The sequence below is a fragment of the Odocoileus virginianus genome, chromosome 26, assembly GCF_023699985.2.
Source record: "Odocoileus virginianus isolate 20LAN1187 ecotype Illinois chromosome 26, Ovbor_1.2, whole genome shotgun sequence".
Taxonomy (NCBI): domain Eukaryota; kingdom Metazoa; phylum Chordata; class Mammalia; order Artiodactyla; family Cervidae; genus Odocoileus; species Odocoileus virginianus.
In genome coordinates this window covers 8,800,431-9,004,286 of record NC_069699.1, presented here as the reverse complement: position 1 = coordinate 9,004,286, position 203,856 = coordinate 8,800,431, and the positions used below count along the sequence as shown (strand labels likewise).

Below are 203,856 nucleotides of genomic sequence, written 5' to 3'. Positions count from 1 at the left end.
TAAACGAGACCCTACTGCAGAGCACTGGGAACTATATCCAATATCCTGTAATAAACCACAATGGAAAAGAATATGAAAAAGAATGTATAACTAAGTCACTTTTCTGTACATAGAGCAGAAATTAACACAACATTGTGTATCAACTTCAACATAATAAATTTTAAAATAAATAAATAAATTGAACTTCACCAGAGTTAAAAACTTCTGTTCTTCAAAAGACATTATTAGGAGAATGAAAATACAAGTCCAGACTTGGAGAAAGTCTCTGCAAAGCAGATAACTAGTAAAAGACTTGTATCAATAAGTATTAAAGAACTCTCAAAACTCAATGATATGAAACAACTCAAAAACATGCAAATCACTTGAAGACTTAACTAAAAAAGATATACAGATTGTAGGTAGGAAAAATAAAAAATAAAAAAGATATACAGATTGTAAACAAGCACATGAAAACATACTCAATATTATTAGTCATTAGGGAAAGGCAAATGAAAACCGTAAGAAAATCTGTTATGATGATATTAAGAGGGCAAACGTTTAAGGCTGAGTATACCAAGTGCTGATGAGGAAGAACCAGAACTCTCATATACTGCTGCTGGAAATGCAAAATGGTGCAACCAACCTGAGAAACAGTTTAACAGTTTCTTTAGAAGTTAAACCTATACCTACCCTATGGCCTAGCCCTTCCACTCTGAGGTATTTATCCAAGAGAAAATAAAGCTTAAGTCATACAAAGACTTGACCACAAATGTAATCACTGCATGTACAAATATACACACACAGTGTCTCTCAAATTTATGTGGCCATGACCCCGTTTGCCTGCTCACCTATTACCCAGTTTGCAGAACCACAGCATATGCAATGAGACTGACCTAGGACCCATCCTAGCTCAGCTCTCATACTAGCTGTGTGCCCTTCAGTAAAGTGATTTGCACTTTTAAAACCTCAATTTTCTCATTCGTAAAATGGAGCTGGGGTCAGGACTAAAGTAGCAAGTGTCAAACATCCACCACATTATATGGTCTTAAAAAACTTTCCCAACCCAGAGATTGAACCCATGTCTCCTGCATTGCAGGCAGATTCTTTACCATCTGAGCCATGAGGGAAATACCCCACTCCCCAAAAAAACCTTAATCCATTTATCATCCCAGAAATCAAACCAATCATATTGATAGTTTCCCCGAATGCACTGACTTTATTTGGAATTAGAGAAACTAGCATTCAGTCATCTTGAGTCCAAAGGTCCAAGAGGAGAGACATCGAAGTGCTTAGCACTGACTGCCCTGCAGGCCCATCTGCTCTGCATTAGCTGGTTTTCCTATGTTTATTATTCCTGGTGTTAAATCTCCTCCAATTCTTGTGTGAAAAGTTCGGACGCACAATAACCTCTTTATCACATTTTCAAAATCTGGGCCTGTCCTGGAAAGTTTACACCTTTTTCTTGTTGCCATTGTTTTCATGTGGATTTGGGTTTCTGAAAAAAGGCACTTGGAACACTTTACTGGAAACCGTTCTGTGTAAGTGGATGCAGACAAACATCAGTCGAAGAACGAAAATGAGATGTCAGAGCAGTTTCGACCACAGCGCGAGGCCTCTGTGTTGCTCCTCGGCTGTGGCCTCGCAAGGAAGACCCGGGGCCGAAGCTGGTGGTGAGAGGTCCACGGCTGACCAGCCCCCTCCCTCAGCCTCTCTCCTTTGGGGGTAGAAACTGAATCATACCAAAAAGGGAAACAGAAACAAGCCAGTGTTAGGATATGGAATAAAAAAGCACAGTGAACTATGTAAAAACATGCAGAACACAGTAACAATACTGGGGACCGTTCACTGAGTACTATTGTCTGCCACGCTTCGGTCACTAAGTGCTATTTAAACCTCACAATAAGCCTATGAGTTAGGTACAGAATTTGTGAGGGCTCTGAGGCACAAGTGACAGAAGATTCACCTCAAGCTGACTTGTAATATAAAGATCCCTTACTGGGTATGTCCATTAAAAATCCTGATTTAGTTCTGGCATCAAGTGAGACTTGATTCAGCAACTGCAAAGGATATCCCCATGGCCTCAGATTTCTCCTTTTCCTCCCTGCCTTTTCTTCCTGGCTTTCTCTTTGGAATTTGTGCAGTCAACCCAGAAATTCCAGGATTTCCCACGATGGCAAAATGAGAGATCAAAACTCCTGTGACAGAAATGAAGAATCCCTCTGATGGGAGCAGTAAGTAGACTGGACATGACTGAGGAAAGATCCTCTGAGCTGGAGAATATGTCAATAGAAACTTCTCAAATTGAAAATTCAAAAGGGGGATGAAAAAAAAAAAAAACTGGAGGAAAAAAGGGAACAGAACAACCAGAGCTATAAGACAACTATAAAATGTGTCACATACATAGAATGGAAGTATTGAAAGAAGCAGAGAGAGAGAGAGAAAGGAACAGAAGAAAAATTTAAAGTAACAATGAAATTGCCCCCAAATTAATGTCAGACAGCAAACCACAGATCCAGGAAGATCAGAGAACACTACGAAGGAAAAACGCCAAAAGAGAGAATGAAAGGGAGAGAAGGCAGGAGGGAGGAAGAAGGAGGAGAGAGAAAGAAGCCTCTGGTTGCAGGCTGAGGCGCAGAGGCAGCCCGGGCTTACCTATACACCGACTGGAGATCAGTTCAATCAAGTCTACACCTTAAGAAAAAAAGAGAAACCCTACGCATCTGTGCCAGCTAAGTCGCTTCAGTCATGCCTGACTCTGGGCGGCCCTATGGACCATGGCCTGCCAGGCTCCTCTGTCCGTGGGGCTCTCCAGACAGGAATACTGGAGGGGGTTGCTGGGCCCTCCTCCAGGGGATCTTCCCAACCCAGGGATCCAACCTGTGTCTCTGTGTCTCCTGCATTGTCGGGCAGGTTCTTTACCACCAGCGCTACCTGGGAAACCCTCCCTATATCCAGACGTATCGTATTCAAACTGCAGAAAACTCAAAGATAAAGAAATAGATGAGTCCACTAGCAGAGTTGGAGACTAGCACCCCTCCATCAGAAACGGACAGACTCAGCAGGCAGACAACCAGTAAGGACGTGGCTGAACTCCACGGCACCAAGAGCCAATTCTAAAAGGGAGACCCAGACAACAGGAGACCCGGAGCAGGCAGAATGTTCCATGAGTGGGCCCCTGTCTGCCCCTTGGGAAAGGCTGCCTCAACAGCTTTCTGGGCCCACGACCCCACACTCTGGGGGAGGTTCCTTCCATGTCGTCCTTGGCCATACCTAAGTTGGGCACTGGAGGCTCTGCACTCCCTGGGGCTACACCAGGTCACAAACCCTGCGCCACTTCCGAGACTCTCTTGATGACATCCTTCACCCACAGTTCTAGGAATCCACCCTAAAACACCCTTCCAAATCACAAAACACAAGATCAAAACACAAAGCATATACATAAGGTCTGCAGCCCTATTTGCAATAGCAGCTCAACTGGAAAGAACTCAAATGTTTGTCAGTAGGGGTCTGGTTGAATAAATTACATCCATGCAATGAAATTCTGATGTAGCTGTAAAAAGAATGAGGAAGTTTTCTGTGCACTGGAGTGATCTCCACGATACATTGTTCAGTGGAAAAAAACACACACACAAGATATAGAACAATGCATATAGTATGCCAACTTTGGTGTAAGAAAAAGGGCGAAATACATATATGTGCCTATTTTTGCCAGAAGAAACACTGAAAAATGGGGTCAAGTGTCAGAAGGGAAATGAGATTTCTCTAAGGATACCTCTTAATACTGTTTTGACTTTGAACTGCATAAATGTTTAACATATTCGAAAATAAAGTTACATCATAAAGGAAAAAATGCAAACCCCCAAACCAAAGGGAGAGATCTAAGGATCCAGTGACCGTTAGGAGTTGGTGAAGAGAGAGGGAAGCCTTTAACTGATATGGGGGTGACATAGCAGGAGCAGGTCTTGGGGATCAGGATTCAGTCTGGGACAGGCCAAGGTCGAGCTGCAATTAGACAACCAAGCAGAGACGTTGCACGGGCAGTTGAGAGAGTCTGGAGACCAGGAAGGAGATATAAAGTGAGCACCATTGGCACGCAGCGGGTGTTTAAAGCCAGGAGACAGGATGAGATCACCGAGGGGATGCAGATAAGAGAGAAGAAAGGCCTGGAGCCTGAACCCCAGGGCCCTAGGTTGTCAGTGGTCAGGGAAGATGAGGATGTCCTGGCCAGCGAATCAGGAGGTGGAGTGGATTCCAAATGAGGGGAGAGTTTCCTGGAAGAGAAAGGGGCCATGTGTTTGAATCAGATGAGACCCAGCGTGACCACCTGCCTGAGCAAGGGTCCTGGCCGAGGGCAGTTTCCAGAGAGGAGTTCAACAGGAATGGAAGCAAAGATGTCAGGGACAGTGAGTGTCTCTTTCTAAAGTCTTTTCTCTAAAGAGGCAGGGAGCAATGGGGTGATAGGTGGGGGGAAGATGTGGAATCCCAGAGCTTTGCCTTTGGAGGCAGGAGCGGGAGAGCCTATTTGGGAGCTGCTGGTGAGGGTTCAGCAGTGAGGGGACGACACGATGGCCAGAGGGTGTAATAACATAACCTCTACCAGGAGGGAAGTGTTCCACAAGGAGGACCAGCCTCTGGCTCTGCCCGTAAATGGCCACAGACCTGTGAGTGGCTCCTGTCTCCCAGGGACAATCAAAGCGAAACCGCCTCCATCAATCAGCGCCTGGATTAGATATGAACGGCGGAAGCCTCGCCAACCGCTCCAGCTCTCAGAGCTTCCTGGGAAGATCAGGAGGCTCTTGAGCCCCCGTGTGACTGAGAGCTTCCACCAAGCCTCTCTGCAAGCAGTCACATCGTTCACACACAGCCGTCCAGGGTCAGAGGACAGGGGACCCCCACAGAAGCCATCACCGCTGGCAGCCAGACACCACACCCAGGACCCAGACAAAACCAGAGATGGGAAGGCCCGGGGACGAAGAAGCATCTCTCCCTCTTTCTTCACAGCTGTGCCATCTGCACGCTGGCCTGACCCGGTGACTTGCCTGAACCATCAGAAGGTGGTGGAAGGGAGCTGGGCCTCATGGAGGTCTGTGGGCGGCTACTGCCCCCAGCCCCCTGCTGCGCTGCCCGTGAACAAGCACGTGCTCCCTGCTGGACTCGGGGTGACCACGCAGCAGAGAATAGACAGCCTGGCCCCTGGACCAGCTCGGCTCAGCAGACGCAGAGCTGACTCCAGGTGCACGCGTGAGCCCTGCTGAAATGGGAAGAATGTCCACCAGATACAGCCCAAAGGGCCAGTCTACAAACATCAACTGACACATCCAACTGACGCCCACTGGTGACCTAGGAGAATTCAGTCACTGTTAGTTTATGGCACATCTTCGGTGAAGAATTATTCAATGAGACTTTAAACTTCTGGGCACAACAGAGTGTGGGCTGAGGCAAGGCGTGGGAATGAAGGCAAAGGCCTGAGGGAAGGACCGGCATGGGTAGGGTGGACCCCAAAAGTGCACAGCAAGGATGGCACAGCTGGGCAGCCCTAGACCACGCCTGCGACCCTACCCCTCCGTCCACCAGCCTGACACATACAGGCCTCAAGGAGGTAGATCCCTGGGCTCACATGACCAGTACAACCCCAGATCACCCCTCCTCAAGAGGTCATAGGGCCCTGTCCACCATAGTCTGGCCAGTATTCTCCTGCAGTGTAGAAGCTCTGATGAGGAACAAGGCAGACCTTCAAGCCAGTCATCCCAGGGGCACCCTGCTACCAACACAGGCTGAAAAAAAGCTGCAGGAGAATCACAGAGAACAAGGGTTTCACTTAAATCAAGAAGGCAAAAGGAGGGCTTCCTTGGTCGCCCAGTGGTTAAGAATATGCCTTGCAATACAAGGGACACTGGTTCAAACCCTGGTCGGGGAAGATCTCACATGCCTTGGGGCAACTAAGTCCCAGCACCACGACTACTGTGACTGCTCTCTGGAGCCTTCGAGCCACAGCTACTGAGCCTTCACATCCTAAAGCCTGAGCACCGCAACTCCCTGTTTGCTGCAACTAGAGAAAGCCCAAGAACAGCAATGAAGACCCAGCACAGACATACATAAGTTCGGGGGGTGGGGGGGGGGAAGCAGGCAAAATGAGACTTCAGAGCTGAGATGGAGGATATTGAGGATTGTGCTAACAATTTAGCGTGAATTTGAAAAGGCCCAGGTTTGGAAGGTTTGAAATCATTGAGTCCAGGGTTCAGATCCTGCCTTCTAGATTACTGGCCTACAGTTTTCTGATGTCCACAGTGACCCAGGTTCCTCACTTCTGGCTGTGATGAAAGTTAAAGAAAATAAGGCATGCACACATGTACAGTGAGTCAGCCAGGGCCAATTCATCTCCATCCTCTTGTTCTGAAACCTGAACTCTCAACCACCGCTTCTGATGAGCAAATGTTTCAATGACCATCATATCTGTTCTGTCTGCTGACGGCACTCTCTCTCCCCGCCCTCCCCACCCCATCTCCAGTTATGCAATTCTAGTATATTCCATCACTCCCAAGGAAAGAACCCAACTGTATATCATCCATCACAAGACCACGAGGCAGGCATCTGACATTTTCTGATCCTTGTGCATTTTCTTGTTTAAGCTTCTATCCTTGCACGGCTCAATAAAGCTCAGTTTCAACTTTTAAAACAACTAAGTCAGTCAGTTCAGTCGCTCAGTTGTGTCCAATTCTTTGTGACCCCATGGACTGCAGCATGCCAGGCTACCCTGTTCATCACCAACTCCCAGAGCTTGCTCAGACTCATGTCCATACAGTCAGTGATGCCATCCAACCATCTCATCCTGTGTCATCCCCTTCTCCTCCTGCGTTCAATCTTTCCCAGAATCAGGGTCTTTTCTAATAAGTCAGCTCTTTGTATCAGGTGGCCAAAGTATTGGGAGCTTCAGCTTCAGCATCAATCCTTTCAAAGAACATTCAGGAGTGATTTCTTTTAGGATTGACTGGTTTATCTCCTTGCAGTCCAAGGGACTCTCAAGAGTCTTCTCCAACCCCACAGTTCAAAAGCATCAATTCTTTGGCACTCAGCTTTCTTTACGGTCCAACTCTTGTATCCACACATGACTACTGGAAAAACCACTAAAGGTGAACCCCAATGAGTCAAATGGGACGACAATGCCTACACCCTCTAGGAGGGCTTGAATGCTGTGAGGAGGAGGAGGAGATACTCCATGAATGCTCCTTCTTCCTCCTCCGTCTTCCCTCTTAAACGGGAGCAGTGAGCTCTGTGGCTGCCCTGGAGTGAATCTAATACCAGCGTGTGTAAAAGAGCAGAAGGCAAACAGTCTTATAAAGAGTAGGAGGAGGGAGAGCAGGAGAGAACACAACAGAGAGAAAGAATCGCAGGGTAAGACACCAGCCCTGCCCACTTCCACGGGGTGCAGAGGTGGCCCTTTCATTCAGGGACACAGCTGTTGAGCAAACAGAAGTAAAACACGAAGGGAAACTCATTCAGGCCATGAGGGTGACCCACCTGGTCCTCTGACGGTCACTGAGGGACTGGCAGCCACTGGGAACCGCAACAACAGGGAAGAAAAATTCACAAACAGAACTATCTGCAGAGAAAATAAGAGCTGTAGGATAAAGGAGGGGGGGGGAATGTAATTCTAATTAGCATTTTCAAAGAGATTCAAGAGAAAGTTTTCATTAGAAGACTACCTCAGTTTAAAAAACTTAACATTGAAATTATTAACATCACAAATGTAGAACCTTAAGTTCAGCTTTAATTTTGTTAATTATGAATCTACATATTCTAATTATGAATCTTCATAATCATTAATTATGAATCTATGAAATTAGAAATTTCAAGCAATTATTTTCAGGAGGTTTTTGTAACTTCGTTAAATTCCCTTTGTTTGAAATTACTATATTAATAAATGTATTACATTTGATTTCCTTTATAAGCATTTCATTGGGCTTCTCTTGTGGCTTAACAGGTAAAAAGTCTGCCTGCAATGTAGGAGACCTGGGTTTGATCCCTGGATTGAGAAGATCCCCTGGAGAAGGGAAAGGCTACCCACTCCAGTATTCTGGCCTGGAGAATTCCATGGACTGTGTAGTCCATGGTGTCATAAAGAGCTGGACACAACTGAGCAACTTTCACATACATAAGCATTTCATGATTCATGTAACTCTAAAAGCTTCCAAGTACTTAAATAATTCATTATTTCACCAAGGTTGATAAATCTAACCAATAAAACTTAGTATCTATCTTGGTATCTTAAATACTCCAATATTATTTATAAACTTAATATAAGTCTCAGCTTAAAATCACAAATCTAAATAAAGTCTTCAATCATATGTTTTAAAATGAATCCAAGGCTAATTTATTAGCTAACTTAACATGCCAATTATCTTAAAAATACAAATAACCCTAAAAGATTAGGACCATGGATTTATTTCAACATTTACATTCAATTCTAAATTCAGAATCATCCTAGAGGACAATCATGTTCTTTCTAACAACTGTGGGCCAAGTCTGAATGTTGGATTAAACTCTGGGAACCTTGGTTACTCCACCTAAACTTGGAGGTGCCCACGAGAGTGAAGATCCCCACGTTGACCCTGTGTGATCAGATGCTCAGAAGTTACAGGAGATTTGGCGGGCTGTGGCTCTTTCTGGGCCAGAGTCCTGCTTCGCTGAGAGCCCAGGGTGTTGTCTTCTAACCCTCAGGCCCAGCCCTGCCCTCGTGCCCCAGATTAGGCCTCCCCCAGGGTTGCTCACTGGGGAAGACACCTGGATTCTCAAACTCACAGACTTAGAAGGTCTGGTGCCTCCTACCCTTCTCGGCTGAGTACCTTCCTCCTTCCCAGGACAGGCCCCTATCGCAAGAAGCAGCTCAGTGCCTTCACTGGCCCTGGGAGCAACCCCTGCTCACTGCTGGTCTGGACTGAGGAATAACTGACTTGCTGCATGAAAGACCAATCAGGGCCAGGGGAAACCCGTATTAGAATCAGAAGGCAAGTCCAGGACAGAAGGAGAATAGAAAGAATCAAGCCAGCAGGGGCAGCCCAGTGGTTCACACTGAAACAGAATCTCTCTGGCTAAAGCCTTGCAATCTGTATTTTAGAATTTCAGTGGGCGATTCTAGTTTTAAGAGTTATGAAATGTGGGACCTAAATTTGGCACCAAGCTTCCATGTGGCCAAAGTGAAAAGGGAAACAGGTTACGTGATACATAATAGTTCTCATTGCCCAAAAGAGAAAATACATTGAAACTTTCCCTGGCACTTGTCTATAAATAAATTTCTTACCTATTGGTGACTCATAATTGTAAAGAACATATAATCACTGATTCCCAGAAGTTCTTTCTTATGGAGGCCTTTGAGTATCACCCAAGGTACAGACTTAAACAGATGAGCAAAAGCACTTATGCAGGGACCAAGGAAACATGGACTAAGTAAGCTCTTCCTGTTGGTCTGAATACATCCAAAGAGAAAATTTGTTAAAGGTTTTTTAATGGCAGAATTTTTTTCAAACAAAACCTCATGGAGAACCTCAATATATAAAACAAGTCAAAGTGGAGCAGCTCTGAGAGGAAAGAAGGCCCAGAACCTCGTCCTTCCGTCCTGCCCCCTGCTCTGCAGGGTTCCCTGAAGCACGTCCTTCCAGGAAACACGCTTACGCTTGTGCCAGCAGGCAGGTTGGATGCCCGGTATGAGCTCAGCTGAATGGTAGCGACTGTACTGAGCTGAGAAGTGTTTTGATAAATTGCTTGCATTGAGCTCCCCAAATCGTCACCTGCTCACTTCATTCACACCCTTACAAATCCTTTCTGAATCCTCCTCTTGAGAAATGGTGTGAATTTTCCCACCCCTGAATTCTGAGTTTGGCCCAGGTTGTGATCTAACCAGAAGCTTCCAAAAGGGCTTGCAGGTTGCCATTTCTGCTCCTGTATCTAAACCTTTGTTACCGTCAGTAGAAACTGATGAGAGAGTAGACAAGAATTTCAGGCAAGGCTTTACTGGGACTCTGCCGTGGCACGAGGGAGCAGAAATAAGTAACAAGTTCCCTTGCTCCCAATGGCTGGCTGGTCTCTTAGATGGGGTGGGGAGGGGATGGTGGTTCAGATCAGTGGGTCAGGCTGGAGGGGACGCTTAGGTGGTCTGCCCACCCCCTTGTGGTGCTGTGTGCAGGGACCATGTGTGGGGCCCTGCTTTGCTCCCAGTACCTCACAAGTGACAGCTGGGTTTGGGCCTTTTTGTGTCTTACTGTTCATAGTTTGTCCCAACTGCAAATGCAGTTTCCTTAGTCCCTTATAGTTTCCTGTATTCTGTTGCTCAGGAAGAGTCTGTCCAGGTGCAAACACTGCAGCAAAGGGCCTGTGACCCCACCCTGTCTCAGAGCCCTTGTCTAGTAAATGGCCAAGCCAGACCTGGAAGCCTGGCAGGCTGGCCCCAGAGTCTGCATTCTTAGCCAGTATGCTATGTTGCCTCTCCAAAAGATTAGGGAAATTTAAGCTCTTTGGAGCTTTCTCAGGTTCTTTCCCTGGGCCTAACTTAACCTTCAAATCTAAGGTGACTCAATCCCCCCCTCCCCGAAAAAAAAATCTAGGAAAGTAGGAATGAAAATAGGAAGAGACTCTTTCTAGCTGTACTCATTTCTCCTGGTGTGTCCTGATCCACTGTGATGTGTGTGACAAGTAATTGGTTCCTTAAAACATTAATATTTGTGACTAACTCACTTATAAAACAAGTGGAAAAAAAACCCTGGTTCTGCTCATAACTGTCTTCTTCTTGCTCCCTTGTGTTCCCATGTTAAGAGAGAAAGAGAAAGAGGTCTTTAAAATTTTTCCCAGTCTTAAAAAGAGTTTTTGTTTTTAATTACAGAAAAAGTACTTGTACATTTTATCTTCTTAATTCACTTGTTCATCCATTCATTCATTTATATTCAATACACATTTATTGTGTGCTTATTACATATTCCAGGTTGTAAGGATACAACTGAAGACAAGACAGATAATAAGCCTGGCCTCTTAGAGTTCTCATTCTAGTACAAAGAAAACAATCATTTTTACTGAGGGCAGGCAATACTTGATGCCATGAAAAAAACTAAAGAAGGACAAGGAAATAAAGATTCCATGGAAGTGACCAGGGAAGACCAGTTATAACCACTGTTATGAATGAGCTGCTAACGCGTCTAGTTTGTATCTACTAAAAGTGAATGTCATCTGTCGCAGAGCAGCGGGCTGAGCTCCCTGCACCATAGGGCGAACCCCCACTGGCTGCCGATGTTACGCGTGGTAATGTACAGCCTCCCGTGCTGTGCTCCCAATTCCTCCCCCTCTGCTCCCCTCGCTGTGTCCACAAGTCTGTTCTCTATGTCTGTGTCTCTATTCCTGCCCTACGAATAGGTCCATCAGCACCATTTTCTAAATTCCATATATATGCATTTATATATGACATTAGTTTTGTCTTTCTGACTTACTTTACTCTCTATAATAGGCTCTAGGTTCATCCCTCATTAGAACTGACTCGAATGCATTCATTCTTATGGCTGAGTAACATTCCATTGCATATATGTACCACAACTTCTTTAACCATTCATCTCTGACACCCTAGAAGGGGTGAGAAGTTCAAGAGGGAGGGGACATATGTACACCTATGGCTGATTCATGCTGATATGTGGCAGAAATCAACACACTATTATAAAGCAATTATCCTTCAATTAAAAATAAATTAATTTTTTAAAATATTTTTTTACAGTGCATATGCAATATATAGAATTCTTCAAATCACTAAATAATACACACTAAATATATACTAACTACAATCACATTGTATGAGAGACCGGCTTCAGGGAGGATGGAGCAGACATGTTTCTCCCTAAACCTCCTACCAAGTACAGCTGAAAACCCTGGACATTATATGAATATATAAAACAAACCTAGGAAGACTTGGGAAGTGGAGTGGAGGAGGCAGACTGGTCAGGGCACTTGGGTCCTGAGGCCTTGAGCTCCTGAGGCTTCCTTTGCCTCATATACGGCAGACTTGGACCTGAAGAAACTGGCTATCTGGAAACACTGGATGCTCAAGCAAAGGAGCAGAAAGGGGCAGCCTGGCAAGACAGAAAGCGTTTAGACAAGCACCGCTCTACTCCAGCCATACACAAAAAAACTTCCAGCAAGAAACAATGTGACCTGCCCCCAACCGCTGCTAGCAAAGGCACAGTGGGGAGCTCAGGGCTCTAACTTCCTCCAGGCTGTAAGGAGGCAACCCCAAACTCATGCAGGGTGATGTCAGAGGAGGCTGAGCAGCAAGTAGGGGTAGAAGAAGAGGAGGCCCAGTGGAGGGTGGACTTTCACAGCTACTCAAAGGTAAAAGGTAAAGAGGTCACCCTCCTGTGGCATCAGTAGAGGTCTAGTGGGCAACTATTAACTTGAATCCCCACCCAGCAGTGATGAGGAGAACCTCCCCACCTTTGGTGTCAATGAAGGCCTAGTAGAAAATCTGGACTTCTATCCCATCCTTTACCTGACAAAGATTTTAAGGCAGCCATCAGACATGTGCTTCAGTGAGCAATTACAAACATGCTTGAAGCAAAGTAACAGAACATCTCTGCAAAGAAATGGAAGATATGAAGACCTGAGTGGGAATTTTAGAACTAAAAAATACAATCATTCAAATTAAAAACTCAATGGATGGGGGACTTCCCTGGTGGTCCAGTGGTTAAGACTTTGCCTTTCAATGCAGGGGTGCAGGTTCAACCCCTGATTACAGAGCTATGATCCTACATGCCTCACAGACAAAAAACCAAAACATATAACAGAAGCAATATTGCAACAAATTCAATAAAGACTTTAAAAATGGCCCACATCAAAAAATAAATAAATAAATAAAAAATAAAATGGCCCACATCAAAAAAAATAAATAATCATAGTAATTAAAAACTCAAGTGAATGGGTTCAACAGCAGAAAGGAGGGGACAGAGGAAAGAGTCAATGAACTTATAAATAGAACAAGAGAAATTACTCAATCTGAACAACAGAAATCAGGCTGAAAAAAAAAAAACAGGGCCTCTGGGACTCGTGGGGCTATAACAAAGGATCTAACTTGTCACTGGGGTCCCAGAAAGAGAGCAGGAAAACAAGAGGGTGGGGCTAAAAAAAATACTCAAATAATGGCTGAAAAGTTCCCACATTTGGTAAAAGACATAAACCTGTGGATTCAAGAAGCTGAGCAAAAATAAACCTAAAGAAATCCACACCAAGATATCATAGTCAAACTTCTAAAAACTGAAGACATCACACTATCCTGCAATAATTTTTTTTTTTTTTTGCACAGCGTGTCAGTTTTCACTCTATTATGCTATAGTAGGACTTCCTTGCTGACTCAGATGGTAAAGAATCTGCCTGCAATGCAAGAGACCTGGGTTCGATCCCTGGGTTGGGAAGATCCCTTGGAGGAGGGCAGGCAACCCCCTCCAGTATTCTTGCCTGGAGAATCTCCACGGACAGAGGACCCTGGCAAGTTACAGTCCACAGTGTTTCAGAGTCGGACACAACTGAAGCAACTTAGCACGCACACACATGCTATAACAACAAATGATCCCCAAATCTCAGTGGCTTATAATAATGACTACTTATTTCTTACTCTTGTTACACATCTGGTCAATGTATCACTTATCTCAGGGCCCAAGCTAAGGGAGAACTCTCTTATCTTTATCTGTCTCATGACAGAGATAAAAAGATAATGGCTAAACCATGCAAGGGCTCTTAAAACTGCTGCTCAGATGTGGCAAAGTCATGTCCACTCAAAACTCATTGACCAAAGTCACACAGCCAATCTTAGTGCTGGTAAAGAAATGTACTCCACCCACTCTAACAGTAGGTACTGTGAACCCAGATAACAAAGTATGTGGGTGCATAATCCAGATACAGGGAGGGAGAGAAGAATTGGAAGCAACAATCTATCCCACCACAATCTGCTCATTGGGTCATAAATATTCATTTCCTTCCTGACTGCCCATAAAATACATTCATCATCTTCCCAAAACTTTCCCAAAGTCTCACCCAATTGTAGCATCAAACATTATATCCAGGATCTTGTGAACCACCCCAGATCTTGAGTTAACTTTTCTTGGAAACCTGTGAATGAGAAATAGGAATTATCTATCCTACCCACTCCCAACATACAGTGGTGGGACAAGAAAAAGGGGCAGGGAAACACACTACACATTCCCCCATTTAAAAGGGGAGGGCGTGGGACTTCCCTGGTGGCCTCGTGGCTAAGACTCCAAGCTCCCAATGCAGGGGACCCAGGTTCAATCCCTGGTCAGGGACCTAGATCCCACATGCTGGTACACTCAAATAAACATTTTCCAAAAAATAAAATAAAAGGGAAGAGTGACCCAATCCAGGCGTGTGGTAAGCGAGAAGCTGCCTTCCTGCAGCAGGGGAATAAGCAATGGGAAAATTATAAGAGATGTATCCATACCCACATTTTAACTGCATCTAATCTTCAGAGTAAAATTTTAAATGGCCGTATTGTTTACTGAGTGTGGTATATTCACTTATGTTTGGTGTTTGGACACTTCTGAAGAACAACAAAACCTGATTAAAGAGGATCTTAAAGGAAGGCATAAGGGACCTGTTATTATTACAGAAACAACGGCTGAGTGTGGAAGGAAGGCCTCTGCCTCACCCACACCCCCACCTACACCCCCACTGTAGCACCGCTGCAAGCATTGCCATTTCAACGCATCTTTGACACTTCAAATCTGAGTGAAGCTCAGTTTTGAAATGCAGTGCTCTTAAGAGTATACTGATTCTGAATGCTCGCCCACACATCACATCTTTGGAATGTTGGGGAAACAGTGCCAGACAAACCTGGCACACAGTCTTCTGAAGTGTGTCCGTGTTTGGCAATCAAAGGTTGCTGAGAGAAAGACGGGTTGGTCCTGGATTGTTCTTTCCAGTGTGCTGACCATATGGACAGGCAGATCATCATGGAGTACTGAATCAAAATGACTATCCGAGATGTTCAACAGTAGAGAACATGGAGTTAAATGATAGCATACTGAGGATAAAATATCGTGCAATTAAAAGCAGTTTCACAGAAATTTTAATAGGCCTTAATATAAATAGAATTATAATTGTAAGCATGTATATACACACACACAGAGCCTATTCTCCCATACAAGCATTGACACATTAAAGAATACTCCATGATTAAATGCATTAAAAATCTTTCCAAATACTTGGCCATTCAGCTCTCTTGAGAAACAGTTCCTCATTATAATTTGCCCAGACAGAACATAATTCTAAACTACTTTGAAGAGATTTCAATTTAGGAAAAAACACAATAAGCACATTTCATACAGTAAATAAACTTTATTTTTCTGTTCTGAGATGACATTGCCAACAGTCACAGATTTGCATACGATACAGTTATGTATTGGCTATTTACAATTTACAGTAGTATTTTTTCCTCTGAAAAATATAAGTACAAAAGCTAAGTAAACAATGAGGTACTGCCATTTGGATTTATCATATGTCAGAGCTTAAAGAACTAGTCTTTAGCAAATATTCAACAAATCAATCTGGATAAAATAGTCAATTAAATGCTCTAATTTATCAGAAAAAAATCCACTAAATTTCACCTCAAAATGTATTGCACAAGTCTTTAAAAAAAATCACCCTAAAAATAAATAGGAAAGTCAAGCAGTTCTTTAAAAAGAGGGACAAAAAGAATGGAAGAAAGGAACATGAAGTGAGCCCATAAATCAGGTTAAGTTATTCAAAATATCTTTTAAACAACACAAAACTCTTCCCAACAACAACAACAAAAAAATTGATAACCCCCAAAACTATCATTGTTTCTCCACGATATAATAATCTATTTTAAAGGCAGTCTGCAATCTTTCCATGGGCCAATGTCAGATTTTTCTTGGTCTTCTGGCTACATGAGGGGCCCTGAATACAGCGTCGTACTAACAACAGCAAACGTGCACAGTTTTCCAGGTCTGTCCTGCATCACTCTCCCCACTTCTTCAAGACGAAGGTCGCAGCCATGACTGGAAAAGAAAAAGGATGAGGAGAAAAAAGAAAGGAAAAAAAAAATCTTTAAATGCTAACTTTTTGGGAGATTTATTTTTTCAAGTTAAATTATATTAAAATTATATTCTACAGTCCGAAGACTGAAGTACAATATTCTAAATATTAAATCCTGAAGGAATCTTCTAAACATTACAGTTCTTAGAATGATCTTTAGTCAGCAGTCCTGAAAGCAGTATCTGTATGTGACACTGGAAACTGCAGCCTGTAGCACGTACCAAAGGCTACCAGGTCACGTGAGAGAAAGCCAGGAGGAAGTGCGCTAGCCTGGGAGAAGCCCTCAAGGACGCAGGCTGGATTTAAGAGGCCAAAAGGTTTGTCCTTCTTCTCTAATGTACTGATGTTTCTATGTATTACAGTTCTCCCAGGATGCTAGGCATAGCAGCAAGGGACAATTGCCTTTTGGTTTAAAAAAATTATGTATGCCTCATCTTAAATTAACAAACTTAATTTTAAAACCTTAATATGCTATAAGATACGATGCTAAACCTTCCTAATAAGGTTTCTCTAGATAAGATTCTAAAAGCCAGTGGTCAAATCAAGTATGAGGTTAAAAATGCATTAAGTAATCGAGAGAATCTTTCAGTTCTAGAGAAAGTAATAAAGTCTTCTTGACTTGTAAATGAACAATATAATCCACCACTCAGGATGTATCTCCAAGAGTTTACTATTTATTGATATAAAACTCATTCAACACGCATGTTAGTCCTAGAAATCTAGAGAAGATAAGAAAAAGATCTCCTTTCTTCAATTATTATTTTCCAATGTCAGCTTGCACTGTTGCAGGAAGAGAAGTGCGCACGTGACTCAATAACGCTGCACCATGTCAATGTCATGAGGGACCGAGAAAAGGCGGGGAGGGCTTTTCTAGTTCACAAGAGACCTGAAGAATACGGTGACAAAACGCAATCTCCCAGCAGGTCCTGGAGTTTTAAAAATTATGAGACATTATTTGGAAAACTGGGAAGTTGAGTATTTAACTGTATATTAGATAACAGCATTGTATTAATATTAAATTTCTGAACAGTGGCAACTGTATTGTGAGTATGTAGGAAAAGGGCCCTTACTCTTGAAGATACTTGGTAAGATATTTGGTTTACGTTTGACAAGCAACTGGCAAATGCTTACAAGCACAATGTTTGCAAGCAACTGTCAAATGTCATAGAGGAGAAAAAATACATATGGAGAGAAAGCAAGAGTGAGAGTGAGAAAATCTGGCAAAATGTTAACAACTGGTGAATAACCTAATAAATATAGGTGAAGGGTGGATGAGTGTTTACCTAAGTTTTACAAATCTTGTTTGAAATTTTTCTAACTCAAAGTTGAGAAGACAAGTTATCAATCAACAGAAATGCTACATGGTAGCATTTCAAGTGGTAAATGATGCTATTTAAATGCAGTAAGGAACATGATACAATATTTATATTATAAACAAAGGTAAAGGTGAGGACTTATTGAGTTAGATATGGGATTTACATGACTAATGACAGCTTTAGACAATCACTAAAACAAGTTAACTGATACACATTAAAAATAAATATGAGATTCAAATGTAGGCAGAAAGGATATTTGAACTTAAAAGGTTAAAAAAATGCTGTATGTTAACATTTTAAAACTTGATACTGTTAGGTGCATGTTAGTTGAATTAATAATCACAGAGAACCTTTAATTATAAGTAAGCTCTATTGATTGTGATTCAGCTTGTCACTTGTGAAAATTCATGCAAAGTTTGAGATAAAGACATACCCAAAATTTTTAGGGGGTACTAAATCATGCTAAAAGCATGGATAATATGTAATGGTGATGGGAGGGGTTATTTAAATGTGAGGACAATCAAATGTATCCAAACATTTTAGATGCCTTCACCTCATTGTACTAAGACGTTAATTAGAAATAGCCACATTCAATTAAAGCAGGCTGCCTAAGGGTCTCCTCAGGACAAATGTGTTATTTTGCTATACTGTATGATCCCTTGGAGCAGGAAATGGCAACCCACTCCAGTAGTCCTGCCTGGAGAATTTCATGGACAGAGGAGCCTGGAGGGCTACAGTCCATGGGGTCGCAAATAGTTGGACACAACTGAGTGACTAACACACATGATCCCTAGAAGTAATAAAACTGCCATTTATTTTTAAATTAACTTTACTAGTGCTCATTATTTCAGACTAGCCTGACTCTAAGCAGGCTGTGTAATATTTTACATTCTGGATTCATGAAACGTATCACTCTTATCTAGAAAATGATTTTTCATTTCTCTCTCATAATCTTTATTAGCCCTGAAGACCATTCTCAAGAAATAAAACACAAAAAGGAATATAAAATACATAAACATTTTTGGGGGGATTTTTTGGCAAAATGTCAAACAGCAATTTTGAAACTTTCAATTGCTATTTAAAGAATTAAAATTTCCTAGAATTATATAACATTGGTGGTGGTGATTATTAATCTATATATTAAAGCAAAATTAACAGAAAATCCCTGTATTGACCCATAGCATAATCATATTTTCATTAAACAAAAGAACAAAAGAATTCCAGCAAAATGGTTAGTATCATGCAATACATTTGATTTTTTGCACAAAAGACACAAGACATATTATTCTTCACTCACCACATGCTAACTAAGCACAGACTGATGGTTTACTCAGAAGATACCACTGCGAGGTGAAGTATACTACAAAGCCAGGAAGAAAAAAAGCTTATTGGGTTAGTTTTAAGACTTAACACAGAGATTATATGTGTTTATGAACTTCAAAGGATTAAACTGAATGTACTTAAATTTCTCACATATCCCCAAACCAAGGAATCTATAATTGCTCCCTCCCATCCTAAGTAACTATAACACTACACAGCAGAGATTTTACTCGGAACTTAATTTAAACAACACAATTATAGATATACCTTATACTTAAGTATATATTTATATGCTAGATATACCTAAGTCATGATTATTTGGTATATAAAAGGATTTGTTTCATAATTCCATTCAAGCATACATTACAATCTGATTTACATAATTTCATTTTACCACCAAAAATCTGGGGGGAAATGTTGATGATTGTGAATACAGTGCATCCATACATTGCATTTCCCTCCTAAAATATGTTAATTTTATCAATGAACAACTCTCTTGTAATTCAACACTATATTAGGAAATGGTTTCAGGAATGATGACCCAAACCAAAGTATGCCTTCAAAGGGACCCAATCTCTGCAAATACAGTTTTACTGTAGCAGCCTTCTGCAATAAATTCAATGTCCTATTTAACATGGTCATAATCCAAGATTATTAACTGACCTCCTGGTTTGCTTTAAAACAGTATCAGCAAAGACAGGAACTGTTTATAAGATCTGAGCCTACTCTTAGTGTGACCAACCTTGGAAGCATCATTTTATTTATCATTTATATTTAATGTGCAGTTAGTAAGAAGCAACAAAATCAAAAGACAAACTAGAAAATAATATTTGCAACACACAACACAATAAGACTAACATCCTATTGGAAAACTTGCGGGAGTATGCAAACTATATATACATATCTATGTTCCCTGTGTCTATGAATGTTAAGTACTGAAAAACTAAAATAACCCAGGTGTCTATGGATAGGAAATTGATGAACTCAACTGGAGGACATCCATATATCAACCAATCAAAAGAAGAAAGTAAATCAGTTTGTAATGAGTTGGGATACAAAGATAAGTGAAAAAAAGCAAGCTGTTGCACACTCTCATTTTTATAAAGTAAAACACCTAAATGATAGAGGAATAAATGTAATTATGTAATTAAAAGCTGGGGATGTTCACAACACCAATAGCAAACATGATCTTGGCAGGGTGGAAAGAGCTGGGAGGCTGAAGATCATGGAGGTCTCCCTTTCTAAGCAATGTTTCTTTGCAATGATCACATAATACTATGTAATCTGAACAAAATTAAGAGGCAAAACCACTTTTGAGATTACATATACATGGTCTACAGGTGCAGTATTTTTCACTATGCATCAGTTTTATATGCATCTGTTTCTTGAATCCACCTTGCATGCCGCTACAGAGACCACACAAAAGAAAATGTAACTGTCCACTGGAATGGAGAACGTTTATACCTATTGATGCTGAAAAGTTCCGATGGTTTTAATTCAGAGGAGATTGTTTTAAAAGAATTCCACCCAAAGGGAAAGAAGTGAGAAACACCAAGTATAAGACCATGCCTAGAGTAAGGACTGATCAGGATCTGACACAACACAAAGGGTCAGCGTGAAAGCAAAGCAATAACAAAGTCACCAGAAGGTCGGTCTTTAAAAACGACCAGATTAGATGGGAAACGAAAACAAGCCAAATCTTATTCATTAGAATAGAAAAATTTTCTTTTAATAGAGTCAAAGAAAACAGACATTTAGTTTAAACGTGTCATTAAGTTTTTGCTAGCACTCTAAGTAAGAATCACTTTTTAAATAACAAAACAACTTCTCAATCTCAAGAGATCATTTAGCACCTCATTAAAATACTTTCTTACTGTAATTATCCTAAATAAATAAGACTTTCTTTAAAAAAAAAATCTGATGGTGTAAGGGCAGTCTTACTCAATTAGACAATGAGATAAGCTAAATATTTTTGTATTCACTATTGTTCCCATCCTGAAACTCAAACTACTCTGGCCATTTAAATTACCTAAACCATCACAAAATCAAGTATCAGGCACAAGATGCTAAAAACTGAGAGGAGTAAAAAGGCTGCCTTAGGGAACACAAAGCTTTGTGCATCTGGCATGTGTCTTTAACTTCTGACTCCTGCATATAAGACCATTTTTTCTCACTTGAAAGAACTTCAAAATTTACAACTAACTTAATACTTCAGAAGAAAGGAAACCTTGCAGATAGAATAATCCAACATATTCATTTTGCCAAGAAAGGCCAGAAATATGAAAAGCGTTTGTTTGCTCAAAGTCATCCGGGGGCTGAGCTGTTGAGCGCTAGTCCCCACAACAGCGCTGCACGTGGCTGACACTCGAAGGTGCAGAGGCTGGAGGTGGGGCCCGGCTGGAGCAGGTATCCTTCCCATGAAGTGACTAGACTGTCTCACTGAGTGAGGTCTCTCATGATTTACCTTGACCAAGTCTCATTTTCTAGGAAAGACAAGTCCTACACATTGCTTCATGGCGGCTTAGGAACCAGCCCCACCAGTACCACCATCATCACAGAACTCCAGCAGGGGCAGTAAACATACTTTGGTTCTTCAACAATCCTAGCAAGATAATATTAGTTTTGTGAAGAAACAAAGACTCTGTGAAGAAACAAGTCTGAAAGATTCTGACTTGTCAAATGAATGATTAGAATTCCTTCTCTCCACACTGTGAGCCTTAAGTAAAACAGACTTTAATTATGCTCAGTAATTTAATCTTACTTAACAGATAATAGTTTCTCATCTACAGAGTACGTCCTTGAAATTAGGTTAAACTCTGAAACCACTTATTAAATAATAACTGTTGAATTCTGTAGTGGGGTTTCTCAAAGAATATAAAACTCACTGAGGGGAAGGGACATATGCATGGTACAGAGGTGATAAACTGAAAAATACCTTATGAGCAGTCATGGACAGTTTTTGATCCATGCCAGAGAGCAAACTTATAATCATGAGGATTATAAAGCAAAGTTTTTAGACAGTTTCCCTCCTCTAGTATCTGTTAAATGATGCCAGTGCTGATGTGGCTCACACTGTCAGTACAAGGTGCAATGCACCATCTCTCAAGCGCCCCAGTTACTAACACAGGACGGAGCTCTGCGATGTGGCGGGGTTTGCTTGGCTTACTTATACCAGCTGTGCGCCCCGAAATTTAAAATAACAAAGCAGTCAGCACTGCTGATTTTAACAGAGAGGAACCGAGCTGTGGTTACAACAAACTGCATAAATGGCCCATCTGGAACATTTAAATTAAAGCTAAGATGACTAAGTAACTTTAAAAAGATTATTTTAAAAACTCCTAAAAAGCTTTGCTTTCTATACATTTAGATGTCTTTCTACTGGATACTTCTACAGAAAAAGAGAAGTCACCATTCTTAGCAGTGCTTCACTCTTATCAAGTACAGCTCATCAGTGTATGAAGTAAGTTGTGATTTCTTTAAGAGGTTTGTTCAAAAACAATGATTCCCATCACTCATTTATGAATGACAGTGACTTTAAAGCCAATGTGACTTAGGCTTCCACTTTTTCCATATAATCTTAATTTTTCATCAAATAAGGAAACAATCATGAATGACTCTATCAAGTACCAAAAATCTCTTTATATTGACAAAAGTTTAAACAAATTGATGTATACGTAATCTCTGGGATCTCCCTCACTTCATGCTCACTATAACATTTCAAATTTCCTAAGCATCTGCTTTTATAACCTGAATTATATTACATAACCATGTCTTTTATTCATGTATGAATGAATGGACGCTTTTCCCTCTGCCTAAAATGAAAGATTCCACAAAGTCAGCAGCCATACCTTCCATGTCTTCAATTTTCCTATATTCACCATAATAAGCATCAATAGAAGAGTCAATTGAACTCATTTATTAGGCAAAAGATAATGATGGATGAGACTGCTTAAAATAGCAGTGGAAGTCTGAGGCTTTCTTTCTAAGCAGGTCAGCCTCTGGGATAAGTAATTAGGAAGGATCAGTCACCAGTTCATCCCTATCTAGAACGAGTACCACTTTATTCATGAATAAACAATGTAAAGTTTTGCAAAGATTGCTTTTCAGTTAAACTTAAGAAAGAAACTTTTCCATCTGTCTTCAAAGGTTGTTTTTTGTTTTTTTAATTATTTATTTTAATTGGAGGCTAATTACTTTACAATACTGTAGTGGTTTTTACCACACATTGACATGACTCAGCCATGGGTGTTCATGTGTTCCCCATTTTACATGGTTCACTATTTACATGTAATCTATTCGAACAGTTTCTTTCAAGGCAAAACAATCTGCGGCTGCATGTGGGAGACTGGCGGGGGGGGGGGGGGGGGGGGCGGGGACAGAGTGAGGGCAAATGTCCTACCACATTTGCCAAAGCAGTGACTTAGGATGAGTCTATACTATATTCCAAATCCTGACAAACTGCAGCCTAACAGTAAGAGGAGATGTTGGCCATACCTCATCATCAAGAGCCTCATCATCAAGTAGCGGCTATAGGAGAATGAACGAAGATTTAAAAACAAAAGAAAACTTTCTATTTACTTCATTTTAAAATATTTTGACCATAATGACAGAATCATGTCAACAGGCTCAAACTGCATTGAAGATTTTGTTTTCATAAAGACAGTTGTTTTACTTGGTGAAGAGGAAAACCACTCTGAGTGAACTACAGATTACAGAATCGGATGTTTGCTAGAATTTAAAACAACATTCACTCTAGTGATGAAGGGCATACGTTATAGTTACCTACTTATCAAAAATATCTATAATCAGAACTAACTATAGAGATATGACAATATTTTACAGACCACTAGATACCAGGGATGAATGTTTTACAAAAAAAAACCAAAAACCACAATTAAAGGCTAGCCAGAATAACTGCAACTGTCCCAGAAAATATATAATAGATAAGTAACACAATATACAATGGAGTTGGGCCTAAAGTCAGGGATGCTGGATGACTTTAAAGGATGCCAAGAAGACATCAGAGTATCCATTGGGTCAAAGGAAAGGAGCATCACAGGGGGTTGATAAGTGCTAGGGGGGGTTAGCCTGCAGGATAAAAGCCTTCCATCCAGGCCATCTCAGGGTTTTTGGTTGAGTTCCACAGGTTAGAACCAGAACAGACTTGTGACCCCAATAGAAGGGGCAATTTGGGTTCATGATAAGCCAGAATTTGTTTGAGAAACACACACAGTCTGTAGAGGTAAGATGGTATTCTTTGAGAGCAATTACTTATTGACTTAGTCCTTCTTACTGGAGACACTCAGATGTGAGCTAACCATCACTGTAAGAGCAGACCTTTGTTTGCTTTAAACAGGTGAGTAAAAGAAGAGCAGTACTGTCATCACAAAATAGGTACAGAAACTGCAGGGGAAGGTGTGGAAGTCCTGCAGGCTACTAGCAAGACAAGAAAAGACAGAAGAAAGAGAAAGTTAAGAGTCAGACAGCAAACATCACAAGTTCATACTCTGCTTAGAATGGATCTTCGTATTCCGGTATTGGTGCAGGGCAAAAACAAGTTAGGCAAGGGGAATTTTGTATAATTTATGAAGTGTGTATTTGTTTCATTTCAATCACAGCTGACTCCACACAAAAATTTCCCAGTAATTCAGTTATCTATCGATACTTTCCCTTGTAGGGTATAGGCCAAAAGCTCAAAAATGCTTAAATTCTTTCACTCAGAATTATTATATTTGGAAATCAATTGAAATAGATTTAGGAACTGTAATCTACCAAACACCTACATCATGATATAATTTGGTTTAAAAAATTATTACTCAACATACCAGAACAAATGTCTTTTCCATCCTTCCCAGAAAGAGCCCAAGTTCCAGAAATCTCATACAGCTCATCTAAGTGTCAACCTCATATATATTATTAAATAAGACTGTTCTTTCCTTGAGGGCATGCATTCAGATTTGCCCTCAGTTTAATATTCATAATGTAGTTTCATATTTCAGGCTATACTACAATAAAGATGAAAACTTTTAAACTTCTCTAACCAACTCAGTCTTTGTAAATGAGACAGAATATAAACAGACAAGATAAAGTCATCTTCTATATGTAGCCTATACTTAAAGCTTACCATGAGTCGGGCATCTTCTCTTTCCAAAATTTTCTGAGTCTGATCATCAGGGAACTTCAGTACAGTGGTTATAACCTTTGCCATGGTCTACAAGAAAGACAAGAGACGGTTACTAGACAGAAGAGCGGATGACTCTCACCCCATTCTGACATGTTCTGCCAGTGGAATTCTTTAGTGCTCTCAATGGAAGCCACGACCAAAGAAGTATGATGTGAAGGTATCGGTCAAGGAAATAACAGTCAATTCCAGAATTTCAATTTGAAAGGACCCCTCACAATGCCTGGGTTGATATTATTTTAAGAAGATGTATTTACAATAGCATGAAGCTATATAAAGTTCTAGTGTTCTTGGCCCTTTGTTGTATTAAAATGAAACTTAATTACTCATTCATTTTATAAGGCTTTTTATTTGTAGAAATCTATCTAGTAAGTGTTGTATTGCCAAAACATATGCTCTAAATAATCAGAATTAGATACTCCCAAGTTCAGCTTGAACTAAATCACATCATATATCTCATAAACATGGGCTACTGCATGAACATGAACATGCTTATAGGTATTTTTTTAAGACATGCAGCACATCAGCCTAATAGAAATACAAATTACATTTTAAATAAACACAAGATGTTTTGTTTGGTAGAAAACAGGATGAATCAAAACATTACACATGGTGGCTTGCAAAACAAGATCATAAACTGTGCAGATCTAAATAAATATACCGTAAGCCAGACTGTCACCCATAAGCTGGTGGAAAATTCTCCTCAAAGGCTGAAATTCCCTATTTTGTATCAAGATGAGATGGTTTGAGGGAGACAGAGAGGAAAGAAGATACCACTTATGAAATAAGTAGGATAACAAGTTCGGCGCTCACATACAAATTCAGGCACTAGTGCTCTGCTGAGGATGAGGAGCAGGCTCCTTCCTGCAGGGCTACAGAGGATGGGAGGCTCACCCAGGAAACTGACTCCTAACATTCTGTGTTCACAGTTACATGACTGTGCATGTGTTCTGGGCAGACTGCAGGGAGGGAGGGAAGTGTGACTGCAGAAGGTCACGGAGCAAAAGATGACATAAAACAGTTAACCAAAATTTTAGGAACACACAGCATTAGGGGAAAAGCATAATTATTTCCAGAAGAATGGAGCTGTTAGAAAATAACTAACATTTTTAAAATTCCTACTATGTGTTAAGCCTAGGCAAGGCACTTCATGTATTTCTAATACTCATTTCAACTAAGAGATCAACTACTATTCTTCAACCCCAAACCCCAAACCATAAAGAGTAAGATTTTAGTGTCTGACTCTGCTTCCTTTATCTTTGCCTCTGCCAGCTTGATGATCAAAAAAATACCTTTAATACAACTTAGTTCCTAGAGAATACCAAAGGCATTTTACAAAAATCCTCATCCTTTAAATTGTATTGCCCAGATGGAATAGAATCTTCTGTGCTAGACTGAAGTCTAGAAACCAAGCATATATGTGGCATGAAGTGGCAAGAGAAGCAGTAGTAACTGTTTCAATATTCTTTTTATTAACACTCTAAATTTAGCTTATCAAGTTCGAAAAACCCCAAAGTCCATTTATACTCATTATGAAACCATATATATTATACACTTAGGCACAAGCATATCTGTCAAAAAAAAAAAACAAAAAACTGTGGCTAGTTGCCTCATCACACTTCTAAAAACATTAAATGGGAAACCCACCTCTAAACTCATCAGCAATGCTGAATTTGCAGCTGGTTACCCAGTAAAGACTTACAGCTCTTCCCTGGCTTTAATGGAAAGCCCAGGTTCTCTGCCATACCATGGGAAAGAAATCAGCCTGTCTACTCTACATACAATATCCTCAGGCCCTGGGAAGTAAGGAAAAGTGCAAATGAGCCACCTGGTTTAGAAGTGGCTTCTCCTACCAGGTTTTCCTTAGGGAGAGAATTCAATAAAGGACAGAATGAGAAACACTTTCTTTTGAAAAGGAGAACAGGCTGAATTTAAGTACCAAAAACAGCATGAAGGATCAAAATCCAAGGGAAAAAAGTGCCAGGACAGAAGAAAGAGAGGAGTTTACTTAACTTCACACTGTACGAATGTGTATCGCACATGTGGTCTTTAAAAAATCATCTGCCTCATCAAGTAAGGAACACTGTGTGCAAAAGCAGATGAAGAAAGACAGGTGGGATGACATACAGATCCTACTGGGCAAGAAACAACAGCAGATGATGATCAAATCACAAAGGCCATTAATGTATTCTGGCTCATTCTAAAACCACAGCCTGGTCTCCATTTCAAATTCTTTGTTAATATATAGGAACTGGGCAAATCAACAAAAGAAATGTCTAAAAATAGCCATCGTGTCTACCCTTGAGTGTGTCAACCCTTGCTTGAAAATCTTCAGGGCCACCCTCCAATAACCTACAGGTAGAATTCTGAAATACTCCAGACTGTCTACACCCTGCAGCCCTAAGCAGAGTCACTTCCACATCACAGAGGCAGTGCTTTAGTTGCAGCAGACTCCTTGTCATTCCAAAGCCCACACTCAGTTTCCTGTCTAGGACTTTCAGTCTGGGCTTTCCTCCTGTCTGAGCTCATCTATCAAAATTTATGCCCCCTTGTAAAGGCCTGTATACACACCTCCTTCCCCATGATTCCCCTGACCTCCCCAAAAGTAAATATGGGGATGCTGCTTTTCAGAGCCTGTATCACACTATGATTTGCTACACTCTGTATCACACTGTGCCTCGTGAGAACAGCTCCACCTTCCCACTATATGGTTCAGTTTGGTCAGTTCAGTCGCTCAGTCGCGTCCAACTCTTTGCGACCGCATGAACCGCAGCGTACCAGGCCTCCCTGTCCATCACCAACTTCCAGAGTCCACCCAAACCCATGTCCATCAAGTCGATGATGCCATCCAACCATCTCATCCTCTGTTGTCCCCTTCTCCTCCTGCCCTCAATCTTTCCCAGCATCAGGGTCTTTTCCAACACTATATGGTAAACAGCTTAAAATTAGGGATGGTATCCGTTTTCATCTCCAGATCCATCATGGCGATAAACATCAGGCCACATACAGTAAGTGTTCAATAAATATGCAATAAATTAAATTGAGTATTGACTACCAATTTTCAATACTGACTTATAAAAGGTCATGGCAGAATGAAAGCCTACTCATTCTTAGTAACCGGAAAGGCACACTGAAGGCTGAAGACGCAGCTCACATAGAGCCTCCTCGGCACAGATCCCTAGCTGCCTGGGCCTCAAAAACATCGCTTAGAGCTGTCTCCCAGGTCACAGCCCAGGATAACTGCAGAGCTCCGAAAGCATAGGCTGAGACCTGGCTGAACTGGCCCCACCCCAGAAGGTAACTCCTGCTGGGCTGGGCCTTTCTTTAGGAATCAGACTCTGAAAGGATCTAAGGCAGTCACACTCTCATTTCATAGATTGAGAAAAGGCTAAATAATTAATTCAGCAACAACTCTGGGATCAGAGCTTTAGACTCACAAATACACCAAAGGAGCTAAACTTCCGAGAGGCTATTTTTCTTAAAGAAATGCTTTTCCCCCGTTCCCTGCAATAACAAGGTAACTTTATCTAAGTCATCTTAAATACAGGCTGCTATCCAACAAGGGCATAATAACAGAAAATTACATTTCATTAGCTTTGTTTTTTAAAGATAAGGAGAAAATTCAGTTTTAGCTATCCTTTGATTAAAAAAGTTCTTAAGAAAAAAAGACACTGAATTACTGTGAATTAATACATCCATCCTATGATGCACATTCAGGATCACACTAGATATTTCTTTAACTTGAACTATCTCATACACTAAAATTAGATTTCTGTTGTATCAAGGATTCAAACGATCTCTAGCCCTGTAATTCCTGATGTTTAGCAGAATCTACAGCCTATGAATTCTTAATATTCTTTTGAGAGATTTTTTTATGCCCTTATTTTTAGGTCTTATTTGCAAAAACAACCCCTGAACTGTCTTCATTCCTGAATTTAGCACTTAGTAACTCCCACAAACCCATACATTAAAACAGTTTCTCAGAAAACTCATTATCCCATTCTCAGCTAACATATAAGGACAATGTAAAAATTCATGAAGGTAAAAAGTTGAAACAGTATCAAAAACAGAAATTGCTTCAAATGAAAAATTTTGTTTTAAGAAAGGTTCATGAATTTCCCTAAATATATTTAATTCAATTAAAGATGTATTTACAAAATGTCCAATATAAGGCTTTTAAAAACACTGCAGGGATACAAGTAACAATAAGACTAGACTCCACACTATAAGGGGCCTTATAGCAAATTTAACATCCTAGAAAACAAATTAACCAAGCATTATTACTTATGCAGTGTGGTCATTTTTAAATGATCAATATTCTATATGTACAAGAATAACTTTCTTAAACAAATTAACCAAGCATTATTACTTATGCACTGTGGTCATTTTTAAATGATCAATATTCTCTATGTACAAGAATAACTCTTACACTGACCAAAGTACAATATTTCTATATACCCCTACATAGTCATTCTTAATTAGGACCATTTCCAATACTATCCACACTACCCTTAAGTCTCCATGAAAATGAAATTTCATCTCCTAATCTTAAGATCTGAAGTCAAAAATATCCACATGCTTCACAAAGTATTAAGTCAATGAAATTTTTATCTTTATTATTTAGCATCAATAATCAGTATTTTTAAATTAATATTTTATAAATGTAACAAATATAAGCAAGATTTGCCAACTCAACTTTTGCAAACTGAGAGCAATAACACAATTACCTATTGCCTACTATCAGCATATATGGTCTGCTAGCAGTAAACACACAACATCAATATGTGTATTAAAAATGGGATACATTTCCTTCTAAATTAAACCATATGACAAATCACCAGACACGATTTATACCTTAGTCTCACGACCCATCATATACTCAAAAAGCACTTTGCGCAAATACTCAAACTCGGTAGGTTCTCCAAAGAGTGAGACATCAGTTTGGTACAAATTGCCACCTGTCAAACAAACAAACAGATTAAACTGTAAAGAGAAAACCAGACAAGCTACTGAGCACTTAGAAAAAGATAAACTAAAAAAGCGAAGGAACAAAGAGAGAGGCACTGCTCTTGTATCAACTGTACTGTATTAGATTGCATTATGATATGCATATACATTATATATGATAATGTATATAGCATTCCAATTGGTATTTTTCCTTTAGAAGAGAAAACAAGTACTATTACAGCAGTTTTACTTCTCACATCTTTCCCCTCATTCAAGATTTGCCCTTCTTCTGCTTCATCTTTCTGGCATGACAATTTAAGACAAGGTCTAGGGAATACAAAGATTCCTTAAAACCAGTATTTCTCTCCTAAATACTATGTGGTTGGTTTCAGATAGTCTATGGTGACTAAAATGAACAATTATTTTTACTCTGTTAAGGAATTCAGTAGCTCAGAATAGTATTTTAGTTTTTCTAGTATTCCAAACCTAAAAACACGGAAGTTTAAATCAAGTTTTCTAAACTGTTTTGAAACATAAGGTAGATGAGATAAGTTAAATGCATTAAGTAGTAATGCCATTTTAGTGGTTTTCAAATACTTTGATTCAACATCTTAAAGACTGTCACAAAATATATAGTTCATCTATTAGATCAAGCTCCACTTCAATTTAAAAATAAAGAGTAAAAACAGTTCAAGTATATGAAATCACAGTATGAAAAACTTTAATCTGAATAAATTCATAATTCTGTATTATGTGAAGTCTAAAACTCGCATTCACTTCCAGTACAATGGCACACTAGGTAATCTGAAAAGCCTTCTGCACCAAGAACTATCTAAAAGCACAGCAAAGAGATCAATGTGCAAATTCAACCAGATTGCCAGGACTGTTGACAGGAATAAGTGAGCTGATAGGCAAACTGTTTTATAACAGTGCCTAACACTTAGTACTATATGTATGTCAGTTATTAAAAAACTGTACATATGTGTTCACTTTACAATTTAAAACTAAAAAAAAAAAAAGAAAGATTAAGTATGAAATTCTTAAGTTGAAACTAAAGAAAAAAAGAATACTATATTCTTTATGTACTGCTGGGCACAAATTCAGCAGTTCTATGCTAAGAATCACATATGTTGACTTAGCTACGGAAAACAGTCTTTGAAGCAAGAGTCTTCTCTGCAATGAGCCATAGGAAACATCCAAGTTGGTTTTTCTCTTCTTTTTGAAGTGTGTTTTGGAAAGAATCTAAAGCAAGTACTTGTTTAATTAAAAAATGTACAATATCTTACGCTATTTCATAACAATAAGTAAGAGCTTTCAAAAACACTAAAGAATGTGAAATGGCTTAGAGTCATGCCTGAGTACCTTACATGAAAAAGCAGAAAGCTTTACAAAACATTTAGCAAAATAAAACTATTCTTAATACAGCGAGGCTGTGCAACTGAGAATGGGAAATTGTTACAAGATTATTCAGTCATGAATATCTCAAGGGAACAACTACATAAAGACTCAAGCTCATCCTCAGAATCCTTTGTAAGCAGCATACATAATTTAAGTCAAGACAATAATACTTCCAAATCATCCTTCGCCACTTTGAAATAAGTTATTTTTATGAAATTCTTTTCTCCTTAAATCCTGGTTTAAATAGAGCAATTAGTATTACTGTAATTAGTAAAAACAAAACAAAACCAGAAGCATTTAAAATATGTAACTCTGTGTTTATATGGGTCCATGTAGTGGATTATATAAATGCTTGCATATACATAGAAAAGTCTGGAAAAATATACACAAATCGTAAACTACGTCCATCTGGAAAGTGGAGAACAAAGTGGGAACCTGCAGTTTCACTTATACATGGCCAACACTGACTTTTTTCCAAACAACAAATACACATTAATTTTGCTTTAGATTACTATTATTCTTTCCATAAAACTAGCTATTATTGATGAATTTACATATATTCCTTCTAAAGAACGAGATTAGCAAAGACAAAAATAAAAATCATCCAGAAGTCCCCCAACACAAGATATCCATCGATAACATGATGAGAGATCATTCCTACCTTTGTAAGGTGTCCCTACAGTTGTTGCATATACATTCTTCTCATATTTCTTCAAACGATCTTCTAAATTGTGAATCTAAAAATAACAAATATTTCAATCACAAGATTCATATGGAAATAATGTTTAAAAAAAGACTGCTATAGCCACTAGATTTTTTTTAATGTGGAATACAGAATATAGACAAACAAAATTAATACATATGGTTTCTTAGATAGGACACCAAATGCAGAGACAACAAAAGGAAAAACATAAAATTTCTGTGCCTTAAAGTACATTATCAAGAAATTGAAGACAACCCACAGAATGGGAGAAAATATTTGCAAACCATTTATCTATTAAGGTACTCATATCTAGAATATATAAAGAACATTTACAAATTCAGCAACAACAAAAAACAAATAACCCAAGTTAAAAATGAACAAAAGACACTGCCCTAAAGAAGATACACAAACGATAAGATGTTTAACATCATCAGTCATTAGGGAAGTAAAAATTACAACCATAATGAGACAGCACTTCATACTACCTAGGAGAGCTATACTCAAAACACCTGCTGGGGAGGATGTGGAGAAATTGAAATTCTTATACTTTACTTATCAGAATGTAAAATAGTATCCACAATGTAAAACCACTTGAAGGCTCTTCAAAGAGCTAAACAAGTAACTTCCGTATGATCCAGCAATTCCACTACTGAGTACATAACTCAAAGAAGGAAAGAGGTGATCAAACTCAAACTTGTAAATGATGCTCCTAGCAGCACTATGCACAACCAGCAAAAGGGAGAACAAGCCAGTGTATTAAGAAGCAGAGATGTCACTTTGCCAACAAAAGTCCACAGAGTCAAACCTATGGTTTTTCCAGTTGTCAATCACGGGTGTGAAAGCTGACCACAAAGAAGGCTGAGCACCGAAGAACTGATGATTTTCAACTGTGGTGCTGGAAAAGACTCCTGAGAGTCCCTTGGACTGCACGGAGATAAAACCAGTCAATCCTAAAGGAAATAAACCCTGACTAGTCACTGGAAGGACTGATGCTGAAGCTGAAGCTTCAATACTTTGGCCACCTGATGTGAAGAGCCAGCTCATTGGAAAAGACCCTGATGCTAGGAAAGACTGAAGGCAAAAGGAGAAGGCGGTGGCAGAGGATGAGAGGGTTAGATAGCATCACTGACTCAATGGACACGAATCTGAGCAAAGTCCAGGAGATAGAGAGGACAGGGAAGCCTGGCATGCTGCAGTCCATGGAGTAAAAGAGTCAGACACAACTTAGTGACTGAATAGCAAGAAGAAACAATCCAAACATACATCAACTGATGAACAAACTATAGTATCACCCATACAATGAAATATTATTACTCCATCAGAAAAAGGAGTGAAGTACTAACGAATATTACAACACAGATGAACCCTAAAAACATTATGCTGAGTGAAAGAGGACAGGTTAGAAAGGTCATGTATTACATGATTCTATTTATATAAAATACTCAGAATAGGTATTTTGAGTAGTTGAGCATGCCCTGGAGGAGGGCATGGCAATCCACTCCAGTATTCTTGCTTGGGGAATCCCCATGGACAGAGGAATCTGGCAGGCTACAGTTCATGGACTCGCAAAGAGTCAGACACAACAGAACTACTAAGCACATTTATATAAAATACTCAGAATAGGTAAATCCACAGACATAAAAAGCAGATTAGTGGTTGTGAGATACTGGGGAGGAGGTAATGGGGAATGATGCTTAATGGGTACAGGGTTTTTTCTTTTGAGGGTCATGAAATGTTCTGGAACTAGATAATCACAATGGTTTCAGAACACTGTGAATGAACTAAATGTCAATTAACTGTGTACTTTAAAATTATTAAAATGGCCAATTTTATGTGTTTACTACTATAAAAATAATCAGTACAAAAATTGTTATTCTAGGACAGTTTGAAGAGTTGAGTATGCTAAGAGAAGAGAATTTTAAAGCAGTAAACTTGAGATGGATGAGAAAAGCAAAAACACTAGGGAAAAAAAATAATAAGGTAACACTGGGACTTAGTATCTATCTTTGGGAATTTTTAAAAAAATACTATGAAAAGTTTCAAACATACTCAAATACAGAAAGTATACTACAGCTAATGCTCATCACCTAGTTTCAACAATTATCAACATTTATGTGTACATATGAGTTGTAAAAAACTGGAAAACTCCTAAAGACTTAGTTTTCAGACTCAGCCAGTTGACTGAGGTCACTCTTCCTCCAGACTTTGGAAAAAGACTAAGTATCATGCCCCACAGGTAAACATATACTGGTGTCTGCATGCTTATGCATCCTTCTAGGTGTACACACATGATCCTATTTAAATTTAATCACTGGATAACATATGGACAAATAATACTAAACCAAGACATTATAACCACTAGGAAAAAGCGGTAAACACTGATGTTAACGTATTTTCCCTCTGATAAAAGCTTCTTTTATAGAACTTAAGTCATTACAAATTAAATACAAATTGTTATCCAAAATGTTAAGCACTAGAATAACAGGATGCAAATGTTCTTGTTTAAATATATACGTGATCACAAATTTATAAAGATATCCTCCAGCACTTTCAGATTTAGGAATAAAATTTCCTGTGTGAGATAAGATTGGAAAACCAACTATTAAATGAGTATTAAATCAGTTCTTTTTTAAAAATTAGCTAAATGAGTTCCAAGAATATACTAACATAAATCAAGGAAGTCATTTCAAAACAAAAAGCACCAATTAGACCTGTACCTGTTCTCTGAATTCCTGCTCTTTCAACTTTGAGTCACTGATTAGAGTAGTCTTCTGTGCTAGTTGTGTCTGAAAGAACAAAAAGTCAGATATGAGACTGTTGGTTTCATCATTGCTTGGACACATTTCTACACTTCCTGGAAAATTTTTCCTTGTTAAAACAAGTCTCTTCATATTTTAACTTAAAATACAGAATGCTCCTGAAAATGGATTACCTTCACTCAAATTCAACGAAAAACTAGTCTCACCTGTAGCTCCATAATTGTTATCTAAAAATGGAAAAGAAAAAAAAGAAATAAGTCCATACACTAAAATCTACAAGAAACAATAAAATGGGACAATATGAAATTACAAGGCAACAAAAATTCAGTGTTACAGTCTTAAGAGAGTGGTCAGACTTGAGATGAGACAACCTTAACTACTTGCTTTTAAACCTGGTCTATTTTGCTATATAAACTATTACAATGTAAATACACATGTGTGTGCTCAGTTGCTCAGTTATATCCCACTCTTGAGACCCCATGGACTGTAGACTCCTGTCCACGGAATTTTCCAGGCAAGAGTACTGAGGGGGGTGTCCATTTCCTCCTCCAGAGGTAAATATACATAAACACAGGTAAACACAAAGAAAAATGACTAGCAGGTCAGTTGTGAAATTCCTAAGAATCATGACCACTTGGGATAAGAATGGTTTAAACCATAGGAATGGTTTATCTATATACATCTGTATTATCTATTTTTTTTCTTACAACAAGAATATATTTATCTATTATTTGTACAATTTAAAAAAACTAAACATATTAACATCTATTTATAACATATGGGCTCCTTAGGGAAAATTCTAAAGGACCATTTCTGCGAATCCACTGTATAGAATAATCACAAATTATTTCTCACCCAACTCAACACTGATATACAGTTCAAGACATCTCAGAAGCACCAAAAGATACTCAAGAAGGAAAAGAATAAAAATTCAAAAAGAATAAAATAGAAAAACATTTTTTAGAGCAGAAATAAAAGTTAAGGATATTCTCTCCTTTCTTATGCTACAAATTAAAGGAGTCAAAAGACCTCCTGGATATTAATTTCACAGCGTTTCAATACTCTATGGCATCCTGACACAGGTCTTAAGGCCACTTTATACAACATTATTACTTAATTTGATACTGAGGAGAAGAATACCTTAGAGAGTACAATACATGTACCCATCTCATAGGAAGCAACATTTAACAGTACCAAGTATATTCAAATAATGACCAACTGGCAAAAAATTTAAAAAACAAGGCAAAATAAAAGAAGCTAGAAGCTACTGAAGAAAGTAAGGAAATTCGCTCATTGCTAAAAACTAGAACCTGTGCACCAAGTGGCCCGGCATGGCAGAGCTGTCTTGCTGTTGTTTAGTCACTCAATCACGTCCGGCTCCTTTTTGACCCCATGGACTGTAGCCCGTCAGGCTGCTCTGTCCATGGGATTTCCCAGGCAAGAATACTGCCGTGGGTTGCCAGTTCCTTCTTCAGAGCCATTTATAAAGTCCTTTTCTCTCCATTTTGGAAAACTGGTCGCTGACTTCTGCGATGAATCCTTTATAATTCTGGAGGATAAAGCCAACAGTGTCCACCTCTCCCATGGCCCTCTTGACAGTGCTATGAAGACCACACTAGATCAGTGAGAACGTATCAGGAGGAGGACGGTATACTGCCCTGGCCTCTGGAATGAGGGCTCACAAGCCCTGAGGATATGCATTTGCTGGGGTGCACAGCAGGCCAAGAAGCCGCAGGGTAAACATGGTCCATCTTTCATAGCATCATTTTTACTTAAAGACTGGGATTATACATGGCTAATTCATTTCAATGTATGACAAAAACCACTGCAATGATGTAAAGTAATTAGCCTCCAACTAATAAAAATAAATGGAAAAAAAAAAAAAAAGACTGGGATTATAAAAAAGCCTAGATATGCAGTGCCAGATCTCTTTGAATTGAGCCGAATTTTCCAAAATAATCCCCTTGCATCTACAACTTGTCCCTTAACCAAGGAGAAAACATGGTTTTTCTCAAAGGTATATAACTAAAACCATTTTTATGTGACTACAAATAAGGATACATTATAGAGTTGAATATAAAATGTATATGAATTTTTAGCACAAAATATAAAAATATAAAACTGAGAAACATTCTATGAACCGTTTTTGGCTCTGTCCCAGGGCTACAAGGTTAACTGTCCTCTGATGTCCTTTCCATGGGGAAGCCTGAGAAGTTTTGGTACCACAGAAACACCTAGGTTTTGAAGTCTGGCAGAGTGGATTTATATTCCCAGTACAACATTTACTGAGCACAGAGATTTTATTTAATCTCTTTGAAATTTAGTTTCATACTCTAAAAAGAGAGGCGACAACTTCTCTCTTGAAAGATTTCTGTTAGGGTTAGATGAGGTAGGTGTGCATGGCAACAGGCGAGTCAACAAAAACGACAATGTTTTCAAGGACTGAGTAAAGCCCAGTCCAGGTCCCCTCACTTTATCATTGCCGGGAGTCTCCTCCTGCTCTAGCCTTTGCTGGTATTTCTTCTGCAGGTCCTCAAATTGAGTCTGCAAGTCCATTACTTTTGCAGTCATTTCTTCTTCACGAGCCTTTGGAATAAAAAAACATATGTATGTTAACAAACATCTCAAAAAGAATGCAGTAAAGAGCAACATGAAATTGAAAACTACCTCTGTGGGAGAAGCAAACACCTACATATTTTTTAAAACATAAACCACTATTTTTATTGTCATTCATTTCTGTGCTCCGAAAACTTCCGTTCATACCTCACTTTTAACTCCAAGCCCTTTTTAAAGCTGCTCATTATTCCTAGGGCCACTTTCCCACCTTTAGTCCTCTTATCCCCACCCCATAAAGGTCGTCAAGCTGACCCTTAAACTAGGGTTCCCAGGTTCAAGCAACATTGAAGTGTGTGACAGCATTGTGACTGAACACAGAATCTATGTTTTAAGGCTTCCATACTAGGATTTAATTTCCAGAAAATATCCAATATAAACTAGCTTTATGCACACAACAGCTCAACTAGCTAGACACTTAACTGATCAAAAGAAGTATGGGTTTTTTCCTCCCCTAGCTTCTTGGGATGGGCTGCACAAGTGGGATGGTTCTCTGGCCTAGTTGGCAAACCTGCACATCCCCTACACATCAGACTGAAAACCACACCAGTGGTTCTTTGGAGTAAAGCGTTCAACTATAATCTATTTCTGAAGAAAAGAAAAAACTGTCCAATATATCAGTAACTAATGTAAGGTATCCATTTGCCTTGACCTTGGCAGAAAACAGACAAGGCTGCAAAAGTAATACGCGACTTATTGGCTGAAAACTCCTTCTTACAAAATTTGGCAGACAAATCATTCTCTCTTCTGTTCTGACTGCCCTGCTAAAAGGCCTGCCCATCCTTACATTTTTTCATTTGTCTTGATAATTGCCATTATTTGTTGTACAAAGCAGTCCAGACCACTCCTTGCTCTTATAAATCTTGCAATAACGTTTGTGCTAAAAGAACATTTGGCGTTGGAATATTGATCAGATTTGAGTAAAGACAGGACACGTGTTTGCTGAGTAAGAGGCTCAACAGGAAAACAGCCACAAGCGGGTGTCTGATTTAACAGAAGAAATGTCATCATTCTCAAAAACAGGAACAGAGGCACAAAAGAAAGAAATGAACCATGAGACAACTCAAAAGTCTAAATAACTTGTCATAACTTATAATTTGTCATGAAAATTCAAACAAATAAAAAAAGATTGAAGCCCTTCTCACAACATAAGCGAAGCAGGGGTCTCTTGTAACTAGACTCAGACGTCTGCCACGGAGGCACTCGAACGTAGCCTCCAGCCTTCACACACTACTGACCAGAAACTACTGTAAATCTATAACTGCCCGCAGTTCTGGCTTATTCACTGTTTTTATTCTACCATCACATATACTGTGTGGATGTCTTGTTGATGTGGTCCAGCTTTGTTTGAAAGATCACCTCTACAGCTACGAATTTGGCAAGGCTCAGATTCTGATATGGCAGTTAGCTACGTCTAACATTTCCTTTGACAGCTGGGAGAAACCAATCTGGAGCAAGCCCACCAAGAATTAGAAAAGAATCCTTGATGTATCATTTCTAATTGAAGAAATGGCTCTTGGTTTCCTTTGTAAAAGCTTTCTATCTTCTTCAAGGGAGGAGGGGGAGCAATACCTCTTGCTCTTAAGTAAAAACAGTAAGAAAAACTAAACTAAGTATTTATGTGCATACATGGAAACTATGTTTTAAAGACTATTGTGTCAAAGCCAAATCACTGAACTGTGCTAAACGTCAAGAAGAAATCAGTCTTGTATCTAACGCAGCTGCAGGAGCTCCTCCCTCCCAGTGAGGCTGCTCTGAGGCCGGGAAGGCTGTCAGCTCCCTTACCTGTCAGACTCGGTTCCTTTCAGATGCCACCATCCTTTATTCCCAAATGAATGCTGCCTTGCCTACCAGGTGTCACCACCTTCAAATTCACCAAGCATCTAGTATGTGCCAAGCACTTGGCTAGGTCCTCAAGACTCAAGATGGATAGCAGGGGCCCACAAGATACTAAGAGTCCAGGGGAGAGGACAGACACATTAATACATTCCTACACACATATGTATGTATGATAAAAATGACATGTTGAAAGGAAGTAATAAATATAAACAAATATAGAGTATCAAAGGAAGACAGGTGCAATTCATTCTGTTTTAAAGGATTGCAAAAAACCTAAGTGAAGACAATATGCTGCAGAAAAGCACATTCAAAAAGCTAACTTTGGGGTAGGACTTGGAAAAAAGAAACAAGAATTTTTTTTTTCCTGTCTGCATAAGGAAACACAAGACTATTACATAAGAGACTAACGGTCACCTGTGGAGGGAGAAAGGAAACACGTTATAGAATACAGAGAACAGTGTGGGTGCAATTTTCATTAGGGACCATCCTCCAAGTATACTTTTTTATATTATTTTGATCTTTAAACCATGGAACATATTTGACTCAATTTTTTTTCTAAATACAAGCTGAATTTAAAACTTAAAAAACTATCCAAAGAGAGATGACAGACAGCACTACTAACTCATGAAGTGTGAGAATGAGCTCTGGTGGCACCAGGAAAAGCAGGAGCAGAAGTGAAATACGAGGAGGAAGGAGTTAAAGCTGAGCTCAGCCGGACCACCGACTGACCCAGAGGAAGGGCACCAGGACAGAGGGAAGACACTACACGGGTTCAGGGCAAGGGATATGATCCCACCTTTATTTCCAGACAGACAGTAACTCTGACAGGAAGAGATGAAAAACCAAGAGCAAAGAGACCAACTGAGAAATTAATACAACAGACCAGACCAGATGCAATACAGCAGCCAGGACTGTGGGAGAGTGGTGGAATTAAGAGGAGGGGAACGTTCAATGTGATTCAGTGAAACACTACAGCTGAAAAAGTCTATTACATGTTGGAGACCATGCTGGAGATACACAGTTAAAGGGGAAAAGGTTCTCTCTCTGCTTAGGAAGACAGGGAAGATAAACAGATTTCATGTCCTAAAGGTGTGTGGATGTGGACGCGGATGTGTTAGGGGCTGAGAAAGACAGGAGGCATGAATCAAGGATGACAACGTTCTCAGCTTTCTCCAATGGGGAAAGCAACTCTAAGAACATGAGCTAAGACAGTAAAAGCAGGAAAGTGAAACTGTCTCTATGTTCCACTTTCCTAGTAACAAATCCCGCAGTAACTTTAATGGATGACAAAAATACAGCATTCTACAATGTCATCATTAAGACAAATTATCGATCTGATAATAGCTTTTATAGAGGGAAAAAACACTACTACATAATACATACAAATCTCATATAAAACTCCAATTCTGGAAATTTTTAAATGGGAGAATGGTAACAGAATATGTCTCAAAATCAGAGCAATATGGTGTGTGCTCAGTATTGGTAATACTAATACCTTTGAGTTATATTTACTCTTTAAAAAAAAAAATCTTCAAGACAGAGTATGTATTTGGGTGTTTGGATGGGGAGTGCTGATTTAATTACCAAGTCAGTCCTGGAGCTGGCATTGAAAGTCTGAGGCCACACTGTCTAATACAGTAGTCGCTGGCCACCCTGTATAGTAGGTATGAGCACTTGAAATGTGGCTAATCCACGCTGAGATAGACTATACATGCAAAAATACACCGACTCTCAAAGAATTTATATATATATAATATGTTAAATATAATATATATATATCATTTTTATACTGACTGCATTTTGAAATGACAATGCCTTGGATATAATGGGTCAGTTACTGTATTATTAAAAGTAAATTCACCTGATTCTTCTTTATTTAATGTGGATATTAGAAAATTTTAAATCCCATTTGTGGCTTGCGTTGTACTTTGAGGGGGCAATGCTGGTCTAAGGCACAGGAAGGGGTCTGGGGAAGAGTCCACCCAACTCCCCGGGCCCACCCTCTACTTCCTGTCTCTACCGCTCTAATGCTCCCAGCCTGAAGCTGGGAGGACCATTTATTTTCTAGTAACCACCACATGTTTCAGCAGGAACCATACAGAGGTCACCTGTCTCCCTGTTCACCGACCTCTCTACCCACAGAGGTGTGCGGTGACCTGCAAAGTCCACCTTGTGCTATGGTCCCCTGACACACACATTCAGAGAGAGACAGAGAGCGTTCACAAGAGGGAACAGGACAGCTCTGGCGCAATCTGTCCCCTGCACGTGAAGCTCCCCGACTTAACCACCCATGATTCGTAACTGTTCCCTTCACCAAGCTCCTTTCTGAAAGAGAAGCCTCTATAAAATACATGAAACTAAGAGTCTGCACTCTACTACTCGCTTTGTAGTTTTAAGGAAATCATTTAACTATGCTGAACTCATTCTCCTTCTGCAAAAAATTAAATAAATAAACCACAAAAAAACAAAAAACAGAAGGTAAACCTAAAACTAGCTTTAATGTATCTTCCAATCCCAACATTCTCTAAGCATTCAAGAAACAATGATATTTTTTTAAAGCTTTGCACACATATACTCTAGGAAAGTATAAGAAAATGTGAAATTATTCAAATTTTCTTTCATAGTGAAAGCTATAGCTCAAAATCTATATTAAAAAATCGCCAAAGAATTGATTCTTTTGAACTGTGGGCTTGGAGAAGACTCTTGAGAGCCCCTTGGGCTGCAAGGAGATCAAACCAGTCCATCCTAAAGGAAATGAGTCCTGTATATTCATTGGAAGGACTGATGCTGAAGCTGAAACTTCAATACTTTGGCCACCTGATGTGAAGAGCTGACTCACTGGAAAAGTCTCTGATGCTGGGAAAGACTGAGGGCAGGAGGAGAAGGGAACGACAGAGGATGAGATGGTTGGGTGGCATCACCAACTCGATGGACATGAGTTTGAGCAAGTTCTGGGAGTTGGTGATGGGACAGGGAAGCCTGGCATGCTGCAGTCTATGGGGTCAAAAGGAGTCAGACGCAACTGAGTGACTGAACTGAACATTTATATTCATATAACATATCTCAGAATTTCACTTTTTCAATTATATTTAAAATAATTATTACTAGAATCTGTTTCGGCTCAGACCTCTACTGCTACAACAGCCAGACTAAGGCAAGATTCTCTGGTTTACCCATTCCTAATAATCAAATGGTTCTCAGCACATTGTGAACTAAGGCTTACAGTAACTAAAGAATCTGCACTCCAAGAAAGAATAATTCACATTGTTTTATATTCAAAAATATTCTGGAGTCCAAATACTCACCAGCATTCGTGGCTTATCTTTATACTAATCCACCACTAGTAGAATAAATAGTATACTGAATTTATCTTTCAACTGCATGTAAAAGATCTAGCTGATGTATTCTTTTTTTTTCATCTTTTTTCTCCCTTGAGATCAACAAAAACTAAGCAAATTGGGTAGGGATGAAATAAAGTTAACTGGCCCTCCTGGAAAGATCCCAGTTAAGCTCATACACACACTAACTGTCTTAAACACAAGCTCTCAATTCTTAGTCTGGTGATCTCACAATTTGATCTGAATCTGGGAGACAGAGAAGAAAATCCATTCTTTCCCTTACTAACTCACTGTTGCTTCAAGTATGTCTGGTAAGCAGACACTGATCAGAAAACTATAAACCTAGCAGAATTAGACTCCTCATAAATCTGCAAACAATGGAAAAACACTAATTCAAATAATATTGAACTCCCCCGCCCCAAAAAACCCCTCTACATTAGAAAAACAGGCAATCTGACAGCCCAATCTTCTTTAGCACTACCATGAAATCTATTTCACCTAAATTTAGAGAGAGAGAGAGAGAGAGAGAAAATAAGGTACATCAAGGATTTCTTCATATCTTTTGGCGGTTCTTTTTAGATCATCTTCTTTCTCTGCAATTTTTTTATATAACTTATTTGTCTCTTCTTGATGGCTTTCTAAAAGTTCAGCCTCCACTTCCTGGGCTTTATCTAATAAATAAAAAAAATGGACACATATAAGAAAATATATTAGGTAAGAATTAATATCTATATCCCAGTAATCTGTAAGAATCCTTGTTCCAAATTATCAGTAAACTTGATTAAAATCAACTGATCAAACTGATCAAATGTATCCTTCTCAGGGAGCAGAAGTGCCTTCATCAGGTAATTAATTAGCTAATGCTTTCTTTTAGGTTCTTCCACCTGCTCCTTCCCTCTAAAAGCAAGTCACTTTCAGGCAGCACAGTTTCCATCAGTGAACTTTCTTGGGCAAGAATTATTTTTTTCTCCTGTTTATAATTACATAAAGCACTTAGCACAGTGTGAAAAGAATAAGCTTAAATTATAAATAGCCACTGCTGACTGATTCTGATTTGGTTTTTATTGAGTTCAAAAGTTTGCTTACCGATGGTCTCCTTTATGGTCATTTCCAGCTCCTGTTCTTTTTGTGCGAGCTGTGTATGAAACTCTCTCATCAGCTGTTTTAATGTGGAATTGTGCTTCAACTCAAGATCTTCCTGCTCCTGTCTGAGTATCAAAATATGAAGAGCTTATTGTTGTCATACAAAAAAAAGCAGTGCATATAGTCTGATCTCACTGGTGTATCCAACCATATTTAAGGGTGTGTGTGTGTGAGCATGCGTGTGTGTGTCTCCAGGCCCAGAAAACTTCTGGAAGGCTATGTAACTATGATTAACTCTAGGGAATGGTCCTGAGAATTTGAGAATTTTCATTTTCCATTTAAAATTACCATATACATCATATACCATATATACCACATACATCTATATTATATAACATTAATACTAAAAATAATAAAACAAAAAATAATTACTGGGTTATATACCTAATAATCATGATCTCATATGCAAGGAAAGGGTTTTTCCCCCTTAAACAGACATGGGAAAACACTGCTTCTCTGATTTAATTGCTTTTATTTGTCATCAGTATTTAACTTACTATATTTATGCTTGATACTAACAATTTTAGGTTATGAAACTCAACTGTATTAAGACACAAAAAAGATTTTATTAGGGAGGATTACCTTAAAGATAATCATACTGGAAAGAAAAAAAAATTTACTTGGGGCTTCTCTGGCGGTCCAGTGGTTAAGACCCACCTACCAATGCAGGGGACACAGGTTTGATCCCTGGTCCAGGGAGAACCCACATGCCTCTGAGCAACTTAGCCCATGCACTACTCACTACTGAGCCCACTCGCCCAGATCCCGTGCGCCACAACAAGAGAAGCCACCACAATGAGAAGCGCATGCGCTGCAACGAAGAGTAGCCTCTGCTCAGGGCACTAGGGGAAGCCTGCACACAGCAACAAAGACCCAGCACAGTCAATAAACAAAATAAAAGCTTACTTGATTTTCTCTTCCATCTCTTTTTCATACTCTTTCTTTATTATATCCAGTTCTTGCTGATGCTCCTTCCACAGCATTCGAATATCTTTCTGCAGTTTAACCACCTCCTGGCTCAGCTTCCGCTTCTCCTGTTCCGCTCCAGCTAATTTAAACTCCAGGTCATTGTGCTCCTCCATGTTACTAAGCAAGCTGGGCTGGACCACATGTGATGTGGACTTTCCTTCAGCACTTTCTTCCAAAACTTCTGTGGGTTTACTTTTTCCATTCATCTGTTGTTGTAGAGCCTGTAAACTTTCAAGTTTTGAGGTCAGCGCTTCGATTTCAACTCTGTGTCCTTCCCTCTCTCTCAATAAGCAGGAATCCAACTCTTTTATTTTTTGCTCCAAGATCTGACAGGTCAAGTCCTCCCCCTGGAGCGTTTTCTGGACATTGCCAACCACATTTTCCAAGTTCTGCTTTGCCCCTGTGTTATTTTTATCTCCTTCTTCTTCCAAATGCTGGGAAGAAACCAAGGAGTGTTTCTTGTTTTTTCCTTCAAGTTCTTCTTGAAGCTGATTAATCATCACTCGATCCTCATGTTGTTTTGCTTCAGCCTGTTCTATCTTTATTAAGAGCTCCTGGTATTTGCACTGTATTTCAGAATGAGAGGAAATTGTCTCTTCTTTTTCCTGCTCCAGCCTCTGCACTAACATTTCCTTTTCAATTAAATTTCTTTGTAAAACACTTAGTTTTTCTTCACATGCATTCCGCACACAGCCTTGGGAATCTGCTTCTTCTTGCTCAGTACACACTGCTATGTTTTCTGATAATCTGGGTACAACTGACATTTCTGATTGTGGTGAACTTTTCGCGGACTTCAGTTTTTCTTGCAAGATGTGAATTTCTCTGTCTCTTTCTTGCAGTTTTATAGTTAGCTCACTCAGATGACTTTCTCTGTCTTTTCTGTATTGCTGTTCTTTCTCCTCCATTTGCGATAACAACTGCTTCTTGATGGCAGCAATCTTTTGTTCGGCTTTTTTCTTCAGTTCTGCTAATTTCGCAGCACCTTCTGACTCAAGTCTATCTTCCAATGCTTTTAACTCCTCTTCTTTGCCTTTCACAATTGAATTCACATGTTCCAATTCTTTCTTCACAGATTCAAGTTCAGATTTCATGGAAGATGCTTGCTCTTCAAGTCTTAAGACTTTTTCTTCAGCCTCTTTAACCCTGTTGTCCTTCTCTTCTCCTAACTCTTGAATGTGCCGGAGTTTCTGAATCAGTTCTTTCTGTTCACTATCCTTTTGTTGATGGTGGCTTTTAAGCACTTCATTTAAGGACTCAATTTCAACTGCTTTCTGAGCAACATGCTCCTCTAATTCCACAATTCTCACTGTTAGAGTTTTTAACTCAGCCTCTAAATTACACTCCTTCTTCTCCATCTCACTCTTCTTATCTTCCATCTCACCCTTTAAATATTCAAATCTTTTCTTTTGCTGATCAAGGTCCTCCTTCAATAAAGTTAACTGCTCGTCCTTTTCACTGGCTTCCTTCGTTTTTAACTCAAGCTGCATCTGCAATTCTTTACTAGTATTTTGGTACTGTGTAAATCTTGACTGTGCTTTCTTCTTCCACTCTGAGAATTTGATGGACAAGTGATCTGCCTGTTCCAGAGCAGACGTTTTCTCTTTACTCAGAGTTTCAACTTTCAAAGATAAATCTCGCACTTGATTCAGCAATTCCTGCTGTGCTTCATCATGTCGCTTACTTAGTGATGAGATGGCTGCTTCTTTTTCAGCTAGGCTGATGCTATTCTGAAGCTGAGCATTCAAATCAGCTAGCTGTTTACTAAGACTGCTGATCTCAGCTTTTTTTTCTTTAAGCTCTTCTTTCATCATAGTGACAGCATTGATGTTTTCTGACAACTCTTTCTTCAACTGTGTGATACAAGATTCCTTTTCTGAAGCAGCCTGTTGCTGATTTCCTCCTTCCTTCTGTAAGGCTTCTTTTTCTGTGACAAGACCTTCAATATCAGCCTTCATGCTCTTAATCTGACCTTCTTTTTCTTCCAACTGATGTGTAGCATGTTGAAAAGAACTATTTAGTATATTTTGCTCTTCTGTTAGCTGTCTAAGTTGTGCTTCTAATTCAGAAACCTGGCAAGTTTTGCTGAGTAGTGCCTCCTTCACTTTAGCTGTGTGCTGTTGACAATGGGAGATTCTAGAGAGAATGGCATTGATTTTACTACTGCTGATGTCGATGAGCTCACTTGTTTTAGCCTGCAGTAAGGCTTCGGTTTTCTTAGAGTAAATGTCTAGCTGAACTGTTAGCTCCTCAGACAGCTTTTTGAACTCCAGGCTTCTGTCCTCTAGGCTTTTCTTACTGCTGTCGTGTGAAGATTTCAGACTCTGGAATGCTTCATCTGTGGTTTTCAGCATCTCAGTAAACTCTAAAACCTTGAGCCTGTCTTTTTCTGCCAGCACCTTCAGTTCAGCTACTTGCTCTTGAAGAGAAATGTTTTCCTTCAGAGAGCCACTCAAGTCAACCTCCAGCTTTTCAAGTTCAGCTTTCAGTTTAGCTTCATTCTGTGCAAGGGAATCCCTGAGAGCAGCATTCTGCTTCAACTGTCCCTGTAATTCCTTTAATGTGGTATCCTGCCTAGCACCCTCCTCCTTCAGCCAAGCCATTTCCTTGTTCATCTCTTCTTTTTCACACCCAAATAGGAGCATCTTTTGCTTCAGTTCTGCTACCTCTTGTTCTTTCTCCTGTAACTGGATATCATGTTTTTCCTGAAGTTCTTCAGCTTGCTGACTAAGTTTCCGCTCCCAGACTGCTATGACATCATCTAGCTCTCGCCTGTGTGCCTCAGTGAGACTTTCTATTTGCTCCCTTTGGTTTGTCTCCAGTCTTGACACTGCATCATTGATTCCAGCTGAATTAGCCTGTGCCATTTCCAAAATTTTGGCATTGAACTGTTTTTCTTTTTGACTGAGCTCCAGAGCAGTATTTTCAAGCTCTTTTTTAAGTTTGGCTTCCTGATCCAACAATTTCTTCTTTAACATTTCTTGCATCTCCTTTGCTTTCTGCTTAATTTTTTCCATCTTTTTCTCTTGATTTTTAAATTTGGCTTCATATTCCTCTTGCAAAACATGAATACTGTCCTCTTTGGCTGATAATTTCTGTTTGAGTATTTCTATTTCTTTGCTCTGGGCTTCTCTCATTTGTAAAATAACATTTTCCTTTTCCATTAAGAGTTGCTTGGTCTGTTCCTGTTCTGTGTTGTTATCTTTAAGTTGGGATTCATAGAGCTGGGTTAAAGATTTCACTTTTTCTTCCATTTCACGATTCTGTTTTTCAAGCTTCTGCAGTAGATCCTGCACCTGGATTTTGTGAGTGTCCAACTCAGCACAAACATCTTTCTTTTGAGCTTCAACTTCAGCTACCTGTTTGCTAAGAAGAATTCTTTCTGTTTCCAAATCCAACAACTGCTGCTGCAACTGGGCCAGCTGCTCCTCATGGACTTTAGCCTGCTCATGCGTTGTATTCTGCAGTGACTGGAAAAGCTCCAGCCTAGCTGATGCCTGCTGGAGTTCCCCTTCGGACCTTTTGACGTCTGCCTCTAAATTTTCCACATGGGCCTGACGTTCTTTTAAATGCTTGTCCTTTTCCTTCAGAAGAAGCCCAAGTTGGTTAATTTCATCTTTTAAGGCCTTTTCAGTTCTCTGGATAGAAATCTCTTGTTCTTTAATGATACTGTCAACCTGCTGTTGGTGATGATTTTTCTGTTCATCCAGCTTGGCCTCTAATTCCTGCTTCATTCGATCCGCTTGATCCTTCAGTACAGAAAGTTCTTCTTCTAGCTTGTCACGTGTTTTTAACACTTCTGACAGTTCAGACGATAATGATTCCAATTCTGTTTGCTTCACATCAAGCTTTTCTAAAGTCTTTTCGTTCATTTCTTCTATATGGGCCTGAAAGAGTGTCTCTCTGTCTTTCACCAATGTTTCTTTCTCTCGCTCATACTTTTCTCTAAGTTCTTCCATTTCAGTCTGATGCTGTTGCTTTAAGACTTGGAGCTTTTCAGTCCAAATGTTATCCTGCTGATGCTTCAGACTTTCCAATTCTGTCTTGTGTTTTTCAACCATGATTGTAATTTCTTTATTGTGCTTATTTTTTTCAGCTTCCAAACGAATAGTTAAATCTTCTGATTGATTTTTATTTTCTTGCAAGCTTTTTTCCAAAGAACTTTCTAATTCAAGAATTCTCTGTTAATGAAAACAGATGTGTTTTTAATTTATTAGCAATGATATACACGACATGATGTCTACACCTCCTTAAAGATTACAATTTAGATAAACAATTTTACATGTCATATCAAACACTAGAAAGGACAAGGAATCTGTGCTCAGTTCCTAAAGGAATCATGTAATTTTAAAAAAAAAGATTCTATTTTTCACACAGCTCATAATTCCAGATTCTTTCTATTTGGGTAACTAGTTCAACTATCTTTTTCAAAATCATTCTGAATGGATAGTGGGGGGAAAAAACGATAAACTATATAACAGTAACTTTTGGTAGAAAGAGGAGTATTTTTTTCTGTTTTTAGAAAGGCCTATAATAGTATTCCATTACTCTTATAATTTAATTTTGAAAGAAAAATAATGTATCTGGCTCTTACACCAAAAATTATTACTTAGAAGATGTTTTTCAAAAAGAAGGAACTTACACCAAAGTAATTTACCAAACTTTACCAAAGTAGTTTACAAAAAGTAATAGTGATACTAAAATATTATTATCTCCTGAAAATATCAATCTTGACTGAAGGAAAAAGAGCTAATTAAGGCAGAGCCAAGGAATGTCAGAACTGGAATGGTGTTAAGAAATTATCAGATCCAACCTCTTCATGTGACATGTAAGGAAATTAAGGTATAATTAATTTATAAAGCTAATAAGTGAAAGATGTAGGCCTCCTGAGTACCCATTCCCCTTGACTATGCCACCTTACAAAATGTTGGAAGTGGGCTAATAAGACAGTTTAGAAATATGCGTAAGAACTGAGACTGTTTCACTGTCTAAATCAGAGCAAAAAGGCTTTTAAAAAGTCTAAGTAGTATTAATTTATTCCTAATAAGTCAAATATTTCATGCACTGTTAAGGGAAAGAACAGGGGGCCTTAAAAATGTGCACACTGAGATAGACATACTTACCTGCTCATCACAGGACTATTTTTTAATATGGGAAAATGGGAGAAAAATTAAATGGAAAAAGTAGAGCAACAGGGTAACTAAACTGATACAAACATAAAATGAAGTATGTCCAGATATGGCATGAGATGAAGGTGAAGAGGTAAGAAGGTGTCAGGGCAAGTGCTGCCTACAAAAGGAGGCCTCTTCCTAAGGATGAAAGATGAGTAAGCAGTGGAGCAAGGACGCTGCACTGCTGACTGAGGGCAAAGAATCGGAGTGAGAGACAAATACAGTCAACCAAAAGCAGAGAGTCAGAAGCACCATGAGGCAGACATCAAACCACTCCCACAAATAGCTCTAACTATCTACAAGTGGAGTGTACGTAAGTGCACGTGCTCAGCTGTGTTCTGACTCTGCGACCCCATGGACTCTATCCCATCAGGCTACTCTGTCCATGGGATTCCCCAGCAAGAATACTGGAGTGGGTTGCCATTTCCAGGAGAGCATGTATATGTATATCTAAAACAAAGTCTTCTCTACAACTTTATATCGACTGTAGAGATAATAAGAGTTTTCATGTATTAATACAAGTAATCCCATAGCCTGGGGCCCTGAAATAGTGTTTAAACTTACAGTTCTATATGTCTCTGTTTCTTGTTGAAGGTCCCGAACTTTATTTTCACTCTCTGTGAGGATTGCTTTCTTCTGCAACTCTAACTCTTCCAAGGCCAATGATTCTTGCTGTTCTTTTTCTTGAGTGATCTTCAAATATTCTGACTGACTTTTTTCCTGTGCCAAAAACAATCATACCACCTTAGACCCATGTAGATCTTCAGCATTCTCAAAGCACTGCCACAGGAATCATTCATTTCATTTGATCTGCACACCAGCCCTGTGAGGTAGGCAGCATTGTTACCTCTCTCTTCTCACACTCTGGTCTGCAGAAACAGGGCATAGTGCCTTTTCCAGTATAGTCTGGCCAATCTTTGCCACAAGTACAACTAATATGAAAAATTTTGTTTCCAGTAACCCTACTGGGTGTGTGCATGCTAAATAAGTCACTTCAGTCATGTCCAACTCTCTGCAACCCCAGGGACTGTAGCCCGCCAGGGTCCTCTGACCATGGGACTCTCCAGACAAGAATACCTGAGTAGGATGTCATGCCCTCTTCCAGGGGATTGAACCTGTGTCTCTTACGTCTACAGCACTGGCAGGTGAACTGTTTACCACTAGCACCACCTGGGAAGTGTGTCTACTATGTATTCACTACTTAAAATGCTTTGCAAAGTATCACTGAATGTGCAGGGTCACACAACTGTCACTACCACTTCTCTAGAGTTTGATATTTCAACTCCAGGCCATAGACTTACATAATTTAAATAAATTTAGGCTGTAAATTTATATAATTTGTGAGAAATACCTTACTATGATAGGGAACCCTGCATGGAAAAGCTCATCAAAATGAGATTACATGTGAAAAAATGGATTAGATCAAGGAACTCTAAAAGCCTATACAGCTCTTAAGAAGATCTGGCCCATTTCACTCTGGTGAAGTATACTGCTTTAAGGAAAGATTTTGTACCATACCATAAGCAGATTGATTTTTAAAAAATTAGTTTCTATAACATCAATTTTGAAACATCACTTTAAACATACTAAACTGTTTAACATAAACTATAATTTAAATGCATTGCCACCTATGCCCATAAATATTAAAAAGGAAATGCTAATAGTCTGCAGAATTTTGACTCTCAATGCCAAACTAATTTCTTTGAGAAACTAGGTAGGAAGAAGGGTGGAAGGGGATGAGCACATGTGCAGGTATGTGTGCTTCATGTGTTATTTGTGTCCTGCGCTCACTAGTCAGAGTATGTCTGAAATTATCAATTCCCAAAACACAGTATTAACAAAGTCAATGTTCAGAGTCCAGTGTCCCAATTGTGTGTTACTTGCTCAGTCATGCCCGACTCTTTTGTGACCCCCTGGACTCCCTGGTCCATGGGATTCTCCAGACAAGAATACTGGAGTAGGTTGCTATTTCCTTCTCCAATTACAGTGCCCCAATTACTCCAGCATGAAAACCCACAGCAGGTCTTATGACAGGCATTTTTAGCACCATCCCTGGCTTCACTTAGGTCCCTAGTGTCTCACTTTGTTCCTTTAATTTCCATGCTACTATTTTAAATTTATGCTGTCCTGTTGTAATTTTTAAGTACTCTTGTGAACAACTTCAAATCATTTTTGGACCAACAAAGAATACAAATATGTGCCATACAGATGTATGTTTCACAACCATGAACTAAACCCCTAACCTCAGCCAACAGCACTGTAAATCCATGTGTCTGTTGGCCCCACAGAGATTACAGAACTCCCTGACTCAGTTCAAGGATCACAGCTGCTGGAAAGCCTCAGAGCCCCAGGTCCAAACCAGAGTGAAAACAGAAATGTGGAAAAGAATGGAGATGAAAATTATAAAAACTATTTCTCATCCTTTAAAAGTATTTTTTATTTTATTTTTTTAAAGTATTTTTTAATTATATCTATTACCTTATGGATAATAACTTCATGTAAAAACAATAATCTACATTTTTGGCATTAATACTTCTTAACGTAACTTATCTAAATAGGCTTTTCACAATTTAAGTAAAATATTTTTTGTTTCAAACTTTCAAATTATACCATGCCAACAACTCTTTCTTATTTTTGCTTTTTTGGTTATTGTTTTAGTTAGTTCAGCCAGTTTTTTCTTATTTTACTTTATTTTTTTTAACATCATATAGATTGAAAATTACTGCTATCAGTCTACTTAAAAGGAAAACTGCATATGTGCTCAGTCGTGTCCAACTCTTTGTGACCCCATGGACTGCAGCCCACCAGGCTCTTCTGTCCATGGGATTTTCCAGGCAAGAATACTTGTTTCTCCAAGGAATGTTCCCAACCCAGGGACCGAACCCGAATCTCCCGTGTCCCCTGCATTGGCAGGCATTCTTTACCGCTGTGCCATCTGTGAACTGGGTCATTTTCCTTTTGTCCTCTTTAAAATGCATTCAAGCAAACTTTCTGAGCCTTAAGCTCTGATACATTCGGTCTGGTATCTGATATCTATCAAGACATTCTTGCTAAATTATGCAGGTGCTGGCCAACTGCGTCAGTTAACCTACCCTCCCCTTTATTTTCCCCAATCACAGTCTACAGCCAGGGCGAGAGGAACGATCCACAAACACACTGATTAATATAAGCCTGTCAGAAAGCAAATTTAATTTTCAGACAATACTAAATCAACAAATTCTGACAGCCTCATTTCTGCCTACAGTCAGTCTCTCTGCATCCTTAAAGGTCAAGGCTGAGAGTAGAGTGACCTCAGCCTAAAAGGCAGGGGTGAGGGCATGACAACTTTATAATGAGGGAAAAACAAAATACTGTAGGTACTTACAAGAGCTATTCTCATTTGCTCCCGAAATTCCATTTCTTGAGTCTGAAGCTTCTTCGTCAGTTCCTGCTCTTTGCTAGCCAGCTCCTCTTCATGAAGCTTCTGTAATTTAGCAATTTGTTCTGAGGATTTCTGAAAAGCAGCCAAATAGTTAAAAGTGAAACATCCAGATAAAACATGTCACTCTACAACAAAACAATACTTTATTATAGTTCAATCATCAAGCTAACAGATTCCTAACAGGAAAAATTAGAACATATTTCCCACATAAATCAAAAGTCACCAAATTCTTGAGAGTTTAAAGAAAGACCAGTAAAGTGTTGCTCCTCATTTAGGACATGAAGAGCTGAAGCTTCAACAGTCAATCCTATGCAGCTGAAGCTCCAATTCCACATCTTACAAAGATGTTCCCACCAAACAGGATGGGGAAGCGTAGCAATAAGGATGCGCTCAGAAAGGGCGCTCTATCATGGGCAAGGTGCTCTGGCTTCACCCAACTAATTATGCCTACCTTTCCAGGCATGTACTACTATTACTAATTAAGTACTGGTCTTGTTCTTTCTTGAATAGGAAGACTCAAATCTTATAAAAATGTCAAACCACCCTAAATAAATTCAAAAATTTAATAAAATCAAATAAAACTACCAAGCAAATGAGGGAAGGCCCACTGGACAAAATAAACATGGAATAATAGCCAATCTCTTCTGAACATTAAGAGTAATGAGGAGGGGCTATCAAGCAGTAGAATATAAATATAAAACAATATATAAAACATTATAAAACTATATAAAACAATATAAAACTAGAACATATGGTAAAACTAGTATCAGTGTAATACCAGCATATGGTCAGACAAAGCAGTGGAACAGCAGAGAGAATCCAGAAGACCCATACACAGCACTACAATAATTTAGTATGCAATAAAGGTAGTATGGCATGTCAGAAGGGAAAACACAGGTTACAAAAGAAATGATTGGAAGACTACTAGGCAGTCATCTGGAAAATATTTAGGTTGGGTCCCTACCTCACTCCTCACACTAAATAAATTTCAGCTGGATCAAAAATTTAACCATAAAAAATGAAAGCATGAAAGTGTCACATGAGAAAAACAATTTTTTTTTACTCAATTGAGAATGTCTTGAAGCAGAATAAAAATTTGCTAACATTTAAGGAAAAGAAAACTTTTCTGCATATCACTCCCCCCCCAAAAAAAAAACAAAAAATGATAAAGACAACAAATTGAAAATTATTTGGATAAAAATACCTATCTCTAAGGGTTAATTCTTACTATAAATAAAAAGCTTCAGTAAGAAATCAGTAAGAAAAAGTCCAACAGTCCAAGAGGAAAAGGAATCAGGATTTGATCAGGCAACTCAAAACGGAAAACTATAAATTCCTTGTAAACATAGAAAAACATGTTTGTCATATTGTAAGAGATATGTATATTAAAACTACAATGATGTCATTTTTAACTTAGCTCATAAAGATTTTTAAAAAGTCAGGTAACAACATCTTTATCAGGGCGGGAACATATTCTAATACTTGAGTATAAATGGTCCTCCATCAAGCTTGTAGCAACTAGGCAATAATCAAAAATACACACAACTTTTGCCTGAGTAATATTCCAGTTCTAGGAATCTATTCTAAAGAAACAGATGTTAGCAAATACGATAAGGATATTCACAATTTCCAACAATAAAAACGTAAAGTCTAAATATCTACCCATCAGTAGAAAACTGATAAAATTATGAGCTATTCATAAAATGAAATCTTGAGCCGTCTTTAAAACAAAAGGGACATCACTCTTAACTCAATAATAAAGAACAACCACCAAGACAGATTATTAATTTGGAAAAACAAAATACAGAACATTAAAAATAACATGCCATCTTTTATTTAAGAAAAAATTAAAGAGAGGGTTAGAAAACGAAAAAGAGAAATTATATGCAGAGATTATCTCTGGGAAGTATACTCAAAAAGATACATTCATTTCTTTATCAGAGTGCTTTTTTTCCTATATCCTGAACATCATGAAATGGATAAGGTCTAAAATATAAATTTACTCTTCTTTACTGCAGAGAGTGTAGGAAAAGTATAAGACTTAAGTTTCAAAACTGCTGTAACCCACTGCAATCTAGAATTATTCTTACTTTCGTGACATCAACAGCCTCCTGCTTCAGGCGACTTAACTCCTGTTGAAGTCTGATACGTTCCTCCTCACTTGCTTTTTCAATGGCTTTTATTTGCTCATCCATTTCTGCTTTCATTTTTCTCCGTGCTTCTTCTGTTTTTTGGGCTGTACTCAGGGCTTTCTCAAGTTCCTCAAAAGCTATAATGAAAACAGCAGAAAACAAGTATCTCAAGAAATACTATCATTGAGCTAAAGTGTTTTACACTCAATTGATGGGAACTAAGAGCAGCAGTAGCAGGACATGTGAAAAAACTCATCGTTGTTTAAAGCCAAGAGGTATCTGAGCAGTGGTTCAACAAAGCCACAAGAAACGTCCAGTCACTGAAAACAATTGTCATCGAGTTCTGGATTCATACATTAAGATGGCTTATACTGTATGAACTTAGGCTCAAAGTTGGAAAAAATATTAAATAACTAAAGATTCGCCCCTCTCTCCCCACAAATGTCATTATGGATAGTAAATTCATAGAAATGAATACTTGTACCTACTGCTGTAGTATATAATTGCGATTGCTTCTCTGTCTGCTATGCAAGTTCTTGTCTATTAATCAATAACTAGGTAACACTATTGTATACTCACTGGGATATTTTTAAGAATGAAAAAATTATTCTTTGACTAATCGTATTTAAAAAAATAAACAAAAACCTCTTAACCATACAATAAAAGCAGGGTTTTTTCCCTAAACATTTACTGGCTGAATCACATATTTAAGCAATGTATTTTGATATGAAACCTACTACTATTTGATATGAAACCTGTATTTTGATTTGAAAGCTATGTAAGTTTCAAATCAATGTAGCTAACTAATAAGAAATCTTTTCCTGATTCAAAACCACTACAATATTGTAAAGTAATTAGCCTCCAACTAATAAAAATAAATAGAAAAAAAAGTGTACAAAAAGGCACTACTAGCAGGGAAGTTTTGAGTGAAATAAGAAAGAATACAGATCCTGCAAAAACAGTCACCTAGGCTACAACAGTAAGATCTTTAAGGACAGATCACTCAGCATCAAACAGAATCTGACAGCATGGGTACCAGAGCTGGGTAACTAGACACCGAAAATATACGAGTATGTGTGCTTGTATGTATTTGTGTTTGTATACATGCATGTGTGTGTATGCATGTGTGCACTGTATATGTGTGTAAACACACTTTCTCTCTCTACTGACAGAATAATATCCTGTGAAAATCCTAGTGCTACTATCATCCTCGACTATTTTCTTTAGTCCTCAAAGAATAGAAGACTTCCCTTTACCAAAGAGAAGAACTATAAATAAAACATCAACTTTCAAGATGGGTTTTAATCCTTTTAAGAAATAAATATTCAGGGTGACAATTCATTGACACATGAAGTATTCTCACTTCCAGTGGTGTAAGAAATGTGGAACATCAACCGATGATATTGCATAAAAAAAGCCCCTTCATTAACTACAATTTCACTTAACACATAGTGGTTTTCACAAAGAAACTGCATACCTAAAGACAAACATGTATTCTAAAGCATTTTCTTAACGGTGAAGTATAGTGGGTATAGAAAAAGGCAACAGAAAGATGGAATTCTGCTAACAATGGGGAAACACAACTTACATTGCTTACTACCTTAAAAAAAAACTTCTCTGGCAATCATGCATTTGATATTTAAAAAAAAACCTATCCAACTTATTCATTTTATATGCCCAAAGTATAAAACCATAGCTCAAATAAGGTCTAAATTTTAATGACATATTAATTAGGTTTAATTATTTTTAAAGATGCCTACTCCAACTTCAGTGATATTTGCCTGCAAACACCAAGATGATAATCCTTAGACATAAATATGCTGGTAAATAAAATATTTAAAGGAATATGCTATCTTTGTTTTAGATATTCTTTTACTACAAATTCTGGTGTCAAGCATAAATAAACATCTCTTGCTAGCAATAAGAAATTAGTTTCCTTGTTTCTTAAAAACCAGTCAAGTAAAGTGACCAATTACAGGAAAGAAATCTTGTAACCGGGTGCGTATTGCTTAAGTTTGAGCTGAAGGCTTACATCTGGGAAAGAAAAACATGGAAAAAGGAATGATGGTATTTTTTGTTTGGATGTCATCACCATCTTTTCATTACAGCTAATATTCAGCATATAAGATTGTATCTTAGCATTTCTAAGCACTTCACAGAAATATCTTAAATCAAGCTCTAGAGAACCTGAAGATAGTTATGATATTCTTCCAGCAAGACCGAGTTTTAAATGAAAAGCTTCTGTCAATTAAGCAAAACAAAACTGTACACAGTCAATACCAAGTGAAACTTTCTTTCTTTTAAATTCCAGAATCCAATACAGTATAAAAATAGATACAGGGCTCTCACTTTCTTAATCAATAACAACAAAAATCAATGCCACAAAGTTCCTTTTGGAGATAATTTTCCAAAAGTTAATCTTACTAACCATATTCAGCAAATTTTAGTACGTTCTATATGGTATTGTAATTTTAGTGTTTAATACTCCAAAACAGCTAAGTTACTTGATTATCCATCATATAATGATTAACATAGGACAGATCTGGTTCCAAAGTTCTCGTATAAATTTAATCCTTTCTTCCCACACTCTGCCACCTTGTCAAAGAACCATATAATTTTATACCTAAAAGGACACCTTTGAGACTTTTAATTCAACATCTTCATTCAAATGTAAGAACTGAGTTCTCCAACTTTTCCTTTGGATGATAAATCAACTTAACTATACAGGATTTAAGGAACAATCCTTACCTGTCATTATTTTTTAAAACTAAGAATTCCAGCATTGATCATGCTCAGCTGAGCAGTGACAAACCTTACTAAACCAGAATTTTTGAACCAATCAATTACTGATGGCTTCTAACTCTCAACAAAATTCACCATGTTATACCTCTGATTGACATACAAAAACTCACTGCTTTCCATCTCCATCATGCTTTATGAAAACGTTAAGTCCCCCCAAAACAAAATTTTAAAGAGCCAGTAAAACACTTTTCTGTATCCATGTACAGAAAACTTATTTCAAACACATTCTACACTGTACCACAAATGAAGCCACCTCCTTACAGGAAGTCTGCCTCCAAAAACGAGTCCCATTTCAATGCTGAAGGAGGATATGCTGAGAGACTACTTACTAACCAGCAACATCTCAACTTCTGATCCTGCAACCACCAGATACAGTAAGTGGAGTCCATGGCCTGTAATATTCTAAACGCGAACTCCACCCCCCTTTCCAAAAGGAATCTACACTAGGATTTTAACGTTGAGTGCTAAAGAGGTATGTTCTGAAGGCCTACATAATTACCTTCCAATTCCCAACAACATGTGTGAGTGGGGAGAAGAAAGCGTGCATCAGCCCCAGCTGACGAGCCTTCTACCAACATGCAGGAGTGCGCGGGGAAACCGTGGCCACAGCACACATCAACGGGAAGGCTAAGCACCAACTGCCGCCAAATGTTGCAAGAACACATGGTGTTCTTCCAAAGCAAAATTCAATGTATCTCAGGCAATTTTTGTTTTCAAACAAAAATCTGTGAAAACATTTCTAGGAAAATGCAATCTACTTTAGGAATAGTCCTCTATCAGTTAAAAACACAAGGCAGACCTTATACTGCCAGCTCCTCACTTTGCCCTTTAGACAAGGTCCTCTTAAATCCATGGGAGGTAAAAACTGGACAAATGCTCACTTAAGAGTTACATGAGCTCAGTAATCCAACCATTCATTCATCATGTATTTATTAGATGTTTGCCATCTGTCAAGCATATGCTAGGCACTGGGTGATATCAAGAAAGTATTTCACAAAGACAGTTGAAGTTATAAGGTGTGTGTGGGGGGGGGTGGTGCAAAGTATAAAAGAACCAAGCCTCAAGCTAAACTAGAACAATTGTGGCATTTGCTTTTGTCACTTCAGCATCCTTCCCTGCACCACCCTCAAAGTCCTAACTGTCATATTAATGACAGCAAATGCCAGAATTCTGAGATACTAGGCAGCATTACTATTTTGCAGCACTGTCCTGGAAGACACTTTACGGCAAAAATAACAAGACCCACTCTAATCCCCCTGCAGGGAATAAGGAAAGAGGCAGAAAAGTGGAAAGGCTGGCAACCTCTAGATTAACTAAGAAGCTGAATAATAACATCAAGAATGAGTAGGTAAGCCAGTGTCTATTTCTTTATCCCAGCAAAAGGTTGCTAGAAATGCATGAGGTATTTAAAAAAAAAAAAAAAAAAACCCAGCTAGTACTACGAAGTGAATAAAATGCAAATTAAAAGAAAAAAACAACGAAAAGTTTTTATTTATCAGAATTCCCACCCAATCATCAAGCCTCTTTTGTGAATAAAAGCAAAAGTCTAGAGCAGCAGTTTTCAAAGTCTGATCTCAAAATCCTAGAGTCCTGAGACCCTCTGAGGAGCTATGAGGTCCTCCTTTTTCCAAATACTTATCTGCATGAGGGCAGATGTTCTTGATATATTTCAACCAAATTAACATATCACAACAGACTGAAAGTAGAAACAGGCATGAAAATCCAGTTATCTTCTATTAAGTCAAACAATAACATAAGCAAAGATGTAAAATAAGGTTTTTCTTCACACTAAATTGTGTTTTGGGAAATACAGGTAGATTTCATGAAAGCATTTAAACTTAACATATAATAGGTTTTTAACTGTTATTTTCAAATGAACTATTTTAAAAATTTCTTAGCTTTAATTTCTAACATAATAAATACCAATCCATATTACCCACATAATAAAAACTCTTTGGAATCCTCAACAATCTTTAAGAGTACAAGGAGAATAAAAAATATAAAATAAAATAAAATATTGAGAAAAAAAAAAAGAGTACAAGGAGATCCTTGTGTTTGGAAACCACTGGTCTAGAGTTTACATAAATGAAAATAAAATGATACTACCACCCAGTGGCATAAACCAGCTAGTGCAATACTTGTAAGCTGGGGCCTTCAGAAATCTAATAAATAACCACATTTTGCAACAGAAATCTACTTTTCAAGCCACTTCCTAAAATACATAACAAAATTCGCTCTAACAGATTAACTATGCTTTGACCTTTAAAGTTTTTACAGATCTATCCAAATTTTCACATACTCCTTACATTAATCATGCAAATTTATCTATCAAATATTTTGAAAACTTCAGGATGATCTTGAAAAATATTAGGCTAAAGCTAAGTAAATTTAATTAAATTGAAAATATGACTCTGTAATAAATGTGTCCCTCTAGTTGCTGGTGCTTTCCAGTAACAGTGACAACTGCCAGGAACAGAAATAAGTGCAGGGTGACAATGACTTTCCAAAGATATGGATGCACAACTACTACTACAGAAATGTATCAAGCACCTACAAATATACGATTATTAAATAAACAACCTATTTTAAAATCTAATTCCATTTAAAATAATAAAGTTTTCTATCAGGTGTTTACTCAGTGCCAAAATGTGTACTTACTATTTGCCTAAAATGGCACCCTTAAATTCTACTTTAATTCCTAATGTTTTTGCCTGAGAAACATGGAATTTTCTTTGTAAAGCTTATACTAAGGACCCATGATAAGGAAAAAAAAAACAGCCCTTACCCCAGTCCTGTTCATACAAGGCTTGGGAAAGGCACCATGATTCACTTATTGGCATGTGTGGATGCACAAAAATAAGATGTTTTGTGAGACTTAAGACTCCAAGAAAACTCTGTGACAAATTATCAGCAACTAACAAAACACATAAATACACATGTGATTTTTGTTTGTTATATAAATATGCATAAATCTTACACATTGTTTAAAAAGAAACTATTTTAAAGGGTTCTTCAAATAAATATGTTCCACTGAATGCCTTTGGTATTATCAGGCCTATACTATACAAATGAGAAAAAAAAAAACCAACTTATTTCCTGAACAAACACAACATGACAATAAAAAGGCAAACAATGTTATGAGTTAATCTACATTTTAAGTGCAGCCAATCATATAAAATAGAACTTCAGCAAAAAACAGGGTACATGAACAGGAAACAGGGTTTATGAAAGTTAATGCACTCTGGAAACTTTCCTAATCCAAGCAGAATATTTTACTCATTTTGCAGAATTGTAGGCAATAACAATGAGGGGGAAGGTGTTAATACTACAATGTGGGTTTTCTTTTATAATGGCTATATTTAAATAACTTAAAAATAACTAACAAAAAAGAGTAGAAATTTATGGATCAGGCTTTATCCTGAGAAAAAGTTCAAAGATGGAATAAGTATATTACAAAGTTGTTATAGTATTATTCATAATAATGAAAATAGAAAATAATCTAAGTGCTGAACAACAGGGAGATGGTTAACGATGTACATGCATTCTGACAAAGCTATTAAAATACGTTAGTACATTAGCAACATGGAAAAGTTCTCCTAATGTAATGCTAAATAAAGAAAAAGTAGCATACAAAATTATATGGATAATTATGATTACAATTATATAAAATAAGGATTATGAAAAGACTAAATGGAAGTGTATTGAAACAACAGCAATGTGCTTTCATTTTCTCTATTTCCCAATTTGTTTTTTGTAATATACTACATTAATCATTAGCCAGCTATTCTACCTCCTATTTCAGTTAAAAACATACACACACATGCACATACAAAACAGCCAAGACTTAGTGTGAACTTAACATTCTGTACAGGTGCTGAACTGAAGAGATAATATTCTAGACAATTAGTAATAATACCCAGCACTTAAAAAACACCATTACATATTTAAGCTGCACCACCAGAATTCTCCAAATTTAAAATCTGGTTACTTTACGATATGACCATCTATTTTAAAATAACACCTAGAAAGGAATACTATCAACAGTGTTGTAAAATGCTTGTAACAAAAATATTTATTTTTTGGCTTTATCGACTGATAAGAGTAATTTTAACAACACAAAAGTGCTACAGTACTGTCCTTCAGAAAACATGCCTAGCAGTTCCACTGTAGAGCTGAACTGAGTAAGTACTACAGGGTGATACATCATCAAGCAGGCGTGTTACCATGTACCCACAGTCCAGGTATTTATGATAGTGTTATTCTTTTAAAAATCAGAGACACTCAGATTTCCTTTGTCCTCCAACAAGTGAGAAGCATCACAGTTTATCTAGAAAAACTGTGAGAAGCAGTGCAATAGACTGTTTTCCAAGAAAAGTAGTGAGGATGTATTTGAGACGATTTGACCTCCAGAGTAAGTGTGCCCCCAAAATTAGTTATTTGTCTGAAAATACCCACATGTCAAGAACTGTTAAATATATGAACTAATTTTTTACAATAAAAAATGCACTGGAAGAGTTCAGATTCTTTGATAATTATTTTATGTACACACTTACTTCTAAAAATCTTAACCACATGGTCAGCTTTTATGTGTTTAGCCTTTAAATTTTAAATCTAAGAGAAAGACAAACATTTAACAGAGAAACTAAATTCTCCAAGCGCCAGATGATATTCATATGCTACTATAGAAACTCTACTTACTTTACAAAGACATTTTTTTTTACTTTTAGTACTAAATTTGGACTTCTCTGTTAATTGGAATAATCACTTATAGGTGAACTAAGAACCATATTATATTTGAACAATTCTGTTCAGACTCAACTAAAACCATCAGATAAAATTCAGTTGATGCACAAAACTAACTTTCATTATAGATTTTAAAGGACAACATCCTCAATACAGAATCAGTATGCTGCAATTTTCTATCATAAACCCAATAATTATGACTACAAATATAATTTCAAAAAATCTATAAAAGCACTCATTGTTATACAAGACTTTCCAAAGTAAATATTTCTATTAAATAACTATAAATATTAATTCTCTCTTTAAGTATTTATTAATTTTAAATACCTTGACAGTACTATAAACAGATAAGTCTTTTAACTTATAGGCTATGAAATATTTATAAACAGTTTTATGAAAATCATATTAAAAGACAAAATACATAAAAGGTACAAACTACCATGTATAAGCATAAGGAATACAGCCAGTATTTTGTAGTAACTATAAATGGAATACAACCTTTAAAAATTGTGAATCATTATGTTATATACCTGAAACTTATATATTAACTATACCTCAACTAAAAAATAAACAAATAAAGACAAAATATATCTGAGTTTCAGAGAAGTAAGAGAAGGAGGGCTATATTACAAAAGAGCTGACTGCAACAGCAGCCTGGGAAATTTTTATCCTACATATGAATTAACTGTATGTTTCACCCGACTTTTCATTATTCACCCCATTTTACTTGTTATTCATGGGTTTCTATCCCCTCACAAGATACACCCCAATTTAAAAAGGAAATGTAACCCTTCACCAGCATTATTTTCTCTTGGCTGGCTACAACAGTCAACAAAAGCAATCCTAAAAATGAAAAGGCTTGACATGAGAAGCTGAGACTTTGCAGTAGGTTTTTCTGTTCACAGAAACCAGTGTTTAACAGCATCTCATAAGTCTCCAACTGCTTCAAGGAAGTTGTTAGAGACTATAGCCTGAGAGATTTTTCTACTAATGCTCTCTGAAAAGGAAATCTTCTTAGGTCTAAAACAACTGCAAGGAGACATTTAGAAGCACATCTAGTTGTGAACCAACTACCCCTCTCATTCAGAACCATTCCTCTCCTTAAACCTTACAATCTGGTTTCTAAAATCATTTCTGAAACTGCATTCTAGGAACTGAATCCTCATGCAAATTAAAAGAAATTTTAAAAAATCTTTATCCCACCTTCTGCATTTTTGGAAATGCCTCCTATATTCCCCAGAAGCCTAAGTGTCCACAATTCCTATGATGTCACAGGTTAACTTTTTTCTTCTCTTCACCAAATGCAAGATCTCTATGTTAAAAGCACAGACGCCAGATGCAAAACGCCCTGATTCAAATCACGACTATCCATTTAGTTCCTGTGGGTGAATCTAAGCAAGTTACTTAACTTCTATGTTCTTAAGTTTTCTGTCTCATTCCTTATTTGTAAAATGAGAATAACAGTAATACACATGTCATAGAAATTTTAAGGATTAAATACAAATACATACAGGAGTGAATACAAGCAAAGCATTCATGACAGAGCCTTGCATAAAGTAACTGCTGGCCATCAGCAGCAGGTACCACCACTGCTACTACTACCAGTAAAGCAATCTTTCAGAGAAATCAGCATCTTCTGTAAATTGAACCAAAGACTTCAACCTTAGGCTAATGCCTCCAGAAAGACGCTCCAATTTCTTATTTCCAAATTCCTACAAGTCAATTCCATTTGGAAAGCTTATAATTGGCTCAAATTCAGAGAATCTAAGCAAACTCATCATTTCACTCCATTCCTCAGTGTCCCCATTTAGACTTCCTTTATTCTGGCGTCATGTGATTCATTCAGTCTGCAAACCCTAAATCTCTGATGTCTTCTTAGACTCCTACCTTTCTTCTGCCCGTTCAAGCTGGCTGGATACCAAATTCTGCAGAATCAACCCCTCCTCTTATTCCCAGATCCACCATCCTAGAGAAGGTGGCCAAAGCTCTCAGTTCCCAAAACCTGGGTTTCTACCTTTCCTCTTAAGTTCGACTCTGCACTTCGTTTCCTTTCTACATGCAACACTGGCTTCCATCACATTTATACTTTTCTATTACTGGTTTCCTAACATGAAAAACACACCAAAGTCTAACCTCAGCTACTCAAGTATCTTTACAGACTTTAACAGTTAGTTCCTTCACAATCCAACTTCATTTTTCCACTTCAGCAAGAATGATTTCCAGCTGACACACACCCCAACTATGGTCATGTGCCTATTTATGATTTAGAATCTGAAATGTGTGTTGCCCCTGCCTGTCTGTGTAGGCCCATTCTATTCACTATCTGAGGCCCAACTCAAAACTCCCATCCTCACTAACCTGAAGGTCCCATTCACTCTACTCTTGCCTCTTTCAAGCATCTCTCCTTTCCTGTCTTGCATTACTCATTACCATACCCTGCTGAACACTGTGCTGGTCTCAACACTTCACAGCCTAGTATTTATTGGGTCAGGACATAATGCTGCTATGTATAATGCTGAATTATTCCATCATTCTATCAAAAAAAGCAAACTGTATCTTATACTTTTTTGTTTATCCCCAAGCATCCAGAAGGTAGCAGTTATTCAGTATGTACCACACTGTGCCTACCTGGGCAGTTTCAAAATGTACACCTAAATTGATAGTCTAAGGCAGTGGTCACCAAACATTTTCCACAAAGAGTCAGAAATAAATACTGTAGGTTTTGCAGGGTTCTATATAATAGGCCAAGCATTAGCTGCATTACCAGCACAGGCCATAGTTTACCAAGCCCTGCCTCTTCTAAGGAACAGTCTACTGTGTCTTTATAAAGAGGCTCTACAGTTGAACATTTTTATCCATATTAAACTAATTTTTCTAAATATTGGTTAGTCAAGCACTTCACATGACTTGAGTTCTAACATAAAACAAGTAACCCCTGATTTCTTACCAGCTCTTTCAGACTTTTCTTTCTGTTCACGTAACTCCTCTCCCTGGGTAGTCATCTGTTTGATGCGACTGCGAAGTTGGGCAATTTCTTCTTCTTTCATTTCCAGGGTTTCATGCATCTGACGTTTTGTCTCTGCTATTACCATTCCCTAAATAGAAGTGCAGACTCTAAAGCGTTTGCATAACAAAACTGCATTATTAACAGCACATAACAAACTTACTTTAAAAGGCAGAAAACATAATGTTTCTTACTAAGTAGAGCATAAGAATTATTTCAATATTTCACAAACTGAAGTCTGTGTCCTGCATATATACTACACTATGTACTAAAATAACTTCAGTTACCTGGCATATCAGGGTATTTTTAATAAAAAAAATCATTTTAATAATAGTTTTTATCTTTAAACTGTTAAAAACACATTTTGGTTAAAAGATTTATAATCTTTTCATAAATGCTTACTATAATTTTCCCTATCTTAGTAAACAGTTTACAATAAATCAACAAAATACAGCCTTTTGTACTTGGCTCACAAACAACCACAATTACTGAACTGCGCTCTAATACAGGGGAAGACCCAAAGGCTGCCGAGAGTATAAGGTCACCGCTGCCATACTGGATGGACCGAGACTGTGGCACAGATCTACCTGGTTTTTCTCTTTCCTCTTGTGACAATCTCTGGTCCCAACACCACTCCTTATTACTGTCAGTGGGGCAATCCCATTCCTCCAATTTGCTAACTGCTATGTCTTCCCACTTTCTGGATAATCTACACAAGAAATGAAGGTCGCTGGGGGGAAATATAATCAAACAGTAGATGTTAAATCAGTCATTTGCAACTAACAAAAAAAAAAGTGTGGTTCAACTTGTCTCTTGAAAACTAAGACTGTGACAGCTAGTTTATGATATTAACAAGAGTCATGATATTAACAAGAGTATGATATTACTCCTAGGGTTTGTCAACTCTTGCTTTAGGGTCTGACTCTTCCAGATGGCTAATATTAATCAACAGATTAAAAACTAGGTAAGTGGGGCATTATTACACAAATTTCAAAACAAAATTGTAAGCCTTCAGTCTCCTCAAAAACCAACTCACAATGGAAAAAAAGAGAGACAGAAAGAGAGAGGAGTGGAACCTATAGATTAAAAAAAGTCTTAAGAGTCAAAACCAACTGCAATGAAAGAACCTCATTTGGATTCTGCATCACAAAAAAGAGCAAAAGTGTATGAGACAAAAGGGAAAATCTGAAACTGCTGAGATAGTTGACTTATCAAGGAATTGCTATTAAATTTTTAGATGTGATCATGATAATGCCATTATAGTTTTATAAAAATAAAAATAGTCCTTTATTTTAAAAGACACATTAAAATACTTATAGAAGAAATGGCAAGATTTCTTAGATTTGCTTTAAACCAATCCTAAGATGAGGATACTGGCAGCTGGGAATGTACAAATGAAACAAAATTAGCTGTGAGATGTTAAGTGTTGAAGTTGGGTGATGGGTTCACAGGAATTCCTTTTATTAATCTTTGTATTTTCTATAATAAATTTTCTCAAAAATTTTTTTAAACAAGGTCTTTATGAAGTTAATGAAATATAATCTAGTAAAGTGGACAGAACAAAAAGACTGACAATACATTTCAACAGCAGAACAGCTCTGACACTTTCTTAATTACACGGTCACTTAAAATCTGTAGTTTTAAGTGCCAAACTAAAGAACATGGTGGATGGTGTAGAACTAATTGGAAGCTACCGGAAAAAAAAAAAAAGGACCCATGAACTTGGCGCTGAAAAACTTTAGTCAAAACTGTTTGTTCATGAATTTTTTTAGTTGTCTTTGCTGCCACAGCTGAAGCTACTGTCCTGACTCTAAACTGCCAATCTCACCTATATACTCTAAAGTTTATTTGTAGAAAACTTTATTTATGTTAATGTATATATTACCACTGCATTACTTTTTGGATAATTTATCTGAGAGATTAATCTGTTTCCATTATATTTGAAAGACAATACTTACATCATTCACATTTAGTAATGCCTTAACTGTAACTAATTTAACTTTTCTCTAAAAAGTAGTTATGTACTATAAACAAATTTCTTTTGCAACAGCAGTCTAACCTAGAAATCAAACTGCTGACTGGATCAAGAAATTACAGATTCAGCTTCACATGATACAAAGCTAACACTAATAGTTATATAAATCTAGAAATGAAAACAAAGAAGTTTTTTTCATGGAAGTAGCCATAATAATTTTGGAAAGCAGAAGTCTGAATGCTTCCAATTGCTTCCAAAAATGAATTGGGGCGGGGGGGCCCTCGACAAATTTTAGTATCATAAGTTTTGTTGTTTTACCTTATCTTGTTCAAGCTGTTCAATTAAGTTCTTTGCATCACGCAACTGAGTGATAAGTTTAGTCTTCTCAGCCATATGAAGCTCCTAAAAAAATTTTAAAAATTCATTTCCATCTCTAATAAAGTTTCTTCTTATATGCGAACTCTAAACATTTTATCTAATTTGAATACTCCTACAAGCCTAGTAGGAGAAGAAAACACAGGATGTGTCAAAAGGACAGTTAACGGTAGACTCCCAGGGCACTCGGGGGCCCTCTCCACGCGGTCTACGGAGGAAGGGGCCAGCGTTCCAGAGGAGGTGCAGGCCGCGCTGGGGCCTGTGGACCTACCATCACCGGGCTATGGCAAACCACACTCATCGCTCTTTTACCTTCATCTTTTCTAGTTCTTGAAGTCTTTCATCCAGTTGTTCCTGCAGGGCTTCTTTTTCACTGGTTAACAGCGCACACTGTTCCTTATGTGACCGAATGGTCTCCTTACAGCGCTGCAGTAGGTTCTCCTGCCGCTTAACTCTCTGCTGAAGCACTTCCACTGTTTTAGCAGAAGCTCCATCTCCCACTGTTAACAGTGAAGCGGCATAAACAGGGGCTGTCAGTAAGGAACCTGAGGACTCCCCGGGATTCCGTCAGTGCACAGGAATGCATGCTCATCCCAACACTTTACTATACTCTGAGCCACTCAGAGAAGAGAGGGGCGACCTTCCCAACTTCTACTTTGCTGCTATTTGTGTGACCTGTAGCTGAAGGAGCTGAGTAGTACATTCACCTCTTCCGTGGTTCCGCCCCAACCCAAATGACACAGCACTCAAGAGTTAACTAATGTTAACTGAACCCACCCTCCTTAAAAGATAGTTTCATGGCCATTTTTCACTCTTTGCCAATGCCCCCTGTGTCTCATTGCCTATACCAAAATTATCTGTAAAGTATTCCTTCCAAAGCGTTCTCATCTCATCCAGAGAGAAGTCCTGGCAAGTAAGCTTTCTCCACCTCCTTACATTTATGAAATACGCCAGGGAGCATTTCAGGAGCCCTTATAGGCTGGCTGCTCAGATAGATGGCTATTCAGCTCTTTGCTCTGGTTCTGGCTGGACCAAAAATTTTTATCATCAATTTCTTTGCAAAGAAGCTAGTAAATAAAAACTGGGAATTTTACTGAACAGATACCTCAAAGTCTCTAAGACTAGGGTGGACTATAATTGGTTTTTAAAACAGAATAGCTTTCAGTTAGAAAGCAAATAATAGGGCAAATACTAGGATCTTTGAAAGTAGAAGCATGGAAGCAGTATTGCTTAAGAACAAAAAGAGACAAATAATGACAAAGAGCATATTCCTTAATCTTGAGTAGACCTGACCTTTTATATGAAGTCTAGTTACCACCCTCAATAAAACAGTATAATGTAATGAATTTCAATGACAATGCAAATGTATGCTACTCATAGACTTTCAAGTAGTAAAACAATTACTTTCTCCTGAATAACAGTAAACAAAAAGCCCCCAAAAAATATCAAAAATCTTGCATCTGTTAAAAACAAGACAACAGGTCTAAGATGGAGGGTTACATTTAGCCCCAAGCCACCAAACTGAGACTTAATTACAGTTTTGACCTCTCCCAGAAATGGAATCTTAAGCCAGTTCAACAGGAATCACCTGGTCAACACTAGAGAGGTCACATGCCTGACAGACCCCTGCCTCCTCCAAAGGAAAGGGACCTTGTCACAACCAATCCACTCTTTGCCACTCTAACTTCTTTGTCCCACTCTCTTCTGTCTATAAAAGTCTTTCATGCCTTCATTTTGTACAGCTCCCAGGAGCTCTTTTCAATCTGCTAGAGGGAGATGCTGCCCAATTCATGAATCACTGAATTATGCCAATGATCTTCTAAATGGACTCAGTTAAAATTTGTTTTTTAACACATCTTTCTAGAAATATGAGGGTCAGGGACATTCTACTTCTACCTCAGTCCATGTCTATTAGTTCCTGCCCTAGAATCTCTCAACATCCTCCTCTAATTTCTAACTTAACCTCCTGACAAGCTGAAGCTTACCTACTGGCTCTACATCACTGTCCGTGTTCTCTTTAGTGATGCCTTCAGCCTCTGGTTCCATCTGAGGGAGTGGTTTTGGTAGATCAGCATTCATTGGGCCATTTCGTAACCGTTGCTTCAGCAAAGAAACCTAAAAACAAAAAAAGTTCTTCATTAGGGGGTTAAAAAAAAAACAACAGAAATTATGGCAGCAGTACTTTATTTAAAACAGAGAAGGGATAGAGTAAAGGTATCATTTTTGCTATAAAGGAGGGAAAAAAATAAAAGTAAAAAATTTTCTCCCAAAACAACCAATTTTGGTATTTGCTATTTTCAGTGATAGCTTAGCCAGAAGACACAATAAATCAAAAATTATCCTTAAAACTGAGTTGAAAAGCAAAGAATTTTAAAAATAGGCCTTAAAAAAAAAAAATCGAGAGCCTATCAGATATCCCATCAAAATCCCTTTATTTTCCTGTATCCAAAAGTTCCATACTTTTTTTTTACCTGAGTCTGGAGAACACTGATATACTGATCTTTTTCCTCTAAAGATGCATCAAACTCCTCTTGAAGATGTTTTTTTGCTTGTTGGTCCATTTGAAGCTCCTAAAACATAAAGGATCCACAAGCAGTTTTCAGTATTAAACAAAAAATATGAACCTGAAGTTTTTAAAACTTAAAAACTGATCAACCCAGACTGTATTACTCTTAAGGTATAAGCAACAATAATTAGAGAATAATTAACATTTAAAACAGTAGTGTTTACCTCAACAAATAATTCTGTTTTTTAAAGAGTATAAAGATCCAAAAAGAGAAAGCATACTTTTAGACCTTAATCACTGCTGAACTAACAATTCTGTAGATAGGATTTTTAAAATGTTACTTAAGATAAAGGTGTAACTTTATCCTACTTTAAGACATCTTACTGCCTGTGCTATCTTATATTCACTTGATCTAAAACTGAATTGCTATACAGTAAGTAAACAGATAATCAGTAGAGCCTTCCTTTTTCCAATACATGAAAGTGATCAATTGCCAAAATCAGAAGCTTCCTCAAATGAAAAGCTTGACCTACTGCATCACCAAACAGTGATATTTCAAGTTCCTGACATTACTTAAACTGCTGCTTTCCTCAGGTCATTGATAAGCATTCCTAACTGAATCCAGTGGTCTTTGCCTCTCCACTCAGTCTCTAACAATTACTTCCTCACATGAGGCACCCGCTCTCTGCAGGCGCAGAGCTCCTCCCTACAGTCCGGTCTTTTAGACTTCCCACCACGTCCTTCGTTGATTCTATCAGCAGCTATCCCTCTGGGCCCAGTTTCAAGTCCTCGGGGCTTCTCCCTGACACCTGCTCCACTAGAATGCTGGAGATTAACACCTGGAACACAGCAGTTATTCCATCCAGACCCCTCTATTTTTCTAGAATTCGTAGTATTCTCATTCTCTAAGCTCAAAATAGTCGAAGTCATATTTTATTTATCTTTGCTATCTCTGCATATAACCAAATTCTTTCATTACTTTCTCCACAATGTTTAGGTCCTTTTCCCCCATACATAACCATAATCCCAATCTCTAATAATTTTGAAGATGAATTTCCTTCAGTAGGCTTTCAGAGAAAATTCTTACCTCAGGTTTTCATCTGATTTAATCTATCCCTCATACAACTCTGGAAACTTTTCTTCAAACAGTATTTTCAAGGACTCATAAGCAACTCTTCTTGAATTGTTTCAAATTTACTAATTCTCAAAACGCTGAGATACTAACTGTCCTCTCTGCCCAACAGCCTCAAGGTCTCCCAGCACAGGGACCGCTCCTCCCACCACTGGCTTGGCCTTCCCCCAGAGCAGGAGTCTACAAATGCTGGCCTTAGATCAAGACATGGTGGAGGAGCCAAGATGGCGGAGGAACAGACAGGGAGACCACCTTCTCCCCTACAAATTCACCGAAAGAACACCTGAACGCAGAGCAAACTTCACAAAACAACTTCTGATCGCTAGCTGAGGACATCAGGCGCCCTCCTTGTCTTCGAAAGGAGGGAGGACAAAATAGAAAAGAGAGACAAAAGAGCTAAGGACAGAGATCCATCCAGGGAAGGGAGTCTTAACAGAGGAAGTTTCCAAACACCAGGAAACCCTCACACTGGCGGGTCTGGGGGAAGTTTTCGAATCTCGGAGGGCAACCTAACTGGGAGGGAAAATATATAAAACCCACAGATTACGTGCCTAAAAGCAACTCCCAGCAGAAAAGTACCCCAGACGCCTGCATCCGCCACCAGCAAGTGGGGGCGGAACAGAGAGGAGCGGGCGGCATTGCTTAGGGTAAGGACGGGGCCTGAGGGCCCTGAGGGCAATCGGAGGGAGCTTTTGTGAGATTCCAACTTAAACTGTAGGATAGCAAAAGAGAGAGAGAGAAAATTAACCGGCCCAAACACACTGCCGGCCGTTCGCAGAACAAAGGGTCTGAGCAAGTCCAGAGAAGAGCTGGGGAGGGGAAGGGGCAAACTCGGCCCTAAAGACGGCATCCCCTACCACACTCCTAACAGGCCTCCAGTTTCTAACCAAAGACTTCATGAGATTCTGGATGGTCGACATCCGCTGGGAGGGTTGCGGCTAAACTCAAGGCGCACGCACCCGACCGGCGCGGGCGGAAACTGAGACTGGGGCCATGGAGGGGAGAAGGCGCACCGCACCCAGGGAGAGTGTGCCCATCAAGCTCCTGGCTGCCTGAGCTGCTCGGGCGGGGAAGGCACAAAACGCAGGTGCAACCGAGTCCGCGCTTTTGTGGAACACCCGAAAACTGGAACCGCACACAACGCAGGGTACGCTCCATATAGAGCAGCCGGGAGCCTGAGCAGCATAGACGGGGAAAGCAGCGCCCCTCCCTCTCCGCAGTACGAACGGAACTAGAGCCTGAGCAAGAGACCGCCTCCACCGGCCTGTTTCAGGGCGGAAATTAGGCCCTGAAGAGATCAGCAAACAGAAGCCAAATAAACAAAGGGAACCGCTTCAGAAGGGACCGGTGCAACAGATTAAAATCCCTGTAGATAACACCGACTACAGATATAGATATCGAGAACACCTATAGATATTGAGAAGTGTAAACTGGAACGAGGAGCTATCAAACTGAACCGGACCCACACTGACTGCAATAGCTCCAGAGAAATTCCTAGATATATTTTTACCTTTTTTTTTTTAATTAAAAAAATTTTTTTCTTATTTTTTCTCTTTTCTTTTAAAATTCCCTATTACTCCCCCATTACTCCTTAACTTTCATTTTCATATATTTTTATGATTTTTTTAATTAAGAAAAAAATTTTTTTTCTTTTTCTCTTATTTTCTTTTAAAGTCCTCTATTACTCCTCTACTACTCCTTAACTTTCATTTTCATTTCACTATAACCTTGCAAAAAAAAAAAAAAAGAGAGAAGCCCTATTTTTAAACCAAACTTCGTAAGTATTTCTAAAATTTTTTGTTTGTGTTTTTGTTTTTAATATTGTATTTTTAAGAGTCTAACCTCTACTCTAGATTTTTAATCTTTGTTTTTCAGTATGTGATATAAATTTTGGACATTTAAGAATCCAATATTCAGTTCCCATTTTTATTCAGGAGTGTGTTGATTACTCTCTCCCACTTTTGACTCTCCATTTTCTACCTCAGAACACCTCTATTTCCTCCTTTCCCCTTCTCTTCCCAATCCAAATCTGTGAATCTTTGTGAGTGTCTGGGCTACAGAGAACACTTTGGGAACAGATAACTTCGTAGATCTGTCTCCTCCTCTTAAGTCCCCCTTTTTCTCCTCCTGCTCATCTCTATCTCCCTCCTCCCTCTCCTCTTCTTCATGTAACTCTATGAACCTCTCTGGGTGTCCCTCATGGTGGAGAATCATTTCACCATTAACCTAGAAGTTTTATTATCAGTGCTGTATAGATGGAGAAGTCTTGAGAATACTGGAAGAATAAAACTGAAATCAGAGGCAGGAGACTTAAGCCCAAAACCTGAGAACACCAGAAAACTCCTGACTACACGAAACATTAAGTAATAAGAGACCATCCAAAAGCCTCCATACCTACACTGAAACCAACCACCACCCAAGAGCCAGTAAGTTTCAGAGCAAGACATACCACGCAAATTCTCCAGCAACACAGCAACACAGCCCTGAACGTCAACATACAGGCTGCCCAAAGTCACACCTAACACATAGACCCATCTCAAAACTCATTACTGGGCACTCCATTGCACTCCAGAGAGAAGAAATCCAGTTCCACGCACCAGAACACCGACGCACGCTTCCCTAACCAGGAAACCTTGACACGCCAATCGTCCAACCCCACCCACTGGCTGAAACCTCCACAATAAAAAGGAACCACAGACCTCCAGAATACAGAAAGCCCACTCCAGACACAGCAATCTAAACAAGATGAAAAGGCAGAGAAATGCCCAACGGGTAAAGGAGCATGAAAAATGACTACCAAGTCAAACAAAAGAGGAGGAGATAGGGAATCTACCTGAAAAAGAATTTAAAATAATGATAATAAAAATGATCCAAAATCTTGAAAACAAAATGGAGTTACAGATAAATAGCCTGGAGACAAAAATTGAGAAGATGCAAGAAATGTTTAATAAAGACCTAGAAGAAATAAAAAAGTCAATTAAAAATGAATAATGCAATAAATGAGATCAAAAACACTCTGGAGGGAACCAAGAGTAGAATAACAGAGACAGAAGATAGGATAAGTGAGGCAGAAGATAAAATGGTGGAAATAAATGAAGCAGAGAGGAAAAAAGAATCAAAAGAAGTGAGGACAACCTCAGGGACCTCTGGGACAATGTGAAATGCCCCAACATTCGAATCATAGCAGTCCCAGAAGAAGACAAAAAGAAAGGCCATGAGAAAATACTCGAGGAGATAATAGCTGAAAACTTCCCTAAAATGGGGAAGGAAATAGCCACCCAAGTCCAAGAAACCCAGAGAGTCCCAAACAGGATAAACCCAAGGTGAAACACCCCAAGACACATATTAATCAAATTAACAAAGATCAAACACAAAGAACAAATATTAAAAGCAGCAAGGGAGAAACAACAAATAACACACAAAGGGATTCCCATAAGGATAACAGCTCATCTATCAATAGAAACCCTCCAGGCCAGAAGGGAATGGCAGGACATACTTAAAGTAATGAAAGAGAATAACCTACAACCTAGATTACTGTACCCAGCAAGGATCTCATTCAGATATGAAGGAAAATTCAAAAGCTTTACAGACAAGCAAAAGCTGAGAGAATTCAGCACCGCCAAACCAGCTCTTCAACAAATGCTAAAGGATCTTCTCTAGACAGGAAACACAGAAAGGTTGTATAAACGCGAACCCAAAACAACAAAGTAAATGGCAACGGGACCATACCTATCAATAATTACCTTAAATGTAAATGGGTTGAATGCCCCAACCAAAGGACAAAGACTGGCTGAATGGATACAAAAACAAGACCCCTATATATGCTGTCTACAAGAGACCCACCTCAAAACAAGGGACACATACAGACTAAAAGTGAAGGGCGGGAAAAAAATATTTCACGCAAAACGGAGAACAAAAGAAAGCAGGACTCACGATACTCAGATAAAATAAACTTTCAAATAAAGGCTGTGAAAAGAGACAAAGAAGGACACTACATAATGATCAAAGGATCAATCCAAGAAGAAGATATAACAATTATAAATATATATGTACCCAATATAGGAGCACCGCAATATGTAAGGCAAATGCTAACAAGTATGAAAGAGGAAATTAATAGTAACACATAATAGTGGGAGACTTTAATACCCCACTCACAACTATGGATAGATCAACTAAACAGAAAATTAACAAGGGAACACAAACTTTAAATGACACAATGGACCAGCTAGACCTAATTGATATCTATAGGACATTTCACCCCAAAACAATCAACTTTACCGTTTTCTCAAGTGCACACGGAACCTTCTCCAGAATAGATCACATCCTGGGCCATAAATCTAGTCTTGGTAAATTCAAAAAAACTGAAATCATTCCAGTCATCTTTTCTGACCACAGTGCAGTAAGATTAGATCTCAATTACAGGAAAAAAATTATTAAAAATTCAAACATATGGAGGCTAAATAACATGCATCTGAATAACCAACAAATCATAGAAGAAATCAAAAAAGAAATCAAAATATGCATAGAAATGAATGAAAATGAAACACAACAACCCAAAACCTATGGGACACTGTAAAAGCAGTGTTAAGGGGAAGCTTCATAGCATTACAGGCTTACCTCAAGAAACAAGAAAAAAGTCAAATAAATAACCTAACTCTACACCTAAAGCAACTAGAGAAGGAAGAAATGAAGAACCCGAGGGTCAGTAGAAGGAAAGAAATCTTAAAAATTAGGGCAGAAATAAATGCATAAGAAACTAAAGAGACCATAGCAAAAATCAACAAAGCTAAAAGCTGGTTTTTTGAAAAAATAAACAAAATTGACAAACCATTAGCAAGACTCATTAAGAAGCAAAGGGAGAAGAACCAAATTAACAAAATTAGAAATGAAAATGATCACAACAGACAACACTGAAATACAAAGGATCATAAGAGACTACTACCAGCAGCTCTATGCCAATAAAATGGACAACTTGGAAGAAATGGACAAATTCTTAGAAAAGTATAACTTTCCAAAACTGAACCAGGAAGAAATAGAAGATCTTAACAGACCCATCACAAGCAAGGAAATCAAAACTGTAATCAGAAATCTTCCAGCAAACAAAAGCCCAGGACGAGATGGCATCACAGCTGAATTCTACCAAAAATTTAGAGAACTAACTCCTATCTTACTCAAACTCTTCCAGAAAACTGCAGAAGAAGGTAAACTTCCAAACTCATTCTATGAGGCCACCATCACCCTAATTCCAAAACCAGACAAAGATGCCACAAAAAAAGAAAACTACAGGCCAATTATCACTGATGAATGTAGATGCAAAAATCCTTAACAAAATCCTAGCAAACAGAATCCAACAACATATTAAAAAAATCATACACCATGACCAAGTGGGCTTTATCCCAGGAATGCAAGGATTCTTTAATATCTGCAAATCAATCAATGTAATACACCACATTAACAAATTGAAAGATAAAAACCATATGATTATCTCAATAGATGCAGAGAAAGCCTTTGACAAACTTCAACACCCATTTATGATTAAAACTCTCCAGAAAGCAGGAATAGAAGGAACATCCCTCAACATAATAAAAGCTATATATGACAAACCCACAACAAGCATTACCCTCAATGGTGAAAAATTGAAAGCATTCCCCCTAAAATCAGGAACAAGACAAGGGTGCCCACTCTCACCACTACTATTCAACATAGTTTTGGAAGTTCTGACCACAGCAATCAGAGCAGAAAAAGAAGTAAAAGGAATCCAGATAGGAAAAGAAGAAGTGAAACTCTCGCTGTTTGCAGACAACATGATCCTCTACATAGAAAACCCTAAAGACTCTACCAGAAAATTACTAGAGCTAATCAACGAATACAGTAAAATTGCAGGATATAAAATTAACACACAGAAATCCCTTGCATTCCTATACACTAACAATGAGAAAACAGAAAGAGAAATTAAGGAAACAATACCATTCACCATTGCAACAAAGAGAATAAAATATTTAGGAGTATATCTACCTAAAGAAACAAAAGACCTATACATGGAAAACTATAAAACACTGATGAAAGAAATCAAAGAGGACACAAACAGATGGAGAAACATACCGTGTTCATGGATTGGAAGAATCAATATTGTCAAAATGGCTATACTACCCAAAGCAATCTATAGATTCAATGCAATCCCTATTAAGCTACCAACGGTATTTTTCACAGAACTAGAACAAATAATTTCACAATTTGTATGGAAATACAAAAAACCTCAAATAGCTAAAGTAATCTTGAGAAAGAAGAATGGAACTGGAGGAATCAACCTGCCTGACTTCAGACTATACTACAAAGCCACAGTCATCAAGACAGTATGGTACTGGCACAAAGACAGAAATATAGATCAATGGAACAGAATAAAAAGCCCAGAGATAAATCCACGAACCTATGGACACCTTATCTTTGACAAAGGAGGCAAGGATATACAATGGAAAAAAGACAACCTCTTTAACAAGTGGTGCTGGGAAAACTGGTCAACCACTTGTAAAAGAATGAAACTAGAACACTTTCTAACACCATAAACTCAAAATGGATTAAAGATCTAAATGTAAGACCAGAAACTATAAAACTCCTAGAGGAGAACACAGGCAAAACACCCTCCGACATAAATCACAGCAGGATCCTCTATGACCCACCTCCCAGAATATTGGAAATAAAAGCAAAAATAGGAAACTATAAACAAGGTGAAAAGACAGCCCTCAGATTGGGAGAAAATAATAGCAAACAAAACAACAGACAAAGGATTAATCTCAAAAATATACAAGCAACTCCTGCAGCTCAATTTCAGAAAAATAAATGACCCAACCAAAAAATGGGCCAAAGAACTAAACAGACATTTCTCCAAAGAAGATATACAGATGGCTAACAAACATATGAAAAGATGCTCAACATCACTTATTATCAGAGAAATGCAAATCAAAAACACAATGAGGTACCATTACACGCCAGTCAGGATGGCTGCTATCCAAAAGTCTACAAGCAATAAATGCTGGAGGGGGTGTGGAGAAAAGGGAACCCTCTTACACTGTTGGTGGGAATGCAAATTAGTACAGCCACTATGGAGAACAGTGTGGAGATTTCTTAAAAAACTGGAAATAGAACTGCCATATGACCCAGCAATCCCACTTCTGGGCATACACACCAAGGAAACCAGATCTGAAAGAGACACATGCACCCCAATGTTCATCGCAGCACTGTTTATAATAGCCAGGACATGGAAGCAACCTAGATGCCCATCAGCAGACAAATGGATAAGGAAGCTGTGGTACATATACACCATGGAATATTACTCAGCCATTAAAAAGAGTTCATTTGAATCAGTTCTAATGAGATGGATGAAACTGGAGCCCATTATACAGAGTGAAGTAAGCCAGAAAGATAAAGAACATTACAGCATACTAACACATATATATGGAATTTAGAAAGATGGTAACGATAACCCTATATGCAAAACAGAAAAAGAGACTCAGATGTACAGAACAGAGTTTTGGACTCTGTGGGAGAAGGCAAGGGTGGGATGTTTTGAGAGGACAGCATTGAAACATGTATATTATCTATAGTGAAACAGATCACCAGCCCAGGTTGGATGCATGAGACAAGTGCTCAGGCCTGATGCACTGGGAAGACCCAGAAGGATCAGGTAGAGAGGGAGGTGGGAGGGGGGATCAGGATGGGGAATACATGTAAATCCATGGCTGATTCATGTCAATGTATGACAAAACACACTACAATACTGTAAAGTAATTAGCCTCCAACTAATAAATGAAAAAAATTATAATAATAAAAAAGAAAAAGAAAAAAAAAAAGATCAAGACATGTTTTTCTTAAATCTAAAGATCTTTCATCTAAACAACTGTACCTTATCCTGAGACTGTCTTTCCTCATTGTTTTTTATTTAAAAAAAAAAATTTCTTTCATGAAATAATGACAATAAAAGAACCTAGATCCTTATTCTCAATGTCCTCAACTTGAAAAAAACAAAAGTAGCCCTATGACAAGTCTCTTGTCCCCCATTTCTGGAAGGAAATGAAAGGTAATTTCTCAGTCCATGAAACCCCAAAGTCTGGAAAGCACTGTCCCCCATGAACCGGCATAGGACAATTCTTTAATGTGGAACAGCTGTGCATCTCCTTAATAGCAATGCAGTCCTTTACTTTCTTTAAATTTCATTTCTTCCAAATAATTTTCTACTTTCTACCATACTAGACCCTGTTACATGGCATCCCTACCAGCCCACATTAACTTCTGTGATTTATACTGCTATAATACTTTTCAGGTTCTGAAGGTTTTCATCTCCTCATCTTAAGAAGTCTTTGCATACAATGGAAACAATTTTTAATCATGTCCCCTCCTCCTTCCTCTTGCTACCTATTCTACCAATAAAAGCTTCACAAATAATAGAGACCATAGTTATAAAGGAACTATCTACTTACATCCCGACTACAGCCTACAGGGTCGCTAGCCAGTTGTCCACCACCACTGTAACAGGGTCCCACGAGCTCCGGAACTGGACCCAGCACCAGGGGTTACTTTCCACTTTCAGAAAGTTCTTCGGATTAGATCCTTAGGGTCACTAGGAACAACCCTAATCCTTCTTCCATGTGACACTACTTCCAGACTCTGAAGCCTGATTTCTCTCCCAATAAATCTCCTCTCCACTATCCACTAACTCAACAAATGATGCCACAACTCACTGTCACCCAAGCCAAAAGTGCTGGGGTCAATCTTGACTCCTCTCTCTTTTCCCCCATTTCCAATCACCAGCAAACCCTCAAAGTAAGAGCAAGTCTGACCATTTCCCACCACTTCTATCCCTACCATCACTCCTACTACCACTACAGCTGTAAGATCTGTTGACTGGCTCTCCCATTCTTATCTCCCTGTAACAAATTCTTCAGAGAGTAACCAGTGTGTGACCATCCTCTAAAGGCCTCACTCAACCTTCAATCCTTTATGCTGCTTTATTTCCCCTAATAGAACTGTTTACTACCTAACAGTGTGTTATATATGTATGCATATATGTATGTGTGTCTGTGTCTTACCCACCAGAAAATGAGCTTCATTTGGTCAAAGACTTTGTTTTATCCACCTTTATATATTTGGTATCTAGGAAACTTATCTTCGATGTAAAGCTACACTATTTGAAATTTTTAGCACAATAATAAATGGCTCTGTACCATTACTAAACATAACAACCAATTCAACAATTGTCCTATTGTTGGCCATTTGGACTATTTGCAAATTCGGGCAAATCCTGGAATTAACATTGTTATGCATAAGTTTTATAAGATCTTTCTGATTATTTCCCCAGGTATTCTGATGAGTGGAATGTATCAAATACCTTTAACTTAGAAAAACCTTTTGGGTAAAAATGCCATATTATTTGTCCCTCAACAAAGTGCTAAATGTACCCCCTTTCTAGTAACAACAGAAAGGGACTGAGAAGAAACAAAGCCTGAACTTCTACTCAGCCCAAGACTCCACATTTCTAGTTTGACCTCTAAGACATGTTACAGAAGTGTTAATATTCACAAAACCATGCATAGGGGTCAGGGCCATGCAGTGGAGAGGCTGGAGGAGGTGCAAGTACAACAGCCGGGCATCTTTTCCTTCTGGTGAACGTTAACTATACTTGTAGAACAAATACACCACAAGAGTTTAAAAAAAAGAATGTATATGTAATGGTTTATGATCTAACAGCATAGATATGGAAAATGATATTTTAAATGGTGGAAGGATTGCAATTGCATATAAAAAATGCATTTAACTGATTTCAGTAATCATAATTGATGACGGTAGTATTCAGTTCAGTCACTAAGTCATGTCCAACTCTTTGCAACCCCATGGACTGCAGCAATGGATGCCAGGCCTCCCTGTCAATCACCAACTCCCAGAGTTTACTCAAACTCATGTCCATTGAGTTGGTGATGCCATCCAACCGTCTCATCCTCTGTTGTCCCCTTCTCCTCCTGTCTTCAATCTTTCCCAGCATCAGGGTCTTTTCAAATGAGTCAGCTCTACCCATCAGCTTCAACATCAGTCCTTCCAATGAATATTCAGGACTGATTTCCTTTAGGATTGACTGGTTGGATCTCCTTGCAGTCCAAGGGACTCTCAAGAGTCTTCTCCAACACCACAGTTCAAAAGCATCAATTCTTTGGCACTCAGCTTTCTTTATAGTCTAATCCTCACATCCATACACGACTGCTGGAAAAACCATAGCTTTTAATAATGGACCCTTGTTGGCAAAGTAATGTCTCTGCTTTTGAATATGCTGTCTAGGTTGGTCATAACTTTCCTTCCAAGGAGCAAGTGTCTTTTAATTTCATGGCTGCAGTCACCATCCACAGTGATTTTGGAGCCCAAAAAAATAAAGTCTGTCACTGTTTCCAGCAGATGCCATGATCTTAGTTTTCTGAATGTTGAGTTTTAAGCCAACTTTTTCACTCTCCTCTTTCACTTTCAGGCTCTTCAGTTCTTCTTCGCTTTCTGCCATAAGGGTGGTGTCATCTGTGTATCTGAGGTTAGTGATATTCTTTCTGGCAATCCTGATTCCAGCTTATGACTCATCCAGGCCAGCATTTTACATGATGTACTCTGCATATAAATTAAATAAGCTGGGTGACAATACACAGCCTTGACATACTCCTTTTCCTATTTGGAACCAGTCTGTTGCTCCAGGTCCAGTTCTAACTGTTGCTTCTTGACCTACATACAAATTTCTCAGGAGGCAAGTCAGGTAATCTGGCATTCCCATCTCTTGAAGAATTTTCCAGTTTGTTGTGATGCACACAGTCAAAGGCTTTGGCATAGTCAATCAAGCATAAGTAGATGTTTTTCTGGAATTTCCTTACTTTTTCGATGATACAGTGGATGGTGGCAATTTGATCTCTGGTTCTTCTGGCATTTCTAAATCCAGCTTGAACATCTGGAATTTCATGGTTCACATACTGTTGTTGAACCCTGGCTTGGATAATTTTGAGCATTACTTTGCTAGCGTGTGAGATGAGTGCAACTGTGCAGTAGTTTGCACATTCTTTGGCATTGCCTTTCTCTGGGATTGGAATGAAAACTGACCTTTTCCAGTCCTGTGGCCACTGCTGAGTTTTCCAGATTTGCTGGCATATTGAGTGCAGCACTTTCAGAGCATCATCTTTTAGGATTTGAAACAGCTCAACTGGAATTCCATCACCTCCACTAGCTTTGTTCATAGTAATGCTTCCTAAGGACCTCTTGACTTCGCATTCCAGGATGTCTAGCTCTCAGTGAGTGATCACACCATCATCGTTATCTGGGGCATGAAGATCTTTTTTGTATAGTTCTTCTGTGTATTCTTGCTACCTCTTCTTAATATCTTCTGCTTCTGTTAGGTCCATGTCATTTCTGTCCTTTATTGTGATCATCTTTGCATGAAAGGTTCCCTTGATATCTCTAATTTTCTTGAAGAGATCTCTAGTCTTTCCCATTCTATTGCTTTCCTCTATTTCTTTGCACTGATAACTAAGGAAGGCTTTCTTACCTCTCCTTGCTATTCTTTGGAACTCTGCATTCAAATGGGTATATCTTTCCTTTTCTCCTTTGCCTTTCGCTTCTCTTCTCTTCTCAGCTATTTGTAAGGCCTCCTCAGACAACCATTTTGCCTTTTTGCATTTCTTTTTCTTGGGGATGGTCTTGATCACTGCCTCCTGTACAATGCCACGAACCTCCATCTGTAGCTCTTCAGGCACTCTGTCTATCAGATCTAAACCCATGAATCTATTTGTCACTTCCACCATATAACTGTAAGGGATCTGATTTAGGTCATACCTGAATGGTCTAGTGGTTTTCCCTACCATCTTCAATTTAAGTCTGAATTTGGCAATAAGGGGTTCATAATCTGTTATTTCAAGTCTGTGAGGTTTATAATAGTGGGATTAAAGCAAATGAGCAATTTTGGATCTTCTCATTTATCATCAGGTTCTTCCACAGATGAAATGTAAGGAAAAGAAACAGATGAAGAAGACAAGTAAATTTAGAGCAACTTAAAAGATACATCAAAAAAATTTTTACATAGGCAAGACTATAGCATCTTGAGGTATACACTTAGGTGATAAAACCTTAAAAGAAATACAAGGAAATACATTTAAGTTAGAATAGCAGTCACTTTTGGAGAAGGAGAAGGCGCTATGAACGGGCTGGGAAGCCCAGAGGAGCTTCTGGATGGCCAGCAACAGTCTACTTCTTGATCATGGTGATGGCTACACAGGGGTCACTACATACAGGGAAGCTATATTTTTGTCATGATTTTCTACATCTATTACAGTTTATGATTAAAAGATGGTAAATGCTTATGATAAATGACATAGCAGAGACTTAAAATGCTGTTCTCTAACCAATTTAAGCCAATATTTTCCAAACTTCTTAAGGTAAGACAGAAACAGAAATTAGTGAAGCATGAGTCCAAATGATAAATATTTGCCGGGATTCTGATAGTTTACTGTAAAAATTACACCTTCCCCCCCAAATTACTAGAAACATAATTTTTGTTTTACTTCACCAAAAAGGTTAAAAGGTTGCTGGTTAGGAAAAAACAAAAAGAAGCTTGAACTACCTAAGAGACAGGCTAGCCTCAGACGTTGTCACTGACTGTCTATGCAGGCAAATTACACTCTGCTGTTAAATAAGCCACTCTCATGTCATTACAGGAACATCTTGGAGATATAATGGATTCATTTCAGACCAACACAATAAAATAAGTATTGGAATAAAGCAATACTTCTGGTTTCCCAGTGCATGTAAAAGTTGTGTTTACACTACAGTCTACTTAGTGTGCAATAGCATAAAAAAAGCACATACCTTAATTCAAAAAATATTTTATTGCCAAAAGATACCAACCATCATCTGATAACACAGGATAACCCATCTAATGATACAGATAACAATCTGTGAAAATGCAGGATCTCTGACACACAGTAAAGTACAATAAAAAAAAGGTCTACCTGTAACACCAACATGTATCTTAGGGAAGCCACATAAATAAAAACTAAAAGAGCTGAACCCTGGTCTTGTAGGCTGATCTGGCTAGTTTTCACTATAATGGGGTACATATGAAACTATCCCAATTCATAAAACAGTCCTGATAAATATGAGAAATTTAGTTACTATTCTCAAAGTACTATTCTCTACTTACCTCTCTTAACTCTCCAATCCTCCGAAGTGCTTTATCCTGACTCTGACTTAATATACCCTTTAATTTAAAAGAAAAAAAAAAGGCTGGTTCAAACAACCACATGACACAGTAATGAAAAGCAAGTTTAAAAGATCACAAATCCCTGAATTTTATTTCCAACACCCTTTACTTCTGCAACTATGCACTCACAACTCTCTCCTGCCACTTAGTGGTAGACTTATGTACATTTAGAAACAAAAAACAGACAATTCAAAGAAACACAAGTAGGTACTCACAGAACTTAGGAATAAAATGACCTTTTGAGAATGAGCTTATGGAATATTAATAATACACTGGATTAAATCAGAACTATCCCCCCACTTCTATAGGCCACATGTTTAAGAAATTATCAAACTAAATACTTTATGTGTAATAATCTAATTTTCACACTTGTTATGGACAATTAGAATAGTGAAATCAGCAACAAATAACTGGTGTTACTATCCTCAACTGATTATATTCCAAACCAAAGTCAGATAATTTAATGTTGTACTCAAACCGACTATTATTAATGGCAGATTAAATATTTTAAAATAATATACATGGGGAAATAAAGTTTACCAAAACTCACCTTACAAATAACTTTTTGGTTACACAATTAATGTCTTTTAATGGGACAAGACATTAAACTGTTTTAAATAACTTCTATAGTAAGAATGAAGACTATCTGATTTTATAAATAACAGCACCATGTGAACTGGAGTGGTATTTCCCCTTAGCTCTGACATGTGAATTATCACCTGGCATGCCTGCTGGGAAATTTCTGGCCATGAAAAGGATGAGAGAGAAGGGCAGAAGTAAGTTACCAGGACTATAATCACTCCTACTCTCCATACACCTAACCAAGGGCTTTATAAGCAGCAACCTCAGGAAACAGAAGAGAGGATGCTTATTTTTGGACCCTGATATAAGGATAAGAAACAGATGTCTTCAGGTATTTAGAAAGTTGTATGTTTATCTACCATTAAAACAAAGATGCAACCTACAGCCTGACCTACAGACTGACCCACCAGGAAACATGCTTGAGAGAAGCAAGCATGGCTTAAATCCAAACTTCTTATACACTGCATACTCGCGGAAGCCCATCCCTACCAGAGGCAAAAACATTCGCGATTTCTCTCATTCTCTTCATCAAAATCCCTAATAGTAAAACAGGTCAAATACTTTGGTCATATGAAGAATTATGAAAAGCCAGGATCAGAACTATCTAATTACAAGATCCTAATTTTAAAATTACATATGAATCAATATGAATAGCCAACAAATCACTTACTTGTAGCTTTTTCTTCTCTCTATGAAGAGTCTGATAAGCTGTAACAAGCTAAAATAAAGAAAAAGTCACTAATAACATCAGTCATTCCTATATAAATGCAGTTAATTGTTCTAAACTCTGCTAAAATATCTCATTATGAAAGTCAAAAAATAAGTCAAAGAACCCTTTAATAGACAATTCAAGTTAATCAGATGCATATGCAGTTGAAACTAAATAATATAGGTAATATATTTCTAAAAAATAAAATGTAACTTGACTATAAAAATACTAAATTACATTTTATTTCACCTAGACACATACCTCTAATACCTAATTCATAAAATGGGATTAGAGCCCATTGCCTAAAGACTACTCAAACTGTGGTCACAGATCAGTCTCATAAACAAAAGCATCACCTGGAGCCTGCTATTAATAGAAACAGAAGTTCTTGGGCCCCACCTCACACTAACTGAATGAGAAGCAGAGGGAGGGTGGAGAAAGAGCAATATGAGAATCAGAAGGCTACAGGCAACAATTTGCTCCAAAATTTTACTAAGAGTCCTGGCCAAAGGGCCTCAGCACCAGTGAAGGCCTTGAACTAGATACTACCACCCACTACTTACCACCAGGATCCAGTGGAGCTAGGGAATCAACAGTTCAGCCAAAGACAGGCGTAAAGACTAGGCCGTAACATGAATTAGAGAACATGAGGAGGAAATTTTCATACTAGCAAAAAAAAGTCATGCCCCTACCTCACAACATTTTCCTTTGTAGCCATTCAACCTTCGTTCCGTCCTCCGCAACCACTGGATCAACTGATCTTTGCTGAGACTGTCCAAATTCCCAAGTGAGTCTTCAGTCTCACTCTCCATATCAGAGGGTGGATCAAAGAAGGCAGCAGAGGAGTCCAGGTCGAACCGATTCAGGGATTCTCTAGAAGACGTGCGTACCAGAGACTCTTTAGAGGAAGATCGGACTAGAGATTCCTTCACTGGACTCCGAAACAAAGACTCCACGGATGGCACTCGGAGCTGGAGCTTCTGTGCAAAAGACTGCGTGTCACTCGACTGCAACCAAAACGCAGCAGAACATGGGGGTTAAAATACACACTGAGACTTCTGTTATTCCCTAATCACCAGCCAGAATCTGTTAAAAGCTCTAGCACATTTAACTTCATTCCTGACATTTTACACAATACACTATTGGCTGAAAAACAAGAGACGCCTGGTTATTTCTGAAAAGGCTCTGGACCTTGAGTCAGAGGACTGGGGTGTAGGTCCCAGGTCTGTCACTGAGCAGTGGAATAACCTTCACTAAGTCACTTTCCTTCGGTTTGCCCATCTGTAAAAAAGAAGGAAGCCATGCTTTCCCAGCAGACCTCACCTGTGTGCTGTGAGATTCATCCACTAAACTAAGATCCTTGGAGGCAGGGGCCAACAATACCACAGTGTACACCCAGGACCTCAAATGGGGATATGTAATGTGAGGTGTGAAGTGTGTGGCTGAATCTGGAGCCTGCCTGGAGGCGCAGAGTCTCCTTATCACTCTTCTCAGGCAGATTTAGGTAACGCAGAGTGAGCGCATCTTGCTCAGTAACAGAACACAAGGCAGAGCTGACTGGTGACGTTGGGCTCTGCTCTACTTACCACTGTCTACGGGGAACAAACGTAAGCGTTACAAAATCATGACGGGCAGTGAGAGTCTGAGCCCAAGCCCTTCTGCGTGGATCAGTAAGCCTCACGTTAGAAACAGTGATCAGCAAGAGCCATCCCCTTAATTAGCATATTAATGTTAATGATAATGCGTTATTTTGTACACAGCCATGGAAAGTACTCTACTTCAATAACTTGCATTATTCAAAGCAGCATTACTTTGTTCACATGACAGCAGTCAGTACTTAAGGTGTTTCCTAGAAATTCATTCTCATTAGGGCAACAGGGTCACTGCAAGATCTCAAAGATGCTAGGAACGAAATGCTCAAAGGAGACTGAGGTCATGTGCAGGCAAAGATTACAAGAAAACAGAAAGATTCTCTTTAATATTCAATTAAAAAAAATCAGACCAGGAATACTTTATAGATTTTAGAGATTTAATAATAGTAGTTGGCAATATGTGAGTTAACAGGGGCTCACCCTCTTCATAAACACAGAGATTTATTACAGGAGATTAGTAACAGCAAAAACTGAAAACAACCCAAATATTCACCACCAGAGGACATATCAAGTACAATATATGTAAGGAGGTTCAAGACATATTATTATTAAATGGGAAAACTCAGGTTATAAAATAACACATATACTGTGAGGTCATTTTAATTTAAAGTAGCTACATATAGTTTTGAATCTGTATGTATGTGTATAGGAACACCTTGAGAACCAGGTCATTAAAGGACCAACACAAAAAGCTAACAGTGCGTGGATCTGAGTGGTAAGATTTCAGGTGATTTTTGCTTTCATGTTTCTCTTTTCGTGTACTCTGCGATTCACTCTTTCATACTGTGCAGCTCTGCCTCGCTCCGGGAGAGGGTGAGAACATCTCAAGGGAGAGGAGGGACCTCGCGCTCAAGCCCTGAAGGCCACTTCACGCCCACTGCACCACCAGCCACTCGGACCCACGCAAGGATGCTCTTCAGCTCCTACAGACGGCCTCCTTGTAAACTGCCTCAGGACAAACAATCGAGAAGTCTGACTGCCACTAGAAATAGCTGCTATTTTAGCTGAGCCGGGACTAGTGAACAATGTCAAAGACATGTATGTGCAGAAGCTCGCAAGCTGGGTAACTGTCACATCTACTCTGCTTGGCAGGAAGGTGACTGACTGCCGTGATTCAGCCTGTTGAGCTGCCGAGCAAAGCTGCCTAAGTTTAAATCCTGGTTCCGCCACAATCAATGTTCAACAAGAGTCAAGTTACTTAACCTCACGAGTTTTGTTTCCGCCTCTCTAAAATAGGGATGACAAAAATAATAATGATGATGGTAATAATAATACTATCCCCCTCATAAGGATGCCACAAGGACTGAATGAGTTAACATGTACACGCAAATTGCTCATAATGTAGCAAATATGCAATAAAACATTAATTATCATTATTAGTATTAGAGAAAGAAGTCTAAAAGACAAACTTACACTTCAGAACCATACTCAAGCTTATGTGGCAGACTCTTCTGGCTCTACGACGCAGAAGCTTAGAGCACAGGCTCTCTAGCCAGACTTCATGGGTTCAAGTCTTCCTTCCACCACTGACCAGCAACATGACCTTAGGCAAGTTACACTGCCCCTCTATGCCTCTGTTTCTTCATAAGTAAACTGGGGAAAACAGCACTCCCCTCCCAGGGCGCCTATGAGGAATACTACCTGAGCACATGTGAAGCACTTCGCGTCATGACTGGCTGGAACTGTCATCACCAGATATCCAACACTGTCGATCAATAGATACCTAATCCTCCCTTCTTCCTTTCCACCGGACACCAGTTTCATGCAGGCTAACAATACAGCCAGATTAAACATTCACCTTCTCAAATACGAACTAAAACCACAATGAGACACTACCACATATCCACTAGGATGGCTAAAATTAAAACTATGGAAAACTCCAAGTACTGGTGACGATGTAAAGCCTTCCATTTTGGAAAACTACTAGTATTTATTAACACTGAAACTAAACACATGCGTACTCTGTGGACCAGCAGTTTGATCCACTGGAGAAGGGGACAGGCTACCCACTCCAGTATTCTTGGGCTTCCCTTGTGGCTCAGCTAGTAAAGAATCCACCTGCAATGCGGGAAACCTGGGTTCAGTCCCTGGGTTGGGAAGATCCCCGGCAGAAGAGAAAAGCTACCCACTCCAGTATTCTGGCCTGGAGAATTCCATGGACTGTATAGTCCATGGGGTCACAAAGAGTCAGACACGACTGAGCAACTTTCACTTCACTATATACCCAGTACAAATGTATAATTATGTTCAACAAAAGACATGCACTATAGCAGCACTGTTCAAAAGAGTACCAAACCTGAAACTACTGTTGATGCTCATCAATAACAGATGGGAAAAATAATTGTTGTCTGATCATTAAAGGAATACTATACAGCAACAAGAATTAAAGATTAATAGCTGCAAACAAGAATACACATGAATCTCACTAACAGTATTAAACAAAAGAAGCCAGACACAAAAGAATATCCACTTCTGATTCTATTTACATAAACTCAGAAACAGGCAAAATCAATCTACAGTGTTAGAAGCCACAACAGTAGTTAACCCCCGCCCCCGGTGTGAGAGGAGAACAGAAAGGAACACAAGGGTTTCTGGGAAACTGGTAATTTCTGTTTCTTGATTTTGGGTGCTGGTTACAAAGCTGTGTTTGGTTTGTGAAAATTCAGAAAACTGTATGTGGAATACATGATACTTTTCTGTATGTAGATATTAGAGTGTGATACATTACATTTCAATTAAAGGATTTCTAAAATTAGCTCTGGGCGTCCCTGGTGGCTCAGTGATAAAGAATCCACCTGCCAATGCAGGAGGCTGGTTCATTCCCTGATCCAGGAGGATCCACATGCCTCCGAGCAACTAAGCCGTGCCCACAACTATGAAGCCTGTGCTCTGGGGTCTGGGAGTTGCAACCACTGAGCTTGGGTGCCCTAGCGCCTGTGCTGCGCAACAGGAGAAGGCATGGTAATGGGAAGCCGCACACCACCACCAGAGGGGAGCCCCGCTCACCACCACCAGAGGGGAGCCCCAGCTCACCACCACCAGAGGGGAGCCCCCGCACACCACAACCAGAGGGGAGCCCCCGCACACCACCACCAGAGGGGAGCCCCCACTCACCACCACCAGAGGGGAGCCCCAGCACACCACAACCAGAGGGGAGCCCCCGCACACCACAACCAGAGGGGAGCTCCCACTCACCACCACCAGAGGGGAGGCCCAGCACACCACAACCAGAGGGGAGCCCCCGCACACCACAACCAGAGGGGAGCTCCCACTCACCACCACCAGAGGGGAGCCCCAGCACACCACAACCAGAGGGGAGCCCCCGCACACCACAACCAGAGGGGAGCCCCCGCTCACCACCACCAGAGGGGAGCCCCCGCACACCACCACCAGAGGGGAGCCCCCACTCACCACCACCAGAGGGGAGCCCCGCTCACCACCACCAGAGGGGAGCCCCAGCACACCACAACCAGAGGGGAGCTCCCGCTCACCACCACCAGAGGGGAGCCCCAGCACACCACCACCAGAGGGGAGCCCCAGCACACCACAACCAGAGGGGAGCCCCCACTCACCATCACCAGAGGGGAGCCCCGCTCACCACCACCAGAGGGGAGCCCCCGCTCACCACCACCAGAGGGGAGCCCCCGCTCACCACAACCAGAGGGGAGCCCCGCTCACCACCACCAGAGGGGAGCTCCCGCACACCACAACCAGAGGGGAGCCCCCACTCACCATCACCAGAGGGGAGCCCCACTCACCACCACCAGAGGGGAGCTCCCACTCACCACCACCAGAGGGGAGCCCCGCTCACCACCACCAGAGGGGAGCCCCCGCTCACCACAACCAGAGCAGAGCCCACACGGCAACAAAGGCCCAGCACAGCTACAGATAAAAGAACTCATAAAACCATTAAAAATATAAATTTAAAATCATAATGAAATTAGCTTTTCCCAGACTCTGGTTCAGCCACGAGTGGGCTGTATGCCAAAGCTCAGCCAATAATGGATACTACCGGGTGGGACTCTAAAGGATGCGACTTTCCAGAGTTTTCTGGCAGTCCAGTGGTTAGGACTCCACACTTTCACTGTGGGGGCCTGGGTTCAGTCCCTGGTCAGAGAACTAAGATCCCACAAGCCACACAGTGCAGCCAAAAACCACGATGAAGCCTTCTAGAAGAAATATTATTTTCCTGATAAAAAGGAATGTGTCTTTTGTCCTATTGAGAATGGAGATGTATTTCCTGGAGGCCAAACTTGGAACCGGGAGGATGAAAGGCAGTGATGAGAATGAGAGGGAAAACGGAGGGCAGGACAAGAAGTCAAAGGGAAAAGGGTCTCTAATAAACTGTCTCCAGCGTTTCTGCTACATGAACAACTCAGCTCCCACTGGCTCCAACTACTGTCGGGTTTCTGGTACCAAAGACATTCACTTATAACTCACTTTCCAAAAAGCTGATGGGGACTAGAGAAAGAGAAATGTATAAGTAAAAACAAATGAACACAGAGTTACCTTTTAACTCCTTTCTGTCTCACGCACTTGACCCTGTGTTCATTCCTCCTTCCTATTTCCCTAACAGTGTTGCTGTTCAGACCTTTATCCTCCACCAACTGGGTATTTGTAGCAGCCTCTGTCCTCCTGCCTCAAAACTCCTATCTACCGGTCTGTCGCTGCGTCACACGGTCACTAGGATGTTTAGGATTTCTTCCTAAAATATAATTCGGTTCATTTCATTCCAGCTCTTAATTTGAACTCTCACTTAATAGAAAGATCAAAATCCTTCACTTATGTTCAAGATTCCCACTTCCCAAGACCCATTTCTTTGTAAAATCACCCCTCCACATAAACAGAAACTTAAGTTCTAACAGGTAACTTCCTGTTTCCTGAACAAATGCATTGTCTGTGTGCCTCTGTACTATCGCCCAAAGTTTCCGTGCATATGGAAACCCAGACATCCTTCAAACGTGAGCTCAAACTTCTAGGAGTTCACCCATCAGAAGCTGCCTTTCTTAATGGCTAAGCACTTTACCAGGACCACTCCTGGAGCACAAACTGCATTCTGACTCATCATTAGTTACTTACTCGCTGATGTAACAACTAACTGTTTATGCCTTAAAACAACTACAGAGATAATACAGCACAGTGGTTAAGAACAGACTTCCAGATTTGAATTCTAGCTTTACTACTTACTCAACTTTAAGACCTCTGTTTCAATTTCCTCATCTACTTAAAAAAAAAAAAAAAAACCTACTCTAATAGATTGTTATGAGGATTAAATGGGCAAAAACATTTAAAATAGTGTCTCATGTATAGGAAGCACTAAATATGTTTTCCTACATTGTATCCACTGCACACACACCCTCACCCCAAACTTTATACTCTTATAGAACAGGATCCATATTCTCTATTTCTGTAGTCTTGCCTCAGTGCTTTCCACAAAGTGGGTACTTAGTACACATTTGTTCAGCTGAACCTTAACCTGGCAATATGATAATGATGATCTAATGGGAAAACTTGAAATAATCAATGATTGATCAAAATGATACATATCATTTTTTACATATAGTGTATCTAATTTTAGAAATCATGAGAAAGAATTAATACAACATCACTAACACTCTACAGTAAGGTTCATAAGTTTTATTCATAACAGAAAACTGCAAACACCCCAGGTGTACATCAATAGGTGAATACCTACAAAATATTCATATAGAAATACTACACAACAACAGAAAGGAACAAACTACTGGTAACTACAACAAGGATGAGATTCCAAAAACACTTGTGGTGAGTGAAAGAAGCCTTCCACAGAACAGTATACACTCTATGAGGCCACGTACATGTAAATCTAAAATAAGCAAAACTAATCTGTCTTATGGTGGGAGAAACTTAAACCAGGTTGCCTCTGAGAGGAGCACCACAAGGGAACTTTCTGGGATGAGGATAATCTTCCATAACCTGTGGTGGGTTTGGCACATACAACTGTCAAAACTCAGTCAATGCACATGTGAGGCTTGTACATTTCATTTTATATAAAATTCACTCCAAAAAAGAAATTACAAACACTGATCTCTAGATAATGATATGCATACTAAAACATCAGTACTGTGGCCTGCAACTTTGAAAGGCATCAAAAAAAAAAAAAAAATAGATTGAGGTACAAATAGAGGAATGAATATATGGACAGAAAAAAGAGTATAGTAAAGCATCAGTGACAGAACTGAGGTGTTCAGTTCAGCTCAGTCGCTCAGTCCAACTGAGTTGGGGTCCAACTCTTTGTGACCCCATGAATCGCAGCATGCCAGGCCTCCCTGTCCATCACCAACTCCCGGAGTCCACCCAAACCCATGTACATCAAGTCGGTGATACCATCCAACCATCTCATCCTCTGTCGTCCCCTTCTCCTCCTGCCCCCAATCCCTCCCAGCATCAGGGTCTTTTCCAGTGAGTCAGCTCTTCACATGAGGTGGCCAAAGTATTGGAGTTTCAGCTTCAGCATCAGTCCGTCCAATGAACACCCAGGACTGATCTCCTTTAGGATGGACTGGTTGGATCTCCTTGAAGTCCAAGAGACTCTCAAGAGTCTTCTCCAACACCACAGTTCAAAAGCATCAACTCTTCGGCACTCAGCTTTCTTCACAGTCCAACTCTCACATCCATACATGACCACTGGAAAAATCATAGCCTTGACTAGACAGACCTTTGTTGGCAAAGTAATGTCTCTGCTTTTTAATATGCTATCTAGGTTGGTCATAACTTTCCTTCTAAAGAGTAAGCGTCTTTTAATTTCATGGCTGCAATCACCATCTGCAGTGATTTTGGAGCCCAAGAAAATAAAGTCTGATACTGCTTCCACTGTTTCCCCATCTATTTCCCATGAAGTGATGATGATTGAGGTGTTAGGTACACATATGTTCAGTTCTTTCAACTTTTCTATATGTTGGAAATTTTTCATAAGTATTGAAAATAAAATTAAAAGCAGTCTTTCACTTCCAGCAGTATTCAAAAACAGCAACAAAAATTGCAAAATTTAATTTTACTACTATAATTTATTTTTAAAAAAATAAATGATTTTCAAAACCAGACTTTTCCCCACAACTTAAAAAAAATAACCGCATGTGAGAATGGCCATTTAAATTCCTATGTTTTGCTCTACTGAATTTAGTGAAACTCAGTTGTTATTGGAGAAGGCAATGGCAACCCACTCCAGTACCCTTGCCTGGAAAATTCCATGGACGGAGGAGCCTGGTGGGCTGCAGTCCATGGGGTTGCACAGAGTTGGACACGACTGAAGTGACTCAGCAGCAGCAGCAGCAGCTGTTATTTTGTTTTTGTTGTTTTTACTGAAGTTTAGTTGACTTACAACGATATGTTCCTTTCAGGCATGAAACATACTGATTAGACAATTTTACAGATTATGCACCAAAGTTACTACAATGTTACTGACTCTATTTCCAGTGCTACACATTACACATCCCTATGACTTACGTATTTTATAGCTGGAAGTCTGTAGCTCTCAATCCCTTCACCTATTTTGCCATGCCCCCACCCTCCTCACCTCTGGCAACCACTAGTCTGCTCTCCATATCTCATTTTAACAGCATATAAATTTAAATGAGGCAATATATGGCAAAAAATTATAGCTTGGGAGACATGTTTTTGTCAGTCTACGATAATCCCACTATCAATAACTAGTCACTGGTCTCTGGGCAAGTAATTTAAGGTTTCATGCCTAATATCTCATCTACACAGTATAAGAGGGTAATACTAGATCCTATAGTTATCCAAAACTGCCAAAACACTAAAACTATAATCTAATAAAACTATTTCACAGCTTCTCAGATAAGGATGAATGCTCATATATACTTGTTTTACAAGTTTGTTTTACAAACTCTATTTTTCTCTATTACATGGTGGCATATACTAATTATTTTCAAATATCTGAGTTTTTTAAGTTTGTCTAAGGTAAAACATCAACTTATGAATGAAGAGTCATTTTGATTAGCTGAATGTTATGTACCAATTACCTGAATTACACTGAAGAGTTAACTACTGTTAAGTATAACAGGCATTTTTTTGAAAAGGGTATACTACACTTTTCTGCTTTCTCAGATAAGGACAGTGAGTAACCCTTTTTAATGACATCTCTGCCACAAACTGTGTGCCAAAATCTACTGGTTTACAGAGGATGATCTACCCAGTAGTAAGGGGGTCACAGGCAGCTACACTTTATAAACTCTTGGGCTTACTTTTCACCATCTCTTCTACCTTGGTGTCAACTCTGATTTCCTGCTCCCAATATCAGGACGCATTCTACCTGCTTCAGGGATATCCATTGTTCCTAGTTTGCTAACAACAACCAACAACCAACCTGTCAGAAATTTGTATAAAAACAAATAGACTCTGAGTGGAGGTGTCTCCTTGTAACAAGAATTAAATGAGATCACGTACATAAAATGATTAACAACACCTGAGACACAGTAAATGCAATAAATACAACTAACTTTCTGAATATCACACATGTTCATTCCTCACCTTAATTAAAACTTAAGTCTCTCCTGAAAATGATCAAAACACTGGTTGTTATTCATTCTAGTTTTTGCATTCATAATTATATTCAGTCTGCTTGGACTATTCTACAATAGAATAAGCATTCTAAATAATATTTTCTGATTAATATTCCTTAAACATCACTGGATCTGTCCAGTAACATTTAGACTGATGCCTCCCAATATTTTACCTCTCCCTCAAGGCACTTATAAGAAATTACGTATTTGTAAAAGGACTGGGGATTAACTGGGGATGTTTCAAGGCCCAGGGACTTGGCCCAGAATCTGACTGGCCTCCCTGAAAAGAATGAGGTTCTCAGCTCACAGGTAACCTGTTCATGGAGTTTGGGAAGCTAGACAATACTTTAGAATGTTTAGTCTACATGATTTAGTTCATAAATCATATTGTTGAGAAACTGCCTATGTTTGTGCTCCAGGTCCTCAGAATCAGAAATGTTACTGCCCTACACTAGACACTGTTGAGAATAGCCAGGTTAATGTTGAATAATCATCAGTAAAGCCAAAGATAATAAATGTTCATCTCAGACACTGCTATCATTAAGATTTTTTTAATGAATTTCTTTCTTTCTTTTTTGGAAGGAGTCAAAAGAAGGTTACATGAGCCCACCCTCCAAATAACTTTTTAAAGTCAAAGATAAACTTAATTCTCTAGTAATAAGATATTCTGCATTAGAACAAACTTTAAAAGAAATGCCATTTTCTTCACATCCCCCTTCTAGAATATGTAGCTCAACATGTCTTTCAGTATGACTTACTCCTAATCTTTTACAACTATAAAGTCAGTCTTTTCTCAGTTTTATCTTCAGTGCCATTAGGTTTTTAAATAAGCAATAATGGAAGCTTACAAAACTGGTGTGTATGTATACATACACACATGTATCACTTTCACTTTAAACTTTTTCCAAGAAACCATCAACAAACTTGGATTTACCACACATACTGCATCAAGTGTTCGGACATCACTTTCATTGTAAAGTCAAATGCTAATAACAGAGACTGACTGACACTGAAATGACTTGCTCTTTCTTTTAAATAACATTTAAAACAAACCTGAGGAGTTGTGGGTTCACTTCCGTTAACACTGTCGGGAGATTTTGTGGCTTGGAAAGACGCATTCTAAGAAAAACAAAGAAACACTGTAAAGAGAGGATCAGAAAACTAAAGTTTTAAAACTGTTAAGAACAAAGGCCAAGTACCTAAACCTATTAGACACACTTATCTATTAAACAAAATTAGTAGGTGCTCACTTATTAGAAATTTTTCATGCAAGGCAAAACTAGTACGGTAAGTATTTTAGAAAATTCATTTTGCTATTTTATCTGTAACTAGACAGCAAAGATTAGTATGTAGCAGAATTTATTTCAAACTAATCACATGCCTTCCCCTATTAAATCACCCCAGTTTTTCCCCTCAATACAAAATTAACATCAGGAATTAAATCAGCAAAACTCATTCAAGTAGAAAACTATCCAGAGAAAGTAATGTCAATTGTTCCTTACAATTAAATACTATTTAAAGTTATTCAGGCTAAGCTCTGAAAAATATCTTCCTAATAAGAAATGGAAATACCTCATTCATTTAAAGCCATCAGTCTAAATGAAACTGGTAGGACAGTTTTCAGAAAAACTTAAAATTAAAAATAATTTCTTCCACAAATGAAAGTTTTTTGTTCTGTTCTGTTGGTATGACAAATGTTCTAATTTACACAGCATTCTATTTATTACATCAAATTTGTGTGAGTTCCATAAGGTTTGATATTCTTCGAGATTCAAAATTCTACACTATTCATAATACACTAAGTGTCTAACTAAAATTAAACCTATAGAAGCAGCTCATGATAAAATAACGTCCATGTTTTAAACAAAAGCATTCAACCAAATACTAGCCACTTTGTTTCAGTAACTTGGTGCTTAAGAAGTACATTCCCCTACAACCTCTAGGACTAACCAAGGAAAGGTCAAACATATGACTTCTTATTCTTAAATACAAGTGGGGAAGAGACTCAACTTTACAAAAATGTTCTCAAATTTTTGAACTCTCATTAGGTATCTGATACTATAAAATAATTTTAGCTGTGAAAAATGTACTATGATTATGTAGTTTTAGTCTTTAATACCAAAATACTTAGGCAAGATTTCTGAAATTTGCTTCAAATAATCCCACGGGGGTGGGGGAGAGGGGTATCTGCATGTGTGATGAGGGTGGGAGGGACATGGTCAGGGAGGCCTGAGGGGGTGGTATAAGACAGCCACGAGTTATTAATTGCTGACACTGGACAATGGATATTGGGGGGAAGACAAGAAATCTTATGTAATTTTTATTACTATTTCCACTCTTGCTATATGTTTGAATTTTTCTCTCATAAAAGTTTAAATACCTTGTCCCTCTAACATAAAAAGAGCTATCAAATTTTACTAGTCCAAGACACCTCCTTAAACTTACATAGGGGAGAGCGGTTAGGGGGATATAGAATTGACTTTTATCTTCCTCTTCTCTGCCATTTCAATTAGAAGCTGGATACATGGCATACATTTGTACAACATTATAATTAATGCTTTCTAGCCCTAAAAACATCCTACACTACACACTCTAAAATAAAAGACATATTTCACAGAGATCAGCAAGTCTCTCTACCAGGCAATTGAAAAGTAATTGTCTATGTGCAGTAAAAATGCTTTATGTATACTTCATATTCAGTTGCACAGAATATTAAAAAGATGTTTACTCAAGAATAGAACTTCAATAAATAAAATGAAACAAAATAAATTTTATTTATCAAGGGAAAAAAAGGAAAGTAACTGACTGTTAAATTGTGGAGAAAGCAAACAAGAGGGCTCCATAAGATATTCTATCTTATGTAGTAAAAAAACCTGGCACGTTATTGTGGCCCATACAAAAACAGCTATTCTACAACTGTTTGAAATACCACTCTACCAAACAAACAGCACAGTATTTAAAAACTTTTCTTTCCTGTACCTATATTTTAATTTACTTGCTATACTATGTATCGGGCTCCCCTTGTAGCTCAGATGGTAAAGACTCTGTCCACAATGTGGGAGATCCAGGTTTGACCCCTAGGTTGGGAGGATTCCCTGGAGAAGGGACTGGCTACCCACTCAAGTATTCTTGCCTGGAAAATTCCACAGACAGAGGTCCCTGGAAAGCCCCAGATCATGGGGTCGCAAAAAGTCGGACATGACTGAGTGAGTAATTGCAAAAAATACTATATATCTGAATAAATGCAAGACAACTAAAGAAAGTACTGAACTATGTTATCATGAAAATTTAAGTTACAAATCTCTAGAAACAAAAATTACAGATATTGTCACTAAGTATAATGCCTTCTTCATTTCTGCCCTGCAAATTCTTTCTCCTCTTTCAATTTTCAAATGCCTCTTATTTTGTGAAGCCTCCTATGGCTGGCCTGAGGAACTAACACATTTCCTATGCTTGTATTTTCTTCTACAAAGCCTTAATTCTTTTGAATTGTTACGTGTATTTTGACATTTTTGTCTCAGTACTAAACTACAAATGCTCAGAGAACAAGAACCCTACAATTTGCCTGACTGAGAGCAGAGGCTCAGGGATTGCTTCTGAACCCCTTATGCAGCACTTCTTTCAGTGCAAGAAGACTTCTGAATGCCTCCCCGCAGACAGAAGCCCAAAGAACTAGCTCAACACATGTCAATACTCAAGGGTCACCAACACTGTCTCCTGGAGGCAATTCTTAGATAACAAGAAAATGTTTCTAAAGTGCATTTAATTTAAAAGTACACACAGGTTCCCTGCCAGATTTGTCTTCAATTATGATTTGTTACATCTTTCAATAATCACTTTTAACTGCTGCAAGGTTATACCACTGTTTTATGTGAGGAGAAATATTATTACCTAAACAAACAAACAAACAAACAAAATGTATATAAGATTATCATAGACTTTCAGCCTACTTACCTTATTTTAAATAGTTCTAAAGCCTTCATTTTCAGATTATTAGCATTTTTTTTTGCAATAGGATAGGTATTCAATAGGAATTGTTTTTATGTACTTATGGAAGTGGACCTCGAAGTTCTTTTTTTTTAAGTCTCCATTACTACTACATGAAGTGTAATATCATTTTATGTTTTTAAAATAAGTTGCTAATAAGTTATCTCTAACTAGGACTCCTGTCTCCCTCTCAGGACTGAAAACAGTGAGGTATAACTGGTAGCCCAGAACCAAGAAGAGACCTCTATTCCTGAGCGCCAAGCTAAGGCATCACAAGAACTCTCTGCTGCTTTCTTTTCTAAAACCAAGGTTAGAAGGTAACATAGGGTTGCTACTGGCCACATGCAGACCAAGTCTTTGCTGGCTGCATGAATAAGTATGTGCATGCGTGCTCAGTCGTTCAGCCGTGTTTGACTCTTTGAGACACCCCATGGACTGCAGACTGCAAGGCTCCTCTGTCTGTGAAATTTTTCAGGCAAGAATACTGAAGTGGGCTGCCATTTCCTCCAAGGATCTTTCCAACCCAGGGATGGAACCTGTGTCTCTTGCATCTCCTGCATTGGCAGGCGTATTCTTTACCACTGAGCCGAGTGGAGAGCCCCATGAGTAAGTACAGAAATGTTCTAATTTCATCACCAGCTGCTTAACAAATTAAACCAACTCTTATTGTTTAAAAAAACCTCAGTCCCAGTTCAGTTGGTGTTCGTTCTAACACCAAAAGCTATCCTTACTTGGCAATCAAACATCTAAGTTTTAATTTGCTAAATTTATTAATTTATTTATAAATTTATTAATTTAGTAAATTTTCCAAAGTAGAATTTTGAATACACAAGATTCAAAATTGTATGAATTCAGTCAACTGAAAGATAAAGAGGTAATTTTTTCCTTTCAAATGTTAAATACACAGAAAACTGGTAGTCTCCCAAAATAAGATGCAACTACTTGTTACAGTAGACTCCACCTGCCTACTCAATATTGCTTAATTATGGATTTATATACAATGATTTTTTCATTCCTAAAACTGTGAGTCACATCTCAAAATATTCTTGGCCTCCTATTCAATAGAACAGAGATTCCTAGCAATACATACCTCTTTTAGTTAATGAGCATTCCCTAGGGAGGAAAACATTCCCTAGGGAGGAAAATTTAAAGAGTTCATACCAAGTGAAAGTATTCTTTGCTATATTAATGAAAACAGTGTTAAATTTTGTTGCTGTTAAAAGCTAGCAAAACACACACCAGCCATCAGAATTCAGCAGTTTACGCTCTGATTTTTTTAGAGCAAGGTTAGCAGCACAGCACTGAAGATGCTTTGAGAGGTGGTCAGTGACAAGCAACATGAGATATGCTTCTAGAATGACCAAAGTACTCTGCTTCCCCACACAGGGAATGCAGAAAGCGGTGGAAGGACTCACCACACTTTCAGTCTGGGTTTTAGGCTGCTTGGAGGAATCCAAAGCAAAGATAGTATACTCAGAGAGAAAAGCAGGCTCTGCTATCATCCCGGCTAGGAGCTGTCTCATTCAGGGTAATGAGCAGAGGCACGAACATAAAATAAAGGATGAAAAACAAATCATAAGGGCATGTTGCAAAGTTCTCATCCCACAAGCACGTACAACACGCTCGTGGCCTTGCACCACCACCACTGCACCCACAGAAACAGTAAGTTCCTGGGAAAGTGCAGGGAGATGAGGTGAGCTGTTCTGGACCTCAAAACTCAACTTTAAACAACTTGCTTTTCGACAGACAAATGATATATGCAACAGGCACCATGGCACACAGCACGTCTGGCAATTCAGCATTGAAGTCTACACCAGTAAGAACAATTAATGGTAAAGACACAAAGTCTTAAATACTGAGCTGCTCATTTCAATAGACAGAAAAAGCCAGCATGGAAATTTATGGGGCAGATAAACATACGAAATTTTAATCATTTATTTGCACTTATATACAAATAGTCTTCTCCAATACATACAGTAGAAATTTTTAAAACAAATGTATAATAAGTTTTAAGGATAAATTCTATTATACTATTGATAGCTCTTTTGATATACATTCTCATCTGCGTAATTTTCTTTCATAAACTGTATACGATATACCAAAACACTATCACGATTTAGATGTGTAAGAAATTATAACTAAAATGAACTTTTTGGTGGTGGGGGTTACACAAACACACTCAAGTAACAAAACTGCATTTCTAATTATTTTTCTCTACCTAGCCCATTTTGGGGCCTGCTTCCCCCCCACCCCACAATTTTCTGTTCTTTTTCAGGACATTATTATTACTTCATTTATCTTTACTGAAGACACTTGTTTTTCAAAGTCTTGTCCAGACTGCCCTTTTAATTATTTTAATTTCACCTGGAATAAATTGATATATCCCAATTCCTGTTTTTATTGGTTGTCTTCTTAGCATTTATTGTAGCATTTTCATTTACAGGCTCATTTTCAGGAAAGCATTACCCTTCTCCTTCCCTCTGTGCTCGTCCCTCCTTATCCAGTCGATCTGACTCCCTGGGTCCCAGTTTGGGTTTCCAGCCCCATGGCAACGCAGAGGTTATCACAGACTCAGTCACTGAGCCCAGGGGAGGTATGGTTCAGTTCTGGGTCACAAAGCCTCCCTAGAGACAGCAGCTTCTCACAGTGGGCCACAGACAGCTCTAGGCATCAGCTGGGAAAAGCTTTTCTCAGCCCCCTTTCACAAGTGCCGTGAGCCCCACTTTAGCCTCTGGCCTGTAGCACTGAAACAAATTCTGGCAGCACAGAACCCTTCCGGTCCTTCTCAACCAGCGTTCAAAGAGAAAATTAAGTCCTAATGCCAGCCCTAAGGCATCTGCTAGCTAGCATCCACTGTATGTCATGAATTAGTATATCCCTATGTACTACTCTATCCTCTTTTAGGAGACAGACCCTAAAAATCTTTGGGGTTTTATTTTTTTGTCACATCACATGGTTTGGGGGATTTTAGTTTCCCAACCAGGGACTGAACCTGGGCCCCAGCAGTGAAAGTGGATAGTCCTAACCACTGGACAGCCAGGGAACTTCCAAAAAGCTTAGAACCTTCTAGTAGCTCTACTGTGAAGAGAAGAGGCCCTGTTTCTATCTTCCCAGACGCTGTTATATATAGCTGTTGTAGCAACAACTTACTTTTTTGAGTCAAATTTATTTCATTCTTATATGCAATAACATATACATTAGGTACATAATACACTCAGAAAATACAAGAAAAAAACATCCACTACAGCAGTAGTTGAGAAAATATGCAGTATAGACTGTGATTAAATCATTTTGATCAAATCCAAGATCATGAATTATGGCCCTATTTTGTCTATATGGGTAATTTTACTAAACATAAAAACATACAGTCTTTAAACAGAAAAGAGCAACAACAAAAAAAAAAAGGACAAGGTATCTAAAGTTTCCTAGCTCTAATTAGCACTGAAAAGACCAAGGGTATATAAAGATGGTAAAAGCTAAAAGAAAAAACAAACCCACATATCAAGCCAGAAAACTGGGAAAGTAGCAACACAGATTCAAGGAATTTCTGCTAAGTCTCAGTGCACCTGAGACTTAATAAGACATCAAAGATCAGCCTGCTACCCCAGTTAAAAAGAAAAAAAAAGATCAGCTTGCCACTGCAATCCTGAGGATGCTCAGTACACTCAGCAAGAGAACGGAACCAACTGGTTCATCATTTGTTTGACAGAGAAAAATAAAGAGAGAAGACTCATATTACTAATCTCAGGCATGAAAGAGGGAAAATTACTACTGCATTTACAAAATAAAAAGGATTATAAGGCAATACTATAAATAACTGCATGCCAACAAACTAAACAACATGGTTGACATAAACTACCAAAACTTATACAGGAAGAAACAGAAACTATTAACAGAACCATAAAAAGTGAAGAGCTTGAATTAGTAATCAAAACATTTCTCATAAAGAAAAGCCCAGGATCAGATGACATCATTAGTAAATTATACCAAATATTTAAAGAATTAATACTAATCTTAAAAAAAAAAGTGTATATATATATAGGAACACTTCTCAATGCATTTTATGAGACCAACATTTTCCTGACACCAAAATACTGCAGACCAACAGATCAATACCTCCAATGAATATAGACAAAAAAAAATCCTTTGAAAAAAAAAAAAAAACCTAGCAAACCCAGCAATATAAATTAAACACCATGAACAAGTGAAACTTATCATACACAGGGTTGGTTTAACACCCGAAATCAGTTAATACAATACATCATACCAACAGAGTAAAGGACAAGGTCACATGTCAATCTCAAGATGCAAAGAAGACATCTGACAAAATCCAACACTGCTTGATGGTAAGAACATTCAACCAACTAGGAACAGAGGGGAACTTCCTCAACATGAGAAAGGGAATATACTAAACACCTTGTTAGCATCATACTCAACGACAAAAAGACTGAATGCTTTCCCTCTTTCCTTTAAGACTGAATGCCTTCCCTCTGAGAGACAAGTATGTCAGCTTTCACTACTGTTCAACTGAAGGTTCTAGCCAGGGAAATTAGGCAAGAAAATGTAATAAAAGACAGCAGATTAAGGAAAGATATAAAACTACCTCTATTTCCAGATGACGTGATCTTCTACAAAGAAAATACTAAATAATCCACTAAAGGGATCATAGAACTAATAAATGAGTTCAGCAAGGTTATAGGATAACAAGATTAGTAATAATTTATAAAAATCCTATTTTTTTCTGTAGAATAACAAGAAAACTGAAAATGAAATTAAGAAAACTCAATGTATATTAACATTAAAAAGAATAAAATATTTGTGAATAAATTTTAACAAAAGTAGTATAAAACTTAAGCTGTGAAAATTATGAAATTTTTTGAAAAAAATAAAGAAGACCTAAATACATGAAGGAGGAGAGGGAAAAGAAAAACAGAAAGTTTCCAATTACTTAAATCTGATATGGATGGCATAAAAAGAAAAGTATAAATCTCTCTCTTTACAAACAGAGTCAGAGGAAATGTAAATAAAATAAGTATCAGACAACAGGATATTAATAATGCACTCTGACCAGTAGAATTGATTTAAGGAACGACCAACTGGCTTAATATCAGGAAACCTATTAATTTAATTCATGTTTTATCATTAGAGCAAAAGAAAAAATATGAGAATTGAATAGATATCAAAGGCAATCTAACAGGCATATCTTCTATTTTGATTAACTGACAGAGGGTAGGTAGGTTATAATCTAATAGTCTAACAAAGAAAAAGCATATCCAGCTTTAGGGGCAAAATTAATTCCAAACTTACGAAGAAATATTTCTCACCCATCACTTTGGAAGATAATTCTTAACAATTCCTAAAGAACAACACCTTCAGAAGCCCCGAAACAAAGAATAAATTTCAAAAAAATGCTTAGGAACTGTCAAAAGCTGAGAGTATCAGGAATCCCTGTTAGGGGTCATCACATGAAACAGTGAAAATTTTCTGAAAATACAAAGACAACTACTGAGGTAAGAGACGGCATTTTGTTTCTGAAAAATAGCTTAAATCAAGAGAATAAGAAAGAAAAGGGGATATCTTTCTTGAAGCTTGTGAAAGCATCTAGTCCAAAGCAGCCTGATGCTTCATTATTTCTTTCCCTACAGTGTCACTCTTAATATAAAATGTCCTGTCTGTGCTGTTCAAGAGGTGGTGAGTATAGATAAAGCTTTTTCTTTTCTGTACAATAATGATGTTTTGTATGTGATATACAAATTACAAGTATTTTCATATTTCTGAATTCACTTGCCCTTCACAAGAACCCTGTGAAAATGGATATTCATTTTACCACAATTTAAAGCTGAGGCTCTGAGAAGTTAAAGGAAGCTGCCTAAAGCCACACAGCAGGTAGGGATGGAATCCCAGGATCCTTTTACTACTTCAGGCTTGCGCTGCATGTAGAGAAGCAAAAGAACATACAGGACATGTGAACAGACGTCTACTCACAGAACAGAATCCGCCAAACAACTGAAATACTAAAATCATTCTTTCTATGCGTCATTTTTAGCCAAAAAAAAAATATATATATATACATATATGAAAATAAACTGATTTCTAAAGATTAATTTTAAAATATGAAAAATGTGAACAGACGAGTTCCTAGGAAAAGAATGGACATGCCTACTTTGACCCCCATCTGTGAGGAAGTACCTCCAGAAGACAACAAATCAGAGAGCAGGGTAGGCAAGAAAGTGAAAATTTCATTCCTTCAAAAGTTCAGCAGGCAAAGATAGAGAGAGAGGTAACACCCATGGGCCCCTAATCCAGGTAAGGCTCCATCTGTTTCCCTCCCCTCTTGACGGGACCTAAGCAGAGTAAATGAAGCAGGCCATCTTGTCTTCCCAGGCTGCCCCCAGTAACAACTCGGTAAGCACTTACCACATGCACGGCATCATGCGAGGAGAAACATGTGCCGTGTTACTGGCTAGCCTCACAATCCCAGGAGGAAGGTACTGCTATTCCCAATCTATGCATGAGAAAATCTAAGTCACTGAAAAGTTAACTTTCAAAGATCCTTCAGCCAGCAAAGCCAGACAGTTCCAAAAACCACCCCCTTCTCACTCATCTATTCCAGGTATTACTCCAAACAAACAAACATGTTTCATTTTCTTAGAAAAGTCTTCAGACTGAGCCATAAAAGGAATGCAGGAGTTATACCTGTTGCAATACAGAAACACCTTGAAAACATGATGCTAAGTGAAAACAACCAGACGCAAAAAGTCACATATTATGTGCATTCACTTATGTGAAATATCTAGAAGAGGTAATCCACATCAGTGGTCACCTGGTGCTGGGAGAAGGGGAGAATGACTGCTTAAGGAGTAAGCAGTTTCCTTTAGGGTAATGAAAATGTCACGGAACTAGATAGATGTGATGGATGCACAACACTGTGAATGTAATAAATGCCACCTTTAGTTCGCTTTAAAATAGTAAATTTTATGTTACAGGAATTTTATCTCAGTAAGAAGAAAAATTAAGAGTGGAGCAGAGGGCAGGAGAACAGGAAGTTCATTTGCCTAGTTAGCCCTTTACGTGATCCTACACTCTATACTGCTCAAAGGTACCCAGCTCCAGAGGCAAAGATTCAACTCAAGCAACACAAAGGGGCAGGAAGCCTGTGCTGAGGGCACTGAGGCTGGGCCTCGGAGCCCCGGGACAGAGTATCAGGCCACCTGGACAGATTCACTGTCTGAGCAGGATGAGAGTCCCAGAGCCCCACAGACCCCCGTGCCAGGGCACATCAACCTACTCCCCTTTGCCTTCAATGTCTACACTCACATAGGTGATTTTTTATACCCCTATAAGGAAGCCTGGGGCGTCCCAGGTGGCTCACTGGTAAAGAATCTGCCTACCAACGCAAGAGACACAGGTTCGATCCCTGGGTCGGGAAGATCCCCTGGAAAAGGAAATGACAACCCACTTCAGTATTCTTGCCTGGGAAATCCCATGGACAGAGGAGCCTGGCGGGCTACCTACAGTCCATGGGGCCACAAAGAGTCATACACGAAACAAAACAAGAACAAGGAAGCCTGAGCCACTGCTACCAGAGACAGACTTCTTTAGATTTACATAAAGTATTTACTAACATGGGAAAACAGACATATTAGGATTTTCCCCAATAGCTGAGAAAAGGCAAAACATTTAATTGACCAGAAAATCAACATAATGAAACCATTCTACTTCTCAAGTTTTCTAGATAACACAGACTTTATGTACCTTCTGGAGAGATTGACAAATATTTGCATTTTGAATTAAACTTCCATATTTTGCTAAAAAGAAACTTGAAACTAAAAGTGAGAATCCCATCACTGACAGAGTATCCTTCACCTCAGAGGTTTAACAAAATGAAAAACCCAGGGAGTTCGGGAGAGAGCTGGTGACTTAAAAGGATAATTTTATGTAATGTCCTTTTAATCAGTAACTTGATCATGAAATTTAAAAGTCCCTTATTTATTTCAAAATAAGTTGAACTAAGGTTTACATTTCACTTTGTGATCAAAAATATCTTTTAGAGTTGTTTAAAAACGCTTAAAAAACAAGGAGACGAAGTGATGATATTGCTTTGGCTGTCAACCAGAAACCATTTCCTAAGCTATACCTATAAGCACAGGAGCTCTAGTGCTGGAATATGGGGAAAATAAAAAATAACCTTTAGCTTACTTAGCCTGCTGTAAAAGAATGCTGAAACCATCCTTTTCAGAAAGGATTATTTTGTAAAGATACATTCGATTTAAATGTTTTAAAGCATCCTAGAAAAAGCAAATCTTTAAAAAAAAAAGCAACAGTAGCAATCAACGAGTTATTTTCATTGTTTGAACTGTATGTAAGCCAATATACCATAACATCAACCAATATACTAAGTGTAGGAATGATGCCATTAACACTGACTGCAAAAAGTGTTTTTGCTGCTCAATACTCTAACTTTCATTCAAATTACTTTCACATATAAACTAAATTCAACAACATTAACTTGAAATCTAAAAGTTAAAAAATGCAATATTGTAAATAATGCATAAGAAAATAAGATCGCAAAGAAAGTATCCATATACTTTAGATTCATATATAACTGTCAGATTATTTAAATATATACACTAAGGACACAATATACTATTAACTTTCAATGCAAAAACTACTATGAAGTTTTTATTTTGCTATCAACATCTACTAAATAATGGTTTTCAAAAATTATGTTTTAAAGTAATCCTCATCAAGGCAGTTTGGAAAAAAAATCTTTACAATTTTTAAATCTGCATACACCCTATGACCTAGCAATCCCATTCTTAGAAATCTATCCTACAGAATAACAGCATTGCAAATTATGTATTACATACAATGCTCAGTCCAACACTACTTACAATATTGAAAAGATTATAAAATTGAATTCATAATACTGAGACTTTTTCCAAACTAATCTATAGCATCAGTGCAATCCCAATTAAATTCTCTATACACGTGTTTTCTTGTTGTTGTCAGTGCTGTGTTTTGTTTTGAGCTAGTTTTTGTAAGACTTGAAAATCTGATTCTAAAATTTACATGGGAAGGTATAGGAATAACTAAGACTTTCCAGAAGAACAAGGTGGCAGTGCTATGGACTGAACGTTTGGGCCCTAAACCCCGGTGACATCTGGTGACAGTACTTGGAAGCAAAGCCTTTGGGAGGTAGTTAGAGTTAGATGAGGTAAAAAGAGCAGGACCGACCTCTCTGACGGGATTACTGCCCCCACAGAAAGTGAAAGACAAAGAGAGCGGCCTCCCCACACTCCCATTTCCCTCTAGGTGCAAGCAACAAAGAAAAGTTAAGCAAGGACATAATGAGAAGGCGGCTGTGTGCCTCTCAGGAAGAGGGTCCTCACCAGATACTGAATCTGTTGCCACCTTGATCTTGGGCTGCCCAGCCTCCAGAACTCTTGAGAAATAAATGTCTGTTGTTTAAACCAGCAATCTAAAAATTTTGGTTTTAAAACCAAGACAGGGAAGACCTGCTCTACACTGAAGGCAAGATTTAATATAAAACAGTTATGAAGACAGTGCGGGAACAAGTCAAAGACAAAGCAAGCAGGAGAACAGAAAATAGAGTCCAGAAACAAATCCACTCAAATATGGACACAATTTCTGATAGCACAGGAGAGCAGTGTGCAAAGAATGAAACAACTGGATAGGTACAGGGGGAGAACAGTGCTAGTGAAACTTGATCCCTACCTCACACCATGTTGAAAAAAGTGATTTCCAAACAGAGTATTAGATTCAAACGTGAAAGGTAAAACAGGGTGATACTCTCAAGGATAAGAAAAGAATACTGTAATAAGAAATGAAGAATACTAGCTATAAAATATAATATTGATAAACTGGACTACATTACAACTAAGAACTTCTGTTCAAAGGACACCATTAAGAGAATAAAAGGCAACGGACAGAAAGGAAGTAGATATCTACAAGGCATATATCCAATTAAAAAACTCCTATCCATACTGTATAAAAAAGAACTCCTACAAATCAATAAAACAAAGATAAACCAACAGAAAAATGAGCAAGAGCCTGAAATAAGCACTTTACAAAAGAAGTTATCAATACACAGATGAAAAATGCTCAATCCCATTAGATGAAATATACAGATGAAAACTACTCAGTCTTGTCAGTCATCAGAGAAATGCAAATTAAAACTACAAGAGAACATTACATACCCACCAGAATAGCTGAAATTAAAGACAACTTTCATAAACTCCTGGTAGGAAGGTAAAGTTCTACAACTATCCTGAAAAAAACAATAGGCATTAGCATCTAAAGTGTTAAAACTACATATACACTTTAACCCAATGCTTCTCCTCCTATAAGTATATAGCAAAAGAAATGTACAATAATCTTCACAGCAGCATAATTTAAAATAGCCAAAAATTAGGCAACCCACAGGTTTAACTATAAAGTTTATGATAGAAAGCATACTTAAGAGGCCCTATTTAAAAAAAAAAGCAGCAGCATATATCGAAAGGGCAGGATGATGGTACTCTTCTGTAGGGGAGGGGGGAGGCACTACAGCGCTCGCAGTTTTCCTCTTCTTGACCTGGATGGTAGCTACACAGGGACTCACTTCATAAAAATTCACTCATTTGTGCACTTTGTTTTACCCTATTTTCTGAACTTCTGGAACTCTTAAAATCCTTCACAGAAAGAAAAAATGTTGGAAAAAATCTAATCTGAGCTATGGTGCCAGCTGCATGTCACTTGGAATCAGTAGTTACTTTAGTGTTTCCAATCACGAACCTGAAAATATAGGGCTTCTCCCCACATAATGCTGAATAAATTGTTATCACATCATTCTGAAAATATCAAATATTAAAGGCAAATTATTAAAAAAAAGGCAAAGTATATTATCCTCTCAAATTAAGGTATTTAAAGAAAACACACTTTATAAAAGCAAAATTACTATTAGCAAAAAAAAAAAAAAGGTTACTAAAAAAAGATCTAGGAATTAAATAATTGACCTGTCAAAAAAACTTCCCGTTTTTTTATCAAAAGAAGCATAATAAGCTCCTTGTAAGTTTATTAAGGAAGAAATTCTAAACTTACCTCTCTGTTGGGTGTACCCTCATCAAATGACTCTGTAAATGAGGACGTCCTGCTCCTGGTTCTCGTTGGTGTTGAAGAACTGGAGGAAGCCTAGATTAAAAGATTATTGCACAAATTAGAAAGACTACACATGTGAGCACACTACTTACTATATAGTCCTTTCTCACAGCCCATGCCCAAAGAACCCAGTAAGAGGAAGGAAAAGAGCAAATACATGAAAAACAGAAAAAGGTAAGTGAAACATCATCAACTAGCAGACCCAGGCTACCCACTGGGTCCTTGGTCTGATTCCGCCACCAACTTGAACTAGGACCTTCACTAAATTAACTTTCTGAGTGATAAAATAAACCTCAAAATAAGGTTGTGATGCTAAAATTATTTTATTAGGGGAGACTGAAACCAGGTGAGAAGCATATGAAAACTTTCTATACTATCTTTGCAGCTTTCCTAGAAATCAAAATTATTCCAAGTTCATTAAAAATAAGTTTGTCAATTCAACTGCGAAAGTGCCTTCCAGCTCTAACATTCAACATAATGAACTGTGGAGGTAAATATGTCTCTAGTCAAGGCTCGCTCTTTGAGAACACTGTGCACACCACAGCCCAGTACTGAGATGCTAGTCCATTACTTCTGTGAAGGACTGCATGACTCCTACAGTCCTTAGTACAAAACCCATAGCATAAGTTTAAACAAGAAGCTCCAAATTGAAACTAGAGCCTGAGGCCCACTCTAAGGTAAGCTAAAAACAGTCCTAAAAATATAAAACCAATACTTCAAGATGCCCCCTCATCCATAACAAGATAGGTCTTAACTTATCTACACAAAAAAATAACGTCTTGATGTCTTACCCTTCTGTAGTCTGTACAGCACTACATAAATAAAAAGCACTTAGTAAATATTTGTTAAAATAAATGAATGAACAAATGGAACATCCATCTGTCAAGTTAGTGTGTGCTGCTGTGTCTATGCTGGAGCAGAGAGGTCACAAGACACAGTGTATACACATACACACATACATATGTACATATTCAGTGTACAATTAAGTCTAACATTTCTAATCAACACAAACGTTCAGTAAATGGTGCTGGGACAAATGGCCATCCACATGGGGGAACAAAATCAGTCAGACTTTTACTTCAGACTTAAGCTATATTAAAGATTTAAATGATTTCTGGGACTTCCCTGGCAGTCCAGAGGTTAAAATTTCTCATTTCCACTGCAGGGAACTGCAAATCCTGCAGTCCCCTGGTTGGGGAACTAAGAGCTGAATAAAACAGATTTTTATGTCAGAAGCAAAAATCAAAAGGAATAGTTTAATTGGGAGGAGGGGAAAACATCAACAAAATGTGACATAAGTTAAATAAACTTTTATTCTGAAAAGCTCTTATAAGTACTTAAGTTCAAACTCCAAAAACTCACCAACCTAGTCTTCTTTTCATCTAGGGCAGGTGACCTGAGCTCCCCCAGTGAACATACCCACATGAGACTCTGAGTCATATATGGGCGGTACAAGAAAACGGACATGCAAAATTAATCAAGCTCGTCAGCTGGTGAGCGTGCAGACACAGAGCTTCCTGCACTCATACACGAGAGCTGTGCATGTGAAATGCAATGTGCCAAACTGAGGCGGCTGCAACATTCTTATTAGTGCGGTCCCCCAGCTTGGCTGGGCAAAGCCATCAGCCCAGACTTTCAGGCCCTCCTGAAAATTCTGTAAGTCACCAACTATTTATTCATTAATAGAACCCTTTTCTGCTTAACTAGCTGGACTGAGTTCTGTTGCTTACAACTTAGAATTCCAGCACACACATACCTTCTAAAAGATGAACCAGAAAAATCAACACATGATAGAAGGAATGAGTTATGTGCAGAAGTTACCTTAAGGGATAAGACATCCCTTCTCCACCAAGATGAAAAACAGGAACAGTAAGGCCTCAAAATTTTAAACAGCAAAATAGTTGAATGTGAAATAAAGTTGAAGCCTTATCAATATTTTAGAAGGCAAAAGAGAAAAGGAAATATATACCCATTTGAATGCAGAGTTCCAAAGAATAGCAAGAAGAGATAAGAAAGCCCTCCTCAGTGATCAATGCAAAGAAATAGAGAAAACAATAGAATGGGAAAGTCTAGGGATTTCTTCAAGAAAATTAGAGATACCAACGGAACTTTTCATGCAAAGATGGGCAAAATAAAGGACAAAAATGGTATGGACCTAACAGAAGCAGAAGATGATAAGAAGAGGAGGCAAGAATACACAGAAGAACTATACAAAAAAGATCTTCATGACCCAGATAATAATCATCATGGTGTGATCACTCACCTAGAGCCAGATATCTTGGAGTGTGAAGTCAAGTGGGCCTTAGGAAGCATCACTAGAAACAAAGCTAGTGGAGTTGATGGAATTACAGTTGAACTATTTCAAATCCTAAAAGATGATGCTGTGAAAGTGCTACACTCAATATGCCAGCAAATTTGGAAAACTCAGCAGTAGCCACAGGACTGGAAAAGGTCAGTTTTCATTCCAATCCCAAAGAAAGGGAAAGGGAAGTCGCTCAGTCGTGTCCGACTCTTTGTGATCCCATGGACTGTAGCCTACCAAGGTCCTCTGTCCATGGGATTTTACAGGCAAGACTACTGGAGTGGATTGCCATTTCCTTCTCCAATGCCAAAGAAAGGCAATGCCAAAGAATGCTCAAACTACCACACAACTGCACTCATCTCACACGCTAGCAAAATAATGCTCAAAATTCTCCAAGCCAGGCTTCAACAGTACATGAACCATGAACTTCCAGATGTTCAAGGAATTTAGAAATTGTGAGAGAACTTAGAAAAGGGAGAGTAACCAGAGATCAAATTGCCAACATCCATAGGATCATCAAAAAAGCAAGAGAGTTCCAGAAAAATATCTACTTCTGCTTTATTGTCTAAGCCAAAGTCTTATTGTATGGACCACAACAAACTCTGGAAAATTCTGAAGGAGATGGGAAAACCAGACCACCTGACCTGCCTCTTGAGAAACCTGTATGCAGGTCAGGAAGCAACAGTTAGAACTGGACATGGAACAACAGACTGGTTCCAAATTGGGAAAGGAGTGCGTCAAGGCTGTATATTGTCACCCTGCTTATTTAACTTATATGCAGAGTACATGATGAGAAACGCTGGACTGGAGGAAGCACAAGCTGGAATCAAGACTGCCAGGAGAAATATCAATAACCTCAGATATGCAGATGGCACTACCCTTATGGCAGAAAGTGAAGAAGAACTAAAGAGCCTCTTGATGAAAGTGAAAGAGAAGAGTGAAAAAGTTGGCTTAAAGCTCAACATTCAGAAAACTAGTATCATGGCATCTGGTCCCATCACTTCATAGCTAATCAATGGGAAAACAGTGGGAATAGTGACAGACTATATTTCCTTGGGCTCCAAAATCACTGCAGATGGTGATTGCAGCCATGAAATAAAAAAAAAAAACAAAAAAAAAAAAAAACGCTTGCTCCTTGGAAAGAAAGTTATGACCAACCTAGACAGCATATTCAAAAGCAGAGACATTACTTTGCCAACAAAGGTCCATCTAATCAAAGCTATGGTTTTCCAGTAGTCATGTATGGATGTGAGAGTTGGACTATAAAGAAAGCTGAGTGCCAAAGAATTGATGCTTTTGAACTGTGGTGTTGGAGAAGACTCTTGAGAGTCCCTTGGACTGCAAGGAGATCCAACCAGTCAACCCTAAAGGAAACCAGTCCTGAATATTCATTGGAAGGAGTGATGCTGAAACTGAAACTCCAATACTCTGGCCACCTTACGCAAAGAACTGACTCATTTGAAAAGACCCTGATGCTGGGAAAGAGTGAAGGTGGGAGGAGAAGGGGACAACAGAGGATGAGACGGCTGGATGGCATCGCCGACTCAATGGACATGAGTTTGAGTAAACTCTGGGAGTTGGTGATGGACAGGGAGGCCTGGCGTGCTGCAGTCCACGGGGTCGCAAAGAGCCGGACACAACTGAGCGACTGAACTGAGCTGAGAAAACATACGTGTGCTTGTGTGTGCTTAGTCACTCAGTCGTGTCTGACTCTCTGTGGCCCATGGACTGTAGCCCTGCCAGGCTCCTCTGTCCATGGAATTTTCCAGGCAAGAATACTGGAACAGGTTGCCATTTCCTTCTCCAGGGGATCTTCCTGAACCAGGGATCCTACCCATATTTTCTTATGTTTCCGGCACTGGCAGGTAGATTCTTTACCACCAGCATCACCTGGGAAGACCCCCAAAAATGTATGACTAGAAGCCAAAATTGTGTTTAGAAAATGGGAAAGGAAAGCAGTCACTGGACAGTGTTTATCTAGGAGTGAAACTAAATCACAAATATTCAGAACACTTCAGAAATAATTCTCACTGAGGTTGAGGGAAATGTAATAACCCTTCCCACCCAAAGCCGTGAATTTCAACCCATACTTTAAAGACTCTAGATGTTTCAAACACTACCAATATGACTGGGAGAAGCTCCATTTATATCTCCTTTTATACAGTTATATGTAGTATCTCCTTTAATAAAAGGGCTACTGAGAGGGCAAAAGTTAGGAAAGTAATTAGTTTTACTAGGCCACAGAAGTAACTCTTAGCCAACCCTCTCTGCCATTGAGATTCCAACATCTCAAAAAAAATGGGGGGTTAATAATTCAGCTTTCCAAATACCCAGATGCCACAAAAGGGCTACTCCAGACAAAGACTTCCAAATCACTTGAAAAGTGCACCTCTACTGTGAAACTTTTTAATTGGCACTATGAGAAAACATAGTGGCTCATAGTGGCTCAGACAGTAAAAGCATCTGCCTACAATGCGGAAGAGCTGGGTTCAATCCCTGGGTTGGGAAGGTCCACTGGAGAAGGAAATGGCACCCCACTCCAGTACTCTTGCCTGGAAAATCCCATGGATGGAGGAGCCTGATAGGCTACAGTCCATGGGGTCACAAAGAGTCGGACACGACTGAGCGACTTCACTTTCACTTTCACTTATGTTTTCTCATATGAGCCTAATCTTTAACTGGAGCCTCATCAACTCTGGGAAAGTCAGCAAAATCAAATGTTAGGGTTTATGAAGTTAAAGTATAGATTCTAAGACACACTGCTGCTGCTGCTAAGTCACTTCAGTCGTGTCCGACTCTATGTGACCCCAGCCCACCAGGCTCCTCTGTCCCTGGGATTCTCCAGGCAGGAACACTGGAGTAGGTTGCCATTTCCTTCTCCAATGCATGAAAGTGAAAAGTGAAAGGGAAGTCGCTCAGTCATGTCCAACTCTTCGCAAACCCATGGACTGCAGCCTACCAGGCTCCTCCGTCCATGGGATTTTCCTGCCCTCAGAAAGGTAGTACCACATGGCCAAGCTTGGCCTGATGGTTTGTAGGTCTTCCTCTGGAGTTGCAAAAGTTTAAGAATCACATAAGGGAATGGATGTAACTGCAAAGTATGAAAATATACAAAAAAAGACTAGCTGTACTTGAGTATTTATCATAAAGTCTTGCACCTTTAACAGCTATCCTCACTTTAAAATATATAGGAAAAATAAAATGAAATAAAATAAAATATATAGGGATTTACATTCCTTCAAACTAAATTTCGTCTAATTAATTCTTACAGCCATGAGAAATCTGAAGACAGATTTCTAAGCTGTTTGTCAAGAAACCTGATAGTTATATCCAGGCTCACAATATTTTTATTGCCAACTGATTATTTCTTGACCATAGCCCTCGACTTCACTATAAGAAAAAAAATTTTTTAGTCACCGTGGTACTCAGAATTCGAAGATGACCCAAAATCACCCTCGCCTTGCAAATATGAGATATCATGCCCTGATGATCTTCCCTTTCAGAGTGAAAAGGATTTTGCAGGTGTATTTAAGATTACTACTCAGTTGACTCTAAGTTAACTCAGAGAAAGGAGACTATCTGAATGGGACCAACCAAATTACACAAGCCCTTCAAATGAGTCCAGAGTGCAGCAGCGGGGCAGAAAGCGGAGGCATGTACTCCTGCGATCCTGAAGGAAAGCAAAGGCCCGTGAGGGTCAAATGGTGAGGAACTGAGGGCAGCACTAGGAGCAAAAGACAGTAAGAAATAAGGACCTCTGTCCCACACCATATGAGCATGGATGAGGATCCTCATCACCAGATGAGAACACAATTTGGACAACTTGATCTTAGTCTTGTGAGACCCCAAGCAGAGAAGTCAACCGTGCCATGCCAGACTTCTGACATACATACTATGAAACAGTAACTGGGTTATTAGGCAGTAAGGTTGTGGTAATGTGTTGCCCAACATCAGGAAACTAATGCAGTCACCTTCAGGAACAGTAAGCCTTGAACTCCATGACTTTCCATTACCCACTCAAGACTCTGCTCAGACGTCACTCTGATCCCCTCACGCTGTCACCTCTCAACTTCATGGTACAGAGACCACATCTTCCCTTCAAGGCAAAAGTGACCCCAGCACAGCACCTTAGCAGGTTCTGTGAAATGAAGCACCCTGTAGTAACAAACGCTTTCAAATACCTTCTCTTTAGATTCTCACAAGCCATCTGAACAATAGGAGGACTGTCATCCCTAATTTCCTGACAAGAAAGTGAAAAGCTGAGAATGCTTGTGTGGCTGGATCAGGGTGCACACTACAAGATCTGGGCTAGCACGCAGGTCTTCTGAGTCCCTCATCTGCTTTCCCAGTACTCTCTGGATCATTGTTTCTCAAATTTTTTTCACTGGGACCAGCAGTTAAACAACAATAACATTCTTTTTGCACAGACACTTCTAAAACAAGTTTTATAGAACCTTAATCTTTGCAACATATGATGCCATATTTTGACCCAAAATATTCCTTCATTTTAAAAAAAAAAAAACAGCTGATCCCAATCCACTAACTGATTCCACAACCCACCCAAACTGCTTTCACCATACCATACTGTCTGTATAAGAAAAATGTTGATAAACATAGCCACTAACTCTTAAATCTCGATTACATCAAATGTATCTAGTATATTTTCACTATACCAAAAAATTAGACATTGAAAAGCATTAATCTTAGGCTGAACAGCACTCTAAAGATAACAACACAAATTTTAGATATTCTTATTACTGAGAAATTCTATGTTAGTCAAAACTATGTTAATCAGAGTTTACTCCATTGGGGCTGGATTATCTGAGAGTTTTCCTATAAAGAGCTACTGTATTCAAGACAGCTGAACTATCAGATAGATACAGATATCTAAAATTATAAATTCAAGATGGTTAAATCTTACTGATACCTGAAGGGGTTTGGCGATAACAATAAGGTTTAACCATTTTGAATCTATACCTTTCTGAAATCAACTAATTCTAGTTTTCAAAGATTAAAGGAAACTAAACTTAATTTAATATTTTTTAGGTCAGTTGTCATTCCTATGAATACCCTACTTATAGTATATCTTCTCCATCTGTTTTAGCCTGCTACTAGTTTAGAAACTAGATAACTACATCTAATAGAACTGTAGACAAAATAAACATAAGGAAATTCAAAATGAGGAATTTTTTAAAAACTGTCCTTATGAATAACTTACATTAACTATGGAATATGAAGTTAGTGACATTAAAATTTTGGCTGCCCAGAAGCCTTTTGACACTACTTACTACTCAAATGATACCCCAAGTAGATGAACGGCATTCTTACACAAGCCTAACATCTGGCTTCATTTCTCCCTGCCACACCCACGAGTAACCAAATCATAGCAAGGACACAGCCACAGACTCCTCCTCACCACGTACTCCTGAAAGTCTCTGCCAATCTATCTGACACTCCAGCTATAAAGGAATGGCCAAAGTAACCTGGAGTTAATATGTCACATAAACCTTTATCTACTAGTTACCAAAATTATTAGAACTTTCCATCATGTCTTTAGTAAAGTACCTTCTACATCCTGTCATCTAAACAGTAGTGCCGGAAATGAAATATTGCTGCTTATGTTATAAATGTTCACCTCTCAAAAACAGTCCTTTAATATAGTGAAGTCCACTCATTCAAAAGTAATTTAAGGAGACTTCTAGTTAAAAACATGATAGGTGGACCAAAGTTTCTTATTTTTCTCTCCCTTGAAACGAGTTGGGGCATCCCTGGTGGCTCAGTTGGTAAAGAATCGACCTGCGATGCAGGAGACCTGGACTCAATCCCTGGGTGAGGAAGATTCCCTGGAGAAGGAAATGGCAACCCACTCCAGCGTGCTTGCCATGGGCAATCCCATGGACAGAAGAGAAGAGCCTGGAGGGCTACAGTCATGGGGTTGCAAGAGTTGGACATGACTTAGCAACTAAACCACCACCCAAAGAGTTAAATTTCAACCAATTTTCAGAAGAATCAGTGTGAACAAAAGAATACTAAAGTGATAGTACAGCTGAGGACACTACAACCCCAGGGAGAAGGGAACGCTGATAAGAAGCAAGCCTATTTTCATCTCCAGAGTCCTAAAAAGATTTAAGACTTCAAAGTTACAATGCAAGTTATAATGAAGAAGTTAAGAGGCAGGACCAAAATCAGAAAAATTGGTTGAAAGATCCCCATGTCCCTTGTCCCACCTTACATAGCCTCTGAAAAACCAAAGGTTTATTTTTCTGGAGCCATTGAGGCTCCAAACTGGATGAAGCCAAGCACAGTAAGACAGGAGTAAAGGGCAAAGTGTGTGACTAAACCTAGAGGGATTACAGGTGACATTCTGCACAGGGAATAGTGGAACCTCCAGCACACTGCTTCTGAAGCAGCTAGGCTTATAACCTGGCAGTCCTTGCCCAAAAAACAAAAGGCTTCACTGGAGAAATCAAATGACATCTTAAAGATCTCAGGTTATCAAGAGGTAGATATTTCTCCCAATAATAAAACCAATTTGCAGCCTATCACCCAGCAAGGAGTCCCAGCGTTGATCACATGATACTTGCAGATAGCATCAGATTTTTAGTGTCTCGCCTTTAAATATGGATACCCCAGAGCAGTCAGTAAAGAAAATTTCCAATGTAAGAGCCAATGACAACAAAATCCACAAAAAATAAAGAAAGAAAGAAAAGAAAATGTCAAAACAGAAGGGAAAAAATCAGAGTTATAAAAGATATATCAGAGGACTTCTCTGGTGGTCCAGTGGCTGGGACTCCACACTCCTAATTAAAGGGACCCAAGTCTGATCCCCAGTCAGAGAGCTGAGTCCCACATGCTGCAATTAAAATCCCACATGCCACAAGTAAGACCTGGTGCAGCCAAAATAAATAATTTTTTTTAAATGTTAAAGATAAATCAGTATAGCAAGAGCAATGCTATGAAAAAGCAAAAGACAGCTAAGAAATAGCCTTTGGAAAATTTAAAAACAGAATAGGAAAAATTAAAAATTCCACTGAAAATTAACACTGTAGATTTAACTATACTTCAAAAAATAAAGAAAACAAAAAAATCATTGAAGAGTTAGATAAAATTGAAGCAAACTCTCAAAAATAGGACAAAAAAGGAAATTCCCTGTGGTCCAGTGGTAAGACCCCACACTTTCAGTGCAAATAGAACAAAAAACAAATAAATAAAATAGACCAAAAAGGGTAAAAAATAATAAATAAGAGAATCTATCCTGAAGGTACAAAATCTAACTGGTCTTCCAGAATAGAAGAGAAAAAACAAAGAAGAGGGAACTACCAAAGAAATAATATCTAAAAGTTTCCAAGAATTTAAGCACAGGAGTCACCATACTTAGTGAAGCACAATGCAAAAATAAACCTACACAAAGGCATGTTCACCATAAAATTTCAGAAAACAAGAGAAGATCCTAAAGTCTCCAGAAAGAATACGGAGAACATAGCTGGGAGGCTGGAGTAGACAGTGTGCTTTGTTTTGTTTTAGCATAATAGTCTTTTAGCAGTACTTTATCTTTTAAAACTACAGAATGTATCACTTTGATAAAAATCAAAGTAAAATTTCATTTTAAATTTTTATTTAAAAATCATGAGTATCTAGTATATCCAGTAAAAGGTACCCCATATAATTTAAAAGCATAATACACAGATTAAAAGATGATCTATTTCTCATCCTAAATTTCATCCAACAGTTGATAACAAATCATAAGTGAACTGATGTTATTCCCAACATTTTAGACACTGGCTACTGTTAACATCGTCCACGCTAACTTAGTCAAATAATTCTATAAAATAAATAAAATAGAAAATTCATACATCTTTACTAATCTAAGAAACATGCATTTCTTAAGAATTCATAATTTGAAAGACAAATATTTAAGATAAATGCATGTTCATGCAAAGAATGGTAATTAGGTTTCCAGTACAAGAATGCAGACTGAACACTGTTTACTTCTCTTCCTCCCAAAAACCCACTGAAATGAAGGTTTCAAAAAAAAGCAGAAAAGCAGATAAACTAAAACTCTAGAACAAGAGAGGGAAAATCATAAGTAAAAAGAAAACAAATTTTTGAAGAATAAAGGCAAAAGGATTCAAATTGGCGGGGAAATCAGGGCAATTGGGCCATAACTCCAAACATACACAAAAGGCGGCTCTGGGAGAGCAAAAGGTACTTATTGCAACAGGGGGGAAAAATCAGTTTTATACACTAGAACGGGAGATTACTGCTCTCAGGAACGTGTCTCAGGTCTGTGAAACAAACAGGTACATGGGGTCAGCCTCCTTCAACCCAAACACTTCTCCAGACAGAAGAAACAGCCAAACACAAGGAGTAACACCTTGCAGGCGTCAGTGCTCCAACTGCAGAGGCTGGCACCATAAAGCAGCAGGGTAACAACACACCCCAGTTTCACCACAGCAATCCCGGTCCTGCCCAGTCCACGTCAGTTTAAGTTTCAAGATAATTACCAGTGTCCCCATTCATTAAGAATGTTTGGATAATAAATCACCCACCTGGTCTTCATAAATATAAATGAACTAATAACAACAAGACATTTTTCTCAAAAAAAGAAAAACAATATGACCAGTATGAATACATATAACAACCTAGAACAATCTGATAAATCAAGGAACAGACTTTAAATATGTATGTATATAGAATACCTAACATCCTGGGAGAGTTTTGAGAAGCTCTAGCTTCCATTAAACCAAAAGCTGTTGCTAAAAAAAAAAAAAAACTAAAAGTACCGTGGGGTTAAGAGAATGGGCTTCAGAGCAAGACTGCCTGGGTTCACATCTCAGCTTTATTACTGAGTTGTACGGTACTAGCTGTCTACACGGACAAGTTATTTAAACTCCCTTGGCCTCAATTTCTTATCTGTAAAATAAGGTTAATACAAATCCATACCTTTTATTATTTCATGTATTACTTTAGATAATACATGCAATGCACCAAGAAAACACTTAGGTAAAAATAACTACCCAGGGTTGACTAGTGTTAATTTGTGGAAATTAAATGTGATGACTAGAATAAATTCAATAGAAGCAGTTGAAATAAAAATCTGAAATCTTTCAAAGCAATAGAATAAAGGGAAAAGAGGAATATATCAAAAGAGGGGGAAAGGATATACAGAGAATTTATTTTAAAAAAGATTAATAAGATTTAAAAAAGAAAGAAAAGAGGGAGACGAAAAAAAAAAAAGCAAAGAAGAAAACTAGAAATTTTTTAGCATCAAGGAAAAAGAAAAGATTCAGGGATCAAGTTAACCACCAATACAGCAAAGAACAAGTTTGAATTAGATTTTTCATTTGCACACAGGATGCTAGAAGATAAGGGAGAAATAAAGCCAACAGCCTGAGCGGAATTTTTCAACACAGAATTTTATAACTAGTCAAGTAAATGCTCACGTAAATGAAAACATCTTCCTAATATTTTGTGATTTAGGAGGTAAAGAAACTAAATGGTTAGTTAAAATCCTGTATTTTTAAGGACCTTTATCAACACATTAACTGAAGTTCTACATCAAAGTTTCCAGCCTTGCTTTCTCACCTGGGCCCAGGAGGATGCCTCTGAATTTGCTCACAGCTTCGGTGGGATGTAAAGTTATATATAATTTGCAAATACATCTTAAGGTCTCTGAATATCACAATAAGCTCAAGAGACAAAGCTTCTCTCAGAAGTTTTTCCTCCCAAACTAACAGGCAGATGAAAGAACTTTGTACGGCCCTTACCTGTTCAAGTTTCACACAGATTTTTTAAATCACATAAACAAGAACTGTCTATTACTTAAAATGCAAGAACTTAATGTATATTCTATATTAAGCAATAGAAATAGCTACTATATGCTCCCTAATCAAAACACAGATTTATAAACACTCAAGACATTCTGATTCTTCTGATCTAAATGTTTCTCTCTGGGAGCTATGCTTTTTAGATTGAGGAAAATTATTTTGCCAAGTTAATGTTTATAACAAAATTATGTTCCTTCAGAAAGAGACTCTTTCCCCTGTTTGTGAAATTTCTTTTTATTCCTATTACACAAACTATTATTTTGAGACCCCACTCTAAAAAATTATAATCCTACAAATTTGGGGTGAGCCCACATTGTTTTGTTTTATTATTGTGGTAAACTATATGCAACATTAAAGTTACCATTTTAAACATTTGTAGGTGGACAGTTCAGTGATATTAATTATACCCATACTGTTGGGCAACCATCACCACTATCCATCTCCAGAACTTCTTCATCCTCCCACTGAAACTCTATCCTCATTAAACGATAATTCCTCATTTCCCCCTTCTCTTTTCAGCCACAGACAACCACCGTTCTATTTTTTGCCTCTATAACCTTGACTAATCTAGGTACCTCACACAAGTGGAATCATGTAATAGTCCATTTGTGCCAGTGCTTTTTATAATTTTTAAGTTTTAGTAATATCTGAAAAGGGTTGCAAATGTTAAAAAATATTTTTTATTCACAGCACTATATACATCCTAAGAAATTAGAAAGTATCCTATATTACTCTTGAATAATTTTTATCAAATTTATTCTAAGGATTTTAAAAATCTAAGTATAGATATTTGTTGTTAGAAAATTAAGTGAAACTTGCTTTGAAATTGTTTAATTTTATTTTTAAAGTCAGAGTTGACCAAATGTTTACTTAAAATAATATTTGCCAAAGAAGGGCTCAAATAATCTCAGCTCCAAAGAGAAGTGACCAGGGACTAGAAAACAGTGTCTTGCTTTTATTGAATGCTTTCAAAAACTGAAGAAACCCCAAAGTATTAATATCACAAACACTACCGTTATTACTATTACTGAAAACTTTTGCAAGTATTGTGATCATTTATCCCAGAATTATCAACACCTGATGACTCACTCTATTTGAAACATATCTGTCAAGCAATTTCACCTCTGGAAATCAAGCTAAGGACCAGGAAATATGTACACAAGGGCCTCCCAAAATCGCAAACAAATGTCTCAATTTGTATTAATGCACTAAAACGCATTAAAGAATCCCTTAGGTACTTGCCCTTATTTTACACAAAATTTTAGAAATTCAGGGTCCTGTCTTGATTTAAAGCCCAAAGCAATTTAAAGCCTGAGAGAAGACAGACATTGGGCAGATAACAAGGGAGGCTACAAAGTAATCAGGAAAACTAAACCAAGGACAAACAAATCCTCCTGAGCAAGTAAAAGCAAACTGTCTTTCACATCCCATTAAATTCCTAAGGGTATTGCACCCTCAACACAAAATAATTTATATTCGAAAAACAAGACGTAATATTATACAAATTCAAGATCCTCTGCATGATAAAACAAGGACATGTTTTATGTTACAAAATGATTATCCCATCCAAAGATATTTGTTTTGCTTAATTCATACTTGAAAGAAATTCTTAACTCTAAAAATAACAATCCAGAATTTCTCAACTTGAAGGGTTCTGAATAGTTAAGGATCAAGACAAGGAAGAGAATCAAGTTTCTATCAGCAATTGATCACCAACAATTTACTTTTGCATTCTGGATAAATACATACATATATCCACTATATATACACATATATATAGTTACTATATATATATATATATATATATATATATATATATAGTCACCAAAAAGGATTGTTTTAAATCTTCTGTACACAAAGTGCTATTTCTTGCTCCACATGCACTGTCTTCCCAGAGGCATCAAGCCATAGGAACTGGGAGCCCTAATGCATTACCTGTAACTAGCTCTTTTACCATGATTCTAAAGACAACCTCAGGTTTCCCAAGTGGTTCAGAAGGTAAAGAATCCGCCTGCCAAAACAGCAGACACAGATTCAATCCCTGGGTTGGGAAGATCCCCTGGAGAAGGAAAAGACAGCTCACTCCAGTATTCTTGCCTGAAAAATCCCATGGACAGAGAAGCCTGGCAAGCTCCGTCCACGGGGACGCAAACAAGTGGGACAGGACTTGGCAACTGAACAACAACAAAAGACAACCTCCCTTTGTTAAAGATCAATAGTAATTCTTTTTCACGAAAAAAAGATAACATTTACAAATAAAAAGCCAGCAGCTTGGAGCATATCCTTCTTAAATTATTTTCACTGTGTCATACTTGCCCCACAAAACTGGGATCATGTTTTACATGTTGTTTTTCAATCTGCCTTTTAATGCAAGTCAGAGTCTACTTACCTGTAGGCTCTAACTCTAGCTTTAAGCAAGTTACTTAACTCTCTGAACCCCATTCCAGGTATGAAAGACTCCACCTTGTAGATTTATGTGACAATGAAACAAAATAACCCAAGCAAAATACCTAGCCCAGTAAGAACCTAATAAATGTTGGCATTTTTTTAAGGCTGCATAATAACCAACTATATGACATAACTTATCTAACCAATTCTCTACTGCTGAATATTTCTGGCCACATTTTACCTATTAAAAACAACACTGAAGTGAAATTCCATGTGGCTAAGTCCTTAATACATCCTGAATTCTCTTAGAATTTTTAGAGGTGGCATCCTGGATCAGTGATACTACAGAGTCCCTTACATTCACTGCTGTGTCTGTTCCCCACATTCCTCACCTCTACCTCACTTTTTTATTTTTTCTTTCTTTCTTAAATTAACAGTGTTCTGTAAAATTTTAAAAGCTCACAGTAAATGTAATATATTTAGTATTGAAAGTAATATATTTAGTATCCAAATCTTAATCACTGTTTACAATTCCCTTGGGAGAATGAACAAGCTTTCAGTGCCATATTCTAATATATTTCAACCACTGTTTCACTCTACAGAAGCTTTAAATAAACTTCAATTTACAGTTTCAGAATAAATTCAATGCGATAGATGCTTGATTTAGTAGTTATTGGTCATTAGATTTTTAAGAGTTGTGTAAGATAAATGTTATGTTTAAAATGTTTTAGAAATGCCTGCCAAGTAGTCAAAAGCCAGCTTTTCGTGTAGACACTATAAAATTAAATCTGTTGAGACTCAGACAAGCTGGGAAGCAATTTAGCAGAAGCCCTCCTCATTGCTCAAAGAACCACGTGCTGCCGGCACCAAAACACACATTCACAGCTGCTTAGGAGACTGTTTCTGCTTCTTTAAATTAACACTACTAACGCGCCTCCCTTTTCCTGGAAATTGTCATTTCCTGAAGCAACCGCATTCGTGAAACACAAACATTAACAAGACTTCTGAAGGAGCAGAGCCGAGCTGCGGACGCGCGCGAGCCCTGCCGGGCCCCACAGTGGCCGCCCCTCCGCCCGTCCCGGATCAACCCAGTTATGCGAAGTGGCGAACTCGTGACAGCCTCGGGCACTGGACGCCGGCCACGCCGCCACCTCTCTCGGGTCCAGCGCTTCTGCAAGCAGGTTGGCCAGGAATGGCTCGACCCCTGGCCCTCAGGCCTGGACCCGGGTTTGGAATTAAGACTCCGTCACGGGCCAGGGGCCCCTCCGTACTCAGTCTCGGGTCGGGGATGAGAGGGGGGGACTTCGGTCCAAAGGTCAGATATTACAAGGGGTCCTGGTTTTCCCATTCCGCCCTCACTCCTGAGTTGGGGGTGTCGGATGCCTGGGGGAAACCTTCTGTATGGGTCAAAAACCATGCAAGATCAGAGCTCTGCTCACTTATTCTCAGACCAGGTTGGGCGTCGGGTAAATTAAGAGGTCAGGTGTCACGAACCCAACCACCCCCAACCTACTCTTCAGAACGGACTTCTGGGATGGGGGACCCGGGTCAGGACCCACGGAGGACCTGGACCGCCCTGAGCTCATTCCCAGGGAGGGATCTGGGGGAAGCCTCTGGCTGGAAGTCAAGGGTCGGGGCTGGACCTCCGCACCCCTCTGCCCGCGAGCTGATGTCAAGGGTTCTCGGGAACCAGGGGAGCGCGGCGGCCATAGTACCTGAGAAGAGGCCAGCGCCTGCTGGAGCTGCTGCTGCTCCTCGCTGATCTTCTGCTTCAGTTTCTTGAACATCGCGCAACGCGGGGTCCTGAGGTGGATGAGACCTGTGGGGCGAGCGCTCAGAGAGACCCGGCCGCGGCGGCTTCTCTACACCACAGACCGCGGGGGCCGGGCCTCGCCGCCTCCTCCTGGGGCTCGCGGGCCGGTCGAGACACTCGTCCTGCGGGTGTCGGCGTCGCCGCCGCCGCGTCTCTCTCTTCTGGGTGCCACCGGTTGGCCTCGGCCCCCCATCCAGCCCCGGCGGCGGCGGCGGCGGCGGCGACAACGGCAGCAGGTGAGCAGTGGGAACAAGGCGCCTGCGCGGCCTACGTGGAGCTCGGCGAGGAAGCGCTACCGGGCGCTGGAGGGGACAAGCTGGAAGTCCGGCCCGCGCATGCGCGCTGCGGGGTCGCTCCCGGAAGGTGCGGGACTCCGCGCTGCCCACGCTCGTCGCGCGTGGACCTTCCCTCGGAGCCCAGGCGCGGGGTGAGCCCTACACTGACACTCACCCGGGCTGCGGTGCTGCGAAGTCAGGTGGGCAGGGTGCTGCTTCTCTCGAGGACCGCGAGGCTGACTGTCCCGCCGCAACGCACCTGTTGTGTGGGTGTGAGAAGAGGGGATCCGGGGGACCTGCCGGAGACTGTGATTGACAGTGTACTTTTGTTCAGTATTTGTGGTTTGCATTTTCTGTCTTCGGTATCTCGTATTCCTGCTGCTTCCCAGAGTGGCCCCTTTTCCTTTGCGGGACTCTTCCAGGGGTCAAGAAGCGCCTGATAGGAAGCTCCCGGGGTTCAGATACTTCAGTTCAGTCCAGTCGCTCAGTCGTGTCCCACTCTTTGCGACCCCATGAACCGCAGCACGCCAGGCCGCTCTGTCCAACACCAACTCCCGGAGTCCACCCAAACCCATGTCCATTGTGTCGGTGATGCCATCCAACCATCTCATCCTCTGTCGTCCCCTTCCCCTGCCCTCAATCTTTCCCAGCATCAGGGTCTTTTCAAATGAGTCAGCTCTCCGCATCAGGTGGCCAAAATACTGGAGTTTCAGCTTCGACATCAGTCCCTCCAATGAACACCCAGGACTGATCTCCTTTAGGATGGACTGGTTGGATCTCCTTGCAGTCTTTCAGGCTGATATAGTTTGGACATTGCCTGTATGTATATAGTCTTCCCAGGTGGCGCTACTGGTAAAGAACCCCACTGCCAATGCAGCAGACTAAGAGAAGTGCTTCCATTCCTGGGTCGGGGAGATTCCCTGGTGGGGGACATGGCAACCCACTCCTGTATTCTTATCTTAAGAATCCCGTGGACAGAGGAGCCTGGCAGCCTAGTCCAGAGGATCGCAAAGAATCAAGGCTGGAGTGACAGCATATGCACGCACATACACGTGCTGCGCTCCGTTGGGTCAGTCGTGTCCGACCGTCTGCGACCCCATGGACAGAGCCACCAGGTCTCCCGCATTGCAGACGAATTCTTTACTAGCTGAGCCGCCAGGAAAGCCCAAGAATACTGGAGTGGGTAGCCTATCCCTTCCCCAGGGGATCTTCCCGACCCAGGAATCAAACTAGGGCCTCCTACATTGCAGATGGATTCTTTACCAGCTGAGCTACCCGGGAAGCCCCCACATACATACATATGTAATATATATCGTGAATTTGAGCAAACACCAGGAGATAGTGGGGGGAGAGGAGCCTGGCATGCTTCCATCCATGACGTCGCAAAGAGTCGGACACGACTTAGCAACTGAACAACAACGAATATATGTATTAAAATATATAAATTTCTGAAATGGTGTATTTTCACATCTTCAAAAATCTTTGTCATTCTAAGTGCCAGGTCCTTGGTGACCTTTCCCAGTCCTTGACAGAACAAGTAGACAAAAAAATTGGTAACAATGTGGAAAAGTTGGGTCAGGTAACTTTGCCTTATCTTTTTTTGAAAAGATGGGAAAACTGCAAAATACATGTTCTTTTTGGATACATGTGGACCAGTCACCAAGATAGACCATGTGCTAAGTCATAATACAGATTTCAGTTTCAAAGGATTAATATCATATAGTGTGTTCTCAGATCACAAAGTAATTAAATTAGAAGTCTGTAGCAGAGATATCTAGAAAAATCCCCAAATGTTTGGAAATTATGCTGTGCACATCGAAATAGTTGATGGGCCAAAGTAAAAACCACAAGGGAAATTAGAAAATATTTTAGAAAAATGAAAATGAGAACAAAGCTTACCAAAATTTGTGAGGTTCAGGTATCGCAGTGCTTAAAAGAAAAGTAACAGTATTAGGTGATTTTATTAGAAAGGAAAAAAGATTGGAAATAATCTACACTTCCACCTTAAGAAGTTTGTAAAAGAAGAAATTAAAATCGAAGTGAGTAAAAGGATTGAAATAAAAGATACTGAGCAAAATGAATTAATGAAATATAACACAATAAAGAAGAAAACAACAAAACTAAAATTTGGTTCTTAAAAATGATTAGTAACACTGGTAAGCCCCTAGTAAGACTCATGAAGAGAAAGGAAAATACTGGTTATCAATATAAGGAGTTAAAGAGTGCTTATCACCACAGATTCTACAGGTATTATAAGGGAATACCCAATGTCCTTCAGTCAGTGAAGGGATAAACAAACTGTAGTACCTTCTTACCGTGGAATACTACTCTGACATCTAAAGGACAGAGCACTGATGCTCGTAACAGCCTGAATGGTTTTCCTTAAGTTTCACTATGTGAAATAAATGAGACCCAAAAGAAGTCATACACGATATACATGACAAATCAAGATGATTGTTCTCTTGCTGTCTGTACAGTACATCCCCTGCTTGACCAGTCCCTGTCAAACCCACACCCTACTCACGTGACTGGCCTCCCCTCTTAAACGTTGACTTGATCAGTAAATACCTGCATACTTGTCCCGGGGCCCAGCTAGCAATTGTTCTCATCTCTCGATCAGAACCTCACCACTAAGATAGTTTATCAAAGGGGAGATAGCGGGCATGCTCCTCTACTGGTTTCCCTGATAAGATGAACCAACTGAAAGTCAATTCCCCCTATGGCAGGGGAACCATTCCCTCCCTGTACTCCCCACTACCCCAATATCGAAGACTAGTGCCATGTCCTGCCGCTCAGGCACATAAGATCCCCCTTGCATTAAACCTATGATGTTTTGCTGACTCCGGACTCTTTCTTTGGTCTTGAGAGTGGTCACGTACAAGGCTTGCAGGCCTGCAAGATGCAGCCCACCAGATTCCATGGTTCTAGGAGTTTAGTAGGGCAGGACTGGGATGGGGTGGAAGTGGTATTAACCACAAAGGGGCAGGACAAGGGAATCTTTGGGACGATGAAACAGTGTGTACCATAACTATAGTGGTAGATGTACAACTTTGCATGCATTTGTCAAAACCCAGAAAGCTATATACCACAAACACTCAACTTCAGTGTATGAAATTTTTTAATAAAAATTAAAAACCTGAGGCTCTGAATTTCACTGCAAGTAACACAGCTTGGATGTGGAAGAGGCAGCATCTGAACCCATAGCTTTCATGGCTCTAAAACCCATGCCCACACCACCACCCACACTGCCTCTGGATCCCTTACTACGGAGACATACACTCCCACTGACACTGATTTTTCTATGTTCTCCAATACTTTGCTCCAAAATGATCAACTGATTGATATCCAAGTGTCCTCAACAACATATATTCTTTCAAAATAAAAAAGAAATTGTATTTTGTACATTGAGAGCACTTATCCACAAATGTGAAAGTGCTACAGCTGTGGTGTTCTTCACATACCAGATTTGTCAACATTTGTAAGGGGTAGGGGGTATGTGTGTATATATGGGATACATATCTAGGGGGTATATATGTATATTGCATATGAAAGTGAAAGTGTTAGTCACTCAGTCGTGTCAGACCCTTTGTGACCCCATGGACTGTAGCCCACCAGGCTCCTCTGTCCATGGGGATTCTCCAGGCAAGAATACTGAAATGAGTAGCCATTCCCTTCTGCAGGGGATCTTCCCAACCCAGGGACTGCACCCAGGTCTCCTGCATTGCCAGCAGATTCTTCACTGTCTGAGCCTCCAGGGAAGCCCGTATATAATATATATGCATCCACATTTTGGCTGTAGCAAGTGAGAGATCTGGAGTGGACTGAAATACTTTTATTCTTATACTGTTTTAATGAACTTCACTGGAACACTTTGAAATATATTATGTTTTTAATGTTTACTTTCAAAAGAATATCTTTTGGCTACATTAATTAAAGTTATATAGGCACTGCCCTGGCAGTCTAGTGGTTAAGACTCTGTACTTACAATGCAGAGGGCATAGGTTCAATCCCTGGTTGGGAAACTGCTAAGTCACTTCAGTCGTGTCCGACTCTGCCTGACCCCATAGACACAAGCCCACCAGGCTCCCCCGTCCCTGGGATTCTCCAGGCAAGAACACTGGAGTGGGTTGTCATTTCCTTCTCCAATGCATGAAAGTGAAAAGTGAAAGTGAAGTCGCTCAGTCATGTGTCTTAGCGACCCCATGGACTGCAGCCTACCAGGCTCCTCTGTCCATGGGATTTTCCAGGCAAGAGCACTGGAGTGGGTTGCCATTGCCTTCTCCGACAGGAACTAAGATCCCACAAGCCATGTAGAATGGCCAAAAAAAAAATTTTTTTTTAATTAAAGTTATAAAACAGTTGGAAGACCTCCCGTGAAAGAAAGGTCTGCATATCAGTATCTAAATTTAGACTATGACTCTCCCAGGAATTTAGCTTACTCTCCAGCCTGAGGCCTGTCCTTACAGAATTTTTCTTTTTTTTTGGTATCTTTGTTTTTCATTTAATTCCCATTTGTAGGCAGAAGCCAGGACACTAAAGAAAACTGAAGGGCTGCATATTATTGCTATTGCATAAGGATGAGCCAAAAAGTCACTCTCCCAGGGTCATATGATCTCAGTGACAGAACTGGAAACCTATCTCAGGCCTCTTGCCCTTTATCCTGGCCTCCAGCTATAATCTTTCACATTCCCTTCTCTTCTGAGACACACCCTGCTCAATATTTTAAAGTAGTTCAATTTAATTTTTAACACTTTTGTAATTGTTTACAAATGTCCTAGGACTGTTTACACAGCTGATAACAGTTTAATGAGAAGAGTCCAGGAAGGGAAAACCCAACACTGGGCTGAGTGAAAAAAAAAAAAAACAACCTTATTTCAAGCTTGAGGCCTCTTGGTCACAGAGAAGGGCTGAGAGAATGAAGGTGAAGTGTCAAATTCCCTGCTCCTACTGAACAACTATGTGATAATCAGACTCCTAAGTAAACAAATTTAGTCTTGCAAACCTTTGAATCCTTACCTCATACTCAAGATACTGTGTGGGAGGAAGGGCTGGAAAGCTCATAGTCAAATCAAAGCTTTGCCACTTATTGTTAATAGTTCTGTGATGGGGAGAAAATGACTGAACGTCTTCATGTGTCAGTTTCTTCATCTGTAAAAATTTCCCACGAAGGTTAAATGAGTATTTGGATAACAAATTAGTATCTTGGAAAAAAAGTCAGATTTATTCCTCACATCTGAAAAATGAAATTATTAAAGTAGTAGAAGAAAACATGGGAGGATTTATTTTATAACCCTGGAGTGCTAAAGGCCTTCCTAAGTATAACTCAAAATCCAGAAACCATTACAAAAAAGGTTTATTTACATGAAAGTTAATTTTCTTATTCTGCATGTCAAAAATGCTATAAAAATTTTTAAATGCTAAAAATAATGAAATATTGTGTAATTAATTGCTCTATAGTAATGACATAACTATATGGATGAATATATACTATAGCATGGATGAACCTTACATAATGTTGAGCCCAAGAAAGCAAAGAAAAGACTATATACTACATTATTTCATGTAGGCAAAACTAACCTATGGTGTTAGAAGTCAAGAGAAATATTGTCTTGGGGTGTAAGAAAGGGATAGCAATAGGGAAGGAGATTTGAGGGGAGATTCTGTGGTATGTGCCAGTTGCATTCTTTGTCATTGGTAATGATACAGATATGTTTGAGATATTTTTGTTTCCTGATTATTATGGTGGGTATCCATGTTAAAACTCACAAAAGCATACATCAAAATTAAAATTCAATTTCACCCTATGTAAATTTTAAAATAATAACAGTTTGCCATGAAAACAAGTAGGCATAAAATTTAAAAGAAAAGAATGAGGCAGCTGATGTATACAGATTATGGGGAGATTGCAAGACATTATGTTAAGTCAGAAACCAAAGTGCACTGTGGTGTACATAGCAGACTATCATTAGTGTGATTAATGTGGGTTAAGTTAAATTGCATGAAGTTACTGAGTTTTAACTTCAAAAATAACAATGTTATATAGTTCAACATATGTGTGTATGTATATTTGTAAACAATAGGTATTATAGAATATATCTGTAAAGACTCATGTAAAACCAGTGACCGTGATTGCCACCAGTGAAGAAAACAAGGCAGTTGGAGGTATCAGGGTAGTTATAAAAAGGGTAGTTGTATCCCTTTTTATCTCTTGAATTCATCACCCAAGCATGGATTAACTATTCATTCAAAAATTAATTCTAATATGCAAAAAAAGTAGGCAATGAGCAATACTTTCAAAAATTTAAAGAGAAATTGTTTTCAGTCTCAAATTCTCTTTGAGCCAAATAATTAATCAGTCATGGATGTGTCCATAAATGCTTAGGAAAAATACTGAAGGCTGCACATCAAATTATTAGCTTTGGATAGGTTAACACTGAACGATGTAACTAATTAAAATGGGGAATACAAATTTCGCTTTTCACCCTGTGTGTTTCTTTATGCTTTGAATATTTAAGATGTATATACAAGACAGAAAACCAAAGGTGTAGCTGAGCCCCAAAAGTAGGCACTGTCCCCTTCTTGCATCTATCTCAGAACAGGACACTACATTAACTGACTTTGCAAAGGAAAACAGGCTCCTCTAAGTAATAGTGAGATGTGGATATTTTACTCCAGAATCTAGAATTTCTAGCCTAGATTTTCTAGGGGGAGCAAAAGTCATGGTTTACATTGTTTAGTGCACAGTATTTCGCTCCAAATCATCTTATTAAATATATCTTTTCTCCTCAAACCACCCTACCTGCTGCCCTGTGGTCATGTCTTAATCTCCCCATGCAGATGTCAGCTTTGTCTGACTCATCCTCCTCCACCAGCTCCAAAACCTCTGGGCATTTCGTCTCTCCTTTCCTGAAACAGGGCCTCCTCTTCCCCACCTCCCCAGTCTTCCACCCCCCAGATGGAAGTCTACCCTGGACAGACCAGTCGATTTTGCACTTAGCCAAAAAAAGATCCTCTAGTTACTAGGCACTGTCTCATTAAGAGAAAGAGAGGAAATTCTAAGCACTAAGTCTTCTGTCATTGAAAATCTTGAAAGGATGATACTTGCAATTTAAGAAAGTTAGAGGGGATTCCCTGGTGGTCTAGTGTTTGGGACTCCGCACTTTCACCATTGAGAGCCTGGATTCAATCCCTAATAGTCAGGGAACTAAGATCCTGCAAACTGTCCTGTCAAAAAGAAAACAAAAATTAGAGTTAAAAAAACAGACTTTCCAGACACTAGGCTCCTATAGGAATAGGTGAAATAGATGAAAAGAAAATGAAATCGAATGAGGTGTAATTCAAAGAAGCAGACTTGACTTTTCAACCCAGGGACAAAACAAGAGATGGAACATGTGTGACGGTCTGGGATGCTCGCAGCTGCACCTTTTAGACCTTCAGAGAAGACAGAGCGCGTGTGTCCACCTTCTACCAGGGGTCATTACCAACCAGCTGCTTTCCGTGGTTCCCACACAGCCAGGAGATGCTGTGTCACCCTCCCTCACCCTGGGCAGACACCTGAAGCCTCTAGTCTCGGTCAAAAGCTCCACCCATCCCACCTCCAGGCCAGCTTCGTCTTCAGCTTGTGAAAGGTTGAAAAGCAGAGCAGCATTCCTTCCCAGGGAGAGTTCTCACCTCAGATCACTCTTGGCACACCAGTTCCACAGCTCCCCAAGAGCACACCCAGGGACCAGCACCCAGATTCAGCCTCCAGAAGGACTGAGACGCTTGGGCTGATGGGCGTGCACCTGTGTGGAGTCCCCAGCTCCCTGCACTCTCAGCCTCGGTGTTGTCTGCATTTCCGGGCACAGTAGAATTCTCATCTCCTGTCTTGAGCGTAGGACACTTGAAGGGTGATGGGTTTCAACATACAAACACTCATGTGATATTCCGAATAGATACATTTTTCCTTCTCTCCAACTTTGAGGCTTCCCTTCATTACAGAATCATCTCACAAGAATCATACTCAGTAAACTACCCTGTCTCAACGTCCCTGAAATGTGTGATTCTAGAATCTGATTCTTTCTCCCTTTAAAGTGAAGTATTAGTTGCTCAGTTGTATCTGACTCTTTGCGACCCCAGGGACTGTGCCCACTACTCTCCTCTGTCCATAGAGTTCCCCAGGCAAGAATACTGGGGTGGGTAACCGTTCCCTTCTGCAGGGACAGGCAGATTCTTAACCATCCCAGCCACCAGGGAAGCCCCTCTCCCCTTCAAAGGGCATTATTCAGAGTTCAGTGGCTGCTACTTGAACGGTCTTTGAGAGAAAAAGATCAGCCTCTCTTGTATCTTTTTCCATTTTGTATGAAAGAATTGCCTGTCCTCCCAGGGCCAAGGGACAGACGCCAGGTTGAGATGTAGCCTAGCAGCATGCAATGGGTGTGAAAATATTGACTTTTGACAACAGGCCCCAAGCACCAACTGTGACAACTCAACAGCTGGTCTAGCTCAGACAGATTATCTGTTGGGTGCAACCCCTCTGACCCCTACCCCAGCAACTGCACAATAACACTGACTTGTTTGCTTCTCTTTTTCGGCCATGACCATGTGGGATCTCAGGGCTTCCCCCCACCTGTGGCTCGGTGGTAAAGAACCCCCCTGTAATGCAGGAGACCTGGCAGGAGCTGTGGGTTTGATCCCTGGCTTGGGAAGATCCTCTGGAGAAGACAAAATGGCAACTCACTCCAGTATTCTTGCCTGGATATTTTCGTGGACAGAGGAGCCTGATGGGCAACAGTTCATAGAGTCGAAGAGAGTTGGACACAACTTAGCAACTAAACAATGTGGGATCTTAGTTCCTGGACAAGGGATTGAACCCACGCCCCCTGGAGTCTTAATCACTGGACCACCAGGGAAGTCCCCAGCATTGACCTATTTGTAACTTACGGAACGGATCTTTCTCTCTATTGCTATAGCTTTCCCACCATACCTAAGAAGGAGGACATTGAATTACAGAGGAACACACAATCGGAGTGATGGTTGTTAAGGGTTCATCATACCAAATGACTTCCCAGGTGACTCAGAGGTAAAGAATCCACCTGCCAATGTAGGAGATGAGAGTTCGATCCCTGGGTCGGGAAGATCCCCCGGAGAAGGAAATCTTCTGGAGAAGATTTCAGAGAACCCTCTCCAGCATTCTTGCCTAGAAAATCCCACAGAGGAGCCTAGGGATCATTGGGGTTGAAAGAGTCAGACATGACAGAGTGACCATGCACACATGCATACAGACATGACACCAACAGGCTGCCACTGACTCCTGGTCGGCAGTACGTTCTCAGATGCACCTTGGCCAAGTCAAGTAGAATTTTCCTGAGGCCAGGGTGCCAACTTGATGGTGCACTCCCCTCTTCCAGCCACATATCTGTACAGTCCAGACAGGTATAGAGCCTGGAATGCTCAGAAGCTGAAGTTGAACCAATAATGCTGAAGGAATGCTGAAGAAGCTGAAGTTGAATGGTGCTATGAAGACCTACAAGACCTTCTAGAACTAACACCCAAAAAAGACATACTTTTCATTATAGGGGACTGGAATGCAAAAGTAGGAAGTCAAGAGATACCTGGAGTAACAGGCAAATTTGGCCTTGGAGTACAAAATGAAGCAGGGCAAAGGCTAATAGAGTTTTGCCAAGAGAACGCACTGGTCATAGCAAACACCCTCTTCCAACAATGCAAGAGAAGACTCTACACATGGACATCACCAGATGGTCAATACCAAAATCAGATTGATTATAGTCTTTGCAGTAAAAGATGGAGTGAGCTGACTGTGGCTCAGATCATGAACTCCTTATTGCCAAATTCAGACTTAAATGGAAGAAAGCAGAGAAAACCACTAGACCATTCAGGTATGACCTAAATCAAATCCCTAATGATTATACAGTGGAAGTGCCAAATAGATTCAAGGGATTAAATCTGATAGACACAATGTCTGAAGAACTATGGATGGAGGTTCATGACATTGTACAGGAGGCAGGGATCAAGACCATCCCTAAGAAAAAGAAATGCAAAGGGGCAAAATGGTTGTCTGAGGAGGCCTTACAAATAGCTGAGAAAAGAAGAGAAGTGAAAGGCAAAGGAGGAAAGGAAAGTTATACCCATTTGAATGCAGAGTCCAGAGAGTAGCAAGGAGAGATAAGAAAGCCTTCCTCAGTGTCCAATGAAAAGAAATAGAGGAAAACAACAGAATGAGAAAGACTAGAGCAACTGAAATGAACTGATAGAGCTTGAGGTTTGGTGGCAGAGGGAAGACGCTGGCCCCACCCTACAACTGAGTGTTGTTCAGTCACTCAGTTGTGTCCCACTCTTTGTGACCCCATAGACTGCAGCACACCAGGCTTCCCTATACTTCACCATCTTCTGGAGCTTGCTTAAACATAAGTCCACTGAATCGGTGATTCCATCCAATCATCTCATCCTCTGTCATCCTTCTCCTGCCTTCAATCTTTCCCAGCATCAGGCTCTTTTCTGAGTTAGCTCTTTGCATCAGGTGGCCAAAGTATTGGAGCTTCAGCATCAGTTGTTCCAATGAATATTCAGTACTGATTTCCTTTAGGATGGACTGGTTTGATCTCCTTGCAGTCCGAGGAGAACTAGGTAGTCCATCCTACCTCACTATTCAGTACTCTTGATATATGTTGCTTGGAATGGGAAAACAAAGGTTCTCAAACATTCTTCCTCCCTCAACCCCATTTTCTGATACCTCCATGTATCAGTCAAGGTCTGTTCAGGAAAACATAGTCTATACTACTGTCGACTAAAAAACAAAAGGATGTACAACTTGAGATTTGTGAGTTACGTTTTACTGGGGGCAGAATGAGGACTGCCCGGGAGGCAGCATCTCAGATAGCTCTGAGAGATGCTCCAAGGCGGCAGTGGGGGAACGTCAATACATAAGGTTTTGGTGAAGGGGGAGCACAGAGTGCCTCCCTCCACCCTGAGCTCCCTCAGTGGGTGTTGAAGGTCGACAGCTATAGCAGCCTGGGCTTCAGTCTCTGTAGAGGCAGATGGCAAATGCCTTCGTTGTTCAGTCATTGGTAATGCTCTTGGTAACTGCCAATTTGTAGTTGACACTAGCTATGGGGAACTAGTTGTATAGGTATTGGAAAATCCAAAAAACCAAACAAGGAAGGCAACCTGGAGATTAGCAAGAGCAGGAAGATACCACCATCCCCCGGGCTGGAGGAACCAGGGCAGGAGGCAGGGCTAACGGACTCCAGGAGCAGGTTCAGAACCTCAAAGCTGGTGCCACCTTACCACCTCCCACCCCTACTCTCACTTTTCCGCCAACGCTTCCCCCTGGCAGCACCCAGTTGGCAAGGGAGCCTGAGAAACATAGCTGTAGGTCAGCTGTTGCCAGAAGGGAGAACCCTTTAGGGCCCAAGAGTGGGCTCTTATCTAACACTCGGAGGTAAGTTGTCCGAGGAGACACGTGAGATGATAAAGCATGAGATTTTATCGGGAGGGGGTTTCCCGGGCAGAGGACAACAGGGTAAGGTAACGCAGCAGGACTGCTCTGCCACACGGCTCAAGGTCTCAAGGTTTTATGGGGATGGGATTCGTTTCTGGGTTGTCTTGTTAGTTTCTGGGTTGTCTTTGGTCACTCATTCGGACTCAGAGTTCTTCCTGGTGGTGCATACAATTCTCAGCCAAGATGGATGGCAGCAAGAAGGATTCTGGGAGGTGGTCAGACACATGGTGTCCTTTGGATCTTTCCCGAACTCTTCTGATTGGTGATGGTTTATTAGTTCCGTGTTCTTTACTAGGACCTCCTGTTGTAAAATAACTCACACAGATGATGCCTGGCCAGGGTGGGCGGTTCCAGTCGGTGTGCTTCCCAATTCCCAAGGGTGGAGCGTGGAGCCGATGACAGACTGAAAAAATGACTAGCACATTCTGAAAAGGTTACTTGTGCAACAATAAGAGCTCAGAATCCTCGACAAGCAGACTCCACCCTCTGATCAGACTGCCTCACCCAGGGCAAAATGCACAGAGAAAGGGAGTCACCCAAGAGAGAGCAAAGACTTTACCTGGTGTTTACCAAAGGAGGTCAGGAAAGGTTAGCAGTTGCAGAGAGCAGGAAGGAGGGAAAGAATCTGGGGAAACAGGATTTTGTAGGGGAGATTAGATAAGGTCTGATTGGCATTTTTATGAGAGAAACCTGGTTGGGGTTTAGGACAGGGCTTCTCAAGCTTTATTGTACAGGCACATCACCCGGGGACCATTCAGCAGGTGGGGTGGGGCCTGAGATTGTGCATTTCCAGCAGGCTCCTAGGTGATGTTGACAAGTCTGGTCCATTGAATACACTGAAAGCAAAGATTTAGGGAGACTCTAGGCATGCCTGTGTGCTAAGTCGCTTCAGTCATGTCCAACTCTTTGTGACCCCATGGACTGTAGCCCACCAGGCTCCTCTGTTCATGGGATTCTCCAGCAAGAATACTGGATTGGGTTGCCATGCCCTCCTCCAGGGGATTTCCCAACCCAGGGATCGAACTCACATCTTTTATGCCTCCTGCATCGGCAGGCGGGTTTCTTTACCACTAGGGCCACCTGGGAACATCAGGGAGACCCCTGAGTCGGTGTAAATACTGATTGGGATGATCCATGAAGGAGAAAGTTTTGATCCAGAAAGAGATAAAGACAGTAGAAGAGGCAGTGTGCCTGCTAGTCCCAAGGATTTGTCTCTTGCTTCCAGAGTTTGGACAGAAGAGACCCAGGGACCCCTCCTTCTGGCCTCTGGCCATCCATCAACCTCTTCTCCATTCACAACCTCGGGGACTGTCTTCTCAGCTGTCCTCTGCCCCCAGGGAATAGCCAATACCTTTGTGTGTATGTGTGTGTGTGTGCTTAGGTTCTTACTGACCAATCAGAAACTCTTAGACTCCTTAGAATTATTCCACCCAGGGAGAGGGTGGAGGCCACCATCAACCACCTACTCAGCCTGTGTCTTCAGACGTGTTACACCTACCTCTCCTTGGGTTTCCAGTTCAACCACGATGAGGCAGCTCCTGGGGGCATGGACCATTTCCTTCTCTAATTGGTTGAGGAGAAGCTTGAGGGTGCCCAACTTCCTGGAAGATGCAAAATCAGTGCAGCAGCAGCATCTTCTTCCAGAATGTAAGAAGCTATCCCAAGATGAGTTGTGTGAAACCATGGAAGCCACCATGGTCCTGGAAAATCAGGCCTTTTTGGATCTGCATGCCCTGGCTTCTGCCTGTGCAAACCCCATCTCTGTGACTTGCTGGAGAGCCGCGTGCTAGCCGAGGAGGTGAAGCTCTCAGGGAGATGGGTGACCCCCAACTAACCTCTGCAGGATGGCCACCCCCAGGCTCAGTGAGTGTCTCTTTGAAAAGCTCACCCTCTCTGACGCTCTCAGTGATGTTAAGATGATGGGAGTGCCAACCAGCTGCACTTAACATACATTATTAATACAGCTTCCAGCTTCACTTGCTGAATCCAGGATTCCTGTTACAACACTCCCTGAGAAATAAATGAGTGTGGTAACGGCTTCCACTCTATGGACTCTATGGACATTGAAAATATCCAAGAAGCCCTATGTATGGAGCTTGTGAAAAGCAGCATCTGGGACCATTTTTTAATGTAAGAAAAGATCTCAGGGGTGATTTTTGGCATCTGGAAAGCAGCTGCCACCAACAGTAAAGGCTAGCTGTTTATCTTTAGAATAACTCTAATTAGAGGCTGACATAATGCTCGGTCTCCAGTTAACTAGGTCGATCGCCAAAGAAAAGAAAGCCTGGGAGGTGACAGACATTATGTCAGAGTAGGGACCTGTTGCTGGAGAAACTAAGCAGGGATCAGCTCCATTTTATTGGTTGTGAATAACCTGACTTTTTTTTTTCTTTTTTGTCAAGTGCCCGCTTAGTTTCTTCATCGGATGTCTAAATAATTATTTCAAGTTCAGTGAAACCAAAATAAAATTCTTGATTATACCTTCACTGCTGATGTACCTTCTTAGTTTTTAAAATTTTGAAGTATAGTTGATGTACAGTATTTTATAAGCAACAAGTGTATAATAGAGTGATTCACAATTTCTAAAGGTTGTACTCAATTTATAGTTATTACAAAATACTGGCTAGGGCTTCTCTGGTGGTCCAGTGGTTAAGAATTCGCCTGCCAAAAAAAAAAGAATTGGCCTGCCAATGCAGGGGACAAGGGTTCGATCCCTGCTCCAGGAAGATCCCACATGCCGTGAGGCAGCTAACCCCGTGGGCCACAACTACTGAGCCAGTGCTTCAGAGCCCATGAGTCATAACTCCTTCGTGCCTAGAGCCAGTGCTCAGCAACAAAAGAAACCATTGCAATGTGAAGCTGGCACACCACAAGAAGTCCCTGCTCGATGCAAATAGAGAAAGCCGGAGCACAGCAGTGAAGACACAGTGCAAACAAATATAAAATAAATAAATTTTTAAAAATACTGGCTACATGTCCTATGTTGTACAATATATCCGTGTAGCTTATTTTATACTTTTTTTTTTTTTTTGCCACGCCTCATGGCATGTGGGATCTTAGTTCCCCAGCCTGGGATTAAACCCTCGTCCCCTCAGTGGAAGCTTGGAGTCTTAACTGCTGGACCACCAGAGAAATCCCTATTTTGTACCTAATAGTTTGTACCTGTTAATCTCCTATCCCTATGTGCCCTTCCCAGTACTTCCCACTGGTAACCACTACTTTGTTCTCTATGTCTGTGAGTCTTTTTTTGTTGTTATGTTCACTAGTTTTATTTTTTACATTCCACGTACAGGTAATATTATACAGTATTTGTCTTGCTGACTTATTTCTCTTGGCATAATGCCCTCCAGGTCCACCCATGTTGTGGCCAGTGGTAAAATGTCCTTCTTTTTTATGGCTGAGTAGTATTCCATTGTATTCTTCCTGACTTAAGTGTTTCTCCTTGTCTCTACTCCTTCACTTCTGCTCCCTGATCACCTCCCTAAAAGACTGTTTGCTCCTCAGTCCTTGCTTTTTGAGGAAACCCAAAGAGTCGGACACGACTGAGCGACCGAATTGAACTGAAACTAAGGCAGGTGACATAAAAGGAACAAAGAGTTCTTAAGATATTACTAGATCATTGTTTCAAAGAAATTATGAATATTATGCAGAAAGTACAATTGACATATACTTGGAAGGGCAGGCATGATGCAAGACTCATGAGACGCTGATACCTGGGAGTGAGCTGGTAATATCTTCCCTTTCTTTTTTTCATGCAAAACATTCTCCCAGAGGATGGATCAGGACAACTATCAAGAATAATCGTCCACAAATTATAAAGCACATCCCTGCTCAGCTCTATGCTTCCCCCATCCTGCTTCCAGCCCCGACAAGTGCGCGCTGAGGGCACTCCCCTCAGTAAACCCCTTGGAGTAGAATCTCTGTGTCAGGCTCTGCGACCAGGGAACCTGACCTGAGAGAGAAGTACAGGATGATGCGGGCTCTGGAAAACGTATCCCATGAGAAGATGATGAAGGAGCTGCAATACTCAGTCTCGGGGAAAATGTGTGGAAATAGGAATAGCAGATACCTTCAAATATTTAAAAATTAAATAGTAGAACAAGGACAGGTTGGATATAAATTAGGCCAAAGTAGAATCTAGATGAGCATTAGAAAGAACTTTCTCATACTCAAAGCTTCGCAGCATAGGTATAGACTGCTTTGCAGTTTGGCATCCTGCATGGAAAGTATTCACCCAGAATCCAGGGGACCCCTGAATGGGACAGAGGAGGAACCTTGGACCTGGGTGGGTGAGTCACTGGACCAAAGGCAACGCTCTAGATGTTATTATTCTAAGGGCCACAAGATGGCAGCAGAGAACTCACTCCAAAGGTGAATAGAAAATTCTGGTTCTTTTCGCAGATCTGATTCGGATCTTCAGATATTCTCGGAGGCATTGTGTACAACATTACAAGCCCTTGTAGACTCATGACACACAGACATGCAAAGTCAGAGCATTTCTCCTAAATCACATATTTTACTACTGGAAAAAATGGTAGAAACGGGTCAACCCTATCATGAAGATTACACTGAATCAGGGTAAACACACTTCGTAGAATCTGACACTGATGCTACTTCTATCTTGACATGTAGATTTCTACTTCCAGCCATTGTGTACCTTCCAAAAGGGGACTCTGTGTTTGAAATAGGCTTAACCAATGGCCTACATGTTGGGCTTCAGTCTATGCTTGCTTGTGGTGTTCACAGAAAACATGCTCCACATTGCTAGGAGACAACCTCAAGTCTACAAAAAATACAGGGCAGTGTCGGTCCTTTCACTTATTTGTTCAGTTAATTTCAGCCACTCTAATAGCTGTATACTATTTCATCATGGGTTTGATTTACACTTCCCTAGTGACTTAATGGACTGGGAAACAGACTATTGGAGGTCACAAACAGAACCTGTGTGCACCAGGACCCAGGAGAAAGGAGCAGTGACTCCCACAAGAGACTGACCCAGACTCACCTGTGAGTGTCCAGAAGTCTCCAGTGGAGGCGAGGGTTGGCAGTGGCCTGCTGCAGGGTTGGGGGCACTGAACGTAGCAGTGCCTGCATGGGACCTTTTGAATGAGGTCGCCATTATCTTCACTACCTCCACCATAGTTTAGTGAAGTGAAGTCGCTCAGTCGTGTCCGACTCTTTGCGACCCCATGGACAGTAGCCTGCACCAGGCTCCTCTGTCCATGGGATTTTCTAGGCAAGAGTACTGGAGTGGATTGCCATTTCCTTCTCCAAGGAATCTTCCTGACCCAGGGATCGAGCCCAGGTCTCCCGCATTGTAGACAGACACTTCACTGGCTGAGCCACCAGGGAAGTCCCCACCACAGTTTGGCCCCAGGTAAATAACAGGGAGGGATCACAGCCCTACCCATCAACAGAAAATTGGACTAAAGATTTACTGAGCATGGCCCCGCCCATCAGAACAAGACCGAGTTTCCCGCTCAATCTCTCCCATCAGGAAGCTTCCATAAGCCTCTTATCCTCCATCAGAGGGCAGACAGAATGAAAACCACAATCACAGAAAACTAACCAAACTGATCACATGGACCACAGCCTTGTCTAACTCAATGAAACTATGAGCCATGCCATGTAGGGCCACCCAAGACAGACAGGTCATGGTGGAGAGTTCTGACAAAACATGGTCCACTGGAAAAGGGAATGGCAAACCACTTCATATTCTTGCCTTGAGAACTGCATGACAGTATGAAAAGGCAAAAAGATAGGACACTGAAAGAGGAAATCCCCAGGTCGGTAGGTGCCAAATATGCTACTGGAGATCAGTGGAGAAATAACTCCAGAAACAATGAAGAGATGGAGCCAAAGCAAAAACAACACTCAGTTGTGGATGTGACTGGTGATGGAAGCAAGGTCCAATGCTATAAAGAGCAATATTGCATAGGAACCTGGAATGCTAGGTCCATGAATCAAGGCAGATTGGAAGTGGTCAAGCAGGAGATGGAAAGAGTGAACATCGACATTTTAGGAATCAGTGAACTAAAATGGACTGGAATGGGGGAATTTAACTCAAATGACCATTATATCTACTACTGTGGGCAAGAATCCCTTAGAAGAAATGGAGTAGCCACCATAATCAACAAGAGTCCAAAATACAGTACTTGGATGCAATCTCAAAAATGACAGAATGATCTCTGTTCGTTTCCAAGGCAAACCATTCAATATCACAGTAATCCAAGTCTATGCCCTGACCAGTAATGCTGAAGAAACTGAAGTTGAACGGTTCTATGAAGACCTACAAGACCTTCTAGAACTAATACCCAAAAAAGATGTCCTTTTCATTATAGGGGACTGGAAGTCAAGAAACACCTGGAGTAACAGGCAAATACGGCCTTGGAGTACAGAATGAAGCAGGGCAAAGTTAATAGAGTTTTGCCAAGAGAATGCACTGGTCATAGCAAACACCCTCTTCCAACAATGCAAGAGAAAACTCTACACATGGACATCACCAGATGGTCAATACCAAAATCAGATTGATTATATTCTCTGCAGCCAAAAATGGAGAAATGCTATACAGGCAGCAAAAACAAGACCCGGAGCTGACTGTGGCTCAGATCATGAACACTTTATTGCCAAATTCAAACTTAAATTGAAGAAAGTAGGGAAAACCACTAGACCATTCAGTTCAGTTCAGTTTAGTCACTCATCAAATCCCTTATGATTATACAGTGGAAGTGACAAATAGATCCAAGGGATTAGATCTTATAGAGTGCCTGAAGAACTTTGGACGGAGGTTCATGACATTGTACAGGAGACAGGGATCAAGACCATCCCCAAGAAAAAGAAATGCAAAGGGGCAAAATGGTTGTCTAAGGAGGCTTTACAAATAGCTGAGAAAAGAAGAGAAGTGAAAGGCAAAGGAGAAAAGGAAAGATATACCCATTTGAACACAGAGTTCCAAAGAATAGCAAGGAGAGATAAGAAAGCCTTCCTCAGTGATCAGTGCAAAGAAAGAAAGGAAATAATAAAATGGGAAAGACTAGAGATCTCTTCAAGAAATAGAGATATCAAGGGAACATTTCATGCAAAGATGGGCACAATAAAGGACAGAAATGGTATGGACCTAACAGAAGCAGTAGAGATTAAGAAGAGGTGGCAAGAATACACAGAAGAACTATATGAAAAAGATCTTCATGATACAGATAATCGCGATGGTGTGATCACTCACCTAGAGCCAGACATCCTGGAGTGTGAAGTCAAGTGGAGGTGATGGAATTCCAGTTGAGCTATTTCAAATCCTAAAAGATGATGCTGTGAAAGTGCTGCACTCAATATGCCAACAAATTTGGAAAACTCAGCAGTGGCCACAGGACTGGAAAAGGTCAATTTTCACTCCAATCCCAAAGAAAGGCAATGCCAAAGAATGCTCAAACTACCACACAATTGCACTCATCTCACACGGAGAAGGCACTGGTAACCCACTCCAGTACTCTTGCCTGGAAAATCCCATGGATGGAGCCTGGTAGCCTGCAGTCCATGGGGTCGCTAAGAGTCGGACACGACTGAGTAACTTCACTTTCCCTTTTCCCTTTCATGCACTGGAGAAGGAAATGGCAACCCACTCCAGTGTTCTTGCCTGGAGTATCCCAGGGACGGGGGAGCCTGGTGGGCTGCCATCTATGGGATCGCACAGAGTCGGACACGACTGAAGCGACTTAGCAGCAGCAGCACGCAGTAGCAAATTAATGCTCAAAATTCTCCAAGCCAGGCTTCAACAGTATGTGACCCGTGAACTTCCAGATGTTCAAGCTGGATTTAGAAAAGCCAGAGGAACCAGAGATCAAATTGCCAACATCCGCTGGATCATTGAAAAAGTGAGTTCCAGAAAAAATCTATTTCTACTTTATTGACTATGCCAAAGCTTTTGACTGTGTGAATCACAACAAACTGGAAAATTCTTAAAGTGATGGGAATACCAGACCACATGACCTGCCTCTTGAGAAATCTGTATACAGGTCAGGAAGCAACAATTATAACTGGACATGGAACAACAGACTGGTTGCAAATTGTGAAAGGAGTACATCAAGGCTATATATTGTTATCCTGCTTATTTAACTTATATGCAGAGTACATCATGAGAAATGCTGGGCTGGATGAAGCACAAGATGGAATCAAGATTGCTGGGAGAAATATCAATAACCTCAGATATGCAGATGACACCACTCTTATGGTGGAAAGCAAAGAACAAAAGAGCCTCTTGATGAAAGTGAAAGAGGAGAGTGAAAAAGTTGGCTTAAAACTCAACATTCAGCAAACTAAGATCATGGCATCTGGTTCCATCACTTCAGGGCAAATAGATGAGGAAACAGTGGAAACAGTGACAGACTTTATTTTTTTGAGCTTCAAAATCACTGTGGATGGTGACTGCAGCCATGAAATTAAAAGACACTTGCTCCTTGGAGGAAAAGTTATGACCAACCTAGACAGCATATTGAAAAGCAGAGACATTACTTTGCCAACAAAGGTCCATCTAGTCAAAGCTATGGTTTTTCTAGTAGTCATGTATGGATGTGAGAGTTGGACTATCAAGAAAGCTGAACACCAAAGAATTGATGCTTCTGAACTGTGGTGTTGGAGAAGACTCTTGAGAGTCCCTTGGACTGCAAGGAAATTCAACCAGTCAACCCTAAAGGAAATCAGTCCTGAATATCCACTGGAAGGACTGATGCTGAAGCTGAAACTCCATTACTTTGGCAGCTCATGCAAAGAACTGACTCATTTGAAAAGACCCTGATGCTGGGAAAGATTGAAGATGGAGGAAAAGGGGACGACAGAGGATGAGATGGTTGGATGGCATCACCGACTCAATGGACGTGAGTTTGAGTAAACTCCGGGAGTTGGTGATGGACAGGGAGGCCTGGCGTGCTGCAGTCCATGGGGTCGCAAAGAGTTGGACACGACTGAGCGACTGAACTGACTGACTCAGTGACTTAATAATGGAGCTACAACTTTCAACACGTCGAAAACTGAACCTGCTCAGGAGACTCAGAGGAGTAAATAGAGATGTAGGAATAAAACCAGGAAAATGCATCACTTATGGAAGCCAAGTGGAGAAGTGACTCATACAGAGAGTGGTCAATATGATCAAATGATGTTGTATGAGGTCTGAACATTCTCCTTTGGATTTAGTGCCTCTGGGTGGCTTTACCAAAAGATCTTCCAGTAGCAATTGGTTCCAGCTTCCAGTCTCTTTCCACATTTCTAGAGTGAGTCCCACTGTACTGCCTGCTTGGCAGTGCCCCCTCCTTAGGTGTCTGGGTCCAAGCTCCAGGGGGGCCCCTCCACAGAGCTCCTGAAGTCAAAGCACCAGCTGGTACCTATTTGCAGTCATTCTAAGTTCCTAGGGCATGTCCCAGGCTCTGTTCCCTGGGAAGCCAACCCTGAGATGGAAATTAGAGTGCAGAAGCTTCATCAGGGAGTGATCTCAGGACCATCAACCTCTGGAAGAGAAGGAAAAGCATCAGGACCAGATGAGGGAGAATTGGGCTGTGATGCAGCCTCCACCAAGGCTCAGCCACCCCCATGGGAGCTGTGAAAGTGCAGGGCCCTTCAATGCTGTCTGGTCGAGCCCTAAATGGAGACTTCATTGGATGCAGCCCATTCCTGGGAAAGGGGTGTGATCCCAGGTGAGGGGACTCCTTCCAGCTAAAGGCAATTCCCATTCATAGCTGAGGGCTGTCAGCCAGCACCACACCGCAGCTTATTCCCTTCAGTCTTGAGCAGGGACCTGGGTGACACAATCAGAATCCACTGCAAGCGTTCTTCCTCCAAGCCTCTACATTCAATCACTCCAACCTCTTCCCTTGGCTTCTCATCTAGGTGTTAACGTCTCTCGATTACCTCCTGTCTGCTTTCTGCATTCTCCTACACCTGTCCCAGCAACTCCTCATACTAGAGCCTCTCCTGTTTGCTGATGGATGCACTTCTTCCACCAAAATTACACCTACGCTGTCAGAAAGGAACAGGCGGGATGAGAAACCCACACTTTTGGACTGATTTTGTGTCCTTTCGACCAGGTTGCATATGACCCTGAAAGGTCAGGTTGGGAAACATCAAGATGATGTTTTACTTTCAGCTCATTGGTACTCCCAGAGTCATCTACTGGTACAGAAATCTGGAGTGAAATAACCAGTGACCCATGTCAAGCGCCCTCTGAGTGGATGCCCCGAAGGGAGGAACAAGTCTGAACCCTCGGAGCCCCTTCCAGCCCCAATGTAACCCAGTAACTGCATTTCTGACCTACTAGTGCACTAAATGGCTCCCTCCTGATCTGAAAAGATTAACACAATCGCAACCTGAGCAGAAGCCTAACTTCACGTAGAAAGGATTGAGGCCCGGGACTCAGTAAATGAAACATGGTCTAAATGGGCCCTAAAGGGATAGGAATGAATCGATGATTTCTTCTTTCCATTTCAGGCTGCACCAAATCTGGTTTTCAATAGAACTAAAATGCAAGAGACCCAGACCAGCATATCCTCAACAAACAGCTCTGGTCAGTTCATCAAGGATCCATCAGCACATTTACGTATAGACACAGGGGTTTCAGGAGACATGTCTGAACTATAATTCGCTGGTTTTCATCACCAGCATTAAGAAGCAGTCAGAATACAGTTCGCTTCAGTTATCCAGAGCACATTTTATTAATGAGGGAGGACTACGATTCAGATGATTAATTTCACGGGGGGAGTTTAAACCCTGGTAAGCACCACTCGTGTAATATATACCACGAACTTGATTATAAGGAAGAAGCAAAACACAAATCATTATTACCAAAAAATTCCTCACTGAGAATAAGTCTCCCCACCCCACCTCCCACAATGTATTAAAGACTTCTAATCTAAAAACCTAAACATATGTTACAACATTTAACATTAAGACTCAAATTTATCTTTTTAAATATGCTTTAAAATATACTGAGGGTCTTCACTCCTTCGCTTGATTCTCCAATTATGTGAAGAAGGCTTTTTTCATTGTTTTTCTCCTCGATGTCTATCTTCTTCTCTGTCCCCAAGCAGGACCACGGAGGACTGGGTGGATGCTGAGGTTGTGACTGTGACGTCTGCTCTGTAGCCCACGTGTGCTAGCTCCGGAAGTGGTCCTCGCTGCTGGGGGGCACCTCCTTCTGTAGGTTTGCCCTGCTGGTCTTTCCGGCAGCTTCAAGCCAGGGATGCTGAAGGACCTGGTGGGCCGTGTAGCGCTTTTTGGGGTCTACCACCAGCAACCGGCTCACCAGATCTTTGGCAGCTGTTGGAATGATAGAAAGATGGAAAAATGGGATGGATGCAGATGGTTCGGAGGAATTTTCCTTTTCCATACAGGAAATAAGGACACAAACATCTGTGTTAGCAACAAGTGCTGGACCAGAGGACCACTGGCCCTCAGAACCGTCTGTCACGATGTAAACTTTCCACATCCGTGCTACCCCCTTGGGGCTACTGAGCATTTGAAATTCAGCTGGTGCAACTGATGAACTGAATTCTTCTTGCATTTCCTTTTAATTCACTGACATTTAAATTCAAATAGCCCCATGAAGCTACCGGGCTACCATGTTAGACATAGAATCATGAGGTCAGGCCCACCACTACCCCCACGGCGCAGTCCAGCCCAAGAGGACACATGGAGGCCATGTACCATACCTACACATATTTTAAATGTGTAAATCAAGGGAAAGATTTCACCTTAAGGGCCAAAAGCGAGGAGGACCACATAAGCCTCTGCTCCACTAAAGGTACCTCTGACCTTCACCCTCTGACCTTCCAGAGCCCCTGTGCCCCAAGGACGCCCCTAGAGACCTGACTATTCACAGGTAAAATAAGCATCTCTAGTCTATCTGATTCATAGACACTTCTGTATATGAGATGGCTTTGATCTTTTCAAATGAGGATTCCACGTTTCTGATATTTTTCCAGTTCTGAGGTTCTTCAGCTGGCTTCAAGAAAAGTATTTGGTGACTCCAACTGGTGGTGAGACTTACATCTCAAAGCAAGCCCTGTGTTTGGGATGCTATGGAGATCTACACCAAGCTAGCAGGAAATAAAGGAAAGCAGAAGATGCGGATGGCCCGGGTACCATAGCAGGTTCTCTGGGTATCATTTCACACACCTGACCTGAAAACAGGCTCTGCAGTCAGATCCCAGAAGGGGCTCCAGCTCCCCATCCCCCACCCCTCCTGCCTGGGAAGCCCAAAGTCTCACCATCAGAGATACTGTCCCAGTAAGGAGCCAGGAACTCGAAGCGGCCGAGCTGGATGATGTTAAAGAGCTCTTCCTGGTCCCTCTCTGGGCTGCGGAACGGGGGGAAGCCACACAAGAGGATGTAGAGGATCACGCCCGCGGCCCACATATCCACCTCCAGCCCGTAACCTGTGCAATGAAGGCAGAGGCACATCATCTCTTGGCTGCCATCTTGGTATGGAGCGGTCTCAAAACCACACATTCAGCCAACCAGACAACTCTGTGTGTATCCATCCTGCTGTCTCTATAGAGTCAATGTGTTCAAAATTTAACTCACCCTGTTCCCATCTCCCAAAGAGCTTTCTTTTCCAACACCCTGTGTTAGCTGGCGCGAGCCCTACTGTCCTGGCTTCCCAGAGTTCACGTAGCCATATTTGTTTTCTTTTTTAAAATATTCATTTACTTATATATTTATTTGGCTGTGCCAGGTCTTAGCTCCAGCATGTGGGATCTTCAGCCTTCACTGTGGCATGGGAACTCTTTGTTGCAGCATGCAGGATCTAGTTCCCTGACCATGGATCGAACCTAAGTCCCCTGCATTGAGAGTCCAGAGTCTTAGCCACTGGACCAGCATGGAAGTCCCTAGCTTACTTGCTTTCATGCCTCTCTGATCCAGCTCAGTAATGCCTCCATTAAAATATCCATAGTCACTCAGTACTCTCGTGTCACACTGTCACCACATTACCACGGCAACTCTGCTGGCCACACTGAGTTCAGACTCATTTTGGGGGAATCCTGGCTAACCCTCCCCATCCAATTGCACTTCCCTCTGCTCTACTGAGGCTGGTTTTTTAAAGTCTCTACCACCCAACTTCCATGCACAGACTAATCTCTGTATCTTGGCTTCCCTCATGCATTTGCTGCTGGGATAAAACTCTCCCTTCTCCCTACCCCCAAGCTTATAACCCATCTAGAGCTTTCCCATCTTTAGCCATCAGAGGTGGTTTAACTGATTTCTCCTGGAGTGCAAGGATGGCTAAATAGTTATTCATATACTTGGAGCCATATAATAATGATGAAGATGATTTCCTTGTATATCCTTTACAGAGTCTGTCACTAAAATAGTCCATTGGACCTTTATACAATATGCAATATACATATATTATTCATGGGGTTTGAACTGGGACCTCCTTTTCCTTTAATTGCAAGGTTAAAAAAGGAGTTTTTAAAGCCAATTACCATAAGAACTGCTCTATATCCCTCCCTTAGAGGTAGCTTTGGGTGAGTGGCTAAATGACCTTGCTTGCTTGAGTTTCTCATTCAATTCTCCACCATCTTTCATCTCACTGTCCCGCCAACACACACACACACACACACACACACACTCACACACTCTTCTCTGTAATAAGAGCAGCCCTGATGAGGAAAAAGTTCTCATGCTTTGGTCAAGGAGACCTACTTCAAATATTTAATATCCAAGTACAAATGCAGAGCCAACCTCTGAGATTTCTAACTGCTTCATGTTGAAAAATGTGAAATTTAAATATTAAAAAGTAAACATTGGTTAGTAAGCAAGCTAGAGTCCCACAGAGCCATGTGTAACCTTTACCTTTCTCAGAGAGGATTTCAGGAGCTACATAAGTTGGAGTCCCACACACAGTAAATATAGGCCTCACCACATGCTTTGCAAGACCAAAATCAGCCAGTTTCAAGGTGGTAGATTTGTCCTCATTTCGCTGAACCTGTAAGAAACCAAAATCCCCAAACCACCAAAATTGTGATGAGAACAAAGAAGGAATAGAAAACGAACATAAAAACACAGGACAAGGAAATAATAAAACACAGGCACTTACAGATTAACCTGACACTGACAAATTCAACTTGACCTCAGTGACACTTGCTTACTAAAGAACCAATGATGTAAAGTAATTAGCCTCCAACTAATAAAAATATATGAAAAAAAAAAAAAAAGAACCAATGAGTTAAGATTTTCTCTGCGGTCCAACGTGGCAGTACCATATTGTCACAGATGGCTATTTATTTTAAATTGAATTAATTTAAATCAAAATTAAATTAAAACTTCAGTTTCTCAGATGCACTAGCCACGTTTCAAGTGTTCAAACGCCGTCTGTGGCTAAGTGCTACCACATTGGACCATGAAAATCTACCATATTTCCATCATGAGAGAAAGCTCCATTGGACAGCACTGAGTTAGAACAAGGATCAGTGAGCAAGTGTGTGCATGCGTGCTAAGTTGCTTCAGTCATGTCCAACTCTGCGACCCCGTGGACTGTAGCTGGCCAGGCTCCTCTGTCCATGGGATTCTCCATGTAAGAATACTGGAGAGGGTTGCCATGCCCTCCTCCAGGGGATCTTCCCAACCAAGGGATCGAACCCGAAAATCGCAGGTAGATTCTTTACCAAGTGAGCCACCTGGGAACCCCATGTTTTGGACACAGACTAGCGTTAACGAGAGCTAGAAAAAATGCTGTGGGTAATGCAAAATCTGAGCAGAGGGAAAAAAAAAAAAGGAAAAGAAGTAGGAACTGGAATGGAGCAGTAGACAAATAAGCAGTGGAGGCTAAAATTATTTGTTTACCTAACAAACACCTCTGTCATGCTTCTTCGGGGCCAGGCATTGCTTATAACATATCACAAAATATTAATTCATGTGCTCCTCGTTGCAGTCTTGTGAGGCCTCTCACATCCCCATTTTACAGATGAGGAAGTGGAGGCACAGGGACACAGTAGATGGTGAGCTGCAGTTTGAACCCTGAACACTTGGGCTTTACAGTCTGTGCTCATAACTGGTGTATGACCCCAAATCTGCCAGCAAAGGGTTATTTCTGTTGCAGGAGGCAGCACCTGGGGGTCCGCAGGGCATTAGGCAGGGCTCTGACTTTCCCTGAGCCCCATCAGTCCCACAGTCAGGCACAGTGACACCCAAAAATGCAGGGCAGGCAGCCACCCCCTCCCCCAAATCTCCCCAGACAAGGGTAAGTGCTCCAAACATGCTTTGGTTCCTGCCAGAGAGCTTACATCTCTGTAAGCAGAATGTGTCTTAATCACTGAGCCCAAGTCACCATTGGGCAGGCTAATCAATGTCTCCATAATTAACCTGACCTAATGGAAATCATAGATGTAGAACTAAAACGCTCTTCTGCTTTGGTCTGTGTGTGGAGACAGACACAGCCCTAAAGGGCACTGGTGACATAATTATGGGAATAATTTATACTAGAAAATCTAGTTTGGAAGGGAGGGACAAAAAACCATGTGCTGACTTAAGTTTCCAGATGGGCCATCTTCATGAATCCCATTTGCTGGGTGACTAATGAAAAAAATCTGTGCCTTGCAAACATGTGTAAATATTCCCAACCAAATGATCAGCAGTAAAAGCGTGTGGCTGACTGAACACACCAAAATAAACCATGCACACCTTTGCAATATAACAAAGACACCCTCTCCTTCCTCAAAGAAACCCCTGATTCTAAAACCTGGCTGCATAACAGAGGGAGCAGATGAAACATGAAGGAGACCCAGTCTTTCATTTTGAAAATTTTCATGAGATTTATTCTGAAAATGCATTATGTTAAATGTCCATGTGCTGATAGACATATTTCTCAAATACCAAATCTGTTTTCTTAAAGAAAACATTTTATGGCTTTTCTAAAATAATATGTTGCTCCTTATCTCCATTCCTTTTCTCTTCAAGCCTCAAAATGATGAGACCCACAGCAGAAGCTGAGGGGTGGTTAAGATTTGCAGGGCTGTTTGTTCCTTCCAGAAAGTGAGATGCATTGTGTTTTAATTCTTCTGTCTCCAGCCTCTGCTGTCATGAGTTATGTAACATTTTTCAGAGCTGTCAGTGTGACTTGAGACGTCTTGTTTACTTCACCTATAAGACCAGCTTAACTACATTTAAGCTCACACACTGACAAGTGTGAATTTTGTTTTTGGCTTTTTGTTTTCCAACAGGCACTTCACAATCTTGGCTTTGGAACAGTTCTTATCTTAATCTTTAAATTCATATGAGTGGCATCTTTCTGGAATAACTCTTCCTCCTAGAATTTGTGAAACTTTTTTTTTTTTAATTGAAGTATAGTTGATTGACTGCCCCGACTGGCTCAGCAGAAGAATCTGCCTGCCAATGCAGGACACAGGGATTCAATCCTTGGGTCGGGCAGATCCCCTAGAGGAGGAAATGGCAACCCACTCCAGTATTTTTGCCTAAAAAAAAATCTCATGGACAGAGTCCAAAGGGTCACAAAGACTCAGACATGACTGAGCACACACACAGATAGTTGATTGACAATGTTGTGTTAGATTCTGGTATACAGCAAAGTGATTCAGTTATATATATATATATTTCATATTCTTTTCCAATATAGTTACTTACAAGATACTGAATACAGTTCCTTGTGCTATACAGTAGGACCTCCTTGGTTAGCTATTTTATACACAGCAGTGTGTACCTGCTAATCTCAAACTCCTAATTTATCCCTCCTCTCCCCTTTCCCATTTGGTAACCATAAGTTTGTTTTCTATGTCTGAGTCTGTTTCTGTTTTGTAAATAAATCCATTTGCATCATATTTCCAACTCCACATATAAGTGATATCGTATTTGTCTTTCTCTGTCTGACTTACTTCATTTAGTATGATAATCTCTAGATGCATCTTTTAAAAAAATATTTTTAATTTTTAAATTAGAGTATAATTGCTTTATAATGTATTGGTGTCTGCTGCACAACAACATGAATCAGCTATATGTATACATATATGCCCTCCTTTCTTAAACGTCCCTCTCATCTCCCCCATTCCACCCCTCTAGGTCATCACACAGCACCCAGCCAAGCTTCCTGTGCTATATAGCAACTTTCTACTAGTGATCTATATTACATATGGTAGAGTATCTATGTCCACACTACTCTCTCATTCATCCCACTCTTTCCTTCTCCCTTCTTCTGTGTCCACAAGTTCGTTCTCTATGTCTGAGTCTCTCTTCCTGCCCTGCAAATAGGTTCATTAGTACCATTTTTTCTAGATCCACACATATGGGTTAATATACCATATTTATTTTCCCCCTTTTGACTCAATTCATTCCGCACGACAGACTCTAGGTTCATCCACATCTCTACAAATGACCCAATTTCATTCCTTTTCATGGCTGAGTAATATTCCATTGTATATATGTACCACATCTTCTCTATCCATTCATCTGTCTATGGACATTTAGGCAGCCTCTTGTCTATTGTAAGCAGTGTTGCTATGAACATTGGGCTCCATGTATCTTTTCAAATTAGAGTTTTCGCCTTTCTCAGATCCTTTGCACATGAATAGGATTGCTGGATCACACGGTAACTCTATTCTTAATTTTGAAGGAACCTTTATACTATTCTCCATAGTGGCCGCAGACAATTTACATTGTGCGGAACTTCTGAAACCGTCAAATTCTCCACCCAAATGGGCAACTCATCTAAAACACCCTCCCACCAGACTATCATTCACCTTGACTGAAATCTCAAGATGAAAAGATCCCAGAGCTTCACGTGGCAGACCATACGGATTATAATCACCTTAACATGTAAGGAGGTTCACCCCATGTTGATTCGGAATTTCATCCCCACCCGTTTTCTAAAATCCGCCCTCTGAGAAGGACACACCACTTCCAAAGATGGGAAGCAAGTACCAGGACCCTCCCCCCAGGCCACCTCTGGCTCCCCTAACAGGTGGTACCTTCCTGGGCCATGCTTGCCTGCGGGCCCGCCCCCAGCCCCTGTGCCCACATCTGACCTTGCCCTCAGCCCGCATCTCCATTTCTCTGCCTACAGGTCTATCTAAACTCACTTCTCTAGGTCACATTCCTTCTGGGGCTTGTTTTCAATTGCCCTCTAATTGAGAGAGTGCTAGAGATTACTTTACCTGTTACTTCAACGACTGTTGACCCATCTAGGTCCAACATCCCTTTTTCCAGCCACACCAAAGTCCCCTTCTTTGAATCCAGGCAATCTATATTATTTACATTAGCAGCCCAGTCACATCTAGACTGTCTCACAGATTCAAGAGGAATCGTTCTTTTTCTGAGCCATTAACAACTTCCTCTCCTTCAAGGCACAACAGTTTGGGTTTTTTAAATTAATTTTTGGCTGTGAAGGCACAATTTAAACGTGATCTTGCAATGATCATCTCTGAACAGCAGGCAGCAGCACAGAACAGACCAAACAGCAAGCGGCTTCCCTAAGAAAAGGGATAAAAGCTCATTTATCCAACTTCTTTCTTGATCCTTCATGCTTCCTCTGGCCTTCTCAATCCAAGTTTCCACTTCTAACTGGCCATGAGGACTGGAATGACCTTAAAAACCAATTCACATGGAAATGCCAATGTCTAAAATCAATTTACATGTCAACAGCAAAAAACAGCAAAAAAAAAGAATGATTGAAACAATCACTGGGGATGAAATTTTCCCTGGGACCTGTCACATGATCAGCCTATGACACCCCTCTACTGTCTACACATCATCACTTCTCCAGCTCCTGTTTGCTTCTCCCAGGGCCCAGTCAACACCACACAGCGTATTCCAGCCCCGCCAAGGGAACACATGCTGACAGAAGAAGTAATTAACACTGATATTTCTGCAAGCTGGAAATTTTCATAATTAAAACTTCTTTTGCAAGCTCCCAGGAGTCTAAATAGCCCTAAGGGAAGAAGGAGACTAGCATCTTATCAGGAAATATGATCACTAGAAATAAGATAAGTTCAGTAACACAGGCCTAAAATTTTACCCTAGGGCCCAATTACCAGATACAAATATTTCTGCGGTGAAAACAACATGATAAGCTTGTTGGATCCACTAAGAGTTCTTGGCACATTCTGGAAGTCTCTAAAGGCAGCCACAATCAGCCATGTAATCAAAAGTTAGTTCTGACATCATCACTCTCCTGTCTGGCAGAGACAGGTATTGATACAGACAGTAGCCATCCGTTAAAGGAAGAAACAATTACTTTGAGAATACAAAGCAGAATACAAAATTAAAGACGACCCAAGAACATTAATTGATGGACAGCAGTAACCATGGTGGTATTTACTAATATTAACTCTCAAAAGACCAGCCAAATTTGCAACGTAATTATAATATCAGGAAATTGAGAAATGACACCTTTCTAAACCCAGATAATGAGCTTACTGTTAAATCCAACACTCCCCAGATCTCTTTCTGAAAAACCACAATGCACCGATGCTAAGTAGCATTTAAACTCCGACATAGTATGTTGAACTTCGAGTGCATGGATGCTTAGTCATGTCTGACTGTTTGCAACCCCATGGACTGTAGCTCACCGGGCTCCTCTGTCCATGGGATTCTCTAGGCAAAAATACTGGAGTTGGTTGCCATGCCCTCCTCCTTCCTGACTCAGGGATGGAACCCATGTCTCCTGCATCTCCCATATTAGCAAGCAGGTTCTTTACCACTGAGCCACCTGGGAAGCTCATGTTGAATTTTACTCACCCAGAAAAGGACAAACAGTTCAGAAATGTGATAGGCCCGTTCATTCAGAAAAACGCCAGCTGACAGATTATACACAGGACAGAAGAGATATTCCCCTATGCCACTAAATTTGGCTCAGATCTGTGGCTTTGTACAGCTTCTCAAGGGGCCACACCACCACGAAAAAAAGCTTTTTATTTATAAATAAAAACAAAAAAAAGCGGACTTTCTTTAAAATCAGAAGATAGGGTCTAAATATTAGTTACAATGAACACCAGTTAACAACTCATGTACTAGACTGAAAACATAGCTATGCTGCAGTTTTCATCTCTCTCTCTCTCTCTCTCAAGATACATACACACACACACACATACTTCATTGCCTTCAAGGGCACTAAAACATATATGAACTGAGATATAAATCCATCAACAGTTGTTGAATGACTTCTCTCAGGCAGTTAGCTTGTCCACACTAAATGTACTCCTTGCAGTTTTTCTATTTCCTGAAGCAAACCTCTTCGTGCCATCTGCAAGTGCTGACTTTCTTCATTTAAAAAATTGTTGACACGTCAGTCCCTTAACACAAATGAGACTCTCTCCTGCCCAAGATACGAGCCAGCTTGACAGCCTGGTTCCGGGACCTTGCAGAGAAAACGCAAGCTCAGATGGACTGTCCCCTAAAGAAAACGATCCAACAGGGTAAACAATCTCACTCCACATCCTCAAGAACATGTGTCACTGTTGTAATGATTTTTTAAGCACAGGCCCAAAGTGTCCCACACCCAGGCCTCTAATCTGAAGCCTTCCTGCTTACACAACTCCGCGAAAACAACGGAGGACCTGTAAAGAACACTGCTCTATCATGATTCCAAAGTGGCCACTGTAAACAGTGTAACACATTTCACACATAGGGAATACGGGGGCTCAGACCCCAAAGAAAGAAACAGAAAGAAACTAAAGAGGGTGAGGACACTCAACTCACGCAAACATGGAATTCTTCAAGACTTCCTTGGTGGATCACTGGTTAGGACTTGGCGCTTTCACTGCTCTGGGCCCAGGTTTGGTTCCTGGTCGGGCAACTAAGATCCTGCAAGCCTCTCAGTGTGCCCCCCCCCCCCCAAAAAAAAGCAAAAATGAAATTTTTCAAAGGGAGATTTACTCAATGGTAATTCAGATCACTCAGGCAGTCAGTGTTCTGCAATTCTATGAATTTAGGCAAAAACAAAGTTGTTTGATTGAAGGGTCAACTAGGTCTCACTTCACCAGATAATTAGCTTGACTCACTTCGAGTTTCATTCTGCTTGTGGGCGCAACTTCGGCAGATGAATGTAGCGGGATGATGTTTCCAGGCTGGCTCTACAACCATGAAATGAAAGGAAACAGGCTAACTCTCTGCCCATCCCCACTCCAAAAAAAGTATGGTTTACAGAGACCATTGTCTCCATCTTCTCCAGCTTCATATGCAGCACTCTGGCTTTGGAGTCTTCCTCATGATGTGCACCGTAATATCAGACTTGTTCTTAACATCATAATAATGACACCAGCTGCCGCTGATGGAAGGCTTGCTATTTACCAGGCAGCACACTGGGATCTATATTCATCCACTCATCCAACTGATATTTATTGAATATCCACTATGTGACAGAACTGGTCTAGGTTTCATGGTACAGTCTGAATAAAACAATGTTTCTGCTGTCCTAGGACTTTCCAGGAGAAGCAAAGAGAGAAGAGACAAATAAATATGAAACAGATCAGGTGGTGATTGAGGTTACAAATAAGAAAGTGGAATAAAGGGCCAGAGAGTGATCATGTGACACGTGCTGTCCTAATGAAGCCCACTAGGAACACAGCTGAAGCTCAGAAACATGTTCAGTTGATTGCCTCATTGCAACAAGCAAGAGGGGCCACCTTGGGGATCCAGGTGTCTAAGCAAAAGGGTGTTCAATGAGCTAGTAAGATCTGGGCTGTCCCAGGTGATTTGGAAGAGGGTTCAAGAAAGTAGGATTTTGCTATAAACTGGATGCTGTCAGGATGTGAGGGTAATTCTGTGACTGGGCATCTTGGTAATTCTTCTCTAAAAGGTGAGAAGAAGATGGGGCTGTGAGTCAGTCCCCAGGAAGGGAATATGTAGCTACACTTGTGGTCTGGACTATCCTGTTCTTATCTGGATTTGGACATCATGATGAAGAGGTCTTGCTTTTGTCTGGATCCATCAAATGACTACCCACCCCAGTACTCTACCTGGGAAATCCCATAGGCGAGGAGCCTGGTGGGCTACAGTTAGTTCATGGGGTTGCAAAGAGTTGGACACGACTAAGCACACATCATGGTCCTAGAGTAACCTTATTTCACGCAGGTGTTTGGGGAGATGGTTTGCACCCAAAACCAGAACAGCTGAGCTGTGAGTGGCAGGCCAGCTCCTGGTGGTCTGGGGCTAATTGTCCCTTTCCTGTGAGCAATCCATCCTTAACCGTACAAGATAGGTACCATTACTATTTTCTCTTAAAGCCCCAGAGAGACAACAGGGCTGACGCTAGAGGCTCGTGGAATCTTAGTTTCCTGATCAGGGCGGGAACCCTGGCCCTCAGCAGTGAGAACGCGGAGTCCTAACCACTGGACCACCAGAAAATCCCCAGTACCAAGCCTTTTTAATGCCTGTGGCAAGACCCTTCCTGCAAAGGGCCAGGGGGCTTTCAATGTGAGCATGGGCTCAAAGCCTACGGGGGAGGTTGTTACCAGCAGACATCCTCAACACCGAGGCCAGAAGACGGGCAAATGTCCAAGAAATGAAGTCCATGCGATCACTGTCCAAGGGAAAATACTCTTCTCCCGGGGATGAGGAAACATTTTCCAATCTGTTTCAATTGGGAGGCTATTTTCTCAATAATTTAATAAAAACCATTTGTTTCCACAATTTTTGAACTATAAGCAAAGTTTTAAATACTGGAACAAATATGTTAAAAAAAAAAAAAAAAAAGACCATAAAGGTAATGTTCCCGGGATTTCCCTGGCTGTCCAGTGGTTAAGACTTCCTGTTTTTACTGCAAGGGGTGCAGATTCAATCCCTGGTTGGGGAACTAAGATCATGCATGCCACACTCTATGGCCAAAAAAAAGGAAAGAAAATTTCTTAGTCTGAACAAAAATGAAAATACAACATATCAACATGAAAAATTATATACCTATATGTATATATTCTATATATGTAATGTTCTATAGGCTTCCCTGATGGTTCAGATGGTAAAGAATCCACCTGCAATGCGGGAGACCTGGGTTTGATTCCTGGATTGGAAAGATCCCCTGAAGAAGGGCTTGGCAGCCCACTCCAGTATTCTTGCCTGGAGAATCCCCACGAACAGAGGAGCCTGGTGGGCTACAGTCCATAGGGTCGCAAAGAGTCAGACACGACTGAATGACTAAGTTCCGCAAGCACAGCAATGTTTTACAGCGCAAGGGTAACAGAATAGGTGACCATTCCTACGTTTTGTATCTCATTTTTTTTATTAAAAAATAATTTTTGCCTGCACCTTGGGGCATGTGGGATCTTAGTGCCCAGACCAGGGATAGCACCTGGCACCCCCTGCACTGGAAGCACCAACTCTTAACCCCTGGACCAGGAGGAAGGACCCTGTCCCCTGTATCTTCCCTAACTGCCCTCTCCCACCAGGGCAGGGCTCACCAGCAGATTCTCCGGCTTGAGGTCCCGGTGGACGATCCTCTTGTCATGCAGGTGCACCAGCGCCTTGCACAAGTCCGTGAGCATGAGGGCGGCCTCGCGCTCGGGGAACTTCACGCTTTCGATGATGGCGTCGAACAGGTCCCCTCCCTGCACGTACTCCATGATCAGGTAGATCTCGGCGTCCGTCTCGTACACTTCGTGCAGTTTCACGATGTTGGGGTGAGAGAGGCTCTGGATGATGAGGATCTCGCTGTCCACCATGTCCTCCTTCCCCTTGAGCTTGGCCTTGTCGATGATCTTCATGGCGTAGGCCTGCCGGGTGCCGCGGTGCCTGCACTCCTTCACCACCGCGAAGTTCCCGTCGCCGATCACCCGGCCCGGCTCGTAGTGCTTCCGCACGTCGGCCGCCAGGATGCCCGCGGGCCGCCGCCTCCGGCCCGGCCGCTCCGCCTTGCTCTCTTCCGGCCTCGTCTTGGGCTCCTTTTCGATTCTGGCTGGCGGCTCATCGCGGGGAACCATCATCCTCCTCGCTCCGGACACCCCGGGCTTCTTCTCCGTCTCCGCCTCCTGCTCGTCCCCTCGGGTACGGCGGAGCTTCTCCGGATCCAGGTCGGCGTGATGCTCCCTCCGGAGCCAGCCTCCGGGCTTGCTCCTGCCTGCGCTCCTGCCACCTTTCTCCTCTCGGCGGGGCTGCGCTTCCCCAACGAAAACGTCCCTCTTGGCCTTAGCTGCAGCAGGGGGATGACCCTCCTGGCCTCCGGGGTCTCTGTCCTCTTTCTTGTCGACGCTTTTGCTGGGTCTCCTCGGTTCCTGCGGGGGGTGCCCAGGACTGCTCCGGGGACCCTCCTTCCAGCCTTCCTCCCCACCCTGGGGCTTCTCCTCCGGGGACCTCCGGCAGCTCCTGGTCCTCACCAGCCTCTCCACGTCGTAGCGGGGGCACCTGCCCAGGCCCAGCTCACTGGTGCCCAGCGACAGTCGCTCCCTCTGCAGGCCCTGCTCTCTCTGGAGCTCTCTCTCCCGCTTACACTTTTCACACCTGATCAATTCCCCCGACGTCTTTTCGATCTCCACTGCCAGGTGCTTCTCCCCACTGGCACGCCTCTCCAGGGCGGCATCCTTGGGCGCCTTGCTGCCAGATTCGGGCTCCCACTTCCCCCTGCCCCACTTCTTCGGGGTCCTGGCCCTGTCCTCCCCGGGGGTCTGCCCCTGGGGTCTGATGGCCGCCGGGGACCTGGCAGCCTCGCCGCTACTCTTGGTGGTCTCAGTCTCCCCACCGGGGGGACTCCCTTTCACAGCCTTGCTGTGAAGTCTGCTTCTCAGCCTTGGAGAGGGGATCCGGCTGTGCTGCTGGGTCAAGGTCAGGGCCCAGGCTTTGCTGGGGTAGAGTTCCTCCATAGCCACCTGGATGTTCTTCAGCGTCAGCGGCTCTTTGCCCACCGCTATGAAAGCATCTCCTTCCCTGAAGAAATCAGACACGCTCCTGATTTCCCGGCCTTTGAGGTTGAACAGCTTCCTCACGCGGTCACTCTTCCACCTGGGAAAGCCCAGGGCCTCTGAGACGTCGGCCAAGAGCTGCTCAAAGGTCTGCACGGACCGCCTGTTGAGGAGCAGGGTGATCTTGCGGAGGGGGTGGCCGCCCACCTTGACCACAGTCACGACCCTGGGCTTCAGCTGGCTGTTCTCAGCGTGGACGGGGTGAAGGCCACTCTGGGAGCTGAACGCAGGCACCGCAGAGCTGCATGAACCCAGGGATGGTTTCTCCAGGCTCCCTCGGCCAGCAGGCAGCCAGGTGCCCTGCAGCTTCCGCTCCGTGATTCTCGAGCTTAAACATTTTAGAGAATGTTCACAGAGACCTCGATGTCCTGCGGGGGGGAAAGGACAACACACTATTAGTTCAGTGGGTTCAAAGAGCCCTTTGACCAGCTCAGTCGGCAAAGAACCTGCCTGCAATGCAGGAGACCTGGGTTTCATTCCTGGGTCAGGAAGATCCCCTGGAGGAGGAAATGGCAACCGACTCCGGTATTCCTGCCTAGGAAATCCCATGGACAGAAGAGCCTGGAGGGCTACAGTCCAATGTGGTTGCAAAAGGGCTGGCCACAACTTAGCGACTAAACAAACGAACAAAGAAAAAAGTCTTTACTGAAGATGACTGATGCTGTCACAGGTTAGAAGTGTGCATGTTGAGGATCTGCTTGAAACAATGGAGCCGTTACATGTAAGGTCTCCTGCCCAGTCTCCTCCAAGAGCAGCCAGGAATGCAGTATGGAGTCTTCCCTGGGCCTGAGGTGCCCCCCAAGTCTCCTGGGTACCAGGATGGACCACACCTTGGGAGCCCTTTCTAGGCAAGGCCTGACCCTGAAGGCAGCTCCCACTATCCTAAAGTGACCTGACTTTCAAAAATCTACAACTGAAATAAAAGGTCCAAAATTTGCTGCCCAGGAAATACCAACAAGAGATCAGAACTTTCTGGAACCTTAAAGAACCCAAATCTTTTTTTTTTGTTTGTTTTTTCCTGCTAAGTCACAAAAGATTGTTTTTTTCCATTTAAAAAATAAGTGAAGTACAGTTAATCCACAATGTTGTGTTAGTTTCAGGGTGTACAGCAGAGTGACCCAGTCACACACACATACATATGTATCTATTCCCTTCTAGATTTCCCCTTACCTCTAAAGAATTCAAATCTTATCCACCTCTTCGCCAAGAACAGTTTTCTCAGCTTGACTTTCAGGGTGAGCAAGATGTGAAGAGGTTATGAGCACAGAATTTGGGACAAATCTGGATTTGAACCCTGGAGTGGCCACTGACCCTATGTGTGAACTTGGACAAATTACTCACAATCTGGTGGTTGTTGTCTTTTTTTTTTTTTTTCATGTTTGAAGTGAGAATGATAACACCTTCCTCCCAGGACTTTTGGGGAGAGTAAATGAGAAACTGATTATGATTCACTTGAGCTTGACACATAGTAAGGGCACAGTGATTGCCAGTTATTAATACGGTCCCTGTGATCTTAATATCTCTTTTGTATGATCATTTCATTCTGGTAGCAAAGGACCTCATGGGCCGAAATGACACGGTGGTCTTCTCCAAATGTGTTTTTCTCTCATTATCAAAAAAAGGAAACAAGGAAACCGAAGTCATTTTATTCTTCAGAGCTTTAAAAATGAGAATGTGCTCATTCTCATGTTTCCTGATAAACTGAATAAATGAATAAAACAAGACTCTGTATTTCCTGGCCAGACATACCCAGCTATACCTCATTTTATTGTGCTCCACTTTCTTATCTTTGAAGATATTACATTTTTTATTTTTTTATTTTTATTTTTTACATTTTTTATTGATTGAAGGTTTGTGGCAACCCCAGGTCTAGCAAGTCTATGGACATCATTTTATCAAATGGCATTTGCTCACTTCATGTCTCTGTGTCCTATTTTGGTAACTCACACAATATTTCAAATTTGGTCAATATTGTTATATTTGTGATGGTGATCTGTGACCAGGGATCTTAGATGTTACTCCTATGGCTCACTGAAGGCTCGGATGATAGTTAGCTTTCCTTCTTTACGGTAAGGTATTTTAAAATTAGGGTAAGTACCTTTTTTTTGGCTACTCCAGGTCTTTTTTTTTTCTTTCCTTGAACTGAACACATTTGTGTTTTTAATTAATCAGTTTAATTGGAGGATAATTACTTTACAATATTGTGGTGGTTTTTGCCATACATCAACGTGAATCAGCCATGGGTGCGCACGTGTCTCCCCATCCTGACCCCCCCTTCCCCCTCCCTCCCCACCCCATCCCTCTGGGTTGTCCCAGAGCACTGGCTTTGAGTGCCCTGCTTCATGCATCAAACTTGCACTGGTCATCTATCTTACATAAGGTAATATACATGTTTCAGTGCTATTCTCTCAAATCATCCCACCCTCCCCTTCTCCCACACAGTCCAAAAGTCTGTTCTTTACATCTGTGTCTCTTTTGCTATCTTGCATATAGGATCGTTGTGTTACCATCTTTCTAAATGTCATATGTATGTGTTAATATACTGTATGGGTGTTTCTCTTTCTGACTTACTTCCCTCTCTATAATAGGCTCCTGCTCCAGGTCTTAGCTGTGACATGTAGGATCTAGTTCCCTGACCAGGGATCAAACCCGGGCTCCTGCATTGGGAACACGGAGTCTTAACCACTGGCCACCAGGGAAGTCAATGTTTTTTTAAGACATAATGCTATGGCACACTTAGTAGACTATAGTGGAGTATAAACATGACTTTTATATACACTGCAAAATCAAAAACATTGGGATAGTCACTTTATTGCAATGCTCAGGAATTGAACTCACAACAGCGCTAGGGTATAACTATACTTGAGACTAAAGTGGTTTAATTTTCATTTCTTCCCAGGGTAGAAAAGGAAACAGAAAAATGATAGCTTATGGAAATCAGTTAAAACCCAAGGATGGGCTGCAAATTATTAAAGCTGCCCCACAGGATCCCTATGTCATATCCTACATGCAGGAACCTGCCATTTAGGCTTCCTTTAAGAAGTTTTAAATGATTATTTTTAAGCACACCTGAATTGTAGCAGACACTCCAGTTTTGCCAGGATGGGCAATTTGGCCCAGCATATTGACACAGAATTTTTTTTTTTTTTTTGGTTTTTAATTATAACATACAATCTGTTCTGAGACGATTTCCATCTAGACACAGGTGTCTAATTAGATGACAAGTGTGGCCCTACTGATTCTTCCCACATGCCATGAATTTATAAGCTTACCAGTCACGTTTACAGTTAAACTATTTATTTATGGACATCTGTCATTCCTTTCTTCTCATAATCTCTCTGATTTGCCTCCATTTTCAGCTGAGAAGGTTGATGCTGAGAGAGCAAGAGTAGAGGTCTCCAGGAGTCATACTAGTTCCCATTTCCTCAGGAAACAGAAAGGATGCCAAGAAAGGTGACCCTCAAATGCCCGTACACAGAGGGACTAAGTCTTTTCATTTGTTTTCCTTACGGTGCTTCTTACAGAATGGGACCCTCAATACATTTGTCAGGCTAAGGAAAGGGAAAACATGTCTGTGGCTCAGGTGGTAAAGAATCCGCCTGCCAAGCAGGAGATATGGGTTCGATCCTTGGGTCGGGAAGATCCCCTGGAGAAGGAAATGGCTACCCACTCCAGTATCTTGCCTGGAAAATCCCATGGACAGAGGAGCCTGGCAGGCTGGAGTCCATAGAGATCCAAACAGTTGGATGGGACTGAGTGCCTAAACAATTCCAGGAAAGGTTCAGGGCAGAACCAGGAGGACAGGGAGCATTCTGTGAATACATGAGGGATGCAGGAGAGCTTAGCGTGGAAGGAAGGGGGTTCAGGAGGGGGCCAGTGGAAGTCCAGGAAGACCTCATCGCAGAAGACATACAACAGTACTCTTGGAGCAAGAAAATCACTCTGGGCCACATGTTCAGTGGTGACTGAGGATGACAGAGGCAAGTCATGATGAGAACTCAGGGTCCCAGATAGTGAGATTTCAGAGTCCGGGTATAGTGGTAGATGACTTGGCCTGTGGTACCCAGAGTCGGGATGGGGGAGAGGTGGCCATGCCCTAGGATGGCTGTGCCCCAGCTGCTTCCAGCAGACCCTAACTCAGAACCTGTCTTCATTCTTGGTGGTTAGGACAGCACTCCGGGCTCACTCCATCCCTGAATCCAGGAAATGCTCCATGGGCGTGGCCCCCATCCCAGGGCGCGGGCACAAAAGATGTGGCGATGGCGCAGCTCAGTCTCTGCCACACCACCATCACGCATGCGCAGCCCACTGCCCAGCTGTTCTCAAACCCCCTTAAAACCTCTGTGATCTAGAGCCAGAGTGATAACTTGGCACCCCTTCTCCCCAACATAACTAGGAGCTACGAAGGCAGAACTTCTGGTTTTGTCTGTATCATGCTACTGGGGAGTCCCGGGAAACACAACCTCAAGATGCAATTACTTTTACCTTCTCTTCCACAAGCCCTCCTTCCTCCTTTAAATTTCTTAGCCCAGGGCAGATTTTTTTTCTTTAAAGGGAAGAGAAAAAATCAGGAGACTCTGAATGCCTGGTCCATAGGCAAGAAGAGCAAACAGCCTGGAGAGGAACAGCCTAGCACATCTCTGGGACCCTGGGTTCAATCTCCAGGAGCAGCTCCATCAGCCAAGGGAAATAGTGCCCTGAGGACTCCGGGGCTGACTCTAAGCAGCAGTATCCAGGACCTACCCAGATAACCTGACCATGTCCACGCATCTCCAACAACAACTGACAAAATCAATTAAGTAGAACCGTATGAAATTGCTAGCAGTTCTACCAATTACATCTCAGAGGATGGTTGGATGGCATCACTGACTCAATGGACACGAGTTCAAGCAAACTCTGGGAGATAGTGTAGGACAGGGAAGCCTGGCATGCTGCAGTCCATGAGGCCACGAAGAGTCGGACAGGACTTAGCGACTGAACAACAACTGCCAATTACCTTAAAAGGGAAATTTCATATGGCTCAACCTAGCACGATCTTGCATAATAACCCCTACTCTGTCTCTACACTAACAATAGGTAATCAAAGTAGGCATAGTAAAAATTAAGCATCCTCATTCCCAGTCCTCAGCCACCAGTTGGCAGTTTCCAGGAAGGGCACAGGAAAGGATGCCCTTGTGGCATCATTTTTCTGTTAATTTCCTACGGCAACATAAACTGACCTCAGCTTGACACTACTGCTGCTTTCGCCTCCAACACCCCCAAGACAAATGTTTATAGGGTTTTTCCCAGCACCCATCAAGCCCATGCATGCAGCAGAACTGGAGCTCCTTATTATCATCTCTGAGGGTCAAACCCAAACTTTTCAGCTTGACATGGAAGGTGCTCGCTCGTCCAGTGGCACCTCACCCATCCCAACCCCACTCTACCTGAGGTAGAAGATAGATGGGCCCCTGGGCAGAGCAGCTGGAGTTTGTCAAAAGGAGTAAAATTGAAGCTTTGTTTTCCCCAGATGCTCCAAGGACAAAGTTAATGGCAGGAGCTGAGCTCTGCTGTAGTAAAGAGATAAGAGGTCTGCTCATGAGGTCAGAGAAAACTCCCCAACTGCACATGCACAGGAAGGCTCCTCAGGGGTCAAAAACGAGGGCGTGCCATCCCATAATAAGTGTTGTCAAACCTCCCACTGGCCTCTGCGCTGGAATCCATCTTGGCAAAAAAGCTGCATGTACATATTGGGCAGGGGGTGGGGGGCGCTGGAAGGGTGGGTCCCAGAACAGGAAAAGAAATGAAATCACTGGCCAAAGGTAAACAAAGATCCAGCAGAACTGCCTTATATATATGATTTAATGGCCTCTTTACCGCATTCTTCCTCACTGGGGAGGGCGCCCATACCCCTTCTCTCCGGGTTGTATTTCTGCCTTGCTTGTCTTAAACAAACACAATGTTTCTCTGTGTGCTATACTGTTATAAGCTTTGTACCTGTTTTTACAGTTTTTGCCTCTTTGAGAAATTCCTATTTCAAACACAGCAAGCGCGAGGGGAACTTTATTTCTAGCCTTTTGACCCCAGTGGACTAGCCGGCTAGGATTCCGGCTGTTCATCCAGGCTACCCAGGTTCAGGTCTTGGGCAGGGAGCTAAGGTCTCACTTCAGGATGGTTCACTGCTGTCTCTCTGAGATGGCATCCTCACTTCTCCCACTCATCCAAGCCTCATCATCACGTAAGACCTAAGACCTGCATCCACCACCAAACCCTCCCTGACCTCACAAGTTCGCAGTCACAGCTCCCTCTTCTGAAGCTCTGTTCATTCATTAAAACAATGTTTCACATGAATGCTTGAGACACTTCCTTCTGCACACCTCAGCTCACTGTTACTTCATCTTCAAAGGCGTAAATATTCCCCCTTTCAACTAAACTCAACCTTAGCAAAAGCAGAGACCATGGATTACACAAACTCCCTCCCTCTGTCCCAGGACATATAATAAGCATGTGAGATTGGGGAAACCCATTTCCAGTACTAACTTCAGCACACATATCAGGTCTCAGGCTTCCGGCTCTCCTTGCAAATAATTGAGCGTTACTAGTTTCCGCACTGGCAGACATCCCACAACAGACCTTAACTAGATGAAACAAGTGAGATGAAAGAAAACACGGTCACAGACATCCACTGACTACCAGGAAATGTGACAAGGTAGCGTTTGCCAAGGACAGATGATACAGGGAGGGAAGAGGAGTGTATTTCCTCAGAGTTTTGCGAAGCTTCCTTTCCAAGTTGCACAAAGAATGTGAACATGGGGTCAGAAGCTCTCATTTAAATCCTGGTCCCACCAGACTCTGAGCAGCTGTGTGACCTTGGGAACACTGTGACCTCTCTGAGCCTCGGTTTCCACGTGGGCTAACGCTGGCACCTCACTTCTGCATGCTGTTTGGCATAGAGTGGGCACTCAACTGGGGATGTTTTCTCCCCTCTCCAACAGAACAAGTCTCATAACCTCCGCTTTCCTCCCAGTCCATATACATGTCCATATACATGTCAAGGGCAAAGAGGACGTGATGCTAAATGTGACTCAGCAGGGAGAATTTGTCATTTAAGTAGCGACTGAAACAGAAAACCAGTAGGGACAGGATATTAAGAGAAGCATCCGGGCAGATCTAAGCATCCGGCTCCTGTGGGCAGACAAACTTCCCGCTCACTGATCCTAGGATTCTCTGACTGGTCTGGGCCAATAAACTCAGTAACTGCAAAAGCATTTTGCTGTTATTACCTCTGATGGGTTTGGCTCCAAGCAACTGTGCCTCCTCGCTGCTGCCACAACTCAGACGAATTAATGTAACCTCGTTCCCTAAGGATCAGCTCTACACCTTTTGACACTGAAAAGGCTACCAAAATGACCGGAAGTCACATGAACCCAGTTTCCTATCCAATCATTTATCATTATTTTATCCAGGCTGCTAATCATCAAGTTTAGGGTCAAGAAAACAAAAAAGAAAGAAAGAAAGAAAATATACTGCTAACATGAATCTTTTACTTATATTCTTTCATGAGAACAAAAGGAGTGTACCATTTCCTAGTCATTAAAAAAATGTGGTTCATCTGTCTTTATTTATTTTTGGCTCTGCTTCTGAGGCATGTGGGATCTTAGTTCCCCAACAAAGGATTGAACCCAAGCCCCCTGCCTTGGAAGCACTGAGTCTTAACCACTGGATCACCAGGGAAGTCCCTTCCTAGTCATTTTTAACCATAACCCATAGGTCTAAATTACACCACAAAGAAAAACTATACCTAAGGTCAGCATCCACTTTGGAATTCTCGCCTTGGCTCCTATAATAACACACTAGAAAAAGAAATAGGAGAATCATACCCAAATTGCTATAGGACATAAATAATAAATGATCACTCTTTAACCATTTAAAAATTCTGAGTATTAAAAGAAATGGAAATTGGTGTTTTAAAACATCTGGTTAATAAGCAATGCAACAAAAAAGTCCATGCAATGCATCAAATGACAGGGAATCTTCCTTCCTAACAGGGAAGCTCCACTTGAAATTCTTTACCTTTATCAACCTCTTATTCCTTGATGGTGTCAACAGACTGATTACTGGTGGCCTCAGTAGGCAGTGCTAAGAGACGATTCACTTCCATTCGTCTATGGGAGATGGAGCAGAATTGGCTGAAATCATTTTCCTTTTCACTGAGTAATCATTTGTCCTGGGATTTTTCCAGGGGCTGTTTGGGAACAAACTCATTTTGCTCATATGCAAATCTGAGGCAGGAGAAACATTTGCGAACTTACATTTGATTATGCAAACATCCCAAGGAGGGTTTCCTAAACGAATAAAAAATTGGAACGCAGCCTTTTACTAAGCCTAGTTACTGTTTCGTAACTAGGAAGCCTGGGCAATGTCTGTATTGATCAAAGCTGGGAAAACTAACAAGGGTAAGGTAGTAAAATAAAATGCTACTATTTACTGTCTGTCATCACCGATGACACTCTAATGTCATCGCTAATTAATTTTTATTACCAACAGGACATCAGGAACAGAGTAATTAGAAAGGCTTTCTCCTGCTCTCATCTCAGAAATGTCCCAGGTTTGGGGTTCTCTCTTATCTGCTAACCTTCTTGTGCCAGTTCCAAGTGCTTCCCAGCATGTTGGCATAAAAGCTCTCTAGGGTCTCTGGGTGAGGGATGTTTGCCAGTCCTTGTTAGAACAGATGCCTGATATATTTTTCCCAAGGTACTTGCTGATTTAATGATGACATTTACTGTCCCAGCTACCTTGAAAATTGTGATGCATTTTATGCGGTGCCTCTGTTGTTTATAAGGGGATTCTAAAGTGAACCAGCGTACGTGTCGTCCCTCATTTTCAAAGCTCATCTCTGACCCCCCTCAATATCTCTCATCCACCCCCCCTCAGTTTTCTGGCTCACCCTGATCTGGTCCCATTTCATCATCATGTCACAGTTCCCACTTTCTTCTCTGCTAGTTTTATTTTGTCTGAAGAATCCTCCTGTTTATGCAAGCCAGAAGGTATTCTCCTCTCCCCTCAGACATCTCAGGTCATCCCAGGACAAAAAAGACCCAGGACTGAAATATGAACTTTTCCCTGTAGTCACTGACCTGCTTCCTTTGAGCATCCTGCTAAAGTGTTAAAACCAGCGGCTCCCATTTGGCAGGGCTTCTCAAATGCTAATTGTGACACCACCAGGGGCCATGTTAAAATGCAATCCTAATACAGTCAGTCCAGGTGGAGGGTGGGGCTGAGATTCTGCAGCTCTAACAAGGTCCCCAGGTGATGCAATGCTGCTGGCCCCTGGACCACACTCTGAGAAGCAAGTACAGCTGTAGCCCTAAGCTATACAGAGACGCTGCAGGGAGGGGGCACAGCAGAAAGGGGCAAGGTAGGGCCCTGGGACCACCCTGGCAGCCAAGGGACAGCAAAGCGGAGGGAAGTGAGGAGTGACATCACAAATGGAGGAAGAACCGGGGCCCAGGTGCACCTGAGCATCCTCGGGATGCTCATCCTGATGCAGCTGAGGATGTGACATCCTCCCCAGAGGGGGACCCTGAGGATGCTGGCTGAGGTCCTGTGAGAACAGGCGGGGCCACTGGGACCCCATGCTGGGCATTAATATTAACACGACCTCATTTGCTCCCAGGCTGGTGAGCCTCAGACATGTCAGTAACCACGACAAATAACCTTCTCCCCACCCGCGGTTTGTCCAGATGAACCCTTCTCCCACCTTCTGCTTGTTCCAGCACACGAAGCCTCATGCTCTTCTTGCCTGCTGCTCTGTATCCCACCGTTGTCCCTCACGTCGGTCCTCCTCTGTGACATCCAATGCCAGTTGGCTTTGACCGAGGCTTCCGCTGGGGATAACTTCTCTTTCAGGCTGACCCCTGGGTTTAATGTTTCTTCCAACACTCCCCAACTCACCCACATCTCGGGTATCACTGCTCACTCAGTAGAATTACAAGAAGGCACAGCTCCCAGACCGGGCTGTGGTTTCCTATGACCTGGATTTTTAATCCCATTTGTCTGTTGCAGCTCAGAGATTCACAATAACCTTGACTGGGGCTGAAATTTTGCTTCTCTCAGGACTGTTCAAGGAGGCTCAAGGGGGTGTGTTTATTTGGAAAGGGAGCACTAAACTACATCCCAGCTTGGGACCCGTTTCCAGCTGACTTGATCCTGCCAGACTTTGTATTTTCCTGCTTCCGTCTGGTGATCACACCACAAAGCCCTCACCGGCCCACTGGTCTCTACCCACCTGCATCAGAACAACATTCAAACACTGAGCTAGACAGAGCTTTACCACGCTCTATCCCTGTAGGCGAGGCGCAGTAACCATCCTTTATTTTTGCCACACTCCGTGGCATGTAGGATCTTACTTCCTGACCGGGGAGAGAACCTGGACCCCCTGTATTGGAAGCACAGAGTCTTAACTCCTGAACCACTGGCAATCATTCTAAAAGCAATTCCTCCATTGTCTTTTTTTCTAGAGAGATGAGCTGATCTTACTCATTTCTGCATCTCTGTGCTCTGGTTGGATGGATCTCAGAGTGATGTAAAGACACTTGGTATATCTGTACCATCACCAGCACCTCCCATAGACACTCGTCCCTCATTATCAGATGTACATCTGAGGGGCAGGCACAGACCTCCACTTTCCATTACTGGGAATTCTCTGCTGGTCCACTGGTTGGAACTCTGTGCTTTCACTGCCAAGGGCGATGGTTCAATCCCTGGTAGGGGAAGTAAGGCTCCACAAGCTGCATGGCACAGCCAAAAGCACAAAAACAAAAGACCTGCCATTATTATTAATTTTTTTGAATTATTTTATTTATTTTATTTTTTTTTCTTTTCATTTATTTTTATTAGTTGGAGGCTAATTACTTCACAACATTTCAGTGGGTTTTGTCATACATTGACATGAATCAGCCATGGAGTTACATGTATTCCCCATCCCGATCCCCCCTCCCACCTCCCTCTCCGCCCGATCCCTCTGGGTCTTCCCAGTGCACCAGGCCTGAGCACTTTTCTCATGCATCCAACCTGGGCTGGTGATCTGTTTCACCATAGATAATATACATGCTAAGACCTGCCATTATTGTCAGGACAGAGGAAGCAAAGCGCTTGTGGATTTTTAGAAAGTGGTTTTTAAACTATTTTGACTTCTCTGTAAGACAACCTCCATGTGCAACGTTTAATTAAATAGCAAGCAAGTAAAATGATTCAAGAGTAAATGTTCCAAAAATATATATAGTTTTCATTCATATACAGGAGAAATGACACATTTGAAAAACACTGGGGCTGCTCATGTAAAATAATAATAAAGGAATATGATGAATAATTTTGAGCCAATAAATAAGACAACTTAATGAAATGGGTGGATTCCCTGAAAGAGACATGTTACCAAAGTTCACTCAAGAAGAAATAAATACCATAAGTAGTTCCACTGTGCTATTTACCTGAGGGTTATTTTATTTTTCTTGGCTATGCTGCACTGCATTCAGGATCTTAGTTGCTTGAGTAAAGATCAAATCCACATCCTCTGCATTGGATTCTCGGAGTCTTAACCACTGGACTGCCAGGGAAGTCCCTACCTGAGGTTTAGGTATACCAGACTGAGGAAGAACTTTATATAAATATTTAAGGCATGGTCATTACATGATTGATTGGATTTATTGGTAAAAATTCTCAGAAATTGCTTAAACGGAAATATTCATCTTTTGTAAACAAAAGTAACGTCATGGATCAATCTAAGAAAGATACAAAGAAGGTTCTTAAGAAGGACCATGTGTTGAAGGCAAAGGCCATGTAGGTGAAAAATTGGTGGGTATCAGAATTAAAAGGGTCTACGGCCATACCACCCTGAACGCGCCCAATCTCGTCAGAATTAAAAGGGCCAATAGTCCAATACCCTCAATTTTTAGATATGACTGTAGACCAGAGAGGTTAAGCAGTTAGCCCAAGCCACACAGCCAGCTAGTAAGAACTGAAACAATTCTTCCACAGATCCTGAATCTTTCTGAGCAACAGTTCAGACAGGTTTGGGGGAGTCATTTGTAACCATGGAATAAAGCAAAACTCATGGGATCAGCCAGAGGAAACAAAGCCAGACTCAGACTCATCAACAGGCAACAAGGCCTACGCAGAGCAGCCTCAGTTTAACTGTGTTCCAGTCATGAAGCCAGCCAACATCCCAACTGGGCAAAATAAGGTCACCCAGCGTTCCTGCAGCTGGTAATAAACAAGTGAGCTCGTCCCTGATCCCCGTAGACAAGATGAGCTAAAAAAAAAAAAAAAAAAAAACTCCCCAGAGTGAATTAAGATTCCAAACAAAGAAGAGTGATGCTGGGGGAAAGCAGATTAAGGTACAACCTTTTCTTCCTTTAGGGAATTAAAACTGGACTTGGTTTGCCTCTCACTGGAAAGTAGGGAAGAAGTCACAGTGCAGGGACTCTGACTGCATCCAATAAGTATTTAATACTATACAGCTCCAGCCCAATACCCAACCTGGGCATCAGAGCCACAGGGGTCCTCAGCTGCATCTCTGCTGGCAGAGTACCTGGTGTCCCCCACTTCCAAGGGAGCCTGCACGGCCAGCACCAGCCCCGCCTCCCAGGAGACAGGAGGTAAAGACGGTCACAAGATGACAGGCAGAAGGTCACCGACACAGCGTAAGCACTCAGTACCTCGTAGTTAAATCAGATTGATAACAGCGGCACCAAGGCAACAGGTCCCCTACTAAGGCGAGCTCAGGACTTCCCTGCTGGTCCAGTGGCTAAGACTCTGGGCTCCCAATGCAGGGGGCCCGTGTTCACGCCCTGATTGGGGAACGAGAGCCCACAGACTGCAACCAAGCATTGGCATGTTGCATAAAGATCCCGCATGCCACAACCAAGACTGAAGATTCTGCAGGTCACAACCAAGATCCGACGCAGCCAGATAAACAAGTATATACGTAAAAATGCCAATCTCAGTGAGTAGAAACTTACATGGTTCCCTCAAACAGCCCCACTGCTACATCTAGGCCTTTTGAGAGCATCATTTACAGATACTTTTCACCAAGGCTGCTTCCTTCCAAGCCTTAACAGGGGTAAACCTTGGCGGCTCTGGCTTCTCCATTTGGGGTTAAGTTTCTTCAGGATCCCTTGTAATGCCGTCTCTTGACATTTGCCCAAAAATATGTGATCTGCAGGGATGAAGCCTAGTAAGTAAATGGGCCTTGCCTGGCAAGGTGCCAAACACCCAGCCCTAATGGCAAGCCTGTAGGCAGATTGTCCATAAACAGGTATCGCAAGAATGAACCTAACAAATCCATAGTCGTTTTTAGGAAAACAGCCTCGCAGTCAATGGGCCAGGTGATCAAGGCAATCGTGTACTCAGGATTTTTTTAAATCTGTTTCTGCCCGCAGATCTACTGACAGCTCCTTAGTCATGGAAGCTGCAAGTGCCCACTCAGACGCCCTTACCAGGCGGCAGCTGCCACCCGCCAGCTCTTCTGATTGATGGGGACGGGAAGGGTACAAAGACAGGGCCCTTACCCCCCAGGGAGAACAGCTCCTTGAGGCAGTGCAAGCCCCATCACTCCCAGCTGAGACCACATCCTAGCTCAGCTGCATCCCTCGCTCACCTTGTTCCCCCACCTCCTTCTCCTGTCAGCCCTCCTGCCAAAGTCACGTACACAGGAATCCCTACCTCAGGGTCCCCTTCCAGAGAACACAGACCCCCACCACTGCCCCAAATTATGAGCGGTCTTTACACTTTGTTATTTTATTTTGAGGGTAGAACCACACTGCAAGGTATGTGGGATCTTAGTTCCCCGACCTGGATTGAACCCTCACCCTCTGCAGTGGAAGTGTGGAGTCCTGGGCGGCCAGGGAAATCCCGAGAAGTCTTTCAATTTTAAAATAAGAATCAGCACTAAGCATTTTGTGTTTGGTGGCATTTTTCCAAATTCCTAAGTAGAAGGCATTCCTTCTCTCGAGTTTCATTAGAAACAAAAGGCAATTAGAATAAAAATCCACCATGCATGTTTTTTCCTTGGTTAACATCCTCACTTAAGAACACCCACACATTGTGTGTATGACCACAGGAAACAAGCTGAGACAAACCCACCCCTCCCTGCCTCGACACAAACACTCCACTTGCCTTTCTAGAAAAACCCTTTAGCAAGGACACCTACTTTGTCCTTGCTAAAGCACAGGAAACTTACAGTACCAGGCAGCCGCTGACTTTGCTCCGTACTATAGACAAAGCAACTGGAAAAAAGGCAAATAACTGACAAACCTTCCCGAGAACACGGAACCCGCAGGGGTCTTTCCACTGAGTCTCACTTTGTACTTATCCCCCGTTTCTCCTTAATCCAAGTGTGGATTCCTGTGTTTCTTTCACGCTACAGGACTGCTTTGGCAAAGACAGTCTTCGAAACCAGCAAACCATAATAAAAAAAACAAACAAAAACCCCAGCAAACCTCCTCAGTTATACTGTTCTTGTAGAAAATGAGCAACACCTGGGAATTCTAGATTTAATATTAGTGCATTAAAGAGAAAGCATTAGAAGTTCCACTGCACAGCACACATAACCCTGCACTTGGCCACTTCCTCATAATTAGTTTGCTGGGGAGGTCTGCCACCCCTGGGCATTGCCTGACTCCAAGTTCTACAAAGAAAAAGGAGCTTCCATCTAGTTCCTTTTTTCTTTTTAAATTAACATTTCCCATGATTTTGGTTTTCTTAACCCAAACACAGTAAGTAAAATAAAAGGACTCCTTTTATTTTGTCTTACTTTAACCAGTCTGACCCGTCAGTTCTGTCTTGACTGTCGCTGCTAGGGTCCTCTGACAGTGTCTTTTATTATCCAGACTCAAAATACAAACATGTTATGACCAAGAAGGGTCAGTCGTTAAAGGGAAGACTGTGATGTTGGAACTACTGATGTCTAGGACCAGTCAGAGACACCTACAAGCGAGTTTCAAATTCTTGAGAGACGATGTCTCAAAGAGAAAGCACAATGAACCCAAGCTATTTGTCTCACAGCATCTGTAACTCTGCGCTTGGACTGTGGGTTGGCTCCGACGATTCCTACCAACGGCCCAGTTCCTTTGTATACCTTTTCTCTCTATCCCTCCTTCACTCCCTGAATTTTTTTTCTCTTTTTTGGCGCACCATGTGGGATCTTAGTCCCCCAACCAGGGATCCCACCCATGCCCCTTACAGTAAAAATGTGGAGTCCTAACCACTGGACTGCCAGGGATGTCCCCTGAGTTCATTTCAGCTCTAGCATATATCCATTGATTTATTCAGAGCCACTTGGAAAGGCAATTAGGGCACACAGAAGCTAATGAAAAGTTTTCTATTTTTCACTTCAAAATACAATTAGCTGTGGTCAACTATAAGGCCAACATTTTAAAATTACATATATTTAATATTAAGTTTTCCTATATAACAACAACAATCAGTTGGAAAATACAATTTTAAAGTAAGAACATACATAATGTTAACATACATATAATTCCTAGGAATGAGGTTAGCAAGAAATACATATGATCAGCATAAGTGTTAGTCACTCAGTTGTGTCCGACTCTTTGCGACCCCATGGACTGTAGCCTACCAGGCTCCTTGGTCCATGGGATTTTCCAGGCAAGTGTACTGGAGTGGGTTGCCATTTCTTTCTCCAGGGGATCTTCCCAACCCAGGGATCGAACCCAGGTCTCCTGCATTGCAGGCAGACGCTTTACCCTCTGAGCCACCAGGGAAACCCAAAAATACTAGAGTGGGTAGCCTATCCCTTCTCCAGGGGATCTTCCCAACCCAGGAATCGAACCAGAGTTGTCTCTTGCATTGGAGGCAGATTCTTTACTAATTGAGCTATCAGGGAAGCCCATAATAAAAATCACTAAACTGAGAGAGGAAATAGGATATCCATTTAAATAATGGTTCCAGAATGTGAAGTCCTAATAGGTTAAACATACCAGTTCTTTTCAATTGGGATTTGTAGGTTTGATGCCATTTAAGCACTAATGTAATTTTTAAAGACAGACAAGAGGGAAATGAGTAATGAGGATAGTAAAATATATTATAGAGCTATAATTACAATGCCTTGGTACTTACAGAAAAAGAGCTGAATTTCACAATAAAGAAAACTGTAGCCCCAAAATAGATGCTACCTCACATGAGAATTTAATGTATAATAAAGGATCATTACAAAGTAATTGAGAAGGGAAGGATTTTCATTCAACATTGGAACAATTGGATAATAATCTGGAAATGCGATGCACTAGGATTTTTATTTGACAAGCATGTACTAAAATAAATTCAAGGTGAATTAATTACAAGTCATAGAAAAACAAATAAATGGTGCTTTAATATTAATCAGGCCACTGAAGAGAGAACAAGTTTGGAAAACAGAAACATTAAAGATGATCGCGGGTAAAAGATACATCTTATGTATCAGGAAGGATGAACTGACTTTAGTGATGCCAGCCTACCCACAGGGACAGGGCCAATGCTGTGTGTCAGGTGGCCAGGTGCTCCAACCAGTCAATGCCAAGAAGCTCAGTGGTACCACAATACAAGCTTCTTGCTCCTGCGAAATCCCACTGGGCTGAGCCTGTTCCTCCATCTCAGATCCTCCCAGGTTGCTGCAGTGGTGGGAGAGACACAATGGGAGTGCCCTGGCTCTTGCTCACTCTCATGAGAAGTGACACACAGCACTCCCACCCACCCAACCAACCCAAAGGGTCTTGGGGTGGACTGTCCCCAAAGCAGACTTCAACTTGGGTTGGACTCTACCGAAAGCAAAGCCTGGGGGAAGCTTTGGGTTGACTGGGGGAGGTGAGCCTGGGGCTTACTGGAGGAGGCGGGAGAACCGAGGCAGTATAGAAGCATGAATGAGCAGATCACTGCTGGGGGCAACCTGGGCTCAGCTCTGCTGGGAACCTCTGGGGAGAACAGGCAGAGGATGTCCACGGGCTGGCCCACCAAGGGGACAGGGGAACTGTGGTATGTATCTACCCGTCGCTCTTCATCAGTGGTCCAGGGCTGCTCTCAGGAGCACTAACCTCCCAGCACTTCTGGGCCAACCATGCCCCTTGCAGCCAGGGAAGGCCCTCCAACGGGGCTGCAGTGCATTGCAGGAAAAGCGTCAGGACAGGGGCTGTGGCGGTGCCATGCAACCATCTCATCCTCTGTGGGGGACTCACAGCACCTGCTAAAGAAGGGAAGATGTGGATATCTGGAGAGCACCGTCTCTGCCACAAATGCAAAGACCCAAGTTTCAGAGGATTCTTTAGCCAATCTGACACCTACAGAGCATCTGAACGAAACTAAATGGCCAGCTTCATCCAGTCCATTCCTGGAAAGACACTTCTAAAACCAAGGCTATCATTGCTGGGAGATCTGCTCCCCCAATCAGCCCTGAGGTGCAAAGATGCTCCCTGAAGGTGCCCTGGACTAGCTTGTGGGTGTGGAGATGGCTGGTAGGGAAAAATGCCCCACCAGCTCTGGGGGATTCCAGGCCTGTTTGCATGTAGTATGTGGTCTCTGAGGGTGACCGGTAAGGACTAGCTCACAAACCACTGACCACAGGGTCCAAAGAAAACCAGCAAGAGAAGCCTGCATATCCCCCTGGAGGCCCTGGGAGGTGCTGCTGTGAAGGTGATGCCTATGTAGAGACCAAGAGACAAGTGGAAATTTGTCAGGCATGAGGACAGACAGGGTGGACGCCACTTATGGCAGCTTTTTGCTCTTGTTGGTGCATTAGGCTAATACTTCATACAAAAGGGAAATATCAAGTGATCTTTCAAATTACTTAATGTGAGGCTTCCCTGGTGGTCTGGTGATTAAGAATCTGCCTGCCAATGCAGGAGACAGGGGTTCGATCCCTGGTCTGGTAAGATCCCATATGCCACGGGACAAGTGAGCCCGTGTGCCACAGCTACGGAGCCCGAGCTCTAGAGCCTTCGAGCTGCAGCTACGGAGCCCACGAGTCCTAGAGACCGTGCCCTGCACAAGAGAGGCCACCGCAGTGAGGAGCCCTGCCTCCACAACTGGAGTAGCCCCAGCTCACTGCAACTAGAGCAGGCCCATGCTCAATGAAGACCCGGCGCAGCCAACATAGTACATTTAAACATATATAAAGCCAACTTTTAAAATTAATGCCAAAAACTTTCATTAATACAAGATTTCACTCTAGCCACCAGAGATGTGTTTTTGTGACCCTTTTTCATGTGTGTGTTTGGGTGGCCTCATGTTCCCTGCCCTCCTCTGCCCCAAAGTGCAGTTTCCATACTTCTTATTGCATAATTACCTAGAGACCATTTAACCAGCACCACGCCTGCTCTCTCCTCAGAGAATTTTTTAGCTTCTCTGTCCAAAAACACAGAGCGGAAAGTGAATCGTTGGTGCTCTTCGAACCTGAAGGCAGATCACTACGCTCACGTGATATGGGATGACAGCTTCAATCTCAAAACCATCCCCAGTTTTCTCAAATGATTATCACTTTCCTCCAACATGCAGAGGACAAAAAAGTGTGTGTTTAATTAGGCAAAATGTTGCCAGATTCTGGCATATTCTGATTTTCTCCAACGGGTCAGATGTGGCAGGCACAAGAGATGGGTTAACTCAGAACCTCAAAATAAACACTAATGAAATGTCCTGGAGAGGGAAAAATAGACACCGCAAGATGTGAGAGCTTCTCAGAAATTGGCTCAGGAGGGCTTTGGTCAGTTAGAAAAAGTGGGGTGATGGATGTGGCTGAACACAGTCTGCCCCAAAGTGCTTCTGTTCCTCCCGTGGATGCATATGGTCCTCTCCTGGGACAGTGGCACCCTCAACTTCCCCCATTCTCCGACCTCCATAACCAAGAGTCAGTTCCTTTTCCCAATCCTTTCCTTCACCGTCCACATCGGGTCAATCTCCAAGTCCTAGGGACTCCACTTCCTAAATGTCTCTCAAATCTGATGCCGCTTCTCCACTCCCTTAACTACTTGCTACCTACATGCACCTTCTCCGCGTTCCCCCGCCCATGGGACTTGAATGATCTGCCTCTGACCTTCCTTCCTACACATCCCCTCCCACACCCCTGGACAAAGTGATGTCTCTGAATCATAAAGTGGGTCATCCCTTTCCTACCTCAACTGAACAACTCCAGTGGGTTTCCACCTGTTTCTCAAATTCCGGGGAATCCTCAGATATACTCTAGGGGGTTCACAATTCTCCAAAAGTATTTTTTATTTAACTTTGTGCTTTCACTTGAATGATCCTCTTTTTAAAGATTATTACTAGAAAATCAACAGAAACATATTCTGGGTCATCTGAATGAGCGTGTTATGACCAAGTGCTACCACGTAATTCCACTCTGTGTATTCTTGCATTTATGATGCAGCTGGTCACAAGAAATAGAATTATTATGTTTATTATTTTAATATTATTTGAATTGTCACAGGCTAGTGAGAAAACAACAAATCAGACTTAACTCAGACAAAGGGAACTGAGAAGTGGGCCATCACATGACCCGTGTGAAACAGCACTCAGCATCCCAAACTCATAAAAACCTGAAAAATCACCCAGAAATGGTGATTTAGTTTTAGCAAGAATGACTTCCTCCATCACATTAAATTCATGAAGTTAATCTGAATTTACTCAATTTGTAGCTGTGCTGATGGTTTATTCATACATTTGTTTTGGTTTTACGGTCATAAGGAAGCTCTAAATATGAAGTTTAGACATATTTAAGGCTACCACATATTTGAGTTGCACTGTAATAAGAATAATTTTAGCCACCACTAGGCACTCTAGCATTTTTTCTCCTTTAAATAAATTCACATATTACTCGCATTTGAGAAACTCGGGCCCTCAGAATGAGGCTTTAAGTTACAAAACACAGCATATGTGAGAGAGACAGTGATGTTCTCTGACCTTCCCATCCACACACCCTTCATCATTTCCCACCCCTCTCGCCATCGGTTCTGGCCAATGGGCTGCAACACAGGAAGGGATGCATCGGCTCCAGGCTGAAGCGCAGAAAAGCCAGTGAGTGCCCCTCCTGTGTTCTCACCCAGCACTGGTGACCACACATAGGCCAATTTTTCCAAACGGTGTGGCAGCAAGAGGGGAAAGCTCTGTCAACTTGGCCTTCTAGTGACCTACGAAGAACACACAGAGCAAGTGAGAAGTCACCATTGTTGGGTGAAGCTACTGGGGGATGAATCTGATTTGTCACTGCAGCAGAGCCTAGCTTATCCTGTCTTCAGGAATGGCCATCTACCTCCCTGAACAAGCCCTTCCCATCATGCTCCAGGCTGCAAAGAACTTTTAGTTCAATGACCTGAACACACCAAACTGCTTCTTGGCACCTTACCTTTGCATATGCTGTTACTTAATCCTAGAATGCCATTCCCCATACTCTTCTGTCCTCCTCCTCATCCTGCCATTGTGATTCATTCTTCAAAAGCTAGTTCAGATATAATTACCACCAGGACATTTTCCTGCCTTTTCCAACCTTCTTTCCCCCATCACCATTACCCAAGAACTCTACAGAATGCTTTCTTGCCATGTGATAATTACATGTTTACATGCCTGTCCCCACCCTACCCCCAAACATACTGTTGCAAGATCAGCAGCTTATTCACCTCCACACTGTCAAGACCACCATGCAGGAGAAGTAGGCAGCATTTGGCAATTTGGTCAGGAAAAGCTTCCTCCAGAGGACTTGTCCTAAAGTACTGCAAGGAAGCTGAGTTGAGATCCATCACCCCCCAGAGAAAACACTTGACCCAAGAGCAAAAACTCCAGGAAGTCCCAGCTGCCTCTGCCCCAGTTCTGGACCAGACACGTGGTGTTCTGAGAAGCCTGAACCATCCCCATCATCTCCCCAAACTCAGTGCTCTCCAGCCCCCACTAAGGACTCAGACTTTACCTGGCAGGCCTTCGCCAAGGGCTTTGTACTCAAAGTGTGGTCCACACTTAAGAACTAAGGAGTGGGACTCCCCTGGTGGTCCAGTGGAGAAGACTCTGAGCTCCCAATGCAAGGGCCCAGGTTCAATTCCTGGTCAGGGAACTAGATCCCACATGACACAGTGAAGATTGAAGATCCTGTGTGCCATAACCCAGGGAAGCCAAATAAATAAATAAATAAATAAATATATTTTTCAACATAAGAAGAACTGAGTAGCTAGTGAGAAAAGTGGAACCAGACCCCAGACACCTGGGTCAGAACCCACATTTTAGCAAGAAGATAGGTGACTCATATACTTACAACATTTGAGACCTAAGGTACCCAAACAGAATCTCTCCATCCTGACAGGTAACTTTAATAACCATACTTTTATACACTGCTGTATGCAATTATATCACAATAAAACTGAAAGATGAAAAAGAATTCATAAGAAAACACAACACTTTCTCATCACAATAAATATCTGTGAAGTGTTTTATATCACTGAATTCTCAGGAACAATTCACTCACATCCATTTTACTGATGAGGAAACTGAGGTTCAGATTGGTTGGGTACTTTGCCCATCATCACACAGCTCTGAAGAGTCAGAGTCAGGGTTTGAAAGCAATTCTCCTGGACTCAAGAATTGTAATCCCCATCACCACACACTCTATGGCACCCTGACATTCAGCAACAGCCTTCCAGATCTTCCAGCCTTCCAGAGATCGCCATGTCCCTTCACCCAGCCGTATTTCTCTCTAGTCCATCACTTGCAGCACCACTATGCCTCTACATACACCGCTCTCCCCAAGACACTGCCGGCTCTCCCTGGGCAATGATTTTATGGGCTTGGTCAATATTTGTTGATGAATCAATAAAAATATTTCCTCCTTGATCATCAGACAACCCTCTGAGGATGGCTGGACAACTATTATTAAGTTAAGAAGGCTGAAGACACTGAGGCTCCCAGACAAGTCCAATGCCTTGCACCAGGTCACCAGGAAGTCTCAGACCTCTGGGAATGGACCTGAACTCCCTGACTCCCAGGACAGATGTCTGCTTCCCCATACTTCCACTCTCCCTGTATTTCCTTCTTCTGACCTACATTAGCAGGAAGTTAAAAACATCCTTCCAAACGAACTCCCTCACATATGCATCTTCAAAAGGGGCTCTGTGTTACTGCCAGACGGGCCAAATTTAGACATTCACAGGAGGCCACCACAGAAAAACCTGGGAAACTCTGGGTACCAGATACAATAGCCCTCTGGATGCAAGGAAAGGAAACATCATCAGGCAAGGGCTTTCAACTAGTGAAGCCTATCCAAGCCCCTCACAAGGAACCCAAATCCAGGCAGAGGCCCCTGGAAAGCCAGGCTGGTAGAGACCCATCACCCTCCCTGATCAGGTATCAGTCAGTCCCTGGAGTCTGTGGAATTGTGATTCCACTGGTCAAGACAGCCCTTTCTTTCCCTTTATTGTCTTCAGAATGAAGCTAAGGGGACTTCCCTGGGGGTACAGTGGTTGCGATTCTGCCTTCCAATGCAGGGAGTGTGGGTCTGACCCCCGGTCAGGGAGCTAAGAGCCTATAAGCCTCACAGCCCAAAAACCAAAACATAAAACAGAAGCAATATTGCAATAAATTCAATAAAAACATTAAAAAGTGTGCACATCACAAAACTTTTTAAAAAAGAAAGAAGCTAAGACGTTTACCCAGCTCCACATGTAACCAGAGACAAGCAGCACACCTGCCTGAAATATTCAAATATTTAGGAAAACATGGGTGGGACATTTCCCTCGAACTGGTTAAAAGGGGGTTGAGAGAAGACAAGAGTGAGATCCTGCGGACAATGAAGCAATGCTCCATTTTGTTTTGCATTATGCCAAAGCACCATGCCACCCTTTGGGCACCCACCGAAGGCACCCAGAGGAGGTGATTAATGGGCTCTGACTCCCTGGTGGTTAAACCAGTGCCTGGGCACAGAGCTCCATCCACCGGGAGGCACTCTGTGAAAATTCTCACCAAGGCACTCTGCGGGCTAGCACAGGCTGCCCAGTGCTCATGATACAGTCGTACTCAAGAAATGTTTGGCTCGGTTCCCCAGCATCAGATCCTGAGACAGGAATTTCTTAGGAAAGTGTTTCATTAGCAAGTATTGCTAGGAAAAATACTGGTAGGGGAGTGAAGACTTGAGGCCAGAAAGAGAAGCAAGAGCAGCAATGATGACTGGAGGTCAATGCGATGCCACTCTACAGATTCCAGAAGCCCCAGCAAAGAGGGTCTTCCACCAACAACGAGGGGTTGGCAGCTGGAAATGAAAGCACCTGGAGCACCAATGTGCCGAAAGGACTCTGAGGGGACACTGAGTGACTGTGAAGAGTCTCTGACAGTCCAGGGTTCAGTATTCCTTTCTCCAAGGTTTGCCCAAAGCATGGCCATGATACCGCTGACTCGGTTATTCTGCAGCCTCACGGGGTTCTCATATTTCTTTTGGCTCACCCAAAAAGGACCTGGCTCAAAGACCTTTCAAATCTTCATGGAATGAGTTGCAGAGCCTCTTTCAGAATTGTTTCCTGACTCTCTTCTTTCTCCCAAGAAGCATTTTCTGTCATTACCCAAAGCAGTCCAAATATTAAGCTGAAATGTTTTCCTGAAGTTGGGCTGCCAGGCAAATCCAACAGCCTTTTCCTTTTGTGTTTGTTTTTTGCTTGCTAGGGCCCCTGATTCTTGCCACCTCGCCACTTAAGGATAAGCACAATGCTTGGCTACTAGTCTAAGTGCCCCATTCGTTGCGTTAGTGATTGTTAGCTCGACACTAGCTCGCAGATCACTGTTATAAGCAGTATATGGACTAAGTTCACAGCTCCTAACCCAACCATCAAGGCACAGGACCACCTAATGTCAAAACAAGGAAGGACCCAGCTTCAACTTGACAGCTGTCATCTTGGACAGATGTAAAGGAAAGTAAAGGAGATGGAATCCACAGTGGGGGGCGGGGAGGGGGGGATGGAAACATGACTAACTGTTGACAATGAATAACAACCGAGTTCTCTCCACGACTTCTCGTCACCCTCCCCTCTCCCAGCAGGCAGATACCCCAAAAAGGTGTCTCCAGACACCTCTGCCCAGCCCTATACGGCCTTCTCCTGTCTCACAACACCTCTCCCCCAGCGTCAGACAAGGGAAGGCTGTGGAAATGTGGTCCTATATTTGAAATTATTGATGGGATATTTCACAAATTCATTTTCTTTTCTTTCTTTTTTTTTTCTGTTCATGCCCCAGATGCTCTGCCTGGAGCCTTTTCTCCTGTGGTCTTTAGTTCTTCTGTGTGTTTCTTTACTTCTAAGGAGAACTGCCTTTCCTTTAGCTGGGTCACAGAGCTGTAGGAAACCTGGGTTCAAATCCCAGCTTGGCTGCTAGCAAGCCATGTAACCTTGGGAACCTCCGTTTGCTCATCCGACAAATGGGAATAAATCCACCTTCCTTATAGGTCTGTGGAGAGGATGAAATGAGGTCAACTGTAGGTAAAGCACCTGATACGTCGAGATGCTCAATACAGGCCAGATTGCTCCCTAGCGGCTCCCCTCTCCTGCAGCCCCACCGCACCTTGCAGGATGTCCCCGCGTTTCCCAGGCCGGCCCCTCTGGACAGAGAGGGAGAGGAACCCAGCTCGGGACAGCGTTAACCCCGAGAAGGCGAGTTTCAGCTGGTGTGGACACACACAAGCACACACGCGCGCGCGCATACACACGCGCGTACAAGCACTGCGCGCTTGCTCCGGGTACCCCCGCGGGACCCGCATTGAGGCCCCGCAGCGCACGGAGCGGGGTCTCCAGTCCCGGAGACAGAAGGGCTCCCCCTATCCCGGCGGCGGCCCCGGCCCGGTGGGCGCCTGAGCGCACAGCACTTACCCGGGGCGGGCCGAGTAGGGCAGCCGGGGGCTGGCCGGCCGGGGGGCGGCGGCGGCAGGGCGGCGGGCGCGGGGCGGGCGCGGCGGCGGGCATGGCTCGGAGGCCCGGACACGGGACCGCGGCTCGACGGCAGGGCGGGCGCGGCGCGAGCGGCGAGGAGCCCGCGCCGCCTCCTCTTCTCCTTCCCTCCCGCCGCCCGCCTTGTGCTGCGCCGGGCGACAGCCACGGGGAACGTCTCCGGGGGCGCTGGCTTAGCAACCAAGCGCCCGCCCCGCCTCCCTCCCGGCGCCCGCTCCGCCCCGCCCCGCTCCTCGCCGGCCCTGCAGGCAGGCGGGGCCCGCTTTGAACTTGCTCGCGAACCCCTTTCTTCTCCAGAGAGCGCCCGAGGTGGTCCTCGGGGACCCTCTGGAGCCCCGCCTCTCCCCGCTCGCTGGGCGCGCCCTGAGCTAGGAGCGGTCGGGCTTTGAACCTGAGCCTCGCCCACGTCCTCTGTGGGTGGCGGACCAAAGGCGTTCCCAGGACCTCGGCAGTCCTCGCCCCTCCTGGCGGTTCAGAGACCAGGCTTCCCTCACTGATCCCTTCCCCCTACCCCATCCCCACTATGCTCACTGGCGGACCCCGCAGCCGCCCTCTGCGTGCCCTCCAGACTCAGAGACCTGCTCTTACTCTGTTCACACCAGTGACCTCAAAGATACAGCTTGCAAACTGCCCTCCAGCCCCATGTCTTCCTGGTACCATCCAACGTCTGCCCAGTGCCCCCTGCATTGTTCTACCCCTTCCAAGCCCACCATAATCCTCCCCTACTTGCAGAGATTCCCCCATGTCTGCAGTCACAATCCCATCTCCTCAAAGACGGCTCCCAGGCCCCTCCCGGGAGAGATGATTTAACGCAGGGAAGACCATGCCGGTGTTGGGGAACAGGATTTGCCACTCCAAACGGTCTCTCTTCGGAATATTATTTTAAGCTGGTTATTTTTTGAGAAACAGCAGACAGGGGGGAAACTCTGAAAACCAAGTGGGAGTTACCCTTGTGTAAGAAACATTTATATTTGTAAAGGAAATCTCCATTTATTAGATGTCTCCTTTACCTGGAAGAGAAGGACCAAATCTCTAAAAATTCTTCCCCCACCCCTTTCGTTTCTAATTCTTTACGGAGTCTTGTCACATCATTTCTGAGTTTTTCTTTTTTTATTATTATATGAAACATATATCGTTCTCCACATTTTTAAAAGGAACTAACATAAAGCAAGCATTATTTTCCAAACTTATTTGAGCACATAGTTATATTAATATTTTATGAACAAATGGTTCTATAGGAAGAATAAATGACAGCTCATGTGCAAGACCTAGAGATAGATATTTAGAGATGATTTTCTTTCTTTCTTTCTATTTCAAAACCTCCATTTCTTGAGGTTTGTGGGATATTAGTTGAACCTAGGAACTTGACGTGAAAGTATGGAGTCCTAACCACTAGATCACCAGGGAATTCCCTAAAAATTCTAATCACTGGAGAAAGCAGTGACAAATCTGCATCACAACCTTCCCCCTTTATACTGTGCTTTTCCTGGTAACAGCTACACCCTCAAGATCCTCTTTTGTCTTCAGTTGAGGATAGTATTTAAGGTAAGGGCTTTAGCCATTTGGAAAGTTAGTCTTTCTGGGGCTCTCCCATGTATGTGTGTGTGTGTTTGCTCAGTCGTGTGAGCTCAGTCTTTGTGATTCCATAGACGCTAGCCTGCTAGGCTCCTCTGTCCATGGAATTTTCCAGGCAAGAATACTGGTGTGGGTTGACATTTCCTACTCCAGAGGACCTTCCGGACCCAGGGATCAAATCTCCACCTCCTGCGGCTAATGCATTGGCAGGCAGATTCTCCCACTGCGCCACCTGGGAAGCCCTGTCTCACGTGTACCTGTTGTGAAACTTGACTTGATTTGAAACTTGACTTGATTTTTCTCCTATTAGTCTGTCTCCTGTCAATTCTGAGACCAGCCAGAAGACCCTAGAAGGCAGAGGAAAATTTCTTCCTTACCATCACCTACCTCTCCACATGACCACTGACATGATTACAGCAGTGGTCTTGATTTTCCTTGATCCATCAGGTCACCGAATGGCCTTGTCTGGTTCTGTGAACTTGTGCGTGTTGACAACACCAAGGCTGAGGACCAAGCCTGTTCCCAGATGTCAGGGTCTGTCTTCCTCTTCCTCACACGTAATAAAAACTCTGGGAGAAGGCTCTACTACACTGGTTCAGCAGCTCAGAGGTGATCTTAGGACTAAATCTCTTTCCGTGGCATCCTTTAACATATTGCCTTCTCTCCTCAGACTCAGACTGTTGCCCCAGGATCACAGGACGGCTGCAACGGCCTCTGGAAGCCACTGTGCAATAGAGCTTTGGCTTCCAGATCGTTTGATGGCCACGAAGTGATCATCAGGGACCATTTTCAGCAATAGGGAATAAAACGACAAATGACCTGCCTCCCAGTCACTCCTCTCTTGTAGGGAGAGGCAGATAATGAAACAGCAAGCATGGTGATAAATGGCAAGGAGAAAACAAACACGGAGAAAGGGGATGGGGATTGGGGACTGTTGTTATTTTAGGTTGGGCAGACAGGAAGGGCCTCACTGACAAGACAACATTTGAGCAAAAGCCTGAAAGAAGAAACTATCTTGAAATTTGTCTTGGCTGTAGGTAGCTCCTCGGCTACTTAAATATTTCCTTTTTAGAAGCCACTGTAGCCCCTGTTCTTGACGCTATGATTTAGGAGTAAACAAAAGTTTCAAAACCAAAGTTTTAGGTAATTCCCTGGAGGTCCAGTGGTTAGGGTTCATGCTCTCATTGCCGAGGTCCCAGGTTCCATCTCTGTTCAGGGAAATAAAATCCCATAAGCCTCAGGCAAAAAAAAAAAAAAAACACAAAAACTAAGTTTAGTAAAAGGTTTAAGTTTTGTGAAAGAGGATTCAGATGACTTGTGTTTTCTTTCTTGTAAAAGCAACAGCCCAGCAATGTTTAATTACTGTCTATATAATCATTTATAAATTCAATAGATAAATGCATTAAACACATACAAAGAACAGCTTAGCTCAAGTTATCAGATTACCTGCCAACCGTGAGGGATAAACATGATACATCTCATTGAACACTGGAAGAAACTGTTACCTGCTCGCTGAACACGTGTTCTCTTTCTGATTTAGTAGCAGACCCCAATTTTTAGCTGAACACACTGCTGCTGCTGCTGCTAAGTCACTTCAGTCACGTCCGACTCTGTGCGACCCCGTAGACAGCAGCCCACCAGGCTCCCCCCGTCCCTGGGATTCTCCAGGCAAGAACACTGGAGTGGGTTGCCATTTCCTTCTCCAATGCATGAATGTGAAAAGTGAAAGTGAAGTCGCTCAGTCATGTCCGACTCTTAGCGACCCCATGGACTGTAGCCTACCAGGCTCCTCCATCCATGGGATTTTTCCAGGCAAGAGTACTGGAGTAGGGTGCCATTGCCTTCTCCAGAACACACTGCAGCCTGGAATAAAAACTAGATTTCCTAGCCTCCCTTTGTTACTGTACCAAACTGTGATTGGCTTGCCCACTATGCAGCAGAGTCAGTCTACTGATACCAGGTTGTGATAAAGGAAAGTACAATGTTTATTACAGGACACCACACAGGAGAATGGGCCACTCATTATCCAATGGCTGAACTTGCTAATGTCTTTCAGACAAGTGTTTTTAAAGGCAACATTTGGGGTGAGGGTTGCAGCTCATGGGCTTTCTTCTGATTGGTTGGTGGTGAGGTACCAGGATACTTCAGGAATCTTAATCATCAACATTCTGGTTCCAACCAATCTGAGATCTGTGTGCTTGTGGTCAACATATAGTCACCATCCTCCATTTGGGTGGGGGGGGCCTTAGTTTCTGCAGAACAATGCAAAGATATGCATCATATTGTTATGTAAATTCCTTGAGGAGGAATGAGGACCGTTTGGTCACTGAACTACTGTTTAACCTATCCTCACCGTTGGTGCTTGACTGCCTTTGCTTCTGCACTCCCTCACCTTCCTAATTAGTAACTTCATGAGTCTGCTCTCTGGAACTCAGGAAACTCCTAGGAGACTAAAGCCTTTTTCGAGAAACAGGGGGCACAGAGGGGCTTTTGTACCCCTAAAGGCCCTGCAGGGACCTGCTCAATGTTACCTTCCCCCACCTTTTCTTTCAAACTCCTCCAGCCTGAGAGGTCCGGGGGCAGGATAAGAAAGGGAATAAAACTTCGGAAAGGAACTTGGCAGGTGAACTCCATCTTGGGGGGAGTTCAGACAGCTTCACTGTCTACATCTCAACCCTCACCTCCTGCCAGCTCCCCAGGGAGGCTGTGGGCTCCTGTTAGTGCAAATTCCTTGCTTTGTCTTGGCCACCATCTCTTTCCATCCACTGTTCATCTGCCCCATGCAGCCCTTACTCAAGCACTCAAGCATCATCTCCTCACCCTAAGTAAACTGCAATACACATAACAAGTTGTAACTACTTCCTCCCTGTCAGCAGGAAGATAGAAAAGTCGGGTGTTGAAATGGCTGCATCATTATCAATCTGGTTCCCCTTCAGTACTGACAACTGGCGTAGTCAGTGACACATTGCATCCAGCTGGTGATTCCTATCAACCTTGAAGTCAGCCGGAATGCCTTGGTCAGCTTGGGCAGACTCTTCACATATAGCTCAAGTGGACTCTGGTAGACTTCTTTCAACAAGGAAGAAGTCAGGGAATTCCCAGGCAATCTAGTGGTTGGGGGCTTCCCAGGTGGCACTAGTGGTAAAGAATCCTTCTGCCAATGCAGGAGACTTAAGAGAAGTAGGTTCAATCCCTGGGTTAGGAAGATCCTCTAGAGAAGGGCACAGCAACCCACTCCAGTATTCTTGCCTGGAGAATCCCATGGACAGAGGTGTCTGGCGGGCTACAGTCCATAGGGTCACAAAGAGTTGGACAAGATGAAAGCGACTTAGAGCACGTATACGCGCGTGCACGCTCACACACACACGCACACACACACACACACGCACACACACACACACGCTCACACACACACACACACACACGCTAGTGGTTAGGACTCAGTGCTCTCACTGCTTTCAGCTGCTGGGACCTAGAGTTCAATCCCTGGCTGGGGAACTAAGATCCCACAAGCCATGCAGCATGGTAAAAAAATGTCTGAAAAATAAAAACAATGAAGAAGTCAAAACTCTTGCCTAAGATAAAGTGCAGGATTTCCCGCGAAAGACATTGATGCATATAATCTCTCCTCTCGCTCTGTTTCAGCTAACTGTGTCAGCTGTGTGTAGACATGATTTCAGGAATATATCTAAAATGCAATACCACTTTTCCTGGATACAAGCTCCTGCTTTTTTAAACAAACCCGTTTATTTCCAATGCCTGCTAAACTTGCCATCTGGGCCCTCCCGATGCCCGAGAATATGGCACTTGGTGCAGCAAGAACAAGATGCAGATAATTGTTTCTCTATTGTAGCAATAAAAACAAACTCATTTGCAAAACTACTAAATGATTTTCAAATGTGTAACGGTAATAAAAGGCAAGTCCGAAACATTCTCTTGCCCATACGGTATAGTAGCAGATTCAGGGCAAGATTTCAAGCATCACAGGACATGACATTCTGAAAACACTGCCTATAATTAGGTATAAAAGCTAGAAAACAGAACTGGGCTTAAGTCTGAGAAAGACAGACTGGAACACAAAAATACATGTAATCTCTCTTGAATTACCAAGATTGCCCTCAAAAAAAGAAAAAAGAAGAGATAATAAGTAAATAGCCAGTCCTAAGATTCCAGAATAAAACACATTGGGTCACAGGGGACTTCCCTGGCAGTCTAGTGGTTAAGAATTCACCTTCTAGTACAGTGGGTATGGGTTCGATCCCTGGTGGGAGAGATAAGATCCCACATGCCTGACAGCCAAAACTCCAAGACATAATACAGAAGCAATATTGTAACAAATTCAATAAAAACTTAAAAAAAAAAAAAAACACCACGGAGGCACACAAAGTTAAAGCCATACATATGTACAAACATATTTGCAAAATGTGATGCATGGTTCATGCCTATGTATGAACCCCGCCAAAACTGAGAATGTGATAAGGAAATTCTGAAGTTAGGGGCTCAGATTCTCTTACATAAAACTTTAAAATAAACTTATCAGTGATTCAGTTGGCCTCAAATAAATTCTTCCTGTTCATCTTAATATAAAGGACAGAAATTCACCCAGGATATGAACACTGTCCTCAAAGATAAACAGAGAGAAAGTGGACAGACCTTGCCTGACTCTTGTATATAACTGAAAGTTGCTGCTCTAAGGCAAGATCTGCAAACTATATGAATGGCACAGTCAAATCTGGCTCATTGTCAATCTGTGTAAATAAAGGTTTATTGGCCTATTAATTTACATATTGCCTGTGCTATTTTTGAATAGTTGTAAAGAGGACATAAGGCTTCCCAGGTGGCCCAAGGGTAAAGACTCTGCCTGTCAATGCAGGAGATGTGAGTTTGATTCCTCAATCGGGAAGATGCCCTGGAGAAGAAAACGGCAACCCACTCCAATATTCTTGCCTGGAGAATCCCATGGACAGAGGAGCCTGGAGGGCTACAGTCCATGGGGTCGCGAAGAATTGGACTTGTTTTAGTGACTAAACAACAGACCCACAAAGTCAAAAATATTTGTTACCTGGTTCTTTACAAAAAAATTTACAGACCCCTGCTATAGTGTCAGCACCTTTCTGTGTTCTGTCTTTGGAGGAAATGGAGAAGGGCGAGGCACCAAATTTTACTTCTTTACATGTTAAATAATATATAAAGAACTTTTCTAGAAAAAAATTCAAATTTCTCATTCCTGGGTTTGAAATAGACATTTTACTTTCATCTAACCCTTTGGGTTTCCCTAGTAGCTCAGACAGTAAAGAATCTGCCTGCAATGCAGGAGATCCAGGTTTAATCCCTGGCTCAGGAAGATGCCCTGGAGAAGGGAATAGCTACCCACTCCAGGATTCTTGCCTGGAGAATCCCACTGAGAGAGGAGCCCGGCAGGCAACAGTCCATGGAGTCACAAGGAGTCAGACACAAATGACGAGCTAACACTTTCTTTTTTTTTTTTTAGCTAACACTTTCTTAGTGTCCAACCCACTTGGGAGATTTAGCTTCTTCTCTGAATATTCTCAAAGATCTCTACCAAAGAGGAGAAGCCCAATGCAAGAGAAGAGACGAACATTTTTGAACCATCAGTCAGGAGTTTCTGTAGAGGGACACCACTTTTAAGCCCAGAACTTTGTGAGGTAGGGTCATTCTTGCCATTTTTCTGAGGATGTCTCCTGTTCTTAAACACTTGAGAAAGCTGAGAGTCGGAGAGCTTAAGAAATTCACCCAGGGTCACACAATAGCCTAATAAATTGCAGAGGCAGAATTGGAATCCAGGTCTGTCTGATTGCAATGCACATCCACCATACCTTGCTGCCTGATCAATGTATCCATTTGTTCATCCAATGAATAAGCACTGGGCATTTTGGGGGTATTTGCTATGTTCAGTCTCTACACCAGTGCCTGAGGACACAAAGATCATGAAAAACAACGAAGAGGGACTGCCACCAGGGTAAAATACATCTTCGATAGGATTGATGTGACCTCCTCCAGGTCATAATAATTTAAGCTTAAAAATTAACAGTAACCATATCCTTATGAGAGACAGTTCCATGACTATATCTTCCTAAAAGTTGTAACATTGACGAATTAGATTGTAACCCTAAAGTATAAGCATACAGAGACTGTTGACACCATGTCAGAGAAGTCAGCTGACTCATAAATTAAAGCAATTTCTCAAACCAATTTGGTTCTTTAAAAATCTGGATTACCTTTGAATTTCTATTAACCACCATACCAGACCAAATTCTAGTGTCCTGTTGGTATAGAACTCACCAGACTGTGATGACATATAAAGTCACTATATCCCAGTCTCTGACATGGGTGTCATTACTTTTTCAATGTAGTCTTGAGCTTTTTTTTTTTTAATGCTTAAAAGTTGAAAGTTCATTCTATAACCTTGATAGAGCATCTTTAGTTTCCAACAGCAGCTCTGGTTACTTAAGGGATGATTGTATTATTTCTTTCCCTTGAATCTTCATGACTATATGAAGCCTTTCATAGAATCCTAAAAGTGGTAAAGAAAGTAGTATTATATACATTGCAACTCTAAATGTTTTTAATGTAAATAGTGAAGATTCTAGTAAAAGCAGTGAATGTGAATCGGTCTGTGCTGGAACAAGTGACTAGGACGTGATTTCACAGAGTCAGAAAGGGCGTTTGCTTACTTGCTTTTAGAAAGCAAGTAGGACGGGCATTCTTCAGAGGTCCAATGGTTAGCTGAGTGACCAAGATCGATCCCTAGCTGGGAAACTAAGTTCCTGAAAGCCACACATGTGGCTCCCTCCCCCCCCCCCAAAAAAAGAATGAATAAGTAAAATTAAAAAAAAAAAAGTAGGAGGTTTGACAGTGAAGATGTGAAATCTGACCATTACTGCATAAGCAATCTACCGACCCCTAATGCTCAAGAATTGTCTGTCTTGAAACTTTCAAACAAATGGCAGGAAGTCATCTATACCTTTATGATTCTCAAACTAAGCACAGTGACAGAACCACAGTTACGGGTAAACCAAATTCTCCCCACTTGCCCCAGAATAAGTCATATGTCCCAGTGTGAAAATGACCAATTATTAATTAATGGTTGTAGAAAAGGACTAAGGCTCTAGGGCTTCCCTGGTGGCTATGACTGTAAAGAATCTGCCTTCAGTGCAGGAGACTCGGGTTCAGTCTCCACATTGGGAAGATCCCCTGGAGGAGGAAATGGCAACTCACTCCAATATTCTTGCCTAGGAAATCCCTTGGACAGAGGAGCCTGGCAGGCTGTAGTCCATGGGGTCACAAAGAGTTGGATACAACTGGAGCAACTGACACTTTAACTTCACTTTACACTAGTGCATGACTCAATTTTGAAGTCCTACGCCAAGGACAGAAGTGGTATGGACCTAACAGGAGCAGAAGATGTTAAGAAGAGGTGGCAAGAATACACAGAACTGTACAAAAAAGATCTTCATGACCCAGATAACCACGATGGTGTGATCACTCACCTAGAGTAAGACATTTTGGAATGTGAAGTCCAAAGGGCCTTAGGAAGCGTTACTATGAACAGAGCTAGTGAAGGTGATGGAATTCCAGTTGAGCTATTTCAAATCGTAAAAGATGATGCTGTGAAAGTGCCACACTCAATATGCCAGCAAATTTGGAAAACTCAGCAGTGGCCACAGGACTGGAAAAGGTCAGTTTTCATTCCAATCCCAAAGAAAGGCAATGCCAAAGAATGCTCAAACTACCATACAATCATCTAACATGCTAGCAAAGTAATGCTCAAAATTCTCCAAGCCAGGCTTCAATAGTAGGTAAACTGAGAACTTCCAGATATTCAAGCTGGATTTAGAAAAGGCAGAAGAATAAGAGATCAAATTGCCAACATCCATTTGATCATGAAGAAAGCAAGAGAGTTCCATAAAATCATCTATTTCTGCTTTATTGACTATGCCAAAGCCTTTGACTGTGTGAACCACAACAAACTGTGAAAATTTCTTAAAGAGATGGGAATACCAGACCACATGACCTGCCTCTTGAGAAGTCTGTATGTAGGTCAAGAAGCAAAAGTTAGAACTGGACATGGAACAACAGACTGGTTCCAAATCAGGAAAGGGGTACATCAAGGCCATATATCATCACCCTGTTTATTTAACTTATATGCAGAGTACAACATGTGAGATGCCAGGCTGGATGCAGCACAAGCTGGAATCAAGATTGCTGGGAGAAATATCAATAACCTCAGATATGCAGATGACACCACACTTAAGGCAGAAAGCAAAGAAGAACTAAAGAGCCTCTTAATGAACATGAAAGAGGAGAGTGAAAAAGTTGGCTTAAAACTCAACATTCAGAAAACTAAGATCATGGCATCTGGACCCATCACTTCATGGCAAATAGATGGGAAAACAATGGAAACAGTGACAGACTTTATTTTGGGGGGCGCCAAAATCACTTCAGATGGTGACTGCACCATGAAATTAAAAGATGCCTGCACCTTGGAAAAAGCCATGACCAATCTAGACAGCATATTAAAAAACAGAGACATTACTTTGCCAACAAATGTCCGTTTTTCCAATAGTCATGTATGGATGTGAGAGTTGGATCATAAAGAAAGCTGAGTGCCAAAGAATTGATGCTTTTGAACTGTGGTGTTGAAGAAGACTCTTGAGAGTCCCTTGGACTGCAAGGAGATCCAACCAGTCCATCCTAAAGGAAATCAGTCCTGAATATCCATTGGAAGAACTGATGCTAAAGCTGAAACTCCAATACTTTGACCACCTGATGGGAAGAACTGACTCATTTGAAGAGACCCTGATGCTGGGAAAGATTAAAGGCAGGAGGAGAAGGGGACGACAGAGGATGAGATGGTTGGATGGCATCACCAACTCAATGGACATGAGTTTGAGCAAGCTTCAGGAGTTGGTGATGGACAGGGAAGCCTGGTGTGCTGCAGTCCATGGGGTTGCAAAAAGTCGGACATGACTCAGCAACTAAACTAACTGAACTGACAGCAAAAACAGGAGTAAATATCTTGTAATTGATATCAATCACAGTAGTCAGGACAAAATTATGCCTAGAGGCAAAGCAGAGAGGGGTATCGCCAAAAGCCGTTACCTAATGACTGTATAGGACGTCTTGTAAAATCAGTGGGACATAAAAGAGGAAAGAGTAGTCTACATGGTGTGTGTGTGCACATAATAAGTTTCTTCAACTTATACTGGGACAAAACACTGCAAAATACAATCTTACTCTTTACCCAAGCATGGCACATTCATGAAGGAGAAGCTCTCAATGACTTTCGTGTAGCAGGATGAGAGATGGTTTGGGCAGCTGTGTTGTAAACTGGAAAACAAGTGTTGAACCGGGGTTGACGGAACATCAGCCACACATGAAGCAAAAAAGAGTATATCTGTACAGTTCAGGGCCTGTTCCTGCAGGCCAATCCATACACAACTTTACTGGCAGAAGACAGGCAGTGATCATCAGTGTGCCCTCTGGTTGTATCCAGTGGAGGGAGCCAGTGAAAATGACAAACATGGTCAATTCATGGTGACTTAGCCTCCACTCTCTTGGCATGCAGCGAGAAGAAATGGGCAAGAATCTGTTTAGCATGGTTTGTATGAATCACATCCAAGTAAGATCACAGTCAAGAAGTGTGCTTCCATTAAATTATGGAGAGGAGGATGAGGTTATAAAAATGTTTTCTTTTTCTTATAACTGATATGTAAAGAAAGACCTCTTCTATCATTCCAAATGGGCTTCCCAAGTGGTGTTAGTGGTAAAGAAACTGACTGTCAATGCAGGAGACATAAGAGACTTGGATTCGATTCCTGGGTCAGGAAGATTCCCTGGAGGAGGGCATGGAACCCACTCCAGTATTCTTGCCTAGAGAATCCCATGGACCGAGGACCCTGGTGGTCTACAGTCCATAGAGTCCCACAGAGTCGGACACAACTGAAGCAACTTAGCACATGATTCCAAGTGGCAAGTGGCAGTGACATTTTCAGTATTTTAGAGATGGTTGAGCTTCTAGCCTCAAAACTAATGTATCACAATCATAAATATCCAAAATAAGATATCAGGGGAATTCCCTGGAGGTCCAGGTGGTTAGTTAGCACTCTGCACTTCAGCTGCAGGGAGCACAGAATCTATCCTTGGCTGGGGAACTAAGATCCCACATGCCACATGGTGTGGCCAAAAAAAAAAAAAGAAAAAAAAAAGATATCAGAATTTCACAAGGAGGTTGAACTCTGGTATAAAAGACTCCAAGTAGGAATTTTTTTCTCAACATTTATTTCCTTCGTTCATCAGAGAAAGAAGTCATTACCGTATTATCAATCAGGCTGACAAGTCACATTCAAACACTGCACCAGACCATGAAGAAATTGTCTCAGAGGCCAAGTCGGTCAAGGGCAGGACAGGGCTGTAGGGACTGTTCCACTCCAGGTTCAAACATTCACCCTCCTGGGTTCCCTGGGCAGTGAAACTGTTGACCAGCCAGCCTCAAAGTACAGCCTTCAGAAAGAAATTGCCCCAATATCCAAACCAACTAATGAAGCTATCAGACACCTACTGGTGTCCTCTGTTTCTAAAATTATGATTTAGTAGAAGCAAAGAGTTAGAGAAGAAAACAACGAGGGAGTTATGATGGCCCATTATTGAAGCTGACAGTTAGATACCGTGGTGGTGGAGAAAAACACTCTTCTCCTAGGTGATCTGAAACTATTGTTATTAATCTTGAGTTTTTAATGTCATGCTTTGTAACATTTGAAAGTTGTGATGATTTTTTTGAACTTAAGTTGGTAAATGGTGTGATCTAAATTCCCATGGGTTGTTTAAATTTAAAAACAGGATAAATTATCAAATAAGCATATTAAAAACAAACAAAAAGCGACTGAAGCATAGCCCTTTTTGCAGTATGAAAGCAGGGCAGGGCAGTCACGGCCGGGTTTGAAGAGCCTTTGTTCTGTGTGGAGTTCTGGTCTTTGTTTTTCACACTTGCACAGAACCTTCTCAGTTTGAAATTTCAAGAATTTTGCAAGCGTTCCATGAATCTTTAGACCATCCCACTTACACTGCGAGTGGGTGGAGAACAGGAGACCCAGGGAAGTGAAAGAGCCTCTTCTATGTCAGAGACAAGAATAAGGATGAAAAAAAAAAGTCCTTAACTTTGTTCTGCTTCATTTTTAATAATGTCATTTGTGAAGCATTTTAGCAACAATAAAATCAGAAAGAAAACAAAACCCTCCAATCATCCCTAAGTTTCAGAGAAGGTAGAAAAATGTAGATTTTGGTAAAGCTATTTTCAGGAAAGCATTTAAAAAGCACAATTATCTAACAAAGCAAAACTGATAATTATATAATTCCACAGAATTTGGCAGCAGGATGACTTTTGTTTCAAGGAACGGGTGGGACTCATTGGATGCCTTCGTGTCTGCAGATTTGGTGCCTCAGACTGCTAGAGATCTTTGGTGCAAAACAAGGTTAACATCAATCAAAGGCCTTGCAGGAACAGACACTATTTATCTTCATCTTTGGGAAAACAGACATTGAAAAGTACAAATGGAAATTACTGGTAATGAGAAAGTCAAGATATGGTTGAAAGAATGCTATCTCTGAAAAACGAAAGCAAATGACATATAATCAGGGACAGAAGACTTGACTCTCAGAAAGATGGCACCTCCTACACCTTGAACTTTAAGAAGGGCTCCAGCAGGTCTTTGGAAGAGGTGTTGAGACAGGAGGATGTGATGGAGAAATGATGAGCACATCAGGGAAACTGAGGCTGCAGGCGTGAAGGAGATGTTCTGTGAGAAACATCAGAAAAGACAAAAGAGCGGCAGAAGGCAGAGCTCAAAGGACAGCATTTATTATCCACCCCCTGCCCCCACCGGCCAGTTGTCCAAGCTCCTCCAGCACCAGCAACATCCTAGTCGACCAGATGACTAAAGACTTTGGTCCCCTTTGCTCAGTCAAAATTTTCATCCCAGGCTCTGCTCTCTATGACTTGACAACTGAGGCTAATAGTCCAACCAAACTTCTTCTTCCTTAAGATATTGATGTCTTTGTTCTGTGTGCTCAGCTGCATCTGACTCTTTGCAACCCTTTTGACTGTAGCCCACTTGGCTCCTCCATCTATGGGATTTTCCAGGCAAGAATACTGCAGTGGATTGCCATTTCTTCCTCCAGGGGATCTTCCCAGCCCAGGAATCAAACCCATGTTTGTTGAACTCGCAGGTGGATTCTTTACCACTAGCGCCACCTGGGTTACCTCTTCTTCAAGAGTTGCTCACAAAAACTAATGCCTTAATCTGGTCCTGTGGGCTAACTTGTATCAGTTCAGTTCAGTTCAGTCACTCAGTCCTGTCCCACTCTTTGTGACCCCATGAACCGCAGCATGCCAGGCCCCCCTGTCCATCACCAACTCCCGGAGTCCAACCAAACCCATGTCCATTGTGTCGGTGATGCCATCCAACCATCTCATCCTCTGTCATCACCTTCTCCTCCTGCCCTCAATCTTTCCCAGCATCAGGGTCTTTTCAAATGAGTCAGCTCTCTGCATCAGATGGCCAAAGTAT

General features: G+C 41.2%; 2 protein-coding genes across 7 annotated transcripts; both read right to left on the bottom strand.

Moving 5' to 3' along the window:
- Positions 1-15,068: 15,068 nt before the first annotated feature.
- GOLGA4 (golgin A4) lies at positions 15,069-128,096 on the bottom strand. Of its 6 annotated transcripts, XM_070455410.1 has the most exons (26): positions 128,015-128,096; positions 111,726-111,815; positions 102,038-102,136; positions 97,689-97,754; positions 87,112-87,426; positions 86,381-86,428; positions 85,069-85,125; positions 70,692-70,790; positions 70,206-70,335; positions 68,533-68,720; positions 68,164-68,247; positions 65,814-65,961; positions 55,280-55,458; positions 53,133-53,261; positions 50,333-50,488; positions 44,538-48,778; positions 43,575-43,696; positions 43,029-43,159; positions 37,171-37,284; positions 34,905-34,925; positions 34,657-34,725; positions 31,898-31,973; positions 29,746-29,849; positions 24,835-24,921; positions 18,688-18,750; positions 15,069-16,037 (listed from the first exon to the last, which is right to left on the bottom strand). In XM_070455410.1, exons 1-25 carry the CDS (start codon positions 128,084-128,086, stop codon positions 18,721-18,723), a joined length of 6,855 nt encoding a protein of 2,284 aa, XP_070311511.1. In that variant the 5' UTR covers positions 128,087-128,096; the 3' UTR covers positions 15,069-16,037; positions 18,688-18,720. The 6 variants fall into 6 exon arrangements, with proteins under 6 accessions (XP_070311511.1, XP_070311512.1, XP_070311513.1 ...); XM_070455411.1 differs by lacking the exon at positions 18,688-18,750; XM_070455412.1 differs by lacking the exon at positions 68,164-68,247.
- A 22,461-nt stretch (positions 128,097-150,557) lies between these two features.
- On the bottom strand, positions 150,558-192,056 carry DCLK3 (doublecortin like kinase 3). The gene is made up of 6 exons (XM_070456151.1): positions 191,965-192,056; positions 189,617-190,158; positions 163,272-165,133; positions 153,724-153,856; positions 152,136-152,303; positions 150,558-151,185 (listed from the first exon to the last, which is right to left on the bottom strand). Exons 1-6 carry the CDS (start codon positions 192,054-192,056, stop codon positions 151,022-151,024), a joined length of 2,961 nt encoding a protein of 986 aa, XP_070312252.1. The 3' UTR covers positions 150,558-151,021.
- Between the last annotated feature and the right edge of the window lie 11,800 nt (positions 192,057-203,856).

What these genes read in the sequence shown, in the direction of transcription:
- GOLGA4 (XM_070455410.1), bottom strand. Translation starts at nt 128,086, where the DNA reads ATGTTCAAGAAACTGAAGCAGAAGATCAGCGAGGAGCAGCAGCAGCTC. An exon ending in AAACCCAGACTGAAAGTGTG is followed by an intron (nt 97,755 to 102,037) that starts GTGAGTCCTTCC and finishes TGTTTTTCTTAG; the next exon opens with AATGCGTCTTTCCAAGCCAC. An exon ending in GGATTGGAGAGTTAAGAGAG is followed by an intron (nt 70,791 to 85,068) that starts GTAAGTAGAGAA and finishes TTTATGTTTTAG; the next exon opens with GAGCTTCAAATGGACCAACA.
- DCLK3 (XM_070456151.1), bottom strand. Translation starts at nt 192,056, where the DNA reads ATGGTCCCTGATGATCACTTCGTGGCCATCAAACGATCTGGAAGCCAA. An exon ending in TGAAATCCTCTCTGAGAAAG is followed by an intron (nt 152,304 to 153,723) that starts GTAAAGGTTACA and finishes TTCATTGCACAG; the next exon opens with GTTACGGGCTGGAGGTGGAT. An exon ending in CTGGGACAGTATCTCTGATG is followed by an intron (nt 151,186 to 152,135) that starts GTGAGACTTTGG and finishes TCATTCCAACAG; the next exon opens with CTGCCAAAGATCTGGTGAGC.